The sequence below is a fragment of the Lytechinus variegatus genome, chromosome 1 (genome assembly GCF_018143015.1).
Source record: "Lytechinus variegatus isolate NC3 chromosome 1, Lvar_3.0, whole genome shotgun sequence".
NCBI lineage: Eukaryota > Metazoa > Echinodermata > Echinoidea > Temnopleuroida > Toxopneustidae > Lytechinus > Lytechinus variegatus.
In genome coordinates, this window is record NC_054740.1 from 78,791,463 (window position 1) to 79,079,820 (window position 288,358).

Sequence of the window (288,358 nt, forward strand, 5' to 3'; positions counted from 1 at the left end):
GCCCTAAAATTTAATTCTTGGGAAATATGTTTCACCTATATATAACTTTCTACCCCCACACTGAAAGACATTGTCACCTTTGAAAAAAACGATGTCAAATGGCTCAACTTGCCACATCTTTGGGGTAAGTTGAGCCACAAAAACTATGTACAAAAGGTATGGGGATGGACCAGCATGTAATTTCTTTTATTTAAAGTCTTTCACTTGCTAATCCTATATAAATACTAACATCCTCTAAAAGTAAAAGAACTGTCATGTGAATTTGCTCCTTTCTGCCTGCATATTGATGGCTTTTTAATTTTTTTTATGTACATTTCCATAAGAATTACCATGGCTCAACTTGCCCCATTTTGACTGGCTCAACTTAACCCAGTCTGAACTTAATGGGATATTTTCACCTCCACATTTTCTTATGCATCCATCATGTAAATGAATATGACAAGAATGAGGGTCCATACCTAGACTAACAATGTTGTTCTTATGTCTTTATCATATTTAAGGACGTGTGTCGGCAAAACGTACTTATCTATTTCACACCTTTTTTTTTTTTGGCTGAAGTTTGTATTTTTCAGTACTTTTTGTTTCAAAGTTGAAACAATATGGTGGGGTTGGGGATTATTTGCTTGTTTGTTTGCTTGAAATTTATGAAAGTTATGCAATGGGTCATCAATACATGACTCAACCACAATGTCTGACTCATTCACAATTGGCCCAGGGGTGGTGGCTCAACTTACCCCGCCTTCCCCTACCCTTTTCCCATTATTTGAGGGTTTTTGACTCCCTCATTAGGTTACGTACGTAACGTGCCGTATCTTGAATAGACATCAATTTTACGTGTTTTGGGGTCGCGCATGGTATCCTCTCGTCAATGTAAGTGGCCCCGGGATCTGTGCTCAATATATTAGGCCTACTATAATTTGCTTGCTTGATTAATTCACTCGTTTGAGCAGGAAGGGATACTTTATACAGGTCCCGTATCGCACAGTTTTAATATTTTGTCATTACGTATATGCACATCTTGTGGGATATTATTTTGGCTGACATAATGCAGGCCTACAATGTAGCTTACATTTTCCACCTTTTTTGTTGGCCCTTGGTCTTCTCCTCTCCTCTTTCTCTTCCACTGCCCCCCCCCCTCCCCTCCACCCTCCCGCTTTTCCTCTCTCATCCTGTTTAAGGCTTTGTTTCTTTGCTTCTTGGAGGTTTTTGCCCCTCCCCGTGTGTACTTCTAAAGCTTTTGTAATGTAGTGTGTGGTGATGTTGTAAAAGGATGGGTGCGTGTGGGTGTATGCTGATGCGGTGCGTGACGGTTGTGTTGATGTATAAGTTTTTTCATGTGCATTGGGGTGGACACATTAGTGCCAAATTATGCACCTTGACGTTGGTTTTCTTTAGTTTATGAGGGGAGTGCTGGATGCGGGGGGGGGGGGACCTTAGATAAATAATCTATGTGTTGTGTCGTTTCTCTATATCTCCGTTTTTCATTACCATTGCCGGTTTCTATGTATACTTTCATTGATATATTGAAAATTTTGGGTGTGTTTTTTCTTTGTATCATACATATTTATCATTCTTACAGTAGAGGAAATAAATACAAGAAAATGCTTTACTCATTCTATATTATCTTACCTTGAAAATATATTTGTCAAAAATGGAATCTCAAAGCAGGGGCAATACGGGGGGGGGGTATTTGGAAAGCAGACGACTAAATGTGACCAATTTTTTTTTTAAAATTTTTTTTGCATTAAAAGCTATGATGTGGTTAAACGAATCAGATCTCTCTTTTTTCCCTATTTTTATTCCCATTTTTTCTCACTTTTTCAATTCCCATTTTTTTTTAACTTTTCTCCCATTTCTTCCTTGTTAAATCACAAGAAATTCTCCATCCGTTGGGCAAACCGTCCTTTACTTTCAAAGTAGGAATGAGGGAGGGGTCGCATTGGACTTTACATGACAGAGCTGGGCTACTTAAGATTAGTTTCTTTTCAATCATTCATTCTAAGATTTAGTATGTGTGGAACACCCATGAATGAAGGATTTGAAAGAAATTGGTGTAAGCGACTCTAAATCCAAAATGGCGTCTAAAAAGCCCCTGATATGAGATTTTATTTTAACTTTTTGGACGTGCTATTTCTCTTAGATTTCAGCAAATAAGAAGATATATAACTGGGGATTACCCATAGGATGATATCTTATTTGATGACTTTTGGATATGCGATTGAATTCTGTAAGGGCAGGCAATTTTCAGACTTTTTATCTACGCATGGATATTTGCAAATTGAAAATGTTATGTACAGCGCGTCCCACAAAAAACAAGAGGAAACCCGTTCAGAGATACATGTAGATTTCGCAATAATTATGTATTTACCATAAATACTTCTGGTCACTAGCGTACCTACAGGGGAGGGGGCAGATGCAAAGGAAGTATCCCTTGCCCCCACCCCCCCTGACGAGCATGAAACACCTTTTTTTTTGCTCGTCAAATTTTTGGGCGGACGGTTTTGCCCCTCCCCGTGGAAAATCCTAGGTAAGCCACTGCTTTTGGTAAGAATGGAATCTTAGCTCCAATTTGAGATCATCAGCTTAGCAAATCGTTCACGCATGACAGATTAGCAATATTGAAAATTAACATGTCTTTTTAGGGATCAGTGTGAGAAACATAACTATTAATACAAAAGAAATGCTAATGAGCCAATCGTCGAATAAGCAGTACTCTTATCACGAACCAAACTTGTTCAATTTTTCTGCGCAAACGTGTTTCGACACTAAAATTTCAAACTCGTCTTCCTCAGTAATGTGTGAAGTGTTTGTCTCATGTTAGATCTCAAAATAAAGAAGAATGATTGAAATGTATGATGACGTAAATGAAATATCTCAATTTATTTGCATTTAAAGAAAAAAAGGACATGGGAATCCCGCTTTCCCTTTTTCTGGGACGCACTGTACATGTGTATGCCTTATATATTACATCTATTCATTATTTCATTTATTCATTCTAATTTACTCATAAAGGAAAGAAAATCAGTATGGCTGATTTTGACCGTGGTACCGATGCAACGGGTTAAAATGAATTTGAAAATGGTATTTGATAATATCCGTAAATATCAATAAAAATAACAAAAACATTGCACATTGCATTTTATCATACCCATAAACTGTTTTCCGATTCAAAGTCTTGATTTTTTTTATTTTTATGTTGCAACGGGATAAAATGAATTTGAAAATGGTATATGATGATATCTGTAAATATTAATAAAATAACAAAAAAATTGCACATATTGCATTTTATCATATATACCCATGAACTGTTTTTTTTTTCAATTCAAAGCCTTGAAAATAAATGATTAGATTTTTATGTTCAACTATAGAATGAATATACTTCCAAAAATATCTTTTAAACAAATTACTCTCATCATACATATCCAACCCGCAAGAGTATATTATCGCTCATTTCTAGCATGTAAAACCACATCTCAACAATCCTTACGATTTAATGGTCCAAAAATATCGAAATACTTATCAGAAGAATTTATAGAATGCTCAACAGCCACTAGACTTACATATTCATAAACAATTTACCGTTACATATACCTTGCAATTTTGAAAAAAAAAAAATCGATTTTTAATGTTTTGTTTGTTTAAATATTTGTTGTTTGTCTAATTATTTATTGTCTTATAATGTACATGAAACAAATTATTGCTTTCCTGTTCTATGTGAATATTTCCCATCGTGTATTTCCCATAATAAAAGAATCATGTAAAGCAGGGCCCGCTGGGAAAAAAAGTTTTTGGAACTCAAGTGGCTATCCTGGGTAAAATATGACGTCATTATCATTATTATTAATATTATTATTATTGTATCTTATACTTGTTTTAGGTCCCTGGTGATAAGCTCCTTGTTTCTTAAGTTGCCCACACCTTATTTATCAATGACTAATTTAATTGTACACATTGTGAATATATGTTTTTATTGCTTTTACACATGAAATAAAAAGTTTTATACCGATTTTACTTTTGTGTAATTAATTTTTTCCCAATGATATTCATCAAATTTATGCAGTTAAAATCAGGCAAGTCATGGTTAACTGCAAAATGTACAATTTGAATAACATGCACTGTTCAGTAAGACATTATTATTCATAATGCAGAAAATGGTACAACCATTAGCAATTCACATTGCTTAAGAAAGGACACTGAATGAATTATGATTATAGTAAATATTAATATATCGACTAATTTCTCAAAAAAAAAATCCATGAAAGGTCACAACACGGCCAATTTGGGCGCCATTACAATATATGTGTAAATACCTTTCAAATCAATGCGTGTCAGACAGAAGCTATAACGCTTGATTAAAATAAGCAAAGTCGTACAAAATTTCATGAATGAATCGAATATATACATAATTATAACACATGCATAAAGAGGTAGGCCTAAGCGTATACGCCAATTTCTCCTGAATTCCCAAGTGAACCCTGTCACTAGACTAGTAAAGACTAAGGGTTGGTTCTCACAAGAGAGACTATTCTGATCATGCTAATTAAAAGGAGCTTTCCGTATCATGACTTATTGCGTACAGGGTGTGGTGGACTAGGATGGAAAAGGTATGAAGGGGAGGGACAGGCGACTGTGACTCCCTTTGATTTCTCAGGTAAGGAAAAAAATGTGAAGAAATGAGGGAGAGTATAAAAAAATATCTGGTCCGTTTAACTCTAAAATAACTTTATAATTAATTGAGAAGAATACGCGACGCATTCACCCCCTCAAAATACCCCGGCAACGCCCCTGTTTGCTGGTTGTATACCGACAAGCCCCACACCCACCAAATTTTGTAAACAATTCACTTAAATGGGATTGCTTCGAGTGTCAACAAAACAAATTAAGTTTTTTGTTGGACTCTAGTTTTTCAATTTTATCACTCACGTATGACGCAACTTAGACCATCTAAATAGTGTTCTTTGATCCTCGGATACTCCATTGCTTTATTCGAAATCATCCAGCTGATATGGCTCTGTAACTCACTACAGTAGAAAGCATGCCCTGATGAACGAGTAAATGTAATGAATGAAACGGAGAGTCCTATATCTACTTAAGCCCCACCTGATACCCTGTCACTTTCTGATAGACAGACATCTCCTTAACGGCATTTTGAAAATTTCTGGCAGTGTTAGCTCGACTCTCATCATTTTATATCAGCTGAAAACGATAAGGTACAGGATGGAGAAATTGATCGTGGTTTGTGGAGCGACTGGGACTCTCGGAAAATCCGTTGTTTACGCCCTTCTTGAAGATAGTTCCGTGGCAGTTCGAGGAATCACCAGTAATGTCGAGGGCCGCTCGGCTACAGCACTTGCTGAATTAGGTAGGCCTGAATCACATTCATTTTATCTTTCTACCAGAAAACCTTGTTCATTGAATTTCTATCAATTTTTTCTATCGTACGATGAACATAAGTTACAATTTCTTTTTATGACATTTTTTCATTTAAACCGTTAAATGCCTGGTCACACCGCCCGAGCGTTGTTGGAGCGGTCGTGGAGCGGTAGGGCGAGAGGGTCGAATTTTGCTCACAAAATTGGGGAAAAAATCGAAAACAAAATAAAAACAATCGAAATCGAAAATGGACCGCACTAACAACGCTCGGGCGGTGTGACCAGGCCTTAAAGAACCCTGAAACAGGCGCGGATCCAGGAGGGGCCGAGCCGGCCCCGGCCCCCCTATTTTTTGACAACCTGCAGAAAAAATGTACTCTTTACCTTGATAGAAACTACGAAAAACAGAAAGAAAGGTAAGAAAGAGGTATTTTACCCATGATGGGTAATTTACAGCCTCGTAACGACCGGCCCGACCCCGAAAGGATACCCAAAAAAATGTGAGGGGAAGAATTGGAAAATAGACTTTATATAAAAATTTTCGCTCGCGCTTCGCGCTCGCATTGCCTGTGTACTGAATCCCATTCAAGAGGTTAAATGACACTAATGTATAACCAATATACAATATATCCAGTTCTGATATCAATTTGCACACAATTTTTTAGCTCGCACATCAAGCTTTCATTATTTTGTTTGATTTACACAAATTGTTAATGTGTATCAAAATGTTCAGCTCGCGCTGCGCGCTCGCATTGTTTGATTTGTGAGAAACCTATGCTCTTTGGAAAATCTTACCAAAATTTGTCAAAATGCTCCTTTATCAAGTAAGTATATTAAAAAATTAAGCTCATGCTTCGTGCTCGCATTTAATTGTTTGAGACACACAGCTTGTTTATTTAAATAAAAACGCGCTTAGACTGTTCATTTTTTTCAGGTCGGAATATCAGAAATTTTGAACTCGCGCTTCGTACTCTCCTTATTTAATTGGTGATACTTGTATCCTCTTCATTAATCACTAAAAACAGTCCTAATTGAGTCACTTTTCACATTACTATATGATAAAAATTTCGGCTCGCGCTTCGCGCTCGCATTGTTTAGTCGGATACTTATCTTTGTTCATGATTATAAAAACTGCTCTGAATCTTCAGTTCTAAGGACATAGAATATCGAAGATTTTTAGCTCGCGCTTCGCGCTCGCATTATATATTAAGACCACATGAGATACCTTATATTGTATATAGCAATAAATACTAACATATACTTTAAATTTCAGTCTTTAGTTAGGACTACCCCCTGAAAAACCAACAAAAAAAAGCCAGATTGTAACGGCCAATCAAAAAAATGTTGATCAAAATATTTTTCGGCCCCCCTATTGGCGAAAGCTGGATCCGCCCCTGCTGAAATTACAAAAAATTTTCTCCTTTGATCCAGCGGGATCATACTAAAACCTTTCTCATTACCATTGATAATCATTATACAAGGTAATCACGAAAGTCTCAAGGATGAAATTTTAAAACTTTTATGAGAACGTATGATAATAACAATGAATCAGTTTATTTTCATATCGTGTTTTGAAAATATTGATAAATTCGTATCTCAAATTGTCTAATTTCAAACAATGTCGTATCATGGAACCTGCCTAATGTTACGGTTATGATATAACCTTGTTCTCATTTACATCTCAATGTGTGGCAAAATAAGGGTGGCAATTTTGGCTTTTCTGCTTTTCTATGGGAAAAATGCTTTATTTTCTTACACTGTCAGTTTCCAATACAGCTATTCATCATATACCTTGGCTCTTATGTAAATTTGATTCTTTAAATTATTTTTTTCTTATTTAGAAATAGGGATTGAAAAATAAAAATATTATTGCCACATTGTTTTCCACAATAGAGGGCGTACACAAAAATATGCCCAAAATTCAAGTTTTTGAGCGCTCTGGTGAATACAAAAATTATTCCCAAGTTACTAATGAAAAGTAAATTGAAACTGTATGGAAATTAGTAATTTTGGTCACAAAAGTGATATTTTAATGATTTTTAAAACTGTGTGCTACGTATACAGCATTGGCATACTGTAGTCCTACCTATATATTTCCCACAGGCATGTTGGTTGCAGTGAACAAGTGCCCCTATGCATTCTTTCATTTTTTTTATATTTTGTTAGATTTGTGTGCTAATCATATTTTGTTATCAATTGTGTTTGTTGTTGATGTTTTGTTGATATATATTTTTTTTAATTGCTTACTGTCTCTTCGTAAATGAATTCGTTATCATCACTAATAAACTCTAAATTTGCAGTTAGAATGCCATCAATGATCAATCTCAAACTTAAAAATACTCCCAAACCATAGATGATTATTACAATGAAATATTAATCGGATCAATCTCTTTTTTTTCACCACCTTGCTCCGAAGGTTCTTTCATATCTTGACAAAAGATATACTTAATGCAGCGATCACTGAGGTAAAGCGCAATCCAGACCAATAAAAGATATGTGGTCAGTCTCTAACTATATATATAGTTCGTCTAAAAAAAACACTATACACTTTTGAAATGATTGCCAAATAAAAAAGAATCACTTTTGGGGGGAAAGACATAATATACCGGTATGCAAATGGAAAGCAGGGGCAGCGGAACGGTTTTGAATGGGGGGCGGACCATAATAACAATCACAATAAGATGGAAATTTTTACGTTTTTGATATACGCGTTTGGAAAAAAGTAGGGCGGGGCTGAACCCCCCACTCCCGTTTACGCTACCCCTGGAAAGCCAATAAAGCCAAAATTCAATTGACATTTAAAAAAGTTGTAAAACTTTTCATACTTGAGTGAGCACTGCTTTGCAAAGTTCAAATTAAAGGACTCGCCTCTCAAAAACTGAAAGAAATTGGAAGTCTATTAAAGTCTTGCCAAGCCATATTTACATACCCTTTATTCAAGTGGGCAGTGCTCACTCAAGTATGAAAAGTTTCAAACTTTTTAGTGTCACTTAAAATTTGACCTTATCGGCTATCCATATAAGAACCCCCCCCCCCAAAAAAAAAAAAAAGGTGATATAATTTCAATCAGGCAGCCCTTTCCAAAATGTGTAGTTTTTCTCTTTTTTTTTGGGGGGGGGGTATACGCAAAGTAGTTTGCATAGTACTATTATTTCTTTTAGTATAGTATTATCACCCTTCAATGCACAACATATCAATGGAAAGTTAAATCCATGAAGAATCCATCCCATCCCATTTCTGACGTGCTCTGATGCGCACTTATTCAGGTCTATAGATTTCACTCTCCTAAAAGTCGTTTTAAAGTGATTTTGAACAAACAAAAATAGGAGTGTATACGTTCTAAGCTTTGCTGATTATTAGAAGCTATTGAGCTCGCAAAGAGGAGAGGGTAGAGGTGGGTGGGGCTGGAGCCGACTAATGGAGAGGGAACTTAAGAGCGGGCATATATATACAAGCAAGGTTGTATACACATTCTTTAATCTGTTACCATAATGGAAAAGAGAGATAAAAAATAAAGCATTAAAGTAGATGATTAAAGCAGACTTTTTAGGTTTACCGTTTATAAATTAAAAAAAGTAAATATTAATCCCATTTGCCTCAATATGATGTTAAAGGGGAATGAAATCTTTGAAATGAGTAGGTTTGTGTTGAAACAGAAAAAACAAAGAATAACAATAAAGAAAGTTTGAGAAAAATTGGACAAACAATGAGAAAGTTGTGAGCATTTGAATATTGCAATCACTAATGCTATGGAGATCCTCTCATTGGCATTGCGACAAGGATGTGTGATGTCACATGTGAAAACTTTCCCTTTGATGGGCTATAAAATACCCCCATAATGTCTCTTTTTGCTTTTTTCTTGTGGTGATAGAAACTTTTATCCGCAATATATTCTTTAAAAATCTTTATTACATGCCCTCCTATAGAAAGAATACATGATCTACTGATAGATGACTGTAATAAAAGAGGCAGTTTTATTGAAATATATACTAGTGTAATGGGGAGAGTTGTTCATCAGTGACATCACACATCTTTGCCGCATTGCCAATGTGAGGATCTCCATGGCATTAGTGATCGCAATATTCAAATGCTCTTAACCTTCTCCGATTTTTTGTCCGATTATTTGTCCGATTTTTCTCAAACTTTCGTTGATCTGTTTCTTTGATTTTTCTGCTTTCACACAAGCTATCTTGTTCTAAAGGTTTCATTCTCCTTTAATATTTGTTTCGTTTTGCTAACAGACTAATGGATTATTATTATTTTTTTTGCTCTTATTATTTTTTTTTAAATATAAGTGACAGGAAAGTAACTCTTTCAACCACTTTGTATTTTTAGGAGTTGAAATGATGGCAGCTTCTGCGGAGGATAAACCCTCACTGGAAAGAGCATTTGGTGGTGCTTATGGTGTCTTCATAGTTACAGATTTCTATAAAATCCATGACCAAGCTAAAGAAATTCAAATGGTGAGAGTCTAAAAAAAAAAACATATCATTTATTGAACTGCCAAGGTGTGTTATATTTACCCCAGCCTGAGATCCACCTGTTGTTTCAACTTTCAAGCGCTTGTTGCATTCAAGGAAATCAATCCTTCCAGGTACCGTTTCATCTCACCTGGGTAGAGTGCAGCATAATGATGATGCAGTGGAGACGACTGCCCCAACGGTTTGTCAAGTAGTGATATATGAGGACAAATAGAAAAAGAGAGGATAATAAGTCACTACACTTTGGTAAGATTGGAAAGTTTAGAATGGGATGCCTGTATAATTCACATTTTTAATAAATACTTACATTTTTGAAAAGCTTAATACATGCTTCAAAGCCTGTATAAATCAGAGGCTTGTATGTTTAAACTTGATATAAGGTTTGGAATCAATTTAGATAGAATTGAACAATGTATCACAATTCGCATGTTATTACGTGATAGGTGCATTCTAAACTCTTAATATACAAAGGAAAATTGTCCAATTCTAAACATTTGGGTCCTAGGGGGTTGAAATACAATTTTCATTTTTTATACTTGTACATTTTTATTATGTATTAATGTCTAAATGTATTTGATTATATGAAAAATAACATTCTTGACATTAAGAAGAGAGTCATAAAACTTATTAACAGTCCTATTTTTCTATCAAAGAATCATCTTAAATCGAAATTATTTACAGTGCCTATTTATAGCCTACCCTATAAGAGGCATATTTGTTCAAATGCGACCACATGACCAAGTGTGGATGATGTACTAATAACCGGAAAATGGCGTTTATTAAATGTAATCTAGAGCAATGAGTATTGCCTTGTGTTGATCGATGGATGCATAATCCACATCTCAAATCCACGACATACATTTAACTTATCTGTTCATGATAAAAATTTTACAAGCCCGGCTTTTCACAGCACCCCCCCCCCTCACCAACCTGTTTGCACATCTAAACTGTTGACGATGTTGTACCTAATTCTTCAAACATGTTTCGTGGTCATTCAAAGTCATATCAACATGTCGTCAGAAAACGAATTATTGAAATTGTCGCCAATATTAATATCAGGCAAAAACAATAGCAACAGTAGCAAACCTTTAAAAAAACTTGGTCACAAAGTGCGTTCTCAACCAATGATTTGATTTAGCATTCTGTTGTTTTATATTATCTGCTTCTCTTTCATGCTACAGGGAAAAAACATGGTGGATGCGGCAAAGTCAGCTGATGTGAAGCATGTCGTGATTATTGGAGCTAAATCCGTTAAGAAACTTTTGAATAAAGACGTCCCCAGTATGGACGATAGAGCAGAAATAGAAGAATATTTGTTTGCATCGGGTCTATCGGCTACTTCTCTGCATTTAGCAATGCCCATGGGTGTTTTAATGACGTTCCTGCAGAAGACAAAAGACGGGAAAATAACATTGAGTAATTATCAAATACACTTTAACTTGTGTGAGGAATTTGAAGGCCCATAAAAAACCCAGTCTAATCGTGTTATATATCGCGGTGTCACATTAGACCATAATAAATCTCTGACTAAAGATTGTTAAACCGAATATTTTTCACGTCTTATAACTTCTTCATCTACCATTTTTCATAGGATCTTTTCGTTAAATGCTTCGAGTGCATTTTAAGTATTTGAAATACTAATTCTAATGGCCTTTCTTTTCCTTCGTTCTTCCTACTTCTTTTAGGTGTGAACTATGTATGGCGTCACCTGATTAGCCACATCGTACGCCTCTATCAAGAGCAATGTTTATCATAACTATTTTTTTAACGATTACTTAATATTCCCCGTGAACAAAATGGACAGTAATTTTTTCACACGCTCGACATGCATAATTTAATTAACAATTTGATATCAAAATGCAATTTGCTAGTCTAATGAATTTTAATAATTACATAATGTTTTGTTTGTCCATATTATTCATAATTATTCTGCACTCTCTTATTAGTTGGGTATCTCCCCCTCTCTCTGTCTCTCTCTTATATTTTTCCCATTATTTTTTTTGCTCTCTCCATCATTCAGATATTCCTATGGCAGGAAAGAAATTGTATTCATACAAACATAAGGCAGTAGGGGGACCTGTAGCGGCCATTTTTAACGATCCTGAGAAGTATAAAGGTAAGAGACTATACTACCTATCAAGGGATAGTGATCCGCTTCTGCCAAGTAAAATCATCAGTAATATTTAACTTAGCTAAGGGGGTGGAATATCTCATTCCTCCTATTTGTTATGTTCCAAACACGATTACTAACCGCACGGTCAGCCCCCCCCCCCCCGCCCCGAGAATACATTTTACAAAACATCATCCACCAGGTAGACACACACCACTTATTTCTACCAAAATGATTGGCTATTCAGTGTGATTATGCCATAAGTATTTTATAGGGTGCCGGGGCTCGTGGCTGAGAATCAAACCCTGGGTTTTCACGCCCAGGTAAATCAAATCGTGTAGGAAATTGTTGTTTCTGTTTTTTTTTTTTGGGGGGGGGGTGGGGTGGATGGCAGTATACTAGTCGCATACATACACACACCCTCTCCCCTACACACAAACGTGGCGATTCCACACTAGAACTTCAAAAATATCATAAATTTCAACATGCTTTCAATAAGTCATAAGTAGTGTAATATTTTACTATGATACCTAAATTTCATGAAAATTATGAGTTTTAACCAAAAGTTAAGAGAGATATAGTTTTTTGGGGGGAGAACAATGGAATTTTAAATTTTCAATAATTTTGCTCATTGAATAGTCAAGTACAAATTCCACCTGAAACAATTATTTGCAAAGCAAGAGAAGATTAAAAATATTGCAGGTCAATAGAATAATATATCATTGATGGTTCCAAATAATATCTACAACATTTTCATGATCCATAATAGGGGCAGCCCTGATTTTTCCGAACCTATTTTTGGCAATGTCCCGTACGACACATGACAATGCAAAAGTTTTTCCTACAATTTTATTTTTGATGATGCAATTTCATAAAATGAGTTTCTCTTTGTTTTTACCCATGGATGATCGATTTATCCCATAAGGATCTTATTACTGCCCTTCATTTTTCAATTATTGTCCTATTAAAAAATGTCCCGTACGACACACAATATAATAATGCATTTAATTGCAGGATTTCGATTCAGAAACCATAAATAGTAGGCATATTTAAATTCATTTAATTGATTTAACATAAAGTGAACTGAAAAGGTACTTTGTTTATCTCCATAGAACATGAAATAGGTGATTCTAAACATTTTAATTGATTTCATGTAGGCTTATTCTTTTGTGAATCCCCTCAGCTAAACTGGTGATTTTCACTGATCAGAGCAGGTTAATTTCTTTTCATTGAGCATGAAAAGAAAACTTTTATAATTATTTCAACCTAGCCTGGAAGATGACTCCCTATTGCATGCTCATGTGGAATTATTATATGATGTAAAAAAAATACATATCAATCATCATGATCATCTATTTGGACTTCCCTTGATGATCACTATTTTTTATATACAGTATTGAAACTCCTTACGTTTTTCAAGTTTATTTATTTATTTATTTCGGTATAAAAAACATTGCACATAGCAGCCTTACGGCTGAATTGTGTACAATTTACAAAGATACAAAACACAAACAATAGTTGATAAAAATATAAGATAATGAAGTAAGACATACATAATTAAAGTCTGATCTGTAATCAATGAATCTATGATTTAACAAATAAATTTACTAATGAATATTTTATGATATAATTCGAAATGGTTGCATTGGGATGTAAAATAAATATGCCATCTTTGATATAATTCATGTACCCATTAATGCAAACCAATCACATCTGTTGCAATAATTATATTATATGAAGCCAACTAGTCTGCGTGTGTTAACGGCCATTTATTCGGTGCAAGTATAGGATTTTGGGATACAAAGTTTAAGGTAATATAATTCATAATTTTTTATTGTAAATAAAAATATCGACAAAATACCGATGAATTGTATGGCAAACATAATAAAGACTAGCGAGATATCCAGCTTGAAATGCATAAAAGGGGGAAAATCTGTGTCCAAGAACATTAAGATTTCTCGTTTGAGCATAATTTAAAATATAACATCTTTAAGTAGTGTAAGACACTTTGATGCTAACCATATCATTTCATACTGCCAACTAAACATTATTCATACAATTATTATTTTCATTTAGCCAGTTATTCAGATTTTTGAGTTGAGTAGCCTCACAATGAATGGGAGTGCGCTCTTTCTATAGCGCTCTTTTTTGCACTTAATTTCAGAGTATTTCCCAGCATTCCGCAGGTTACGGGACGTGCTAATGGCTCTGGTAGAAGGGAGCCAGTGATGGAATGGGGACGTCTCCTTAGTAAGGTTACTTGCTAGTTTCAATGTTAACGTTTCCCTTCTCTCTTCCAATGTTGGGAGGTGAAGAATAGTAAGGGCATCATCATAACTGGTGTACCGTTGGCCAAGCATGAGGCGACACGCACGTTTCTGAATTCTTTCTATCAATTTTCTTTCTTTCTGCGTTAGGCCAGAATGCCAAACCAGGGCGCAGTATTCGAGTTTCGGGCGCACATACGAACAATATACTACTTTCAAATCCTCAACTGGTAGCCGAAAACCTTTCAGGATCCGCATCATGTGTAGCCTCATGCTTGCTGTAAAAAAAATCTGGAAAATAAGACAAACCATATGGTTTCATGAAATGCAGATGGGTTTGAAAAAGAAGAACCGCATTTCTTTAGAAAAAAAAAATTGTGACCCCAAAAACCAAAAAAGTGACAGTTGTGACATATATCATGTAGATATACAATTTATATAAAAAAATCATAAAGTCATCATTTTAGCCCCATAATTTATACAGAGTTTCATTCATTTATTGTTTAAATAGTGTTTGGAAATCATCAATTAGTTCCCTAAAATATAACTTCACACAAAACCTGAAGTTTTCAGCTCATAAAAATGCTGTGAACACTTGTACATTTCCCATCATGAAAAAATTATAACATATTGCTCCCAATTGTATATATTGAGGTTACTTAATTGTATTGTCCTGAATGACTGCTTATTAAAAGATTATTTATAAATAAGCAAGAATTTAGGGGTAATGCTCCTTCTGATTGATAAAAAGTTCATGTTTATTTATTCAGGCTGCCCAGTACAACACGCAAGTGCCTGTACAACACTCAAGTGTCCGTATGACACACAAGTGTCCCGTACGACACAGAAGTGTCCTGTACGACACACAATTGTCCTGTACGACACATTATTTTGTTTATGATATATTGACAAAAATATTCACCTAATAGCGGTTTCTAACCTAATGAATGTCTTAGTTTGATGGGATTATCATTATCATCAGCCAAATAATGTGATTGAAGCAGTCAAAGTGACATAAAGTAAGAAAGTTTGGCTTCAATTTAGAGATGTCCCGTACGACACATTTTGAATGTCCCGTAAGCCACAATGTTCTCGAAAATTATAATTTGCTTTATTTATTCATGAATGTTTATTTTGCTTTCTTTTATAAATGTGCTTGTTCTTGGGTAATTGAGTGTCAATTTGAGTTCAGTTTCTATGAAATTTATCTGCCCAACTCACAGACTTTTGAGTACAAACTTGAGGTTTCTAAAAAAGCCACTTTTTCTGCGTCCGTACGACACATTACTATTTTTAATCTGTATTATACAGGATGTGAATTCAAGTCATGTTAAGTCTTGGTTTTTCTTACACTCTGGTAGTAGTTGATGACCACCTATAGTTACTGGAATATTTTTTGTTTTTTCTTGTCAAAAACTGTCAAATGTTCTCTAAATGTCCTGTACGACACGTATGGAATCACCCTATATATTATACCTTGGTTAGCTTGGTCTAAAACCGACACGTCGGTTTCAAGCTTTCGGCGATCTTCAGGCAGACTGATGATTTGACGATGTGGTTGTGTCTGCGTGTTGCGATGGGTCATCACACCTGATTGGTTTTCCAGGAGGTCTTAGTCGGTGTCTGTGGCGGCACGATATTATTTTTTTATCTTTTGTTGAGGCAATTTTCGCTATTGGTAATAATGATATACTCTCTTCTAGGCAGAGATTGCAGAGCCCACTCTTTCTTAGGAATAGTGTTAGACTTTTTCTCTAGCCCTCATGCTAATTCGAATTAGGTGTTTACTTCCTTTAGTTTCCACATACAGTATACTGAAGAGAGTTGAGTTTCATTTTTGCATTTTTCATGTTTCATTGATTGATGTGATTCCTAGCTGTACCTGTCCTTGAATGTACCCCCCCCCTGCAAGACCATAGTAGCATTTTTTTCTCTCGTTTTCATGAAGGATGCTTTGTAGACGATGGCCGTTTCAGAGGGCACTGCGTTTTTATTACTTTTTCTGCAATAACTTTTCTGCCTCGGTCCCTTCTCTTTAGTCTTGGCTTGTTTGATGAATCTCTGGTTGTGTGATCTCATTACTACATCCTTGTTTCTCATGCAGCTGTAGCTGCCTTTAACTGAATTTTTATTAAATATTTGGTGCAGTTTATTACCCTTCATGAAGTGTTTGTTTAATAGTTTCAAGTATTTGCTGCCTGCGTTTGCCTTGACCCCTGCGTTATAGGGGGATTGAACCACGTGATTTTACTGCTCCTGTTTCTTCTCCTTCTAGGCCCCCTTCGTCATTGTTCTTCATACTGGATTCCCCTTTCGAAGCCTCTGTTTTTCGGGGCTTCGTCGTATGGCGGCGCTGCTTCTTTGAAGATGTATTCTTTTGACGATAGACCTGATATTCTTTTTATACAGCTAATGGTATCTGCTTGAAGGTCAAGTCCACCTCAGAAAAATGTTGATTTGAATCAATAGAGAAAAATCAGACAAGCACAATGCTGAAAATTTCATAAAATCGGATGTAAAATAAGAAAGTTATGACATTTCAAAGTTTCGCTTATTTTCAACAAAATAGTTATATGAACGAGCCAGTTACATCCAAATGAGAGAGTTGATGACATCACTCAATCAGTATTTCTTTTGTATTTTATTATATGAAATATGAAATATTTCTATTTCCTCGTCATTGTCATGTGAAATGAAGTTTCATTCCTCCCTGAACACGTGGAATTCCATTATTTTAACATTTTGTGCTTCAGGCAAGGAGGTCCTAATCGTCAAATTCGTAAAAATTGAAATATTGTATAATTTAAACAATAAAAAACAAAAGAAATAGTGAGTGAGTGACATCATCATTTGGATGTAACTGGCTCGTTCATATAACTATTTTGTTGAAAATAAGCGAAACTTTAAAATGCCATAACTTTCTTATTTTACATCCGATTTTGATGAAATTGTTAGTGTTATGCTTGTTGAATTTTTCTCTTTTTTTCAAATCAAGTTTTTGTTGGGGTGGACTTGTCCTTTAAGTATAGGAGGGGGTGGTTTGAGCTGTTGCGTACGTATGGCCATGGAGCTCCATGGTACACTCTAAAAACACTGAGTAAAATTTTACCCAATATTGAGTGGGAAGGGAATATGCATATTTCCTGGGTACAATTTTTCCCCGTATTGGGCTTTTTCAACGCAACATTGCGTAAAATTTACACAATATTTTTACCCAACCAACATGCATGTTCCCATTTTACCCTATATTGGGTAAATCTTTTTTTAGAGTGTATAAGGGTATGTCGTTTGGTTTCCTGCAGGATATAGTCGACGGTGACAAGGTTGGTTTGGACCGTAATGCATAGCCCTTATGATTGAATACTTTAATTAGGTATTTCAGTCTCTACTGCCATATTTATATAATTTTACTTATTTTTATTTTTATTTTTACATATTGATTATGTGAAAAACATTCAGTAGTCAAAATCACATTGCCAAAAAAAGGACCCGATACGTGGATCAAAGACGGTATGATAAGAGAAACTAAGTTGTGCCATAAATCAGAAGCTGCCGTATATAACACGTATCAGGCTCTTTAATGTCATGAATTGTGTTCATATCATTTAGTCGTTTATTAATTTGTACACCTATTGCAGGTCTGACAATTGGACTCGCCGGTGACCATTTGACCGTCCAAGAGTATTGTGACGTCATCAATAAGTTACGTGATGATAATACTTTGTCAGCTGGAAAGGTGAGATTTTACATGAAAAGGCCCAGCAACGTTTTTCTTGTGTGATACAAGGAGGCAAGCAATTTTCTACATATTCATGTTCGCTTGGTGACCCCAAACTGCGGCCAAATAAAAATAAATAAGCAAAATAATTACCGATGGTGAGCGGCCTGTGGACGATTTCACGAAAGTTGTCACTGGGTCATAGTCCAGGATAGGCCCCATAGAAACTTGACCTAACCTTGTTTTTTTATAAATACAAGATTTTTTTATGGTTTCTTGTCAATTCGAGGGTGCTGAATACGAATCTGGATGATGCCACTCGTGTAACCTTGAGCATTTCCCGCAAATTGGCAAAATCCAATATGGCCGCCAAAATATGCAAATTACCCATGAAAATCCTAAAATTGTCAGCACATTGGCTATGGAATGCATGAAAGCGTGTGGCAGGAGTAAAATACACTCTGAAAAAATAATTTTTGACAAAATATTTATTTTCCTGATATTAAAAATGGCCGCCATAGTCTATTGTATACTCTATTATGAACAATATGAATAGCGAAAACTAAGTTTCACAAAAATGAGCACTAAACCGCAAAAAATCGAGATGTATGAAGGAAGTAATATATGCAAATCATCATTACTAACGAGATATACCATTTTATTATGTCATAAATGGGAAGATTTCTGTATTTTGATATCAAATGGCCGCCACTGGCCCAAACAGTATTGCATACAATGGCAATGGGGGCCAAAAAATTCACAAGAGTGATCACTGAAATGCATATCATTAAGATGAAACGAGTGGAATACTGACTAAAACATAATTGTTTACGAAATATATTATTAATATGCCATGTATGTGATGAATGTTGTATTTTGATATTCAAAATGGCTGCCAAAGGCCCTTAAAGTATTATGCACAATGAGAATGAGGGACAAAGAAATCACAGGAGTGATCACTAAAATGCATATATATGTGATAAATTAATGGGATACTGTTAAAAACATATTTTCTAACGAAATATATCATTCAGGTTTAAAGTTTGTGTTAAATACTGTATTTTTACTTTCAAAATGGCCGCCATAGACATTAACAGTATTATGCACAATGCAAAGTGGGAAACCAAAATGAGCACCATAAATGCAATCTTCCCATTTATGATATAATAAATGGTATATCTCGTTAGTGATAATGATTTGCATATATCACTTCGTTCATACATCTAGATTTTTTTGCACTTTAGTGCTCACTTTTGTGAAAGCTAGTTTTCCCTATTCATATTGTACATACTAGAGTATACAATGGACTGTGGCGGCCATTTTGAATATGAGGAAAATAAATGTTTTGTCAAAAATTATTTTTTCAGAGTGTATCTCACTCCTGCCACACAATTTCATGCCTTTCGTAGCTAATGTGCGGACAATTTTAGGATTTTTATGGGTAATTTGCATATTTTGGCGGCCATATTGGATTTTGCCAATTTGCGGGAAATGCTCAAGGTTACACGAGTGGCATCATTCAGATTCGTAATCAGCACCCTCGAATTGACAAGAAACCATCAAAATTTACTGTATATATTAAAAAACAAGGTTACGCCTCTTCTATCCTGGACTATCAGATGTATAAAACTTGCAAGCAAAGCAAAATATTATGCCTTCGCAATTGCAAGCGTTTTGAACGATAGCGACTTCCTGCTGCATGGTTGCGAACATGACTCGGCAAAGGCTGGACGGGAATACAGAGGTGGGGCAGACTGCCAGTGAAAATATATCATTTAAAATCTTTTCCTTATAACCCTTTCATAAACCAAATTATGCCGCTAATAGCAGCATCATTTGGTCGTAAAATCGGAGGAGGACCAGTTATCCGCATTATTTTGATGCTGCGATTATCCGCATAATAGCGCTATCGGGACCAGATTTTGACTTTATGAACGCATTTCCAAATAATGCGGATAATTGCCATGGTGCGGTCACATGGTCACCCTTTTCCAACACAACCGCATCGGAGGGGGCGTGTGCAGTTGTCATGACGTTTATCCGCATTTTTCAGGACGGGCGCTCGTAAAAATAGTGCGGATTATTTTCGTAGTTTGTGAACGCAATTTTTATTGAATTATCCGCATTACTCTTAGGCGGCTAATTGGAGGATGGGTTTATGAAAGGGGTATTAGTCGTGTGTCAAACTTTTCCTTTAACTGGTTTCTAATTACTGAATTTGTATAGTTTACTTTCGGTTTGGAATAGGAAGAAAACGTGTAAATTTAGACTACTATATAACTTGGAATTCTCTCTCAGCTGCATAGCAATGGCGCGAACGCCCTGATCAGGGGATTCCGGGCCCTGATCGAGCAAAATGTTCAAGCTGCTCTGACGGAGCTGCTTGAAAACCCCAAGCAAATGCTTGAACACACAGACAAATGTTCGCCGTATGCATGCTTTTTAGCAATCGTCAAGTACATGCTACCAGGCAGTTAGCAATTGCTTGAGGTTACTAGCAAAAGCATTTGCTCGTTAATCTTTATGCATGCGGAATCAAACAAAAGCCTAGCAAAAGCAATTGCCACTTTTTTATGCATCTGATCCACTGCCTAGATGGCATAATCCGTAATAATCACTATCAGAAATATCAAATATTTGAGGAATAATCCCTCTTTTGTCCATTAGCAGCGATTGCATGACAATACAGCCGGTATTTTTACGGTTACGCTTCTCCAGTTATCCTAAATCTGTATTCACCACTGATGATGCAAGCATAGCCCTGGGAAGCGGGGTGCTGATCTGCAAGCACCACCAAGATTTCCCTAGGGATGCTGCGTGTATTATTCATCATAGGCGTCCATAATGTTGCGAAAACTTTTCTCTTTTGTTCACTTCCTGAAAACCCTTTTTTATTGTCAACTTTAAACCGGCACCCCAGTTGTGTTAACAAAAATCTTTGCCAGGGCCTTGAATGCTCTCAGTTCGTCGGAGCATCAAGTCATATTTAGTTGGCATTATCATATTATCATAACGTATTTTGGATCATCGTTTGATAAATTGTCCTTACGAAGTCACGAATGACAGATCCACTGACAGTAATCGGATATCCTATCATGATTGTTTTTCTTTAATCTCTTTGTTATATTAGATGACCGCTAAGGAGTTTGTTGAGTATCAACCACCTGCCAAACGACCATTTGCGGAGGTAATTTGCACTATTTGTGAATTTTATCAGTCAGATCATCCGTCTTTCGACCTAGAGAAAACGAAGGGACTGCATCCAGAGACTTTGAACTTTGAACAATTCATGTCAGGAGAAATGTCTAAATTACAAAAAATGTTGAAGTATTTGGATTAAATTGGTTGCGTCCATCTGCGATTTTGTTAAAAAAATCAAACATATATAGGAAGCTATGAAAGTAACATCCTCTAGCCAAGGCACTCGAAGCTGTTATTTCCCTAAACGCGCCTGAACGTACATGCTGAATACTTGGTCTTAAACTAAATGTGCGAGGTGAAGCGGCTCGGACCAAGTCTAGGTCTAGACGTTAATAATTACTTGTTAAGAAAAGCCCTACACCCATTCATATTTGCGTGTATATAAGCAATGACTGAGTATAGGGTTTTACGAACAAATAAAATCAACAGTGACATTTATATTGCGCTTCTTATTTTGTGTTTCTAAGCTCTTTACTTGTAATTATCATTACCCCGGTCGCTCGTTAGATCCATCACTTTTCCACTAATAAAGTGCACCATCTCCACTCCCTGGGGAGCACCCAGGTCAGGCAATCGTTCTTAACCAGTTCACATGCCATTCTAATAACTTCAAATCTTACCAGGAACCCATATGGATAAGCGCCTTGCATGCCGAATGCCATTACAGGATTTACAGCCTAGTGGAATTCGAATCCTTAACCACTATAAAACAACACCTCCACTAACGTCTAGATCTTGACCAGTTCAGTCCGCGATCACTGCTGTAAATGCGTTCTGCCGTTTGAGTCGACTTTCAAACGGCAGAGATATGCAGCGCGTGAGGATTATGTCAATGGCTATAAAGGTTATGGTTTACTATAGGGTGGTTCATGAAATATAGTCGTATGCATGTCTACTTCAAGAATTAGAACGACTGCATGATTTAATAATAATAATCAAATCATATATATATTTTACCAGTAGTTACAACATAGCTAGTACCAGTACTTCGGCAGCACCATGTGTATTTATGATAGAACGTATAGTTTAAACCTTAAACTCACGTAAATTTTAAAGAAAATCCGTCATAAAGATAATAAAGATATTTTCCTGATAACGTGATGCTCGGAATTCATTAACATTTTGAGGTAACATTTTAAAACTTAGAGTTCTTTAATATATATATATATATTTTTCATTTCTGTGTCTGTGAAACAGCAGGAATAGTACATGATACCTAACTTGGGTGCTGGGTGCATAATAATATTGTATTCGTGTATTACCTGTAGCATTGGTACCATATTTTGCAGAAAAGTTATTGCTCATTCTAATTCTCTCAATTTTACATTACAACCTAACCAACTTCTCCTTTATTAAAATGACATGGAATATTATCACAGACAATAGTGAGTCAATAAGTACACATAGTAAAACACAGCGTGTCACATGGACTCATTCTTATCAAGTGTTTCAATGGACAGACAAGTGAATCCATTTTTTTTCTGTGTATTTTTTTAAAGGTTTAACCAATAACCATGTATCCCCTGCATAAAATCAAAGTTGTCCTTAGGTGCCATGATTGTGTATGGAATATTTTTTGATGTCAAACTAGAGGAATTGGTAACCTCATTTGGTTTCTTTTCATAGTCTCCCCTGACATAATTTCTTCCCCCGGTATCCAATCATAACAGATCATAATTATGATGAAATATTTTAAGTCTGCAATTTATCCAACTGAAACAGTTCTCTGAACATTATTAAACTTATATAATTTAAATCAAGAGTTTTTGAGAAACAAAAGGAGAGATCGCCGGTGGGACACTATCTCTTTGGATTATATGTGTCTGTTTTTTAGCATTTAGTTGAAGCATAATAGCTCAATTTATCAAGCAAGCTTTGATTACATAATCACGCTGAATAGATTAAACTTTATTCAATGTAATAAAAAATGATTTTTTTTTCAAATCATAATCTTTCACTTTGAATTTTTATTTCATCAGTCATTGCCATATCAAGCAAGCTTGTCTCCCCACAGTCGTTGGAATAAACATCAAATCACACATATTTAATGACCATTCATACTAAATGGAAAACGGTGCAAATATCGAGGGAAAGATAACCATAGGGTTCAGGGTATCCCATTGCAAATCGCAATGGACAGCTGAGAGGCTTTTGTCGAAAGTTGGTGGAGCGATATACGCGACCGAGAGAGCAATTTTATGCGCAGAGAACGCCACACATACCCACCATTCCACCCCACACACATTCACACCCACACATCACTCTCTCGCACACACATCCATCCAAACACCCCACATTTCACCCACACACACACCTTTCTTAGAAAACTTCATAGACACTTCGTAAAACAGTGTTCACATATCCTCATAATGATGATGATGATGCACAGCATTTGTATAGCGCCAAATATATCTGTTAAAGACATTCAATGGCGCATTTCAGGAGCCAGCCAATCAGGGTCGCCAAGAAGGGCGCGCACACAGAACTGTGACCCGCAGGCCTCTCATCTCCTCCTCATCTCCTTGGTTATGTCTTTGGTTGGTCAACAGTGGCCAAAAGTCCCCGCTTGCCTTATTTGGAAGCAGTTACTTATGTTGAGCCCTTCACAAAATGTTTGGATATGGTTGGGCACGTGAGTGGTGGTGTGTGTTGTGTGTGTTCATGTGAGTGTGGTGTGAGGGTGTGTGTGTCTCTGTGTCGAATGATGGTTTGATGTCTTTCTGTGTGCAGACAAGTTACTTTTTTTCACCCAGCTACTTGGCGCAACTGATATTTTACGATCTTCTGTAGATTGCCTCGTAGTCAGTCAGTCATGCATGCAAAGATCCATGTGAAATAGGTACCAAAATGAGCGGGGATAAACTCTTTCATGATATATCAATGACTAAATGTTCATGAATTAGACAAGACAGCTTCAACCAATTGGACATTTTTTTCTGACTCACTCTATAGAGAGCGGCCGCGTCCTGATTGCGAAAACTCTCTTTTATGGCAATATTGGTCACTCTAAAAAGAAGAATAGTAAAGACACGTATAATCTGGTTAATATACTGATTTTTTAATTATGAATAACTCATAATCATGATTATTGTGAACCTTGTCCTTCTGACATTTAGTTTTATTCATTTCGCATGAATTATAAAAACACAACACAAAATCCAATTACAAAAGAACTAATCTCCATTTCATTTTATATGTATTAAAATATTAGGGAAACGTGGATTAGATGTTTCAAAACCACTATCTCCGTTGGAATGATTAATAGACCAGTTTTAGACTAGACCAATTCTGGCTGGGAAAAGAGGCCAATATAAACTTTAAGAAGCATTTTGGGGTAAAAGTTGGAAACCGGACTATTTCACACAATTCAAATATGCTAAATCTGATAAGATCGGTTCCCAAGCTAATTTCTCACGTTTTGACCACCTAATTTGCATAAACAAAATGGCTGCCAAATTGACAATTCAGAATATTATTTCGACAATGTTCTTTAATTATATTTGCTTTCACAGACATGAATACAGCACAATCCTGCATACATACGTGTACCTTTCTGGAAAATTTGTTATTTTTGCTTGTGGCTAATTAATTATGCAAATATATGCATATTTTGGATGATTATGCTATAATTTGATAATTTCAGCTCAAATGTTTATATTTTTGGTACAAATAGCATTTGCATCATTAAAAATAATTGTACGATCCTTAGAATATAATATCACAGTGAATAATAATGTTCTTGATTGTTTTTTTAATTTCTCATGTATTTCTTTGTATTTTGTACCTTTTTTGTACATGTTTGTTATGGGATCTGTCAAGGTATTGATTATCAATGGAAGAAAATAATCATCTTCAATGATTTAATTATGTATTCACTTTTTTACACTTTTTATTCGTATATATATCCATGGGCATAAACAGATGCACCCACTCCCACACCCACATCTGCATACAAAGGTAAATTCCTGCAGGGAGTGCTTTCCCGTTTAAAAGCACACTGGTGGAGATCCAACCAATTTCAGGAACTGATCAGTATTCAAGCGTGTGTCACTATTAATTGATTAAATTTTCATTATAAAATGGGATCTTGAATTTTGATATCAATCAATTTATTCATATTTACAATTTTCAGATGATGAATTACTAATTTGAATCATGACAGTACTGTAATTCTCAACTCCTAAAAGTCAATCAGTTGCATTTAATATCTAATATTTAATAACTGAACCCACATATAAACCATCTAATATCTCATTTTACCTATCAATTAGACCGTTTTCCATGTTTTAAAAGCCAGACTGTGATGTCCCAAAGTTCCACAACGAATAAGACACTGCATATCCTTTCAATAACAAATTTTGATCATTGGACTTCATTAACAGATTATTTGTGCATCTCCATAATATATCTTTTCCAATGCAGTACTGCACCTGTCCTATCAAGGTTTGTCGCTTCATCCATCTTAGAGGCATCCAGCTTCCCCCAGCTTGATATACACCTTTACCTTAGTGGTGTTGAATGATCAATGTTAGCTCGATTTGGTGTTCCATATTTCATTGATAGGGCAGCCTCATATTATAAAAGTCATCTCTAATTGTTGAAATCAAACTAATTTAGTACAAGTATCATGCGGAGGCAGTTGGTATCGAAGTCATCGTGTTTGTGTTCTTGAGATATGTCCGATTCTCATGTCTTAGATCCATAGAGAAACATAAACTTTTGTCTTGAGAGAGAATCTGCTGTCTGACCAGATCTTGTTTCAGGTTTTAAAATGCTCGGAGTGCACCTTTTTGATACCGCAGTGAATCGTGAAATGTCCCTTTGTCCATTTATCATACTTCTAATATTCACACATCTTCATATCTTCATAAGATAGACTATTTCTAATTGATAACGAAGATATCTTTCAGAGGATGGTGGGTACCTGACATATTTGGCGTTCCTATAGGTGATTATTAATCCACTTCTTTTGATCGGTATTAAACTATTAAAGAGCATCCAATAGCTTACAAAGCTCTGATAGGCATGAGAGTCTGATATATCACCATCAAAGTCTATGTCGAGAATTTTCTTCAATTGTAGAGCCAGGATATCTCTTTCTATGAGGAAAACAGTTGCCTAAGTTATTTTTAACTTGTCAATCGGTTTTGATACCACTGAACATGTCTTTTTTTGGAAGGCTGACAGTCTGCTTTGGAATTGATGATTCTGCACTCCAATGGCTTTCCTCTTACCTTGCCAACAGAGCTGTATGAAGCTGCATTCATCACTGGCGTGCAGTATCCTGTGATTACCTTTTGCTATGGAGTTCCTTGGGAGTCTGTCCTTGGTCCCTAATTACTCTTCAAACTGTACATCACTCCTCTTGGCTCTATAATGTGGCTTCATGGTCTTGGTATACACTTCTATGCTGATGTCATCCAGCTGTATACCTCACTTTTGATCCAAAAGTGAAAGATACAGAGGTTCGTGTGGTTCGTGCAGCTGCTGTTGTTGGTGCTGTCATTGAGGATTCGATTTTGGATGAAGGTCTACTTCCTGCAGAGCTTAACGATAAAAAGCGAAGTATCTTGTTCTGTCATCTCCATATATGCGTAATTATTATGACTCCAACTCCAGTCTTAATAGTTGAATAAGCTATATATCTCCAGTATACAAGGCCAGATCTCTTGGCGTAGTCTTTGATAGAACAATGAGCATGAAGAAATGCACATCAGATGTCTGCAAATCTGCATTTTACCAGCTCCACAATATTGCTGAGATCAGACATTGTCTTACATGAGGTGGTGCAGAAAATATCATCCATTACCGGATAACCTCTAGACTGGACTTCTGCGTGCTGATTTACTTTCATCAGGCTGGTCTACGTACTGTTTTACCTCCATCAATCAGGCATCACTAGCACTTTAACCATAGAACGCAGTGTGACAATTTGTTCTACATTGGGCAATGACTGGGCTGGAAGCCTCCTCGTTTCGCCCATGTTTTTACCTTGGAGCTAATCTGTGTTAAGCCCCATGTTTTTATCATTTCCTCTTCTGTATTCAGTATCGTTTGTCAAAGAATCTTCCAAGGCAAGGATAGGATAGAAGCTGTGGTTTTCAGTTATTACTTTGATGGTTGACTTGGGGAAAATGTATCGTTGCCAAATAAATGAATAAATCGGTAATGACCAAAAAATTAGTAAGTGATCCAGTAATACAATGCATTTATCACAAATTGTTCTTTGGTTAACTGCCATGATCGTAGTTCTGATGGAGCTGAATCAAATAATATAATTTTGCTACAAGGTTGCTCAAAATGTACTGATACTTATATCAGATTGATAAACTACACTGCTTAAATCATACATTTATTTGATTATTACATCTGTTATAAAACATGATATTTCTTTTTCAAGAAAAAAAAGATAATTTCAGCATGATTACAGGTTTTCCAACTCCTAAACTGTTCTTTTCGTACGGGTTCATTGAATTTGGTAATTGGCATGATTATAGGATAGGCATCAAAGTGTTTTCATATTGGGCATGTCTACTATACCTTGAAGTTTATTACTTTCTATATACAGGTGTGGGTGTGGGAGCGTGGGATCATGTGTATGTATTTGTTCCTGAGTACAATTAACATTTGTGGCAAAAGAAGTTTATCAAATGATTCAATCATCATGATCATTGAAGCTTAATATTTGTCTGCCATTGATATTATCTCATATCAAACAAATCCAAAGCAAATGGCAGAAAATACAGGAACATAAAGAAATATCAAAGAACGATAAAATATAAAAATTGACCTAAATATTATATTTAAGGGCCAAACAATTATCATTATGATACAAATGCTATTTGTACCCAAAATAATAAACTTTTTAGGTGTAATTATCAAATTATAGCATTTTATTGCAAAATATGCATAAATTTGCATAATTAATTAGCCGCAAACAGAAAAAGCAAATTTTCCCGAATGGTACATGTTATGTATGCAGGATTTTGCAGTATCCATGTCGATGAAAGCGAGTATTATAAAAGAATATTGTAGAAATAGGATTTTAAATGGTCAATTTGGCAGCCATTTTGTTTATGCAAATTAGGCGGTCAAGACATGAAAAATTGGCTTGGGAACCGGTCTTATCAGATTTAGCACATTCAAATTAGGTGAAATAGACCGGTTCCCAACTTTTACCCCAAAATGCTCCTTGAATTCAAATTCTCCCAATATTGGTCTTGTCTATTTGTATTCATGGACAATTATGGTCAAATGACCTTTCATTTCTTTCAGTATGATAGGCAGATTTCAAAGCAAGATATCACGTAAGCTTTTCTTACATAGCATTAATAGACCAGGGGGCGTTTCATGAAAGGACTTTTCGGACATTTTATCCGACAAGTACCTGTTTATCCGACAGTTACCATATATGAACAGTGCCTCTCAGTCAATCAAAATCAAGATGTCAAACTGTGAAATATATATACCAGTCATTCGTGGACGCATTTTTTTTTTTGTGTGAATGTAAATGAAAATCATAATTAAAAAGAATCAGGGCCGTAGCTAACATTCATGGCAGTCGGCAAAATCATGTACCAGTTATGAAAATAGAGGATAGGGGAGAAAAAGAAAGAGTGAAAGAAAGGAAGAGAAAACATAAAGAAGGAGAGAGGGGAGAGAAAGAAAGAAAAATAGGGGTACTAACTTCGAAGAAGGATACGACTTATAGAGTAAAGACAACCAGTTGGCAAAACCAAGTCCATGTAGCCAGGCTTAGAGGAAGCTCCTTGTTCAGAGCCTTACTATAGTCAGCAAACCACAAAGGGCAAAACAGATTGAGCTATAATAACACACAAAGTAAACAAGCTTGTGAGTTTGCAAATTGTACCACAATTATTGACGATTTAACAAACACACTAGTTTTGTAAAATTAAAGGCAAGACTAGGTAAAGAAATCTGCGGCGGGGTACAAGTATTGCCCCGTTTCAGATCTGAAAAGAACAGAACACAAGACTTTAAAAACTGGTAACTCATGAAGACAAGTCTACAAGTTTGCAGTTGGCAAAAAACACAAAAATGTTTTAAGTTATTTTTACTAAATTCTGTCGCGAAGATTTTTTTTTAATTTATGGTGTTGGAAGGTGCGCGGGGATGCTTCTGGCTACGGCCCTGAAAAGAATACATCAATAATCATGACATCAAAGTTGGTGCTTATCTCATTGAATTTTAAACCACCATGTCACTTCAGTACCAATGACCTTCCTCTGATCATGCGCAGAGTGGAACTACGAACTGGCTTATTGACACAGATTTCATATGACTTATTCTGAACATATTTATCATACAATTGTAGATAATGTTTTTAAAGGGAGAATGAAACCCTTGAAACAACTAGAATTGATTCAAGAGAGAAAAATCAAAGAAAGAGATCAATGAAAGTTTGAGAAAGATTGAATGAATAACGAGAAAGTTATGAGCATTTGAATATCAATAAATCTTCTCAATGCGACCAAGAATCTGTGACAAACTGATCAATATCTTTAGTACATTAGGTAAAAAGGGACAATGATACGAGAAAGGGCACCTATAAAAAGGCAAAGGGGCACATAAACGGATCCTTCTCAGGCGAAAGGTGCACTGATTCGAGAAGGCAAGGGAACACTTGCTCAGACATAAAACGGGTCCTTCTCAGGTGAAAGGGGTCCAGAACACGTTCGTGAGGGGCACTCTTCTTGGGTAAGGGGCACTGATACGAGAAAGGACACCTAAAAGATGACAAAAGGGAACTTGCTAACGGCATAAAATGGATCCTTCTCAGGTGAAAGGGGCACAGGACATGTTCGTAATGGGCGCTTTTCTTGCGTAAAGAGGAGCACTGATTCGAGATATATAGCATATGCTAACACAGAAAACAATTCTTTCTCAGGTGAAAAGGACATAGAAATGTTCGTGAGGAGGCATTTTTCTTCCTCCTAATAGCCGCCCTTTCTCTTTCGTTTCCATTTATCACTAACCTCTCAGCAATCCTTAAAAAAATAATAATAAATACGGGATAAAAACTTGCTTTAAGCCGCAAAGCTGTTTTTCAGTAAGTCCGTACATATAATAAAAAAACATTCTAACGGGTTACCCCACTCTGACTAAAGTAAGATTTATTTCATTAGTATAATTATAAAGAGTAGAATTGAAGAGACAAAGCAGTAAGTTTTATGCACAATCAGATATTATCAGTCGTGGGTTCGAATCCCAGACATGGCGTAATTTCCTTCAGCAAGAAACTGATCCACAATGTGCTGCACTCAACCCAGGTGAGGTAAATAGGTACCGGTAGGAAGTGATTCCTTAAGAAGCTGTGTGCGCTATGAACGCCTAGCTTAGCTGGGTAATATAGGAGCCCCTTGAGCACCTAACAAGGTGGATATGTGCGCAATATAAATATCCTATATTATTATTATTAACAACATCTAAACATTACATTATCTTGAGTTGCGAAACAAAACAAACGAATCGGAATAACGAAGTTCAAAACTACCTTTACTCTGTATTTCATGAAGGTAAAGCATGTGATATATTTTTGCTCCTCTTGCTCAAAGAGTGCGCAAATTAAATGCTAAATTGTAAATTATTTTGAAACAAGTAAGACAACAGTATATTCTTATAATTATTTTACTTCATAAATTTTGATATTTAGGTGATAAGTGCCTCACTTCGCCTCGATCATTTGCATATGAATTGTTTAAAGAGAGAAAACACACTTGAACAGTTACTCTGATATAAAGCCAAGGATCATTTCGAGCCTCAAGTTCTGATAAAACGTTGTTTGCATGCATTTATTTTTTCATCAAATTTTAGCAGATTTATTATTTCATTCCTTTCTTTTCTTATTTTACGTTAGAATACTCTCTGTCATCTATAACCGTGCTTCAAATTAAGTTAAGTCTTTTAAGAATGATTTAAACATAGCCTAGTTAGCTATACCCTTCACCGTGTAAAGAATTGGCTAAAAAGGTTTCCTTCAGGTATGAAAGTATATGATGCAATAATGTCTCTCAATGAGACGTATTCTTGTTCATAGCCGCCAGTATTTTCTCCTTGTTGGCTTTTACAAACCCTTCAAAGTCGATGGTATTTTGATCAAGTTTCTTGGTTTCATCAACGCTGTAGCATGGATGGTCGGTTTGCAGAAACTCAAACATGACGGCGAAATCATCCGCTCCAGGAATCGGCAGCTTAGAAAAATCTTCTGGTGTCATCTGTTTTGAATGATACAAAATAGAGGGAGGAACCAGAGACATGTTTATAAAGTTAATAACTCCTTATGCGTCATCATCATTGTCATTAGTGGCGTAATAGTCCACAAATGAGGGAACTGAATTTTTATTACGGTGCATTATTTCTGAAAAAAAATGCGAGAGAGAGGAGCGATCAAACAGAATTCGGCAGGTAATAAAAAAAAAACATAATTAAGGAAATTTTGATGGCCAAATACACGAGTGAAATTCTAAATTGAACTTATCAATTATCTGAATTAGCTTTTAGCACATCAGATTCTGTCAGTCGTGGCATTTAAAAAAAGTTTTTCGAATGAGACCCAAATGTAAATTAACCAATCAACTAAAGATATAAACGTTAAAACATCTATAAAAATATATTTCATAAGAAAGTAAAATTTTGTGTGGCAAAAATGTTTTCAAAGAAATGTTTATAATGGTAATAAGAGGCTTTTAAAATTACAGACAGTTGATTAGGTACTGAAATATTTGAAATGTCGTAATGATATGCATAAAATTCGCAGAACGAAATGCTATCCACTCACACACAGCTTTACAGTGACAAACTTAATCAATATATCTACCTTCTTTTTGTTTTAATAGTGTCACGGAAAAAATATCGGAAATAATCAATGATTTAGAGCGATTTGCATTTTTGATTATCATTAACAATATCAAGGGGGGGTGGATGGTTCACATAGTTATGCGAATGCTTTCAATTGTAAGGAATTTGGAATTTCGCAAGACTTGAATGCTTGAAATTTTCATTAAATGTTCGTAAAAGGTTGCAAGAGAAGTTCCTATACAGTGCGTATCAAAAAAAAGTTTACACTTTGAAAAAGTCCTGGGAATCAAAAAATATACAACAATGGGGGAATTTTTTCACATATAATCTTGGGTTTGGGTCTCATCTATCAAATGAAAGTAAAAGTTTTGACAGAATGTTACACTTGAGTGAGCACTGTTCATTTTTGTAAAGCTCGCAGAAATCTGTTTGCGCAGATATGCTCGTTTTCACACCGTGTCAAGGGGAAAGGGCAAATTCAAACTTACCCTGCGAAACATTTCTCTTGCACTTTTAGTCAATGTAAATTAAATGGATACATTCAAGCATTTCGAAACAATTTTGCCACCCAAATTGAAATTTCAACACTTAGTAAGCACAACCTTTACCCTTTTTCTGCCAGCTGGATATGAGGACATATTTGAATCTGAACAAAAGTTTATGTCAGACATCTCCAGCATTTTTTCACTAAGTTTTTATCATTTAAAGTGGGTTTACATTTCATTTTTCATTGAATACTTGTTTCTCCACACTTTTCCCAAGCTTGAAAATGATTAACAAAATGAAAATCAAGCCTAAGCCGTTTCATGTAAATCACAGCTCAGTGTAATGCAAATATCGTTATGATGGCATCGGTGTGTGGGGGAATGGGGTGGGGCGCAATGCACTCTTCAAAGTGTTTTGGGCAAGGAAACAAGTTTAAAAATATTAAAGATATCTTCAAATCAATTTTACTAGCTAAATTCCACGTGTTCTTCATGATTAAGGTCTACTTTTATTCGCATAACTATTTGAAAGTTCTGCGCAAATCATTTTTCACTAACTTTTCAAAAGTAAGTGGTGCTCACTCATGCGGAAATAATTTTTGACAGTTATATCGTCATTTGCTTAAATGGATCTGTACCAATGTTAAAATGTGGAAAAATCTTCAGGATATTATAAATGTATAATTTTACAGGATTTTTTCTAAGTGTAAACTTTTTTTGATACGCACTGTAGACAGTTCTATTTCATGTTTGTGATTTGCAAATACTGGCGGTCTGTATCGTGCGTTTCTGTACATAATGATAAATAATTTTCAGTCAAGAAAGTACGCAAAATGTTTGATTTCGCAAACCAACATTCGTATTGCAACATACATCAATAGAAAAGAAAAGTCGGAGAATCTCAAACATCGCTAGAAGTTGCAAGCATTCACTGGTCAGTGATCGAGATACTCCCATAACGACCGATTGTATATCATTTGTAATAAAGATGTAGTTTTGATCGGTTTTGAAGACGTTTTGTTACTGTGATTGTCATATTGCCTTTTAAACTTATGTACGCGGTTTGAATAAAACAGGTGGATTCTGGCCTCTTGAGAGAGCGACAAAATTTATTATTTCCATTACCGGAGAGGGCGTGACTTTAGCAGGAGCAAGATGAGAATTGAGGATATCACAGTATTGCGACACGGTCCTTTCATCGCCTGCCAATCCAACACTTTTTCCTGCAGGAAATATCATACATACACAGATGATTGATTAATCTTTCTCCCACACGTGCAATATGCTAAGTATCCTTTGGTCCATCTGTGTCCTTAATTGGGAAATCATTACACTAGATGGTCTCCACATACCTTAAGCTCTTAGAGCACTTGGAAATTTGGAGATATTTTCATATTCCATAAAGCATATAGGATACACATAATGGACATTTGACTATCGGGACTAAAGCGTCGGCCGATATTGTTGTCTATTGACGATTGTCTTGACTGCTTTGCCCCACATACCGTAAGCGTTGCGCAAATACCTCAGTCACATTTACTCTATGGCGGCCGCGTATGGCAAGTTGAAAACAGCCGTTTTGTTCATATCTATTCAAACTACACCTATACATGTAGCTATCACAACAAACTGTTAAAACGGCTGTTTCGACTCGCCGTAAGGCCGCCATAAAGCAAATAATCAAGGTAAAAAATCTTTGTAGGACAACAGCTAAAATGGCATTGCCAATAGAGGACCTGTTGACCAATTTCTCACTTTCAAGAACGGAAAAAGTGTATTATGAATTGCCCATGCAGTGAGCGACCAAGAGGTATTTGTCGAAAATTAGTGTATCAAAACAGCAGTTTAATATTTCTGGTCAAATGACATATTTTCGATTTTTCGTCAGCTCCGAAATCTAGGACCAACTGCTATTCCGGGTCACCAAATTTCGACAAAGACAGTTTCAATACATTTACTGTTCATAGATTTTGTTCTGCGTGAGGGGGGGGGGTTCGTTAATACTCAAAATAAAAGGAGAGATTACAGGCAAAACATCATCTTCCCTCAGAGTCAAAAGAGGAGAGAGGGTTAAGGAAAGAAAAAGAGTACAAGGGAGAGAAAGAGATGATTATTATTTAATTGAGCTGAAAAGGTAAGTTATCAAACGTCATATTTACCAATATACTCATCAGGATTCTTAAAGATGGCTGCAACTGCACGCCCGGCTTCACTGGTATACACCATGTGGAGCTTCTGATTTGCCACCGGAATGTCTGTATCAATGTTGAATTAAAGACGTTGGGGAAAAATCACATGAATTTAAATATACTGACTATCCACTCTGTTGTCCAATATGAATTGCTATTAATGAAATAATGAAAGTCAAAGAGATCGACTAAGGAATATAGTTTTATGAAGTTTTATGTTTCATTTTTGTGATGTCATTTGCGAGCAACTGTGCAGGTAGGCCTATGCCATGTATTACAAAATGTATATCTTCCCAGAAAATTGAACTCCGATATTTGCATTCAATATTTCCAACACCCTATGTATCCCAGATTCTATGAAGGAGAATAGTTATAGTTATCATGACAAATTGAAAAAAAAACTTGCATATCAGGAAATTCCTTCCGCAAGGCATGTGGGCTGATCGCACGCATGGCCCTGATGGAGAAGCGGGGGTGTCGAAGCACCCTAGAAGATGTGCCTGCGCGTTTGTATACACCATAGACAGCACCCCTTGGAAATCAGGTAGGTATGCTAAAAGGTGGTATTTTAACCAAAATCACCTTCATTTTGGAGTAAAACCCCCATTTTGTTCCCAAAGCAGCACCCCCTATAAAAAATCGTTCCCATGGCCCCGCTCGCACGTAGGCAAAAGTTATAGACATGGGGAATTCAAAAAGATATCAGCTTTGTTATTTTGTATGGATCTTTCCCAATTGAAGTGGGTCTCGTCTCCCATTACTTCTATCCTGTCTATTATTGAAGCCAATTTAAAGTCAGGGTTGACTTCCTCTTCAAGGTTCAATGAAGAACGATGTGAGTTCTCTTTCAGAATGATTTCTTTATCAAGTCTCGAATTCAATAGCCTATTCAATTGGCTATTGAATTCGAGACCTTTTATTATTTTGAAAATAATTGATATTCTGTAGTTTATTTTCATTTGTATTTCTTTATTTTTTATATTTTCCACCCGTGGGCTTGATGGCCCTCTTCAGCCACAGGCTGTTCTTCTGAGAGGTCCAGTACACAAACATTTAAAAAATACAAGCATACAGTAGTAAAAAAAAATGTGCATATTTAAACGAAACATAAATCAACAAAAGTAATGCATATGCATGTATGTAATCCTAGACGATGTTGAGGTAGGACTTCAACTTATACAAGTATTTAAAAAAAAATAATTGGGGAGGGGTTGTGTGCAGTATGGGGTAATCATAATAAGTGCTGGTGGTACTAAGCTTTATTCTGAAGGTAGTAAGAGAAGTTTCAGGACGGATGTATATTTACTTGTTCAATAGCTTTTCGCCTCGAAACAAGACACGATTTATGCCTTATGCAGTTTTGGGGCAGGGCATCATAATTTTGCACATGCGTATTGAATTTACAGATCTTTAATAGTCCTCATTTTATAAAAATGAGTGCACAGCGACTCACGTGTCAACTGCGGTGGTAAAACATTAAAGTATTTTATCGCATTCTCATAGTCGTAAGGTGAGAAATAATTTAGCTAATATGAGAAACCGATTACCTAAATTTGATGTAATCCTCTCATCCTCAAAATGTTATCACAATATAGAATATATATGTAAAATTAATGTTAGGAAAATTAAATGGAAAGGAAGTGGTTTTATTTCAAGAATATTTATGGTGTGGGCAGTGTCCCAAACACATGTATGAATATAATTTCAGAAGATGTGTTTATTTCAATTTAAAGCGTAAAAAACATCATGAAGTATTTGCCTCAAGTTATGTAAATCATGCCGAAGATCGTGATGATTTTAAAACTGTGCTTGTCATATCGTTTATGCAACGAATATGTGCAGGGAAAATTTTCGTTTTTAGATATTGTTTGCAATAGTTTACTCAGCCCACCTTGACCCTTTGAAACATCCATCTGAAGGGCCCTTCTTAGAATTTATAAAAACACATAACTCTATTATTCTCTGTTGATTTGAAACACACAAAAAACCTTTCTTCTTAAAAAAAACAACAACTTACAGCCGAGTAAAAATCATACTTACGCCAAAGATACTCATCGCCGCCAACGTTTTGCGGTGTTGTCTGGGTAAAGATGTTATCCATGTACATGGCATAGCGAACTGAAGAAGCAGGTAGACCTGAGGCAAACATGTATTCTTCTATTTCCGCTTTTCCGTCGAAGTGAGGACATGGCTTTCCAATGGCCTTCTTGACTGACTGTAGACCACTAAAGACAAAATGCTTCACGCCAACTTTCCTGGCAACGTCGACCATGTTTTTGCCCTGGATAAACAGAAGATTCGAGTTGAACAATAAAGGACGAATTCCCTCCGGTTTCAAGAAGAATCATCGAAGAAAATCATCATTGAAAATGCATCATAGAATAAAGGAATTATAGATTTATGTTATTTTTTGACGTCATTAGAATATCATAAAATTCAATTTTATTAGAATATCATTAAATGAAACTAGTCGTGCATTCAATATTACATCAGCCACACTTTTCATACTCTTCTATGATAACAAACATTGTCATTCATCATGAACATTTCTTAATGTAGATATAACTTTTTATTGTGCAGCTGTCTACATATGACGTCATAAAAACTCTTAAAACGATCATTACTCTTGTTTCCTGTGAATAGATGTATTTTCGTCTAATCTTTATTAATGTTGTTGTCCTATTTTCAAATTAAAACCAATCTGATTTCAGGATGGATCCCCCTTAACATAAAAAAGTCCTTGAATATTACATTAAAATAAAATATTATTTATAAATGCGTTTCCTACAATAATAACGCTTAGCAAGATATCGAGATGAATTTCAAACGTAAATATTTACAATTCCATACAAAGGATGCTTCAAATCTTTTGATTTCATATATTAATCACAAAAGAAAAAAAGGACAGTGATTTTTTTTCAGATGATGAGAAGTATACAGGCCCTGTTGAATAGTTCATTAGATACTGGCAGGTACCTATAAACATTATGAACTCATGTCTTTAGTTCATCCTTGAAGATCCTTGGAAATTTGTACCATATTGTGAAGTTGTGTTGTCCCTTAGAATATGTTATGCAGATGTACTTTTTTTTCGAAAAGCACCTCACGTACCATCTCAACTTCTTTTGCCTGGTCCATCAATTCCCAATAGCTTGTCATTGCAAAGACACCGTAACTTCCCGCCATAGCAGGTTCCAAAGAAGATACATCATCAGTCGAGGCTTTCACCATTTCAACCCCTATAATAACAAGCATAGAAATACCTAAATATATGCGCTGTCAAAAAAATGCGCATTAAGTTGCATGCTTGATTTAGATTGACTTTTAAAAATGTTTGGAACTGATAAGGACATCTGCAGATGTCCTTATCAGTTCCAAACATTTTTAAAAGTCAATATTTCAATAATTCTTCAGGTCTACAAATTTCTCAGTTTTTTTTCAAATGACAATATTGGGCTACCACAGTGAATGTTCACAACTATTTGTAACAATATATCTGTTTTTATTTTATTCCCATTATTGAAAATTGAATAATAGTTGTTAAAAGTAAGATATTTCAAGGAAATTCGTGTTTTGGGGTCTTCTGTCCTTTAATTGTACGTTAATTTTGTTTTCTATTCGGACCAACTAGGATTAATTCTTCAATATATACAAGAATATATATAAGATAAAAAAATCTAATTGCATATACTAATTTTCTACAGTAGGCCAAATGAATCTATTGGAGATTAGATTTAGGAAATCAACGTTATCAAATCCATACTCCTCCTTTTATGGTTTTCGGTTATAATAATGTTTATATCCTACATATAAACCATAGAGCTAATAGCTCTATGTATAAACTATGGAGTCTTTCGCCCCTCGGGGAAAATAGTAATTACCGCACCAACCTCTGATAAATAATTCCACTCTACGTTCTCAAAGCCTGATATATTTGTTCAATGTACTATACATATGCATTTATGTAGTGAAATAGTGCAGTATCTCTCTGAAGATGGCACAAAAGGTCACCATAATATTGTAATGCAAGCGGGTCATGCGGTATAGTGAACATTGGTGCATTTCTAGGTGCATACAGACATGTCTGATGTAAGTGGAATTTCGATACAAATTTATTCCGACATAGCCGCACTATATAGAGATGATGAACATGATTTTCTTTCTCATGTTGCAGGCTAGGTTGGAGACTCATCTGAACAGTTGAAATGATAACTAGAAAAGAATGAGAATAAATGGGACAGCGGTTAATATGACTACATCCATGATCAACCGCCAGATGCAGCGCGATCAAACTCGTGTGTAAAAAGTAGCATCGAACACATTGCTTCTGTTTACCTTTTTGTGCTAGGGCTTTAGCCTTCTCGCTATCCACATTTCTTGTGATTCCTCGAACCTTAAAGTTACTGTCCTGAAGAAGTGCCCTAACCAGAGAACCGCCTTGCGTTCCTGTGGCTCCAAATACGGTGATCAATTTCGCCATTTTGGAAGAAATAACACCAAACTCGTCAGATTGCTCACATAATAAATGATCCCTGGATTTATATCTTGCAATGACACGGAAACGGTGTACACGCAGCTGATATGTTCAATGTCATGGGCGAGTGGGAAATTTTATTACCAGGCATCCAAGCTCTGATGCACTTCGGATAGTCTCTATTTTCAGACCTTAATATCTACAATTCTCTTATCTGAATCAAGGGGTGGATAAAGGATTTTATAATCGAGTACAGAAAATTTATTCAAGAAACTAGGGTTAAGAAAGAAAGACGTAAAGAAAAATGAGAAATTTGACGTGTCCTAAGGACACAGATGCCCCGCTTAACGCGATCGGAAATTCATTCAATATGATTGAACTTAATATCGTGCAGAAACCAATATGCATATATATAATGAACAAATTTAGACCTATGACCTAAATAGACTCACCCTTTCCATAATAATCTCTGACAGAAGTATGACAGTCAGGTCATTGGATGTGACCTGACTGTATTTTGGTGAATATTTCTAAAGTTATCATGCGGAAACAAACTCGCATATGTAATGAGCTGTAACCTTATACCTGAGGACTCCGAATTCAAACTTAGCCTGTATTTTGGTGTCATCTACCTACACACCTATTTTTTTAAATACCTGGTAAATATTTCTAAAGTTATCATGCGGAAACCAACTCACCTAACCTATGTAATGAGCTGTATAACATTTTACCCGAGGACTCCGAATTCAAACTTAACCTGTATAATGGTGTCATCTACCTACATATTTCTTTTCATCCATTAGATATTTTTTGAGTTACTGCACGGAAACCAAGGGGGGAGGGGCGGACGGAAGGCCGGACGGACGGACAGGCCGGGGCAACGCTTAATGCCCCATCCGGACTTCGTCTGCGCGGGCATAACAAGTTTTCTCTCATTTTCCACCCCAACTTCCAAAATGGCTGATGGGGGGGGGGGGAATCACACATCGTTGGATATAACTTTGGGCCAAAAGGGACACATTTCCCCTATGTCACCCCTCCCCCTGCCTAAACACAATTATACACACGCGCACTCTAACCTCACCCACGGACAGCCACCGTAACACCCACACAAGGCGAGACCTAAATTTGTAGCCTATACTCTTCGCCAAATATTTTATTTGGCAAAGAAAAGGGAAAATGTATGATAATCATTTTAAGCTAGAAAGTCACCTAATAAGTACATTATAGCATCGTCTGAAAGTGTTTTTCTGCTGATTTATTTTGTTCTTTTTAAAATTATTTTATTCAGCACGTTTTACTCTACAGAGATATTGCAAATAAACACAATAAACTATACCGTCGTTCCCTCTATCACATGACATTCGGAATAAACAGCATATATGAAAATACTAACTAATTAACCAAATAAATCAATAAATAACTAATGAACAAACTAATATGTGGATTCAACTGCCATTTCGCCAAAGTGCAGTTAGGCTTCCCCGTTTGGTTTAATAACCACTTGGTCTATTACCATTCTCCATATATACATATATATATATATAATATATATATTATATATATAATATATATAATATTATATATATATATATATATATATATATTGTTTCTCAGTTTTGTATATTTTTCTTCATTTGTTCTAATTGTTCTACAAATATCAAATAAATCTTCGTAGGCTATTGGGGTGAGGTGGGTTCACATTACACAAGTTTTTTTTTATTCTTTTTAAACAAGTGCACACCTAGTTACCAATAATGCATATAGCATTTCCATTTATTTGAAAGCAAGATAAAAGAGCTTTGTAGATTAAATGTTTTGCTTACGGGCACAGGTGCCGCGGCCGGGGATCGAACCCCGGACTTTCCATGTATAGCCAGGCGCCTTAGACCACTCGGCCACGGCACCTCTACTTAATGAACCTCCACCCACCCACCCACACACACATATTTCTACAGATAGTATTTTTAATTTATCCTTTGTATAACAAAATTGACTACAAAAAAATATTCAAAGTTATATCCAATTTCTTGAAAAGTTAAAAATCATATATATCATTGAATATATGTATCAATTTATGGAATCAAATTTTACTATATTTTCTGTTTTTAAATGAAATCGAATTTGAATTGGGAAGCGCTTATCTAATTCTGGAAAATAACCTCCGGAAATAACCATTTAGTATTAACTCCACACCATCTCATATTACTTAACAGTGGCATAATGGCCCAAACATTTTGAGGGGGGCAGATATGGCGTATCGGGCAAAAATTGCGACATTTTTTTACTACAAAAATCCAATTTATGAATAGATGGGGGGTGGGCAAGCGCCCCAAGCCCCCTTGTCTGACATGAATCTATAATCACGTACCTTGGAATGTACAATACATATAATGAATATTCTAACAATATATAGTATAATAGGAAAGTTAGTATGATAAACTTACACCCATAGACCAAATAAAACAAATAAATAACACACACATAAACAAGTTTTAGTTTATTTCAAAACTGCCAATATTTTTTCCTTGTTGTCTTTGACAAAATCTTGGAAGTCGAAGGTCTCTGAATCAAGTTTCTTTGTCTCCTCCCTGCTGTAACATGGATGATCGGTTTGAAAAAACTCAAACATGACGCCCAAATCGTCCGCTCCGGGAAATGGCAGCTGGGAAAACTCTTTTGCCGTCATCTGTTGTTAGAAGAACGAAAAAATATTTTACCTCGATGACAATATAAAATAATTACAATTCAAACAAAAATACATAGGGTGAGGGTATGGTTGCAGTGTGTGTGTGTCTAAGTGTGAGTGTAGTTTACTACAAGCGCATGTAAATCCTTATTTAATCTGGGACCGACCTTAAACGTCATCAACGGAACGAAATAAAGCATGCCTCTATTTTTTCTATTCAATTCAATTCATTTAATTTTCCACTTTCAATACTTCATATTTACAATATTAATTCAATGTTCATGCAGATTATTGACCGGAATCAAACTCCCGACGCACGTGGTGACAAACATTTAAGTCAATATGGAACTTTATCGAAAATATGACGGAGGATAAAGAGAGTACGGTAAACTCGATAAAAATATATCTGCGCATGCTATGTTATTAATTTCCTTAAGTGCATAGAAATGTTTGTATAATCTTCCTCCTTCTTTGCCTTTCGTCTTGCTTTTTTAATATTTCTAGTACCTGGGTGGGCGAAATATGAACAGATTCTGCTTCAAGAATAGCATTGAGAATATCACAGTATTGTGACACGGTCTTTCTGTCGCCTGATAATCCAACACATTTACCTGGAAAGAAAAAATACGTGAAATAATAATTGTGAGATTAAGATCATCAATTGTACCCGCTATGAGATATATATTCCTTTCAAAAGGGAGCACCATCATGTACAGAATCTATAATCATATGCATGTTATATAAAACGAGGAACGAAAGCGTGTCATTGTTAACTTAAGTAATTCATATAAACTTGATTTTTTTTTATTAGGTATTTTCGGTTTGATTATCTCATTTGATCCCCAGTAAAAGTGGTATCAAATTATACTCTCTGCCCATTGAAACGGAGCCATGTATACATTTCTCCTTTGAGGGTAATGAGATTTAAGTAATTCATGCGCTGCGCAAAATGAACTATTTACGTCACATTGCGTCAGTTTCATATTTTTATATTATGTAAATGATTGCATCTATTTTCTTTCAAATTTTATTTTTCTGTTCTTGTTTGTCTGATTTTGTTTAGATTTCCCCCAGTTTCTTTCAGATAACTTTGCTTCATCTTACCGATATACTGATCAGGATTTTTAAAGATAGCCGCTACTGCACGTCCAGCCTCACCGGCATATATCACGTCTACTGCCTTGTTTTCCATGGGAACATCTGCATAATGGGTATATAAATCATATAGGGTATACGTAGTATAGATATTAGGCAATCTTCGCAACCGCTCCGGAAAATGCTTTAAGAAAAAGAAAATTGTATTGTCAAATAACTTTCATGAAAAGAGCAACTAAGAACAGCAGTTTCGTCCTTAGGAGTGTTTCACGATGGAAGGATTTGTCAGACGTTCTAACCGACAAGTCCTGTTTGGTCCGACAGTCATCGTGGTAACTGTGCTTCTCAGCCAATCAAAATCAAGGAAAGTTGTCAAATCTGACATCCTGTCGGACATGTATGTTAATGAAACGCTCACCCTGGACTCTGAACAAACGACATGTTTGTAACTTTTCGTCAGCTGCAAAACTAAGGACGCAACCGCTTATCCGGTTCACTATTTTTTTTTACAAAGACCTCCAAGCTTTTAATTCGTCATTATATCGAGATGTTTAATACATTTGCTGTGTTCTTGATTCGATCTGTACATCTAAACACATGAGGCACTTTTTGTAGTTATTGTAATCATGATCATCATACGCATCTCACTAATCAAATATTCTGATCTGAAGAGGGGCATTCTAAGGCTTGTTGGTAGGAATTCACTTAGACCATAAGTATTTCATTTAACCAAATGATTCGATCGCGAAAAAGGGAACATTAATTTTAAGGACTGTTTGTAGGAGATCATGAAGAGCAGACATATCTCACCAATCCACTAATACGAACGTAAGCACGCGTCAGGAAATGTTTTATATTAAGACCTTAAAATGGGGCAGTCCTTTAAAGTAGTCATGAAAAAGAAGCATATGCCACTACATAAAAGAATGATAACTCGAAGTGCGAGGAAATATATTTGGTGTTTTTTACTTGAAAACGGGAGGTTTTAGTACAACAGGATTATATATCCCGATAAACAGACAATGTGAGTACCGGGAACAATGAAGACATAGGCCCTGAGCAAATTACATTTCATAAAGTTATGAAATAAATGTTTCTTATGTTATATAACATAACAAAATTATAATATAACATAATGAACAATAATTTCTTCTTTCCCACTACGTTTCTCTTCTTGTCTCCCTCTTTTTCTCCTTTTCCCTGTTTTTCCCTCAAGCCGATTGGAGAGGGGGGCACGTGCCCCAAGCCCCCCCGTAGTTACGTCACTGGTCTCATATAGATTAGCGATCAGAAAAGGCCCAGTGTGTTAGTATCGAAAATACGGCCCAATAAGTTGGTGTCATTCTCCACCGCTAAATTTTCATGAATGTTCAATACAGCTATGTGGTATTTTCTTTTAATGCTGAAGAAAACATTAAATGCTGGTCGCCTAGCAAGAAGGCAGGATGTCTTTTTTTTAGTCTTTGGTATGACTCGGCCAGTAAATTGCCAATTCGTCTACTGCCAAATTGTCCACTCACCAAATTGACTAGTTTCATTTAGTATAATGCCACTCCGTCCATCAACATAACGACCATTTGGACCAATTACAATTTGGGCCAATCATCATTTCGTCTCCCAACCAGTTGGTCAATTTTGATTCATTTTGCACAATAATTAACACTAAGTAAAATTAGACAAAATGGAACATAGACTTAATGGCTATTGGACCAACTGGTTAGGCCTATAAGACGAAATGGTGAGTGGTCGAATTTGCAATTAGCCCATGTGGATAGTGGACAGACTGATGGTAGACCAAATTATAGTTAACGATCTGACAATTGGACGAATTGAAAATAAACCACTCGGTCGGAGATCGAACCGAACGTTCATGAGGCGGGCGGGCGCTCTACCACTAAGAGAAAAGTTTACAGCTTTACAGACGCAAAGATTCGTCCATAATGTATATTATGCATAACACCATATCCGCGTCTGTTGGTGCCATACCCCTATCCGCGTAAAAAAATGAAGTGAAATAAGGAATGACCTTATTTATTCTTACATACATATATAAAATGCGGTACAGCAAAGGTATGTAATTCCAAAAGATTATACTTACTCCAAACAAACTCGCCATCCGCGACTTTTTGTGGGGTCAGTGCAGCCCAGATATTATCCATGTACATGGCATAGCGAACTGAAGAAGCAGGTAGACCTGAGGCAAACATGTATTCTTCTACTTCCGCTTTTCCTTCTAAGTGAGGACATGGCTTCCCAATGGCCTTCTTGACTGACTGTAGACCACTAAAGACAAAATGCTTCACGCCTACTTTGTTGGCAACGTCGACCATGTTTTTACCCTAGACGACGAGTTAACAAAACATGTTTGAATTACTTGAATGTCATTAAAAAAATAAGATTCTTTTTCACCTAAATGAACATCGTTGAATAACTAATTTAGAAAACAACCCATGAAATTCTAGTCGATCCTTCCACCGGTCGTGGAAATTAAATTTATTGGAACTTATTTCACATACACTAATGCAACTAGAAGTGTTTGAAATCTAAAGAATGTACGGGAAAGAACAGTCCAATCAGGACTTATTTTGGCTATGATTTTGTGTTGATTGCCCATATTGGCAAAAAGAATTAAAAGCGGTCTCCATTAGGCAAAGAAATGTCCGTTCGTCAAGATAATAAAAGCAAATCATATGAATAGTGAGCATTCATATACTCAAAAACTCGCAAAAAGTGTTCTTAGAGAGTCCGATGTTCTTCCCTTCTTTGTAACCTTCAAGAATACTTGGAATAAATCATAAAGAGAGCGCCTATAGTCATGAAAAGTCCATCAAGTCCTATGAAGCCCTTCTGCAAGTAACTTCCAAGCATAACAAGTTTCATTTACAGCAATATAAACACCGAGACTTTCATTCAATATTGATGCTCTTTTTATTCATCTTACCATCTCAGTTTCTTTTGCTTGGTCCATCAATTCCCAGTAATTTGTCACAGCAAAGACACCGTAGCTTCCCTCCATAGCTTTCTCTAAAGAAGCGACATCATCCATTGAGGCTTTCACCATTTCGACACCTTAAGAAATTTGAAAGTGATAAAAGAAATAAATACACACATTTCCATACGACATAACCTTACATATCCACAAACTTTAATTAGAAAAACAAGATTTTTTTTGTTTCATTTCATCGATTATAGACAAAAAAAAGACGGGCCGGGTGTTACGGTCTTAAACTGTAAACTCCTGCTATATTGTAACTCGCTCCCTAGCTTATTGAAAATGTGTCCAGTGTGTGCACGCACTGCCTCTGTGTTGCTTGGTACCATTTGTTTGTACACCAACGCACCGGATGCACGCATTTTTTACCAGGTTATTATGTGTCTTAAATCTCTTTTATTTATTTGTGATGAGAAAGAAGTGTTTTTTAGTACGGACTACAACCCCACCCCAAAAGAAAATTTAAGTAGTTGGAAAAAAGAAACATACAGAGTGTTTGTGCGTGAATATTTTGTACTGAAGTGATATTCTCGCCCATTGTGCGCTCGTACATTATATTTGCAGTAGAACACTTTTACGCGAACTTACCCGGCGAGTTACACTTTAAGCACGATTCGCTTATAAGATCGTAACAGACGCGAATAGGGTCCCAGTACCTTGTAAAATAAATGAATACATGAATAAGGCGTGATTTTTGTCACAAAATCTGACATTAGTATTGTTATCACGATTATTACTCTTCTGCGTCTTTCCCATTATTAAGCCCAAAACAGTTACACTGAATTAAACTGTATGCAATCATACTATAAAAGATAGGGGTAATGCATTTCAGGTGAGCGCGCGTGATCCAAGGTGTGGAAGGTTCGAGCCCTGGTCACGTCTTTCGGATGGTGACGTTGAAGGTCCGTCCCAGCTTTACATAATCATATCTAATTGCCTAAATTACACGCACTTATCACCAGAAATTCTCGCATCTTTTAAAATCTATCCTTCTTCCCCACAATAGGTGTTAAACCTAGCTTGGCGAAAAAATAATTTGGCAGTAAAGTATTAAATGATTAAATTTAAGCTTTTGGTAAAATTAGGCGAATTCACATTTTAAATCAATACTATTGCCCTCCCCCTCCCCCCCCCCCCCCCCCCCCGAATGTCCCCCGTGATCGAATTCCTGTTTTAATACATGTAAATAGAGTATCAATAAATCAGGTCTGAGTGGGAGAATTGAAATAAGATTTATACCTTAAAAGGTATAAAAATTAAGGCGAAACTGACGATACTTAAAAGATATATGACTTTGATTTTTGGTTCAATTTGACGATCGAGTCCCCCCCCCCCCCCCCGATCGACATCCATGGATTTGAATACGAATAAGAAACCATGACCAAACTCAACAATTTCTCGGAACACTCGACCTTCATGATGAAACCTATATATATAGTTGCGCAGTGACATTTCCCGTCGTAATCATTACCTTTCCATGATATGAATCTTCGGAATGTCACATACGCCCCATTCGTGGTTACGTGAAAATTATTAAGTAAAACTTCATATCTTACCTTGTTCAGCAAGAGCTTTTGCCTTTTCGCTCTCCACATTTCTAGTGATGCCTCGAACTTTATAGCTGCTGTCCTGAAGAAGTGCCCTAACCAGAGAACCTCCTTGTATTCCCGTGGCCCCAAATACAGTGATCAATTTCGCCATTTTGATAAGAAACACAGAGCTGTGGAAAATCACACTGAACAAGTCACAGTGAATCAACCACCCATCAGATACCGTATAACTTCACAGGGATCTCGATCTACATGATCTATGGTATTCATTTGCACTGAACTGTACCAGCAAGGAGCTCCTTGGAACCAACATGGACCTCTTACGTAATAGGTCCATGGTACCAGTGATTATCTGGTGCATTGTATTTCAGGTCACACAGCATGCATGAGGGAATACGGTGACAGCGCTGACGAACCATCTAAAGATGGGAAGGGCTATCATTCACTCCACATACCATGTAGGCCTGCATAAGAAGAAATTATAAATGTCAGATTATGTATAAATATATATATATATATATATATATATATATATATATATATATATATATATATAATATATATAATATATATATAATATATATATATATATATATATATATATATCTCGGTTAAGCAATCAGTCTATTGGGTCTTCTAATCATTATGCATATTTTCTTTACATCCGTAGATGCACTTTGGAGAATGAAATTCGATTTAAATTGTTGATTGTGCGATTGTTGTATTAAAGAGATAAATGATCATTGATCCATATACCTAGGTGATAAGGAAAGTCTATCGTTCGTTCACAGCCTCACAACCGTCCAAACTACCCCTGACTTTGGCGTTGAGAGGTAATAAACTTGAAGGTTATGTTCATTCTAAACTTAACGTAAGTTTCATCAAATTGGATATAAAAATATAAGGAAAAAACTTATTTCATATCAAAACTTCCATTAAATTCAAATAACACGAATGATAAGTAAAAGAATTCAGTAGCTCTTTAAAGGACAAGTCCATCCCAACAAAAACTTGATTTGAATAAAAAGAGAAACATTCAAAAAAGCATAACACTGAAAATTTCATCAAAATCGGATGTAAAATAAGAAAGTTATGACATTTTAAAGTTTCGCTTCAATTCACAAAACATCATATGCACATCTCGGTCGGTATGCAAATGAGGAAATGGTGACATCACCCACTCACTATTTCTTTTGTATTTTATTATATGAAATATGAAATATATTTATTTTCTCGCCATTGTCATGTGAAATGAAGTTTCATTCCTCCCTGAACACATGGAATTCCATTATTTTAACATTTTGTGCTTCAGGCAAGTAGGTCCTAATCGCCAAATTCGTAAAAATTGAAATATTGTATAATTCAAACAATAAAAAACAAAAGAAATAGTGAGTGAGTGACATCATCGACTCTCTCATTTGGATGTAACTGGCTCGTTCATATAACTATTTTGTTGATAATAAGCGAAACTTTGAAATGTCATAACTTTCTTATTTTACATCCGCCTGATTTTGATGGAATTTTCAGGATTGTGCTTGTCTGATTTTTCTCTATTGATTGAAATCAACATTATTCTGAGGTGGACTTGACCTTTAAATTGGTTTAAGCAATTGGCATTACTTATGCTCACCAAAAAAAATCAACCATGGTTTACAAAATGGTAAAGGAAATATTATATAAAAGTATAAAACGTGTATTGAGTGAATTGCACCTTTTATTCGTCTTTTACTTACCTACTAGTAAATTTAGTCAATATTCAAATTGACTAAATTTACAGCGTCACGTTCATTTTACATCTATTAATCTGTAGATCTTGGTTTTAAATTTCTGTTTGCGTGTTTTTATTTCGTTCCAAAAATAGACGGATAGATTATCATTGACCCGAACTACGTAGTTAAAAAGTATACACTAAACAATTGTTGAATTATTAAGTTATAAAGTTATACTGTCATGAATACCATGCTTTTATGGATCTGATGAGCTTCAAGGTAAAACTAAATTGAAGAGTAATAATGGCATATGTCCTTTGTCACAACGTATACATGTAAACGCAAAACTGCACAACACGTACACTTTTCAGTCAGTATGACGAATCTAGGGAGTATATAGGAACTGTCAATATGGAGGGAAAATAAGGAGAAAAAACTGACATTCTAACGGTGATATTATTTGAGATGCTGTAAAATAAAGCTCATAAAATTAACTATAGGAAATTACCTAGCCATAAATATCGCCCCATCCCCTTCAACGAAACATTTTCATGAATATCTACGTACATATAATTTAGTGCAATATTTTTCACTCCCGTATTACCGATATTGTGTCTAATTTGAATGTTAAAAACTCCTGATTATGGTGATGTCGATAACTTCATTTTAAAAGGTATAATTTCTGAAATTGTCGACCCCTTGACAATTATCTTTCACTTTTCACTAACCCCTGGACAGGTCCCTGATAACACGAAATTTGCCAAGGTCATTCAGTTGTTCAAAAGGGTAACAAGTATAAGTTATTATTTCTTTATTATCGTCCTTGTCTAAAATTTTAGAAAAATTGTTTATAACAAATTAACGGATTTATTAAAATATCACCATATTTTTTCTTTCAAACTTATAGTTTGGATTCAGAGAAAAAAACATGACACAGAACATGCATTTCGGAATTTCGTTGATGAAGTGGCCCACGCTTTTTATTGGTCACAAGTGTCGGCATTTTCTTCACTTCTACAAGGCCTTCGACACCATTAACCATGATAATATATATCATATAAACTTTCTCACTGTGGGGTGCGCGGGAAGGCCTTGGAGTGGTCCAATAGAAGCCAATTTCGTATCTTTGAATGGCCATACATCCAATATGCAAAATATATTAACTGTGGAGTCCCGCATGGCAATTTGTTTGGCCGTATCTTGTTTATCATCTATATAAATGACTTTTGTTAATCATCAATGTAATTTCGTTCATACTCTTTGCTGAAAATTCCAATATATATATCATTGCCATGATCTAATACCTTATACTTTTGATAGAGAACACAATGCATAAGATCCAACAAATTATCTGTAAATTAAAACGATGTTATTTAGCGATTCCATTCATTTACTTCCCATAGATGATATTAGTTTAGAAAACGTCATATTCATTAAATTTCTCGGGTGCTACCGTTGGTAATAAGCTTTACTGGAAATACCATACCGATAGGGCTTATTTCGAAAGGGTGGGTGCTGTCGCGTTAGGGTGCGTCAACGCGAACGCGAAGATTCGTCCAAAGCCCCCCCCCCCCGGTTTGGCCGAAAGGGTGCGTTGGGAGCGCCACGTCGCGTCGCGTTCACTGGAACGCGCCCTTTCGTCCAAAGCCCCCTCCCCCGGTTTGGACGAAAGGGTGTGTTTAATAATAATGAATAAATAAATACAAATATTTATAGAAAGCTGAACAAACAAAAAAGACGAGTGCTATGTGAAATTTGCATAGGAACATAAATCATCATATGGCACAAACATTCTTTTTAAGGTAAAAAAAAAAAACAATGACGGCATGCTGCATGAGGATTTTTCGGTGGAAATGTTTTATGGTGTAATATTGATACATGTAAAAATTATGACTGATTTCAAGGTTCTTTCAAATAAAAAAAGTAACTTACCTTCAATTTTATACTTTGCAGGTGTGTATTTATTACAAAGGAAAACATTCGTGTACCTGCAGATATTTGGTGTCCCCCAAATTATAAAACTTACGGCAGATGTGTCCTGGAAGGGCAAGGCCAAAATTGATGTCGGGTCAGCATTCACAACGTTTAACTCTTCAGACCCTACCTTACTATATTTTACACTTGAGACCCTGCCTCAGTATATTTTGTGAGATGTATCTGTTGTGTATGTGTGCGTGTTATGTGTATAATAATAATAATAATATGTGCGTGTTGTTTGTATAATGATAATAATAATAATAATACTTATAATAATAAAAATAATAATAATAATAATACTTATAATAATGATAATAATAATAATTTTCACCCCAAAGTTCCAGTGAACGCGACGCGACGTGGCGCTCCCAACGCACCCTTTCGGCCAAACCGGGGAGGGGGGGGGGGGGCTTTGGACGAATCTTCGCGTTCGCGTTGACGCACCCTAACGCGACAGCACCCACCCTTTCGACATAAGCCTACTGATAGTACCTGTAAGGTTATTTCGCGAAATATTGGGATTATTGGGATTATCAATAGAAATACTATTTTTCATCGTCATCACTATTATTGCTAAATTCCTTGTTGATCTTATACCTTACCTGAATTATGGGATACGTGCTTGTCGCAGCACCCGTCAAACCTTTATAGATAGACTGTTAATACTGTAAATGACGTCCCTTCCTGTAATACACGACTCAGCTTTTAGTTCATACACAGACCCAGTATTTTTTTTTACAGCAAAGTGACCTATGCTTACTTCATTTTGGATAATTTACAAAAATATAATTCACGTGTATTCGTTTTAATGATTCTTCTTCATCTGTCATTTCGTAATTACCCTATCATCCTGCCTATTGGACAATCTCAAGAATTTCATTTACCCCGTTTTAGAACTTTATTAGCTAAAAGTACATTAATGTTCGATGGTCCTAGACTTTGAAATTAAAGAAAATAATTTCACTCTACTTTTCTCTGCACCTTCAATTTTGTTGCCCAACTTGTGGTTAAAATAACTTTCATGTTTTCCTCATGCCCTATAATCATGTTATTTAGTATCGAAAGAATGTCGTGTTCTTTATGGCTGACGTTGATATGAAATTGAGGACTGTCAAGGTAACAATCCGGTTTGATTCTGGATGTGTCCATACTCCATCTACCGACCAACCTTGAACAGTCGGGTAGCGATCTGACACACCCGTCCGATTTCTACCCCTCCCCCTTTTCTCTCTGCTTCCTCCCCCCTCTCTATCACTCTATCTCTCATCCCCTCTCCAGCTCCATTCTCGAGCTACCCATCCCTTATGCTTTTCGTGTTTTTTTTTTAAATAATCTTCGCGTCATCGAGTGAAAATTGAGGGAAGGGGTAAGAGATCGAAGGGGGGGGGGGACAAGAACAGCAGTTGCACCCCAGCAATACTTTCAAGATCATGAAAATTAAGCATATGGGGAACATGGAATAAGGGAAAGGAGGAAAGAAACGAATAAAACAACTTCATTCAGTGTTGACTCTCTTACTAAGATTTGAGTTTCTCGGTTCTCTCCCCTATTGGAATGCAATATGCTCTGACATAGCTAGTAAGCAGGCACAGGGGCCACTCTGTTTTCTGTTTATAGGACCCCCCCAAAAAAAAAGGAGAAGAAAATAGATATCATCGAGTCCACTTCATGTGCTGACCAGAAAAATTAAAAACATACATGATATATCATGAACATTAAAACAAAAATCAGGAATTTTCTCGCTTCTCGGTTGGTTCTCGCTTGCTATATACGCTTCCTTGCATTCCAGCAAGCGCCCCTTTACTATAATATACTATCATGAGTGTGTTGAAGGTTTAAAATTCCATTTTATTGGCATATATATTATATATATATATATATGTATATATATATTGCTCCTTCGCACCGCTTAAATTTTAATTGTATATGGGATATCATTATACTAACTTTCACTAATACAAATTCAGATTGCACTTTGTCAACTGAGTAATTCCTTCACAAATGGATTGGCCAAAATATCACAAAATTTGATTTAAATGGTTTTGATTTTTTTTCTTTTTTTTTACCGTAACAGGTGCAGAAAATTATCGAGTCCACTTTTTCTTCAAAAATTAGGTAGCGAGCAACAACAACAAAAAAACATCAATTATCTGCTATTATATATGGCAGCATCCCAATAGGTAGTTAACTCTGATATTGTTCGAAATTCCACTTTTCTGCTTGTAATCCGAGTAGGCCTATTCTCTGAATATTTCAACCTACTTTCCTCTTGGAAAGTAAACAAAATAATCATTTTGTTAAAAGAAGTCGGTTGACGCGTTATTATGCAACCCCCTTTCATAACAACCGAATGATGAAAACAAATGTCATATAAGTTTTGGTAATAAAATAATTCTTCTGATAAAACGTTTATAATTCAGTTTCTCTATGAGTTTTCATTGCTTTTCTCTTATGTATTTTTATCTTAAACAATTCATTACGTGCGAGAAGTAAGGGCCCATATTAGCTTTTTTATAAAACCCGATACAAGTAACCGCTTACCAGAAAATAAAAGGGATTTACACTTTATATTACCGGGTGAGAATTAGTTAAAATTTGATAAATCGCTAAATCTGAACCAGCTAGGGAATCAATCATTACCCCTGAATTGAGTCTTTTTTTTACTACCAACAAAACCACTCTTTTGTACCTCTCGCCACCTTTTGTTATGTTAATCAATGCACCATGTACTCACCCGCGGTACTGTTCCATAGCATGCTAGATCAAGCATCCACGCCTCGATAAGTAACAACAAAAATGGGTGTTTCAACTGCTTTTGGAGAAGTGCGTGACCTGAGATCTGTACACCTCCTGTGTGTACACGGGTGTGCTAGCTTGATATACTGTTCCATCTGACATAGATGTGGGCGTTGAGAGTTTAGAGTCCATCAATATCACGGACACTCCACCCATATTTCATCGAGCAACAACTAAGGGCTAGGACCTTGTTTTGAGAACCGACAACATAATCGGTCGAAAGTTTCTCTTGTCTACGGTAGACGAATATAACAGAACCTTCAGGGGTTGTCAGAGATAGGATCGTTTTCATGCAACATCTTGCACTTCCGATCTAACCATACATGCAACAACTTCCAGAGCAGAACTTGGACTAGGCTCCCATTGTGGATATACCATTTCAACATTTTCTCATCATTGACGTACTAACGAAAGGATTTATCCATGAGAGTTTGACAAAGTTCTATTAACATTTCCTCAGTGGACGAATCATCCGCGACTATTCGACGCCATGGCGGTCGTTTGCTGGACTGCTACTTGCCGATTACTTGCCGTGCTTATGTTAACACTATGTTTGGTAAGTCATGATTTTATGTTGCCATTGTGGTTATATTGTTCATTAGCTAACATTATTATCATTGTCAGTGAAATTCCCAAAGTCAGACATCACTGACAAGTTACAGCGATTGGAATACTATAGTAATTATAATTATTGCACTTCTACCACCACTAATACAATGTACTACTAAAACTACTACTACTACTACTACTACTACTACTACTACTACTACTACTACTACTCCTGCTACTATTATCATCATCGTCATCATCATCAACATTAGCATTATAGTGTCAATAAGACTAGGTTTTTATGTTAGACTTTCCTATACCCAGCCACATTCATTCGGCATGGAAAGTCAAAGTGCCATTATAATTATTGATTTAATTTGATTTGAATTGATTACACAGTCATGTACTTTACCATTTTGTTAATGAAAATGGACATTGGATTTCTTTTTCTTCAAAATATCTAATTATAATACTTTATATTTGGTTTCTAATGCTATGATTCAATATTGTTGCTTCAAGATCCAAAAATACTCGAACTTATGAATACTACATAGGGCTTACCTTGGACTGGGTGCTGACAGCGTGTGTGTATTTGAGTTTTGTCAGACGTGTATCAATGAGATATGATTATTTACGTCTGGGACCGACCTTTAACGTCACCATCCGAAAGATGTGACCAGGGCTCGAACATCGAACCTCTGCAATCAATTTATAACTTCCCCAAATACAATGTACATGTACATGTAACTTGGATTACTGGCGCACGCCACATAGACCAGTGAGTGACAGTCCTGTTTAAAGGTCAAGTCCACCTCAGAAAAATGTTGATTTCAATCAATAGAGAAAAATCAGACAACCACAATGCTGAAAATTTCATCATAATCAGATTTAAAATAAGAAAAAAAGTTATGACATTTCAAAGTTTCGCTTATTTTTAACAAAAAGGTCAAAAGTTTTGCCTTGGGGTTTTCGTAGAATTTGGACATTTTAGTTCATACTAACTCATAACTTACTCGGAAGCGATTGTAATGACTACATTTAAATATGTTCAGTAATATCGATCTCTTGTGGCAGATGACTCAGAATCTAGAAAGATCTTTCAGGCATTCCACAGGGTACTGTACTCTATCCACTGATGTTCTTGTTGTTCATCAAGGACTTTCCAGACAATCTTTGCAAATATGCAAATCTGTCTTCCTACGATTTTCATAAACGGCTGCTTCTGATGAGACTTACACAGTATAGCATTCAAGGTCTTGCTCCGGGCTGAAAATATTTATATATAGAGTAAAATGCTGAAAATCTCATCAAGTTATTGAATTTAACAGTTTATCCATGGTTTATCAGTATTTTGTGAAAACAATTACATGCACTTCGTCATGAATATTCATTAGATGGGCTGATGATGTCACATCCCCACTTTCCCTTATGTTATTTATTTCAGTTTTATGTACACAGGGTAGTCCTTTCAGTTATAGAACTGATTTACAAAGCGGCAATGTTACATGAAATCACAAATAATGTTTCGTTTTTTCATACATGTGTAAATGATTATGTCTCCATTATGATGAAATACATGTAAGTTGCGGCAATAAATAACTAATGCACGTAATCAGTTGTCAACCCTTTAGTTCTTGGTAGCAAAAACTTTCATATACCCTATTTCATATAATAAGATACAAAAGAACAAGTGGGAATATGAAATCATCAACCCAACTAATGAATATTCATAAACAGATAAAGACATGCCTAGAATTGTTTCACCGAAATAATGCAAATCTTTAAATTCAAATTTTCAGCATTTTGCTCTGTTAATTTTACTCTATTTAATAAGATATAAATATTTCCAGCCTGGACCATTACTTTTATCAACTTGAAAATTGACAGAACAAAAGTAATGAGCTAGGTCTTTCAATACAAATATTTTGTCATCAAGGAAAGGGTCCATCACACTTTCTGCAGGTTATATCTTCAAGGAGTTAGCTCTCATCCCTATATGACCTACATGTACCTCAATGTGGACTGCTGCAACAAGTAGAGATGAGACTCTCATTCCAGGGGAGCGTTTCATGAAAGGACTTGTCAGACGTCCGACCAGTACTGTTTTATCCGACAGTTACTATGGTAACAGTGCTTCTCAACCAATCAGAATCCAGGAAAGTTGTCAGATCTGACCACTTGTCGGACGAAAATATTGATGAAACGCCCCCCAGGACATTTACCTCTGAAACCGATAAGATGACTGGCTTGCTGAGAAAGTAACCGAGCTAATTTGCGTTCTCATGGTTCTGTCCCATACAGAAGACGGTGTATAAAGACACTTAATCAGACGTGTAAATGAAAGAGGCATGTATAGATTTTAAGATCCTTGCCATGGTAATGATGATGATACAGTAGTAATGATGATTAAAAAAACAACAGTAATAACAATAGTAACAATGATACTGTGATGGTGATTTTCTATGACCCTCTTTCTTATTATTTACCAACGATCTCCGCGGAAGAATATTAGACTGTCGTTTGTTAATGTATTAAACTTTTTTTTATTTGCTGAGGACCAATAAGGATGTTAACTGCTGTTATTTGGTAAAGGGATTCGCTACTTTCTAACTCAACTAAGCTCAAACGGCAAGGGCGCCGGAAGCGGGCAGGGGGGGGGGGGGGCAGGGGGGCACTTGCCCCCCCAAAATTGTGGGGGGGCAAAACGAGATTTTGCAAGGCCCCCATGTGCCCCCCTGAAAGTAGAAAAATGATAAATTATCTAAGGACAAAAGTAAACAAAGGCACTTTTCTGCCTGAAAACTGTCATTTCCATTGTCAAAAATGAAAAAAATTTGCCCTCGACGGGGCAAATACATTATCATAATAGGTCTCACGTCTTTTGACGAACAGTTCCTCTGTGAAACATACCTTTGATAAGCCTTTTCCATCTTATTACAGTGTGATAACGTTTAACCTTTTAATGAATACATTTCAGACTAAAAGCGAATGGCAAATTGATAGTGGTCCATCAATAATTAGGTTTGTAACTCTATGATGCTGGCTGTGTCGTCTAACAAACGCGCGGTCGCCCAGAAACGCTCAGACCGGACCCGATATCACAAACGCGCATGAACACGAGTTACTCGAGCAACATATGGAATCTATTTCATAGCTGTCAAGCCCAGAAACCATAACATCTCGAGAAACTTGTTTCAATTATTTCATTTTCAACTAAATATAAATTGAGTTGATACAGTGATAACAAGTCAGTGCCCTGAAGAAAATAGCAAGGTCATTTCAACTCAATATAGACATGTTATCAGAAAATTTCACACAGAATAATCATGTGTAGAGGATTATAATTTATAATTTGTGAAAATGGTGAATCCCACTCGAAAGCAACTAAGAGATAATGTTTAGACATGAAAAAAATAAAATCATCTGTAAAAGTGTCTTCTTGACCAGACTCATATTATCCGAGATATGAATAAAAATGTAAATAAAGAATATAAAAGAAAAAAAATAAGCGTTAGAGTACTGCTCTACTATAAAAAAAATCTTATATACGATATTTTCACAGACCCGTATTTTTCTCTATTCCTTTTCATTGGCATGATTGGAAGGCGTTTTGTCTGATATACTACTTCAGCTCATATGATATAGCACTTATGTATTTTAGATTTCAAAACTTCTTCCCATTACCTGTTACTAATCAGATTGAGATGGCAGCTATGTTCTCTGGTTAATCCCAGCTTTTGTTATTCATGGACGTTTGCAAAAATAGTCTTTAAAAAAATCCGGCAGTGGGTGGGGCTGCAAGACCTAAATTTTCGAAGAAATTTAAGAGCAAGGGGGTTTGTGATGGGGGAGCTTTTGCATTTTCTAGAATAAAATTGAAGTATTTCGTGCACACTTTTGGTGATTTTTTTTTTAATTTTGCCCTCTCGATCGGCGGCCCCCGTCTGCGTACGGTCATGTTTGTCATCTTAAAGTCTTTAAAAGGCCTATTGGTTTGAAACAATTTCGTTTGCGACCCTGATCATGAAAAAACACCAGTCTGGGTCAGAAGGGAGGAAACAGAAGGAGCAAAAAGAACACCAAGACTGTTTAAAGGACAAGTCCACCCCAACAAAAACTTGATTTGAATAAAAAGAGAAAGATTCAAAAAGCATAACACTGGAAATTTCATCAAACATGTCAAAATCGGATGTAAAATAAGAGAGTTATGACATTTTAAAGTTTCGCTTCATTTCACAAAACAGTTATATGTACATCTCGGTCCGTATGCAAATGAGGTAACTAATGACATCGCTCACTCACTATTTCTTTTGTATTCATTATATGAAATATGAAATATTTTGATTTTCTCGTCATGTGTAATGAAGTTTCATTCCTCCCTGGAATTCCATTATTTTAACATTATGTGCTTCAGGCAAGGAGGTCCTTAACATCAAATTCGTAAAAATTGAAATATTGTATAATTCAAACAATAAAAAACAAAAGAAATAGTGAGTGAGTGACATCATCGACTCTCTCATTTAGATGTAACTGGCTCGTTAATATACTATTTTTCTTTAAATATGCGAAACTTTGAAATGTCATAACTTTCTTATTTTACATCCGATTTTGATGAAATTTTCAGCATTGTGCTTGTCAGATTTTTCTCTATTGATTCAAATCATTTTTTTCTGAAGTGGACTTGACCTTTAATTCTCAAGAAATTTATTTTTGAATACTCTTAGAAACGCAACTTTTATACTCCATTTTTACACAAAGTCCTTACGGGGGGGGGGGTCCCACAGCCTCTCCCGCTGTCAAAGAAATATTGTGCCCCCTTCGGGATTTTGCCCCCCCCAAAACTGAAAGTGTTCCGGCGCGCCTGTCAAACGGTTATTCCAACAAGCCATTTGCTCTTTGATGTACACATAGCATGTATAGTTAGTGCGTTAACTTCCATTCTGACCAATTGCGATATTCAAGATTATGTGAATATATATGAGACACGTGTTTTAAGTTATGCTTATTATGTATGGACTATCTTGACATTCACATCAAGCTTTAAATAGTAAACTATTTTACAATTTGAATGAAATGGTAGTAAGGTTTAACATTTGCAATTCCTGGAAAACAAGGAAATCATCAATAAAATAATATTTACATCCCAGAAAAGTCTTCGTTACATATCAGAGGAGGATCAAGGATTTTCCAGGGGGGGTTGCATTTCTGTTCAGAAAAAAAGTCTTCATTCGCGATTAATGTTGGTTTATGTACCTATGCATGACATTTCCATTAACAATATTTTATTTGGCTCTCAAGCGGGGGGGGGGGGGGGGGTCACTGGCCGAATATTCCCCTACCTGGATCCGTTACATGTGTCACTTCCTCTACCTTTTCTTCGTCTCTTTCTATTCTCTTCAACTTCCTCTTATGGAGTCAGATGACTCTACACGTAGCATATGTATTTGAACCTGATGAATGGATAACTTCAACATATAAGGTTTTATATGATTGTGTTTACTCATATTAACTTATTTAAAATTAATTCGTCATCCTCATCAAGGACTAGAGTGTTTATTTAATATTTTGTTCATCTTAAATTAAGTGTCAATTTACAATTGTGAATAAACCTCAGTTCAGTGTAGCCTCCAAACATTGGTTTCAAATTATTTGAATTCCCCACATCCAGAAAAGGAAGTTTTGTAAAGCAATATTAATCAGTGATAATTGTAGGCATACTCGACATGTTTGCAGTTTTCAGTTTTCCAGTGCAGTGTGGAGCGTTGTGGCCCAAAGGATTAGTCCTCTGACTTTGAAATAGCTCGGGTCGTGGGTTCGAATCCCAACCATGGCGTAATATCCTTCAGCAAGAAATTTATCCATATTGTGCTGCACTCAACACAGGTGAGGTGAATGGGTGCCCGGCAGGATCAATTCATCAAATGCATGAGCGCTGAAAGGCAGCTCGAGCTAAAAACCGGGGTAATCATAATAATAACATCGCGGCTCGGAATAGATATTTCTAGATACAGTATATGGCGCTATATAAATGCCTATTGTAATTATTATTATTATCATTATTATTATTATTATTCTACAAGTTTTCCCAAGTTCGCTTTTTAACATTCACAATCATGTTAGAAGATCAATAGTCCACTACACATGGATCGGATTGTACAAATAAACATATTGAATTATCAAATACAAACTTATTCTGGAAAATTTATATTTTTAATCAAGCACACAGACGAGCTCTTCGACAAATGTTGAAAAAAAATGAAGAAATCCTTTACCGTTGAACCTTTATACGTGACGTCACAATAACTTCACGGTACAGGTAATATGCATATAAACCTCATTTATTCTTCCTGTTCCTAAACAACACTCGATGTGGGTCTACAATATCTTACACTATTGTACACTACTGCACGCTTGGTAAAACAGAAATGCGGGTTAAATACAAACACTTTATAAGAGAATATTTCATGATATACAAGCTCTTATTTTTCACAAACACATCTCGTAGGTATATGCAGGCTCTTATTTGAGAGGCAATGGGAGATACATTGTATTTTGCATTTTATTGGAATGAATTTGAGAGCAAATTCGCTTACATGTATTTCCATATGCAGAAAAAAAAGATGCCTTCGTCACATTTGGTATTTCCGGTAATTGCAATGTCTTACATGAAAACTTGCTATTCACATTTTTCGAAATTTATGAACAATCGAAGTATTCACATTTCTATGCTCCTATGAAAGAAAATATGTAGCTACTCTAAGCTTCACCATCTATCCATACTACATTACTAAGAGTTTTTTTTATCAAAACATAATTTTAGATTTTATCAATACATCCATTCAAAACGATAGATTCAACATTCGAAGAGCCAAGAAATGTATAGGATAAAAAATGTTATTATATTCAAATAAAGTATACGAATAAATTTAATATTACATTATTCTGAGCTATCTTGAAATGTACAATATATATGACAATAATAATGGTAATGATGGTAATAATAGTAACAGTAATAATAATGATGATAATAATTCTAAAAGTAGTAGTAGTAGTAGTAGTAGTAGTAGTACATGTAGTAGTAGTAGTTGTAGTAGTACATGTAGTAGTAGTAGTAGTAGTAGTAGTAGTAGTAGTAGTAGTAGTAGTAGTAGTAGTAGTAGTAGTAGTAGTAGTAGAAGAAGTAGTAGATGACATTGATAATGATTATAATAGTAAAGCGTTCAAGGAAGACAATTATCTTTAAAAAATGTACCCTGTATGTTTGTTCGACCTTCGCTTGAATACATTTTGGAAAATTGTTTTAAAAAATTTACTCCCAAAGTACAACGGAGTAACACAGAGACCAGCATATAATGTAAAGTATGTGCTGACAGACAGTTAACTAGATAGCGAAATAGATACCTACATGTAGATAGATAGGTAGATAGATAGATAGATAGAAAGATAGATAGATGTAGATAGATACATGTACATGTAGATAGATAGATAGATAGATACATGTAGATAGATAGGTAGATAGATACAAGTCATGTAGATAGATAGATAGATAGATGTAGATAGATAGAAGGATGGAGAGTTTCGTTCAATTTTCTTCATCTTATCTTTCCTTTCCCCTCCCTCTCTTTCCTCTTTCCTTCTCTTTTTTTTCTTTATTTCTTTGCGCTGCTGCGGGGGGGGGGGGCGACCACTTCGCATCCTGGATCCGCCTATACAGTGCGTATCAAAAAAGGTTTACACTTAGAAAAATTCCTGTAAAATTATTTATTTGTAATATCCCGATGATTTTTCTACAATTAAACATTGGTACAGATCATTTAAGCAAATGACGATATAACTGTCGAAAAATATTTCCGCTTGAGTGAGCACCACTTACTTTTGAAAAGTTAGTGAAAAATGATTTGCGCAGAACTTTGAAATGATTAAGCGAATAAAAGTAGACCTTAATCATAAAGTACACGTTGAATTTAGCTCGTAAAATTGATTTGAAGATATCTTTTTCCTTTTTAACTTGTTTCCTTGACCAAAACACTTCGAAGAGTTCATTGCGCCCCACCCCACTCCCCCACACACCGAGACCATCGTGACGATATTTGCTTTACACTGAGCTGTGATTTACATGAAATGGCTTAGGCTTGATTTTCATTTTGTTAATCATTGTCAGACTTGGAAAAGGTATGGAGAAACAAGTATTAGATAAAAAATGAAATGTAAACCCACTTTAAATGATAAAAACTTATTGAAAAAAAAACGCTGGAGATGTCTGATATAAACTTTTATTCGCATTGAGTTATGTCCTCAGATCCAGCTGGCACAAAAAGGTAGAGGTTGTGCTTACTAAGTGTTGACATTGCAATTCTGGTGGCAAAATCGTTACAAAATGCTTAAATGTATCTGTTTTATTTCAATTGACTAAAAGTGCAAGGGAAATGTATGAGAAATGTTTCGCAGGATAAATTTGATTTCACCCTTTCCCCTTGACACAGTATGAAAACTAGCATTTCTGCGCAAACAAATTTCTGCGAGCTTTACAAAAATGGACAGTGCTCACTCAAGTGCAACATTCTGTCAAAACTTTTACTCACATTGGATAGATGAGACCCAAACCTAAGATTATATGTGAAAAATTACCCACATGTTGTATAATTTCTAATTCCCAGGGCTTTTTCAAAGTGTAAACTTTTTTTTGATACGCACTGTATAGATAGAGTACATGTATATGGACACTTATAGCGTAACAAATATCTTTTGCAACTTTATGATCTTATATTTAGAAACCATCATAATTCTAAACAAAATTAATATAATACTCAATCCTTGTTTATTTGTGTTCACTTTTGCCGATGTTTAAAAATTATTTTATAGTGTTATTCGAAATTATGTAAATACTTACAAAAAAATGTTTTAAAATCCAATCGTTGCAGATATGATATGATTTTTTTATAGTATAACCATATAAGTGTGATGGTGTGTTCCAATGACTTGTAAGGTATTAAACTTGTCTCATCAATTATCAATACATACATGTAGTTTTCAATTTCAATGCATTGTCGTAAACAAGGTAATAGGGAATAAAATATATGTATATCCTATAACACTTTTCACTAGAAGTTCTGAAATATAATAGCAATACAGGGGAATATCAAAAAGGGGACATAAAAAAAGGTTTATACTTGCAGGGACAAACATTGTCTGTTTGTAGAATGAGGAGGGTGAGGTATATGCACCCTGCACCACCCCCCCCCCCCCCCATCTGACATAACTGGACAATCTTCAGTAGAAATCAGTAAGACAAACCGAGTTTTCTATTAAATTGCAATTTATACAACGGTTCTACTTCAATATTTATTTGATATTGGGATGGAATTGCGTTGAAATTTTCTTTATGAATTGATTTTGATTATCAGGGAAAATATTGCCTATAAAAACAATCACATTTGCACGACTGATATTATGCATATTAACTCTGCAATGCAGAATTTCCATGATGCATCTCGACATTCCAAAATTTGAATATTAAAAAGAAAATCATCACATTCCGAGCATATTTCAATACCGATGCATTGATATTTCTATTTCATCTCTTATTCCGTATGAACAAAATCACTCTGAAAAATTAAAAGAGTGAACCATGACCCCTTGACAAATATTTCGTAAATCATCAAAGAGCTTTGCTTCCGAAGAACGGTGTGTATATTGTATTCTGTATATGAACGAATTCAAAAAGATAATGGTATTTGAAAAAAAAGCAATATCGGGACCAGATTTCCGCCGCCTGTCCAACTGAGGAGTCTCTCGGGTTGCATGTCATTGCACCGCTCCCGCCTCTTCATACAATTTTACACACGTTCTTAAAGTCATATTTTTTAAAATGTAGGTGAATATGCACAATAAAGTTATTTAATTCTAGTATATTTTGGATTCGTCCTGATGGAAATATAAAACAATACCAATCCAACCATCGGCAGGTTATTAACCTTATGAAAGACGGATGCTTATTGTGAACCAAAATCTCTAGGCCATATAATTTTATTATGATAATTTTTGTTCCTGTATTTCTTATGATAAAAACCAATTTGAAATATTTTTGCTGCATGATGCAGAATCTCCAAAAATGACAATTTCCTTGTGTGTAAAGATTGATACGAATGTGAAGTCATTCCACCTTCGGCAACTATGGAGGCAGGGTAGATAATCGCCTCACATATAATTTACCCTTCAGATCTGAAATAGACGTGTTGTGTTGCCTCTGCTCATTCGGCCAGGTGGTGCCCTATGACTATTGCATGAAAATATGTATTTTCTTCGTATCAATAGAAAGACACGTCGAAGAGTTGAAAAGATATTTCACGCACTACGAGTTCAACAATATGTCCTTCTCTCTGTGAACCACACGGTTCGGGCGGTGAGGTACCACGCCCTATATAATTACTCCTCGCATATAGACTATAACAAATTCCTATAAGGCACATAAGGTTTTTTTTAGATTAAAATAACTTAAATGCAAAAAAATAATTAAAAATAAGAAAAGTGACACAAGTGACATGGTTTAACAACTGATGGGGCACATAAATAACACCTCATTGTAACATTAAGAAACCGTTTAATTATACAGCTTGCTTGTTAACCTGTTAATTCAAAATTTAATTTATGAGAAGCCAAGGTTTCTTCTAACATATCTGGGAGCTATCAAGGACCAACCTGACATGATGGTTAAACAAAAACATATTAGGATATATATGTATATATATATATATATATATATATATATATATATACAGTTGAGGCCAGAAGTTTACATACACCCGGGATTTTTTTTTTAAGTTGACAATTGCCAAACATCATAAAATTTACTGAATCTTATAAAATATCTGTGCTATCATGACAAATTTGATATCAAACAAATGAGTATGTCATGCCCCTTCATCACATTGCTCTGTCATCAGGAGCTGAAAAATAATTTGGTGTAATTTTTCCCCCAAAATCTTCATATTTTAGACAATTTAAAAATAAAAACTTGACAAAAACTTTTCATGTTTGTGCTAGTTACTTCTCAACACAAATATTTCAGATTACACTTTTTGTTCAGTGGTGACATATCATGATAGAAAAAGTAATATAAATCATAGATTTGACATTTATATATTTCTATGAAAAGATGTTTGAAAATATAATAACAAACAATAGAATAAATTTGACATGAATATAACTTTTTTTCTTTTAAGAAAATTCCAACTGAAATTTACTTTAATCCCAGCGGCATTCAAATCATGTGAAAGAGCTTAATATGCTCTTTCATTTGACATCAAATTCGTCATGGTAGTATTCATATTTCTGAAGATATAGTAAATTTTAGGATGTTTACAAACGAACAGTTTTCACTGAATTCCATGGGTGTATGTAAACTTTCGGCTTCAACTGCGTATATATATATATATATATATATATATATATATATATATATATATATATATACACACACGTTGTGCTTTTACTCGACTGCATGTTGATAGGCCTATATATTATTTATGTTTTGCTCGTGTAGGCCTCCATGAATTCCTGTGACTTTTTTGTTGATGTGTGACACAGTATACTATTATTTTCGAACATAAACTATTGTATTTTCTTGTTATTTTTTACAAACTAGTACTGCATGTCGCAAAGAAGTCACTGAACAGTTGTAATAATTTGTTTTCAGATTACCCTTCTCATGTCTATATACGAGGGAACTGGAGTTGATTGCAAGAAAGGGTCTTTCCAAGGACCGTCTTTTCGTGTAGTCCCCCATTTATAATGCGCTGTGGCCTATTTCTTAAGTTTATGATTACCGCCCCCCCCAAAAAAAAAAATCGTTAGCTAGCTTTAAAATCAACACAATTTCATGAGATTTCACATCATTATATACATTTTTTTTTATTTTAACGGACAGCTACAGGCAGGTCTAATTTATTGAAAATGGCGCATCATTAAATCGGCGACTCGAAAAAAGGTTCTTGCAAAGACACTTGGCGCAATAGATCCATTGCTACCCAAATTTTTTTTTGTACAGTTAATTGTCATTGATTTATACTAAAAAATGGTGATCATTAAGATCAAACCTTCAATAAACAATACAATGTTGAAATACAAACTGAAATCAATCTTCTCTTGCTGTTAAATAATCTGGCAAGATTTCATTATCTTGCATGTCGGATCAATTTGTACTTATGTGAATGAAAGAGGGGAGCATCAACTACCCCCGGGCAACTGTACCCCTGTACCCTCCGAGTCTGCATCTGCATGCAGACAATGCATTTTAAATAACGACTGTATGATACTCAAGTCATGTTGGATTAATCATCCACATATCTTGTTTCTATACATTTGTTTGTGCTTTTCAAATTTGACTATATTTTTATGCTTATATCCTTTCTGGTATGACGCCCTCCGTGAGAAACCTATCCAGATAGCGCTTCATAAGCAAAACTACATAGCTTATCATACATGTAGACATTGTCTACTGTCGTCTGGTAATGCAAATGATTTCTGGAAATATACTGGTGATTATACATTTCTTTAGATCATAGCACTTTATTGTTTTGGCAACGGTTTGGGGACATCTTGATCCTCTATGTCCGTTTTAGGATATACATGTACGCCATATTTACATGTATATCAAATTTGTTCAGAATACATCAAGTAGTGCTTGGTACGGTGCATGCCATGCCCATGGGTGCATTGATTGGGCTTGGCTTGGTCTATGCGGCTGCACCACTGTGCACTGCATTTGCATGGGTCAGGACTAGGCCCTAACTGCGGGATGGAGCCCAGGGACTTACCGTGTATTTTACCATACTCACGCAGAGATGCCAAGTTCAAAGACCAGCTATGCGTGAGATTTTCTGTGAATCTGAGTGAGATCACAGACATTGTGTACAATGTATACTATATGGGGATTGATATTGGCTGTGATAGTTGCGTGAGACAGAGATTTGAGGGGATGAACAAGAGTCCAAAAATGCTTGAGTCTCACGCGTAAATGCGTGAGAATGGTAGCTCTGCTCACGGGACTAGCGTGATTTATGGTCGAAATATGTCTCCAAATGAATTGTGAAAATAGAAATTATGCACTTACCTCGATTATATGGATGAAGGTCTAACGAGTGGCAGTTTCCTGACATCTGCCTGGGCACAGACTGACAGACTGGAACCTCAAAAAACAAAAAGTTCTGTCCTAAGTTCTACCCCCGTCTCGATCGGCCATTTTTGTTATGAATCGTAACAAAATGGCCGATCAAGACTGGGGTAGGAGAGAACTTTTTGGTTTATTTGAGGTTCCAGTCTGTGCCTGCTGAGTATCTATATTACATTCTATGTGGCTTCCTGCCGGGCCATTATGGGGGATATCCTTTTTTCTGTCAGGAATGTCATTAAAAATTTATTAACATAATATTAAGAGCTTGGTAGATCTACATACATGTACTACTGGTACCTGTGTCTGGAATATGGAAGTCCTTTGAATATATGAATTAATAGTTCTTTTACATTGCAATGCATCATAGGATTAAATTCCATTACAGCTACAGCAGTGGCTGTGGTTATTGGAAAAGAGGTGATAAAGAATGCAGTTCAAATCATTGTTCAATTCAAAAACACTCTTAATCATACAATTTTCATACAGTGAAAATTCAAAGAGCCATACAGATACTCTTTCCTATTGGGTCCCTCTTGAGTCTGTTACTCATTTCTACATTTTATTTGCCTTGACTGTTAATATTCTTATTTCTTTTTGTTTTAAATTTACAGTGTTTCATCCAAAGAGTTCATTCACAAGATGGTAAGTTGTTTGCATGATAATAAATAAAAAATACAAATTGTATGATTTTGTAGAATTCATGTTCAATCATTGATATATACATGTAGGGAGAAAGTAAGGTATTGGCAGGGGTATTATATCAGATCATTGAAAGTTTATTTTTTACATAATTTTTTCTGATAAATTTGCTACTCTCATGACAAACTTGCATTTTTGACCCTACATTGACAAATATTTCCTTATTTATTTTCTAGACTGGTAGTTTTAAATTTTGAATCATGATACAACTACTCATTGGCATAATGTTCTACTGATCAATGTAGGGGAATATTGTGTGATTTAAAGGGAAAGTTCATCCTGACAAAAAGTTTATTATAAAAATAGAAAAAAATATTGTTTAATGCTTAGGAAAATCCATCAATGAATATAACTGATATTGGGATTATATATATATATATATATTCTTCTATTTGAAACGTCATGCAAGTATCTTCCCTACATATTGTATGGTTGAAAAATCAATGAAATGTCATATTCTCTGAAAATTGAAAATGTTTTTTATTCTACCTTCAGTTTATAAACAGACAAATCATTTCACACTCGGCCCTGAAAGAAATGTTAAAAATGAATCAAGAACCATTAAAAATGTGAATTTATGCATTTTGTCTGACATAAGTTGGCTGATCGCGTTTGACGTCACTGATCAAAAACTTAAATTTCTATTATCTTTTGATGTATTTTCTTGAAACCTTCACCAATATTTTTTATTCTTTACTCTGCTATTTTTTAATATTTTTTATGAGGGTGAACTTCCCCTTTACATGTAAGAAGAGCCCACGCGTCACAAATAAAATGCGCATATAACAATTAATTGAACACCAACACCCTTAAAAACAACTAAGAAAAGATGGAAGAAATGTATTAGATACACTGTAGGTTGCAAGTAGATTTTGAGATTATTTTCTTACCAGAAGAGATATTTCAATTATTGGTAAACTTGAATCATTGGTATTGTTTCATGTCAGTTATATGTAATGGCTGAAACCTTCAATAGTGCTTCCTGTGGGATAGGAGTTTGAATTGTATAATGGTATTTTCAAACTGTCTTTTAATATCAGGTATTAAAATGAGCTTCCTTTTCAATCTAAATTATTAAGCAATCTCTTTGATATACATGCAATGTAGAATATGTAGATGTAGTAGTGCATCTTTGTTGATGCTAGTGTAACAAGTACATGTAGATAGGGTGTCATATCAATTCACTGTTGAACTTTGAGGATAAAGTTTATTCTATGTGTTTAACACAAAGTAAGATTTCAATGTCATATTTATAATAAAAACCTGTGGCTAAATTAAGTTATCATTAATAGTATGAATAGTGGATGATTTCATTACTACTCTTTTTCTACCCACAGATCTACCAATCGACAGTGTTCTCATAACAAATTTAGTGGGTCTTCCTCTCGTGGAACAACAAGAAAAGACTTTAACAGTGGGTATTATGGTTGGGACTACAAATATACCAGCAGCCAATGGCATAGAAGTTATTCACAATGGCCCTTTCCGATTAAACTACACATTGGCTTCCGGTTCCAATGCTTCAAATGCGGTTGAGCTTGTTCAGATATCGAGTAGATCACCAACGGCATCGCCACTGTCGCCTGGAGAGCTGTTTTCATATGAAATAAATGGTAATTAATTTCTAATTTAGACCTCTGGATACCATGTCTTGCTTCTATGGCTGTTTCGGTACACATGTGCTTGCCCGTGTACACTTTAGCATATGTATAAAACTTGTGTGGGAGTTGTAAGCAAGTCAACAGTTACTTAATTGAACACAATTTTGTTACCATGCTCACAGCCTCACATTAATTCTAAGTTATCAGATGCTGCACAAGTTTTAATCACTATAAAATTCCACTTTCATACCCATCCTTGGGTATATTTGGGCAAGAAGCCACAGTGCTCACTCACAAATTTTTTTACAAATGAAATCTATCTTGGATCGGACTGCGGCGTGGACAGCATGCACAAAGTTTACATACGATGCTTGATAAAACATTGAGCTACGAGCTTTTAGCCGCGCCTTTTCGTAGTAAGTACTACTTGATTTATATTTCAAAAGATGAAACCTATTGCTTAATTACACCTCCTGCATGGACTGAAATCATTCCTCTACTCTGTACAAGGAATCTATACTTAAAATTGATTATTGATATTTACCCTTTATTAACAATTTTATGAATGATTGAAGTTTTGAAAATAATTAGAATTTACTAATCAACAGCATGGTGCACTTGTCATAACAAAATTAGAATCAATATATTAAAATCATGAGCCTGGTTTATAGAGGAATAATACATTGAGTTCTCATCCTTTTGTCTTTGTGTGTTCTCTACAGATTTGAGGGTCTCCTTATCAAATTATGGTTGTGATGAAATCTCTCTGCTCTGCGTGGAAATTATTTCTGAACAACCCTCGTTGATATTGACTGGATCACCTAAAGGTTGTATTCAGATCACATGTAGAGGTAAGATGTATTATTTAATTTTTTTTGGGGGGGGTATATTTTCAACATATTTTTTCCCTAATTTCAGGAGGAAAAATAGCTGTAAAACATATATTTTTTTCTATTTTTATCGTATTTCTTTGATAATTTTTACATATTTTCAAGCTATTTTGTTTGGAGAAAAAATAGCATAAAAATATATTTTTGTTATATTTTTGTCTATTTTTTTACTATTTTATTTTGACTAGGGTATGCAGGTTGGGTCCTTACAGGCAGAAATTAAGTCATTTTTAGGAACAAGATCCTTTGCAAATTGCAACCCTTTTTTTTGTGCTTGTGAAAAAACAAACAAATATGAAATGGATTAATAATTATGGTCTCTACATTGTATCTTGCTCTTTAGCTCTGACTTTCTCATTTCAATTATTAGCCAGGAAATAATTTTAGATTTTCCAATCTTTATTGCAATACAGTATCAAACTATCTGGTCTTACAGATACTGTGACATATACACATTTAAAATGATGATTTATCAGAATAATAGGTCCCTCATAGGTTGTGTGATATGGTAACCTGTCTGCATCTACAGGTGGAGAAACCAAAAAAGTTTACATTTGTACACTACACTACTACTAAAAATTGAACACTTCGAGAATGAATCAACAATGGTATGCCAGGCTTCGTGATCTGGCAAATATGTTCTAAGACTCCTCCAAAAAGATTGATTTCAGCTATCTAGGGGAGACCGGGGTTAGTTGGAACATGGGGTAAGTTGAAACATTGCTATTTTCATTAACGCCTGTAAAATAAATTTATGCAATACTGCCCTCAATTTATTGCAATAATAATTCAACACTGTTGTATTTTCAATAGCAATAAATTGAGGGCAGTATTGCATAAATTTATTTTACAGGCTTTAAAGAAAATTACATTGTTTAACTTACCCCATGTTCCAACTAGCCCCGGTCTCCCCTACAGTACAATTAGACATTCTATTGATCATTCACTGATGACTACTAGTATCCTCAAAGATACACTATAAGCAGTCCCAGTAGAAACCATGTTAAATAGTCTAATACTACATTCCAAAAACGGATGAGAAAGTTGTTTTCTTTTTAGGATGAAGCTGATATACTTCATCCATAGCATGCCATCACCTCATAAAGCTGAGGATAAACAGAGTTGAAGTGATAAATGTGATTGCTGCAGTATTATGTATACATTCTGAAGCTAAACTTCTGAAACTTTGAAATATATCCTCACAGAACATATTAAAAAATCTGACCATGTATTAACTGATCTGGAAAAGCAGTAGGCTTTATTGGAAATGCAATGTTCATAGATTTTATGCAAATCCTGTGATGTTTTCTTGTATTTTTCCTGTAGGAGTGGTAATAACGTATGTGGATCCAGTAGAACTTCAAACATCAACATTGAAGCAAGGAGTACCAAACAACGATGTCAGTTTAACGGTTAGCTTTGAGTCAGACCCAAATTATGCTTCCGTTTCAGGTAACTTGAATGTCTTATTCTTCAAATTGGGAACGTGAAGGTTTATCTTTTGCAGTTTTTATGTAAGATTTGATAAATAATTGATATTGAATGCCTGTAAAAGTTTGTAAATTTGCCTGGATAGTGTTTTCGTTGCACTGCTAATGGAGGGCTGTAGAATTTTTTTTTCTCTAAAAAATTCTGAAGCATCAAGCAAAATATACTGATTCAGTGTATATCAGCACATTGTATATTATAAATCACTTTTGACAAATGTTTGTGTGTTAAATGTAGTATTTAGGGTTGTGCATCTTTGGGCTACAGCCCAAACATGGTCGGTAACCCTGACAGAAATGGGATGAGGTATATGTAAGCTCTTATCTTTAATTCTTAAAGATTACTCTTATTTATCATAATAGATGAACAAGTGGAAAAATTATTTTCCAATTGACTGTTTGCTTGATGATAAGCAATGCATGTACATGTATTTTTAGAAAATTATTATTCAAGTTTTACTTTAAATGTTTGTAAGTCCCTTTACTATTTCAAAAATCCAAACGATGATATTATTGTTCAAGTAAAGTTGGAATCCTATATACTATTTCTTGTAAGTTTAGTATAAAAAAAAAGTCACTTTCATCATGTATTTTCCTTTGCTTATTTGTAGAGGTCTTTAGAAGTCATGAAATGCCACATCTTTGAGAAATGTTGGTAGTCTTACCAAGATTTTTAATGAATAATTCTTTAACAAACCTGGCAGTGTAGAGGTGAAAGAAATTGATAAAATAAAACTTGATCATTGAATTAATTATACATGAAGTTGTACTTCTACATAAAACCATGTAACATTTGCTTGCATATTTTAAAGGTAGATTCATTGGTTAAAGCCTCAGTGTTTCATTTGAGTGGTATTCACTCAGATTGGTGTTTTGTATTCTGTGAGTGGTTTTTATTCTTATTGTTAAAGGGGAATATCTGTGGGACCCCTACGTGTTTGGGAATGGTAACCAGTTTGGCACTACGACTCCCAGGGTTGTTGGAATGACCACATTGACTGCTGTATCTAACTATGGTATAAACAGCATGGCAACATCTGTATGGCCAGAGGTATGTTCGTTAATATTGTTTATCTTGACCATTGAAGGGAGCTTTCCTGGAATTTTGATTAATTATCTTCAGTCTTCAAATTGGCAACTGTCTTATTTAAAAGAATGATATATTATAACTTGCAATGATATTATAATTCACTTATTTATTTTATTAGTTTATTTTCACTTATTGAAAATGAATTATGATTGTAATTGTAATTGGACAGGGCCTATCCATAGATGGGCATGGATATAGTGATCATGTATTGTTAAGGATGTTGCCAATCTGAAGAATTAAATGATTGATTACGACTAAATGCTTAAATTTGAGAATGGTACATTATGTAGGTTTGGAAATGGACTCGGGAGTTAAAGTTGATTTTCCTCTTTCTGCTTATGCATGATATGAAGTACTGCGCATTCTGATTGGTCCTTGATCAGTGTTAAGAATAGTGTGAATAATTTACCAATGATATATTTGATATTTTACAGTTAGGAGTCATGATTGATCTCACCGAATATGGGTGTCCCCGAGGCTCGTTTTATCTGTGTGAATCCTCGAAGGAACAGCTCCAGCACAGTGCAGTTTTCATTGAGTTTTATTCCAACGTCTGCCCAGTATGGATGTGCAGAGGTTGAATGCGCTGGTAAGATTATTGGGGTTTGAAGGGAATCAAATGGGGGAAAAAGAGAGATTTCAAGAAAATATTACAGAAGGCAAAGAGGAATAAGGTTCCTTGCGTCATCTTCCCAAACGTGAATGTTCTCTGATGATACTTTGACAGGTGTACAAAAATCGCAGCGATGTGTGTGCTTGGTAACTACCTGTAGCCAGCCAAGAACCAACGACTCTTTATATCCAAGTATCCAACTAGCATGTGCCGCTGATTGCCCAGCTAGCATGACCAAAAATTCACTTCATCTGCACACTCGTATATCGAGGTGTCACAAAAAAACTTATTTTTATTGAAGGACCTTATTCATGCATCAGATTTTGAGTAATCTAAAGTTCTTAAAATCACTATGTTTTGTATTCACAAATGACTTGATACTTCATCTTTCCTTCTGTAATGTCTTCAAAGGCTTTGTAATATGTGCTTGAAAGTAATTAAATATGGCTCATGCAAGATGTCTCTTAGACCCGTGCTTGAACTAGCCCTGGGTGCATGACACGTGATCAGTTTGAAATTCTACTTTGTATGTCATCATCTCACATGATTGGTGATTTTAAGGAGTTATTTTTTTTCTTCTTTGTGAAATAGAAAAATTACTCTGAACTTTCTTACCTGAAAGGAGTGGTGTGCTTGGTTATATTAATCTACACATCAGCAATGAAGTACTCAAATCGAATGCTACTCATGTACATGTAGCTATAGTATAGATCTACACATTTTCCCAAGGAAATATCAAAATATAAATACATTCACAGTGAAAGATGAAATCAGTGGTAGACTTTACCTTATAATGTAATATTTTTGTTACATTCTTACTGTACATCTTTGCAACCCTTGATACTCATATTCATGATATGTCTAGTCATGTGAACAAGATGTGTTGTGCTTCTAATATTTTATACAAGTTTGGAAAGAGTAGGCATTATCTTGATCAGGACACTACAACAAGACTTTTTCCTGCATTTGTAATTAGCCATATTGATAATTGTAATGGCCTATTGTATGGTTTGTCTGACACACTGATCAGTAGACTGCAGTGAATTCAGAATTCTGCTGTCAGGGTTGTCACTAAAACATGCTCTCGAGAATCAGTTTCTCCTATACTTACATTGGTAACCAGTGAAATATAGATTGATTTTCAAACTTCTTGTAATTGCTTTTAAATGTCAGCATAAAGTGACCCCTTCTTATTTACAACAGCTTCTAAATTAGTAACACCCCATTAGACAACAATATTCAGTCCCTCAACTATGGGATAAACTAATACCTCGGTCACATTTGTTCTACAGTGGCTGTACCAGCTGAATATAGGTAGTTTGAATGAAAAATAAATAAAAGGGCTGTTTTCGACTCGCCGTACGGCCGCCGTAGAGCAAATGTGAGCGTGGTATAAAGAATGTTCTTTTCTTGATCTTTTTAAGTCTATGTTACATTTTCCAAAGATGAATTTAAATTTCTTTATGATGCGTTATCAAGTTCCAAATTGTCAAAATTTAGTCTCAAATATTTAAAATGATGTTTTTGTATAGCTTATGTTTAATTATGTATTTAGGTTCAATATAATTGTTTTTCCTTTTCTTTCTCTCTTTCTCTTTCTCTTTCCCATACTACCTTTTAGAGCACTAAGAGACTAAACTGTAATATGTGCTATACAAAAATTGAGTATTACTATTATGTGATTGACAACATTTTCAAGAACATAACTCTATTGAATTGATATTGCCTATACTATTTTCATGTTTAATGTGAAGGGGTGGAGTTCATTGGTGGAACCTTGTCTACGAATTCCAAGTTTGCAGAGTTCCGGAGCATGCATGAGATATCCTTCAGTGGTAGCTTTGAATCCGATTCTACCAAGGGGGGTGTCCAAGGGCTCAAGCTGTGGAGGGTGAAAGGTTACGCCTCTAACACTAATGATACCGGTAGCAGCACCACCTCCACTCCCATCTCAGAAGCTTATGCTACTGCTTTAGCAGGTAGGAATTGGAATGGCATGTCACTTAAGAATATCTCCTGTGTTGTATGTTTGGTTTGAATTTCACAATATCTTATCTATGCATCAGATGGCACAGGTGATTTTGATCATATGTTCTTGGTGACATTGTACAACATTACTTCTATGCAATCAATGATGTTTTGCTTGCGAAATTCTTTAGTTTGCTTGACTGTTATCTGGACTTGACACGCTGTCGAGGCGTCCTTGTACAACAGGTTGACGTAAACTGCCAGGGCTTATTACAATCAAAGGCCATTAACTAGAAGGAATACAAGGATTTTGAGTATTTTTTTATTTATTGGTAGGTGAAAGTTAAAGCTAGATGGTCTTCAAAATATGAAGGTAATGATTTTATTTGGTATTATCTCAAAGTATCAAAAACTGAGTTGCATCCTTCTGTTGGTCAAGCATCTACATGTATTATGTATGATATTTTCAGGCCTTTTTTTCTGAAGGTATCATGCTTTTATTACTGGATCCTTTCTTAATACATGTACCTGCACCCCATTAATCATACTTTATGCATAAATGGAATATGTATAAACCTGGATCCAAACCACATAACCACCTTTCTAAATTTAGGCCTTGAACATGAAGAAAACCACAAAGAACATTCCACAAAAGAAAAATAAAACATCTGTTTACAGTGAAAAGAAATCATGTTGATAGTCCTGAAAAAACCCAAAAATGTTTGTATTTAAAGACTCCTTCTAAACGAAGCAATTTCATTTTGATAATCAGCATCAATATAATAATGTCGCATTAAAAATACATTTTAATTCTATTAAAATGTCTTAATTGTTTTCAGTGTGTATGTGATTCCATTACTATGGGTAAATACCACAATATCACAGAAGTTGGTAGAAATTTGTTTGAATAAACTAGTTCATGAGATATGACAGACATACAAGTTTTTACCTAGCATTAAGTAGTAAACAGGGATTCAACATCCAAAACATATATTGGTAACAGAATTGCATTGACCATGTTAACCCCCCCCTAATGTATTTGTACTCAACAGGTAATGTCATCGATCAGGACCTATCTCCTGGAGCCTCCCTGAGTGTTGGAACAACCACTGTCATATTAGATCTATCCACAGTCAGCTGTAGCTCTCTCGTCTACTTCTGCATCTTGGCTGAAAGGAACCCCGACTCTGAGAGAAACGATCGATCACCTCTTAATTTTGATGTCAACTCGTACATCGTTTGTGAGCCGATAGATTGTGTGGGGCTTGAGATCGACACACTGACACTTACCCACAACTCGGATCAAAGTGACCCTCTGCGGGAGTTGGTTACGGGCAACCAGGACTTCTACTTCGACCTGACCATCGATCCTCTCTCGACCAGCGGCGGTGTGTCGCGTGACAATCTTTGGGACAATCTTTGGACATTTGATGTCTACTTAAGTGACATGCAAGACTGTTCCAGTACGTTTGCCAATCTTCCCACCATTACTGTTAATCCCTCAATGGAACAAATCAACCAAGACGTGGATGGACAATTGGTCACAATTGAAGGGATCCAGGTAAGTGTCTTGTTTGTAAGGTTTGTAGCTTACAGCTTCATGAAAGGTATACTCCCTCCCTCTCATGATAATCAATACACGAATAAATATAGGAAGGAAGGAACGAATTGATAAAATTGATAAACAAATAAATGAATAAGATATGAAAAAATTAATGCAAAAAAATTGATAAAAAAAAATTGGAAATAAATACAATAATAAATGAATAGATAAATGAATGAATGAAATAATACATGTACTATAAAAACTTCTTATTTTTTCTTGAAATTCTAAATTCATTAGATTAATGTCTATGTATACACAATATATTGTGTTTATGTATTTTCTTTCGAAATCATTTTTTCTCCTATTAGTATCTCAATTTTTATTAATGCTATATGTATAGATTTCTTGGTGACACTCGTGTGCCTTACAGAAAATTCATTCAACACTATTTAAATGGTCTAGGGCTGCTTATATTCATATTCACAACCTTGGAGCATGGTTTAAAACTTCTGTTAAAATCATGTCTGCATTCAAGCTACAGTGTAGTTTGCTTGGTTACATACATAAAAAGTCTTTCAGAAAGAACAAAGAATGTGCCTTTTAAAATGATTTGCAGGATGAGCATTAAAACAAAGAAGAGTCAACTTTTATGAACAAAAATAGCTGAAACCTGTTTTGATTTTTATTACTCTAATTTAAAAAAAATCATGTAATGCACGATACATGGTATCTGTACTCTATTTATCATTCAGGCACTATTATTGTTATGTTGCTTCTTATGAACAAATCATATTGATTTTGTCTATTTCTTCTCAGGTGACGGTTGATCTGTCAAGGTTTCCATGTTCAAGCGCTCCGTACATGTGCTTGAATTTAACCCTCACAGACCGTGCTTCATCTATGTTTCAAGCTATCACGGGCGAAACTACTGCTAGTTTACGTTATAATTGTAAAGGTAAGCCTTTAGGAAAATTTGTTTGGCCATATTCTGAACTTTGGTTCAACTTAAGGCTGTTCAAAAGTTATTGGTGAGTGCATCATGATATCTGCTCATATTTTATGCTTTGCATATTGACATCAAAAGGAATGAACAGGTGATTAATTAGCTGTAGCGGTCAGGAGATATTTGCATGCTTAGGGGAGATCGGGGTTAGTTGGAACACGGGGTAAGTTGAAACATCGTAATTTTCTTTAACGTCTATCAATAAATTTCTGCAATACTGCCCTCAATTTATTGTCATTATCAACAGCCATCCACCACATTACAGACAACACATGTGCAACAAGCCTGGTGAAGTTAGAAAGGAATTTTTGTTTTTTGACCTTCTGAGTAATTTTTTTCTCTTTTAGAATAATTTGATTATCTCAGAGAAGTTTACAGATCAAGTTGGCCAGTTTGGGAGTATAATAGACACTTATACCAAGCTACAAAATGAGATTATTAATGTGCCACGGTGAAGTTCCTTTTTTGTGCTGTAAGTTTATAAATGTTAAATGGGCCTCCGGGGTGAGTTGGAACAAAGTTGAAGGGGCTAGTTGGAACATGTTCCAACTTACCCCAAACACAATTATGAATAAAAATATCGGATATGAGAAAAAAATATATAAAGTATTTCACACTCTTCTCAATATGTACTGTATACCATGCTTGTTTTGTTTATCAGTTAGGTCTGAGTGTGCATTTAAGGCCTATTCTAGACCCCAAATGCAATATTTACCCTTATCAAACCGAGGGGGTCAATTTGAGCTCCCCCCCTCAAGAAATTTTGTCACTACGCCGTCGCACAAATTTTTTTTACTACACTGCTCGCCGACTTTTTACTTTCAAGTCTCACGCATCATTTGAGACCAAATTTGCGATGCCTGTGTGCGCAGTATTGAAATTACGTAACATTTTGTACGTGCATGTTTCGGACCCAAAATTGCTCAAAAACGCGATTCCATGTACATGTACAAGGTCAATGCAAATTGTGTTTTTCAACCAAAAATCATAAATGTATGATTTTTTTACTTTTGTTGGTTTAAATACAGTAGATTTATTTTATATGCTATTTATAATCGCAAAAAGAGTCCTGACAAAGTTAATTGGAAAATCAAACTTAAGGTTTGAAAAAACAAAAATAAAAATAAAAACACAAAAAATACATGAATTATATTTTTTGCAATTATTGGTGGATATTTGTTATAAATGTGAAAATTGATACTCTTACCAAAAATTAGCATTCTAGTAGATTAATAAATAGAATTAAAGGCAATAAACATACAAAACAAATTTAGGGCAAATTTCATATGCTTATTTGCATAATTAATGAAAAAAATATAAACAATTTTGTCTTATGAATTTGATGCACAAGTACATGAAACTGCGGATATTACACTGCATGTAAAATCAAACGCACCCAAATATGCGGAATTCTCCTACACAGTCTGCTTGCATGAGTGTCTGTATAATAGAAAACATAAAGTTCAACGAATCTACATGTTGATATTTTGAACTTGAATAAAATAAAGCAAATAGGCTAAAACCAGGTAATATTACAGTTTTAAGTAGTTTTAGTATAATTTTTAATTGACAATGCAGTGTTCCAACTTACCCCGTACCATGTTCCAACTTACCCCGTATATGGGGTAAGTTGGAACGTTTGCGATGATGTTGTTCAAGGTGGATTTTTCAGTAACCATAATAGAATTAAAATTTTATGCGGTACATTTGAAGTCCTTAGATATATGCTTCAAGTTGATATATTGATTGTTTCACGAATAAAATCCATTTGGATTTTACAGCCAATTTTGTCAAAAATGTTCCAACTAACCCCAGTCTCCCCTACTGTAGAACTGGGGCCCAATGAAGAAAGAGTTGCAATCATTTGCAACTCTAAATATCATTCGCAACTTGATTTTCAACCAATCAACAGCGTGCATTTGGAACTCGCGATTGATTTTTGGCTTGCATTTGAACGAAACTCTTTCTGCAACGGCCCCTGTCTTACAATTAATCCATTCAATCGTAACTCCATTGAAATCTGTCAGTGTCATAATTTTTCTACAGGAACTTTGCAAAATGTTCTATGTAAGCAAAGGAAATCACACCAAATTGTCAAGAAATCAATGAATTTATGGCTATACATTCATATCTAGATTTTTTTTAACAAACATGCATTATACATGTTGACTTTGCTGGCTTTCCATAGTTGCGATTGATCTGATCAATTGCAACTTTTTGTAAGACAGGCCCTGAAGTACTCTTCTGTCATGCCAATTAGCCAATCCCTGAACCCTCCTTTTTAAAAGCCTCCATAACTTCAGAATACTTCACTCTGCAGTGCTGCAAATTATGATAAATATGACCTTGAAAGACTGGTCAATGGTCAATCGCGGGGTCAAACGTGTTTAGGGTATGTTTTGTTCAAAATCTTTTTTAAAGATTAGCCATATCTGTATAGGGTATGTTTTTTTCCCTGGGGCTTCTTCCTCCTCGTTTCTGAAAAGTGTTTGTGCCCGAGACAAACCCTTTTTAGGGATCATAATTCTGGCGACAACTTGTTTAATAATAATAATAGCGGTATTTATAAAGCACCTTTTGCCTGAAGATACAAAGTGCTGCTATTATTACCCTGGCTCGAGCTACCATCACCGGCGCTCAGTGCATGCAAGGAATTAATCCTGCCGGGTACCCATTCACCTCACCTGAGTCCAGTGCAGCACATTGCGGATAAATTTCTTTTGCTGAAAGAAAACACGCCATGGTTAGGATTTGAACCCACGACCCTCTGTTTGAAAGGCCAGAGTCAGATCCACCTGACCACGACGCGCCCGTTTAGGGGCCAAAATGTGTAAATGAAGCTCGCGAAAAAAACTTGTTTAGGGGGTTATTTTGCCCGGGTATTTTTTACACAGAGAAAAACTTGTTAAGGGGGTGTTTGGAAATAATTTGGCACTGGGGACCATGGTCCCACAAAAGTTTCATGATCAAGAAAAATGGGGTAATAAAAGAAAGAAAATAAAGATAGGAGGGGAAATATATGATATTCTGAAGAGTATGTCAAATTCTATCACCAAACTGCATAAAAGAGGTCAACATGTGCTTGTTCGCTCGCAGCTTCTTAGGAATTTGCCCCATAACAACATGTCTGGCTCCCTCAATTTTTTGGGCTAATGACACCACTGCACAATTTGTCTCAAAAAGGAAAAGTAGAATTAACTTGGATGGGTGGGGGGATAAGTTAGTGAATCTCATTATTTATTTACAATCATTTTCATGTATGAAACTTGATGAAATTGGAACAATTAGATTTATTTGACAGAGTGATATAGTTTTCATTTTGGAAGAGACTGAAGAATGGGCTGTGTTTGAAAAAAACAGTATAGTTCAGGATTTGATAGAATCTTAAAAGAAGCCAGCCCTTTGGCACTTTATGAGTGGGAAAAATGCAATGATTGTTCACTTCTATAAAAGAAGATTCAAAATTTGAAACTGCCAGCTAGCAAAAGGAATTTAATCACATCCTCCAGTCATCCCATGGAGGACAAGGGATTTTATTTTCCAACGTGACAAAAGTAACAATTTTTTTCTCTAAGATTACTGTATCTTTGAACTCCACAGGAATCAATCTTGTTGCTGACAGTGTCATACTGAATAATATGCCAGTGGTCACAGAGCGTGCTCAAGGTGTTATGTTCGATGTTGATCTAAACGTGATTGCCAAAAGCGATGGAGGTGGTGCCATTGATACCATTACAGGGCCTCTTTGGACTGCTTCATTTTTCTTTAGTCCTAACCAAAATGGCATTCCGATGGAACTACAAAGCAATGCTGCTAGTGGACCCTGGGATAGCATAGGTAATCTTCCTTTCTTTCTAAACCTCTGCAGATATTGTAATGGTATTTTTAAAGACTCCTGATGTATTAGGGCTGTGAACAGCATTGTTTTTTTAAATTTGAGTGTCTTAAACATTATGTTGTATGCTTTCAGTATAAACCAAGTTTACTTGCTGTTTTTTGTTAATGGTTGAATAGATAATATTGAAAATGAAATTGTAGCATATTTCGTGGGGCTTTTGTTTGTTACAATTAATTCCCACCTATTCCCCCATATAGTAAAGTTATTGTACAGTGCGTATCAAAAAAAGTTTACACTTTGAAAAAGCCGTGGGAATTAAAAAATATACAACATGTGGGTAATTTTTTTCACATACAATCTTGGATTTGGGTCTCATCTATCCAATGAAAGTAAAAGTTTTGACAGAATGTTACACTTGAGTGAGCACTTTCCGTTTTTGCAAAGCTCGCAGAAATCTGTTTGCGCAGAAATGCTTGTTTTCACACTGTGTCAAGGGGAAAGAGCGAAAACAAACTTATCCTGCACAGCATTTCTCAATCATTTCCCTTGTAAGTTTAGTCAACTGAAATAAAATGGATACATTCAAGCATCTTGTAACAATTTTGCCACCCAAATTGAAATTTCAACACTTAGTAAGCACAACCTTCACCCTTTATGTGCCAGCTGGATCTCAGGACATAACTGAATCTGAAAAAAAAGTTTATATCAGACATCTCCAGCATTTTTTCACTATGTTTTTATCATTTAAAGTGGGTTTTACATTTTATATTTCATTTAATGCTTGTTTCTCCACACTTCTTCCAAGCTTGACAATGATTAACAAAATGAACATCAAGCCTAAGCCATTTCATGTAAATCACAGCTCAGTGTACAGCAAATATCATCACGATGGCCTCGTTGTGTGGGTGAGTGGGGTGGGGGCACAGTGCACTCTTTGAAGTGTTTTGGGCAAGGAAACAAGTTAAAAAGGTTGGAATTATCTTAAAATCAATTTTACTAGCTAAATTCCATGTGTTCTTCATGATTATGGTCTACTTTTATTCGCATAACTATTTCAAAGGTCTGTGCAAATTATTTTTCACTAATTTTTCAAAAGTAAGTGGTGCTCACTCAAGCGGAAATATTTTTTGACAGTTATATCGTAATTTGCTTAAATGGATCTCGTCCCAATGATATAATGTGGAAAAATCTTCAGAATATGACAAATGGATGATTTTACAGGATTTTTTCGAAGTGTAAACTTTTTTTTGATACGCACTGTATAAATATTAACTGCTCATATTCTAGCTCAAAATAAGATGAAGTGATCTCTGTTACAAGTGTTGACCAAATTGTTATTAGATTAAATGATTTTAAATGATAATGATAAGATCATGAGGAATGAGTTTCCGTGGTTATTTTACCAAGTAGGATTATTAGACTGAGTGGCAATTCATTCATTAATTACAATTTTACAGGTGTGCCATCTGCCCCGGTGGGCTCTTCGGCTGATACTCCTACAACATTGATCAGTATCCCTGCCACTATCAACCTTGATTCAACCTGTGCTAACATGCAATGGTTGTGTGTACAGCTCGACAAGCATCCATCTGCTTTGTTTACCTTTGAAGTGAGCAGCAATGATAGAACAGCTTGCCTTCAGATAACGGAATGCCATGGTAAGTCACAGTTTTACTTCCGGCTTGGTCCCCAAGGGTTAGGATATCCTAATTTACCTCATGGTGGCAGCAATGGCCCTTGGCCTCCCCTATTCAACCTAGTTCATCCCCCGTCCTCCATTTTGTGGGGTTGTTGAGGATGAGTGGATAAGTCCCCATACATTGGGTGATTTCAAGTTCAGTGTTGACCCTTTGGTGTTGGTGTTAGGTAATTTTTTACATTATTATAGCACCAAACATAAAATGAAGATGGTCCCGAAAAGTCACTCACTAGTTGTTGAGATGTCAATAATGTGATCTGGATCAGTTTTACAAACTCTGAATAAGTTTTGGAGCTAGGGGAAGCAATCCAAATTTCAAAACCAACACCAAGGCCAACACCGGACTTGAAATCACCCATTGAACAACAAAACTAAACCACCTTACACCAGCTCTCACAGCTGCCTAGCATCCTCTACCCATACATATCCTGTTAAACCAGAAAACTCCTTCATTGAATTCACATCATGACATGGCCTTTCCATCATCCCTATAATTCCTTTTTTGTACCCCCACACACAGAACTGTTACCCATCAAGTCATTGATATCAGATATCCAACCACTGTGAAATTGTCTACACATTCATCCAAATTATGAGAGTACATATTTTTTTTTGTCCGTTTGTATTCTGTTATCTATTGAACATCTGTATTCTTACATAGTATCTACATTGTAGTAGTAATATTCATATATTCAATATACTCAATGGGTGATTTCAAGTCCGGTGTTGGTGTTGGCGTTGGAATTTGGATTGCTTCCCCTAGCTCCAAAACTTATTCAGAGTTTGTAAAACTGATCCAGATCACATTATTGACATCTCAACAACTAGTGAGTGACTTTTCCGGACCATCTTCAATCTATGTTTGGTGTTATAATCGTGTAAAAATTGACCTAACACCAACACCAAAAGGTCAACAATGAAGTTGAAATCACCCGATGCCATCTGGCAGTAGAATAAGACCTACATGTATCTAATTGAAATAGGTTAAACCCTAAAATGATCTCTATACTTTTTTTGTGTTAGTCTCTTTTAACACCTTATAGCTCATTAGAAGTCATGAGATGGTAATCTCCAAAGTAAAGACAGGTTTAATTCCTACATGAAACAAGAAATTCAGTCTATATCTTCATGAAATGCTCAAGACATTCCTTATCCTACATTCACAAAAAGGGTAATGTATCTATAGGCTTCCCACAGTCATGGTAAATCATGGAAAATCAGGGACTTTAGGAAATTTGTGAAAAGTCATAGAAAAGTTGTGGTATTGCATTTCCCTCTTGGCTATCACAGCTTTCTGATTTGTCGTGTCTTGCAACTCTCATACTCTGCGAATTGTAATTAGTGTTCATGATTTTCATTTTTCCCAGTTTTGTGACATCCCAAATTCTACATACATGTAACTCTCGGGACGTCAGGTGAAGCCATGGAAAGCAGCAATTTAGACATGGAAAAGTCATGGAAAAGTCATGGAATTCTGTTTTCAAATTTATGTGGGAACCCTGATCAGAATTGATTTAAAATCATTGTATAATAACAATATCTGTCTTCTCATTTCTTAATGAAAACAATTATTTGCACAATTCAGTATGAGATTAATTCATATTTGGTGAAGATGTAAATCTTGTTTCTTTGGCCAACAATTTCATTCTTCCATTTGTTTCCAGGTGTGGAAATCGAAGAAACAAACGTGGCTATAGCAGATCCGTCATCGATCACTGTAATTGAAAACACACCAACTACCCTCAATCCTGAACTAGTCATTGATGGGCAGGCTGCAGCTACGAGCGCCTCCATCAGTGGAACAAACCTGTGGAGCCTAGAGATATTCACAAGTTCTGATGGGATATCAAAGGATGGAGGGGTCAACTTCTTGGAAACATTAACATCAAACCAGGTGGGGTAATTTTGCCTTGAGCTTGGAATGCTCCCCAGAAAGTAGAGAATCCTTTTTTATTCTTCAAAACTTTGTAAATATGAAAATAAGTGATGGGGTTAGTTTAATGTATCCATTAACCACAAGGCAGGTGTGTAAGTCATAAATACTGGTTGAATGAAAGAAATGCTTTTCTTCTTGATCATGCTCTCTTTGACCTTTTCATATGACTGTGCCTAAATCCTCAGTAACATAATTCCTTGCAGACAGATAATCATTATCTCACTGGAACAATGATCATTACCATTTGAATGTATGATTGCGATACAATCAATCTTTATATAAAACAAATATATTTGTTTTGCTTCCAATTTTCAGGAAGAAACTGAAATCGCCACAGGGGCCAGCTTTAACTTTACAGATGATGATCTGATTGATATAACTTTTAACATGTCAAACCAACCCTGTGCCCTAAACAACTACCTCTGTATAGAAATCCTGATGGGGATGACCCCTGACCCTACATTCACCTTGGAAGGTAACACCACAGCCTGTGTCAATCTCAACTGTAAAGGTAAGTATCAAGGGTTCACTCAAACAGAAGCTTGTGTTTTGGATTTTCATATCTGTGTATCTATCAGGCTTGGTTATTTGTGTCTAGGGCTGACCTTTAAAGGCATACATGTATGGATGAGTAGCCTTGAAAGCGCCATCTCAAGTCCTCACCTACTCACAGCTGGCCAGGTTCATTTCCAATAATGCAACATTATAGCAGTTTAGTTCTGTAAAATATAGGTCCACTTGGATATTAGCACCCGCTAATGTACTTTTCAATACATTCATATCAAAATAATTATGTTACCAAGTAGCAAAACAGGTACTTTTCTTCTCAAAAACATGTTAGTTTTTCCATACATATGCCAATATATCGTTTGTATTACAATTAGTTATCTCAAAGGTTATATTCGCTAGCTATTTTTAACACACAATCAATGGGAAACCACTCACCGTGTCATTCAGCTCGATCCCCCTTTAATGAAATAGTACAAAAGATGTTAAGGAGCCATGTAGCATTTGAACAAGTGCTGTGGCCAGGTTTTGAACCCTGGATTTCATGTCTCTAGTCCAGCCCATCAGACCAAGGCAACCCACTCTGGATACAGCATGATAAAGCATATCAACAGGACAGAGCTGATTGGTGTCTACAAAGCTCATTATACAATCTGTACATTATTCCAATATTAGAACATTCATTGCCATTCAGATCAATTTCATGATTTGATTGCATTTGGTCAGGTAGCATGTCAAGCTATAAATCAGTAGCTTTGTTCTTTTCTTGAGTAGTTAGGTGTTGACTAATGCTAGCCATCTGTACCCATGTATGTGTGTATTGATATGACACATTTCTTATACGCCCGTCCTAGATGGGATGTTTTACATGTATGGTATCACTCTCAGTGTCCGCCTGTCCGCCTGAGTAGTTAGGTGTTGACTAATGGTAGCCATCTGTACCCATGTATGTGTGTATTGATATGACACATTTTTTATACGCCCGTCCTAGATGGGATGTTTTACATGTATGGTATCACTCTCAGTGTCCGCCTGTCCATCTGTTATTTTTTCCTTGTAAACACGATGCTTCAGTTTTCGTAACCTAGGCTCATATGATTTGGTGTGTATGATACAAGCATGGATCCTTGGAAGCCTATTGATTTTGAGGCAAAAGGACAAAGGTCAAGTCACCACCTTCCACTGGGTGGGATCACTTTTAGTTCCTATAATTGGATGCATTATAGATGCTTAAAAACAGATAGGTGTAGATTTCTGTCTCAGCCAGACATGTTTTCTTTCACAAAGAAATTTATCTACATCGGGCTGCAGTCAACCCAGGTGAGGTGAATGGGTACTCAGCAAGATTTATTCATTTACTCTTGTGCCTATGGCCTCTCAGCTGTAGTTGGGGTAATATTATGATGTCATGTATCACAGTATACCCAGTAGAGTATTAGTAGCTGTGTTATACTGTTACCCATCATCAAATTATGATTTGTCCAAACTTCAGCACTTAATTACCACAATTGCTTTTTTTTGTTAATGAACAGGAATAATCGTGACAGATACTGTGAACAACATCACCTCCATCCCCAATGGCGGTGTCCTTGTGGAAGGTTTCTCAAACCAGGCAGTTAATCTTGAGGTCACGCTAACCACTGATGCCAGTGGTGCTGAGGGGTCCGGTACAGGGCTGTGGCAGCTAGATGTCTTCACCAACGCATTTGAGAATGGCACCGGGGAGGTCAAGCAGTTTGATACATCATTTACAACTGGAAGCTGGATAGATACCACAGTCCCCGCAGGCGCCACCACCTCGCTGACGGTGCCTCTAATGGTGGATTTATCAGGCCAGCTATGCATGGATGTGAGTAAAATCTCAGGATGGAAAGATTTAAATATGCCCAAATCGGATTGAGGTGAAAAGTATTTACCTTCGAATTACTGAATGAATGGGTCCAGAGTATTACAATGTACTAGTCTTATTTCTTCCGGAAGAGATTTACGGCAGTGGGGATTTTTGCATTGGTAGTCTTGAACTTCCATTGAGGGATATAAAGTTCAATTAAACCAGCTTTATTCAGTGTTTTCACAAACCACAGCACCAAACTTGACATGGAGGCTTGGGCGGGAACCCACTTTACTTGTTTTTAGAGTCATCAATGTTATTATTAGTATCATGCATATGTTAGCCTTGACTATGCTCTTAAAGCTCAGAACCATTTATCCCGTTTCCAGGATCTCAGAATGGGGCTGATAATAAGACCCCCTTCTTTAACCCCATACAAGATTTGAACAAGCATCAGCTTATTTTTTTCCTTAGTAAATGCTAATAATAAACATTATCGTTGGACCTGATGTTCTGCAAGATTGCGATTGAAATTTTTTTTCTCAAAAAATTTCCTAGCTTATTTTAACCTTATTTTGTGCTTCTCTTAGGTAAACTACCTTTGTGTTAGGATCCGTGAAGGAGTTAACCCATCCCCAATGGTGACCCTTCAGTACTCAACCGGCCCAGAGAACTTTATCGGTTGTGCCCCTGTCACATGTGAGAGTAAGTACAAAGTTTTCAATATCAGATTTAATAATATTCCACATTTACATGTCGCTTAACACATCGGAACGACGTCTCTAAGCGCTTTACAGATATATCATTATTTGAGGCCCCATCACACCGACTCATCCTGGTTACAAAACATTCAGTGCATGTTCAATGAGAAGATTCCCATTGGAATAATCAAACAGTTCAGTTCTGGTGTTTCTTTGTGTATCCAATGTCAAACCAGGCCATTTTATTGACTCAGCCCATATACATCTTGCAAGGGTACCATTTTATGAGGTTCATTTCAATGAATTTGATATGTTATTAAAGGGCTCATATGGGATAGAGGATTCCGGAAAAGTCAGGGAATTTTAAAAAGTGTAATTTGTGCAGGTTATCGATTAAATTCTTTTTTTTTTTTTAATTACAGCTGTTTTTCAAACATCCATTTATCAAAAAGTCGTTTTGAAATGAGGCCTGTGAAGAATGTGGGATTCCTGTCAAAATCAGGGAATTAAGATTTTTTTGCAAGCTAAATGACAATAAGTAAGTAGCGTCTTCTGGAAGTCGTAGAATAAAATTTATTCAAGATTGTTACTGGTGACCAATCATCCTCCAGTTACCAAAGATTAGCAAAGATGTGCTTAGGTTGCCACAACGCGATTAAGAACTGGTTTTGGAAGTCTCAACGATTCAGAACTTTATACTCTGGAAAGCAAGTGAATTTGGGGGAATGCTTTTATGATGTTTTTTACATTATTATTTATGTTATGTGTAATCACAGCTGCCGGAATCGAGCGCAACGGCTTTTCCTTCACCCCCATGAGGGTTGTTGAGCACCAAGTGGATCCTCAACCCTTTGATATCTCCGTGTCTTACATCTCTGAACCCGGTCGTGACAACATCACCGGAGCTGACCTCTGGAGTCTGACCGTCTTCTTCAGTGACTCCGAAAATGGGACCAACCCTGCAGTGGAAACCCAAGTGGATCTTGGCTCTCTCACCGATGCTCCTTTCTATTCTGGCCAAACCTTGAACTTCACCAATCTCAATGTGAATGTATCGTTGGAGGACTTCACCTGTTACAACCCCACGTACCTCTGTAGCCAGTTGGGAAAAGGAAACCCATTGAATGATTTTTATACACTTGAAATTAGATCAGATTGCCAGCCTATTCAGTGTGCTGGTAAGTTGATCCTTGTTTTTCTCTTCATTTTTTCTTATGCCTTGTGAAAGGAAGCACTTATCTTTTCTAATATGTGAATGCAATGTTACCATGCATTGTCAACTGATAATTGTTGTGATAATTGACTGACCTTAAGATTTATAGTCACGTGCTAAATAGAACATTTCTAAAAGAATATGTCTTTGTGTCCATTGTGACATTGTGGACTTCTGATCAATTTAGATTGCAAGAATAAATCAGATGCCAATGTTGTCTACTTTGTGAACATGCTATCCCAAAAAGGATAATATTCTTCTGGTTGGTGTGCAAGCCCTATTTTATCTGCTGGGTTCTCAGCCCATCATGGAAAATTATTTTACATTTTTCCAGTCAGAGAAAAATCAGGGAATTGGATAAGAAATACCTCAAATCAGTTAAAAATCAGGGAATTTTGATCAGCCCAACAGTGGAAAGCACAGTAGTCAGTCAGACTCTGTTATATTTTGTTGCATATCAAATGAACATCCATTGAATGACTGGTTATATGGGGGTACTAGTTAGTTTTTACATTATTGTTTTTATACTCAAAATACAGTTAATTTACTGCAACAACTTAGAAAACATGCAAAACTGGGAATGGGTTTAAATAATTATGATGAGTTTTTAAACTTCATCAGTGGAAAATAAAGGGATTCATGTTTTCTTGAAAAGCTGGGAACCCTGTATCTAACCATTACTAGGCCCGGTTTGAAAGTCCATTTTTGATGCACGTGTACACGGCGTGTCTTTCGGTCGTGTACACGTGTACACGTTGTAAACACTGAGTGAGAGTGAGTTACAGTATGTTCCTACATGTAGCCTAAGTCACGGTTTTAAAGCTTACCTTCGAAGTTAGAAGTATCAATCCACAAAAATTGGTGCAATTAAAAGTTTACTCAGCTTAGCAGCGCATTAAATTAATAAAGAATGCAAAAGTAAATCAGTGCAGGGCCCTAGTTAGCGCCGACGTTCGTTGGATGCGCATTTTGCATACTGTACCGTACATGCATGCACAGATCGCTGCAGAATTAAGTGTAACTGAAGTTATCGATTGATTTTCATTATTTTATTGCCAATTATTTGAGTGCGTGTGTTTGAGGCTTGTAGCATATCTTTATGAGCGTATAACACGTAACTGGAGCAATGATCGCTGTCGCAATTGGTGATTCTCAAATTGGCTCTAAAAGTGATTGAAGAACGCTTTCGAGAGTCTCGTTACGTGTTACACGCTCATACACATGTGCTACAAGCCTACAAACACACGCTCCTCAAATTGGCATTAAAATAATGAAAATCAATCGATAACTTCAGTTACACTCAATTCTGCAGCGATCTGTGCATGTATGTACGGTACAGTATGCAAATTGCGCATCCAACGAACGTCGGCGCTAACTAGGGCCCTGCACTGACCGGAACCTTCCCCTTGTGTGGTACAAAAACTTGAGTCTCCAGAATAAATGTGGATTAAATCGGCGATTTTGGAAGTAAAGTCACTCTAGATTAATTGAAATATATTGACATATTAGTGATTAAAACATGTGCAGTGTCTTAGAATTAATGTGAGGCTGTGAGCTTGTTCACTGACTTTACAGTCCCACGCAAGCTTTATGCAGATGCTACCGTGTACACGGTGATGGAATTTAGTACACGTGCACTGACTTGACCGTGCGTGTACACGTGTACCCGAAACGGGCCTAATCATTACCATGGTAAAAGTGCTTCTCCAAAACCAAAATCAAGGAAGGTTATCAAATCTGAGAACTTGGTGGATATGTTGAAGTACTCCCCTTAAGAATGGTCTTTGCCATTCTTCACCATGGCTTGTAGCATGAATATCGCTCGGTGTCTTTCTTCCTAGTCTTCCATTGTATTTTGGTCTATGCAGATACTGAAGGAATAAAAGGTAATAAGACACTTAGGAAGACTTATAAATCTACAGCTATAAGTACTCTAGAACTCTAATGTGCCCTTGTGGTCCGCCCACAGATTCAAACTTGACTGCACTATAGACAGGAACAATAGCTACCTCTACATTTCACCTCATCACTGTTTATTCAATACAGGTATTGCACTGAACTCTACGGAGGTATCAATCAATTCAGGCCAGCTGCTGTTTGAGTTTCAAAGCTCTCAGAGTTCAAGTCTAGATGTTACGCTGAATAGCCTCGAAGAAGGGGCTAGCATAGAAGGCACCGACCTTTGGAACTTCACTGTCTTTTTGAGCAACAGTGATACCATGTTCACCAACAGGAAAGCAGTGCTGGTAGGTTGCAGTGTTCATTTGATGAATTATAATTGATTCATATAGGTACATTGAATAGTGCATTGCTGCATCAAATTATGAATACTGGGATTTATATTGAACCCTATCCATGCCAGGAGGGGGGCCTTGGAGTGAAATTTTTTTATCGTACCGCATTCTGACTTTTTACTTTCAAGTCTTGCACAAATTTTTAGACCAGTTTTGCATCACCCGAGTACGTGGTTCCAAAATTACGCAACATTTTGTAAGTGCATGTCAGACCAAAAATTGCTCAAAACGTGATTTCGTATACAAAGTCAATGCAAATTGTGTTTTCAACCAAAAATCATAAATGTATAATCTCAAGGGGGGGTGCCATTTACATCATTATGTAATTGCATGTCAGACCAAAAATTGCTCAAAACGTGATTTCGTATACAAATTCAATGCAAATGGTGTTTTCAACCAAAAATCATAAATGTTTGATCTCAAGGGAGGGGCTTGGGAGAAACCCCCCCTTGCCATATGAACTCCCAAAATACCCCGGCATAGATAGGGTTAGGTGAATCAGAAAAACAAATTTCATTGACTGTGGGGCGTTTATTATAAACCCGTTTATAAAGACCATTTGCCTATGTAGAGCACATTTCACATCTCCAATGAGTGGTTTTCATACCCAGGTTTCATTATGTCATGGTTCTTTCTATATGTGCTCTGACAGACCACAGCCACTTACACATCAAGTGGCAGTCCTCTGGAAGCTGGAACACCCCTGTCTGTCACCGGTTTGACATCTCAGCTGGATCTTGAAGGGGTCGGCTGTGTTGATTTCCAGTACATTTGTGTTGAGGTTGACGTGGGAACCATGGCTGTGCCATCTTTCAATTTGGACCTTCAGAGGCCTGATGCTAACATTGGATGTGCTCCAGTGGATTGCCGAGGTGAGAGTTTTCCTCCATTTTCAATCCCCTAATTACCAGGGAACTACATGTATGGACGGCCAGCAACATCAACATCTAAAATACATGTTGGTTCAAAATATTTTACTAGAAATTATGTATTTTTATACATTCAATGTTTTCTTGAAAATTTGGTATGCTCTTTGTTTTTAAAGGACATTGAGCAGATTTACTACAGAAAAAAATACGACATTGATGGATATCCATATACTAGAAATTTATTGGATCAATCGTAACTCTTTGTCAGACAGGGCCCAGATTTCAAAATCCCATTCATGCTTCATATCCAGACAAAATGCCGGGAAATTTCTTGAATTTTTAAAATTATTTTCAACCTTTATATCTTTCATTTGAAAGGTGTGGTAATAAGCAGTGCTAATTTGGATGTCTCTGATGGCAATCTCCTGATTGAGCGAGTCGATCAGCACAATGTCACCTTCAGTGTGTCTCTTCAGTTCAGCGATGATAGCACCGATGTCTATGGTACAGACCTATGGCAGGCAACCATCTTTACCAACAGTGGGGAGGGTTGCAGTGATACCCCGTGTGCTTCGGCCATGCCTGTCGCGCTCAATGGCAATGTGACCAGAGGTCAGATGGTGACTACGGAGAGTGCCACCGTGTCCTTGGACGTGTCTCAGTGCAAGTGTACCGAGATGCAGTATCTGTGTCTGCTCGTCACCATGAACCCTGACGCCGGTGTCAACTTCACCCTTGAAATTCCAGCACAGGGCTTCAGAGATCAGCAAAAGGTCAATTGTACCGGTGAGGCATTGAAACTTTGGAGATCAGGGATTCTGTATCAAGAAGTTTAGCAGTTTGATTGCACAAGAGAATTCATGAGTGATTGCATTGACTACTATGTATATTTGATCGTGAAAATCAGTTATCTACAATCAGTAATGGAGCATTGTATTTTTGGGAACCAAATCTGAATCCTTACATCTGTAATCAAGTTCTGCTGTATAGCATTACCATTGTTTAAGAGGGAAATTGAAGACTGAATCATTTCAACCCTCTGGGTTTCTATCCCGTTAAAACAAAAGAAATACCATGGTAGCTATTCTTCCCTAGACAAAATTATATAAGCATGCATGATACTGAACATAAAATGCCTTTTTACATGTTGTAGATGAACAAGAATAAAATTTGGAATGTTTTGTTCTGATCAGGGTGACGAGAGCACGTTGACCTGTTCAAGCATGTCATTCAAGACATACACTTTCCCTAAGCAAATGGCATGATCCATATCATCCTCATCAATCTGACTATAATTGCTTACAAAGCCAGTGTTAATATCTTTATATGATACAGGTGCAGTGATTGATGAAGTGAACCTGTTAGTGACCAATTTTGAACCTGTCATTCTGATTGAAGGCGAAACACTGAATGTAACTGCTAATGTTAACTTGACTGTGGCTGATGTGTCAGCTTCGATAGGTAAGCCGGATGATCACTCTTTATCATCTTCATCTTTAGTGTCTTTTTCCTCATTGCTGTAGAGGACAATTTCAGAGTTTTTTTTTTCATTTTTGCAAGTCTTCCAAAACATTGAATATAAATAGTTTCTAGTTATTTTCTGCTCAGACTTCTCCTAAATCTGTATCAAGGAAAAAAAGTGAAATGGTGTAAGTCTGATGATGAGTGAACAGAATTCAGCCCGTTCTAACCATTTTTACCAATCCTTCCGACCTTCTGATTACATCGATTGAAATCAAGTGCATCATACTCTGTTGAGTGCACAGTGAAGAAGCCTTAAGGTAAATGATCATCATTTGCCTACAGACAAATCTATATGGAAAGAGGGCTAAAATTGCCAACTTTAGAACTCATTAACCAATCAGGAGAGGGTTCAACATACCATGGTACTACTATATGTCACTAAGTAACAAGTCATAATCACAGAGCCATGTAGGCAGGTTTCACAATAGCACACTACCTATGTCTCATGTATGACCAAGTATATATCATTTTGCCAATGTTATGTTTATATCTCATATATATGTCTCATGATCATTGGAAGTGTTGTGATATAATGGTTTGGAGTCACGTCGTGTAATCAGGGGGTAGTCAATCCCACTGTGGCGCTACATCAGTAGCGTACCGTGACCCGGAGGAAACAAAGCATTGGGGGGGGGCACTGCATTGTCTGTGAACAGTGCTATGCCCCCCCCCATGCTCTGTCTCCTCCGGGTCACGGTCTGCCACTGCGCTACATGTAGCATTGGCTGACAAGGTGACTGTCAATGTACACTTTGCTTCTCTCTACCAACGTGTTCAATGGGTACCCAGTAGGATCTGAAAGTCAACTGATATGCCTTGCATTTGAGCTCTGAAGCTCTCGTTAAAATGCTCTCCAGGGAATGGAGAAAGTGCATATCACTCATACCAACAAGCCATAATCTAATGACTGGTTTATGATGTATGTGTATATCTGTAAAGTGCTTATATGGTAATTGATAATAGTTATAAATAATTGTACATTTATATTTTTATAAATATACTCAACTGCATGTTACAATAATGTTATTGCCCCGGCTTTAACCATGCTGCCTGCAAGCACTCAAGGAATTTATTCCTACCGTGTACCCATTTGCCTCACTCCGGTTGAGTGCAGTGAAGAAAAACATGCCACAGCTGGGAATCAAACCCATGTCCCTCAGGGAGAAAGAGTTACAACCTCTAGACCATGATGCATCCTGAAAATATAACAATCATTGCAATTATTATTATTATTATTATTATTATCACGATATCTCAGATTCATCTGTAACTAACATCTGGCAGATTGAGCTCTATCCGGCATCTGATCCAATGAGCTATCGGGTACCTGCCACCTTGACAACAGAGCAAAGAGACCAGGGATTTAACGCAAGTGATGTTCTCAAATTTGATGGTCTCTTTTTTGAATTCGGAACGCGCAACTTTGTCTGCCCTGAGGGAGATTTTGAGGATCTCTGTATTCAGGTCAGCCCTTCACCAAGTATTACCCCTGCTGTATCAATTGACATTTACCAGGATGGCATTGTCTGTATCACAGTTCCATGCAGAGGTAAACCATATTCTTTTATATCCTTGAGAGAGAAGTAGGGGAAGGGGACTAATGTCTTGGTGAAAAAATAAAATCTTCAGAATTCGAAAAATCTATATATCAAATGGCAGAGCCAGTTATCAAAATGGAGTCTAAGTAATATTTCAAGCATTACTGGTACATGTACTTCTAAACCATTTATGAAATACTACTTTCAGTTTTCTTTGAATTATCATCTTGTCTTGTCAACTTTCCCATACAAGTACATTGCTCATACTTACTGGTAAAAATCTCAGAAATATAATAATAAAAGTGATTCCCCATTCTTATTACGCTGTTTGGAATAGACACCATAGTAAAAAACCTTTTTTATTTTTTTCTTCAAAAAGCAATAAAACAAAATTTGGGTTTGTCAAGATTTAACAGCATGTGATAAGTGTGTTTGTCTGTTTGTATGGAGTGTTGACCAGATTCCACAGAAGCAAGCCAGTGTCGATTATGGTAGACTACCTTAGTAGGGAAATGCTTTGATTTCTGCACTAGTATCAGAAAAAAGCCCTAACAAAACCATTATTTTGAAAATTTAATTGAATTATACACAATCATTACGATTGCCATCTAGCTTTTCGTGAGTGAAGTTATTGTCATGATAGAAATGTGATTATTTTATTTGCCATTTTAGGGGTTGCTTTTGACAATTTGGTCGTGGATGAAAGAACCGACTCCAGCTTTGTTGAGTTTGAATCTATGCACCGAATCATCTTCAACATCAGCGCAAATACCACAGAATTGAGTATCAACATCCCAAACGGCGTCAACCTCTGGCAAGTCCGCGTGTATGGAAGCTTGTACATGAACGGGACGGGAGAACGTTACAGTGAGACAAACATTCCCATTGCGGATGCTAACGCCATGGTAACGGCTGGTACCCCTGTGGAGTATACTGATCTGGTGTGGGATATGGACCTGACAAATTTCACATGTCCAAGTTCAAACCAGTTTTTCATGTGTGTACAGTTGATGCCAGGGAATGCACCTGCTCCACCTTTATCGATATCTCCTAGCCCGCTTTTAACTTGCGTTGAAATTGAATGCACTGGTAAGTCTATACTCAAATACAGTACATAATACCAGTATATTTGAATAGTTCTTAATCGTGAGGATCTGTTTTAGAGCATAGTAGTTTCATTATCATCCCAGCATTCTTGTCCTGTGGAAATTGGTGTAGGTTACAGTAGCTTGGCACAGTTTTTAGTTAAATCAAACTTTGGTCCACTTGAGTGACAAGACGGGATATTCTTTGGATGAATGACAGTGTATCATATTTTTATATGATGACTGACGAAGCAAGAATAAAGCGTTACTTTTACTTTTTTAATAATCAGATAAAGATAATGAAACAAAAATTAAGAATGAAGTTCATAATTGAATTTTAAACATCTTCCAGCAATATCACTCATATTTCTTTCAGTGGTATGAACTCTCCAGTTCTACTTCCTTTTCCAAGCATGTGGTACATTTTACCGTAATGTGGAAAAATAAACTTGATTTTTTTTTGTGACAATAGTTTTTCTTCTTTCCCTTTTTTCCTCTTCTGGAAATTAAAATGTTCCTTTTTCCTTCATTTAATCTCTTCATAACAAAGAAATATAATTTTGTGGCATATCCTCATTTCTGAATTTTTCAAGTAGGTTCCTTCATATTTCGTTTTTTTTTGTCCATATAATTACATCAGTTTTTGTCTCACCTGCATAGCAGAGTGAGACTACAGGCTCCGCTTTTCCGACGGCGCCTGCGGGGTCAACATCAAATCTTAACCTGAGGTTAAGTTTTTGAAATGACATCATAACTTAGAAAGTATATAGACCTAGTTCATGAAACTTGGCCATAAGGTTAATCAAGTATTACTGAACATCCTATTAGAGTTTCATGTCACATGACCAAGGTCAAAGGTCATTTAGGGTCAATGAACTTAGACCATGCTGGGGGAATCAACATCAAAATCTTAACCTGAGGTTAAGTTTTTGAAATGTCATCATAACTTAGAAAATATATGGACCTAGTTCATTAAACTTAAACATAAGGTTAATCAAGTATCACCAAACATCCTGCATGAGTTTCATGTCACATGACCAAGGTCAAAGGTCATTTAGGGTCAATAAACTTTGGCCGATTTGAGGGTATCTGTTGAATTACAATCAAAACTTTAAAAGTTTTTGGATCTGATTCATGAAACTTGGACATAATAGTAATCAAGTATCACTGAACATCCTGTGCAAGTTTCAGGTCACATGATCAAGGTCATTTAGGGTCAATGAACTTGGGCCGAATTGGGGGTATTTGTTGAATTACCATCATAACTTTAAAAGTATGTTGGTCTAGTTCATAAAACTTGGACATAAGAGTAATCAAGTATCACTGAACATCCTGTGCGCATTTTAGCATTTTTTTGTCACATGACCAAGATCAAAGGTCAATGAACTTTGGCCATAATGGGGGTATCTGTTGAATTACCATCATAACTTCGCGAGTTTATTGATCTGACTTTTAAAACTTGGACATAAGAGTAATCAAGTATCACTGAATATCCTGTGCAAGTTTCAGGTCACATGATCAAGGTCAAAGGTCATGTGAGGTCAATGAACTTTGGCCACATTGAGGGTATTTGTTGAATTACCATCCTATCTCTGTAAAGTGTATTGGTCTAGTTCATAAAAGGTGGAAATAAGAGTAACCAAGTATCACTGAACATCTTGTGCGAGTTATAATAGTTTTCAAAGTCAGCACTACTGCTATGTTGAATCGCGTGATGCAGGTGAGACGGCCAGAGGCATTCCACTTGTTGAGGTTATCTCTCTATATATATTTCACTTAAATTGTGTATGTATGAAAGTATGAAGTATGAATTGAACTTTGATCAAACTCAATTCAAATCTGTTTTAGTACATTATCACCTGTATTGCTTTTGAAGGTGTCTTTATCAGCACCCTTGATCTGACAGTAAACAGTGGCGACCCTGTCTCAGAACGTCGGTCCAACGATATAAACCTCAGTGTCACAGCGACCTCCTCTGCTGCCGGGAGCAGTATCAATGGAGATGATCTCTGGAAGTTAACAATCTTGATTTGTGTGAATGACAACTGTGCTGCATCAGCTCGTAGAAGAAGAGCTACCGTAAGTTTAAAGGCTCATTCAGATGCGTTGCGGCAAAAATCATCCATATTTTTTAATGCAAAGTTTATGAGATAATAGACATCAAAAAACTTGAGGCGGGGTCAAGGAAAACTTTTTGTTGCAAGGTGATGGAAACTGCAGACCATTGAAGTTTGCACAAATTGAAGCAAGTCAGTGACATAAAATCTGCCTAAAGCAGGTCATTCTTATGTGATTTGTTTTCTATGAACAGTGATTTGAAATGTTGATGTAAACACTATGTAAATCTCATTAGTATTATTATGTTATTATTCATTGCAATGAAATCATCCATCAGGACATAAGGTATGATGTCACAATGATGTCATATTTTCATGAAATTTTTTACAAAACTTGATCAATTAAGAAGACTTGAGGCCTTATGATGGTATGTCAATTTTTCTCATGTGTGCACATTATGAGAACCATTGTAGGCTTCCTCTTATGTCATTTGAGAACAGTGTTACCTTCATACCACTGTCAAGATCTTTATGACTTTTGTCATGATATCGTGGACAGTGTTAAGCATATATACAAAGAGTAACAAGAATCAACTATTGCTGATGAAAATAAATGTTTTATCCATCAAAAAATATGGCCTAAGGCACCTCTCTAGAGATATGAAAATTGGTGGGTTTTGATCCCAACAAGACACTTATTCACGTTAAAAAAATGTACGATATAAATGATAATGGTAAAGAAAACATAAGCATTTTCAGAATTTATCTGTTCACCTGTGGGAAATGCTTGTTTTCTCAAACTTGTTGTAAATAGTGCTCATACTGTGTGCTTGTTGGAGAGAGGTGATAGTACTGTATTCTTATCCAAAATATTGTTTTGGTCCACCAAACTGACCACAAAGTTCATCATGTTGTTTTCAGAATCCAAATGCTCTTGTGGAAATCCTTGCCAACCTGACAGCAGCATCGGTCAATGAGGATTTAGCAGCTGGTGGCAGCATCACCTTCAGTGACATTGCAGTAACTTTTGACCTGGTTGATAATTGTCCAGACACAGAGATTGTTTATGTCTGTGTCCAACTGGACAAAGGCGATACTGCCTCTCCAGATTACACTTTACAAGGTGACCTTCTAACATGCCAGCCTTTGCAGTGCAGAGGTAAGTCTGGCATATCACCTTAGTTTGTCTACAACTTCCAAATAAGTCACATATCTTTCATTAATGGGCCACGAGGTTTTCTAAAACTATTTGAAACTTACAGAGTCTAACAAAATATATTCATATACTATATGTCAGATGTAGGATTCAACTGTACTCATAAAAATCCCTCTAAAATTCATGTGAAATCAACAGATTTAGATCAATGCAATGTAATCATGTATAGAAATGAAAGTGTATAAAAAAAAACTTTGGACATGCATACTGTAGTCAATGTTTGTTTCAAACAACCACTACATCATTTGTTTGAATTGTATTTGGTATGTCATATTTTTATTCAAGAAACTAATCTTTTGGGGTCCTTAAGTCCTAAAGGTTGAGAAAGAATCTAACTGAACTAAGTTGGGGCTCTATAACACAAAGTTGTGACTATTCACCAACTTTCGCAAATTTCAAGAGACCCTTTACTGTTGTAAAATAATTTTCAGAAAGGTGCTTAGTATGATTGCTATCATAACTGCTGCATTTACATTATCACAAAATTTAATGAAATTCCTTATTTTTACTCTTTTCTAAATACTATTTTACTCTGCCACATATCCAATTATAGTCTTTGATCCTGCATTCATGTTAAAAAAAAAGATTGTCAACTATCTTGAAGTCCATGTCAAGTAATGGCAGTATAATTTGATATGAAATTGATTAAATTTGGTGTCAAGCTTGCAAGATAATCTTCATAAATTTTCTCTGCATTTTTTTTCTGAAATGTTCGCAATATGAAGGTTCTAACAGTCAATTTGAGTTACACTGGAGTATTGAGACAACGCATGTTTCGTGTGTGTGATACACCCTTTCAATCTTTACTTCTAATTTGCTATAAATGAGAATGTATGATAAATTGTTCTATATTTATCAAGTATATTTCTCCATTATTTGTTAATTCAGGTGTCCACATCCAAAGCAGCATCACAGCCAACGAGATCGGTAGTCTTCAGGAAGGCAACCCAAGCAACGATGTTGAGCTTGACTTCTCCTTCACCACTGACACCGTCACTTCTAATGTCTCTGGCACCAATCTCTGGGACATTGAGATCTTTGGAAGCGACGGCGTGAACGGCGAAACACCGGGCACTCTGGTGGTCTTTGGGGATATCGGAAGCACAACCAACGCACCCCTGTTTGCTGGTCAGACCATTGAGTTCTTCAGGGTCACTGCCACCTTAGACCTCTCACCTTACCTCACATGCAAAGATACGCAATATGTGTGCGGCCGTCTCGCTCGCAGGGCTACTGCATCGGAAGAATTCTCTGTAACTGGAGAGAAAACAGCTTGCTTTGAATATCCATGTACAGGTACATGTATTGTCAGCAAATTTTCCACACAGTGATCAGATTATTTGATCCACATTATCATCCAAGACTTTGATAAAGATGGATGACTATAAAGGCTAAAGTGAAATGAAATCAATATATTGATCACTTGACTAGATTGCTTCTGAAACCTCTCCCTGGAGGTGGTCATTTATTTATTTTCTTTTGTTTATTCCATGTAAAAAATAAATTCAGAAAATTTCACCAATTATTTGAAGTATTTGCTCTCTTGCTTTCTCTGTGATAGGTGTTCTTGTCAGTGCTACGAGTGTGGAAATCACCAACGACGCATCACCAACAGAAGGCCAGGCTATTAACATAGAGCTCAATGTCTCACTGGCAATAGACCCAGCCTCTTCCAACCTGTCCAATGTGAGCGATGCTTGGCGTATCCAAGTCTTTGGTGATCCACTGATGAATGGCCTAGGGGGTGGTGGGCCAGGTTGGTTCACTGCAAACACCACGACTGTCGGGGATGTGGGAGCTATGCCTGGTAGGTGTAACTAAAGAAAGGTCAAATGATATCAAAGTGGTAAAGAAGTGGTGTAGTGGTTCTGACTCTCCCCTTATAATGAGATTCATTTGCGTTTGAATCCATATCTTGGATGGCAATTAAAATGAATTTATGTCAATTCTCACTTTGGATAAATACAAGACGAGGTAACATGTTTTGTTTTGATTGGGGAAAAAGACATAAGTTTCTTTTGGAGAAGTGATGACTATTTATCTGAATTTGACCATACAATGTGTGCAGCTTACTATTGTCAATTAATTTATTTTCTTTCAGGCACATCCAGTGAATTGAACCCAGTGTCCGTGTCCTTTGATCTTACAAATGGCTACTGTGAAAATGTAAATTACCTCTGTGTTGCGGTGCAAACAGGTGAAAATGCAATACCGTCTTTCAAACTCGGCGGTGTGCCTTCAGACCCTGAAGGCCTTTATGCCTGCACTGCCGTGGACTGCATTGGTAAGAAACAAATGGTTGCATTTTCGTTGAAAGGAGTACATTGTTCCAAACTTTTATCAGCAGTTGACTTGTACAGTATACATCATTGGTCGGAGGACCAACAAATCAATTTTTGAAACTGCAATACATCGGTGTGCATTCTAGTAATGCCACATAGTACAAGAATAGGGAGCTAAGCCGTACATGTGGAGACTTGGCTTTCTTGTTGTGATACAAATGATCATGAGGAGTAGTCGGTGATTTTCACTGAATGTTGCTATAAACCACTGAAATCCTTGCATCCGATTTGCTCAGAGCAAAGTGGTCAATGAAAGTCAAAGACGAGATGCTTCATAAAACACTCTCTAGCTCCATGCTTAATATATTTTCTTATAAAGTGCATAAGCGTAAACATAGAATATCTTGCCTCCTGTGACGGATAAATGTTCTTGCTTAACATTGATGTTTCTCTGATTATTTCTGTAGGAGTTCGTATCAACAGCAGTAGTATTGAAACCATCACAGAAGGAGATCCAGTCCTCCAGGGCAATGCATCTTTCAATGTTGAAATTGATGTAGACTACACCAGTGATGAATCGGGTGCTGATGTCAGTGGGACAAACATCTTTGGAGTCAAGGTCAGAAACCCAATCAGGACAGACATTACTTTTTTGGGGGAGGGCAAGAAGTTTTATCAAGATCCATGATAAATAAACTACTAAATAAATTGAAAGAAAAAATAAGATAAAATTGTGCACTTACAGTATTCCCAATTTTGATGCATTTCATTAGTAAAAAAAATGAATGAAAATGATTTGGTACATAAATCCATAAATTTGCAATATGATTGAAACCCCCAAACCACTATTCCAACATGCAAATTTATGAAACGGTAGTCATGCTTCTTAGTTCATGTGACTTTAAGGATTTTTCATAATTAACAAATTAATTGTAATAATATTCCACTTTGAATGTTGTCTTAAGCTCTTTGCAGATGTATTATTATCCCAGTCCTGAGAATCTATCTTGCCTATATACAGTATATCCACAATCTCCATTCCCTGGGTCATATTCCAAAAAATACAACCAAGCACTAAAAAACAATTTCTCACTTGTTAGACAAAAATAGTTCATATTGTTCTGTACCCCTGTCAAGGAACTAGATGTCAAACAGATTTGTATTCTGATTAATATCATAGTGAGCAAGGTGGACAAAAGTAGCCGTTATTTAGCCGTTTCGTTTACTAATTCCTGTGGAGAAGACTAAATAGCACTGAAAACTTTCTGTTTTTGTAGCTGCTTTTTAAAAGGGCCACAAGATGGCTAAAAACAGCAATAAAAAGGGATACAAAACAGCGAGTTGCCCACTGTGTGTCATATGTGATCATATCTTGAGTAAATTAAGGAAAAAAATATGCAAAATTGTTCATGCTAGGATTCACACAATTGTTTTCCACGTCGTAGATCTTCCTTTCTAATGACGGCTCTGCTAGTGGGATCATCGGTGACAAATACACGGCTGATATTCCTGAAGCCTCTCAGAGTACTACCTTGATGGCCGGGCAACAACTCAACATCCTTCGTGCCATGGCATCAATCAGTACAGTGGGGCTCTCCTGCCCTCCAATGCTCTACCTTTGTGCTGAACTCTTCAAGCCAGGCAATGCATCTTACTTGCTGAATGGCTACGATTCATCCATGGGGACGGTCGATGATTCTTTACTGAGTGCTTGTGAGATTGTAGAATGCAGGGGTATGTGTAGCTCGTGTATGTTTTCATGTAGTTGCTTGTTGTAAAATCAATTTACTTCAAACTAGATTGAATTGTTTGTCGGTACAAATGACTTTTTTATCAGAGGATGCTATAGCTTTCTGAATTCTTAGACTTGAAGAACTGGGATGGGGTGAGTTTAGGGGATAGCGTGAGATTAGGGGATAGGGATCATGTTAGGTTAAATATTATTGTACCTCTTTCTTTTACATCAGTTTTATGCTCTCCTAACATACCAAAAGGTGTATTGTTTTTTTTATTATTCTTTTAACATTCATTTTTGTCTCTGCATAGCAGAGCAAGACTATAGGTGCCGCTTTTCTGACAGTGGTGGCGGGGTCGTCAACATTGAAATCGTAACCTAATAATAATAAGTTTTTGAAATGTTATCTTAACTTAGAAAATATATGGACCTTGCTCATGAGACTTGAACGTAAGGGTAATTAAGTATTACTGAATGTCCTGTCTGAGATCCAGATCACATGATTAAGGTCTAATGTAATGTTAGGTCAGTGGAATATGGCTATGTTGGGGTATTTGTGGAATTGTCATCATAACTTTGAAATTTTATGGACCTAGCTGATAGTATTACAGGCAGGATGTAATACTTACAGGCAGGATGTAATACTCTTTCTGCAACGGACCCCTGAACATCCTGCCTGAGATCCAGGTCACATGATTAAGATCAAAGGTCATTTATGGTCAACAAACTTTGGTTATGTTGGGGGTATTTATAGAATTGTCATCATGACTCTAAAAGTTTATGGATGTGATTCATGAAACATAGGCATAATCAAGTATGAAATCTTTGTTTTGCACACGTCTGAGGTCACATGATCATGGTCAAAAGTCATTTTGTACGTAGCATTTTATTATCTTATGAGTAATTTCTTTTGTGAATACCAGTTCAATAGCACTGCTGCAATATCGAACTGCATAATGCAGGCGAGACTGCCAGAGGCATTCCACTTGTTGATATATTCTTTCACATTGGTTGGGATGGATACATGTACATGCATTCAACAATCCATTTACGTTCTTTGCATGATATATATTTGCATTTCCTATTAGATGTAAGATTCGATGACATGACATTGTCAACAATCGATCCTCCTTGTGTTGTTGAGAGAACTGCCGCTCAGGTCCTGTCTGTCAACGTGACTGTTGAATCCAACTCATCCTGGAGTAGTGCCATTGGGACCAACCTTTGGATCATAGATGCAATCATCAATTCGGGACAGGAGATGTGGAAGGAATCTGCCATACTTTCTATGGACAATGCCAACAGGGACGTGCTGGCTGGATCATCAACAACCTTCCCAAATGTGGAACTCACGCTTGACCTGTCCACTTTCTACTGCCAAGATACGATGGTGGAGCTCTGCGTGTCTATCGCTTCAGATGCGAGCTCTGGCTTTTCTCTCAGTTCAAATTCAGTGACAGAAGTATGCTTGGATGTCCCATGCAAAGGTTGGTATAGGTCCAAGTCTGAAGGGAAGTTGACGTCAGGAGATCGGACCTGCAATTTATTTTATTCCAGATGAAAATAACCACTCCATTCCGTGATTTCTTAAGACTGTATTTGTATTAGTGCACATTTATGCAATTGAACTGAACAATTGCAATTAGTTATTTTAGTCATTATTGTAGAAAAGAAATAAAAGTTACCCATTGAGGTGATATTCTCTATACACTGAAGAAATTACTCTATATTAAGAACAAGTGCTACCATTTTCTTTACAAAACTTGTACCAATATTGCTACTATACAATGTTTATTTATCATGTATATCACTTGATTATAACTAAATTCCAGTGATGTCTTGATATTATGAAACATGTTTTTTAAATATAACTTATTGTACACATTATTACTGGTTGGGATAGTGATTTCTCTATTAAGTCTTCCTTTTTTCTTTAGTTTAGACTAATGTTTTAAAAGTCTTCTATTTCAAGGTCACATAATCTGTGATGGAATCTAAAATGTTGTTATTGTTACAGAAAAATAACATAATATCTCTACTCCAGTATTCATATTCCATTCTTAATGACCATATATGTGGGTTCATTTGCTCATTCTAAAATTGACTCTGTGATTGTTTATTCTTGCAGTAACGGAAATTGACAGCAGCGACTACGAAATCTTCTTCCCAACCAACATCTTGGAGTTAGCAACAGTGGACCTGCGCTTTGCAGTTAGCCTGACTTCTGGTCCTCTCTCAACGGCTGTAGATGGAGATGGGCTCTGGAGGATTGTCAGGGTTTACATGTCTGGCTATGCTGAGGGTAATGACAGCGTTGCCGTGGATACGACTGTTCCTCTTCTCTCCTCTCAAGATGAAGTCGGTAAGCATAGTTTGTTATCTTCGGTCTTCTTCTTATTGTGATGAACAGCGTTAATCATTATTTTGTTTGTTGTATTTTATTGCTGTGTTCACAATACATTGTCAAAAATATTTTCATTGTTTGCAATAAACAAAATAATCAACAATGTATACAATATAATCATAATACATAGTTAGAACAAAGAAATAGTGTGAGCATATACTTCTCATTTTGAGAATTTTGAAAAAAATGAACACAGGACACCGCCATTATGAGCGGTTAAGCTTGTAATTGATGGCGGCCTTATTATAAAGCAAAGTTGCCAAGTAGTACTGATTTTCATCATTTAGTAGTACTGAAAATAAGAAGAACACTGATAGTTTGATGCAAAAGGCTGGTTTCTAAAATATGAGATTTATGATATTTCTTTGAAAATACTGATTTTCAGCTTTTAAAAATACAGTATTGAAATGTTCTTGTTCAGGTAGCTCTGATGGGTTTTAGAATGAACTCACTAAAACTCTACAGAATTAACTGTATGACCTAACTTACCTGCATGAAATAATCTAAATTTTCTTTTCTTTACAGGCATATCTGCTGGAGAAACAATCCGATTGTTGAATATTCAAGCATCTCTCAACTTACAGGATGTTGACTGTGCCAGTATGCCGTATCTCTGTATCGAGGTCGCTCAGGGCGAGACCCCTAGTCCTGCTTTCAATGTGTCCTTTAATGATAATTCCAACATCATTTGTAAAGAGAATGTTAGATGCCAAGGTAATTGTCTGTCATTTTAAGGAATCATGTGCTCTTAAACTTTCTTCTGAGAAAGATATAAAATGAAGTGCCATAATTCAAAATAATTTAATGGTGGAGATTGGGGTTGAAATGAATGCTGTAATGTTATGTAGTTGTGAATTTAAATGTGAAAATATTATTTTTTATTTTGCTAAAATATTATTGTTGATATTGCTAGCACCATGAACATCTCTTGGCAGTGTATGTGATCAATAAAGCTAATAGTAGTTAGTAGTAGTAATAGTAGTAGCAGAGTAGCAGTAGTAGTAGTAGTAGTAGTAGTAGTAGTAGTAGTAGTATAGTAGCAGTAGCAGTAGCAGTAGCAGTAGCAGTAGCAGTAGCATAGTAGTATAGTAGTAGCAGTAGTAGTAGCAGTAGTAGTAGCAGTAGTAGTAGCAGTAGTAGTAGTAGTAGTACAGTAGTAGTAGCAAGAGTAGTAGTAGTAGTAGTAGTAGTAGTAGTAGCAGTAGTAGCAGTAGTAGCAGTAGTAGCAGTAGTAGCAGTAGTAGCAGTAGTAGCAGTGGCAGTAGTAGTAGTAATAGTAGTATAGTAGTAGTAGCAGTAGTAAGTAAAGTAGCAGTAGTAGTAGTAGTAGCAGTAGCAGTAGCAGTAGCAGTAGTAGCATAGCATAGCAGTAGCAGTAGCAGTAAGCAGTAGTAGAGTAGTAGTAGTAGTAGTAGTAGTAGTAGTAGTAGTAGTAGTAGTAGTAGTAGTAGTAGCAGTAGCAGTAGCAGCAGTAGCAGTAGTAGTAGTAGCAGTAGCAGTAGCAGTAGCAGTAGTAGTAGCAGTAGTAGCAGTAGTAAGCAGTAGTAGCAGTAGTAGCAGTAGTAGCAGTAGTAGTAGTAGTAGTAGCAGTAGTAGTAGTAGTAGTAGCAGTAGTAGCAGTAGCAGTAATAGCAGTAGTAGCAGTAGTAGCAGTAGTAGCAGTAGGTAGTAGTAGTATATAGTAGTAGTAGTAGTATAGTAGTAGTAGCAGTAGCAGTAGCAGTAGCAGTAGTATAGTAGTAGTAGTAGCAGTAGTAGCAGTAGTAGCAGTAGTAGCAGTAGTAGCAGTAGTAGCAGTAGTAGTAGCAGTAGTAGTAGTAGTAGCAGTAGTAGCAGTAGTAGTAGTAGTAGCAGTAGTAGCAGTAGTAGCAGTAGTAGCAGTAGCAGTATAGTATAGTAGCAGTAGTAAGCAGTAGTAGCAGTAGTAGTAGTAGTAGTAGTAGTAGTAGTAGTAGTAGTAGTAGTAGTAGTAGTAGTAGCAGTAGCAGTAGCAGTAGCAGTAGCAGTAGCAGTAGCAGTAGCAGTAGCAGTAGCAGTAGTAGTAGTAGTAGTAGTAGTAGTAGTAGTAGTAGCAGTAGTAGCAGTAGCAGCAGTAGTAGCAGTAGTAGCAGTAGTAGCAGTAGTAGTAGTAGCAGTAGCAGTAGTAGCAGTAGTAGCAATAGTAGTAGTAGTAGCAGTAGCAGCAGCAGCAGCAGCAGCAGCAGCAGCAGCAGCATAGCAGCAGCAGCAGCAGTAGCAGCAGCAGCAGCAGCAGTAGTAGTAGTAGTATAGTAGTAGTAGTAGTAGTAGTAGTTAGTAGTAGTAGTAGTAGTAGTAGTAGTAGTAGCAGTAGCAGTAGCAGTAGCAGCAGTAGTAGCAGTAGTAGGAGTAGTAGGAGTAGCAGTAGTAGCAGTAGTAGTCAGTAGTAGCAGTAGCAGCAGTAGCAGCAGCAGCAGCAGCAGCAGCAGCAGCAGCAGCAGCAGCAGCAGCAGCAGTAGTAGTAGTAGTAGTAGTAGCAGTAGTAGCAGTAGTAGCAGTAGTAGCAGTAGTAGCAGTAGTAGCATAGTAGCAGTAGTAGCAGTAGTAGCAGTATAGCAGTAGTAGCAGTAGTAGCTCAGTAGTAGTAGTAGTAGTATAGTAGTAGTAGTAGATCACTCTACACAAACTTCTACTTCTGTATACTAAAGTAATGAAAACTTTATGAAGCTATGAAATGTTTTGAGCAATCATGAAAGGTTTGGCTTTTGCTGCTTTCCTGCCTGTATGTAGTTCAAATCTGAATTGTAAATAACTACTTAGCTAAGTGCAGGTAGCAAATGAAATATAATATAATGATGGCCTTGAGTTCTGGGTGGCAAGAAGTATTTGTAAAAATTATCACAATCAGTGCAATAACCCTTGCGCCTTTCTCTCTCTCTCTCTCTTCCATCTTTCCCAGGTATCGTCATTACAAATAACTCCATCCAGAGTCCTCCCCAGGGACCGGATGCAACTGAAGGGAATGAGAACCAAGCAGTGAACATCACCCTGGTCATCGATCACGACCCTGAACTTGGGACGAGTACAGGTGCGGAGATGTACCCATGGATGGTGACAATATTTTATAATAGCCGATGGGATTGCATGGGGGATGACTTCGGAGACCGAGTCGCAGCTGGGCTCGTCGATCACCAAATGCTTATCGATGATCAAGAGCTTGTGTTAGAGAACCTGGACGTTGATGTGAACCTCACACAACTTGTTTGTCCACAGAGGGTAGGTTTACTCTTTTATTCATACCTTCACCAACTGTGAGTGGTCGCTGGGGGATTGATTTGGGATCATCAGACTGAAAAGTGTTACTTTGTTATTAAAATATTCAATCTTTCTTATCTTAATCTTTATTCAATTTTAAGAGTGGTATCATAGATTAGTGTAGAAAATGGTTCTTCAAGAAAACTACATTTTTGTTTCCCATTTCTTCTTCCAATTTAGGATATTTACCTGTGTGCTGAGTTTAACAAGAATGCATCAAGAGAATCAGATTTCACCCTTAATTACCAGCCACCCTCAGTTAAATATGCCATGCGAGAGGTTGCATGTCACGGTAAGAATCATCTTGATTTTATCAAGAATTTTTCATATATATTGAATTTCATATGATGGAAATAATATGCAATTTTTATTTTGGCCAACTGTTAACCTTCTATTTCATAGCAAATGGTTATGGTATCATGGTTATGGTATCTAAGTAGGAGCATCATGAAATATTGTTTGAGTTTGATATTTGATACATATGACTACCAGGCTTGCCAACTACTCCTTTTTTCCAGGAATTACCCCATTTTAAAGATTTTTATCAACCATAAAGAGGAGCACTCCGTTATCCATTTATTTCAAGTTATGAAGAATAAATCAGCCCATGTATGTATTTGTGTGGTGGGATGTGGGTGTGTATGTAGTTTTTCAACACTTGTAATTTCTCAATGTTTGAATATAAGAATTCTAAACATCTTTGACTTCAAGAAAAAGTGAAGGAGACACACCTGATATCGAGCAGAACAATTCGTGCCATTCAATTAAGATTCCTTTATTTTCCATTTTCAAATGTTGGCTGGCCTGAACCACAATCAAATTGACATAGAAGTAAACAAAGGACCAAATACTTTTTTTAAGTATGATGTGAGTAATGTTATTATGAAGAAAGGTTTTGGGAAACATTATTGGTAAAGGCTTGGTATAACACTGCATTCCACAAATCCAAAACCATCTGTTAGCTCCAGCCACTCCAAAGTAGATTTTAACACTATAGTTCAATCCTGTTTGACATACACGTAGTTTGAAGATTTGGAAAAACAGCGACCCATGCCCCAAACTCCTTGTCCCTAATAATCAAGTGGTGTCCACAAATTGTGGAAAACATAGTAAGCTTGTTGCAAAATTGATTGTTTTGCATTATCATTTGGAATCAATTCCTTAATGCTCACTCAAAAAATATTAAAGGAATTAAGTCTGTGATTTTGATGCGAAAGCCTTGAAACTTGTCTTGTATGGAATGTTTTATTTCTATCTATTCTTTGACTTGATTTTGTTTTGTGGGAAAAACATGAAAGTTTCAACCTTGTTCATTATTTTCTCATTAATATGTTCTTTGATTCATTTCTTCTTATGGTGCAGGCGTGGAGATTTCCTCCACCAATTTCACATTGACTGATGGTATCCAGCATGAGCAAGGAGATGCAAACCATGAAATTACATTTTCTTTCACCGTGACCACATCGGAAACAAGCCGACCACTCAACGGTGCCGATCTCTGGTCATTCCTGATCTACGGCTCTCGGAACGAGGATGGGTCCGGCGATCGTGTGATTAATTATAACTTGACTTCAGACTTGTCTGCAACATCAATTCAACCTGATGGAATGTATGAGCTTGATCCTACCAGTCAGATGGTATGTACAATATGAATGCTCCCTTGGGAGTGGGGAATGTGTATTGAAATGGAATATGATTACAGACTGTCTCCAGTATTGCTTCAATCAGATGGAGCATATGGGCTTGATCCTGTAAGTCAGATGGTGTGTATGGTATGAATGTTCCCTAGGGAGTGGAGTATGTGACTGATATTCTGTGGTATTGAATTCAATACTTCTGTTAAATAAAATTCTATTCGTGTTTAGTTCACTTTATAAAATATTCATAAAACTATAAAAACATTTTTTTTGGGGGGGTGGCATGCATTGTAGATATCTTTCCTGGATGTTATAATGATGCTCAATGGAGAATTTGTAGTAGCAATGATCTGCTCTCTTTCTAAAAAAAAATTGAAAGATATTTGTGCTTAAGAGTTAATATCTACATGCCTCTACATTTAAAAAATGTATCTGATAATTCTTGGTCAGAGTTATATGCCAATCTCTCAAATGTTTTAGATGGATTTTGTCTTCACAACAAAACTTTGGCTGATTATCATTTGCTTGAATATCCCTTATTTATTTGTTTCCTATTTTCTTTTTACAGTTGAATCTCAGTTTTGATGACATTGAATGTATTGAGATGCCATACCTTTGCATGAGGATCCAGAAGAGTGGCAGCTCATCAGTTGATTTCTCATTATGGGGTGTCCCCAATGATCCCATTCTTCAGGATTGTTTCATGCTTGATTGCAGAGGTAAGAATGACACTTATTCTGTTTATTTGACCTAGTCCCTCTTGCATCAATTTATGCTAGTAATGACCATGTGAATGACTGCGATATCACAAGCTGAGTGAATTTCTCATTTATTTTTCCATCCAATGATCTAAAAATGAGATATAATGACCAAAGTTACCATTCCTACAATAAATAGACCCTGCAATGCAGGAAACAATTCAAATAAGATTATCTGAATAACAGAGAGAGACTGATGCATAATATTTGCAATGTGTAGTTGTTACTTTTTGTACATACTTTACAAATAGTTTGACCATATTCTGAATATCATTTCTTCGTAAGGCTTTGTATGACTTTATAAATAATTGATGATTGTATGAAGCATAGTTTATATTGTCAATATCATTGGGTTGGAGAGGGAATCAAATTTAAATTTCGGGAGGAGGGGGGGGGGGGAATATCCCATATCATTGAATTGATGTTCAGCCGCTATGATATCTAAACACATTTAATATGTATGTTTACTTTATATATCAAGGTTTGTACATTGATGAATTCAATGTGTCACTGACTGCCGAGATGAAATTATTTATGAGAACAGAGCAAACGAGCTGACTGCTATTAACCTTGACCTATCATCAAGAATGGACAAAGAGAGTGTTACAGGTTCAAATCTCTGGGAGATCTTTGCCTTCTTTAGCGACGCAGAGGATGGATCAGGAGAGGTCATTGACAGGACACAAATTGCACCTCTTCCTGATAATCAGGTATTAAACCCCCTCCCCCCACCTCCCTAGAGAAAAAAGATATTAGAAATAAAATGAAGAAATAAAAAAAAAGATAAGAAACTTAGAATTTTGTTATTCAATTCCCTAGGACTTTAAGCGGATTATAGCCCATTATTTCATTTTCATTTCAGACACAAATTGCACCTCTTCCTGATAATCAGGTATTAACCCCTTCCCCTCTCTGAAAAAAAAAGAAAAGAAATAAATTGAATGAATAAAAAAAAACATATGAAACTTATTATTTTGTTACTTAATTCCCAAATATTTTAAGCCAATAAGAGCCCGTTATTTCATTTTTTTCCAGCTATTTTTCTATTCAATTTGACTGAATAAATCTCCCTTCCCACACCAAACTCCCCTCCCACATAGATCTTGGCCTTTGAATATGCTTTCACATTTGATAATCCTACTGGCTTCTGAATCAAACCATGTTTACGCTCAAAGTGATATTATTTCAATAATAAGCCTGATTAATGTATTATGCTATGAAATAATCATAATTATGAATAAATAGATTTTGCATTAATTATCAGCCACATTGAGAACTTTTTAGACCGTTCAAATACCCTAAGCTTTTGCTTGAAGTCTTACAAAGGCACCCTTTGTGGTACCTGTTAAATATTTAATAGACTCTGGTAGAGGCTCATGAGTCTTATTTCTTTTCATTGCTGTCGGGTCTAAAAGCCAAATACCTAATGTATTATTGATTCATCCAATACATGGAATCTATCTACTGCTCAATGCTTTAACCAACAACAATTTGAGAGAATATCCATTTGGTCTAAAGCAATTTGGTCTAATAACTAGTTTTTTTATAGTAATTTGACTAAAGTCTCTCGTGTGTTATGACTATTCCTGGGTTATCTTGGTCATGTCTATTCCTTCACTGGTGTGTTTTACTATTTATTTTTTCGTTCCCCCTCCCCAAATCTTCCATTCAGGGTGATCAACATTTCATTGCTGGTAGAGAGATCAGCTTTGGTCCTCTTGACACCAGCCTTACCCTGTCTGGAACGTGTGAAAACGTGATGTATTTGTGTTTTGAGCTGAGAGCCAATGATGCGGCTGTTGTTCCTGATACTATAGTCCTCCTAGGCATGCCAGTCTCCTGTGTACCAATCGACTGCAGAGGTATGGTTTGTGTAATTTAATTTAAGGTACCCCACCCCCATACCACCACCACTACAATATTACCAGAATTCAGACTGTGGTTGGAGCCCATCTTAATTGTCAATTTGAATTCATTTTTTTTTTCAACATACTGTGCAAAATGTTAGATATGCCAATTATACTTAGAATATATGATTTTTAATTTTGTAATTAGATTTGTTTTATTCCAATCATGTTATTATTTCTTGTTGGAAGGCCGAAAGTGTTTCTGCCACTGAAATTAAATGATTGAAAATGGGGGGGTGTTTCTTTTATTTGCTCTCTTTTTCCTTTTTAGATAAAGCCTCAAAATATGACCAATGCCATTTTAGAGTTTTAAATAAAAGTAGTGGTAGAAGAAATGAATACTACATTATCAATACTTTTCACACAGGGGTCATAGTTAGCAGAACCACTCTTCAGGTTAACCCTACTCAGTACACGGAGACAATGGGTCCCATCAACTTTGTGGGCCACGGCTACGGTAACACCCCATCCTGACTCAGCCGACATCTCTGGAACAAGTCTGTGGAATCTGGAATTTTACCTTTCTGATTCGCCAAACGGGAACACATCCTTTGCTCGTGCCCCACTGCTATCGTCCAATGAACCGCTATCTGTTGGTTCAAATGTGGAGTTCAGTAATGTGAGACCGGTGTTTAACGCATCAGAAGTTCTTTGCTACGAAGCCTTGTATCTGTGTATAGTGTTGCAGAAGAATAGTGGTGCAAACCCAGATTTTGGACTGAAAGGTCTTCCAGATGACAGCACTCTGTTGGATTGCGTTGATGTTAGCCCGTCATGCATAGGTCAGTGTATACTCAAACCTACAATGCTGGAAGCATATCATTCATCATAGCTTGCATTCATAAGAAATATATCTAATATATAAATATAGTATTATAAAGATCATCCAATTTTGTTGTTTTGAGGAAAAAAAGAAAAAAAAGAAATTGAGGGGGGTAAATAGCAGTGGGGTCAAATGAAACATATTTTTATTGGGAAATGAAATAAAAAAAAGCATTATGACATCAAAACCTATCTTGTAAATGATTTAGATTTTTGATCTTATGTCTTTGATCTCTTGTCTTATTAAGAAATTTATGTCCCAGGTAAAAGAACTAGATCCTCTGGAGACCCACTGAGATTAACAAAACCAATTAAACAAAAACAAACTGGAGATGGAACCTTCACTGTTGCATCCTCAATGGAATGGAACAAACTCCCTCTCACTTTAAGACAACAGTTGAATCATTTAAGAAGTCCCTGAAAACGTTTTTGTTCTAGGCAAGGGCCTTAATTTTAAATGTATGTCATTCTGTATTTGTTTTTGTATGAATGAAAAAGCTGAAATTTAAGCTATATTTGGGTAAAGGGCATTATAAATATTGGGTATTATGGTTATTTATAAGGAATCATATTCATTGATTTTCAGATTTCATGGGACATTCCACTATATGGTTGTTCATAAACTTTTAATTGAACAATCACCTTTTGTTCTCTTTGATTCTCCTGCAAACAGGTGTTGTTGTTGCAGAGACCGACCTTGGTCTCATCAACAGCCCCGTTCTACTCAGTGGTGAACCAAACATGGAGCTTGGACCCCTCAGTATAGACATAACCTTTGCCACCCAAACAAGAGCCATCCTAGATGGTAACAACCTCTTCAGTTTCCTCATCTTAGCCAGAGATGGAGCTGGACAGGATACTGAACTGGACCAGAGACCACAGACGGTACCGACGAGCAACGTCCAGAGTTCAGGCATGATTCAATTTCCTTTCCAGTCTTTAGTTGTTGATTTGACGGGCATTCGTTGCGACCAGATGACATCCATCTGTGGTGTCCTTCAAAAAGGCTCAGATCCAGAGCCTGATTTTACTCTCCAAGGGCAGGGTCTAGATATGACGCTTCTAGAAGACTGTGTGGATCTCCAGTGCAGAGGTATGTTTTCAGAGTGTTGGTATATACATACCAGAAATTCATTTCAAAATATGCATTCGAAAGATGAAGTTATGTTTATTTTTCACTCTAATCTTGTAGTATCAATGAATTTCATTTTTTAAACATAAAAACATATATATCCATATCTTTTACAAATTCTGTTGTGAAATATAGTGGAAAAAGCAGTGCAAATGATTTTCATGAATATTTTATGTAACACGGTCAAATACTCATACTGCTGTATTATTAAACTTTATGATATTTAACGTTACTGGCTTATAGTATATTATGAAAATTTTATCTTGGAAGTTTATCAAAAACAAGTAGAATATTATAATATATGCAATATTTTAGCAATGTATTAATAGTGAGATGTGCACTTCAACTGCACCTACATCTCTATATGCACCTTAGATTGTCACAGATGTTCTTTGCACAGGTGTATAGCGCAACATAGCAAATCCAAAGCCATAGTTCGCAAATTTTCAATAAATTTGCAAGATAGTACAACTTTTAGACTTAGAGCTACAATCAGACATTGTTGAATAAGTGAACAGTCTGTGCTACAATCAGCGATACTTTGTTTAATTGACCAAACCTTTTTGTTTTATCAATGTTTTGTTATTCCACAGGTGTCGAGGTGGAGAGCTTGTTTATAAACTTCATGAGTGGATTACCCCTTCTGGAGCTTACTGCTTCACATGAAGTCAACTTCTCTGTAAGTTCTCAGTTCCAACTATTTGTCATATTTATTGCCACCAAGATATTATGAAGTTAGCTGTACTTCCCTATCAATTTATCAAATACCAAGTCTGATGCCAGTTAGAATTGCCCCTAGGAGAATAAGCAGTTCTTGAACTTTGGTTGCCCTGGCGACCGGTTTAAGGACCTATATGCCAGAACACTACCTCATTTGTATGTTCAGTACCGACCATACATATTTGAAAGATGCCTGCAGGGTGTTCCATAAAGTTGTTCATAAGTTCTGCATGGCTTAACACATGACTTGTTATGATTTTGTGTGTAAATTTCACCCATCTATATACTGTTCCCTTGTTTCGATGTTATACCATTTAACTTTCTAGAATTCTAATAAAATCTTGTCAAATAACAAATTTTGCTTTCAGATGCCTGCTAGTAATGAAAATTTCAATCTAACAAGTTAAGAATCAAGCTTTAGCCGATGAAAATACAATTGATTGAGAATCTGATTTTTTGCAAACCAAAGGATCACCAGTCGCACATAGGTCATTTGTAACTTAAAACAGCCATTGGTTGAGTATCCTCAGATATGGAAGACATGATTTCTCATTTTTCATTGTCCCTGGAATTGTACATTTAACTTTGAACTGCATCTCGCTCGCAAAAGACTGTTCACTTGATGAGAATAATGATGATGAAAAATAATGATGGCAATAATACAAATAATGACAATAAACATAATGATAATGATAAAGATGATGGTGACAATGATGGTCAGGATCATCATGATAATGATAACGATGATGATGATGATGATGAAATATTTTTTTTTTTTCAATTTTCCTGCAGCTGACTGTCACATCATCCTCAATGGGTGCTAGTGCCGTCGGTGAAGATCTGTGGTCCTTGACAACATTTCTCAGCCGCGATGAGAATGGCAGCAACCCGATCTCGGCAAAGACAGCGTACATCGGTAGCGATGTAAACATGGACCTAGCAGCCGGCCAGAGTATCGACATTGCAGCATCCGTCAATCTGAACACTAGTGACTTGGTGTGTGACACCGAGTTCTTCCTTTGCGTGGTGCTATCAAAAGGAGATGCAGTGAATCCAGATTATACCCTGGAGGGTGACCTCCAAGTTTGCCGATCATTTGTATGCAATGGTAATATATTCATATCCACATGACTTCATTCTTTAAGTCATCCTTCATCATGCAATGATACAGGATTTAAATGCCATCTCTTGACTAGTCTCTAATCCATTCAAGGAAAAAAAAATGCATTTTGTATATTCTCTGAAATATATTTCGTATTTGAGGTTCAGAATGACTATAAGAATAAAATATTCATGGGGGGTTGGAATTTGCAAGTTTTTTTTAAGTAATGGCCAAAAATTAGTTAATAAATTTGGCCTGTTGTACGATTGCTTTGGTGTCATGATTCAATATTGAATTCAGTCAGATACATTTTAATGGTTGTGAATTTCAAGTATTTCAAGTATGGACAATAGGATGGTCTGTTTTCTAATTTTCCCATCAGATATACAGTATGATATTCTGTTCTTAAATCGGGTCATAGGACAGTTGTAAGTTGTGCTTTGGCCTTAGATATTTGCACTCTTCCTATTTTGCCCCCCAAAACAGCACACTGATTTATCAAACCATGGATGCATACACAAATATACATTTCTCCAGCTTTTCTATTCATAAATTTGGCATCACTTAATTTCCATGATAAAGAGTCATTTGAAGCAATCAAACTATAAAAAGGGGGATATTTGATGCAATAGATTTCTCTCCTTGAAATAAAAGGGTATATATGTAAAAAAAATCACATTTACATAAACAATGTTAAAGATCAATTATTACATTTTGAACTGGATAATAAATCCATATACAATTTGAATTTATTTAGGTCAAATATCCTAATACCATGGAAACTGACTTTATCAGTAAATAGCGTGTTTTTAAAAATCTGGTCTGGAAAAGCAAAATTTGGAGGATTATTGAACTTGTAAAGACTTAAACTGTACATGTCTCATTAATGTTCACATAGGTGTAAATCTGACAAACGCTAACCTAATTATTAGTTCGGACGATGTGCTGCGGAACTTTGACCCCATGTCGGAGCTCACGGTCGATGTGAGTGTTGATGTCATTGAGGGCTCTGCTACAGTTACTGGCCAAGATCTTTGGCGCTTTGATTTCTTCACCAGTACTGACTCAGCTGGAAATGTTTCACCTTCGGTAAGTGAATATGTTTATCCTTCATTTGTCATTAATTTTTTTCTTACAGGCAAAAGGATGGGAGAATTGTTGCAGATGTGTTGAATTGAGCTGGTTAAGTTAAGTTGTTTACACATTGTATTTACACTGTTTGATTTTGATCATTGTTTTGATTCCATGACTTAAACTTTAGCAAGAATTTGATAGGATTGTGTTGCTAGTAATTACATCCTTACTCTTTCCACACAAACAGCCAAGAGCTACAGCAGACAACCTGACTGCAGAACAAGGCAGTGTGTCCCTAAACGCTGGAGAAACGTCCACCATCTCGGGTGTGATCGTGTACCTTGACTTGAGTTCAATCTCCTGTGACACTCCAAGGTATCTTTGTGTTGAGGTTTGGAGAGGTGACCAAGCGTTCCCATATTACTCCATCAGCAACCTAGATTTCCCGACTCAGCTCAGAACATGCAGACCCATTGAATGTGCTGGTAAGTTGTTTTTTTTGCGTTATGTGTTCACCAATCCCTAAAGAAAGGAGAAATGTATCTCTTTTTTTAGATTCTAGGTGCTTGAAATTAGCTCTTTGTACCTTTAGGCAATGAAGCAATCTTGGTGATACAGGGGATGCTGTCTTGTAGAATGTTGCAATGATGCTTGCAACCATACTTTCCACAAATCGGTTAGAATTAAAAGTTTATTATATTCAGACCTACAGGTGGGTCTGCCACGGTTCCCACAGTCATGGAAAATCCTGGAAAATCACAGACGTCAAACTTGCATGTTAATCAAGCTCTGAGTGGCAAAATCATCTACATTAATGAGCTGTGCGATATAGTCAAAAGGCAAATAGTATAGGGTGAAGGATAGTCCAGGGTAAGGAAAAGCAGTGTGATTAGCATTTAGTGACTGTCTCACTTCTATTCCATATCTTATTTTGCAGGAGTTAATTTTATGAGTGTCACCCCCGTAGTGATCACTCCGCTTATTTGGATTGAGGAGCTTGCTAACCAGACTATCGCATTGGAGGTCATCCTGATGCCTGATCCAGCCAGGTCTGGTATCGTTGGGGAAAACCTCTTCCAAGTAGATGTCTTTGCTTCAGCTTCAACCACTGGGACAGAAGGAGAGATCTCTCCGGTAAGTACATACAGACCGTTGGGTCTCAAATGATATGTAACTTTGGAAAAAAATCAAGTTGTCGCATTTTATTTTATTGTCTTCAGCCATGTACCGGTGAAAATCAATCAATTTTTTTTTCTTCAATATGAATATTTTCAGGAAACTTGAATCTTGTTCAGTTGTAGCCAGGTTTTGACAATATGAACTGAATTTTTTCAAAATAGCAAGTCTTTGTGACATGGTTGATACATTGACATCAAGTTCAATGGCCAGTTCATGCAGGTAACTTCATTTGGATGTGCTGTGGTGTGAGAGAACTACAGTCCTTAACCAATTACCTACTGGCATTGAGAGGAGCCTGTACAAAGCCTAATGGAAGTAAAGAAATCAGAACTCAATGCAGGAGTCTCGCATCTTATCCTCAGAGTTCACTGACCGTTGCCAGTTTGCACCAATGCAAAGTAGCTGTGGCATCTAGTGTTGCCAAAAAGTTGCCAAGTGGCACTCAGTGACTCAAACAGCCTCACAACTGGTGCTTGGTGGCACGACGAATATGTCAATCATTTTGAAATTTTCATTGTGCCAAGTTCAATCTTTGGCACCATTATGCACCACCACGCTCCAGTTGGGAGGCAGTTTGAGCCACTGCATGCCACTAAGCACCTTTTTTGGCAACACTTGGTGCCACAGCTGTTTAGCATTGGTGCTAATTGGCACCAACTGGCGCAAACTGGCAACTGCCTAGTGGACTCCAAGCATAACACATGATACTTGGTCTATTTAATCATAATCATTTCATTTATTCATGATCATCACACTGTCTATGGCAGGGGTTCTCAAACTTTTTCTTTGAAGGGCCAGATGAGACTCCAAGTAAACCTGAAAGGGCCCGGGTGAAGTGGATACTAAGAAAAAAATGTGCGCGAATCGCAAAGACCCTTGTGGTCGGGGTCCTAGAAGCTCTCTTGTGCAATATGGCCCTTATTTTGGGAGCAATTAATCCAACAAATTTAAAACAGTTTCATATGGAACGCAGGCAAAATTAGAAAAGATTTCAAAATACAGCGAGGGTCAATATTGATGATAACAAAATTGTAGTACTTTGTTAAAAGGAATCTAGATTGTACCTGTAAATACCTGGTATTGGGGAGACAGATAATGTCTTGAAGTAACATTTTTTTGTAGTCAAAGAAGAATGAATGATAGAGCATGTTTACAGTAGACTCTAACAAGGATGTCAGTCTCCTTGTCACTTTCTATATGGAAAAATTGACAGTCTGTCAGCAACAAGTTGCTTGAACCTTGGCACAAACGGTGTAATTGCCAGACGAAGGCACTGGTGCAATTGTTTACTGGTCAAGCAGGGGCCGCAGAAGCGGGGGGGGGGGGGGCTTCAGTCCCCCACTTTTTTCCAAAACCATGAACAAAAATGACCATATGATTGTGATTTTTTTGCACGGCCAGCCCTCCCCCCCCCCCCCCCCGCACGTTGTTCGCGGCCCCTCTCAAGGTACTTCGGTATGAGTTAGTTCTTTAAAAATGTTCATTGTGGAAAATGCACTTTCGCACCTGGATGTAGATCGAAACATGGTGAGAACAGCGCTGGTCATCTAATAAGAAAGTAGATCGAACAGACTAAAAAGAGTCCACTAAACTTTGTTTAAAAGTCAATTAATTTGACTGCCATTACTTTTATTACGGTTAGGTCTACACAATGTAACCATAATGAGCCATGTTACATATTGTGACTTAAAAGTGATTTAAAAAATCCAGCAGAGTCTCGCGGGCCAGATTGGGAAGCTCTGCGGGCCGGATCCGGCCCGCGGGCCGTAGTTTGAGAACCCCTGGTCTATGGACACCTGTGATGCTATATCATTGAAAAAAAAATTGAATAGCACAAGTAAATGTAATGTTGATTTCAGATTGAAAATACTTTAATCAGCAGTTCCAACTAGTATAACAAAGTTGACTTTGTTGGGCAAGGAGGGAATGGCATGACAGCATGTACTGTGAAACAAAACAATAATACTAGTATCAGGAAATATAGTTTGAGTAATTAGAGAAAGTTTGTTCAATTACGGTACGTGCATAACATTTTAATATTTTGTTTGTACTTGAAGGTCACTGTACCCGTGTCTAATGCCTATACATCAAATCTGAGGGTTGATCGTTTACAGAACAATACTCTGGTGAATATCCAGGCTGTAATGGATTTCACTGGCCGGTCCTGCAGTGAACTCTCCTATATCTTTGTACGCGTCAGAAAGGGGGCAAATGCCATGCCAAATTACTTGCTAGAGGGCGAGGATGATCCCTTGGATGATTCTAATCTTGGCTTTGCTCTTCAACCGTGTGCAGGTAATGATTATTATGGTGATAATGGAAATGATATGGTGATGGGGATGATGATGATGATGATGATGATGATGATGATGATGGTGGTGTGGTGGTGGTGGTGGTGGTGGTGGTGGTGGTGGTGGTGGTGGTGGTGGTGGTGGTGGTGGTGGTGGTGGTGGTGGTGGTGGTGGTGATGATGATGATGATGATGATGGTGATGATGATGGTGATGATGATGATGATGATGATGATGATGATGATGATGATGATGATGATGATGATGATGATGATGATGATGGTGATGATGATGGTGATGATGATGATGGTGGTGGTGATGATGATGGTGATGATGTGGTGGTGATGGTGATGATGATGATGATGATGATGATGATGATGATGGTGATGATGATAAAGGAGAAGATGGAGGAGAACGAGGAGGAAGAGAAGGAGAAGAAGAGGAGGAAGGCTGGGGTCTTTAGTTTTATATATATAGTCCCTTTTCATTATCCACTCATCAGATTAACACTTCTATTCAGTAATACCCATTAATATAACCACTTGTCTTTTACTTGTCCCATCATAGGTGTAACTGTCAATTCTCTTATTCCAACTCTTAACCTGGGATCTAACAACATCCTCGAAGGGGATTCAGCTCATACCTTCACATTCTCGGTTGATGTATTTACCGGAAATGGAATTATAACTGATGGAACTAATGAGGATTGGCAGCTTGAAGTATGTATCTCTACTTTTTATATATTTTATAAATAAACGGTGTGGGGGACCATTTTATATTCTTGTAGTCTCACATGCATAGCAGAAGCGAGATATACATGTAAGAGCAGCTTCTTCAGTGGGACTGGGCATTAATTTCTACATCAAAATCTTGGTTAGATGGTTAGATTTTTGAAGTGTCAGCATGATTTTGAAAGTATGTGTTCATATTTCATAATCTTGATCATCAGTTTGATGTGAATTACAGGTCACAAAATCAATGTCAAAGGATATTTCAGATCATTCTTTGATATGGTATCAACATCTGAAGTATATTCAAAGCTTGATATTTTTAATTTTCAATAACTGTTTTTGAATTATGATTTCATATTCTATGAAAATTGTGTATAATGGTCAATGAGTATCATCAATCATGCAAGTATCACTCTAAGTTAATTGGTCAATTTTAAAGGCCATTACAGATTAATGAACTTCAGGTAAAAATGGAAATATATTTGCAAAAGTATTTGATCGAGCCCATTGATTCTTGTGTCAAAGGAATATATCACAAAAAATGACATTTGAATACTGTGTAACCATGTCAAGGTGAAAAGACTCGGCAATGAATGCAGATGAATCCTTGGAGCGTGCACCTTCTTCATTGTATTTAGGGTGTTTAAATTTGTTAAATAGAAAAGCATGGAAGTATTTTCACTTATGCCACTTTATATGATATTTTTTTCTCCTTTCCAAACTAATAACAATATAGTTGATATTGTATTTTTGACTGAATGTTTGATTCATCTATAAAATAATGATTTCATCTTGTGTTTCCTTTATATTGAGTTTTTGCTTTTTATCTAAACATTCTTCATCATTAAGAGTTTGATTTATTCATATGTTAAAGAGAATGAATATTCTGTTACCACTTCTCTGTCAATACTAGCAAATAAGAACCCAAAATGAATTTTAAAAAGGTCAGAAACAGTGGACAATTCAGGATACAAAAACTAAGGCTGCAGCACACTAAATGAAATATATTTCGGTTGGCCGGTTTTTGATGATAAAAATGATCCATTGATGCAATTCACAAAGTGGAAAATAGGCAGACATTCTGGGTTCCCATGCCTTGAAAAAATAAAATTCAAGCAAGCTTGACATCACTTGCAAATGTGCTTGATTATGTAACCATAGTAACCAATCAACATCATGTCTTCCTCCTAGGTGTTTGTGAGTTTCTTCAACGATGGAAGAACTCCTCTGCGGAATGTATCTATAGAGGACCTGAGTTCCCCATCGCTACCCGACAGTCAGATTGTGTTCTCTGATCTTCAGGCTACTCTCAATCTCTCTGGTCTGGGATGTGATGAATTCAGGTATTTCTGTGCTCGTCTGAGTGCCCCCGGAGCTAACTTCACCTTGATGGGGGCTCCTACCGAATCTTCTCTCCTCGGCTGTGTCTCTTCTCAGTTAACTTGCTCAGGTAACATTCCTGCTGTGTATGTGTATATCTTCTGGGGAATTACCATGTGGTCTATGGTAATCCCACTTTGTCCAATGGCTGTTTGGTATATCCTGGAAAGTATTTAGAAGGCTGTTTGGAGAGTTACCAATGAATTTACATCTGACTGGTACATATTCTTACATGCTATTATAGACAGTTACATAGTGATATACTCGCACAAGAAAGGGTCACCAGTGGTTAAGTAAAGCCATGCTGCATGCATACCTTCCAAAAATGTTTATGAAATGGCCACTGCATGTTAAGTGTCCTGGGGCCGTTTCATAAAGCTGTTCGTAATTTAAGAGGAACTTTAAGAATGACTAGTGATCTTTTCTTATGGTATACACCAAAACTTTCACTGGCAAGGGTTTTACGCCTAAGAAAAGATTACCAGTCTTTCTTAAAGTCGTTCTTATCTTACGAACAGCTTTATGAAACACCCACCTGAAATATAGAAGATGCAATCAATTGTAACAGTATAGCTTGCCTGTAAGCTTGTGACAAACCGTGTACAAAAGTTACAATCAATTTTAATATTCATGTTCATTTTATTTGTGATACGACCCCTGATCCCATTACATGTATGTCACCATAGGACAATTCCATAAAATGATAAACCTTTTGTATGTCTGACCCCCTATTTTTACTTCACTTCATGAACTGACAAAGTTATGATCCTTTGAAAACATCACAGACTGTCAAAAGAACAAGAAATCAGAGACAGAAGATTTCATGAAGGTCCCACATATAGGGGGTCAGACGTACATAAATTATGGAATTGCCCCATACAGATCACCAAGTAAGCATTTCATCCAACTGCTGCTTGATCCATTCATGATATTTATATATGGCTTGTAGTCCAATACAGAAGAGGGGTATTGCAAGAAACATGCAGTCAATTGTCATGTTTAGGTCCCTAATTCAATCATAGTTGTTACTAAAGTCTATTGCAAATTTGGGATGGGTTTCTTGCTTACTGTTGTAATTGTTCGCCATAATGGCAGCTTACATGGTAACAGGGCTCAGCAGCCAATCATAATCGAGGTTGCCATGGTAGTTGCCATAATGGCAAAGTTACAACAGTTGCAACTCTTTATGAAATGGACCCCTGATAGAGGTTATAGTGTCATGCTTTGCTGTGATGAAAGTGCTTTGGGGATGAAGGAAGATGCCATTCAGTAAATATAAAATGTGTCATCGTCGTACAGATTTGGTATATCCATTATTTTGTAAGCATGATACATACTATTTTTTTTCTGAAGAACAGTTTTATGTGTGATATCTTTACAGCAATCAATCTCAATCTGAGATTACAGGACTCCACTGATACTACCCTGACCGTTGAGTGGGAACCATCCATCGGAGATTTTGATTCCTACCTCCTCGCTATTAATCCCCGGGAAGGATCGAACCCGGAATACTCGCAGATCAAATCGCTTGGAACCTACATGCATACATTCACTGGCTTAACTCCTGGGAATAATTATACAGTCTCCATACAGCTTACCAAGGGGGGTGTGCAGAAAGGAGCGGCTAATGTCCTTTCTCAAATAACTCTCCGTAAGTATATTCATCTTGGTCAATTTTCAATAAAATCAGCTTTGATTGGATAATTGCTCCTTAGATTAATTTTTGCATTTAGTACCAAACTGTGTGATGTCATAGAATGTTCAGTATTTTTTTGACCAAAATTTTTTAGAGCATGATGAGAAACCTCCATTGAGCAAATTTGACGCCAATTGCTTTTTAGGCAACATTAATACCTATTTAGACTCACTGAGGTAATATTGTACTTTTGGCTATTCATTGTCAATGGATCAATGTGGGTATCGTATTCATGTGGCCATACCATGCACCCCTATGAGCCAATTAATATTTAATTTGGTCTGTGGATGTCAATCATCATGTAGTATTACATGTGTTCACATGCAAAATAAAAGTGAGATTTAAAAATCAGTTTTCTAATTGCAATTATAACATCAATACAGTTTTGTGTGTGGACAGAATAATCTGATTAATGATTGCAGTTCTTATCATGATTCAACTGTGGTTTTTCAGAATAATTGTGATTATTTACTGAGCGTTTTGTGTGTGAACGAAATTGCGATTAGAAAATAGGTTTTAGCTATCCCATCATTCTTTTCAGGGTGTGTGCTCAATACGTTGTTCATGCACTATGCAGTGTGTGTGTGTTTCATTAGGGGATGCATGACGAAAATTTTGCGTTTAAGAGCAGTATACCCCAAGTTTCCCTTATCATCAAATCTCTTCTCAAAACCCTATTGCCCTCAAGCATGAAATTTAAGTATAGAAACACCTGTTTCTTGACCTCGGTCCGAAGATAATACACCCCAGCATCAACGGTCACAGCAGGGGGCCACACACGATGGATTGCATTCTGTTGAGTGCATGGAGTTCCATGTATACACGCGTTGATAGAAACTTTTTTCTTCCTTTCTTTCTTTTTCTTTCTTTCTTTCTTTCTTTCTTTCTCTCTCTCTTCCTTCCTTCCTTTCTTTCGTTAAGACTGTATCGTTGCGCGAGTGAACGGCATGCATCCCATATTTTCTTGCTGTACGGACAGAAACTAGATGGGATGCATCGCGGTCCTTGCATGCTAAGCATACCATAATTTTTATTCCGCATACTTTCCTTATTTCGAGGTCGATTTTCTTCGTTCGAAATTGAAAATGGACTAGTATTGGATGTCTGAATGTAATATGCCTTTGAAAACGTGATTAATATCGAATACAATAATTTCATTCCGAAGATCCTTCTACAGGCAGACAAGTCTTACGTAATAGCACAGCTGTTGTTTATCGTTTTGTCCTTGGCTCAACGCTCGTTTAGCTGGCCTATGGTGGTGAAATCGAGACAAGGGGATTACCTGGCCAAGATGGGTGTATCGGGGTTGGAAAAGTTGTTTGAGATTTGCAAACGCAAAACGGGGTATGCGACCGCAGTTTGCAGTCCAAAGTGAGGTCGAGAATCAAACGGAAATTTTCGTAATGTGCATGCAGTGTATAACATGGATGCACTGCACGTTACCTTGGAGCTATTGATCCCATTTAGTATTAACAAATGCAGTCTATGATAGTACATATCATTTATTATTTGATTAATGATTTTGTTGCCATACTTTGTGTAGCCTTTGTACTGTTAATGTGTATTTTGCCCTGTCCAGTATAAACATTCTATAAAGTGAAATGGAGATAATTATGCTGGCTTATTTCTGTTGCTTCCTCATGTATATGAATGGTTTTTGTCTCACCTGCGACGCAAAGTGAGACTATAGGCGCCGCTTTTCCGACGGCGACGGCGGCGTCAACATCAAATCTTAACCTGAGGTTAAGTTTTTGAAATGACATCATAACTTAGAAAGTATATGGACCTAGTTAATAAAACTTGGCCATAAGGTTAATCAAGTATTACTGAACATCCTATTAGAGTTTCATGTCACATGACCAAGGTCAAAGGTCATTTAGGGTCAATGAACTTAGACCATGTTGGAGGAATCAACATCGAAATCTTAACCTGAGGTTAAGTTTTTGAAATGTCATCATAACTTAGAAAATATATGGACCTAGTTCATGAAACTTGGACATAAGGTTAATCAAGTATCAATGAACATCCTGCATGAGTTTCACGTCACATGACCAAGGTCAAAGGTCATTTAGGGTCAATGAACTTTGGACGAATTGGGGATATCTGTTGAATTCCCATCATAACTTTGAAAGTTTATGGATCTGATTCATGAAACTTGGACATAATAGTAATCAAGCATCACTGAACATTTTGTGCAAGTTTCAGGTCACATGATCAAGGTCAAAGGTCATTTAGGGTCAATGAACTTTGGCCGAATTGGGGATATCTGTTGAATTCCCATCATAACTTTGAAAGTTTATGGATCTGATTCATGAAACTTGGACATAATAGTAATCAAGCATCACTGAACATTTTGTGCAAGTTTCAGGTCTCATGATTAAGGTCAAAGGTCATTTAGGGTCAATGAACTTTGGCCGAATCGGGGGTATCTGTTGAATTACCATCATAACTTTGAAAGTTTATTGGTCTAGTTCGTTAAACTTGGACATTAGAGTAACCAAGTATCACTGAACATCCTGTGCGTGTTTCAGGTCACATGTCCAAGGTCAAAGGTCAATGAACTTTAGCCGAATTGGGTGTATCTGTTGAATTACCATCATAACTTTGAAAGTTTATGGATCTGATTCATGAAACTTGTACATAAGAGTAATCAAGTATCACTGAACATCCTGTTCCAGTTTCAGGTCACATGATCAAGGTCAAAGGTCATGTAAGGTCAATGAACTTTGGCCATGTTGGGGTTTTTTGTTGAATAACCATCATATCTCTGTAAGTTTATTGGTCTAGTTCATAAAAAGAGGACATAAGAGTAACCATGTATCACTGAACATCTTGTGCGAGTTAGAGTAGTATGCAAAGTCAGCACTGCTGCTATATTGAACCGCGTGATGCAGGTGAGACGGCCAGAGGCATTCCACTTGTTTAAAAAATCCATTGAAATTTCATTTGTGATTCCAATCAGATTTTTGGAGATGGAGGGATGACTTCCTTTCAGTACACTATATGATATCCTCTTTCTTTACCATTTGGGTATGCATTCATAGTTTTCCATCTTTCTCCTTTCACCAGTATTACAATCACATCACTTCCTTTCTCTTCTATCTAACTTTCCCAAAATGTTCACCTCCCTTTTAATTAGAAGTCTTTAGGCAGATATTTATATGGCATCATGCAAATGCTGTGATTTTCTTTATCATTTCTGTATTCCATTCAGATCCTTCATGTCCTGCCCTTGAAGTCCCCACTGATGATGTCACATCCACGGAGATCGCTGTCACATGGCCCAGACCAGAAGGCTGTTCCAACGTTGCATCTTACTCCCTCAGCATCGCACCAGACACTGATGTGACTTTTATTTCAGATATAGCCAATCCTTTTACATGTAGCAGCCCAACTGCTGATGCGTACAGGGCTGTTTTCTCCTCACTCACTCCAGCCCAAACATATGTGATAGAGGTCAGGGCCAATGCTAGGTACGGTCCATCGAGTCCCCTGGGCTGTAATTCTAGATCTGTTGTGGCAAGTAAGTATTGTAGTCAATTATTCCTTCCTTACTACTAGTATTCAATACTTGAGATAAAGAGATTTATGCAAACTAAAAATTCATTAGTAATTTAGTTCAATTCCAAATGGTTAACTAGAATATTTTATTGCAGCAAAATGTTTAAAACAATAATTAACGATACCAAGGATAAAATAACTTTGTGTTCTTTGGACACATGATCAAATCCAGGTGTACATGTTATATAATTGACGGTATAATAGACATGTTATACATTGAAAAATGAAATTATACAAGTACATATATGTAATGAGTTACATGATCTTGATTTTTCATGTAATTTGTCAGAAAGAGAGCAATACCCAAAAAGAACAATAAATACTTCAGTTAGAGGTTATTAAAAAGTGTACCCTATTTTCTATATCTTAACATTATTAACTTGGTTTGCCACCCCCCCCCCCTACCCTCTCTAAATCCACTCTTTCTAATGCTCCAATCAAGAATGTCTCTGGAGAGAATATATTTATCTAGGTTAAAAACAGATTAAGATTGATGGAGCAAACAAATGCCAGATAGATATGCCCTCCATGATGTTTGTATACACAATATATTTCATATTTCATACAAGCAGAGATACAAGGAAAGTAAAGTAAATGAGTATGGTCAAGTGCATCTGCATTTCATATTTGTTCAACTCTGAAAACAGGATTATTTTACTTTATATGTTTGTATTTTTTAAATTTGTTTCCAGGAGAACAATCATTCACAAACCATATACTTGTATGAAATTTCATAACAAGATTTTGAAACAGTACAAAAATGAAATGAGCATCATCTCTGAAATCAAGTTACATATGTATCTACTTTGAATGATTTCCATCCACCTTATCTATTTAAGAGCCCGGAGCAGTTGATCTTCAAGTGAACGCCTTCAACAGCACATCAGTGAGCCTTGGCTGGAACAGTCCACTATCGGTCACCCCTGATGGCTACATGCTGACCATCGACATCCTATCAGCAGTACCAGATGCCGCTCCGGCTCCTGTTGATTTCCCTGGAACGGACACGGCTTATGTGGTGTCCTCTCTGTTGCCTGGTGTGGAGTATTCGTTCACTATACAAGCGTACCAGAGTGTCCAGTCTATACGTTCCTTCGGGATAGCAGATACAGTCACACAGCGAACAAGTAATGATTAAGGGTCTTGAGTGGTTTAAAACTAGGGATGTGATATTGCAAAAGTTATTTTCAGAGGAATGATTTCCCAAGATGAAAGATATGGAGGAAATAATGATTTAAAGATATGAGATTGGAATGTTGAAGGTACCCTCCTGAAGTGATTGTGAATTGTTGATAATGGAGCATCTAAGAATTGATGTTTGCTTTAAGATGTGGAATCATCAAATAGATCAGAAATAATTAAATCGTCAAAAGAACCTCAGAACTCACAATGATAGATTCCACCTTTTCCCGCTGCAGGTGTTTCCCTTTGATTATTAAAAAAGTATATAAGTATTTTCATTCTAATTTACAGATATTATATATCTTGCACGTTGATGGAATGACACAATGTAAAGAGACTTGCTTACTAAAGTAAAGTGAATCTTTTTAGTATTAAGTTTTATTTGATGTGATACTTATCTGTTGCTCTACTCCTAATTCACACTGTAAATATCTCAAGAAATATACTGGTGAATTGGTGCATTCATTGGTTGATTGTTGATAATGATGCTAGTCATGCTACCTACAATACAATCCTTCATACATAAATTTATCTTAAACTTCAATACTTTTTTTTGTCAGCCCCGGTCCCTCCTCGAAACATTGTGATCGACGCAGCTGAAACATCAGTAACCATCACCTACGAAGCCCCTCCCGGTTTCCATAGTTCCTTCATTCATTCTCTACTTGATGTGAATGAAAACTTGTTGAATGGTCCAAATGCCACTAATGAATTCACTGTGGAGTACACAGGCTTGACGGCTGGAACCTTGTACACCTACAGAGTACTTACCATGGCAGGGTCAGCGACGAGCGAAACGATTGAACGGACTTTCACCTCTCGTAAGTACCTTAAAGTTATCTTGTAAGTTAACTATAACAGATAATCACATATAGCTTCAAATAATTTTCTTATTCCAAATTGATGAGTGATTTATTGCTATAAAAATGCTTCATGGTTGATCATTGATTGACTCATTTCTACGCACAGGTCCGAACCCTCCAAGGGTACCGCAAACAATATTCGTGGATGAGTCAACGATCACCATCGTGTGGGAGCATAACGTTGGTCAACGTGATGAGTACCAAGTCTCCTACACTCCGATGGGCGATAACACTCAACCGCAGTCACCACAATCTCTGAGTGAGAATCGATTCACCCTGACAGGCATAGATCCATACACTACCATAGATTTTAACGTGACCACCATCGTAAACTCTGTGCATAGCATCCCTGCAACCTGGAGGCAAAGGACCGTTGCCACGAGTAAGTTCACTCATTTATTATGTGTAGCTGTATAAGACTCTGATGTATTTTAAATCTATTTGTAGTGGCTTTCCAATGGTGCATCCAACTTGTAATGTTAAGTGTTAAAATTGAAAATGATTAGAAGCTTGAGTAGATACGAGGATGAATATCCCAATGAATGGATGGATGAATAGATGAACGAAAGAATGAATACATTATTGAATAGATAAATAGAAGAATTGTTGGATGAATGTATTAATTGATTATTGAATGAATGGATGAATACATGAATGAAAGAATTGTATAGTTATTTGATTAATCAGTGAATAAGATAGCAAACCACTCTCATCTTTTTTTTGTCTAGGGCCTGATCCTGTACAGAATCTAATGCTTGTAGTTACCTCACCCAGCTCAGTCGATGTTATCTTCAATGTCCCCGACAAGCCTAATGGTTTTATCACTGGATATCTTATCTCCTATATTGGAACAAGGAGTGTGAGTATCAAAGTTTCTAGCAAGTTGGTCTTCTACCAATTACTAGTAGTTTAACTACCAGACTGTCCCACATCACTTTGGTAAAAAAAAATTGATTTGCTATTAATTTGTCGAAATCAAATTTGCAGCATCAGAAATTACTTGGCATTCATCCACTACTTTTATCAATCTGTCACCGTATTGTTTCTTTGAATCATTGTAAAACTAAGTAATTTCCTTCATATTATATTTGGGTCTTGTTTCGTTACTTTAAGGGGAAAAAAATTTAAGAGAAGTTATATGTTTCAAGATACTTAGACCTCATCATCATTGTGTCTTTTGTTGTTTTATAAAATTCTCGTCAGCATAGTAGTTATAGCCAAGGTGGTTGGTTTTCTCAATAAGAAGAATTCATGGGTATTCATTTCCCTCTTACTCTGAAAGTATTTGTTACCTTTGACCATCGAATGACCCTTGACCTTTTGCCACTTAAACAGGATGGTACTGTTAGCAGTGGAAACCAGATCTTCTCTGATATCCACCCGAATGATGTCCGCATTGAAGTTCCTATTGCAAATCTTGACCCAGGTGTTGTGTACGAATTCTTTGTAAGTATCACCTCATTGTCATGTATCCCATTTTGTACATTCATTGATAAAATAATGACAAAATTATTTATTGGACATTGTAATTTTGCATGTTTCCCCACGCAAGGTTCTAAAAAACCTCCGATATTGCCATGACTGAATGCCTCAGTGATTACCAACAGGGAATTTCTACCTGCCAGTGCCTATATAGGAGAGTGGCAAATATTGATTCTTTTGTTGCAAAATGACTTTGTTTCTTCATTTACAAGAACCATGAAAGTGGGAGTAGTATCTTTATTTCATTCCTTCTAATGGTTTAGTCTGTTGCTGTTCTTTTTTTTTCTTTAGTTTCTTGAGTGGTAAACCCATTTTCTGCTCTTTATAATGTTTGTTTTTAGAAATTAGAATATGCACTTATGGCACCGAACACATTGGTTGTTATTAATGACTTTTTACATATTTATTAGTGACCTTTGACTTGAAGCATTTGATCTTTTTTGTTCTTAATGGCATTTGACCTGTTAGTTTTTTTAATGGTATTCAAAGTTTTGTTTTTTACGTGACCTTTGATCGTTTGGTTCTTAATGGCCTTTGTCCTGATAGTGTTTAATGATATTGGACCTGTTCTTTCTTAATGACCATTGACCTGTTAGTTCTTAATGGCCTTTGAACTTTTTTTGTTTGATGACCTTTGACCTGTTATAATTATTCAGGTACAAGCTGTGAATGATGAAGGAACAAGTGATGCAGAAAGTGGGCTAATAACTCTCGTTGCTGGAGGTAAGTGTTCTCCTTTTATGTATCACCGTCATTAAACTCTCCATTTGTCCTCTTTTTTTATTTTTGGTAAAGAAATTATCAGATTTATTTGATTTGCATTCATTATGTAGTGCCAATATGGCAGCTGCATCACTTTAAAACTCTTTAGGGGTATTGTGATTTATTTTTGGGGAGGGGGTTTTGTTTTAGGAGGATGTTATTGAAGTATTTAAAATTACTCCTCATCATTTTGAATATTTTTACTTTGTTATTGATGATGTCCTTAGTCTACAACTCCATGTATCTCTTAAGTAATTGTGTTTTAATAGAATAAAGATGAATCTAAATATTTTCTTTATCTGGTGATGGCCATATTTGATGGCCTATTTATATCTGACAGTTACCATATTAATGGTCAGATACCAGAGCTCAAAACAAAAAGAACATTGTTATCACAGCAGACAGTAAGAATTATCAAAAGAAATTGTTACTAGTATGCTTCATCAAAATATTTGTGTTTATAATGAAAATATGTTTCATTTAAGTTTTGATTGTGGATTATTTTTTAGATCCTGTGCCCTCTGGGAATACTATCAGTAATTTAGGTCAATTAGTTTCATCCACGGCAACTACCATCAGCATCGTAATCACCGATAACCTCTTCTCTGATGTGAATGGCTTTGTGATTGCTTTCCAGGTCTTTGTAGTAGAAGATCACGGTATGTATGTGCTTTCCAAGACTGACTGATGATCTGAACTTTCAGGTTTGGGATTTCATGCCGATGAAAATGGTGGATGGATTGGGTGTTTCTTCGAAAGAAGATTTTATTTAATGTATCCACATTGCAATCCCTGTAATCAGTCTGTATATGTAAGTTAAAGGTTAGCATTGAGGTTTGAGTCTAAAGTAAGGTTAAGTTTTAGTTGTTTAATCATGAGACTTACAAACACATAAGGGATGGAGAGAAAGATGAAGAGCAATATCGACTTTTTTTGTTGTTTCATGCAGCCAAGAAAAGTAGAGCAACTGTAAAGAGTGAAATTTTATCAAAGTATTATTTTCTATCTATGTGCTACCAAGAAAATGTGTTGATTATGATCTCATTTTCCTACACATTAACAGCAAGCATCACAGATCGGACAATCAGTGACCCACCCAGGCGTTACCAAGAGGTCCGAAATCTACCGATTCGCCTAGTTTATGTGACATCGCCCCTCTTTGCGCCAACCCCACTAGTCAGCGGCCGTCGCAAACGTCAGATTGCTGACACACGTACATCTTTCACCATTGGTACAGAGACTGAATGCGTTTCTGAGGACAGCATATGTAATGGCCCTCTTGAGCCTCTGACATCCTACAGGTACTAATAGTGTTTCATAAGGGGTTGTTGCAAAAAAAATGCAATCATTTCAAGTCCATTTAAGGTGATGAAATCATTAGTAGTCTGACATAAGGCTACGTAAGTGTCAGTCCTGGACAGAGGATCATCTGTACCTCTTTATCCAGCTCTTGGTGATATACTGTACGTAGCATCTGAAGAATTGGCGCGGTCCAATAATATCGACCCTCTTTACAAATTGTAATACATCCCTTGACTCTACTACAAGCTCGGGAAGACAATTCCATAATTTGCAGATTCTCTATGTAAAAGAGTTCTTACGTGTATTCTTATTAGCTCTAATCATTAAAAGATTTTGCACATGACCCTTTGTACTGGTACGAGAATTAAGTTGCAGACATGGGGCAACATCAGGGTCATATTTGTGGAGAATCTTGTCTTGCATCATCATCATGTGGCATCGTTTCTCTATCCACCAGGCGCACTCACATTACTCCTATTTTAAGATCCTTACATTGGCTCCCTGTAAAACAGCGTATTATGTGCAAGATTTTGTTGTTAACTTTCCATTGTGTTCATGGCTCATCTCCCCAGTACCTTATTTCACTGATCAAAAGTTATACCCCTTCAAGATCCTTACGTTCCTCCCTTTCCAATTCTCTTGTTACCCCCAAAGTTTCCAAAACTTGGGGTGAAAGATCATTTGTTTACTCATCCTCGAAAGTATGGAACAGCCTCCCTCATAACATCAAACAGTGCTTGACTTCTGAACCTTTCAAAAATTACCTCAAAACATTTCTGTTCAATTCTTCTTAATTTCTTTTATAATTTCCTAAAAAGCGCCTTGAGCACTCTACAGAGTGGATTTGGCGCGATATAAGTCTTCATTATTATTATTATTATCACCATCATCATCATCATTTATGTCAGTCATCATTGTCCTGCTTTCAAAGGGTTATTCTCTCTTTCACCATGATGGCACACCCTTCTTTCTGTCTTGAGCATCCTCTTCGTTCAAACCAATCTTCTTTTCTCTTTCACCATATTTATATCCATAGTAATTCACTGATACATGAAACTGAAAGTAATGAGCCCTCAAATCAAAGAGAAGGCACCTTACCAAAATTCTGAGCTAAACTTCTTATGTCTTTTGTCAGAAACCTCCCTCAGCTTCCTTTCCATTTTAACCTTCAAATATGATAATAATTGTTTATTTATACAGTGCATTAAGTAAATGCATATACTCTACCTTGCCAGATACTTGGTGTCATATTATTACCCCGGCTTTAGTATGGTTGCTAAAGAGTCCAAAGGAATAAATCATACCAGATACCATTCACCTCATGTGGGTTAAGTGCAGTACAATGTAGGTAAATTTCTTGCTGAAGGAAAACACACCATGGCTGGGCTTTGAACCTACGTCCCTCTGTTTGAAAGATGAGAGTCATAACCACCAGACCACAAAGTCCCACATATCACCATATCAATATCACAATAAACAGAGCGATGTAGGTATGCAGTGAAGACAATTAACACATTTCTGATTGTGGTCCCTTTATTTTTGTTTCAAACTGATATTTATTTGATGTCTCCCAATTTGTTGACAGGATTCTTGTTCGAGCTTACACTGATGGTGGCTTTGCAGACTCGCCTTGGTCTGATCCTATCTCTACAAGTAAGTCAATATCCTCACCATCCTACTTAGGCAACATAAGAAAGAATATAACTGTAATATGCAATAGCAAAATGAGTCTGACATTTTACATAGATGCCCATGCACTTGCGAGAAGGTTAGCAATCCATTACTCATAGCAGGATAAGTATTTTCACCATCATTTGGCATGGAAGAATTCATTTATAAAATATAGAGCTTAAAAACCCATTTTCTTTTGAAGTGTCTCTTGCTTCCTTTTGTCAAAGTAAGGCAGTATAGAGGTCAAAATATTTTGAGATCTTAATATATTCAGGACAAAGCAACCTTTTGGGTAAGGTTGGCTCACAATATACATTAATATCATTGTCCAGTAATCTTGTTTCTTAAATAAACAGATTTCTTATAATTTTGGTGGTTTTAAAGTGTTTTTATGCACTTATTCATTAATGTACTGTAATCATTAAACTTTTACTTATTACCTATTAAGAGTTTCATCAAAAGTTCTCTCTCTCTCTCTTTGAAATTTTTTTGATCAAATTTCATTACATTGTTGTATTGTTCTCATTATTTTTTATGTGATAGGAGTATTGGATTCCTGGTTCACCATCCCCATCATCATCTATGGAGTCATCATCTTCTTCATTATGATATTCCTCATCCTATGCTGCCTATCAGCTGGTCGTCATCGTCGTAAGAAGGTCAAGAGGTAAATGAATAATCAACTTTCCCTAAAAAATGTAGCCTTTGCAGCATTGATATGATTTGCCATAGTTTCAATGGAAAATACATAAAGAATAAACATCCATATTCATTCATATATGAATAATAATGATGATAATAATTAAAGATTTCTATAGCGCACATATCTGTCGAAGACACTCAAGGTGCACAATTAACAACTTATATAAAATAGAAATAAATTAATAAATACACAAAATTAAACAAACTGACAAGAAAGAATAAATCAGTTAAAGTTGGTAGTCAAAATAACAATTCGGCCTTATCACACGACGTACAGTCAAGGAAATGCTTCCCTCATGAGGTAAGTCTTCAATTTGTTGTGGAATAGCTCTCTTGACTAGCACAACTTAATGTCCGATGGGATTGAATTCCACAACTATCTGCCAGTGACATTCTTAGAAAAGTTAGAATTTGAATACCACACGGTAGGAATATTTATGATGCATTTCGATTTGTCTTTAATGACCATAAAAAGATGCTTTATGATTTACAAGGAAACTAGAAATTAGACTTCAGCTTTAAGATTTCAGTTTAATTTAATGATCTTTGTGTAATTACTTTGCACAGTCTGACTGCCCTATATGTGAGAGCTCCTGACCTTGATTTGTCATAAATTTAGTTGTTCATGCAGTGTAGAAAGAATGAAGAAATATTTGGGATGCACATAGTCATCACTAGGTCAATAAATTTATTGAATTACCCTGGTGTATTTTTCAGCATTGTCATAGTTAAGATGTACATGTGTAACAGCTTTAGATAAAAAAAAATTTCAAAGAATTTATTACGTATTGGTATGACAAAGTGATATAATAATAGTAATGAATGATAATTGGCTTTATATAGTGTGATTCCAGACTATGACTGTTCAAAGCGCTTATTAACAATTATTTTGTATTTGTCTTTGCTAGCTCACCTGGACCAAGGAAAGCACGTGGCTTCCACTCACCCAAGCAAGAATCTCGGTTCAATGATAATCACAACAACTCTTCATACAGACACCCAAAGCATAGCAAAGCACCTCCTGCTATCCTCTCACGGTAAGTCAATATTTTAGCTCTTAAAGATGAATATCAGTTGTGGTAACAATCTCAAAATGAGTTTGAACCGAATCCAATAAAACGACCAGTATGTATGTATAAGTGAAAAATATGTGCCAATTAGCTCTTGAAGAAAATGCGTAATTGCTGAGAAATGAGCAAAATAAGCACGAAATTCCATCAAAAATGTTGGGTATTTTTTGAAGCAATATTAATACATTATTCCACATATGCTTTCCCGTGTTAGTGATCATCAGAATTATCAATTATGAGCTAAGATTTCATGATTTTACAAAGGTAATGTACCAGATCTAGATGTATAATGATATTTTGACAATTAACCTTTGATTTAAAAGACTCTCATGAAATAATTCTTTGCTGCAACCACTATCTTTTACCTCTAAAGCCCATGAAAAATTTTATACTTGTCTGCATCAGATCTAAAATAGTGTCAAATCGCCTGCCTTGAGTTTAAAGATAGGGTTGTGAAAAAATCAGGTATGTCACTCATGATTTCTTATGAATTTTGCTCTATTCTTTTTACTATTGCTCATTTGGCTCCAAGCATACATGTATGAATGTGTGAATAGAGATTTAAACACTTAACAAAGATTGATATTATTACTAATGAAGGCAGTGATATTTGAATCTTGCAGGCCTGTTTTGAGTTCTCAGTTTGCTCTTCACTACAATGAGATGATTTCCAACAAACAGCACAAGTTTACCTTGGAGTTTGATGTAAGTTGACAATCTAATTGATGGTGAGAGTTATGATGAGATGACAGAGGAGGAGGAAGATGTTGATTATGGTTGTGATGATGATGATGATGATTATGAGGATTGATGATGATGATGATGATGATAATGCTGATGATGATGGTGATGATGATGATGATGATGATGGTGATGATAATGATGATGATGGTGATGGTGATGATGATGATGATGATGAGGATGATGATAATGATGGTGATGATAATGATGGTGATGATGATGATGATTATGATGATGATGATGATGATGATGATGGTGATGATGATGATGATGATGATGATGATGATGATGATGATGATGATGATGATGATGATGGTGATGATAATGATGATGATGATGATGATGATAACGATGATGATGATGGTGATGATGAGGATGATGATGATGATGATGATGATGAGGATGGTGAAGATAATGAGGATTATGATAATGATTATGATTGTAATGATGGTAATTGTGATGAGGAGGAGGTTATTGCCAATGACAATGGAGATGCTGGTGATTGATATGATAATGTGTATTTTAAGACACATGATTTTCATATTTCTGCTGGATATTCATAGAACCTCATGAGAGTGACAATAATGAGTAATGAATATGGCAAATTCATTTTAGTTTTATCATGCAGAGAAATATGTTGTGAGCTAAATTATGTTGCCACAATATGCATTAAGTTCATGTTTCTCCATGGCAGTCTGAGATCTGTCATATTGCAAGATTGATAAATGATAAGATAAATGATCTCTTTACAATATCTTTTCCATCAATCAGGATCTTCGAAACATTGGTCAAGACTTGTCAAAGTCGGAAGGAAGACGTTTGGAAAATAAAAACAAAAACAGATTTGGAAACATCTTGCCCTGTAAGTAATATTTTCTATTCAATATTTTCTTCTTCCAAAGTATTTTATTACTGTTTCTATTTCCATCTTTTTAATTCCTTCTTTGTGTATGTCTACATCACTTTTTTGTCATAATCTTTTGAACAGCAAAACTACCAAAAAAAGTGTTATAAAAGCACTACTGGTCGATTTCGGGAGCAGTAATAAATAATTTGCGAACCAAAATCTTGAAATGGTCAAAAAGTGAGTCTTTTTGCATGCCAACCCTTGATATAATTTCTCTCAAATGATTAAACTTTCCTTCCATTTGAAATCTTCAGACAATGAGACCAGGGTGTCACTCAGTGGATCTCAGGATTACATCAATGCAAGCTTTATCTCTGTAAGTACATTTCTGTAATGATGATTTCAAGTGTCAGTGTTAGTTGTAGTGTTAGCTTTGGTGTTGAGAATTTGAATCTGGCTGCCTAGTCTAGCTCCAATACTGGATGTTGGTTAATTATGATACTAATCATATAATCAATAGCTTAACACCTTGTGATATTAGTCCTAGCACCAGCCCTGATTTCAGCTTTGGTGCTGGGGCTGTTGTTGTACAAATAACCCAAACCAACCCCTGCTGTCAACACCAAGCTTGAATTGCCCAATGTTTTATTGGTTTCCATTATTATCAATCAATGGTAACTTACCGTCTTGTTATTATTTGATATGGACATCCTGATTTTCCAATTTAATGTACTTACGACATGTAAATCTTTTTTTTTACTTTAGGAAAAAAAGCATACTTGTTTACCATTTTGTATGGTTTTCAGGAAGAATGGTATAAGAGCATTTTCTTTTGGTTGCTAAAAGAATTGAGATTGAAGCTTTTGTTGAAATAAATGTCTTTACCTGAATAAGAGTCACAATATCAATAAATCAATATCTTGTCAATATTGGATATAATGAATAGGAGCTATTTATGTTTATCATTCTCTAGATCCATTTTGAATGAAATCATACTATCAATATCCTTTGCACAACCATTTTAAAGAGGCATGATATTCTGCCGACTAAAATCAGAATTCTATTTTTTTTAACATGAAATCCTTTGCCCAAGAACATTCTCATGCTGATTTTACTGCTTTTTAAAGTCTCATGATAAAACTATCATGCAGTCTCACCTTGACAAAATCACTTTCGATTTCTTTACTATGCAAGAGCTTGTAACCCCGACTGGGATGCCTCAGACTTTGTTGGTGACTTAGCGACCCTTGGCTATTTTCCAGATTTTTTTCAGAAGGGAATATCATGCCTGGTGAAATAGTCAGCCATGTACATGTAGTAGTAACACTGAAATTATACATGTATATGTATTTCATTATCATTGCCAGTTAAGTGATTACATTTTTGTACTATCTTCAAGTATAGTTTGTAAAAGAAAAATCAGTTAGAATCGTTGATTTAACCCTAGACAAGCAAGAACTGCCAATAAATACATACCCAACATCGAACAATGGACTCTGACATGTCAAGGATTAAGTATCCCAGACAATATTCAAGACACTTCTTCCTCCCTGACACATATACCCTTAGATTTTTCATGTGTCATTTTTGTCTCACCTGCGAAGCAAGTGAGACTATAGGCGCCGCTTTTCCGACGGCGGCGGCGGCGGCGGCGTCAACATCAAATCTTAACCTGAGGTTAAGTTTTTGAAATGACATCATAACTTAGAAAGTATATGGACCTAGTTAATAAAACTTGACCATAAGGTTAATCAAGTATTACTGAACATCCTAATAGAGTTTCATGTCACATGACCAAGGTCAAAGGTCATTTAGGGTCAATGAACTTAGACCATGTTGGAGGAATCAACATCGCAATCTTAACCTGAGGTTAAGTTTTTGAAATGTCATCATAACTTAGAAAATATATGGACCTAGTTCATGAAACTTGGACATAAGGTTAATCAAGTATCACTGAACATCCTGCATGAGTTTCACGTCACATGACCAAGGTCAAAGGTCATTTAGGGTCAATGAACTTTGGACGAATTGGGGATATCTGTTGAATTCCCATCATAACTTTGAAAGTTTATGGATCTGATTCATGAAACTTGGACATAATAGTAATCAAGCATCACTGAACATTTTGTGCAAGTTTCAGGTCACATGATCAAGGTCAAAGGTCATTTAGGGTCAATGAACTTTGGCCGAATTGGGGATATCTGTTGAATTCCCATCATAACTTTGAAAGTTTATGGATCTGATTCATGAAACTTGGACATAATAGTAATCAAGCATCACTGAACATTTTGTGCAAGTTTCAGGTCTCATGATTAAGGTCAAAGGTCATTTAGGGTCAATGAACTTTGGCCGAATCGGGGATATCTGTTGAATTACCATCATAACTTTGAAAGTTTATTGGTCTAGTTCGTTAAACTTGGACATTAGAGTAATCAAGTATCACTGAACATCCTGTGCGTGTTTCAGGTCACATGTCCAAGGTCAAAGGTCAATGAACTTTAGCCGAATTGGGTGTATCTGTTGAATTACCATCATAACTTTGAAAGTTTATGGATCTGATTCATGAAACTTGTACATAAGAGTAATCAAGTATCACTGAACATCCTGTTCCAGTTTCAGGTCACATGATCAAGGTCAAAGGTCATGTAAGGTCAATGAACTTTGGCCATGTTGGGTTTTTTGTTGAATAACCATCATATCTCTGTAAGTTTATTGGTCTAGTTCATAAAAAGAGGACATAAGAGTAACCATGTATCACTGAACATCTTGTGCGAGTCAGAGTAGTATGCAAAGTCAGCACTGCTGCTATATTGAACCGCGTGATGCAGGTGAGACGGCCAGAGGCATTCCACTTGTTATGGTGATTAACTTGAGAACTTCTTTTTGTATGATACCAGGGTTTCAACAAGGCCAAGGAATACATCGCTACCCAAGGACCGATGACGAACACTGTCAATGAGTTCTGGAGGATGGTTTGGGAGAAGGAATGCCCAGCCATTGTCATGCTGGTCCGCTGCATTGAAGGTGGCAAGGTGAGTTGATAGGTTTACAGGACAATGGCGGTGGTGGTGATGGAAATAATGAAGATGATGGAGTGATGAATTGAGGGTGATGTTGTTTGTGTTAGTGGTGTTATGTGTCATGTCGACGATGGTGTTGTTGATGGTTTTGATGAAGAAATGATGTTGATGACTATGGATATCATCAAGGTGGTAGTGGAGACAAATGATATTTGTAGTGCAAACTATGGTGTTGGGTATATAGATGATGGTTTAGTGAGGGAGATCTTGGTTTTAGTGATGATGATGATGATGGTGGTGGTGGTGGTGGTGGTGATGATGATGATGATTATGATGATGATGATGATGATGATGATGATGATGATGATGATGATGATGATGAGGATGAGGATGAGGATGAGGATGAGGATGAGGATGATGATGATGATGATGATGATGATTATGATGAATGATGGTGGTGGTGGTGGGGAAGATGGTGATGGAGATGTTGTTAGTGATGGTGGTGATGTTGATGGAAATGATAGTGTTAGTAGTGATGTAGATGATGGTGTTTTTTGTTTTGGTTTTAGTAAGACTAGTCTAAATGCATGAATTACAGAGAATGGTGTTAGTCAGCGGGAGGTGGAGCTGATTTTAACTGCCAGGAACAGGGATTTGTGGCATGCCATGATCGCTAGATGGAAATGATGATGGTGTTGGTGATGAAGATGATAGAGGTTATGATGTGATTTATGTGATGAGTGATTTATGACTGGACTATTAATAGTGTTGGTGTCAAATATGTTCATGCTTTACTCTCAAGAGTATTTAGGTATGCTTTATGTGAATATTATATGAAAGTTGACATGGTCCTGATAATCAACGCTATGTTTGTTCATTCTTTGCAGGAGAAGTGTGATAAGTATTGGCCAGTCAGTGCAGATCCAACTGTCTTTGGTCAGGTGATCGTTACCAAGCTCGCAGAACACAACCATGATAATTGGGCCATCAGAGACTTCAGACTCAAAGTGGTATGAATTGTCTTTATTGTAAAATTTCATTATCATCCTTAAATGAATGATAGATTGTTGATCAGTTGCAATACTCCAAATGTAAATAAGCATAGTTTGTGTTTTAAGCTTAGGTTTACTTTGTGCATTCCTTCCTAGAATCGGTCACATAATATTCACACTCATAGGGGGCATTTAATAAAACAAATTAGTGATTTTTCTGTGATTTATTTGTTATAAGCTACTGAAATCATTGCATCTGATTGGTGCAGAATAACTAAGCCAGTGAAAATCACTTGATTTCTTCATGAAACACTCACCGTGATACTTTTAGGAACTGTTCAAAATCTGATTACTGCAGAAAGTGATAGGATTACTTAACCTGTCATCAGACTCAAGGATTACTCCGATTTCAGTGATGACCAGACTTTTCACTAGACTAGTTAGTCTGGTCCGACATATTTTTTATCTTTAGGCTTGTAGTGATGAACAAAGATATAAGTCAGGAGTTGGGGGTGGAACTATGGTTCCCAAATTGATGAAAACGCCACTGCTTTCCTGAGGGGCACCCCTGAAGGAAAATTCGAAATCAAGATGTTTTAATTGTTTCACCTTCCTTTGCCACATGACAGGGAAATGAAGAGCGTCTGCTTCGTCAATACCACTTCATTGCCTGGCCAACCCACAGCACACCCAAGGTTAGCAGACCAGTGCTGAGCTTTGTGAAAAACATCAGAGACGAGTTAGCATCGGCCAAGCTCAAAGGACCACTTGTCATCCATTGCGGGTAAGTGCAGAGATCAGAAGAGAAATCCCACCCCAAGATTTACCTTCAGAACTTCTCCCTAGTCCCTTCATCACTCATCACAGCCAAGTCATTATGTATCTTGCTTTTCAATCCTTCTCTTGCACTCTCTATTACAGCATTTACAATGACAAATATCAGTGGCAACTCTAAGGGACCGTGGTTAGCGTGGTAGTCACCAATCATATTGATAGAGAAGCAGCAATATATTGTCATTGTAGAAGAAAAAATGCTGGTCCTTCTTGAAAGGGTTGCCATGGCTTGAGAAATTCATACAGTGAAGTAAAAATTATGATAAATGGGGATCAGATGTATAAAAAAGGTTATTATTTTATGAAATATTATGAAATTGCCCTAGAACATTATTGAGACTAATCATGCATCCTTAACCTTTGTTTGTTACAGAGCTGGTATTGGACGGTCAGGTGTCTTCATTGCTCTGGACATCCTGTTGCAAGAGTTGAAGGCAGATGATAGAACGGTTGATGTGTTTGCCGTCGTTGCCAAGATGCGCAGAGAGAGATGTTCAATGGTTCAATCATTGGTAAGTCACCAAAGTACTACCAAGAAACTTGTGGGTGCCTCTGCAGGGATGATGATGATGGTGAGATGGATGAGGTTGAGAAGAAGGAGGATGGTAATAAAAATGAAGAAGACAGTGGTGGCGGTGGTGATGATGGTTATGGTTATGATAATGATGCATGTTACTGTAATAATGATGATGTTGATAATTATTATATTTATTGCTGATATTGATGATCGTGGTGGTGATAATGATTGTGATGATGATGATAGTGGTGATGATGTTGATGATGGTGTCATGATGATGATGATGATGGAGATGACAACGATGATGATGATGACAATGATGACAATGATAATAGTGTTGATGATGGAAGTAATTTATGATGAAAATAAAGCAAGTGGTTGCGATGGTGGTTATACTGAAGATGATAATGAATAATGAAGATACCCACAATACATTACACCATTCTATCAGAATGCAAAGTATTTTTATATGCTCATCAAATGTGAAATGGAATGAGAGATTAGAAATAAAGCAATGAGTAAAATGACAGAAATAATCTTTATTTTTGAATTATTCTTTGTCTGCTTTCAGGTGCAGTACATATTCCTGCACCGTGCGCTTGGAGACTACCTTCGTGGACATGGCCATGTCATCGAGGCCAGCAGTATAGAGGGATCAGATGGTACGTAGACTCATTCGAATTCCATTCCCATATATTTATTTCTAAAATGTACTGTGTGAAACATTTTTTATACATATTTCATCATCAATTTCAGGAAATGAACATGTGTGATTTTTTCCCCAAATCTGAATGTCTGTGTGTAGTGCATGTGGCTCACAGTAGAATACATAAAGCTCTCACAGCAAACCCCACTTTATTATTATTATTATCATTATTATTATTATTATTATTATTATTTTTATTATTATTATTATCATTATTATTATTATTATTATTATTATTATTATTATTATTATTATTATTATTATTATTATTATTATTATCATTATCATTATCATTATCATTATCATTATTATTATCATTATCATTATTATTATCATTATTATTATTATTATTATTATTAATTATTATTATTGAATGTCTCTGAGAGTTTCTCCCGCGATCCATTATATAGCCAGATCTTCAAACCCTATGTATGAAAAAAATGTTAAGCATTATTCAATGTACAGATAATAAATCTTCATGATGCTAATAAACTTTTCTTTGTTTGATTTCTATAGTTGGGAGCATTCAATCAGATGAAATAGAGGAGATGAGTAACACATCGCTTTGAAGTGACTTCATTTAAACATGGAAACAAGGCAAGATGTGCCCCATTTGCCAACAGTAACTATATGCGTTATGCAAAGTATTCAAATGTCCGGATCATAGTGATATTATTGAACCCATTTTTAATTGCTTAAAAGCACTTTGTATTCTTGTATTATTTAATTTTTCAATTCAACCCCCTTCTCTCTCTCTTTCCACCTCTCTCCTTCCCTTCATATACGTACGGCCCTTGCCATTCAATTGTGTCTATCGATTGATGCTTTTAGTTTGATATGCTTTAACTTGATGCCCGTGTGATTTTTTTTAGATTTGACCCAAAAATGAAATAGGGACTTTTAATATATAGACTGCAACTTCAATTATGTGGGTGTTTTGCAAATGGATTTTTATCTGAGCCAATTTTTATCTGAAATAGGCAAGGAAAATGAAAAGAATCAGTTTTTGAAATATGGGTTGATTTAGACTGTGCTGCAATGGTGGTTTCTATCTGTAAATAATGGCATCACTTCAAATTCTTTTTTTTTATGATGTAGTCTACCAGCAAATCAGATCTAAATCTGATTTTAGTTTGTGAACAACAAGTTTTTAATACACACTAATTGCATTCATTGTCACTGATTATGCAAAGTCACATGTATAAGTCTTTCATTGCACTATAATATGTATTGTACATATACAATGAGTTCAGATTTGTATTGAAAATACATTTGTTATATTTCCTTTTTATTTTTACATTTTGTGATTATGTATATCAAAATATTTTGTAGAAATTTAACTTGTAATACAGACAACTCAGGTTATGTGGGCTCTTCATTTTTCCCTTATTATTTTGTAATGCATTTATGTCTTATTTGTAATATATATCTTGTGGGTGTTGCAAAAAAAAATTGCAATCTATTGCAAATTTCAGTTACAACTTTAAAAGTCATAGATTTTTAATTAAGATTTTAACTTAAGCAAATCAATTTATACTTGTTGATACAGATGCAGATCAATTATACCACTAATTTCCAGACTTATGATTGAATTGAGTACATAAATTGACTTGTAATTGATTGCATTTTTCTTGCAACACTTCATTAGAAATGGAGGGAGACCATAGAGAAATGGAACATTCTTTCATTTTCACAAGTATAACACTTTAAATGACCAAGCTCGCCTCACACATACATAAATACAGGATTCATTTGGAATTCTAGCTTGCCATGAATAAAAGTTCATTATTAATCATACAGGACAATCAATACGAGTGGTGTCCATGTCACTGTAGAAGATTGTAATTTTTAGTAAAAAAATAATGTTTGAAAGATATAGTTTTGCCCTACTTCTTTGCAAGTTCTCTTTCCATGTTTTTAAAAGATATTGGGTATATCCTATTAATTGATGTATATGAATTATATATCTTCTTACTTTTTAATTCAATTTACTGTCCCATTTAACTCCTCTTCTTTCTGGTCTCCCTTATGGTTTTAATCAATTTTCATTGTAATTAATAATGAAAAATTGTTTTGATTTTCTTTATTATTTGAATATGTATGAGTATATAATCTACTGGAAAATTCCTATTCACATTGAAATAATTTCTTCCTTCCAAATTATTTATTTGCCTTGTGATATGTTTAATCTGTTGACGAGAATTGGTTTAGAATATCCAATGCATAAGGAGTTAGTATTGCTAGATTATAAATTCTGTTTATGTGACAGAATTTAATCACCTTTCAACGGCCAACTCTTAATAACTTCTTCTATGCACTATCTCTTAGAATTGGCTGAACAATAATTCGTTAACATGCACTATATATATAAAAATGAATGAAAAAGTCTTTCAAGAAATCGTCTATTTTTATAAGCTCGCAAATGTTTTAAGAGATAATTCTTAAAGTCTTTCAATCTGTTTTATCTTATAGGTAGTGGTGGTGGAACGTACTGCACTTATTAAAAATATACATACATATTATATATTTTCATACATTTGTAAAGATGAATATGATAATCAAGTGTAGTGATTAATGATAGTCTGTATTTTGTTTGATTTTGCAACATTCTTGCAGGCAATAGTTATTGTGTGAATCCCTTATGAGATATGAAAACATTATTGATAAACGTTCAGCCCTTGTGGGCTCATTATTTAGTTTATAATCAGAGAAAATGTAGGAAAAATATATTAACTTATTTGGGGTTTCGATCTGGGGCCCATTTCACAGAGGACTTGCAACTGTTGTAACAATAAAGCTACCATGGTAACAAGGCTCTACAGCCAATCACAATCAAGGTTTCCATGGTAGTTGCCACAGTTGTCACTCTTTATGAAACAGGCCCCATGTCAAGTATGGAAGGCCACCAAAATCCATCATCTCGATTTCAAGTGTCTGCTGAGTATTCTCTAAGTATAATGAACTCTTTGACCAATCAGCATTCCTCCATTTGTTTGCACTGTAACAGTGAATACACGGAGATAGAGAATTATGACGCTAACAGCCTTCCATAGTTAGGATTGGTTAGATGAGTCACAAGTCTATGTAAGAACGGGCCTTGGTAGTGTCTATGTACTTTCTTAAAATTATATAGGCCTAACCAGAGGTCTACTTCAACTCAATATAAACATTTCTTTTATTTTCTTTTATTTCATCTTTTTTATATGCAATGAATCCAATTCGTCCCAATTCACTGTACAGTCCAGTAGGCTGAAGATGGTTTTCAAAACATATACATATAATTTACACATGTCTTTTGAATGAAATGTACAATTTTGAATTTATATAAACAGATGATTTGTTGATGTTGGGTAAAGGGTGATCATATTATCAATAAATTATGGTTATAAACGTAATCGCCAGGCATCTGTTAATGTTTCATTATTTTTTACTTGTGGCTTTTCATATGAGAAGTGAATGCAAGCCCCTATTTTTAATACAATTATGGAAAAAAGGTGGGAGCAGACAGTATTGTTGTTTGTACAGCAATATGTGACAGATCCTTTACTCTCCTACTGATTGCACTTCCTAATTGTTCATCATTAGAAACCTTAAAGGTCCTGTCACATAGTACTATCCAATAATATCATCTGAAGAAAAGTATGTTTGTTTATTTGACTTATCAATATCATTCATGAGCTGTTTTGCAGATACATCTAGACATTACAGATGGCACTAGCTATTTCAAACTGTGGACATACTCCAGTCATATCTGCACTCCCTTTTATGAAAATTTGAAAACTGGGGGACAGGAGTCAGTTTTGGTAGAATATGACAGGGCTTTAATGCAATAGAAACTGATATCTATCCCAACTCTTGAACATCCTTGAGATTTTTAATAGTTTCTCTGTAATACTTAAATACTTGAACATTTCAATTTTCATTTATCAGATTTAACACTGGACTCCATATTAACTGCTTGGTTCTACAAACTTATCCTGAAGGGGTATGGAATTAATTAGATAGAAACTGAAATGGTTTATTCAAAATTAGGATACATATGTATACATACATAGATATATAATATATTCATTTTTGTATGAATTTCACATGCAATAAGCACACAATACAAGTACAAAAACATATGATTTGGATAAACTAAACAGTAATGTAATAGCGTAATAACATGACATACTTATAAAAAAAGATATGTATTTTTAAGTAATTCTGGACAATTCCTAGATAACGTTGAAAAGCAGTAATCAAGAATGATTAATAAATCTACACAGATGTGGTATCTTATTTTGGAGTTTTGTCTTAGTTCAACATAAGAAATGAAGATCATGAAATACCGGCCTTTGCACATATATTTATATAAAAAGAAGATGAAAGGATTGATCGGTTGTTGAAGGTTCGTGTAATAGAGAAAACAATTATGCACAGCTGTGTTTACACTCTAAAAACAAAATCAGTCAAAAATCACAAGTTAATAGGGTCAGCTTGGTGCAACTGTTATTCTAGTAATATTTGACTATTTTCTAGTCATATTTTACTAGAACAGAGTTATTTCTGACTAGAATATATGTCAGAAATGTGACTATCAGTGATTGCCATATCAGTTGCTCCCAGCTGACTACTGCTCTAGTCAATTTGACTGACCTGTTTTAATGAGTGTAAGCAATCCAGAATTCTTCCAACTGATTGTAGTTCGTGAGCCTCTCAGAATGCTACCCTTCCAAGTTGGTTCAATTATGGTAGTTTCACGCTAATTTGTATATAAGTATCATGAAAGAAATTATATCAAGAAATAGCCCCTTAAAGTAAAAAAAAAGTTCTTTCTCTCAAACAGTTCGACAACATTTAAAATGGTAACCATCGTTCTGTTGTAGCCATGCAAGTTATTAGATTCATCGATTGATTTGTCATTAGGTCTGTGTCGAGGTGGAAGTGAATTTCTGTTTGCCGGCGTCACTTGGAAGCTCAGAACTTGTACTTGATCGGTTGAAACCTTTAAAATAAGTATGAGTCACTTTCTTCTCGACATCTTGGTACAGCTGTTCTTCTGGAACTATTGTCCCTGATAGAGTTCTTAGATTTGAACTATCGTGTTCGGTTGATGATATTCTGCGCCGATACGGTATTGACGGCAATGGCCTGTTTGATGATGCACTTGGAAGTTTAGAACCTGAGTCTGACTGGTTGAAACCTTTGAAATGTGAATGGGTCATTCTTCTTTCAGCATGTTGGTTCATTTGTAATCCATCTTCACGTTCCGCAAAAGGTATTTCTTGCTGATTCCTTGGATAGTCACGTATGCCTTCGGTTTCAATGGTTCCATCCTCAACACCAGGACGTGATGAATTCCTCTTGGTGACCCACAGTGCTGCAACAGGTTCATTAGTTGAGATGGCTGACGATCTCACATTCACAGAATTCACAGAACCCGATTCCTGGAGATCATTACTACTCGTACTACACCTTGACCACCTTGTACCTCGCTCTTGAATACTGGCCGACCTAACACTGCTTGCAGCTGAATTCCTAATTGAGCCACTCCAGAAAGCGTTTCGTATCATACGCCAGGTTATAGGTCTGCTTCTAGGCCTTCCACCTCCTTCGCTTTTGCTTCCAGATGTTCCTTTTGTAACATCAACTACCACGCTCGTGTCCTGGGAAATTGCTGATGTGAGGGTAGTCTGGTGCTTTTCAGGCAACGTCGTAAGAGAACCAGGAAGGCTGTCGCTGTTGCGTTGAGAACTGAGCGACGCATATATGCTTGACAGTCCAGAAGCTGTGTTTGATGAGGATATATAACTCCTGAAGGATGCTATAGTAAAGCTGGAACGACCAGAAGAAACGGATCCAGAGGAGAATATCCTAGGTAATGAACTATCGGCATTTTGACGGAAATTATCAAAGAACCAACCGAAAGAATTCCTCTGAAAGAGAAAGCAATAAGATAAGCAATTACCATTTTTTAATGAAGACAAGGACATTCCAGTTGTAAAAATGTACTGCAACAATAATCATCACATGCAGTTACGCTATTATAATGTGGAACTAAAATGTACCTATTTCATTCACTTCTATTTTTAGTTGCCGGTGTTTGGATAATTATTTTCCCTGTCTACCAAAATAATTATGCACGAACGGTGCCCCACAGGAGCAAGGGTCCTTCCCCCGACCCCCGATGTTTTACTTATAAAAATATGGAAAAATGGGAAAGGGATCGAGGATTTGTCCGGAAGAAAGAAACAGAATAGTAAAAAAAAAAAAGTGAGCTCTGAGCATGCCGAGTAGTGTAACTCTGTGATACTGTACCTCATTTGAGCGAAAGATGACGTCAGTTTTAGGTCTCATTTTCCCTCGTCCCCTCTCCTACCAATATCCCCCCCCCCCCGAGTGTCTTCAATATTTCCAAGAACCATAAAAAGACATTGTGATCATGCTGATTATAACTCACCGCTGATACGGACGGTGGTCTTGGTGAAGATCTGTCATTGAATTTGGACAACATGCATCGAGCTACGAAGATGAAGAGAAGGGCCAATGCCGCGAAAGTTGCAACATTTATGCAAATGACGATTAAGTAGAATTTCGTCTCTTTACTCTGCCCTTGATACATGATTTCAATCAGCTGAGGTGACGATAGATGTCCTGGTGTTTTGTATTCAGTAGATACTGTAGATTGCAAAAGGGGGGGGGGGAATGTTGTAAAGTTTCTTTTACATTATGGTGTACATACAAATTTGTATATTTTTTAGAGTAGAGGATTGATCATTCCGACTTGGCAAATATTTTTTTTTTAGTTCTAATAGAAAAAAAAACGTCAAACGACTTAATGACGGGATCGAAATGCAGGACTGAGCGACTCCCAATTTCTCATAACTATGAGCTTGCATGTATTTCGCATTCTGAGGACTTTGCATCACAGACCTTATATTCTTTGTAAATCAATATTTCGATATTTTTATCAACGGCCCGAGTGCTGCTTGCACGAGGCTTCCATATCGTAGCAACAAGGAAATGAAAAATTGGATTTACATTGTAGTTAATTGATTAATAACCATAAAGCAACTCATATATAGGCTTATTGTTAATTCTATTTTTCAAAACCTAGATAACGACATGTTACAAACCTTCAATTGTTGACGTTTGGCTAGGTTCAACAACTTGTAATTCTAGGGTAAAACCAGTTTTTACTCTTGAGTAGTCGGATGTAAAAATGATGGTGATGCTGTTTCCATTTGTTTGATATGAATATTGTGATAGAAGCTCTTGTGTCTTTTCACCCGTGAAGTTGAGCCACTTTAGTCTACTGAACGGATTTCTGATGCCATCTCCCAGGAAGACGAAGTCGTGTCCCCCTTCCAACCAGAGACTCGTCATCATCGTCGAGATCGAACACGGTGGTTGTGTTGCAACATTCCACAGACGATAACCATTGTTACTGTACGTAACGTTGGTTAGAGGGTAGGTAAGTTTTTGCATGGGTGATTCATTTGGGCATGGCAAGTTGATATCAACTGTATTCAAGATAGCGAAAGTCCAAACGAGAATAATGTGAATATAGTGAATGCGTGAAGTGAAGGGGGATAGGTATAGGCACGACAACCTAGCTAGCTTATAAAGTCGACTTATAGCGTTTATTACTTCGTAAGTCGACATTGCAACGTGAGGTATATTTAAAACACATTAACACATAAAGATGCGTGAAGCATTTCCAATTATTTACAAGAACACTGTTGATTAAATGACTGGCTCAAGGGAATTAGTGCAGTGGCCGGGATATAACCCCGGACTTTCATAATAATTGTCGGGCAGGTCGATGATTACTTTGAAAGATATAAAAATCGCAATGTCTCCTTACAAATTTAATTTTGTCGACATGCTTTCCTCATTTTCTTCCATGACTTCTTAATTATTTATTATCATTTTATATGGATGGCTCTATCCGATTTTTTTAAATCAATTTTCATTCTGCATTTAAACTAATGCATCATCTTGTAGAATAACCCTTTAAGGTGCTCATTTCTCGGAACTAATAATCTTTTTGATTGTATACCTTTTCTCTTTTCAATCTGAATAGAAAACATGATGTTTGGAGTTCGATGAGAACTGACGTTCTTCTTTGTGGTCAGTTCCATCCAGATTCCTTTACTAGGAGAAACGACATCTTCAGGGAGATTCCCTCCACTAAGAAAATGGAAAGTAAGAAGATATAAATAGGGTGATGAAGCAAGAGTGTGGCACTGCTTAGACCGACAATATGATTTTTATCAGAGAGCCAGAGTGCATGAATCAGTTGCCATCGTTACGCCCCCCCCAAAAAAAAAAATGCAATGATTATAACATAATTCATCATTCATAATGAAAATGAAATAAAGTTGATTGATAAAGAAATGGGGAAAGGAGAATATGGCATTTTTTACACAAATATCACGTGTGCAAAAGATCCTATATGTGATTAGCTAATTTGAATATTTTCGGAAAGTTCCATTGCCCCCAAATCCCCCATCTGTTCGCGAGTGGATAGAGGAGGAAGAGAAGTAACATTATATTGTTTAATAATATGGTGCATGATGGACAATGTATTTTGTGTCGGCCAATATACCTGAATTTCGCCAGCAGATTATTCGATGAGATTATATCATCAGATAGATCACCGATAGTAAGAAAGTCATAACCAGCAGTTAGACTGAAACTTGAGAATTTGATTCTCACTCGATGATCATCCGGCCCATGTATCTTCCAGCAATCCTCATCGTCGATATCGTGCAGGACATGGATTGGTTCTCTTTTTGCATCTAAATAGTAACGGGCAACGGCATTATCTGCAAAAGGAAATGCGTGCTTGAGTTCAAATGCATCAAAATAATACAGTCATGATAATAATATTTAATTTACATGTACAAAGAGCCGATTCCAGATGTTAGCCTATGTAAAAAAGAGATTAATGACATGCGTCTCCCATACACCACAAGAAAACTGGCACCTTTCACCTTGCTAAACAAGAAAATTGTATATTCAAGTAGCAGAAGTCGTTTATCTATTAGTATTCGATAATTTGTTTTACTGGGATTAATCAACAATCTATTCATTTAAGGGTTTTATTCATTATTAATTGTTATTTTGTAAATCAGGAGTGTGAGGCATGGGTTGTAACTGGAGTGGTGTCGGCGTGCATAATAATCAAGCCAATTGAATGAATACCCTAAACATAAATTATAACAGCATAAAGTATATACACTCTAAATTACAGGGATTTATAATAAGTCCAGATGGACTGTAGTTAGGGACCAATCATTTTCTGGATTTAGTTTTAATCCTAAAGACTTAAATTTAAATCTTAAATGATTTAAATTTAAATCTTTCGTGATTTAATAATGAATCTTAAGGATTAAAAGTAATTCCGGAATTCGATTGGTCCGTAACTACAGTCCATGTGAAGTTATTTTAAATCCCTGTAATTTAGAGTGTACCGAGGTAATTATGTCGAATATTTACCTTTACAACGCCTTTCACCCGGCCGCACACCATTCACTTTGTAGTAAGCAAGTAAGGTATAAAGTATTAGTATTGTTCTGTATTGCATCATGCAACCTTGATTTATAAAATCAAAGAAAAATCTGGAAATAGCAATAGAATGAGCTTGTACGTCAGGGGAAATGTTTGATCTGAGAAGAGCAGAATCAGCGGATCATCATCACTTCATAAAAATATTATTCACGTTAACAAACCACACAGCTATACCGATGGAAATAATCTGTTGATGAGAACAATAAGAAATAATATTATCCCATCAGTGATTATAATGTTCCGCATAAAATTGTCTCGTAATGATGAGCTATGCCGAAAACTCTTGTTTCAGAAAATGCAGCGGTTAGAAGTTTGTTCGAGTATATAACACTCAGCATCATAGTCGGTAAACTTGATCACGTATATTTTTACACTTCTTTCAGCTATATATCATCATGGACCTATACCATGCATCAAGTCCCAGTTTCGATACGGGACGGTGTGGTTTTTTCTTTCATTTTGCTACAATGTACAGCAAGTAGGCCTATATGCCAGACATATCTCTTTCATCCTGTTTACATTATAGTTTAATTATAGGTCTATAATTAAATGAAAAGCATTGTGTGTGTAAACTTTCCTCACTTGTGCCTTAGTTTCAGAAAAGGACAATAAAATGATAATTTATTAGTTTACAATACCTATTCTGCATTTACGCATAAAATGATGATTGATTATTTGCAAGAAAGCATTCGTAGAGTGTGCCTTCTTCCTTAAGAAATTAAATTGACCAGAATAGGAAAAAACAATGAATTATTACCACTTGCATATAGATTCCCCCCCCCCCCCCAGAAAAAATGTCACGAACATGAGAAAAGAAAAGTGAAAAGCAAAGAGAGAAGGGTGAAATATGATATAATTTTCTGAATATTATGTCAAAATCTATCACAAAATTCGATTTTTAAAAATAAAAATGCCGAAATTTTAGCCTGCTCGCTTCGCTCGGTCACAACTTTTTTTAAAAAATAAATTTCACGCGATACGCCTTATATAGGATCCTCAAAAATGTTGGCTCATTCCGCGTAGCGCGGCGTTGAACCATGAATCATAAAGGATGAAAAACTGAAAAATGCCCCCCTTTTAATGACCAATCTTTTGGTCAATGAGCATTAAGCAAGTCGACCCTCTTTTTGAGCGATATATAGACGTTTATCTTAGATATTGTGCCCAGGGGTGGATCCATGATTTTCCAGGGGGGAAGGCACATTTTCCAGAGAAAATCTGACAAGTAAAAAAAAATTTATCGCTTTCAAAGTGTGGGGGGCACACTTGGGTTATAACGGCATTTTTACATAACAAATTTTGATTGTGGCTCTCAAAGGGGGGGGGGCACGGGTCGGCTGCCCCCCCCCCCCTGGATCCGCCAATGCTTGAGCCCTCCGTTTTGTGTATGAAATCCTAGATTCAGCTCGGTTCATGGTCACCTTATACATATCACATTAGTAGAGGGAATTATAAGACCAGAATGGATAATGTATAGCAAGTGATAACCATGAAAACACTACCGATGATGTCAAGATTCTATTTATTCCAACTTCCTTTCCGTGTCAATTTATAATTTTACACTGTTCATTGTAAAATCGAAAGTCTCAGTGCTTTAAAATCTTTGTCGTCGTGAAACCAAAAGTATGAACAATTAATGCTGAAAGACATCGGGATATAGGCGTGGATAATGCTTGGTATTGTAAAAGAAGGTTATACTTGAAATATAAATCGAAAAGTCTTTGACATTAGCTTTAACCTAATTGATCTTTCCCTCAATTAGAACTTAAAGGGGATATCAATATGAATTTTTTGAGCTACAAAATGACAAACAGAATGATCACAGTTTGAAAGAAATCAGACGAATGAGAAAGTCATGGCTGTTTGGAAACTGAGACTTTTGGTTAATGAACATTGAAACAAGAGGTATATACTGTATAGGGACAACTGATTTTGTAGCGCAAATCGTTTTGTTACACGGGAAAATTATTTGGATTGCAGCTAGCTATATATAGATTGAAATTGAAATAACGTTCTAGTTAGGGGCACCTCTTGCATCCTAGCACAATTTTGAGGGAACGGCCGAAGCAAGCAAAATGAAAGGGTCAATTTTTCATCATATTGCATTATGAATATTATGTGTATATATTCCACTGCTCAGACTGCCATTATTTGCTCGCTTTCTATTTACATCCAGCATATGGTCATCATATAGAGCGAGAGGAGCAATTAAGCGAGTGAAAATAAACATCACTTCTCGCCAAGTATCATGAAATACGCAACGTATGTATGTATGTATGTATACTTTATATATATCTATATTCAACGGTCCCCATTTCAGTACGATGTACAGTGCGTCCCCCCAAAAAATATACACTTTTGAAATGGCTGCCAAATAAAAAGTATATCACTTTGCGGGGAAAGACTTATACATATGGAAAGCCAACAAAGACATCTTTCAAATGACACGAAAATGTTGGAAAACTATTCATGCTTGAGCGAGCACTGCCCACTTAAACAAAGGGTATGAAAATTAGGGTGGGCAGGAATTAACCTGCCAATTTCTTTCAGTTTTTGAGATGCGAGTCCCTTGGAACTTGCAAAGTTAAGGGTGTTTTTATAAATCAATGATCATCATCAATTTAGTTTTTTATGGAAAATTTTAAGAATTATGAAATTGAAATTTAATGCATGAGTGAACATGAAATACAATTTTTCACTTTTTCAAAATGGATCTCAGCAATGTGTTCATGGAAGTCAGAATAGGGATAGGACTTAGGTGGGGGAAGTAATTGGTTGATGGGTAATGGGTCAACAGAACAGTTAACCCCCCCCCCCCCCCTCTCTCTCTCTCTCTACCCCTTTCACCCCTCCTGTGAGACTAGCCTTTCCTAGGATAAGCAGGAATTAGCCTTCCAGCTTTTTTTTTTTAGGCAAGTCCTTTCGAACTTGCAAGGTTAAGGGTGTTATGCTAAATTACTGATGAATTGAGATCAGTTTTGATTTCTTAAGCAAATTTCATGAGTTACTAAATTGAAATGTAATGCATGAGTTAACAGGAATTGTAATTTTAGTGTAGCATTTTTAGTTTATTCTGTGGATCTTAGCAAGTGTGCTTGTAAGAGTCAGAGTAATGTGATGGTACATGTTACATGCAAGGGGCGAGATATAGTCAGGTCCAGATTTGAGAAAAGTAGACTGCCTTAGGCAAATCGTGTTAATGCTGAATTGAGAAGTGCTTTAACATAATTTGAGGGCGCTGAGTCCAAATTTGCTGTTTGCCAACCTTGATTTTGATGTTAAAATCCTCAAATTGGCAAAAACAAAATGGCCGCCATTCTACACCCATTTTTACTCTATTCTGACCCCCAAAACTTGTAACGAAAATGTTTGTCAACGGTTTTTGGTACTATTTGATCTCAAAAATAACATACTTAAAATCCACCAAAATCCGTATCCGGGAAAAAGGTTATTTTCAAAATGGCATCTAAGATGGCCGCCATTAACTGAAAATTAAAATAACCGGCACTTTATCTACCCTAGACACCTTTTTCGGTGCATATATGTATTCAATGGTGGAGGGCGAAAAAGTAAAGAGTGAACATAAGCGCTCCAGGGTACCTGAAAATCCAAGATTGCTTAAAAATGGCTGCCATGACCTAAAAATTCATAATAACAAATATTCATCTTTTACGTATTTTAGTGTCTTTTATTTGGGTTGTATTCATTGGTGATTTCAAGGGTCAAGAAGTAAACCGGACAAGTTACAAGGACAGTCAACAGTCCACTATGTCCAAAAATCCAAGATGGCTTTCAAAATTGGAGTCTAAAATAGCTGTTATCTAAATACCCCCAAACCCGACATAGTTTGTTTAATACCTGCCTTGGGCAAATGATGTTGGTGTCTAACCCATGGTTTAATGGGTCAAGAAATACGTTGGGACAAGTAAAAAAAAACATGGTCCTCCATGTCCAAAATCCAGGATGGTTTGCAAAAATGGAGTATAAAATGTCTGTCGTTAATTACAAACCGACACAGTTTGTTTAATAACCGCCTGGAGAATATGATTTTTAGTATAACACATGGTTTAAAGGGTCAAGTATTAGATTGGGACAAGTTACAAGGGCAGTTAGTGGTTCCATTCTGTCCAAAAATCCATAATGGCTTCCAAAAATGGAGTCTATATAGGCCGTTCTCACCGAAAAACTGACATAGTTTGTTTAGTATCAGCCCGGGGTATATGATTTTGGTGTTTAACCCATGGTTTAAAGGGTCAAGTAATAAATAAGGACAAGTTACAAGGACAGTCAGAGGTCCAGCATGTCCAAGAATCCAAAAAGGCTTCCAAAATTGGAGTCTAAAATGGCTATTGTTAACTAAAAACTGTCATAGTTTGTTTAATATCCGCCTAGGGTATATGATTATCTTGTATAACCCTTGGTTTAAATGGTCAAGTAATACATAAGGATAAGTTACAAGGGCAATCAATGGTCCTGTATGTCTAAAAATCCAAGATGGCTTCCAATTAAGGAGTCTAAAATGGCTACTGATACTCAAAAATTGACATAATCTATTTAAAATCCACTTGGGAAATATGATGTTGATGTCTACACTATGGTTTCAAGGGCTGAATAATACTTTTGGATTAGTTACAATGGTATGAAGCGGTCCATTTTGCCTATTATTTAAAGTTGGCTTTCAAAGTGAGTCTTAAAATACTTCCATCAGCTAAACATATAGTCATAATTAGGTGAACAAAATCTTCACTACATGTATTGTGGTTTGAAGGCTGAAATAATAAATCGGAACAAATATAAAAGATGGTCAGTTTCCTTTTCGTCGTAAAAAGTCCAAAGCGACTTCTAAAATTGCGTGAAAATGACTGCAATTGCCTAATCATGAAACCATAGGATAGTCCTGAGCACAGAAATGACGTGTCATGAAATACTTATCAGTGAATTATGGAAATTTTTAGGTGAAATTGTACCTTATTTTTTAAAGTTTGTTTTCGGATGTTTACTTATTGTTGCACCACCACCTAATTATGTCACTAATTCTTGTCAAACATAATTTCATGAGTCTTAGAAACCGAGACACCAAAATAGTAGCACTAGATGAGATATAAAGTATTGTCATTTTTGTAACAATGGTGGCCAATTTGAATGTAATTTTTGGAGCGTTCTTCAATTTTTTGACAAAGTGGACAACAGTGGTTCCCTGTAATCTGTCTTCACCTATATCATATGACCCTTGAAATCATGAGAAAGGCACAAAAATGTTTTTACATTGTAGATAGATAGTATATGAACTTTGCAGCCAGATTTTTAAGAAATAGCAACTATTTTTAAGCCATCATTATTATTTTTTTTTTTGGGGGGGGCAAAACTGCACCACTGATAAACCTTGAAATTTGTCCAATGTAATTTTTCCCTTTGGAATCATGATTTTTGTTTTATTCTAGGTAGACCCCAAAGTTATTTCTACCACGTGGATATTATATGAATTTGGACCATTTCAAAGTTACAACGTCCATTATAGACGCCATTTTGGAAGGTAATCTTGAATTCTCTGACACACTCACTATCTTGTAAACATGTCCTGATTCATTATTTGCCTTGAAAGCTTTTTATCATTTTGATTTTGAGGATATTCTTTATTTTTGGAGTTGATAGTTCAACGACTGCCGTTGTGGACGCTATGTTGAATTTCCCGGGAACCTTGACAAAGTTTTGTAACTATAACATGTGTCAATAGACTTTGTTTAATCCTAACATGCCTAAGTTTCATGAAATAGACATCTAAACCCTAAAAATTATGAAATTTCAAAAACTTAACCGCGGTTAAGATTTGTTGTTGACTTCGCCGCCGCCGTCGGAAAAGCGACGTCCATGTCTTGCTTCTGCTATGCAGGCGAGGAAAAAATGGCGGGCAGTGGCGTACCGTGGGTCAAGGCATTGGGGGGGCACCAGCAACTGAAATTTGAGTCACTTAGTGATCGAGCGCGCGAAGCGCGCTCAGTTGTCAGGTATACTGACCTAATATTATAGACATTTTTAAGGAAGCACTTGTAGTCATTGTAATCATAAATAAAAATACGCATCTGAGCAATCAAATAATGCGAGCGCGAAGCGCGAGCTGAAAATTTTTGATATTCAGACCTAAGAAGGGACATTATAATCGATTTTGTAATCATGATACGTACCTGTCTCGCTAAACAATGCGAGCGCGAAGCGCGAGCCGAAATTTTTGTATATATTGACCCCAAACATGGAGATCTTAATGACTATATATTAATAGTATACATATCTCACCATAGTCATCTAATGCGAGTGCCAAGCGCTTGCTAATTTTGTTAGAATTACATCTGAACACATGAAGCACATTGTGTAGTCATTGTAATCATGATTACCATACGCATCTCACTAATCAAATATTGTGAGCGCGAGCTGAAAATTTAGACAATTCAGACCTGAAGCCGGGCATTCTAAGGCTTGCTTCGGGGCTTGCTTGTAGGAATTCACTTAGACCATACGTATTTCACTAACCAAATGATGCGAGCGCGAAGCGCGAGGTGAAAATTTTTGATATTCAGATCAGAAAAAGGGACATTTTAAGGAATGATTTTAGGAATTCACGGAGAGCAGAATTATCTCACCAATCCACTGATACGAACGTAATCGCGGACAGGAAATGTTTTATATTAATACTTTAACATGGGGCAATCATTTTAAGTAATCATTAAAAAAAGAACAATATGTCACTACATAAAACAATAATGTATTTGGTGTATGTTGACTTGAAACGGGAGTTTTTCGTACAACAGGTTTATATATCTCTCTAAACAGACAATGCGAGCACCAGGAACAATGACAACATAGGACCTGAGCAAATTATGTTTCATAGACTTATGATAATGTTTCCTATGTAATATAGCATAACATGATTATAATGTAATATACCATTAGATTGAATAATAATTTCTTTCCCACTACGTTACTCTTCCTTTCTCCCTCTTTCTCCTTTTCCCCGTTTTTTTTTTTGGTCAGCCGATTGGGGGGGGGGGGGCACGTGCCCCCCCATGCCCCCCCGTAGTTACGCCACTGATGGCGGGCACGTTAAAGATATCCAATGTGAATATGCCAGCATTGCCCCCAAATTATCAAACTATTTGCCATATTATTTATCAAGTCAGCAGCAGTGAATCATGGCAGCCATCTTGGAATTAAAGATGGCTGACGAATCAATCGGACACATTGTGTTTGCAACCCTGGGTATCAAAAATAACGCATAGATCCCAATTTTTTAAATACAATCACCCATAAAAATCGTTTAATATGGGAAACTGCATTAAAAATGCCGCCATTTTGTTTTTTGCCGATTTGAGGGTGAAAACGTCGGAATCAAGTTTGGCAAACAGCATTTTTGGGTTCAGCACCCCTGAATTACCTTAAAACAATTGATAAATCAGCATTAACACAAAATGCCTAAAGCACTTTTTCTGAGCACATTTTTTAAAATCTGGACCTGACTAATAGGGTAAGACTGGGTTAAAGGAGTATTCTTTTTTGTGTTCTTTTACAAACTACATGTCATGTACTCACCTCCGCCCTCCTACCGTTTCTTTCTCCTGGATGGTATTTAAAACTGAAATGTCAAGTGACCTATGGTTGATGGGTCTTTCTTTTCCATTGAATGATTATTAAAAACTTGATTAATTATGAAGATTTATGAAATGATTTATTGAAAAAGCTAAATGTTTTATTGATAATTTATTGAAAAAGGTGAATATTTGATTGATCACATTGATTGAGTTGATTTACTAACAGATTGTTGATTGAATGATTGATAGGTACATTTTTAGAATTCATTATCAAATCTACAGTCTGTTTTGCACTTAATTCGTACATGTAATAGCAATCAGTCTCAATCTCAACAAGAGGGGGGAGGGACGGACCTGTATGAGGGAGGCTAAACGTTCTGTTGACCCTCTTACCATCAGCGTACTTCACCCACTGAAGTACAATATTACCCCTATTCTCCTGACTCCAATGAACACACTGCTGAGACCCACATTATAAAGTTAAAATGCTGCACTAAAGATTGCAAATGACGCTCACTCATGCATGGAATTTCAATTTGATAATTCATGAAATTTGCTCTAACAATTTAAATTGATAATGAATGACCATTAATTCATCACCACACCCTCAAGTTTGCAAGTTCCAAGGGACTCGCCTCTCAAAAACTGAAAGGCTAATTCCTGCCCACCCTAATTTCCATACCCTTTGTTTAAGTGGGTAGTGCTCACTGAAGCATGAATAGTTTTCAAACATTTTGGTGTCATTTGAAAGATGACTTTATTGGCTTTCCATATATATATATATATATATATATAAGTCTATACCCCCAAAGTGATATACTTTTTATTTGGCAGCCATTTCAAAAGTGTATAGTTTTTTTGGGACGCACTGTATATTAAATTAGATTAAATTGAACTAAACTGAATTAAATTGAATTAACTTGAATTAGATTTGATTAAATTAAAAATAAATCAAATCAAATCAAATCGAATCGAATCGAATCAAATCAAATCAAATTAATTTAAATTGAATCAAATCAAATTAAATCAAACTAAATTAAATCAAATCAATCACATTCAAGGTTTATTAAAAACAGAGTCGCAGCCAAATGGCTGAATTTGTCATGTTATACAGAGTACAAACAATTAAAAGACTCATTACATATTTCAAACATCCAAATAATTAATCTTTAAAAAAATGACATAAGAAATATATAGGTAGTTAATAGGGCAAGAATACCTAGTCAGTGAAAATAACTATTCATAACATAATGAGGAAGTAGTTATAAAAAAAAAAGTAAGCAAGTTGTAAAAGATCATTAAAAGTGGATATTAAATAAAATTGTTGCTTTCCTTATTCATTGAAGAATTTATATGACAAGTAGACACATTAATGGTTTTGCTTTTAAAAGGAGTAATATGGGTTTATTGATTGGGCATGTTTTTATTCATGAGATCTATAAAATGTTGTATGGGGCTATTCCAGAATTGATTTGTTTTACGTTTGTATTGCTGACATCTATAGAGTATGTCGGAGATTGATGACTAAGTTTTTTTTTGGAGGACGGGGGGGGGGGGGTTAGGGGGGTTTACCCCCCCCCTGGCTGACAAAGAAAAGTATTGACCTAGAGTTTGTACAGTTTGGAGCCAACCACAAATTACCTTCATTTTATGGTGATCCTCAGTCTGTCAAACCCACTCCTCGGAAAAAAGAAGCATGCAGCTAGATCCCCTGGTCAACAACTGCACATGATTGCAAATAGTTTCATGTTGTCATTTTTAGTCCAACCAATCTCTAGCATACTCAAAGGCGGATCTAGGGGAGGGGGAGCGCCCCCCCCCCCATTGGCGGTTAAAAAAAAGAGGGAAAAGGGATGAGGAAAAAAAGAAGAAATGAGACAGAGGGAAAAAAAGAACGATGAGTTGAGGAAGAACATCGAATATATACAAAATAAAAAGCTTTCAGGTTATTATCGAAAAAAAATCTTTTGAGTTTTGCGATCGCAGTGCCTGTTGCAGGGGCCGCGGAACGGTTTTCAAATAGGGGGGCTGACCATGCTAAAAATCACAATCATATGGTCATTTTTACGTTTTTGTACACGGTTTTGGAAAAAAGTGGGGGCGGCTGAAGCCCCCCCCCCCCCCCCCCCGGATCCGCGGCCCCTGTGTTGAATTTGCATGAATTTCTTCTTCCGTGCCCACCCCCCCCCCCCTAACAAGGTTACACTTCGTAATTCCGAAACACGTAAATTGCCTATATCGCGTTAATCCGAAAACGTAAAAGGGTTCGTTAATCCAAACATTTGTGGCGTTATTCCGATGATTCGATAATCCGAGAACGAAATAAGGTTCGTTGTTCCGAAGGTTCGTTAGTCCGAAAACGAAATAAGGTTCGCTAATCATTTCGTTTTCGGCTTAACGAACCTTCGAAATTACGAACCTCATTTCGTTTTCGGACTAACGAACCTTGGGAATATCCGAAGCTTTGGAATAACGAAGCTTCGAAGCTTCGGAATTACGAATGTATGCTCCTTAACAAAGCTAATGATGTGTCATTGCCGAATGCCCAAAGTCTCTCCATCTAGCTTATTTCCAACTAAGTGCCACTGTGCAGCTTGGTGTTACTGTAGAGCTTGGAGTGTAAGTGAATAAAAAAAATCATATCCCAAGAGAGGATACCAAAAAAAAAAATTCTGGCGATAGGCATCTCTAGCGTTAAAGGTCAAGTCCACCCCAGAAAATTGTTGATTTGAGTCGATAGAGAAAAATCAAACAAATATAATGCTGCAAATTTCATCGAAATCGGATGTATAATAAGAAAGTTATGACATTTTTCAGTTTCGCTTATATTTCACAAAACAGTTTAATGCACAACTCAGCAATATGCAAATGAGAGAGTCGATGATGTCCATCACTCACTATTTCTTTTGTTTTTTATTGTTTGAATTATACAGTATTTCAATTTTTACAGATTTGACAAGAAAGGACCAACTTAACCATAAACTGTTAAAATAATGGTAATTCTATATATGTTCAGGGAGAAATAAAACTTTGTTTCACTTGACAAGGAGGAGAAAATATTTCATATTTCATATAATAAAACACAAAAGAAATAGTGAGTGGGTGACGTCATCAGTCTCTCAATTTGCATACCGACCAGGATGTGCATATAACTGTTTTGTGAAATTAAGCGAAACTTTTAAATGTCATAACTTTCTTATTTTACATCCAATTTTGATGAAATTTTCAGTGTTTTGCTTGTTGGATTTTTCTCCTTTTTCACATCAACATTTTGTTGGGGTGGACTTGTCCTTTAAGTTTCATATCTGTTCTTTAATATGATAAATCAATCAAGAGGATGATCAAGAAGCTGTCGGGCTTACCAAAGAGCTTGCAGCTCCTAGAACATTCAACTCATCATTATGTTAACGATGTCCTTGCAAAAGCCCCGTGAAAATGAATTACTTTAAAGGGGAAGTTTACCCTGCTTACAAAAGGTTTATTGTTAAGATAGCAGAAAAGTAAGAGAAAAATATTGCTGAAGGTTTGAGGAAAATCTTTCAAATATTAAGAAAATTTGTAAGAATTTTAATTACATTGATTTGTGTTGTCATAATTATGCAAGCGCCTTTCTTACTATATTTTTTTTTAATCAATAAAATGTCATTACAAAAAAGATTGAAAGTGTTTTATTGTACTTCAGTTTATCAACATACAAAAAAAATTTCTACACCCGCTCCTGAAAGAAAACAAAAATTAGTCATTGCTTCCATTTAAGAAAAAATAAATTTATGCATTTTATATCACGTAATACATGTTGCACCTGCTCATTTATGACGTCAAAAATAAAAAACTATTAAGAGAAAAATATTACTGAAGGTTTGAGGAAAATCCTTCAAATATTAAAAAACTTTGTAAGAATTTAAATTAGCTTGATTTGTGTTGTCATAATTATGCAAGCGCCTTTCTTTCTATATTTTTTTTAATTAATGAAATGTCATTAAAAAAAGATTGAAAGTGTTTTATTGTACTTCAGTTTATCAACAAACAAAATATTCTACACCCGCTCCTGAAACAAAACAAAAATTAGTCATTGCTTCCATTTAAGAAAAAATAAATTTATGCATTTTATATCACGTAACACATGTGGCACCTGCTCATTTATGACGTCAAAAAAAAAACTATTAAGAGAAAAATATTGCTGAAGGTTTGAGGAAAATCCTTCAAATATTAAGAAACTTTGTAAGAATTTAAATTAGCTTGATTTGTGTTGTCATAATTATGCAAGCGCCTTTCTTACTATATTTTTTTTAATTAATGAAATGTCATTAAAAAAAGATTGAAAGTGTTTTATTGTACTTCAGTTTATCAACAAACAAAATATTCTACACCCGCTCCTGAAACAAAACAAAAATTAGTCATTGCTTCCATTTAAGAAAAAATAAATTTATGCATTTTATATCACGTAACACATGTGGCACCTGCTCATTTATGACGTCACAAATCAAAAACTTAAAAATCTATCTTTCTTAATCTTTGATGGATTTTCCTCAAACCTTCACCAATGTTTTTAGCATTTTTTTTTCTTCAATGTGAACCTCCCCTTTCAATGAAGTAAAGAAATCTGCAGGAGAAACAAACTTGGAACCGAAAAAGACCACCGCCCCCACCCCTTCCCAAAAAACAACAATAATTGGCATCAAAATAGTTTCTTCCATGTTCGGTATAGCGCCATCTTTTGGTCAAAATTATATTATCGTACCGTGTTTAGAAATGAAATATGCTGTTTTCTTTTTGTAAAAAAAAAAAATGACGTAAAAATACTATAGTATTTTGTTTAGCACAGAGCCAAAGAGAAAGAGAGTTCGGCCAATCCAGTTTCAATGGGTTACCTACATGGTGCAACTTCTTTTGAATTGGGCTTGCCTAACAAAGCATTGTGTTGGCTCTAGTTTGTTATTTTGATCATATATATAGCGCCATATTCTGGTTAGGCCTAGTATGTTATATATATAAAGTGCGTGTTTATCACGGAAATTATTTCCATCGTGATTATCCCTCGGTTTATCCACTGATCTGTATACTGGTATACATATCAGTGTGTCTATTCATCAAGAGACGATTTATATTCTTTTATTCTACTTCTTATTTTTCTTCTCCTTCTTTCTTCTTCTTCTTCTCCTACTTATTGTACCGTGGCCGTACGCAGCATGGGGTGGGGAGGGGGCAGTTGTCCCAAGACTCCCCCTAGACATTGCATTTTTGTACTGACAATTTTCACTAAATTCAACAAAGGTGTGCACTGATTGTAATGCACCTTCAATTTCACTATAGAATATGCAAAAGTGCCCCATGACAAACTCAGTCAATTTGCTCCCTCGCTTTCAAGTTTCTTTTAAAAATGTCTTGTCCCCCCCCAAAAAAAAAAAAGTTTCTGCGTTATTACGGCACTCTATGCAGCCCTCCAGGAAATTTTTCTTTGAACGGACTGTACCATTATATTACTTCACCGTGAATATTCACATCATGAATGAATGGTTCATGGATCGAGGTGCACATCATCGCTGAATCTCGATAGTGAATCCGGATTCCAAACCCTGAAACATGGCGAAGGAGGAAGAGACGAAGAATAAGGAGGAGTAGGAGAGAGAGGAGTAGGTGGAGTAAGAGGAGGAGAACAAGATGGAGAAAGAGGAGGAGAAGGCGGAGAAAGAGAAGTAGGAGAGGGAGAAGAAGACGAAGCAAATTAAAAAGAAAAAGAGAGAGAAGGGGAGGCGGAAGGAATGAGGAGCAAAGGAGAACAAGCCGAGAACAAGGGGAAGGAGGAAAATAAGAAGATGAAGAAAAATTACAAGAAGGAAAAGAAGAATTCGTATTAGTAGTAGTGGTGGTGGTAGTGGTGGTAGTAGTAGTGGTGGTGGTAGTAGTGGTGGTAGTGTTTGAAGTGGTGGTAGTGTTTAAAGTGGTGCCGGAAGTAGTGGTAAAAGTGGTGGTGGTGGTGGTGATGTTGGTGGCCGGATTGGGGTTTCCCCCATTCCGTGTGAACATTTGCAATGTCAACGCCCAGTTCGCAATGCATCTTCAGGAGTGGGGTATATCGAGACAAGGATGGGACTTGAGTTCAAGTTTCCAAAGAGTTTCAAGGATATTTTGAATATGTACCGAAGTAGAATAGTAAGTTGTAGGAGTAGTAGTAGTGGAAGTAGTAGTGGTAGTAGTAGAAACATGTAAGCCTCATAGTAGTAGGCCATAGTAATATTAGTAGAAATAGTATAGGCCGTACTGCTGTAGCAGTAGTAGTATATAGTAGAAGTAGTATTAGTAGGGTTAGTAGTATAGTGGCAGTAGTAATATATAGTAGTAGTGGTAGTGGTAGTAGTAGAAATATATAAGCCTCGTAGTAGGGTATAGTAGTAGTAGGCCGTATGCTTCCATTGCGAAGACAGAATCAGCGATTTCAAACGTCGATTCAAAACGCCTATCGTAAACGTGGTTCTGGGAGTGCTGTTTATGCTTAACTTTTCAGAGCAAATCATGATCTCCAGCTGGCTTCGCATCGTAAAGCGAGGTCAAATTGGGCGCGCTTTTTTTCGAAAGTTTTTTTTCCGATTGTTGTTATTACGTAAAGATAACATGGAGCAATACGACTGTATTTGCCCGCGGATTTTCATCTCACCGGAAGCATGTACCAAATGACGTCATTTAAACACGTTTACGATCGTGGTTTTGTTTATACTTCCCCAGAAAGCCTGATTATGGTCAAACGACGTTTACAAACGCACCTTTTTGTGAGTTTACGATCCGGCGTTTAGAAACAGCGTTTAAATGAAAGTAAGCATGGACGCAACCGTGTTTTGGACTAGTTTGGAAACGCTGACTCTGGCCTGAAAAGTGGAAGCATAAACATGGCCTTAGTATAGGCCGTACTGCCGGGGAGTGGTGGGAGTATTGGTGGTGGTAGTGGTGGTATTAGTGGTGGTAGTGATGGTGGTGTTTAAAGTGGTGGTACTAGTAGTGGTAAAAGTGGTGGCGGTCGATGGTGCACTGGTGGTCGGATTGGGGTTTCCCCCATTCCGTATCAACAATTGCAATGTCAACGCCCAGTTCGCAACGCGTCTTTAGGAGTGGGGTATAGAGACAAGGATGGGACTTGAGGTCAAGGTTCCGAAGAGTTTCCAGGATATTTTGAATATTATTTTGGGAGAAGCTTTATGCCTTAATGTCCCGCCTGTCGTTTCTACAATGGTTTACGGCGAGTCCGAACCCACCCAAGCTACACCCATTTTATTCTACCAATGAGACGATTGAACCCGACGGTTTCTCTCAGAGAGTTAGATAAACATACTCTATGCAGTAGTGCTCTCAGTCCGGTTGGGGTCCCTGTCTTGTGATACTGTTTGTGATAGTCAGTTGCAGTGAATAATTCTCTGCACGACTTGATGATCAGCAAACGGTGATGCGAGCCTGTGAAACCCTCATATCCCCGGCTCCGATAGTTTAGAAAAGCCCCTTTCAGATGAGACCTACCAGATGTAACCCTGGATGTAACCCCCAAACCACACAGTCCACTGATCCGCTGACCACAATCGCCCTTTACTTGTAATGGAATGCCGCCAAATTTCGCAGAGGGTTTATTTACATCCGGGCTTCTGGTGCCTGAACCCGCTCCATGTAAATTGATCCTATTATTTTCCCATAGAAAATGTTGACCCGAAACCTCCATTTTGGAACGAACGTAGTAAACTGTGCCGAGACTGCCAATGCTAGGATTACTATCGCATCGATTTCCAGTCAGATATTCTGTGAGATTGTCACGAAAGCACCCTAGATGGAAAGTACTTCCATTATAACACAAGTAAACCGGGATGAGGAACAAATAAATAACTTTCCTACATCAGAATCAGGTGAGATTTGTGGCTTTTTTCGAAAGCTCGTCGTATGTTTTCAGCGGGACGTCCATTGCTTTGACTGGAGCACTTGGCCGCAGTTGTCCTGCTGCACGCACGCACGCCCGCCCACAATTCCGTGTCACCAAGACTTGTTTTTCAATTTTGAATTACAGATAGGCCTAGATCTAGGTCTAGTCGCACGTTTAGGAATGATATAGATATAGTCTATTATTTCATTTTTTGATCAACATTGTTGTGAAATGCGCAACGCTTTCTTGAAGAATTGCATGTTAAATGAATGTGTAGAGCCTAGTCTAGTCTCTAGACCAAGATTCAGTCTCTGTATTTTGGTTGTTCTGCTGAACTGCGTTGGCTCACTCACCAATACGGAACTTGGGGATTATCATTAGGCCTAAAGTGAAATGTCAGAAATTGTTGTTATTCCTGTCTAAGCCTATTCCTACTCCTACTTCTAGATCTCAAGATAAAACTGGCCTGGTTTAGAAAAATAGAAATGTGACTTGTAGTACCGAACGTGCGCATCATATGCGTCAGAAAATAATCAAATACGCTCAAACCTTTGCAACTTCCTTCCAAAGGGAACTTAAATAGAAAAATGATGAAAAATTATCAAAAACACAATTTCGAAGTCTTTATAACCTCAAAACAATAAAATATGGTCAAAATAGCTCATCAGTGACTTTGTTGTTTTCCCATAGAAAACACACGTTCGGTAATACGATACCTTTTAAGTGACCAAAATATTTCACTTGCGAAGAGGGGTCCGATTGGAAGCTGATGTCGTAAAAATGAAAAACAATTTCGGCAAAATTTCTGCATGTTTATATTTTGTAGGTATTTGTGTATTTATGGTGAAAGTTCGTGAATTTTATTGGAATGTGTTTGATATGATCAAATTCATGAAAAGTGTTCGGTAATACAATCCACTACCTACCATACTCTTAGACTTAGTTACTGTTGTGTTAGATTTCCCGGGAGGGAGGGGGGGGGCACTTGACCAAAAAAGTGGTAGGGGTGTGCCCCGCGGGTGAGACAAAAAAACGGGGGCCTTGGATAAGGCCCGTTTTGAAAGTCCATTTTTGATGCACGTGTACACGGCGTGTTTTTCAGTCGTGTACACGTTGTAAACACTGAGAGTGAGTTATGTTTTCATGTCAACACGGACCCGCATCAACATGTCATAAAAAGGAGTCTATGTAGCCTAAGTCACGGTTTTAAAGCTTACCTGAGAAGTTTGAAGTATCAATCCACAAAAATTGATGTAAATTAAGTTTACTCAGCTTAGCAGCGCATTAAATAGATTAAGAATGCAAAAGAAAATCAGTGCAGGGCCCTAGCTAGCGCCGACGCTCGTTGGATGCGCATTTTGTATACTGTACCGTATGTGCCTGCACAGATCACTGCAGAATTAAGTGTAACTGAAGTTATCGATTGATTTTCATTATTTTGTTGCCAATTTGAGGAGCGTCTGTTTGTAGGCTTGTAGCACATGTGTACGAGCATATAACACGTAAGTTGTAGCAATGATCGCTGTAGCAATTGGTGATTCTCAAATTGGCTCTGAGTGTAATTGAGCAACGCTTTCGAGCTTTCGAGCTTTCGAGACCGGAGCAGACCCATTTCGTGGTACAAAATCTTGAGTCTCCAGAATGAATGTGGATTGAATCGGCGATTTTGGAAGTGAACTCACTCTAAATTAATTGAAATAAATTGACATACTAGTAATTAAAACATGTGCAGTGTCTGAGAACTAAGATTTAATGTGAGGCTGTGAGCTTGTTCACTGACTTTGTAGTCCCATGCAAGCTTTATGCAGATGCTACCCTGTACACGGTGATGGAATTTAGTACACGTGCACTGACTTGACCGTGCGTGTACACGTGTACCCGAAACGGCCTCCCTTGGAGCAGTCTTATTGTAAAAAGGAGGGTCCTAGGAACGGGCGTGTGAGTACGTTCGTATGCACCCCTATGGAACTTGCATGCGTGCATGATGCAGCTAGCGTGGCCTCCGTCGGGTGCGCTCGTGCAGAGACGATGGTCGGACAGCGCTCGGCGGCCGCTTTTCACCAAAATTGCACCAGATCAATGCGACCGGAACGGCGTAACGAAAAATGTGTGAAAAATGGGGGTCCCCTCCGCGGCACATACCCACTACATGTATGCATTATATACTGAGTGCCCCCCCCCCTGGTTAGATCTAACTCAGGCGATGGTTTGTATACTATAGGCTCTACTACACTTCACTACCGCTACCCTCCGCTCCATCTGTCTTATCCGAACCATCGGGGGACAAATCAGGCTCTAAAAAAACAGTGACTTATACCAGTACCTTGGTCACATTTGCTCTTTGGCGAGTCGAAAACAGCCGTTTTATTAATTTAAATTCAAACCACCTATATGTAGTTGGACAAAAAATGTTAAAACAGCTGTTTTCGACTCGCCGTATGACCATCGTAGAGCAAATGTGACCAAGGTATAACTGGCACTTTATGGAAACAAAGTCAAAGGCAACATACATTGTACCATGACTAGCCAGGCGGCTTCTTGAGAGTAAAAATCATTTACTGACGTAGGCTTACTCTCAATGAAGCCAGGTATCCCTATCCATTCACGTGCGTGTAGACCACCAAAACCTGAAAATTTTACCCCCCAAGATTTCTGCTTCTAAAAGATCTAGCCCTAAATCATGTACATGGGATGCAACTTCATTTCTGACATTTCTGCACCATCGATTTTACTTTTAAACTAAAATTCATCAAAAAATGAGAAAAAAATCATGACAAGACAGAAGAGAGTTGCCCGATGTTTACGCCACCATCTTGTTTCCTATTGTTCTTCGCCAATGTTACAGATGCGTGCATCGGGTAACGTTGGTTTACCTGTGTATAGAGTCAATCAGATGGCAATAAGATCAAATTATTTCATAGAAAATGCATTGTGATATTACAGTGAGTGAATAAATATTGATAGAATTCTGTTAGAAAATAGTTTAGGCTCTGATTTTGTTTGAGAAATAAAAAAAAGTGAAATTCTAGCTAACTTTTTTTTTCACTAACTGTATTTTTTTCCCTAAACCTTATTTTTAGTACGTATAGAGTTGCATATCTCATTTTTTCATTTAACAAGATGTTTTCAATAGCAATGCTTTGCTGGTGGGGATATTGGCACTGACTATTTAAAATCCGCAAAAATGAAACCCCCTCGAAAATAACAGCTTTATGTTTATTTCAGTCATAAACTGTAAGCATGTACAATGTACATGGTGAATGCATCATGCATGAGAGAACATTTTTGTGAAAGTTGAATTTATCTTTCATTTTGATCATTGAAAAGTGCCAGAAACTACTCAAAATTGAAAGCGTTTCATAAAATAAAGCTTTTCAGGTTATTTTTATTTATCCTTCTTAGTATACATAACATGCATAAAAAAATTGATATAAAGCCTAAACTGGAATTAAGATATTAAGACCACAAATTTACCCTTCTTAGTATTACATGCATAGAAATTGATTTAAAGCCTAAACTGGAATTAAGATATTAAAACCACAAATTTGTGGTTAAATCGTAGAATTAGTGGTGGCATTATTCACACTCAAAGGTGTTACATGTAGATGTACAGTTTTACTGTACACATATGTGGCAATTAGGATTACATTATTTGCATTTATTGTAGTGTTAATAATGTATCTGAGATATATATTTAAAAGGGGAAAATTATATGAACACTGGCCACTATACATGTACATACATATATTATTTTAATCTTGTTTGTCTGTTTTTGCATATTGTAGCTACATGTATGTACTTCACATATATGAACTATTTTGCCTAGGGAAAAAAATACATTGCAGATTTGCAGTGTGCATTTGTTTATAATTGCAAATGGTTAATTGCACTGGGAATATACAACAGGAAAACATCTTCATCAAACCTGGAGAATGTCCCAAGTCACTGACCTTGTATCAGGAAACCCTGATGTGAAGCATTAATTTGTTCTCATTACCAGCCTTTTCAGACCAGTCATTTTGTGTGTTGTAGGGTGTACATGTAAGTGTTGGTATTATTTTGAGGTCTGCTTTAATCATTCAGTATCCTTATAAGATTTCAACTTCATTTTAAAAAGTTTTAATTCATTTGTGGGATAAAATAAAAGAGGATGACAATTTTATACTGTGATATAAAATCTGATGTTTATGGGTAAAAGTTATATTTTGCAAAACGTTTCGTTTTGAAAGAAACAGATTTCTTGAGCATGGAATCATGCGATTTCTGAATATAATGCGTACTTCATACCCTGATGTAAATATTGAAAATATAGAATGTATTAAAAATAAACATCACCATTCTCTTATTACATGTACATGTAAATGTAAATCAATTAATCTAATCAGTCATTACACATACATGTACTTTATAAATGCAAATAAAATGATGTGCTCAATTTCAAATCATGCAATTTAATATTCAGGTGATGGTTTACAATTATTATTTTAGCTTTACTCTCAAATGTAAAATGCAAACAAAGTGCAGTGTAAATGATCCATCTTTAAAGTTCTATTATTCATATTTGAACATTGTAAACAAATTGTACATGAATTTAAATGCTCTGCAAACTGAATTTGTATTACTAATCATACATGTACATGCATGTACATTGTACAATCATTCTATTGGTGTGACTGAGTCACTGGGCAATGAAAACAAAAATCAGGCTTAAAATCTTCATGTGAAAAGGCCAGGTCCTCGAAATCTCACACAGCACAACTGCAAGTCACACAGATCTGTGGAGTGGAGTGGGTGGTCAGAATGGCTCAATCAATGTGTACCTGTATTGGCAATATTCACAGGTTGATGATGATTAGTCAGATACATGTACATGTAACTACATGTAGGATGTATCTTAATTGATGAATGCATTGTAATTAATCTGATATTACAGTCTAGTACTTGACATCAATGTCACATCAAGCCCCCTTTTTGATTTTTTGAAGTCTTTTGTGGCAGAAGTTCATCTTCAATGATAAATTCTTGTTGAGACTCATTCACATAGGTTCTAATTTCAATGAGAAAAAAAAGATACAGGTACATGTATGTCAACAAAAAGTGGAAGTTTGAACCACTACATTCTGAAATTGTTTACAAGTGGGCAATTAATGAATTTACATGTAGAAATTTGTAATTTCTGACATGATCGAATAGATGTAGATGGAAATTATGAAAAAAATATACCGGTACATTAAACTGTGTGAATACTATTCACTATATTGTATCAATGAGGAAGTATAAAATTAGTAAAAATAAAGATGTTCTTTGCATTGTATGTGTGATATCAATTATTTTTCATAAAGCTCTACCATATAAAGCAAATGCATACAAATTCTTTAGAGGCATGATGTGCACCAGAAGCGAAACCATGCTAGTAAAGAGTGTACTCTATTCAGTGTTAAGAAAATATTTACTATGAAATGTGTATGTACTGTACTTTTCGGTACCAATGTATATATATCCTTTAAGAAAGGAAGTTCCCAAGCACATACACGTATACATGTACATGCACATATTTCTAGTGATTTTGAATGCCTGTACACCACATATGAATCTTTTTATTGGCATGGAGATTTCCCTCATGTCATAATTTGTCAGCCCCCTCTCTGATTACTCACATGAGGAAGCCGGAAGTTGTCACTTGCCTACAACGTTCCGAAAACTCAGTCTTCTTTTTACACTCATACATCCCCCTATGATCTATCTCAACTTTGTCATGGACTCGAAACGCAATTTCACCACCTTATCATACATTTAGGTCTGTGTTTCAATGTAATCCATTCTGTTGTACATGTATGAACCATCTCCTGGCAGTGATTGGAGGGGGAGGGAGCAGTACACAACAGCACATGCTCATGTACATGTAATAGTGCACTTTGAAGTGTAATTGATTGAACGGCAGGCATATGTGTGGTGATGGGATGGGAATAGGACAGAGACTTGATGGGGAGAGTGGACAAGCTCTTTTGCAAGGTCATGATGAGGTCATTTTCATGTGTACAGGGGCTTCCAGTGCTAGCCTGTGGTAGCATGAATCATACCTGGAATTTGTATCTTCCTGTAGTTAGGCTACATGTATACCACAAGTATAGGGGGAAAAATGCATAAATGTACATGTACTGTCATAGAATGAATGGGAATAACATGTATGATATCTTCTTGATGTTATTAAACTAGAAATTACGGTATGCCTTGATGTCCCATTCATGATCTAGCCATCCAGAGCTACATATACATGTACAGTGTACAGTCATACCTGGTACTTTCATCTTCCTGTACGAAGTACATTACACCACTAAAGGTAGATATCCTATAGAAAAAAAAACAACCAACAACCAAAATATATATTCTTCTTAGTAAAGTGTTTACTTTTATCATCAAATTGTTGAGTATATGCTTATTTAAGACTCCCATAATATATATATATGATATATATTGCTGAACATAAACATGCCTAAACATATACCTATTCATGAGCATAAATGTTTAATGTTTCATTTGTGAACTGATGAGCTTAATTTCTTATCATGTGTTTGCATACTGTGACTTAAAGATGGGAAGAAATCATGTAACTGGTGAACACTTTACTAACATGAATATCAGTATGTGGGGCTAGAGTGAAATTTCATGATATCTTTGGAAGAGTTTTTAAAGGTTAAGAAATAAAATATCATCATTGGTTTTAACATATTTTGTCGCTATCATACAAATAATTAACATAAACGAAAATCAAGTAAAAATATTATTTGTCCGGGGGTCAAATTCAAGGTCAAAGTAAAGGTCAAGGGTCACGACCTTATAAATCGCTCCAATACATTATTTGATGCATGTTTTGGATTCCTCTCTGAATTTCCTATTAAATGGTACCAGTTTCGTGAAAATTGGTCAACACGTTATGACGCAATGGCCATTGAAATTTGAAGGTCACGCCCATTTTTGTCAAAACAAGGAGAAAAGGCAGGCCGTAGCGCGAGAACCGATGGACCGATTTGACAATTTTGTTTTGTTTTGTGCGTGGGCCATGGTGAATTTTATGTATACCAATTAACAACAAATTCCGAGAGGGTCGGGTGCAAAATTGCACTTTCATTGGGTGAATTGGCATGGAATGACCCCCCAACAAAAACTTGATTTGAATAAAGAGAGAAAAATTCAACAAGCAAAACACTGAAAATTTCATCAAAATCGGATGTAAAATAAGAAAGTTTTAAAGTTTCGCTTCATTTCACAAAACAGTTATATGCAGTTTATGCACATCTCGGTCAGTATGCAAATGAGGGAACTGATGACATCACTCACTATTTCTTTTGTATTTTATTATATGAAATATGAAATATTTTGATTTTCTTGTCATTGTCATGTGAAATGAAGTTTCATTCCTCCCTGAACAGATGGAATTCCATTATTTCAACATTTTGTGCTTCAGGCAAGGAGGTCCTAATCATCAAATTCGTAAAAATTGAAATATTGTATAATTCAAACAAAAAACAAAAGAAATAGTGAGTGGGTGACATCATTGACTCTCTCATTTGAATGTAACTGGCTCGTTCATATAACTATTTTGTTAAAAATAAGCGAAACTTTGAAATGTCATAACTTCCTTATTTTACATCCGATTTTGATGAAATTTTCAGGAAAGTGCTTGTTGAATTTTTCTCTTTTTATTCAAATCAACATTTTTCTGAGGTGGACTTGACCTTTAAACTTGTTCATATTCTTACAAGATGGACAACAGACTCATTTTAGAGTCACAGGGGGATGTTAAAGGTCACAACTACATGTACCTAATCTCTTGCTTAGATTCAGTTAAATTTTTATTAAAATTTTTTCAATTCTTTTTTGCGGTTATGTGTGTCTAAGGAAAGAGCGGTTGACCCACAGACCTCTCATGTTGGTGGCACATGAATTATGAAACATTGAATGAAAGATAACTCATGGATTGAAAATACATGCATTGTACATGTAGACACATGGATTTTTGTTTCTTTTCTCATATCTACATGTACGTATGTATGTTGCTGACAGTTGCTCTGAATCAAGGCCAAACCAAAATATAACTACATGTACATTACAGGTACCAGTGTGCAGTACTTGTATATGACGTTAAGCAGTGACATGTAAACAACCATACAATCCATCGATCCACACAGTGTCTTTTTTGCTACAGCACTTTAAAAGAATTTATGCTCTTTGCATCATTCAAATTGAATTGTAGCCATGTGTGCAAATAGACCAAAACAACCCTGTAAACAAATATGCCCATCGTAAAGAGACCATAAAACTTGCCAATAATATTCTAAAATTACTATCAAAGGTTCAAAGTACAACCGTACATGTACACTCCTGTTTGCCAACTTGGATTAGGGTTGTTTCTTTTCTATTGAAAGAGTGGTACGAACAGTGTATTAAAAAACATGAAAACAAATATATTTTTCACTGGAATTGGTCTGTTTTGCATTTTCCCCCTTTTTCTGTAACATTTTATTCTGCTTGATTATCTTTATAAATTAAGAAAAAAGTAAAACAAAATTAGGGTAATATTTAAGTAAACATGGGTTTTAAATAAAGTTAACAGCATTGTAATGTAGACTCCAAATTTCTGGGAGTGTGTTTTAAACCTTTTTTTTCAAATTTGTCCCCCCCAAAAAAAAAAATAAATAAAAAATAAAAAATTGAATGTCAGTATTCCAATTCAACACTAGAGTGTACATGTAAGGCTAAATAGCATATGATGTAATCTGTAAAATTGTAAATGATATGAAATTAAAATGTGTTTTGTAGGAATTTTGTAATATGAAAATTTATTTTGATTTGATGCCTGAACAGAATGAAATATCTGGGTATTTAATAATACATGTATATATATTTTTTTAATCTGGAAGCAGTTACATGTATCAAGCATGGAATGGACTTTAAATTTCTGGATTGTCTACATTTGCTTTCCGTTATACCAAATGTAATATTTGCTGATATTTTAGGGCTACTTTAAAAGATACATTGTATTAAAAAGAGGGTGAAAGATGCCTTTGAAAAGTAGAAAAGAAATATCGATAAAAAATCTAATATTGCTATACAGTGTATTGAGCTGTTTTATGTGTAATGTACATGTACAGTAACTATGCCTTTGTTATTTTGCCAATTCATATTGCCTCAAGATATTTCACTGTACTGGATGATGATAGTGATATTTTTTTAGAATGCAGTACATGTATTGCTATATATGTATTTCATTTGATTAAAGCTGTCTATCACACAGCCATTGGTCTTCCTGGCTCCAGCCTGCTAGTTCCAAATCCAATTCCTTCAGGCAAAGAATCTATTCACTCTATATGTAACTGTTTCACAATGTGAGAAATTGATTTAAAAAAATGTAATGCACAATACTGTAGTGTACATGTACGTGTACAATATACGTATGTAAGGATGCTTTACCACACAATGCAAAAAAATACATGTATTTAAAAAAAAATGGTGCATACATGTAGTTTAATACAATTAAATGTACATCATGTTTTTTTCTCAAATGAAAACATAAACACTGTACATGTGTTTGTGCATGTATACACATGTAAGCACTGTGTCCACAATATAAAGCCACAGATTAGCAATCTGACAGCTTTTGAAGTGGTTCCGTTAAACTGAGGTGTGCTTTATTTGGAAGTGTGCAAAGAAGCTGTAGAAAACTTCTTTTGTACTCTAACATCCTATTTATAAGTACCCTGGTAAATGCCCCTAGTAGAGAGAATTAGTAAAGCAGAGTATTGATTAGCTGATACACAATTTGTTATGTGTACCGGTGTACATACACATACATACTCTATGCTGAAGTGTGGGTGGGTGGAGATGCATTTGTTAACTGTTAAATTTACATGTTCATAAGTTCATTCAGTTCATACATTTACATGTAGTTTTTCAATGTAATGTAAAGCTTTATAAGCATTTGATCTAAATGTATACAGTAGGCCTAATTCATGTGTACATGAATGAATGAAGAGTACATGTACATGGAGCAAAACATTCACATGTACAGTACATGTACATGTACTAATGGTCCTGACTCCCAACAAGGTCCATGTAGTGTATATGTGCTCTGGAGATATTAATATATTTTTCTTCTAAGGCAAAATGCAGACATTGGATGGCAGAGGGCATCACAATTTAAATGTACATTGTACATGTAGGTCTACATGTATAGTATGTCTACATGTACAGTTACAATTCAACAAAAAATGATGAAACGTGTGCATATACGTGTAGCCTCGGCTTTAGATGTACATGTACATGTATGCCTACATGTACATGTACGTGTCATCCCTGTACACAAAGTCTATGGGGAAACGTAATTTCCGTTTTCTGACATGCTCAAAAGGAATTCAAGATTTTCTGAAACGGAAAAGGCAATTTTTTGAAACGGAAAATCACTGTCCCTATCAGTGGCGTAATGAGACTAAAGTTTTCGGGGCAAGAATTCTATCAAGATAACTATGAAATATGGGGCTTTAAACATTTTGTTGACGCTCTTTAATATTGATGAACAAAAATCAGAAATCAGAGAGCCGACGGCAATTTTGATGTTTGCTGTGAGATTGTCCGAAAACAGGATCACGGAGCAGAAAGCGTGTTCTGATATTTTTTTATATACAAAAACACAAATCTAGAATGAGAAAGCAGAAAAGCCCAAAAGTATTTCTGATATCAAATTTGTATTTTCAAGAACCAAACCACGAGGCCGATTTCCGTTTTTTGCTTCTTCATGATCAAAACGGAAAAACAAATTATCCATTAGTACCTTGAAATACAGAAAGCCTACACATGAAGTCTATATACGTCATTGGTGCAAGACCCATTAAAATTGATGCAGGTACATGTACATACATGTATACATGTACTTGTAGGATATGCTCTACCTACAGATTGTACTACCGGTACCAAGGTTGTATGTACATGTCAGCCCTACATGTCAATGAAGGCCTGTAAATATTGCCAGCGAAGGACATGCATCAGTAATCTGGTGTTTACAACCCTGGCTTGTATACAAAAGTAGTTCAGCTTATTTGAATATAACTGGCCACTACTCTCCTTTCAACCCAGATATTATTGTATTACATAATAGTGTTTTTATAGTATATTGCACATTGTAGGCATTTATACTGACTGGCAGGCCTACAGGCTACATTCTGTACCTGTAGGCTGCATGCAAACACTTTTTTACTTCCTGACATTTCATGTTGATCGCAGGGCACAGAGCTGAATGTATGTATCTTGGCTCCAAGTCCAAAATAAGATGTGCATGTTGATGTTGAAATGCTGATGATGCAACAAAAATAAATACTGTACATGTGAATGCATATATTATTACATGTAGAATGACATAAGTTGTGTATTGTTGGTTACAAGCAGCTACTGTATTCTCAGTCATATAATTTATTATAAGCATGTATGCAATACATGTAGTGATACACTTCATGGGCACTTACATCCTACACATACAATGTACATGCATACCGAGTGCAGATCCAGGGTTTAGTGCAAGTGGAGGACACAAAAATCTTTCGAAATATCACACAAGCGACCAAGAGAAAAGGGCAGAAAAACTGGAGTTTGAATCACATTTTAATGGTAGACTACAGTGTATATGCACACACCTTTTCGTAAAAAAAGACAAGTGAAGAAAGATAAGAAATCCTACATTTATCTCTGTACATGTAGGAGGGGGGGGGGGGAGGGAGTATGTTTTCATATTAAAAGAAAAGAACTGCCCGGTACTTTGTCTTTTTTTCAAGAGAGGGTGGGGGGAGGGGGCTGGAAATGAACTAGCCACTGGTAGCAAATTTATAGATCATGGGTCTTTTTGTAGGACGTAGTGACTGCAAGAATTGTTTCTATTAGTACGATTGACTAGAAAGTTTCAGTTTTGATACTACTGAAATACATGTAGCCTACACACATGTACATGTACGTATACATGCCCATGTGAAACTCTCAGCACAGACATTTTTTTTTTTTACTTCGATTTTTGTGATTTCAAACAGCACATGTACATGTAACTGCAGGGCCTGTTCATGTACACCTGCATGCCTACTAACATTAAAAACACTACGCGTATACAGTACACATATGTATATACATCTTGAATTCCTGACATTATGCAGTCCTAATGGGTTTAGAGGAGATTTGAGATTTAAGGGAGGCATTTTGGAGCTCATTGACCCCCCTAGATGAGACTGGCATGCGTGCATCACAAGCAGCATAACATGCATAACCCAAGTGCACTCCTTTACTCGGCGTGCATGCATCAGGGAGTGGAGAATTATTGCCCAGTTTATATCCGTGCATAATTCATGACATAAATGATCGGCTCTTCCTCGTTGCCACTTGCCGCCGTTGACCTTTGTGTCATGTTAAATTGAATCATCTTCTGACATGCCCATGGTGTCTCGTAAATTTAGGACATTGGATGGTCTAGGGATATATTTAATGCCCCATTGATAACAAACAATGTGCGGCCTAATACAGATATTCTTATTGGGGTCTTTTTCTAAGAATACATGTGAAAATTGCAGTTTACATAAGCCTACTACGGGTATTGAAAAGTATTGTGTACGAAATGGTCCAAAGATATTCATGCTGCATGTACAAGTATTTCAGAGAACACCTTATTAAAGGTGTGGCATCTTATATGGAATGTGTCCTACTTCGACGTGCCTTGTAATGACCACTGTGTAATATTGTTTGACAGGAACATGTATGAAGTTTGTGTAATTATGTTTCTTATTAAAAATGCAAGACCATGTTCTGGGATAATTTGTTGGATTATCGCAGAGTACAGACATGAAAAAATATTGCATGAGATACATACATTTGCATACATGTACACACATACATGGACAAGTACATGTACATGTAGGTACATTTGATTTCAGGGTTCTTTTATATGTGTATATTCAGGTAAATTCCCTATAAATAGCCTCCCTCCCCCAATATACAAGTCCTCTGCATATATGGTACATGTAGGCCTGCATACACATGTAACATAGAATGTGGGTGTAAAATCATAGGAAAAAGACCCAGTTGCCATCTGTTGCCAAAGCTGCGCTTCCTAGTGCTCTCCAATCTCATTTTAGAATGTTTAATTAAATCATCCATCTCTTACTGATTGCAAAACCCAGGGAAGGCGAGCGGGAGATTGGTTATCATGACCCCCTACATGTAGGTTTCCAAATGTGCAAGACTATCTCCTGTAGGCTTTCTGGTTCAGGTTATTCCCTATGCATTCTGTGTTGGGGGGCTGACTGGTCGTTAGCGTAAATTTGCGTCACATCCCCCGTCAATCTTGTGAATCCCTGGTGTTTGTTGACGAGGCTCTATCTAAATTGCCCCTCCCCCTCTTGACATCATCGCTGAACTCCTAACTGGGACGTATATTACTACGACAGGCATTTGATTGAATGGTCTACATCGTGTAGATAGATTATGCATGTTTGATTCATATTGTTGATCAATAAAGCAGTTCTCTTTTTAATGGATGGCTGATATATATTAAAGGCATTTAGACAAGAAAGATATGAGATAGAAAGATGTACATGTTCAAGTAGGTAAATTTCTTGCTATACGATCCACACCATGGCTGTTCTAATGTACAGTATGCATATTTACCCTGTGGATTGTAAAATCTGTAATGTTAATAATAATTAATTAATAATTCAATAATTTTGTTTTTATAATTTCATTAATTTCAAACAGGGCCAAGCTCATCAAAGAAGCCAAGAAGTAGAAGTCTACTCAATACCTTCCTGTGCTGTTTTGGTTCAGGGAGACATGGCACGCATCAAAGCGTACCACAGACGTCAGATCAAACCGATCAAAGGGTAAGAAAACACCGACAGAACACAGCACCTCTGTGCTGCACACAATGAAGGTTCTACAGATTCAAAATATGACACATGTTCACAATACCACACTAATCATCCCAAATACCCTTCTGATACATGTATGTCTTTGAACCAAGACTTTCAGATTGCTGTTTCATGTACTCTATTCAAGATATTTCCAAGTATCAAAATAAAAATGATTGGATGTAAAATTATGAATGTTTTCTATCAGACTTGAAATCTGCTTGATTGTGTAAAACTTTCCTGGCAGTGTTAACTTGATTGATTACTATTTCATAATAATTGCATTTTGAAATCTTTGTGTGCCTTATCAGACCGGTCCTACCCTCATCATTTTCTCTGACATTTACGATGACAAATCAAATTCCTATCAGAACAGCTCAATAGGTGGTTTCAAACCGCCTCGATCACAAGAATCCCCGTTAAATTACGAGAACTTTTTTAGGCTGAAAAATACCCATTAATTCCTGCATTCACACCGCCCTGAAACATACCCCTTCGGGATAAGTTCCTGAAGTTACGAGCATGCACAGTAGGCCTATAGTCTGATAAGCAGGCAAGGCGCAAGATTCAAAATCACTAGCCCAGCAGCCACCCACGCCGCCGCACCCAACGACACGCTGGGCTAAAAGTTCCCGTAATTTGCTTCCACATCGCTAAAATACCTGCGACCTTGGAAAAATCCCCGCGAAAGTTCTCGTAATTTCGCCAAGTACTTACTATTTAGCAGGTATTTTCTTTCGGGGATATTACGCGTAGTTTGCTTTCACATTACCAAAATACCTGGTATTTTCTGATCGGGGTAAATTTCCCGATCAGAGAATACCTGGAACTGACGAACTTCGAGGCGGTCTGAAACCACCTTTTGGCTTGTATGACCGGAATTTCATGATCCATTGCAGACCGCCCCCCCCCCCCTTAAAAAAGGGGAAAATGCAATCAAACATTTTTCGAGCTTATACGAAGAGTAAACTCTGACTGATAAAACCCTCCAAAAAACATGAAATAGAAAAGTAATATGAAATGATGTCAAACTTGATTTCTGGATATTACATAATTTTTTTCTCAATCTTAGAATCCTATCTAATATCAGTCAAGACAACCTACCACAGACACGCACCATACAAATTAGAATATAATACCTACCTTTCAGAGACAGTATCGCAAATCTATAGCGTTATCAATCACTAGTAGTGATAGAATACACATCTGAATGTTCCTTTATCGCAAGTCGTCATTGATTGCCAATAAAGCGAACATTTGCCACTTGTGACATTTCGCTTGTGTAGAGCTCTTGTACATTTCCATCACACATTACATGTTTTTATGTACCTGTACAAGGTACGTGCACTAAAACGTAATAGAAATTATATTGATCCAATGGAAATTTTGCATGTTTGGCCACAAAATAAGGCTTGAGATACATTTACATGTACAATGTACATTTTATGTAAATATTTTTTTCCTGTTTATATTTTTGTTAGATACACTGTGATGTTTAATTTTCACTATAGAGCATTTGATTTTGGCAAAGCACTTTCCTCAGAGGTTGACAAGTCATCTGGTGTAAATGTCAGATTTATGCATCACCGTAGTATACATTTATATTTATTTCTCTGGCATGCTTAAATTGAGTTGCTACGTGTATAAAAAAGCAAAGAAAAATAACTGATGTCTTTTATATTTTCAAACCTTTAGTGTTGCATGCATTTTAAATGTTCACAAACAATTTTTTAGATTTGATATTTATTCCTTTTGTGTGATATAATTTGGTTTGGGTTCATTTTTGATTATCTGTCTGTATTCTTTATCAGAGTTGCTAATTTTCCGGATTTTTCCGGAATTCCGGATTTTTTCCTTTGCTGAAAAATATTCCGGAAAAAAAAATCGATTGTCAAAGTGAAATCCGTAAAAATTCCCCCTCCAAATCTTGTCACGGAGTTCGCTACGGAGAGCGCAATTTCAATTTTGGATGGCCAATTTGCGCAGACGGAAAATTATTAGCGTTGTGCGCAGCATGAAGTTTAGCTGGTACTGTACTTGCACGGTACGCGCGAGCAATACATTGTAGCAGTTGCAAACGCCGCCCTATACCCTGCAGGGATACGGGTGTCAGCGCTATCCCAGTCGGGCGATCGCCCGGTAGAACCGCTCGAAGCATGCACGGCCCGGTGTGGCTGCAATTGCCTGCTGCTGCGTGAGTGATTGGTTGTCTGCCGCGGGATTTCAGCTGAAAACCTATTTGCTACCATGAAATATATGTTCTCTGGTGCGTATTCATCAATTCATATGTGTGAACTATCCATCATTTTGATAGAAATTGTGATTTATGGATTTTCAATAGTATAGGATTGTCTTGTTGATGAGTACAGTGAGTGAAAAAGGGCACCCCAGCTGCTACATACACCCGTCCCGAGGCCGAGTCGCACCCATGGCCGCAGCATTTTAACCCGCAACAGGTTAACCCGTACCGTAATGAGTACGGGTTACATGATTTTTTTTTTTGAGCACCTTTCTTGCCTATGATATGAAGTTTATTATGTCATTAATTATTTGTTATGTACTACTGTAGATTAATGATTTCAGCTCTCTAAAGAATAAGAAAACGTTCCAGCTTCAGGGGGCTTCGCCCTTGACCCCGCCAGGGGCCCTGGGCGGGCCCCTGGACCCCCGGCCTGGGTTTTCAGGATTTTTTTGAGCTATCAGTTAGCATCTCTGTATTCTTTATACAGCAAATGTACAGAACTCATTTAAGCCATTGATCATCCGTACACTGTACTTGTACATCTTCATGTTTTATTAAAGATATGATTATTAATCCTCAACAGACGTTCAGCAAATTTTTAGAATAGGCCTACTATTAAAGAATGATAAAAAGTCATAGACTCATAGTATTTACAAATCAGATATTATTTTGCCTATTATGAGGCATTGGTGCATACAGTAATGTACAGTATGCATATTTTTATCAGTCATGTGTAACATTTCGTTTGAAGAAAACAATGTTGCATTTTAGAACACCTACAGATGAAATTAATCCCCTTGCCCAGTCCCAGATATCCAACCAAGAAGGGGGGGGGGGCTCTTTGTCCCTCTCTTTATTTCCCTCTTGATTACTCTTTTTCCCCCTTCCTCATTCCAAATTCTTTTCTTTTTCTATTTGCATTTGCAATTAATTCCTACAGTACCACCACAACAAAGTTTGTTTAAAATGATAATTTAGGATATCAAGGAATGACCTAGGCTGCCTCTTAGTCTTGAGGTACACCTGGGTAATATATTATGCATTGTATGCAATGGCCAAATCAGTTTATAACGAGTGAGCATCATGTGCTCTGACATGTGTAATCAACCTTGGTTCTTGTCGAGAGATAATGAGCCTGCCAATTCACCTGCCTAATTCAGAAAAATACTTTCATGTACATGTACCTGATTTTATTCTCAAAATTAAATTATAGTTGGTTTGAAGATGTACTTGTACATGTACAGTGTTCTCTTTGCCTGAACGTACAATGTAATGTAATTCCTCATTTTAACATAACGTTATGACATCCTTGCGCTTTATATGTACATGTATTTACATGTATGCACATAGTTTACCTTTTGTATACATGCACTTGCATGAGGGCTTTCAAAAAATAAATCAATGTAGCTTTAATGTTGATGTGCAATGTATGTTTTTATAAATAAATATTTTTGTATTTGAGGTGTTTTTGTGATCATCAGTTGTGTTTCCTCAAGATTTGAGTATTGCATCAGTCAGTGAACAAGTTTTTCTAAAGCACATACATGTATAATAGGCTTTATTTGTATTACTGCAAGGAAGATGCTAGATAATTTCCTCAGCAATAAAATGAGGGAGGGGGGCTATAGCAGTTTTTAGATACATGTATGGTATGCATGTATGAGTTCTGCATTGAAGACTGTAGAGACCTCAAACCCCAAATTTAAATGTAAAATAAATTATGCAAAATTCATTATATATTAGAGCATAGATTTGTTGTGATTTTGGTTTTCATTTGTTCTATTCCTATTCAATAAAAGAGGGTACTTGTAAATTTGCAGATTAAAGGAAGTCCACTCCACTAGTCATTCAGGGAAACTTTAAAAAATGTGAAAATTCAGTGCAACAATTATAGAACAAAATTTTGTCTTTTTATCATAATGTTTTTGGTGTGAAAAGGTGAAGTAAGCACCCTCCATTTGCAAGCGTATATGTAATAGTTTTTATTTTATCATAAATTTTACTCTGCACATACAAACTGTATATTTTTCTATCATAAATGAGTTTATTTCTGTTGTACTTGTATATGCACCAGTTTTTACCCCACCATTCATTTCTGTTTTATGTGTGCATCTCCTTTGTTTATAGTCGCTCGACCGCTCAGTTCCTGTTAACGACCCTAGCACGGTATGTCATCAATATGCTTGTCAATGTGTTTTTATTTATGTATTTTTGAAATTTTTAGTGCTTAAAATGATCTACAATTCTACATAATTGTAGTTTTGTTATATTCACCACATTTGCAAGTGGTTGTTTACATTATTCGGTGACATAACACATTTAATCATTGTGGGTCCTCCATAATTAGTGAAATATTTTTTTCGATTTTTGGTATCATTGTTCAGATTTATTACAGACAAAGTTTTATCATCAGTGTTAAAAAGTTATATCATCAGTGTTAAAATGAAAGTCAAATAGAAGTTTATTTCATATACACATGGCACTGATAAAAAAATATACAGGGGGAGGGGTTCTCCCTAAGATTAATTGTTTTTGGTACATGAAATAAAAAATAAAATAATTTATGGCTTCATTATTGAAGAAGTTACTTGTAAATGCAGGTAAGCAAACCCAAGAAATGTGAGACTGGTCAATATTGGCCTTTTCTTTCCTTTAATAAATGAACAGCATTTGCTTGTTAAAGAGCTACTGCAAATGTAAAATACATGTAGTTTAATAGCACTTTATTCATTCATCAGGGTTATCACATTCTACAATGCACATTATGCACTATTATTACAGTAGTTATATTTTTGATATGTGTGCGTGTGTGTAGCATGCTATATTTGTTATGTAGAAAATGTTTTGATGTGCATCATCACTCCTTGTAAATGACAATTGTTTGGATCTGACTGTTTGGACCGAGTGTCAAAGGGGGTTGGACAAATTTGCTCCACACACATTCACATTCTTTGCTACACACACTGTTTGAAATTGGTACTGAAAACTTTGGCCATGTTCACATGTGATACTACAGACTGTACAATAACATTCACTGTCAAATTTAACAGTGCATGCCTCTGAAAATTGCACTTCAATAGGTATATTTTTATTCAATGCACATTCTCTGCCACGTACATGTATTGTATATACACTGTACACAGTTTGAAATTGCAGCCATGTTCACATGGGATACTACACACTTTAACAGTAGGCCTACTCTGCCACATGTATTGCACTTCAGTTTATTTTCAAAAAGTTCTTATTCTCTCTGTAAGGACTGCCCATTGCCTGCTTTTAATACCAACCACTTTTGCCATGTTCACATGTGATTGTGATAATGCAACCACCAATTTCTATAAAAATCTACATGTACTTTATAATTGCCATATTACATTTTCAAATACCGATTAGTATTTTCCAGTGTATTGCTTTACAGGGATCGTGATGATTAGCTTTTTTAGTACCACATGTGTTATAGCACAAAGTTGGAATGGTATCATTTTTCAGCTTCACCACAACCATTTTGTTCTTTTTCACCAAAATGCCTTTCCATGGAATTAAGTCATTTTCTCAGAAAGTTGAAAGGGATTTTACTTGTCCATTCAATGAAATTGCTACATGTAGATGGTGCTAAACCTGATTTAATGGTCAAATTCATATTGTCAAAATAAGCTCTTGAAATTTTCAAAAAAAAATGTAAAAAGTTTAGAATAATGCAAATATACTGCTAAATTACATGCAATTTATATTTAAAAATGTTACATATATTTCCTGGCTTGTGACTTTTGTTACATATTTAAACAGAGTACATGTAATATAGCAGAGTGTCTCATTCTTTCTACTGTACAAATAACCCATAACTGTACAGTATATTTGAAATCGGCACATGATATCATATTGACAACAAGGAGCCCATTGATTTTCCGCAGGAACATGCTCCTAATTGATATTGATTTTCCTCCAATCAATTTGGTTATTGGAGTTAATTGAATAAAAATGTACACCAGGGGAATCTACCTAGTGTACATGTACATGTAGTATAAGATTCAAGACAAAATTTATTTTGTATCATTTAGTGTCTACTTGTGAATGCCAGCCTTGTTGTTTTCTATTGAAATAAGGTTTAAATTGGGTTTCGGTTATCATTGGTGAAACAAATAATGACAATATTATGGGGGGAGGGTGCATTTTAAATATATTGTGTTTATGCTCCAAATCAATTCTGATATTGAAGATATAAAGATGAGTTGTTGATGTCCTCTTTTTCTCTCCTGTACAGCAACCAAATAAATTTCTACTCCCCCAGGTGAGGCAGCAGGATGCACATAAATGTTGTATAGTCATCGATTTAGACGAGACATTAGTACATAGTTCATTTAAGGTGAGCATTACATTTGTGAATACCAACTTTATGAATATTGATTAGCTGTACTGCTGTAATTTATTCCCACAGTTCTGATTCTTGGTGCAGTGTAACCTGATTTGGTGACTCCCTGTAAGGACCACTTGTCTTTGACATCGTTCTCATTATACTTTCTAAAACTGGTTTACTGGAAACCAGTTCAGGAAACCAGTTTCAAAAATCGATTAGCTAGCGTTCCCGTATGATCACCCGAAAGTGGTTTTCAAAACCACTTCACGTTTTGTGGTCTTGTTGCTATGGGAACACTCTCAGCGGTGTGACATGTTTCGCAAAATTTGAAACTACAGAGTAGGGATTCCACATACAGCGTGTGGAGTAGCATGCTCGAAATGATCGAAGATTGTTTCCTGAAGAATGGTTGTGTCCTCACTTACGCGAAAACCAGTTTAACGAGGCAAAAAGATCTTCAAAACTACAACGCTAGGTGGTTTTCTGAACCGCTTTGGAAAATGGCTTTGAGACCACTTTGACCATTCTCATTACACATTAAACTAGTTTCCAGTAAACTAGTTTAAGGACGGTAGTGAGAACAGTTTATTTGAATACCACAGTCTTTTAGTTTGGACCAGGATTATGAAATAAATTGACTTCCGCATAACATCAACTTTTCTTGAACATTTCCACCGTGCAGTCTTCATACACAGGTTTTCACTTCAAGATATTGATAATGATAATATGAAGAATAATGTAGCATTGTTTCTTAAATTGCCATATCCTTAGAAGAGGACTTGAAATTGTTGGTCCCCTGAATTACTGCAAGTATTTAATATGCTTTCTTATCAGTGTTAATTTACATTTACCGGTAGGCTAACAGTGTTAAGAATAAGGTGTTGCTCCGACACCTTTGTAGTCAGGGGTCTGTACCTCAAGACTATCTAATGGAAAACATGTCTCAAATGCTTTGGAGATTAAAATGTATGTATGTATTACATACATTGCTTTTATGACAAATCATTTTGCAAGCTACATGCATCAGAACTTGTCCTTTCAAGTACATGCACTAGTGTATTTAAGTCAAAGTAAGTTAATGTTAATGAATCTGTTATTGTAAAAGTCTGTCTATTGTGAATTTTTGAAAAAAAGATATGCATTTATAAAGGAATATATATTTTTTTAATTTTCTGAAAATATCAGAGTTTACATCCTTTGTGCAAATTGCCATGACAATTGCATGCCCCTATAAAGCCAGGCATAAATTTTCCTCAGTGTAGGTAAAACTTTTAACTACACTCAGGAAAATTTGCGTGCAATTAAGAACACTGGAATTCTTCAGAAAACTGATAAGAATATAATATGATCTCTCAATTCATATGCAAGACACAATTTAACACTATTTCATAGCCAATTTTGGTTCATACTTTCCTGGACATGAGCTACATGTAATTAATTGTACAAAAAAAACTTATTGATTTTGGAATGTGTGGTGAAACATTTCTTCCACTGCGTCCTACAAAGTGTTTTTGTTTTCTCTCAGACCTATTCTGACATGGATTTTCTTCCCTGGGATAGAGGTTCTGCTTCCATGGCAACTGGAAAGTGCTTTTTGATCATGTGACTTGAGAGGTTTACATTGTAGATGTGCTTTGATTGTTCTTGAAGTTGACTCTGAAGCATACTTCAGTTGAAAGAGCACTTTTGATGTTGAGAATGGGAGAAGTTTTAGCAATTTAGTGGTCAAACTTGAGAAGTTAGGATAATTGCATGTAAATATTTAAAGTATGCATCATCAAATACATGTTTTTTTCTTTGAAAAGAAATTTCTACAGGGTGTATTAATAATCAATAGCCATTTACATGTATGAATATAATCAAAGATACTACAAGGGGAAGATCGGACAGTACATAGACCGTGTAATGAAATGCTCGGGAAGAGCGCCCTACAGCGTTGAGTATTAAAGTAACGACCTTTTGACCTTTGCATATCGCGAGATGGTTGTGTACAAAACATATGAGAGAAATGGTGAAGGGTCGAAGGAATAGACGATTCTTACATGTACATTTTAAAATTTTTTCATTCAATTTTTTCCCCCTTAAAATTGAGATGAATATATTTCAGAGGTTTCTTGGAAATAAAACATGGAATTATTCCCATTTATCACCCTTGAGCCCTCTCCAAACTCCCCTCTCTCATTTTCCCCATATGTTTTATACACTGTCGCGTGCCGATATGCGAAGGTTAACTTACTCAACGCTGTTGGGCGCCCTTCCCCACAAGCATTTATCTTTTCAAAAAATCATCGAAGTGTCCAATCTTCCCCTTGTAGTATCTTTGATGTAATGTACACGTAATGTATTCATGTCCGTAAAGAAAGGATTAATTGGTTAACGCTTGGAGACCCAGATGTAAATCTTGTAATTTAATGACAAATTAATTTTGTATCACTAACATACACTTACCATTGGAATACAATTAAAATTCTATTATCATGTTAAAATCATAGATCAAATTAGAAGCCAGTTTTGTTTGAAAATTGTTTCTATTCTATTAAGCACATGTCATTCCTCACCATCTTTATTAAAATATTATTGGATTTCAGTTTGGCAACAGTTTTCATATTGGAATAAATGTCATTCTAGATGTCTGACATTTTATGGACCTCACTATTGGTATCTAGAATTGTCCAAGAAGAATGTTGAGAGCGTGATGGAAATGATACATTCCATGACGGAATGCCATGGTAACGCAATACACTGCCACGTGAGAGGATGGCAGTAACATGAGAGAAACGGCTGGCTTTTGATGCCCCAGCATTTACAAAACACTTGAGTGAGTGTATGCATGGTAGGGGTATAACTTGGTTGGTATGTTGATGGGATGGGAGGGTGTTTCATGTACCATCTTTCAGTCTATCTGTCCATCCATCTAGCTATCCTTCTACTTGAGTTTTATTTTTCCAATATCTGAGAATCTCTCTCTGAGGTAGCCCATATCTCACTATCACTGATAACCTGGCATTTTCTTTGCTTTTGAAAGATAAACCAATCACTAATGACAGAGGAACAACTTTTCCATTTAATATGCTGGCAAATATGTGATTTAGATACAAAATCTTAATATCAGGGTTGATTTGATTATGAATCCAGAATTAAATCTGAATTCTACAAATCCTTTTCCATCTCAGAATTTGACTTTATTCTTTTGATACTATCATGATAAAAAAAATAAAGTTATGAACGAAGAATTTTTAAGGTTGTGAATGACACGAGAGGAATGATTATTGATGTTTGCATGTAGTAATAGGGAAAGCTGGGCTTTGTACATGTACAAGAATCCTTCGTGACTGCTAAAATTTCAGTCACAGCGTGCTAGATCTCTGTTGCACACATTCTACATGTATGTAGCAAAGAAGAAGTTTGGAATCAAGAAGACTGCCTCAGCGGTGCACTGGTAGGTTAGTGTAGAATTTCAGAATGCTGTTTGATTTAGGCTAAGGAGGGCCTACTGACAGGAAAACAGTGTGTTTAGATGAGCAATTAATCACAAAACATGATCATACTACACATGTAGACTGGTGCAAAAGAAGACCTTTACATGTATTAAAGTGTTGATGATTTGACAAACTTTCTTGCTCCCAAGTGTTGATTTGTCTTTTTGTACCAAGGAATTTTAAGGTTAAGGAACAGAGAAAGAGAAGCATAATTGTGCCTGGGAAGCGTAGGTATCATTTACCGTCAGTAAAGTCGATTGCAAATTTGTATACATGTACTTTGTAGGTTTTCCACAAGATTCATGCAAATTGTACAGTAGATTGTTGTGTTAAAAGCTCAGGTAACAAAGACTACAAAGTTATTGAATTTTGTGAAAACACTTTTATGCCTATTGTCATGAATGTTCATTAAGTTGGCTGATGAGGTCATGTACCCACTTTGTCTTTCCATCTTCTTACACCCTTTTCATAAGCCCATCCTCCAACTAGCCGCCTAAGAGTAATGCGGATAATTCAATAAAAATTGCGTTCACAAACTCCGAAAATAAGCCGCATTATTTTTACGAGCGCCCGTCCTGAAAAAGGTGGATAATTGTCATGACAACTTGACATGCCCCCTCCGATGCGGTTGTGTTGGAAAAGGGTGACCTTGTGACCGCACCATGGCAATTATCCGCATTACTTGGAAATGCGTTCATAAACTCAAAATCTTGTCCCGATGCTGCTATTATGCGGATAATAGCAGCATCAAAATAATGCGGATATGTAACTCTGGTCCTCCTCCAATTTTACGACCAAATTATGCTGCTATTAGCCGCATAATTGGGTTTATGAAAGGGGTATTATATAGATAGGAATACATATAGTAATTATTTCATATTGTCTGTCACACATGCATGTATGATTTTTTTTCTAACATACAAAAATTACAAGTTACTGCAATGAATATATGATATCATCAGTGTGCTTAATATTGAACATTAATAAAGATATGAATAGAACTGTTTCACCAAAATAATGTCAATCTTGAAAATATAACTTTGTTATTTCCTGTCTGGATTTGATCACCATTTTAGTGTTTTGTTTGTCTGATTTTTCATCATCTCTTCAAATCATATTTTCAGCTTTGAGTACCTCTTTAATACTTCATTGATGAATAATTTCTTCAGTGTATAATGCCTATCTGTCTTGATGCGATAAAAGCCATGAACCATGAGGATAATATAACCTGCCTAGTTTCAAGAGAGGTGGCAGAAAAGTGGTGTCAATGTCATTCTCCCTGAAGCAATGATAATATGGTAGATTTGGTTTATAGATTATGATTTCTTCATAGTATGGTACAGTTGTACAGAACATATTGCAGAATGAACATGCATTTGTCATATAGTTGCATACTGTACTTGCAGATTGACTACTTGAAGGAATGGAATTTTATGATAAAGCAATGTCAGATTTGATTTTTTACCAGCATTGACAGTTTATCCAGCATCTTCATATGTGCATTGCTCTCTTCATTGAATTTGTCTAAGAAGAACCTGCGTTCTAAATGTGTTTGGTGCACGGTTCATTCCATTCCGATGGGTATTTGGTGTAGTCGTTTTTTCTTGTAATTTCTTCATTTATAAACAAATCACAGCCCCTTTAAACTTTTTACAACTAAAAAAATTAATAACCACGGAAAGTAATATTGTAATTAAATTCTACACTTTTAACAGTGTTTTTGGTGATCTACATCAGCTTAATACCCAAGGTAATATGGCCTGGCTTTCAGATGCTTTTAATAGCATTTATGAATTTGTGCCAAATGGAATTACTTTAATCAATTGATTATGATCATTGAAATGTTTCAAAAATTGATTGACCAAAATTATACGAATATCTGCTGTAAAGTCATTGATCATTTTCAGTCCATTCTATCCATCATGTTTTAGAGGGGGGGGGGGGGGGGACACACCAAAACTAAATCGACATGTAAGAAACCCATGAAGTACATGCATCTATTATCCAGAGATACTCGATCTATTAACGTGTACAACATGCAATGTCCAAATATCTTTGGACCTGTCTCAGTTCAGAGAGATAATGAGGATGAGATAGAAGGAGAGATATAAAGAGAAAGAGAGCACATTGGACTGCATGATAAATATTGCCCAGAATGGTATGGCTGTCCAGAGCAATACTCTTTCTAATGCATTACGGAAATCGGATGACAGCGTTAAACCAGGCCAGGCTGATTCACTGTCTAATGATCTCATATTTGATCGCAAAGTGGGATTCAATTACTGTTGATGAATCCTTGCTTTTGTGCCAATTACATGTAAATCATGGGATCAATTGCCTCTGGGCTCAGTCCATCTGAATTCATAACAAAGGGTGTATGTGCACCAAGAATGCAGTGGTTAAAGATAATTTGAGTGATTGAGTTTAATTTTCAAAAAAAGTAAGAAGTCAGCTTCAAACGCGTCTTAGATATTTCATGATCGTTTCTTCTGAAGACCCAAGATGCATGCAAATCATCTAATTTTGAGAAATTTCAAGTCTCATTCAGTACAATGAATTATTTAAGCCTTTATTTCTTCAGCTTTTATTATTTGAATTAGCAACATATTTTTTTTCATTGCTACATTTTTAAGTTAATGATTGTAAATGTATGTTTGTGTATCACAAATTTACAATGGTAAATTTTCTCTCCTTTCTGTTTACCTCTCTCTTGTCCAGCCCATTTCAAATGCAGATTTTGTTGTTCCTGTAGAAATTGACGGCACAGTTCATGAGGTGAGTATACTGTATGTTCAAGTATGATTTCAAAGGCAATAGCAATGTGGTCTGATAAGAGTCCTGTTTGTAGATCAGGTACCTTGAAATCCTAGCCTTGTTTTCAGTCACTCTGATATCATGTAATATTTATCTGTTAATTTATTAGACAAGTAGCTTCTGGTAACCAAACTGTTTTATAATACCATTGAAAAAGATAATGTCGAGGGTGCTTAAGTCTTCAAATTATCCAAAATATTTCTGTAGCCAAGTTAAAAAATCACCCTTGTATTTTGCAAACTACATGTGACCTCAATAAATGAAGTCAAAATATAATTGGGAAAGTACACCATCTGAATAAATAGCTCCCATACAATTTTGTCTGGGTATTAAGTGCAATATATACATGTATGTGTCCAAATTTATGCTTAAATAAATTCAATAAGAGCAAAATATTTCAGTTACCTGCATGACTGTGTTTGAATACCTAATTTGTTTTTGCATCTTCATTGAGTCCAGGATCGATGTTCTGTGCTTGAACATTGATATGAATATGAATCAAATGAGTTGATTATCATCAAGACTCCAGAGTACTATCAGTATCATTCTCAATGTTGAACTTGATGATTTTTATCTGATATGTAATCAAAACCTTTGATCTTTTATATCATCACAGAATGAAACAGTGATTAAATAAATCGTAGACAAATAGTAAATATTTGAATCGTTAAAGAAGCTTTATACCCACAATGTAATATCCCCTGATACTTTTTATATTTTACTTTGAATATAAGTTTACCTACATAACATGGTAGACCTATAGGCTTATAGCATCACACTATTCACTAGGGTGGGGACTAGTAGACCCCCCCAGGTTTTGGTTTGCTGCTTGAATTTATGTCAGTAGACCTACTAATAACACATATCTTCACCATTTCCATAGTATTGGACTGGTCTGACAGTCTGGAAGTGAGACTAGATTATGTGTGACATTTTAGTGTTTCTCCTATCTCATCTTTCGTCAAGTGATAGTACAACAGCTGACATAAGACATGATAGGTGTGCTATGATACCCCATGAGACATGGGCTATTTACTCATCCACATGAACTAGGTCATCACACTCTAAACCTGGGGATATCCCATTTTTAATTGCCTCTTTATTCAAGTTAGATGTTGAAATTATTGTTATTGAGCTAGAAATGTATTCATATGCATTTGAATTATTAGTGGAGGGAGGGGGTGGGAAATTAAATTTCAATGGTGTACTGTTTGTACATATAGAGCTGCCATTGTATACTGATCTGCAAGGACCATCTCTTTCTTCTTTATTTTGTATTTCAGGTATATGTATTAAAAAGGCCGCACGTGGACGAGTTTCTGCAGAGAGTGGGGCAGCTTTATGAATGTGTGTTATTTACAGCTAGTCTTGCAAAGGTATAGCAACTTTGTCATATAATTTGTTATTATTGCAAGGAGTTATATCAAATTCTGTAGCTTTGATGGTAACAATAAATAGCAAATGCTGAAGGATTTGTTTTGAAGTTAGGAATTTGCCACTTTGAAAGGAGGCGCTGATATTAACCTTTCTTTCGCATTACCAATTTTTACCAAGTTTAGGAATTATTGTCCATATTTATATACCGGTAACTGATTTAAACATCTGCATCAAAATTTTGTCAGACCTACATGTCCAGGATCACATGTCCAGGATCATGTGTATTTTCTATTTTCCTGACTGTTTATTAACTTTAAAAAAAAATATGAATTATGCATTCCTGTCTGATATGATTACTTTTTTTCTGGCATACAGTTAAAAGAGAAAAAATAATTATGGGCATTGAAATAAATGATGTACCATGATATCTAAACAGTGATTCTTTATTTGCATGTAAATTAACCTTTGGAATAAACATTAGATCCAATTATTGATTTAGTGTTGCCTAATACACTCGTGTAACTACTACTAGTGTTACAGCGAGACAGTGTAGTCTTTACACAGTACTCTCAAATGTCAAATGAATGTAATTTATTTCATTGCAATTGAGAGTATGCTAGCAAGCAATTGTGAGAGTATTCAATGGCATTGCATTCTCTCTTGAAACCTTAAACAAAAACGTGTACAATGTATTTTGTTTTGGGAAAGGGATTTAGGATTCATAGTGCTCATAAATCCTAAAAGGCTAATGACATTCAGGAGATTTAGGCTTCGTTCAGATATGGTACATGTACAAGTAAGATCAGTAACAATTTTATCGTGTTCATACGTGGCAAGAATTTCCACCCCACTTTCAATTTCATGATGATGCCATGAGTCAATTTCATGACACGTATACATGTATGTAGCGTTTTAGTTTGTCCATGAATCTTGATCAAAGCTTCAATACTTTATGTGATTAAAACATAGATTGTCCAGCCTTTGCAATATTTGACATCTCATAATCAATCTTTTTATTTCAGGGACTACACTTAATAACCTACTGTACTGTGTAAATCTACAGCATTTGATAAGCTCTAAAATTGCAATGATTCGGTATTTTCCACAGCTCTTTTGAGCATTGATCCCCAAGCCCCTGTTTAATTTTTTCTGTATCATATCCCATTGACTTTGTTCACAAAATGTTGCTGAGTTTGCTGTGTCATGTGTGAACGATCCTCTACTGCATAGTAGACCTCATTTAAGCTTGCAGGAGAGCTACCTCCATGACTGATTGTACACTCATAATTGCTTAAATGTCACAAGCGGTAAATAAAATTTCATGTCATGATTATTATGACTGTGGTTTCCAGTGTTGATGCTCAATTGCAGTTCATTCTTAGATTCATTTTCAGTTTTGTAATGAGTGTATTGCCGATGCAATTGTAGGGACATTCATGAATGTAATGGTTCTTTCAATAAGCTTTTACTTGATATGTCTTGAAAAATATGTAAAAAAAAAAGGTCCACTAAAACTTGGTCTTTGGCAAGAAAAAAATAGTCAAAAAATATTTAGTAGGCTTTATTGAATAATAGTACATGAAATATGAAAGGGCTTGCTCGGTATGTTGTGGATTCAGATATTGTATTAACAGATATATGAATATTACCTGCCAATTTTATATTTGAGCCTTAATTTTGATTCATACAGTAGAAATACAGAGCAATGCCTTTCACATCTTAAATTTTCTTAATGTTTTATAATCTTACTTATTTTCCATCAATTTATTTCCTTTTCAAGATGATAAACAGCATTCTATCTTTGAGTTGAAGGAATGCCCCAGTTCTAGTTGATGAATGTCTTGATGGAAATTATCCTCAATGAAGGAAATGTAAACACAAAATGGGGAAATTAGAGAGACATTGAAATACAAATTGGATTACAATATATAAAACTATAAAAAGCATAGTGATACAAAAAAATGAACAAAATTGAATATTACTTTTCGTAAAGTCTTAACAGTTTGTCAAAAGTAGATGGTGGATATTGTTTTTTGAATAGGTCGACTTTTTATGATTTTTATTAAGGCATCTGGTAATAATCTATGATGGATATTTTTGGCATTATTTTCAAGTATTAATTAGGGATACATAGATATATGATAAAATAATATTCACAAACTTCAGGATCTTCCAATGCAGTAAATCAATGAATAGCCACTGACTTTTACAACAATGACCATGATAACATTGCTCAATACTATAGCCAATATTGCCCAAGCTCCAAGGTGGTTTGAATCTGTGGTTAATTGAAATTGCATTTATATTGAGAAAATGTCTGATAATCCATGTGCATTTAGGAAATAATATTTCTATATTTATATAGATTTATTAAAAATATTTTGGACTCGTACCATATCAAGTTTGAATTTCAAAATGCCCTTTGACAAAAGGGTGCTTGCATTTTGTTTCCTATGAGCAGACTGAATTAAACATAATTTATCAATTAGTGCACAAAATTTGATTGAACCACAGATTCAAAACCATCTGTGTGCATTTAAATTCATGCCTGAATATTAATGTTGTCTATTTAGTGGCAAAGTTCTCGTCAGTTTTATCTGTTTTTGCAATAGCTATTGAAATTTTTTTTTTTTGTTATCATTTTTAATAACTGTTCTCATTTCTTCTTGTATTGACAGTATGCAGATCCAGTTGCTGACCTTTTAGACAAATGGGGTGTGTTCAGGTGTCGGCTGTTCCGGGAATCATGTGTGTTTCACAGAGGAAATTATATTAAGGTATGAACAAGTCCTGCTTTCTCATGTACATTCACTGGGAATCTTTATGGTGCTGAGGCATTGACTAAAAAAGGAAGGGGGGATTCTTCATAGTAATATCTATTGATTTGGTTTTTTTTTTAATCTTCCTTTAGATGTCTCTTTGTAATTGTCTGTTCAAAATAATATTAAGGCAATAACAGAAACGATACATAATATCCCATGTAAACTTATAACGATTACCAAGATATGTTTCTCACTCTCAAATTTTTGTTACACATTGACACGTTATCCATAGACATGGACTAGTCATTTGCTTTTCACATATTCTTAGCGCAAAACTATCTAGTGAGCAATGTATGCATTTATTGCTTAGAAGTAAAACTGAACCCATCCCAGAAAAAAAACTTGTCTTGAAATGAAATGTGGGCTTCTTATTGATTGAATGAAAATTGATTAGCATTTGATTCTTGGAGTTGTGTTTAATTGCAAGCCATTCTGCAATCACCTTTCTTGCTGGTTCAGTACATCAAGTACAAATTGCAATATTAGCAAACCTATTTGGCTTAGCCCTGGAAAATTCTGCTATTTCTTTAAGCATATCTATGGACTTTGTAGTCGGGTATCAATGTACATTTAACAGACATACGGTTTTGGTAATGGAAATCAGCTCCTTTAATATGGTAAATGCTTCTATAATAGACTGTCATCAGATATGTGAAAACCTGTTTGTCCTGTATGTAAAGATCACTTAAGTTAGAAAATAAGTTAGAAAATTAAGATATGTTAAAACCTGTTTGTCATGTATGTAAAGATCACTTAAGTTAGAAAATAAAAATATCCTTTGGCAGGTTATCTACATATGTAAATTGACCCCCCCCCCCCCACACCCTCTGTACATTGAGACTTTTCCATCAAGACATGAGACAAGAAAAAAAGTGGTCTTTCTTAGCAGGTAGTAAAATTTATGGATATGATTTTTAGTACATCCTTTTTAAAGGAAAGAAATTGTATTTTTGTAGAAAAATTATCCTTTCAATTTATGAGTATAAAAATATGTGTGAATGTACTTATACATGTACATGTCTCACTGAGAAACCATATTCAAGAGAAGCATAAAACTTGAGTCCAAATTTTTCTTTTTACATAATATTTATGTTGTTGGCATAGGAGCTCTCATATTAGAAGTGTTCGAGGTCTGTCAATGACAATTATGCGGCTGTCACGATCTCTTACCCATTTTGGATGATGAAACTGAGAACAGTTCTTGATCCACATTGTAAGGCCCTGTCGCATCGTTCCGTGTAAGCCTTGCTGGAGACCTTTTTTGCGACATGCAGGTCGCCCGCTTTGACAGTATCTCCCACGCAGTTGGACACAAAAGCGTATGCAAGTCTGATTTGCACAAAGAAAAGTTTTGAACATGCTCAAAACTTTGTTGCGAGGGAGTTGCTTGCAATCACCCAGCAAGGCTTGTACAGTTCGATGTGACAGGGCCTTTAGGGTCTGTAATAGTATGGTTGTATTACACTACATCTGTATTACAAAAACAAATTTTATAGTCCGAGGTGATGTTTCATAAAACTGTGCTACACTTGGGTCTTACACAAGACTGGTTATCTTTTCTGTCATCCAAAATTGAAATCTGATTTTTTTTTTTCAGTTCAAAATTCTTGTTTCTAATAAGCATTTGAGTGCAAAATACTGGTATTTGTGAAAATTTGATATGGAAATTACATGTAAAAATTCCACTCCCATTATAATTGTAAAACAGAAAATTTGGGGTAATGTTATCTCATTTAGCTAGAAAGGGTCAGCAATTTTGCAAAAGGTTGTGCTTAGCTAATAAACAGCTGTATGAAATTGACCCAGAACAGAGAAGACAGCCACATGACCATCACTGACAAACATCACTCCTAATGCAGGTTAACCGTTGATATCTTCCTTATTCTGTTTTATATGCTCCAGGATCTTAGTCGACTGGGTCGTAAACTGGAACGTATTGTAATTGTGGACAATTCACCCGCTTCATATATCTTCCACCAAGATAATGCAGTAAGTATCCACACTGACTTTGTTTTGAAAGGAAGCATTACTGCTGTCCTTGTTTTGGTTTTGACTTCCTCGTTATGACAGGGTATGTAAAGAAAAAACATAGCAAATTGTCTTCTCAAAATGCATTGGATCTTTAAACCCCTTACAAAGAGTGTATTCTGATCACATCCAACATGATCATTATATTTGTTGTGATCAGATTCAAGCTTTATAGATTGTATGTAGATATCAAGCACTTGGCATGTATCAATACCTTCATACATCATTATAATAAATCTTGTCCTGAATTTCTGTGTGGAAATGTAAACAATGATTGAGAGATGTTTGTAACATGTTTGTTTTCTATAGATCCCTGTGAGTTCATGGTTTGATGACATGTCGGACACAGAGCTCCTTGATGTCCTTCCACTCCTGGAGCGCATTTCACAAGAGGAAGATGTCTACAAAATACTCAAGAAGGAGAACCACAATCACATAAAGCGCTAGAAGAGACAGCTTGGCTTCTGCGCCCTGTATGGAACCTCCGCCCAAATCGACTAGTTCCTCAAAAAAAAAAATTGCAAAGATCAATATTGACTGGACATGCTGATCCTGCGGGTTGAAATACCGTATTACCAAACTGCCAAAATGTAGCTGTATCATCGTCCTTGGAGATCAGTGTTCTTTTGTGATTTTTGTTGTACATCCATCTGCGTTTGCTGCTGCTGGATGATGTCATCCCAAGGGTTGGTCGATAGCTCCAGCATCTTGGTGATACTGCCAATGCGTGTAGTAATCCTCCAGTCCTGCACCCCATCCTCTTCCAGATTCACCCAATGAAGCTGTCACCAAGCATTCTTAGTATGCATTTAATGTGTCTCTTAGGTGCAAGTCCTGCGTGCTGTAGTGTTAAAGGAAAACACAGAGCAAGAAAATTCATGATAACCCTGTACAGGAAGTTGGGTCTGTGATAACTGTTCAGTGAAGGAAATGTTGATATGATACCAGTACAGCTATAACAAGGTCAGTCCAGGCATTCAGGTCAAGATCGGCCCTTGTGCTGTAAACTGCCAAATCTCTGAAGGCCAGAGCGTATCCCCTACAATGTTGAGAGTAAGAGAGAGAGGGGGGGGGGGGGGGGCAGGACTTATCATTTTAAGTTGTTAATATCCACATTGACTTAGCTAAGGCAAATGTATTTCATCTTTGACAATGGTGTGTGTGTGAGAGAGAAAGAAAAAGAGAAAACAGAAATTTGGAGGTCTTTTAGGCTGTTGATATCCACACTGATTTAATGAGAAGCCAGCATGTATCACCTATGATGAGAAGAAAAAAAAAGAGATGGGCAAAGCAAAAAGAATGTTGTCTGTTAAGCTGGTAATGTTCACTCTAATTTTTCCATCACAGCACTTGCATTTATTTTGTAAATGGAGAATAAAGAATAAGGGCTTACCTAGAGCTTTCATTGTCCTAATCATTGTACAGCAAATCTTGTCTTATAGTTAGGTATGGAGAGAATCAATCACTGTTCTATTTTGCTATATCTCTTTTTATATACTTTAGAGTTCCTCACTCCAGAGCACGCACTATGACCCAAATCCATAAAGGTGGATTTGAAACCACAGTTTTTGTAGATTTTACATGTAAATTGGAGGGGAAAATGTGCCCAATGAGGAATGTGTGCTTGTGCCACCTGGTTCTAAATTCACTCTTGTTTCTGTGGTTTCATTCCACAGTTTTATATAGTTTGAATTGGTGAATTAAGAACTTTAAAACTGGGGGACTATGTATCCCAAACTCATGGCAACTTATTGTGCACTTTGACAAAGATCATGCATTCATTATTGTAATATCTCACTAAGTGCTGTAAATTGTTTGAGGCATGAAATCTCCATGAACTATGACTTAAAGCAATGGTTTTAAAATCACCTATGTGATTTTGGGCTTCTGAGAAATCAAAGACAAGAGTATAGCAATATGAGATGTGATAATTGAATTCTGGACATTTTTTTAAAAAACCTTTTAGATGACCAGCTATCTAAAAACTTTTTTTTCTTTTTAAATATTCACTGCCAATGTTTTTTATTATTTCTTTTTTTATCTAAAAGTTTAATTGTCTTTTTATAAAAAGAAATATTTTAAGTTTTTGACATTGATATAAAACTTTCAAAAGGTGTCAGTGATCATGTAGAAGGGTATTACAAGCTATGGCCTTCATGAACTTTGAAACTTACTAGGTAATAACAAATGCACAATGTAAACAAAGTTCACTATCAGCCAGTCAAATAATTTAAGTAGCCTAAGACTTATTGCAAATCTGTTATTATAACAGGTTTTATGAAATGGCCTGAGGTGTATCCAAGGCTAGATTACTCTATTGATTCAAATAGACCCCCTCATTCAAGAATCGATGGGAAGTTTATGCAAATCAAAATCAGATAATATGATTATGGTCATGTGTAGAATTATGTTATTCTCTTCAACCTTCAAATATGATAATTCTTTGAATATTTTGACACAGAAAAGTGGGTGTTCTCCTGTTGGCTCTCTACCCTCTATGTATAGCTCAGAATGAAACACAACATCGGTCATCACATACTATTGCCCTATTATGCAAAATATTGTGACATCAGTTGTCATTTTATACTTATATAAATTTGATTTTCAAGACAGCGGTAGATATATGAAGATGCTTTCCTAAGGGGATTTAAAAGTGTATACGCCACTATTCAACCATCGCAGTGTGATGTCCTTTTTTTTTTTTACTTGGGCCATCAGGTCATTATAGAATGTACTTAATATACTTTTTGTGATAATTATTGTAGGTAGATATCATCCTCAAACCTGTGCTGTGATGGTATTAAATTAATAATTGCTAATATTGACTTTAAAGGGAAGTCCACTCTGAAGTCACTTTCATGTAGTTTAAAAAAAAGCAAACAGACAAATGAAAGAAACGTATTTATGAAGGTCTGGCAAATAACCAATTAAAGAACAACAGATTTATGATTTTTTTTTTCCATTGTTGTGAAGTTGCATGTGAGGGGCTACTCTATATGTCATGTGATATGAATTGAATTGAATTCCATAAATTGCCATTTTATCAGAAAATTTAAAATTATGTTACCTGTGTACTCATTACATGATTAGAAACATCGCATCATGCTGTACATCTTTCTACCAAATATTTTCAGTCATTTTGAACCCTGTATAGAAATGGTATTTTATGGAACGTATATTACACAACACATTGGGAGCTGCTAAAATATGATGTCACAAAATTTAAATTGAAAAAAAATTCACAACTCTGTTTTCTGCATTTTTGCAAGCCTTCATCAGTCAGTTTCTCTCATTTTATCCTTTTATTCATAAGCTACTTCACTTCAGGATGGTTTTCTCTTTCAGGCTTTCCTGTTCGAGCAGCAGCGCAATGGCAGAATATCTTTAACAAAGTCCAATATGTGATCAAGAAACTTTTGAGGGGCTTTTTGTATATAAATATTGTATCTGTAATTACAACATGAAGAAAAATCATTGTATGTTTATCTCATGAAAATTAATTAGCGCATGTTCTGGATTGCATGTCAAGGATTTGTAACAAAATTAAAAGAAAAAATATTAAAAATGAATGACTGCGGTTACAAAATGAGGGAATGAAAAGAGGATATGTTGGAGAGTATCTTTAAAGATCCATTGTATTTGTATTTTTATCTCTCTTTATTTTTACTTTATTTACTTCATATATGATGATGTAGGATATATATATAATAGTTCTTGTATATTTATTTTTTCCAGAGAAACGTGAGGTGTAGAACCTTTGCAAGTCATAAGCCATTGGAAACTATCCTCAAGTAGTTTGAATTGGCTACAAAGTTAGTCTCTTGTAGTAGCATAGGTTTGATTTTCTTTCAAAACATGGTTAAGATGTGCTTAAGGTTCAGTTTTCTCAATTGTGCAATTAAACTATTAAAGATATGGGGAAGCATGGAAACAAACCACAGAAGAACTTTTTCAATTGAATGAAGGTGACCAAAAATATACGATGAAAAGGTTCTACAACATTATGCTTGACCAGGTCAAAGAATTTTTTAAAGAAGTAATTTGTTCATTTTAAACACATTTCTTTTCACCAGTTTGCTATTTTTTTATCATAAGCTAGGGGTCATTTTATTACAAGGAAGATTTATTCTTGGGATCATATATGCACATTTCCACAATGGAAGATTTTTTCAATGCAATATAAGTAGTAAAATGGTAATACATACATTTTATCAAACAGAAAAGTAGCAGAACAAGGAGAAAAGAGTTTAAATGTCATTGGAATGAACCTCATTATGTGTATGGCAGACTGTCATTGAGATCTAGTCAAAGAAAAACTTTTTTTGTGTGTAAATTACAGAAGTTTTTAAAAGTTATCTTGCAGAGTGGAACATGCTAGAAATGTGTTTGTACAGAGTATATAAAATTTTGTTGTAGATAGATTTTAAAAAATTGCTCTAATGAGATCATATTTTTATTACTGACTGTTCATTTTTATATGAATTTGAAGAGAAATATAAGATACTGATGTGACTTGTTATCAGTTTAAGATATGTCAACATATTTTTGTGCTCCATGTGCTACAGGGTGACCGAGAAAACAAACCCTTAAAACAAGTTACATTGAATTGAAATCAAAAGAGTCAGGATTTGCCAGTTTGTTTTTCTTGGGCACCCTGTAGAATATATTGGGTTGGTATATGTCTTTGCATGGAACGATGATGTGTTATATAGATTATGTGGACTGTGTAGAATCTCTTCAACCATTTGTTGTACATGGCTCTCAGTGGACACAGTGTTGTTTTGGGAATCCCTTTCCTGGTTCGATGAATATGGTGTCCCCAAAATGTTTTTAAATCCTATAGATTTCAGAGAGATATTGCATTTAGTATCATGTGAGACGATCCCATTTGTGTATTTTTGTCATGAGAAGCATGAAAGTTTGTGAAATACAGTAGATAAAGGCAAGGCAAGGTTATTACCCAAGAGTATTATCTTCTCATTATTATGTCTTGTTCATTTTGTCTTTTTAACAAAACAAGAAAATTGTATTATATTGACAAGTAATTTGTGAATTGTACCAAAGTTATATATGAATATATATCTATTTTTTCTTTTTATGTGTTTTCATAGCAGCTTGAGATTATGACATTAGCAAGTTGCTTATTCTTCAGATGAATTCATGTATCACACTTCATGGGAGTCATTATCACATATATATAGTAGCCATGACAACATGTGACTAAAATCTTTTGCTGTTGTGGACATCCCCCCCCCCCACCATCAATCAGTTTTGGGATATTGACAAAGCATATCATCACATTTATCATTGACATCATATTATTAAATAGATGATTCATATCATATTCTAATAGCTTTATAATTATTACATTCGTTCTGTTTTTCATTTAATATTTCCAAAATGAATTTTAACAATCATGTTGTTTTGGGTGATAAAAAAGTCATGGCAGTCAGTTTTTTTTCAGTCTGGGTTAAGCATTTTAATGGGATCAAGTTGATATTGTCAATCTTTTTATTATAGGTTTACACTATATTCATCTTCTTTTTTTTTTTTATAAAAAGCCTGAAGTGATCATATTTTAGAAACGTAAATTACACATAATGTAAATTCAATACTTAGCCTTGAACAAAGCCTATCCTGCACCTCCTCATCTAGCTTTTGGTGTGCTAATTGTATTAAACACCGTAAAGAGTGAAATTGCAGTGAGTAATTATTGGTATGTATTCCAATCTTACATCACGCCAAGTATATATATGAAGTGGAGCGTAGCATGAAACAATGACATATATACCTCATCTCGTAATCTGCTTTTATTGATACTTTTGATGTCTTTGTATGTAAATTATGTATCTTCCTCTCCTCTTTCACTAAGTCCTTAAGATCCATGTGAATATATTAAGAACAAATCATTCAAAATCATGAAATGATGGATGTCTAGTAAGTAAAAAAAAATCTGTAGAGGAAATACTTGTAATTGAGTACCATTTCATGAAACTTGTCAACACAGACTATCTTTTGGCAGCTCTGGGGGTGTAAAGATTTAAGTATGATTTAACTTGCACTTATATGCCGACACGTATCTCAAATGCAATGCGCAATCTAATTGATCAATACGCTGCGCATCCTATTCGCATGATGTGACCAATGCGGTTACGCATGTTATACCGCACGCAACTAGGCATTTAAATGCGACTCTTAAGTCATACTTAAAATCTTTGTGAAACACCCCCTGATATCATTGAAATCATTTGTTTTGATTCACTAAGATGCTCTGGTTCCTGATTGTTACTATAGTAACTGTCAGGAATGACAACTCTTTCGTACTGGCATGATTCATGAAAGGGTGTCCTAATTTTTAATATAATTACATGTATTTGAGGTCACAATACTAATTTTTACCAATCAGTATGAAGGTTGCAGCATTTAATTCCTAACTAAAGATTTTATGATCGAACTGTCAACATTTTTTTGTTTTGTTTTCACTTCATAAAAAGAGTTCGGGATCTTTATTATTTTATATTGAAAAATCAACCAAAAGATGTTATGTGATTCTTCCAGTCTTTGACGTATTCACAAAATTATTATCAAAGCAAATGTTTTATGAAGCACTGCACAAAATTTAGTTTGATATTTCTTATATTTTATACTACATCAAGATATATTTGTTTTCTCTTTTAGACAAATCATTAAATAATTTTTTTATGATTGTTGTTGTAACACACTACTTTCTTCTGAAATATTCTGCACTTTTAAAAAAATGTATAGAGAACAATTTATGCATATTTTCCAATACAATTTCAAACTGTTGCATTCTTTGTGGTACATATTTGTCATATAGGGGAAGGCGGGGTAAGTTGAGCATAGGGGCTTGTTGAGCCACCCCCTCCAGGCCAATAATGAATGAGTCAGACATTGTGGTGGTGTCATGTATTGATGACCCATTACATAATCCTTTACCCAACCATGTTGTTTTCGACTTTAAAACAAAAAGTCCTATTTTAGATGGAAAAATACAAATTTCAGCAAAAAAGTAAAAAGGGTTGTAAAATAATGGAGTGCTGTTTCTCCGCACACATCTTTAAATATGATAAAGAAATAATAACAATATTGTAAGACCAGGTATGGATCTTCATTCTTTTCATAGTCTTTTAGATGATGGATGCATAAGAAATCAGTGGATGTTAAAATATCGCATTAAGTTCGGACTGGGGTACTTTGAGCCAGCCAACATGGGGCAAGTTAAGCCATGGTAATTCCTATGGTAATAAGAGTGAAAAATTAAAAAAAACTTGAAAAGCCATTGATATGCTGGCAGAAAGGTGTAAATTCACATGACAGTTCTTTTACTTTTAGCGGATGTTAGTATTTCTAGAAAATTAGCAAGTGAAAAGACTTGAAATAAAAAATTGACGTGCTGCTTCTTCCCGCATACATTTTGTACATACCGGGTAGTTTTTGTTGCCCAACTTACCCCAGAAGGTGGCACAACTTACCCCACATATGTGGCAAGTTGAGCCATTTGAAATCATTTTTTTCAAATGTCACAATGAATTTCAGTGTGGGGGTTAAAGTTATAAAGGTGAAAAATGTTTCCCAAGAATCAAATTTAAAGGCAAGATACTTATTTCAAGACAATATTATTAGTCATATCAATTCTAACATGCAAATTGCAAAAAGTGTCACAACTTACCCCGCCTTCCCCTACGGAGACAACACCAACAGAGTCCAGAAATGCAAATGTTTGTTAAGTGTCAGAATATAGATTTGGGGAGCAGAAAAGGTACATTTAAACTTTCAGGATTGTCAAAGAGGTAAAGAAGAAAGTAGATATTTGGATGATTTGTTTATTCATTCTTGAAAAGTCCTCATGTCTTGATAAAATATACCAATGAATATTGAATACTCCCAGATGACCTCAAAATAAGCATTGTGAAGAATGGATCAAATGGGTAAATGGTGGTAATACCAACTAGACTTCAAATTTTCAAAATTGTACAAAAAGAAACTTTGTTAGAATATTGTTCACTGTGCCATGTCTTTATTAACATATCAACTTTATATTGATGTAGGTGGAGTGTTTCATTTAAGCAGATAGCTAAATTTATCCATTACATTGCAACTGCCAAAATAATGGAACTTTGAAGCCAAGTGAATCTCTCACTTGTAATCTCATTGGCTAAAGTTTAAAGGACAAGTCCACCCCAACAAAAAGTTTATTTGAATTTAAAGAGAAAAATCCAACAAGCATAACACTGAAATTCTCATCAAAATCGGATGTAAAATAACAAAGTTATGACATTTTAAAGTTTCGTTTAATTTCACAAAACAGTTATCTACACATCCTGGCTGGTTTGCAAATGAGGAGACTATGACGTCATCCACTCACTATGTCATTTGTATTTTATCAAATGAAATATGAAAAATTCCTATTTTCTCTTCATTGTCAAGTGATACAACGATTAATTCCTCCCTGAACATGTGGAATTTGCATTATTTAATACTGTATGGATCAGTCAAGTTGGTCCTTATTGTCAAATCTATAAAAAATGAAATATTGTATAATTCAAACAATAAAAAAAACAAAAGAAATAGTGAGTGATAGACATCATCGACTGACACACCTAGTTGTGCATATCACTGTTTTGTGAAAAATAAGCAAAACTTTAAAATGTCATAACTTTCTTATTTTACATCCAATTTGATGAAATTTTCAGCACTTTGCTAGTTTGATTTTTCGCTATTTATTCAAGTCTGCATTTTCCTGGGGTGGACTTTACCTTTAATATTTTGATGTTGATTAAAATCTTTACTATAATTGCAAGTTGTTAGTGCAAATTATATCATTTGACACAAATTCATCATTGAATGTTGCAGCAATGATTTTAACACTCCATGGGGTTGTTTCACAAAGATTTAAGTATGGCTAAAATCGCATTTAAACTCGACGTGTATCTGAAATGCAGTGCGCACTCTTATTGATCAATACGCAATAGTGTGCGTCCTCTTTGAATGATCTGACCAGTGCAGTTATGCCTTTTCTACCACACGCAAATAGGCATTTAAGTGCGACTCAAAGTCGTACTTAAACAATCTTTGTGAAACACCCCCCCTGATTTCATTAATTTGTAAGATCATGCATAGCTTTACTAGCAGCTTCATTAGACACCCTCCCTTACTATGTGCTTATGAGACATGAGTTAAAATCAATCACAAAGCTTTTACTGACCTGAATCAATCACAGCATAATACTTGGACCTTAATCAGGCCCATAGATCACATTCTGGAAAAACTCTTGTCATAGAAATTGATTTTGAGAGATGTGTAGATTGATTCTAACATTGCCAGTATATGTTTCCTAAAAATGTTCTGAAGATTGTTCACAAATATGCCTCTCCATGTATGTACAATCATTGTCGAGGAATAAACCTTCCATAGGTTATCACACACATCATTGATATCTGTTATAGATATATTTTAATCATGATTATGAAAGATATTTAGCTACTACTGTTTATTAATTTTAGTGTGATTACATCTGCTCTGTAAATTGAATTTCATTGCTAATTCTTTATATAGAGCTGCTTAGTTTCCCAAGCAATTAAAAAAAATGTACTGAGAAAGTGAATATTTTAGCAGGAAAAACTACCACTACTAGCTTCATTTTGTGCATCAGTTTCCTCGTTTAAAATGTATGTTCTCTTTGAATCTTTCTGATTTTATCCTAAATTCTCTCTGTAGTGTGAATATTGGCAGCTCTGTTGATAGGAAGAGATGAACAAATCATGCCATGGTTACTTCAATATCCTGTTGGTCAAACTGTAGTAATCTTATTAAATTATGGTAACTACTTGTCTACCTATAACTGCTTTGTCAAGATATATTGTTATATCTCCAATGTGAGTGGGATATTCCTATCATCCTGTCTCAAAATGTTTATGACGATACAAGCTCACACGCCCTCTCTATGTGTTTTATTCTGTTGCTTTCTTGTAAATGGTTCCATTTTAACGTGTGAGTGAGAATATCATATCCATTCAAATTTTGAATAAACATGTTTTATGTTTATGTAATTAGCAGCATTGGAGAGATGACATTTTATGAACTTATTTTATTATTTGTCAGTTATAGAAAAGAGGAGAACTAACAACCCAATATTGTGGTGTTCGTATTGAGGTTTTTACTTTTATTGAACCATGTACACACAAAAAAATAAACATTTTATCGAGTGATGAAAATAGAATCCATTGAAGCTTCTTTTTTTTATTCTTGTCATAATTCTGGATAATCTCTACAACCCTGACACATCGCCTGAAATTACAACAAAATTTTCAAGCTTCAAAATTCTATAGACACTTACATTCACACCCGCCTGTACCAGGTATGTTTTATGCCTACATGCTATAGCCAAGGATGCACAGCCTTTATACCTCACACCAAAAGTTCTCATTATTTACAACCACAATCCGACACTGCAAATGTCCCTGCAACCTGGAGAAATCCCTGTGAATATTCATATTTTGGGGGTATTTTTTTGTGGATACATTATGGGTGGTTTCACACTTGTGAAAAATTTTGGTATAGAATTTCTGTTCAGACAGTATGAGGTACTTTTCCCAGTAGGGGAAAGTGTGAAAGTAGCCCCCCCCCCTTCCTTCCGCTCATTTTATCTTGTCTGTTAATTGATTATGTGATTGGTTGCTGGTAGCAATTACAATGTCTGACTGCTATAAGTAATTGAGCTTGGTTACAGATTTAATTCCAAAAAGAATTAATAATAAAAAATGATTAGTGATGAAAACAAAATGAATAAGAAATCAATGTGGAACTGGATTAGAATGAAAACTTACATTTTTTAGTGAAAAGTTCACCAAATTGTGAATGAAATCTTTAAATTCACTTTACAAAATTGAAATGCCCAAATTACAAGCTCAGGAGCCTCGCTTCCTTAAATTTCAATTCACAAAATGTTGAAGTGCCCAAATAACAAATCGCTTCCTCACTTTTGACTTTCTTTAAAAAAAATCTATGCAACATGCCCCCCCCCCCCCGAAAAAATTCTGCATACAGCCATGACCACATGCATCCAATGACAAGTAGGCCTAAACTATTCACAAATATTACTTACAAAGTACTTGAATTTGCATTGCAAGTTGTCAACACATGCAATGTGCAGTATGATTGTGAAAATATATCAAAATTATTCTGTGAGCAAATTATGTCTGAAGTGCCATATGCTCTTTGCCGCACACATCTACTTGAAAGTGATATCACATTCTATGTTCCCTTTGATCCTGGGCAATGAGAGTCATAAGAATACAAGTATCACTTAATTTTGAGGAACAGTGGCAAATTTCCCCCCCCCCTTTGAGAGCTAGCCATAAACAAAAAATTATGTATTTTTTTCTTTAAAAAATGTGTCCCCCTCCCCCTTTGAAAGTCAGCATATTTTTTTTTTGGGGGGGTATCATTGAAACACAAGTAAGGACCTTTTTCTTATTTCTTTTTGGGGCTTGTCATTCCCATTTTGGAGAATGTGCCCACTCCCCTATTGGTAACCCTGGATCCGCCCCTGTAGATGAATATTTAAGATAAATGGCATCTTGTTAAACCCTCCTCACTTCTTCCCTATAGGACCCATGGCAGCAATTTGTAAATTCCAAATGAAGTATTATCTATACATGGCAAAAGAAATTGTATATTTTGTTATAAATCATGTTTTCAGACAGTGTTTTATATCCTCGTAGGTCAAATTTACATGCATTTTATGGTGCACTCTTACGAGTAAGTATAGTTCCTTCATTTGCATAGGGCCTTTGGCGACTGTTTTGAATGTCAAAATACAGCATTTCATAATACGGCAAAAGAAATCTCATTAGAAGTCATGTTGACAATGTTACAAGCATTTTATAGTCACACAAAGCCAAATTTTGTCAAAATTATCTGTCCCCAAATTGTTCATAACATACGTGTAGTTATAGGAACATAATGGCAGTCATTTGTAGTATCAAAATTTTGTCAGCATTATTTTGTCATATACATGACATGAGTAATGATATATTTCGTTAGCAATCATGTTTTCAGACAGTAGGGGAAGGCGGGGTAAGTTGAGCATAGGGGCAAGTTGAGCCACCAGCCCAGGCCAATAATGAATGAGTCAGACATTGTGGTGGTGTCATGTATTGATGACCCATAGCATAACCTAACCCCACCACATTGTTTCCAACTTTGAAACAAAAACTAGTTTTTTAGAGGGAAAAATATGAATTTCAGCCAAAAAAGTAAAAAAGAGTGTGAAATAGATAAGTGCTTTATAAACACACACGTCTTTAAATATAATAAAGACATGATAACAACATTATTAGTCCAGGTATGGATCTTCATTTTTGTCATAGTCTTTTATATGATGGATGCATAATAAATGTGTGGATACAAAATTATCGCACTAAGTTCGGACTGGGGTAAGTTGAGCCAAACAGCATGGGGCAAGTTGAGCCATGGTAATTCCTATGGTAATGTATCTTAAAAAACAAACAAACCATAAAAATCGATTGAAATGCAGGCTGAAAGGAGCAAATTTACATGACTGCTCCTTTCCTTTTACAGGATGTTAGTATTTATAGAGAATTAGCAGGTGAAAAGACTTTAACAAAAAAATTGACATGCTGGTTCTCCCCCATACATTTTGTACATAATTTTTGTGGCTCAACTTACCCCAGAAGGTGGCTCAAACTTACCCCATATATGGGGCAAGTTGAGCCATTTGACATTGTTTTTTCAAAGGTCACGATGACTTTCAGTGTGGGGATGGAAAGTTATATATAGGTGGAAAATATTTCAGAAGAATTGAATTTCAAGGGAAGGTACTTATTTCGACAAGATTATTAATCATATCAATTCTAACATGCAAAAGCAAAAACTGTCACAACTTACCCGCCTTCCCCTACTTCACTCGTAGACTCTTCACAAGTACATGAATTTTAGTGCTCACTCTTTGCTTATGTACATAATAATATAGTACAGGGTTCTATATACAGCAGTCATTTTTAATAACAAGGAAATAATTACTTTGTCAAAATGTCCATTATTTCACTTCTGGGTCACAATAGCCACTGCTAATAGCCAATGTGCCGGGCCAATGTGTGTGTTTTTTTTCATTGGTAACTTGCATATTATTTGGTGGCCATATTGGATTTTGTCAATTCCTTGCTACTGTGTATGATATTTACATCAAATGAATGGAATCTGATAAACTTTTCACACTTTTATCAATCTGGTGTGAGATTATCAATAATTCCCGGGGGGGGGGGCACTTCCATTCACAAGTGGATACCATGCGCGACCATGGGGTCTCGAAAAGCACCCTATAAACACGTAATTTCCATATTCTGAAAATGCACCCCTTAAAAAGTATTGGCGTGTGAAACCCTACCCTTAACAAGTATTGGAAACAAAACGATATACTCTTGGCAAATATTACCTGAAATGAACCCCTAAATAAGTACAGGAATGTTTTATTGTTACGGGTCCTTCGGTCGTCGGCTTTACCTTATTTGGTTTAGTACGACCCCATCTTCTACACCTCGCGCAAATCGGACTCTAAACACGAAGTGTTGGGGCAAAAAGGACATCCTTTATTAAACATTTGAATTTTGTTTTATCATCCCCGCAAATTCGACACTAAACACGTAATTTTCCTAGCGAAATATACTCTTTTTTCATTATTTTTGTGTTTTTGACACCCTTATCACGTTACGTACGTAACGTGCCCTATCGTGAAAAAGACATCCTTTTTACGTGTTTTTTTGTTCGCGCATGGTATTCACTCGTCAATGTAAGTGGCCCCTCCGGGCAATAATTATAAAGATTTACCCGGATTTCTACACACAACCGTTGTCCGTCCCCCGTGATTTATTTTGATGAAAAAAATATAGATATAAGTAATTTTACTCACAAGCGCCTCCTTTTTTATGATTAAGGATTTTGAGTGATATTCGATATTTCAAATTTAGGACCTCCAAAACAGGAAATTCAGATGGATGTGCAGGGATCTTATAGCGCAGGATTTCATGATTGTCCCCGTGACGGGCACCGTGAGCAGGTATTTTCCAGCAATTGCTTGCTTAAGTGGAAGAAATATAGCACATGGACAGTGGCAGTATATATGACCAGAAACGCGGAAAATTTGGTGTCATTTTGATTTGAAAGGATTTAAACAAAATACATTCACACTTTACCTACCTAAATATTTCTATTCCAATTCCATGCGCGAATATGTAGGCCTATAAGAAAGTACATGTCGGGAAGGGGAAAAATGAGCCTTCGGGGTGGGAAACAAAGCTAAAGGAGCCTCAATTTCGTGACCCCCCCCCCCCCGGCGGAGCGCGGAAGACGGTAGGCCTCAAGTCTGTAGACATTGTGAGAGAAGACGCCGATTCATTAATTTTCTAGGACAAAATAATTAAGGAAAAAGTCATAAGCTACACAGTTCTTCCCTTTCCTCCTTCGCTTTATCCTTTTCTCCGAGTCCCCCTATTTTTTAGGGGGGCGGTCCCGCTCCTAGCTATGTGCGTGTATACTTACAAATAAAATCATTTTTTTTTAATTGCTTCCTCGATCTTGAGCAGACAGGCCCGCTATTGTCCTACGTACAAGCCACAAAATCTTCATCTTTATTAATATTTTGTGTGTGTGTGCCATCAGATTATAGGGACATGCGAGCTCGATCGGCCTCAGTGTGTGAGGTGGGAAGGGGTGCGCGAGTGTAGAATGTTTTTTCTATTTTTTTTCTTCGCAGGGGCCGCGGAACGGTTTTCAAAGTGGGGGGGGGTGAGCCAAAAGTGGGGGGGGGGGGGGCTGACCATGCTAAAAACAATCATGGTTATGGTCATTTTTGCGTTTTGAACACGGTTTTGGAAAAAAGTGGGGGGGCTGAAGCCCCCCAGCCCCCCCCCCCCCCGGTTCCGCGGCCCCTGCTTCGTAATGTTCTAAAATGTTACATTCTCTGCTTTTCGAGGTTTCAGACTCCTACCATATCTTTTATCTTTGACAAAATATTGGAAAATATTGTCTACTTTTGACTGGTTTGAAAAAAAGGCTTTTGATCAGGCCCTACTCAATAAGATCATTTGTGGTAGTGTCCATGATAGCTCAGTCATAAGATAAATACTATTATATAAAGAGGAAGTTGTATGCCCTATCAACATTAATTGCAAACTTCGCGCGCGTGCCATTATTTAACGCATGCGCAGTAGTATATGTGGAATGACATATTAGTATATCGTCGTTGCCATTTTGTAGCCATTTTGGAAAATTGCTTCCGTGCGGTTTCTACATTTCATGCTGAGTATCTCACGATTTCTCTAAATTCTTCCAGTGGTAAATATTGTCTTGTCGTATTTAATGAAATTCTAGATGGATTTTTTTTCTTCGTATTTCATTTTTGTTGTTTTTCCGTTAAGGCTGGCCGGCTTTTGACGTTGAACGGCAACATGTTCAATGTGTCGATTGCATGTCGTGGATGTGGAGCGCAGCGCCTTCCTTCCCCAAAATTCATGCGTAATTTACAAAGTCGATTATTTTCACTGACATGCCAACCACACGTCCAATATTCACAATATAATATAAGTATTAGGTCCATTTTACAGCCTATAGAAAAATGAAAAGGTACCTAATATCGTTCATCACTGCATGCATTGCATGCACAGTTCCACACATACAGGGAGCTGCACAATTTGCCATTGAACATGTTGAACTTGCGCAATGAGTGGTGTGTAACGAAGTACGGTACCGTACTTGTGTGAATGATATGTCTCCCTTATATTATAATGAAATAAGTTGCAGCAGTAAATATCTAGGCCTAATGCATTAAATAAGCTGTCAATCCAATTTTTTCTAGTTCTTGGAATAAAAATTATTGAATAAACCTAATTTCTTATAATAAAATGCAAAAGAACAAGTGGAGATGCACAATCAGCCCACCTGATAGTAAATATTCATGATACTTGACTGTTTATATAAAAAAATAAAATATTACTAAACTTTAAAATTCAATAACTTTGTTATCTGATTTTGATGAATATTTTTTTGCTCAGTGAATAAAGCTGTAAATACTTTCAGCCTGGACCATCCATTTAAGTGATTTTTCTATTGTGTGTTTTTCATGAATTTGCTGTCTACGATACCCCTACCACCCCTCCCTGCCAATTACATAAATAGTGCATCATATTTTGTCTGAAGGAGAGCAGCAATAGACATTCTACTTTGATCGATGAACAGGTTTTCGGGCGTAGTCCTGCAACCAGGGTGACCAGATTTCACAAAATGAAATATGGGACAATCGACAAAGCATACTGCACGAACAGATCAACTGAGCCATGTCTTAATAAAAAAGATCAGCAAAGAAGGCTATACAGTGATATTTTCTGGGAAAAAAATATATAAAGAATTTGAAGGGAGAGTGAACGAAAGAATGATCAAGAAAATGAAAAGAGATGAATTGAAAGGAAAAAATGAAGGGAAAGTGAAGGAAAAAAATAAAAGAAATTTAGAATAAAAGAAGGATGAAGGAAAGAATGAAAGAGAGAAAGAAAACGTTTCTTTCATTCTTTGAAATGAATATAGAAAGGAAGGGAAGATGAATAAATGTGTGAAAGAAAAAATAAAGGAGAGAAAGGGAAAAAAAAGTAAGAAAAAATGAGGAGGAAAGAAAGACTGAAGGAAAGAAAAATGTTTCCTTCGTTCTTTGAAAAGAAACAAGCCATGGCAAAGAAAGAAGAAAAATAGAAACTGAGGGAGGAAGGAGGGAAGGATAAGGGAAAAGAATAAGAAGGAAAAAATAAAGAATACAAAAAGGATGAGAGGGAGGAAAGAAGGGAGAAGGAACCAAAGAAATGATTAAGGAAAAAATGAAAGAAAATAAAAATGGAAATATAAAAAAGAAGGAAAGTAAAAGAAGAAAAGGAAAGAAAGAAAAATGAACAAAGAGAGAGAAAGATAGGAAATAAAGATAGATGGAACAAAAAAGTGCAAGCAGGGAGGATAGAAGGATGAAGAAAGGAGGAACAAAAAGAAAGAGGAAAAAGTTCAAACTTCAAGCAAACAAAAAAATCCAATCATCTAACAAAACTCATAATGTCTAATGAAATTTTGTGTTTTTTTAAATATATTCTTAAAATTTCAAAGAACTAAAAAATTTTAGAAATGAATAAAATTTCAAAGTGAAACATTGTCAAACTTAAAAATTAGATGAAACATCGCGGCATCATACACATGCATCTCTCCCAACCCATTACAAGTTCGCAGCTGAAACAGCTAGATCTAGTTATGAAAACTCAATAACTTGATCCTCTGATTACATCTCCAAATCAGTAATCTGAGAATCCATTATATACTTATGAAAATTTCCCACCGATTTTGTGATTATTTTGGTGGAAAAACTGCTTATCATGTGAAACTGTTTGCACTTTGCACCCTTGACAATTTGATCCGATTCTACATGCCCAGCTAGTAGCCTGCCCCCCAGCCTTTCACACACAGGCAGGAGGCCAGTTCATTTGCAATGTATTGGGTTAGCACGAAAATCACTGCAGAACTTGCAAAAGTTTACAGTTGTCGATTTTATTTACTTACATGGATTTACTTGGATGTATACGGTAGACATATAGCTTGTAAATGTAGCTTATTTGCCCCTCGTTACGTTGGATACTCTCTTGTAGGTTTAAAACTTTAGTGGATTGTTTTTTCCAGTGCTTCTCAATAGCTGATTTGAACAAATTGACACTAGATGCAGAAAATGCTTCCTCGGGTAAAGCATTCCAGTTATTTATACTCCTAATTGAAAATGCAATGTGCATCTGTTGTTTCTTAATTTCATGCTCTGACCTCTGGTTCTAAGATGAACATCAATCTCAAAGAAGTTGTTTATGTAGGTCAATTTGATCAGATATTGTTGTCTCTGCTTCGTCATCTGTTGGTTATTTGATGAAAATTTGTCACTTTTAAATGTATTAACTATATTTCGTTCAATATTCTGAAATACGGGACAAATAGGCGTCCCGGAAAGGTTTTGTCGGGACGCTGGGAGTCGGGAGCAAAATACGGGATGATCCCGGGAAATACGGGATGTATGGTCACCCTGCCTACAACATTGTTGGAGTAAACTGAACTATGTACCAGTATTTTTCCAAAGCAATATTTGATCTTCACTGTTCCACGTGCTTTTTTATGTTTGTGATCATCAGTTTTGTCAGTTTTCAGCAAATTATGATTTAACAAAGAAGTTTTATGTTAATATACCAGTTCTAGATACAGTCTATAGCTTTATAGAGTGACAATTAACCATGATTTTAAATACTTTTTAAAATTTCTGATACAACTACATTATTTAACCTTTAAGGCAGTACAAAGTTTGAAAATAATCATAAATGAATAAAAATTAAATGAAAACAGTTGCGCCTGTAGTCCATAGATACATGTATGTACACGTGCCATCATAAATATCGATGAGGTAGGCTGTTGCACTCATTCAATGAACAAGGTATAGGTCCATGGTTAAATCATGATATAACCTTGTTTGCTGCTCAATGCTACTCCATCATGTCCATGTGTGGCAAATCAAGCAGTAGCGTACCTAGGATTTTCCACAGGGGGAGGGGGGGCAAAAGCGTCCGCAAAAAAATTTGACACACAAAAAAAAAAGATATTCAACCGCAAATAAAGGATTTCGTGCTTGAAAAAAAAAAAGGTCCTCATTAGGATATAATTTCACAGCAGAAAAAAAATGACAAGCAAAAAAAAGAAGAAGTCTTCAACTCCTCGTCGGGGGGGGGGGGGGGGGGGGCAGGAATAGGTCCCTTGCATGGGGTGTGACTCGTCTGCCCCCTCCCCCTGTAGGTACGCTAGTGAAATCAAGGTTGGTAATATTTGGCTCACTTTCTCTTTTTCTTTGGGACAAATGCTTGATTTTTTGACACGTACTGTCAGTTTCAGTTACATCTATTCATCATATAAATTGGCTCCTAAGTAAATTTGACTTTTTTAATTATTTTTTCTAAATTAAAACAGAGATTGAAAAGTGACAATTTTCTTGCTATATTTCTTTTCACCAATAGAGGGTGTATGCAAAATTATGCCCAAAATTCAAGTTTTTGAGTGCTCTGGTGAATTCAAAAATTATTCCGAAAATACGAATGAAAAGCAAATTTCAACTGGAAATTTGTATTTTTGGTCACAAAAGAGATATTTTAATGTCCCTCTCCCCCAAAGTGGCTGCCCCTACCCAAATAAAAAAAAAGAATGGGGAAAAGGAGAAAAAGAGGGAGAAAGGAAGAAAAACGTACTGGTAGTGGGAAAGAAGAAATTATTGATAAGTTAATATGTTTATGTTATGTTACATGTACATAAGAAATATTTTTTTTACTTTATGAAACATAATTTGCTCGGAACCTATGTTTTCATCGTTACTGGCATTCATAATATGTGATAATCAGATGCGTTTATTCGTATATCATTACTACAAAAAATGCTTCATGCGTTTAGATATGATTCTAACAAAATCGCTAAGCGCTTGGCACTCGCATTAGATGGCTATGGTGAGGTATGTGTACTCTTAATGGATTCCTTAAAAGTTTTCATTAAAATGTCCCTGTTTGGGGTCAATAAAATACAAAAATTTCAGCTCGTTCTTCATGCTCACATTGTTTAGCATGATTAATAAACTTATAATGTCCCTTTTTAGGTCTGAATATGATTTTTTTTCATCTCACGCTTTGTGCTCGCATTATTTGATCAGTGAGATACAATCTGTATAATGGCACAGTTGTCAAAATGTCTGTATTAGGTCAGTATACAGTGCCCCACTAAGTGACTCAAAATTTTTGCTGGTGCTACCCCACTGCTGTGACCCACGGTACGCCACTGCATACTGACTTTGATTCCTACCTACAGCACCTATTTTTGCCAGTGAGCAAGGCATTTAATAACCAGTGCTCTTTTATCTTCATTCAAATGCAAATTGCGACAGGTATTATTGGTAACTATGTACAAAAAAAAAATAATGTGTAGGCATTCTTGAAGACTTTAAGGGTCCAGTTATGGAGGTTGTCACTATGTCAGGGCAATGATTATTTATATGCACTCTTGAAGCATCACCCCTGCCCCCTCAAAAAAGTAATAAATAAATGAATACATGTAAATAGAAAGATGAACAAATTTCCGAGCCTCTTTTTGGTCTAATATGCCAATACTTGTTTTGATTTTATGAATTGTAATCTATCTAACTTGTCTAATTCATCTTATATCCATCTGTAGGTCATTTGTTATGGAGAGTGAAAAGGAGGAGAGAAGTCAAGAAGAAGATGATGTCATGCAAGTAGAGCATGTATCCCAATCAGGAGAGGCCACCATAGATGTATCTGAGATCAGCAACATGGACATGACCCAACGTGCTGCTTCCGATACTGGAACTGATGTTGATGTTGAGGATTTGACTGCTGATGATACCGCTGCTACATCGAACTGTGAATTAAATGAAGCTGCATCCAGTAAAGCGGTGGATGAAGAGACAGATCCTGATACCTCTGGAAATACAGATACAACCAAGAATGCAGAGATTGAGAGAGAGACATCTGGCATAGATGATGCTGTCAGTGATCTCTTTGATGAAGAAACAGAATCTGTGCTAAAAACCATCAAGATCTTTGAATTCTGTGGAGAAGACTTGGTGCAAAAGGATCATATTGAATTCCACGGACTTGGAGCTGGGGCTTCTGATGAGGATGAAGAGCTAGGTTCTGGCATTGAGAGTGATGCAACAGATGACTTTGATGCAGACAATCCTTTTCGCTGTCGTTTCTGCAAAAAGACTTTTGGTTACAAGAGTAATTTGGTCCGCCACGAAAAGACTCATTCAGGGAGTAAACCATTTATCTGTGTGCACTGCGGTAAGGCCTTTGCCTTGCAGTCATACCTTCAACAGCATGAGCGTGTTCATCGTAGTAATAGGGAAAAACCATTTATTTGTTACCAATGTGGCAAATGCTACAGCGATAAATGGATGCTAAAAAAGCATGAGCAGTCACATGGGGATCATCCTGATGATGGGCCTAATGCCTATAAATGCCAGTATTGTGATCGTACCTTTGATCGCATTCGGAATGTTAGGCGACATGAGAGGACCCACACTGACACACAGGACACTACTGCCTATCAGTGCCCGGTGTGCCACAAATTTTTCACATCATTTAGTAACTTTAAGCGTCATCAGACCACCCATACAGAAGAGAAACCCTACAGATGCATGCACTGTAACAAATCATTTGCCTTGCTTCACTATTTGAAGCAGCACTTCAAGACTCATGTTGACGATAAAGATAAGCCCAGGCACATGTGCTCTTATTGTGGGAAGGTATTCAGTGAGAATTGGTATCTGCGAAAACATGAGTTGACACATACAGACAACCCAGAATTCAAATGCAAGATCTGCAACAAGGTCTTTTCTTGCATCAGCAACTATAAACGTCATGCTCGAGTTCATTCTGGGGAGAAACCATTCGTTTGTCAGTACTGTGGACGTGCTTTCTCTGAGAGTGGAACCCTCCGTCGTCATGAGCGTACTCACACTGGTAACAAGCCATTTATATGCAAGTACTGTGGACGTAGTTTTACCGTCAGTCATGCCATGAAACGTCATGAGAGTACACACTTTGAAGAAAAACCCTATCGCTGTACCATTTGTGACCGTACGTACACTGACAATAGTGCCCTTGCTCGTCATGAGCGTACTCATTTGGAAGATAAGAAGGAGACTCTTGTTGCCACCGCTACTATTGAAGATGCCAATGACATAATGCCCCTCACTCAAGTGGTTCGGATCGTCCAGATGTCTACTAGTCAAGATATCCAAGAGATGGCAGTGGGTGCAGCAGGTCAAGATGGTCATGTTCAGGTGTCTCAACCAGTTGAAGCTGCTGAATATCAGGTTATTGAGCAGGTCTACCAAGCTTCTAGCAGTGGTCTAGCACCAGTCTCTGTACAAACTGTATATGATTCAGCAGGATTGACCCAATATTTAAATTCGCAGTGATTCAACTTAAAATCATTTACAGGTACATGAACAGTTTAGTCTGGACATTTTTTCAGTATATTACCTATTAAGGCTTAAAAGTACACCAATGGTATTTTTCTTCTCTTTGTTCGTTCCTATCCATATGATATTACCATATATTTATGATATGATAATTTATAATTTGATATATTTGATACGTTCATGTTCATGGTTTTGATTGAGTGAAGCGAGCGAGCCAAAAATATCCATATTATATTATGGTATGGAAGAAGTTTTTTTTTTTAAGGCAAATACTTTTAATGAACTCCATGACAAAACGACTACTAGGTTTCCATGTCCTAGCTGTCAAATTTTGCACTTGGCTGTTTATTGTTTACTTACCAAACATAACTTGTCTTTTTAGAAGCAAGTGAAGAAAAAACAACTTAAACTTTTTTTATTTTAATGATAAAGATAATGATATTTTTTGTATATGTAGTGCAAATCAAGTTATCTAATATCTCTAACTCTCTATGGACTTCAAAAAGGACTTTGGATATTTTTACAATGGCTTTTTTTTTAATAAGGGCATTTAAAGGAAAGGGAAGGCGGTGCTCACTTTTTGATGGCATCCAAAGCCAGTAGAATAGGGCACCAATGGTGAAATGTACTTTCAGAGCTACAAATTAGAATGGTTTTATCCTATTAGTAGGATATTTTAAGGAAGAAAGTGACACTTGTAGGATTTTCCCCCCGGAAATTTGATTTTTTTTTTGTACTTGTGATAATTTTTCATATGCCTTTAAACAATTTCAAGAAGAAAAAAAAAGAGAGAATAGATCTATAATCTATATGATTTTTTTTTTCACAATTAAAAGTTTGCAAGTCTGTACTTTTCAATGTGACACATGCACTGGATCACTGCAGGCAGGACACCTTGGCATTAAGTCTACAAATGTTGTTTTCCTCCTTTCATTGAATTTTTTTGGGGGAACTTAAGCATCTTGATGTATACACTTGAATGTATATAGTTTACTGATACCACTGTGACTTCTTTAGGCTAGAAAAAATCATTTTGAGGGGCCATTTTTAATATTGGGTTGATTTCTCTATTTTTTCTTGTAGGGGGGGGGTAGTTCTTTTCATTTCAAGGGCTACATGTTTCATTTGATAAAGTGCAAAATAATAAGTACTGGTTGTAGATAAAGTGGAAATTATTCCATCTGGACATTAGAATAAATATGGTATTATACTATTAGATCAAGTAAAGTTTCAACCAAATGACAATTCAATCAAAGTAAAGTGGGTTTAGCTCATAATACTACAAGTATTTGAAAACCCTTGCTATGAACTATTGTACAGTCACTTGTATGTATTTTATTATCTAGAGTGCAAAGTGCAAACATGTACACTTCTCTGATAAGTGCCCTCTTAACACTGTAAAACTGATTGTCACGAAATTCATACAGATGGCATTGATGATTTATATGCAATTAGTCTTTAGAGCCAATACATGTATATGATCGACATAATGTAAAAGTTTTTATCAAATTGATTAGACGTACATGTACATGTAAATGTCCAAGGCTGTACTTCATGAAGAGTTTACATTTACTATGGTGTTCAACTGCTTTCAAAGGGAATTTAGCATGCAAATAATTAAGTTTATTTCATGGTTTTTGTTTTAAATAATGATTTTTTTGTGAATTCTGTTTATAATATCAAATGATGTGTAAATACTTGCTGAAGATTTAGAATAAATTACAATTTGATCAGAATCATCGAGTTGAAAATTGGTGGTCCCTGTTTTATGGGCATGTCAGACTGTATTTACAATGTAGAAAGGGAAGGAAATAGATAAATGGAATGCAAGAAATGAAAACTCTCATCCTATCATTTGTCTATGATTGTATAATTTTTTTTGTCCAATGAAAGTTTCATTTTAATTCTTTTTAATAACTATATTCATATTTATTTATAAGTGTTTTCCCCATAAGGGTACATGTTTAGCTTCATTTGAGGCAGGCTCTATGTACATTGCTATAAAAAAAAAATACATAAACCTACAAATTTTCAAACTGAGCTGACATCTAAGAATAGAGAGATGCTAGGGTTCATGCTTCTGCTTTCTTTCTATCTCTTGGTTCTCCATGGCCCGGGGGGGGGGGGGGGGGGTGCAAAAATGTAACAAAATTACCTTCATTTTGTGGTGAAACCCTAATTTTTGCTTCTCAAATTTCTTGAGACCTATTTGGCCTCCATTCTGTAGTAAAAACCTTTTTTTTTTTGCTCTTTTTTTTGCTTTTCAAATTTACATCATTTACATCAAACAATTGTTCCCAGTGCCCAGCACGTAGAGTTTTTTTTTCTCTTCGATAATTTTCTTCTCTTATACTACCCTTTCCCTTCTAGCTCTGTATATTTGTAAGGTTGGGGATAAGAAGGCCCTACGGACAACTTGGCATGAAGAAAATGCTATTTTTTTTTTTTTTTTTGCTGGGAGGAGGTAACTGTAATTCCAGGCCCCTTCAGTTATTTTCTTCCCTTTCTCTTATTTTCCATCTGGGTTTTTGCTCTCTTTCTCTTTTTTTTTGGGGGGGGGATGGGATGGGCCCTAGGCTGCCTTTTTTTTTTTAGATTTTCTTTTTATCCTTTTTTGGCAGGGGATGTATTGTAATGTCCTTGAAGCCGCATTCGTCCCAACTACCCCCCCCCCTTTTTTTATTTCTTAGTTATCATTCCTCTTTTTAGGTGGGGGTGCAGGACCCTTTAGAAGGCATTTACATACAACCTTGGAAATGCCTTTTTTATTGCTCTGCATATATAAAGTTCCAGGGACAGACATGCTTGGGGGTCGGTTGGCGCTCATGGTTGGAGGGATGACTGAAACATCAATTTTTTTCTCTCTCTGTGAGGGATTTAAAAACGGTTAGTTTAGGGGAGGGGGGGGTTCAGTGGCATAATGAATCTAAAAATGTTAGGGGGCCAGAAAATGGCGCAGAGGGCAAAAATATAAAACGCAGCAGGTGAGTGAAATGAGCAAGGAAAGATTTTTTATACCGCCGAAAATCTATTTTTCTATTTTACATGATGATTTGAAATGTAATATATAACCCTGCTTCTTTTCGCGGGGGGGGGGGGAGAGTGTAGTACTCGAAACCGAAGTTTTAAGTACCGGGTATATGTTGTCGTATACTAGATCGATAGTGTGAGCGTGAACTAAAATTTTTGATAAAAATGATCTGCAATTGAGTTATCTTGAGAAATCTTGTGGTTTTCAGAATTATTTCCCTATTCTACATTTTTTAAATTTTCAATTCTCATTCATTTGTTTTGTATAATACTCCACCTTTTTTTCACCATAACCGGGATGAAGAATATTAACAAAAATTAAGTGACATTCAAACATAGAGAGGGGGGGACCTGTTCCCCCTAAATTTGAGGTGGGGGGACGGTCCCCCCTAAATTTTTTAGTTGATAACCTTTTTATTTATTTTTTTTTGCTTGTCAAATTTTTTACTTGTGTCCATCCCAAAATTCAAGGTGGACCCCCCTAATTTTTTTTGGATGAAGAATATTAACAAAAATTAAGTGACATTCAAACATAGGCAGCGGGAGGGGGGACCTGTTCCCCCTAAATTTGAGGTGAGGGGGGACGGTCCCCCCTAATTTTTTTAGTTGATAACCTTTTTATTTATTTATTTTTTGCTTGTCAAATTTTTTACCTGTGTCCATCCCAAAATTTAAGGTGGACCCCCCCCCCCTTAGTTTTTTTTTTGGCTTCCGCCGCCAATGCATTAAAAAGGGTGGTAAATTAAACGGGGGCATATACCCTATGCTCTGAAAGGAATGGTTTCATTCAATAAACATAAGAAAATTCCGAGGAAAAGGGTCATCATGCGCGGGTGAGTCGTGGTCTCGCCTTTCAAATAGAGGGTCGTAGGTTCGAATGGTGCGTTTTCCTTCAGCAAGAAATTTATCAACACTGCGCTGCACTCGACCCAGGTGAGGTGAATGGGTACCCGGCAGGATTAATTCTAATTCTTTGAATGCGCTAGCACTGATAGTCAGCTCGTGCTAAAGCCGGTTAATAACAATGTGCCCAGGAATAGATTGTTTCTATATAAATAAATGGCGCTATACGAATGTCTATTATCATTATTTTATTATTATATACGACAATCAATGGGTTAATCAATGTTACCATCATGATCAGATCATCTAATCATACTCCTTCCATGCTTGTCATGAATCATCATACCGTCAGACCGTAAATTATTGGGGGATGATGACAAAGGTCTTCCCCTTACCTGAAAATATGGGGATCCCAGATGCGTCCATTGTTTCCCTTTCATTTCCTCTCTTTGCCTATAATCATAGGCGGGGCAGGACCCCGCCCCCTAAATTAGGGGTGTGGTCCCCCTAAAATTTTTTTTGCTCGTCAATTTTGGTGGGCCCCCCCTAAAATTTTTGGTTGATAACTTTTTTTTTGCTCGTCAATTTTTTTTACCTGTATCCATCCCGAAATTTCAAGTGGATCCCCCCTAAATATTCTGACTTCCGCCGCCAATGCCTATTATATAGTCGCCCCTGCTTGCTTTCCTTCCATTCCCCTCTCCTCTCTTTTTCCTTCTCCCCCCCCCCCTTTAATCCCTCCTCCCGGCCGGCCCTCTTGACTTTCTATTCGGCTCTTTAAATCTTTCCCTATATACCCCCCCCCACCTTCCTTTCCTCATCTTCCTCTATTATCTTCCTCCATGGGGGGGGGGGGGGGGGCTCGAATCTACGCAAACTAAATTGTGTGTGTGTGTTTGAGTTTTGTCAGACGTGTATCAATCAGAAATGATCATTTACGTCTGGGTCGACCTTTAACGTCACCATCCGAAAGACGTGACCAGGGCTCGAACCTCTGCATGAATTTGTAACTTCCCCAAAACTTGGATTACAGGCGCACGCCACAACGCCCAGTTGTGGTCAGCTATTGTTTTTAAATCCTGCTTGAGTTGAAAGTTCGAAGTTTCCGGAGAAAAGTTTGTAGTCAAAATAACAGAAAAAAATAGTTAAAATATTGGTGAAGGTTTGAGGAAAATCCGTTAAAGATTAAAGGGGTACTCCGAGGTGAAAATATTTATTTATAATAAAGAGTAAAATTCACAGAGTAAAATGCTGAAAATTTCATCAAAATTTGGATGAAAAATAAAAAAGTTTCACCGGAATAAGGCTAATCTTTAAAATGCCAAAATTTTGTTATTCCAATCCGATTTTGATTAAATTTTCATTGTCTTGTTTATCTGATTTTTCTTTCTCTGTTTAAATCATTATTCTCAGCCCGGAGCATCCCTTCAAGAAAGTTATTAGAATTTATAAGTTTTGGATTTGTGACGTCATAAACGAGCAGCTGTCCCATATAATTATGTGATATAAAATGCATTATTTTCATTTTTTTTACGATTCCAGATGACTTATTTTGTTTTTCTATTCACGATTTGTCTATTGATGTACAAAAGGTACAGTAAATAAAAACCATTTTCAATTTTCTGAGAAATAACATTTTATTGATTTCTTTACCATTCGCTATGTGCTTCTCGCATATGACGTCACAAATCAAATAATTAAATTTCTAATAAAGTTTTAATTCTTTCATGGATTTTTCTCAAAGCTTCGGCAATCTTTGTTATTATTTTTTCTGATATTTTTTTGATTGACTTTTGTCAGGGTGAACTTACCCTTTAAAAGTAAAAATAATAGTAACAATTCAGAGAATAAGCCAGACGAACGGTAAGAAAGTTATGAATTTTCAAACATTAGAATGCAATCACTATCGCGAGTGCTGCTTTTAACACTTAGTACTGGATATGAAGTAAAGAAATCTGCATTATTTGCATAGGTATAATGGTATAAGGATCGACTTTTAACAGTTTTACCAGGGACTTATACCAAGAACCGTACTGATGCAACATGTGTTGTATTAAATATACCTTACGGGTGAGAGTGGCTCCAAATAACGGGCCCAAATGTTTTGCCCCTATCCCTCATCGCAATATCCGCTATCAAACTGTCTGAATTCTGTTTCCTTTATATTTTATGAGTGTCTTTATTGAGCAATTTGCTTGCCTACATATAACAGCTCACCGGAATGACCCCTCGATCATGGGTCGATCCCCATTCAAATTGAAAAAAAAAACATCCCTAAAACAGGACTTGTATACAAAAAAATTCCTAAGTAGACCTTCTTCAAATTTCATCTCTGTGATTTAAGAAAAAAAATGAAGCTGAGCTTGTTGGGTATATATGCGGCACCTCCCATCTGGCTTTCCATGCAACTGAAAGGAGTCTATGAGATTTTCTTTTCAAATCATTGTAGTTAAAGTCCACCCCAACAAAAACTTGCTTTGAATAAAAAGAGAAAAATCAAACAAGTATAACACTAAAAATTCATCAGAATCGGATGTAAAATAAGAAAGTTGTGATATTCTAAAGTTTCGCTTAATTTCACAAAACAGGAGCATGCACATGTATCCTGGTCGGTTAAAAATTAGGGGAATGATGACATTACCCACTCACTATTTCTTTTGTATTTTATTATATGAAATATTCTAATTTTCTTCTCATTGTCAAGTGAAATCGATTTTTTTTTATTCTCCCTGAACATGTGGAATTAGCATTGTTTAATATTATATGGTTCAGTCAAGTTGGTCCTTAGTGTAAACCTGTAAAATATGAAATATTGCATAATTCAAACAATAAACAACAAAACAAATAGTGAGTAAAGGACATCATCGACTCTCTCATTTGCCTTTCACTGAGTTGTGCAAGTTTTGTGAAAAATAAGCGAATCTTAAATATGTCATTATAACTTTTTTATTTTACATCCGATTTGGATGAAATTTTCAGCGTTATGCTTGTTTTATTTTTATCTATCGATTCAAATTAACAATTTTCTGGGGTGGACTTGACTTAAAAAATATCTCCACAATATAATAGGCCCAGTTATTTTTGTATCATTTAATGTCCCTGATTTTGCTTTTAGATGATAGCCTAAATAGTAAATAGGCCTATTGTTTTTATAGATAAAGTTTTGATAATGATTCCACCCATTCTGCTACGCCGGCCCTGAAATTGTGGTTTCGAATTGCTCCTAAAGACAGGTTAAAATTTACCTATAGCATTAAGTTCTTATTCTTCAGCCGTGAAAAAAAGTTGGTTTGACCATAGAGCTATTAACTATCTCTGTTAGCTCCATGGTTTGACCCACGAAACCCTATCGTTATTCTCTACACATGGAGGGACTTCCCCAGATGATGCAAGTCGTTCGTGAAATGATATGATGCAAGTCCCCGACCTTGCAGAAGACACGCCCATTTTCTTTCACCCTTCACAAAATACTCCACTGGCGCGGCACCAGTACCGTACAAGAGTCGAGCAGCTCAATCCGAAAATTGATTTGAGCAGCGGGAGGGCCGGGTGGATGCAGGAGCTAGCGCATGCATGCTGTGGACATGCGAGTGTTTCGTGATATCAGCTCGTCTTTCTACGCGTATACGGTACGGTGACTGTGGATGAAGATCCCGGGGATAATTGTTTGCAGCGTACTATACTAGATCTATACTAGCGCTGGAGTGGATAGAAGTTTTACAAAGAGGCTGACTTCATCAAATTTACTCAATAGGATGATAGATTCGAGTCGTAAGTACCATCAGTATTTTTAAAATAGAAAAAATATGTGTCTTTCTAGATCTAACTTAGACCTTATTTAAAATACGTTACCGGTACGCAGTTAAAAGCAATTTCCATTTGCTGTCGCGTAATTACGATTACGGTACCGGTATGTGCTCAGCTCCGGACGGATGGCGGCGAGGGGTCATGTGCTGTGGCAGTGCCCATGGCTGTGCACTGCTCAATACTGCATTATATTATTAAGGCACAAGTAAGTAAGTCAATGTATTGATTCTAATCTATACATGAATTTAAGTACCTTGGAACCACTATTGATGATAAACTGAACTGGAACAAGAACTCACAAATTGTAGCAGGCAAGGCATGTCAAAGGTTATCGGTTACACTTTTTGAGGAAACTCAATAGGATCTTGGTTCTTTTCTACCGATCTCTTAATTAGTAGGCCTATCCTCACTTTCAATTTTTTGTGCATTTTTGGTAATCTCTCAAATAAAAATCTGAAAAAATCGAAAGACCCAGGAAAATCGTACAAATACAAATTACAATCGGATCTTCCCGCCATCAGAACTTTGTATGAAAAACGTATATCAATCATGAATGATTCATCCCATCCACTGCACAGTTTCTTTGGATTCAACCGCTTAGGCATTTGCCTCCGTGCACCCAAGAGTAACCGTTCACGAGTTAGACAATCGTTTGTACCCAACGCAATTCATATGTACAATGAGAAAGTTAAACGCTGAGGCTTTTGTAATCACGCATGTCAGCATTCAATCCTTGACAACGTCTTTGCCTGTCTACCCTATATTTTAAGTACCGGTAATTGAATTCAATTCGAACACACTTGTAATCGTTCTCCAGCCCATTCTTGCCTCTGTTCCTCCCAGCTTCACTTCAAAGTCGGTTTATAATGTGTTCTTTCTTATTATGGAATTTTATCAAATGTATGAATGCAGCTGTGTATCCTCGCTGCAATTTTGTAATGTCTATCTCTTTCTGTCTCTCTCTGCTATGATTTCCCTCTATCTTCTTCGCTCACTTTCCTTCTCCACTGTGTCCACTTTTGTTCTATCCAACTAATTCTTTCTCTTCTTAGTTAACTCTCAGCCGTTTCTCACTCTTAGGCTTTTTACACAGGATTTTCTTAACCCCGGACTATCGTTAACCCCGTACTATCCTTAACCCCGTACTATTTATTTTATTTTTCACACATGCCAAATTGTTTTTGCTAACCCCCGGATAAGGAATGCTTGCTTTTTACACACGAAACTCGCTAACCCCGGACTATTGGTAGCTCATGAATATTCACGAGTGCACTGAGGGGTCATTCGGGTCATATCCAAAATCGCTGACTTCTGGCGCGCGCTTTTTTTTTCATCGCCGTGATCGCTGTTCATGAATATTCATTATACTTACCTCTGATTGGACAACAGGGCCGGCTCTGTTGCGGGGCATGAATGGGAGCGCTTAGCCCACTTTCGTTTTACACATGTGATCTTAACCCCGTACTATTGCTCTTAGCACCGCAATTGGTGGGATAACCCTGCTTTTTTGCAGGGCCAAATAATCCCGTACTATAGGTGGGGTTAGCCCACTTTGCAAAAACGCTGTGTAAAACGAAAGTGGGCTAAGCTTAACCCCGTACTATAGGTGGGGCTAAATTGCCATTTAGCCCCACCAATAGTACGGGGTTAAGGAAATTTTAGCCTGTCTAAAAAGGGTATTTGTCTTTATGGGTAAATTATTTGACATCTCCCTTCTATGTCGTATTGCAATATATGTTTGAATTGTTTATTTGTATTTTTTTTTCAATATATTCGCCCAATTTATATGTCATTTGTGTTTGTATAATTTATATCATTTGTATGTACAGCCAGTGGATGCCAAATTTCTATGTATTTTTATCATGGATCAATAATAAATGAATCTGAATCTGAATATAGGCCTAGAGTTATCTGAGAAATTTTATAAACAATCTTGCTTTGGTAAACTGAAGGAATATCGGTCTAACGTACAACGTTAGATCTAACGACGTTAGACCTAATATTAATAAAGCCAAAGGCTAAACTATAGTATAGCCTAACTTAACTAGATCTATTCTAACATTAGATCTATATTTAGAAAAGTGGAATCTAGATCTAGAAATAGATGGGTGATTCTTCATGGGACCTAACGTTAGATGATCTACATGTAAGTAAGTGAAAGTGTCTCCTTTTGTGTCCCGATATAGATACTTGCATTGAATATTTCTCATTTTCTGTGTTATAAGGCAGCTTTAATTTTTCTTTATTGATTCTGACATGAATGTCTTTAACAATGTGTTCCAACAGAACTTTGGGGAAATTAATCTTGTTGGTTATTTTTGCTTGTTTGAATGTGCCGAACCCCCTGAAACCCCATGTCCCGATGATCGCGACATTGATACCATCAAAATTGAATTGATATGTCATAAATTCAGAATGGATGATTATTATGTGGGTTCTGTGCCTGAATACTGATAATGCATGTATTCCTGTAATTGAATGAATATGTGTAGATATGAGTGCATATGGAAAATTTTCCAAGGAAACATTTTTTAATACATTTTATGTCCCGCAATTCGGTGTCATCTCCGTCACAAAACCTTGGCACCACCTATGACATAAGACAGGGTGTAGATACAGCTCTATCACCCAGATCTAGGTCTAAATCTAGAATAGAGTAGAGTCAACTCTAGACCGACTAGACAGTGTCTATGGAGAAAAGGGTGTGCTAGCGCACCCCCTTTGACTCCTTAATTCCCCCTTTTTGACGGAGAAAACAAAGCTTGTGAATGAAAATTACTTTTTTAAATTAATAAGAAAATGATTAGCTCAGTTTCTTAAAATAAATTTATGATTTAAGATCTAAAAAAATTAATTCCAATGAGCCTGTTTTGGAGATCCAACTATCGATTGTCATCGTGTTACTTTTGCAGCTTAAACATACGAATGTGTCAGCCAATCACTTTCATGTTACCGTTTTCAGTTTACGATCTCAGGCTCAATTTAGGTGATGTAAGTTACATTGATGGTTAAGATATGAAATGAAATTGTTTTGGTACATATTCCTACATTACCGGTGATTTGTCGTCCACTGTAAATCATTATTCAATGATTTGGTGATATTATTCTCATGAACAATACAAAAAAGACCATAAGACTTTCTGTCATGTCAATTTATCCATTCTGTACAAAAAAATAATGATGATAATAAATATCCATTTATATACTGCAGTTATTATGTGCATATACTCAACTGTGCTTTAATGCTTGGTATCATATCATTACCCCAGATGTAGCTGAGCCGCCATAACTTTGAAATTTTAAGTAAATGTGCGGCATTTTACTTAGGATTTCTTTTTTAAAATAAAATCAAGAGAATTAGTAACAATTTATTTTGTTACATAAAACTTTAAAAACATGAAAATATTTTTTCTTTTGATTTTAATGAGAAGTGGGTAATGTACATGTAGGTTTCACTTTAATCTCACCACCACGGAAGTATAGGGCAGTATATACATGTAATGTTTTATAACCTATGCTCCATAAATCATTAGATTTTATTTTATCCCATTGACACCACAGTCTCTATAAAGGCTATTTAAATGGTAACTTTATGTAAGAAAACTCTACAAAAATACATTCTTGTGAAAAATCTCAAACCTCAACAAAATGAAAAAAACCTGCAGAAATGGATTGGTACAAGGATATTCAGTCTATTTGAATTTCACTGAAAACAGCTGGGTAAAGGTAAAACCTGTATCTGTTTGCTTAGGATGTATTAAATGTGATGCAGCGTTGTCAGGACCAGAGAATCATCGTACCTTGTAATTAAATCTTTGCCCACTTTGTTTGACCGGAGTCACATACAGCAGACTGCCAAGTTCAACTCAAGTCACAATCTATTCACAATACACACAGAGTGTAACAGGTCTGTTGTACATGTGTGCATTGCATTATACTGTGTACACACAAAGCTTTTCTTTACAGTAAACCAAATCAAAAGCTATTGTGAGCTGAATTAGGCATTGTCTATGTAAAAACCTCAAGGTTGCACCTTGAAATTAATGTGGCATAGGAGTGATTCTCTCTGTGGCGGGCAGAGTTAAATATCAATAATTCATATGAAAAATACATGTACAGTATGAACAAATGAACATATCAGGCCTTTGCGATCCTGTATCCAATTATGGAATCCGGTGATTCAGGTCCAGCGTTTATGTTGGATGTAGTCATTGATTTTATTGAAGTGATGAAGCCCAAAGGCACTTTCAAGAGTATGATCAGCTCATAGAGACTCTTTACGTAATAGTAGAACTGACATCACCAGTAATTTGTTACCATCGGCAAGAATGAATATAGTTACATAGTTTGTGAAAGGTTTAAACATATATATAAAAAAGGCTAGGGGTCTACAACAGTATTGGAAGAATGAGTGTTGAGGTACAGTATGGTATAGAGGCTCTGTGGCTTTCTGTTTTCTTTCACTCCTCTGCAAATGAAAGCAGTTTAAAATATCTTTTGACTGGATTGAATCTACTTTTAATACAGTACTTGATCCACCCAACCAGCCAATGGGGGTCTAGGGTAGAACAAAGTAGGGGTTTTTCAGTTAATATTCAACATGTAGCACTTTTGTGTTTCAATTGTGCTGCATACTTTAACTGTGGCTTTAGCACGGCTACCCTCATTGGGCTGCTCAAGCATTTGATCTTTAACTTTAGTGATAACTTTACACTTTCTCACAAATAAGTTCCAAGGAAAGTGTACCTCCTGATTAGTCAAGCATAATAATTGTCATCGTCATTGTCATTTTGCTTATCCCTTTTGGTTTGTTTCTTTTATTATCAGGTTGAATTTATAAGAAAGAGATCGGCAATATTTTGAGTTGTCCTGGTCGAGTTCATTCTCCGGTTGCATAGCATGGCGCATCTTACAGCTGCCTCTGGATTTTTGAAGAACACTTGGTCTCTCCCTCGCTATCTTGCTAACAAGTCTAGGTTCCTCACAACAAGTTCTTGTCTTCAGAAAGAGAAGAAAAAGGTACAAAGTATGAATACACTCATTGCAGGGATTGTTATTGCTTTTCATATGTAATTAGAACTATTTTATACCTCTGCCCACTGTGGGTGGTTGCCAGTCACTTGTTTTCTGATAATTTTTCTGTCTGTCCAGTTTTCATTCTTGTGATAACTAAAGAACCGTTTGACAGATCAGCTTAACAATTGGTCAATGTATGCATACCAGTAAGTATAGCAGTGGCAATGTCTGATCTAATTTGATCAGGGGTTCCAAAAATGCCAATACTAAAACAATGAAACATGAATGCCGTTTATGGCAACAATCTAAAAACGAGTTAGAACAGAATCCAATAAAATGACCAAAGTGTTTATATTTATGAATAAAAAAATGGGGTGGAAAATGTGTGATTGCTGAGAAATTGACAAAACAAGCTTAGTATTCCAGATGTCAAATGTCATTTTCCCCCCAAGCAATTATTATACTCTGTCTCACATGTGTTTATCTTTGTTGGTGATCTTCAGTGTGGTCATTTTTAGCTTAGAATTCATGATTTCACAGAGTTAGGTTTATGTGAATAAACCAGATCTAGATCCACCATGATGGTGTGTCAAGTGACCTTGATTTTGAAGACTTTCTCACGAAATCAGTATTTGCTGAAACTACTAGTAATTAGCTTCAATTGTTGGTTATTTTTATACAGCCTACTTCAGCCCATTTGATTCTCCAGGATGGTACAACATTCACTGGTTATTCCTTTGGTCATCATAAATCAGTAGCTGGAGAGCTTGTCTTCAACACAGGTCTTGTTGGGTGAGAAACATCAGATCTTCATCATTCTCGGTCATTTATCTTTCTTATCGAAAATTATTTTCAATTCTAAAGTCTTATTGATTATGAAAATATCACTGTGTTACTGCAATAAAAACTATATTTACACTGTATACTGTGTTACTGCAAGAAAATTACAGTGTATATATAAATCTGTTATTGTTTCATTGAGCAGGTACCCTGAATCACTGACGGATCCAAGCTACAGAGGTCAAATCTTGACCTTGACCTATCCAATTGTTGGTAACTATGGAGTACCAGACACCAAGGCTATGGACCAACATGGTCTCATGAAACATGTGGAATCAGATAAAATACAGGTAGGCCTAACTATTATTCAATCATGTTTAGATATCAAATAGAATAGAATGTGAAGGTTGGGTTGGATTGGTTTGGACAAATATACCAGACTTAGATACAGTATAAGCAAATAGGTGATGGGACAAGCTACATGTATGTGTATTATTTTTGATGTGATATGAGTATTGCTATCTTCTTGAAGTGAAGCTGAGGAAAGATAGCATCTGCATTTAAACTGCAGAGGAAGTGAAGTTTGTTACACCCACATCAGAAATGATAGAGAGAAACAATGGCACATTTTCTGTTTAATAATATCAATGCTTGATCCCTCGTGGGTCTTGGGTACCTGTTTGCTTAAATTGCTTCAAATGGATGTTTCATTATTTATGGGCATTGGTACTATATTCCTGTTAAAGCTTATTATGGTCAAGCTAGTACACAGTGCAACAAACTTATCTAAGATAGTACTTAATGCAGCAAATTTTCATTTAGCGTGTACTATAGATAATAAGATTTGCTGTTACTTAATACATCAAACCCTTTATAACGATGAGTGAAATGCACAACACTACCTTGTGTTTGATCACATGATTCACTTTAGAGTTATCAATTAACAGTTATTGTACCAAAGTGTAAAAAGAGAGTAAATAAATCAACTATCACTTTAAGTAATCAAACCAAAAAAAGTGATATTTTTACTGTAGCTATTTGGAGTTATGATCAGTTTCTCCAAAGCTGTTGAGAAGAAACAATCATGGTAATAGATATGTGACCCCCCCCCTTGAGGGAGGGGGATGGGTCACACAATGAACCATCCCTTCGTATGTGTATGTGTGCCAACAAAACAAACCAATCAATGAGATTAGGCATTCCATCTTAAATTCTAGAAGTGGATGTTTGGGTGTTGCTTGTGTCTTTCTACAAACCAGAGGAAGGGAACAAGACCCTTTGCAATTAAATGATTTTGAGTGAACTCATATTTTCTCTCATAACAGGCTACAGGCCTATTGGTCCAGGACTACTCCTACCACTACAGCCACTGGAACTCTGTCAAGTCCCTCTCTGAATGGCTGAAAGAGGAAGAGGTTCCAGCTCTCTATGGCATTGACACCAGGATGCTCACCAAGAAAGTCAGAGATAAGGTATAACCTACATGCCCCAATTATTAGACTTTTCAAGCATTATTTTGCAAAAATCTGCTGGCTGGAATTTAGTAAAATATGTATTAACCCTAGATATACAGTGGTGCTAAAAAGTAAGTGAACCCCACCAGAAAATGAACAAAGGTAATAATGTTCAAGTTCTGCCATGTTATAGATATTTAAATGTGAATTCAGGTGTATTCAATAAAATTTGTTTCTCTGGCCTTGCCAGAGATTGTAGTGGTCTTATCTGTTTTCAATACTCAGCATGAAGGATTGCATTTTTTGATGGATTTCACTCACTTTCTAGCACCATTGTATTTGTGAAACCTAAATTGATAGAAACCGCAAAAATAGTTATTATGTCCATTATTGTGTGGATGTTGAGTTTCTATCTGTATTGTTGCATAGAAGGTCCAATTTTATGTCATAATCTAGATACTTGTATATCAATAATTAAAAAAGTGAATTGCCCAGAAATGTCAGTATGCTGAGGATTATGAATTGAAAATATATATACAAATACAAATGCAAATCCTAATTTGAATGACGGTCCAAGACCATTTTATGAAATTTGGTCCTGAATTTCTGATGGTTTTACACGTAGTGAAAGTGAGTACTCTTATGAAGAGGTAATGAAAGTAGACATGTTATGGTATCTTCTCCCTCAGGGTACCATCCTTTGCAAGATAGAGTTTGATGGTGATCCCATAGAGTTTGATAACCCCAATGAAAGGAATCTGATGGCAGAGGTATCCACAAAGGAGGTGAAGATCTATGGCAAGGGGAATCCCCATAAGATTGTCACTGTTGACTGTGGTATCAAGCACAACATCATTCGCAGCCTAGTCAAGGTAGGTTCCCATAGAATGTGTAAGCTTGCGCGTATGTTTATTTTTTATATTGATTATCAATGTGGAGAAATGTATATGTAATTACTCCACTATGCTTTTGAATCTTAATTACACAGATAATACATTGGACAGTGGCAAACTCATCTTAAGGCAGCAAATACTGCCATTGCATGCATGATCGTGTCGCTTTGTTTACATTGCGGCGCATGTGATGATTGCCTCAGTGGTCGGACAGCGAAAGTTTGTACCACAGATTGCGTGCATTGCCTATCTTGCATGAAACCATATCCACACATGTGCGCAAAACAGGAAGTTATCTTTCCATGTTTCCAATGCAACAATGAAATCATCATATTTTAGGATAGTTACTTCAGGCGCTGATCAGTTTTTAAACTTTTCATACATCTTGGATGAAAATTTATGTCACATTGGATTGTGATATATTGCAAAAGGATCAAAAATAAATGATTTAGAGGATCTCGCCTGCTTATGCAGTTCAGCGAAGCCTCTGGGACAGGCGGCATTTGAACATCATCTCCGTTGGTCCACCGGCGGGAATGTTGTGTACTACTGCCACTTCAAAATTCTGCATCAGATATGATTTGATTGATCTGATTTTTGATATGGCATCACGTTCAAAGATGAAACAGATATTCAGGCATCCATATGATTAGTGTCAGTGATGATGAAGAATTAAAAAGAAATCTTTTTTTAGTTAACTAGAAATGATGAGAATACTTTCAAGCATGTCGAAGCCCAATTTAGATCTACACCCTTGCCTTTAGATCTTTGCCTTTAAATATCTGCTCATTTACATCCCTTTGTGCACCAATTTTATTTACATGTATTTCCAAATATGCCCTGTTGTGCATTTGTTCTATACCACTTCAAAGAAATTTATAATACTGCACAGCGCGTATAAAATTACTCTTTTTATCTCAAAATATGACTTTTGAGCTTCTGGATTACTTCTTTTTACTTTCAAATGTTGACAGCTCTACATGTACGTTATGTTCAGAATGTCATTACAGTATGGCATAACAACTTCAATTGGATTCAACAAGTGTCAGTGTACTACTTTTGCCATATTGTTATGACATCAAATTTGATTCATAGATATCTTTCTCTAAGTATGTTTTCTGAAATTATTTGATACAGTGATAGTACTTGGAACTAGTTAACAACTGTGTGATTTACAAATAAATGTTCCCAAGTAATATGAAACAGACATTATCAAAGTTTGATATTCATAGTAAATACTAAGGTTGAAAAAAATATACTAATCATTAATATAGCAAAAAAATGTAAAAATCTACCTAGAGTATCAATCTCTTATAACAAACAAATTCAAACTTCTTAAATCAATTACAATGAAACAATTATTTTGACAGAAATACAATGTGTCTCAATTTTTAAAAAGACACAACCAAAATTAATTCCCTAAAAGTACAGCCATCCTGACTCGCACAACTAGGGCTGGTACAGGTTCCTGCTAAACCAAGGAACATTGATACCAGCTATGTACTCAGATGCTGCAGTCTAGAATAAATAATGATACATGTATATGTTTGAAAAACTATTTAATTGTACAATACCATGAAATTTTCAAAATATAAATATGTGACAAGAAAAATGCATAACAGCCAATCGATCAATAGTTCGGTTTGATCGGTTAATAGAACATGTTGTATCTTAAAATAACAAAAATCAATATCTTGACCAAACAAAAATCAGATAAATCAAGTATCTTGTTTTAAGGAGGGAAACATTATTACATGCTTCATTATAAAATTCATCAATAAACATTTCTCAATATTATCCATAGTGTTATAGCACCTTCGAAGAGAAATCAGGACTCTTTCAAAACCCAGTTAGCTCCATCAACAAGGAATCATCTGTCTTGAGTATTCAAATGTCCGCTTGGAAGCTTTTTATAAGATTTTCTTTGAATAGATGGGGGAGGGGGTATGAGTAAAAATTTGTGTGTTTTGCTATTAGTGAAAACGAGGAAAATCGCAATGAAATGATGATTGGAACCGGATTTTGATTACAGTATCTCTTAATGTTTAGACCTTGTTTGATTTTCTTATTCATTAAAAGGGTCCTATAACTTTTCCAAAAATATTGAAAGCAGTCTCCTCTTTGCATTCCTTTGTACAATTATTTCTATATCATAAATGTTTAACTTTATACCTGCTTTCATACTCTGGTGGTAAATTTTTGAAATCATTTGTAATGTTTTGTACAGAGAGGTGCTGAAGTCCATCTTGTGCCATGGGACTATGACTTTAATCAGATCGAATATGATGGTCTCTTTATATCTAATGGCCCTGGGGATCCTGCCCTTGCCACTGCTGCTATAGACAATCTCAAACAGGCAAGTATCGAAGGCCCTGTTATAATGAAATTTACCATTGACGGTAAGTTACTAGTTGCATGTACTTCTTTTGTATGCAACCTCAAAAAGGTAATGATGAATGCCCTGTTTCAGGAAAGTTGCTATTGACTATTGATGGTAAGTTATTAGCTAATTTTGTGATAAACAACCATAAACATGTAAGTATCAAAGTCCCTGTTTAAGTGAAAGTAGCCATAGATGGTAAGTTACTAGTTATTTCTGATGTAGAGAACCTCAAAAAGGTAATGATGAAGGCCCTGTTTTCAGAGAATTGATATTGATGGTAAGTTATTAGCTAATGCTGTGATAGACAATCTCAAACATGTAAATCCCAAAGGCCTTCATGAAAGTTGCTATCCATGGTAAGTTGTAACTTTCTGTAATGATGAGATTTTAGCGAGTGAGTGAGAGCACAAAATAGATATTAGCCAGCAAATCATATATATGAATGAATAAATAAAGAGAAAGTCCTGTCATGCTTGTGAAAAATTTTCATAAGTCATGCACTTTACAATGATCCTGGATTATCACACATATACTTATGATACTTACTTTGAGTAGTTTTAGTTTGTTATATTTAATTATTTTGTATTGTCGGGTATTGATTGTATTTTTGGTAGTCTTGCAGTGACATCTACTGAACATGTCACGTCTTGATATAGTAGTGATTAAGATTTACATTATGCATGCAATTAAGGTGTTATATTTTTGTATTTTATTACTGTGTTTTTGTTTTTATAGGTATTGGCTCAGGAGAATCCTAACCCCTTGTTTGGTATCTGTATGGGCAATCAGTTGACTGGATTAGCTGCAGGTGCCCCATCCTACAAATTGCCTCTTGGTAACAGGTGTGATTACAATGAATACTCTATTAGCTACTCTTTGAGATGAATAGTTCGCATTGCAATTTTTTTACTCAACAAGCAAGGAAATGTCACTTCTCAACATTCATGCATGTACATATATACGAAAAATCAGTAAAAACATGAAAATATGGTCTCCTAAATTTCACATCTTGGAGCAAAGTCAGAAATTATCAGTCTTTAGAGATATGTTGTACGTGTACTTTATATTACTTTTGTTAGGGTTTCATTTTAAATGATGATTTGAGTGGAGAATCAAATTAATTGTTGTTACCACACAATGTTCTCATTAATATTCTTTGGCCAAAAATGTTAGAATACTTCATTACAAGTACTGTTGAATTATGATAATTGATGGCTTTATCCACTTTTTCTCTTTTGTGTGATTTTCATTATTTTGCCACTTGTGTAATAAAAGGAAACAAAATGACTACTTTGTTACACAGGGGTCACAACCAACCAGTTATCAATGTGTTGAATGGTCAGGCATTTATCACATCTCAGAACCATGGCTTTGCTATAGACGGTGACAAATTACCCCCAGAATGGACACCAGTCTTCGTCAATGCCAATGATAAAACTAATGAGGTAAGAAAATCAGCCACCATTGAAAATGGAATAGTATCTAATGATTAATTAACATGAAAAAGGTGTTCCTTGTTCTTGAGGCGGCACTGTGTGAAATGAAGTATTAGCGTAAAAGATCAGTTTATGAAGAGTTGAAATTTTTATATTGAGCCAAGAGAAATGAAAATCATGAAAAAAAATCTATTTTCATCTAAACTGCACACAGCCTTAATTTATCATTTTTTCGCAAAGTGGTGCAAATATGCATCAATAATTATGATTCATCCAATACAACATATTCAGCTTTGCACACATTTTTACAAAGCACTGGCGCTGTTATTAATTGGTTTAGTAGTGCTTTTGCCATAAGGTACTGCACACAATCCTTCAGAGAATTCCTTCATACAAAGTACCCATTGCTACATTCCAAGTGTGTGTCAATATGTAATACTATTTACAGATCTTTTTTTTTTTGAGGGGGGAGGGGTCAGGTGTCTAGTAATAACAGCTTGTATGCATTTTTTTTGGGGGGGTAACATGCAATTTGCATTTGACAAAGAGTGTAATTATATAGCACTACTTCCTATATTGCTTCAGAATGAATGATACAAGTGACTTTGCATGTGTTATTTCAGGGAATCATGCATAAGACAAAGCCAATCTTCACAGCTCAGTTCCACCCGGAGCATAAAGGAGGACCAACAGACACAGAGGTATGTATCCACCAATAGCATATGGGCATTTTCACGGTAACTATCATACACACAATGAAAAGTATGTAAAATTGTGCCGTGTAACGTCAGTCACCGTGAAAATGCCATATATCATACAAGATTTAGTAATGTAAATACATGGGATACCATGTACAAAATTTGGACATCCTCTGTAAATATTAATTGAATCTCTTAATGTGCACCCTTAGGCCATTAGGTGCATATGTGTGTGTGTTGGGTTTTTACAAAGATGTATGTATCAGATGTGATCATCTATGTCTGCCACTGATCTTTAATGCCACCATCCGAAAGACATGAAAAAGCAATGCAGAAACACTGCTCGGCGGGGTCTTAGTGTGGGGGCTAGGTTTTGAACTCTTGTCTGTCATGTGTATGGTGAGTGTTTAGTAAAATGTATGTTTGAAGAGTGGGAAGAACTTATGTACTATGTATTTTTCGAGTACATGACATTTGCTCCAGCGACAGTTTCTTCGCTCCACACACTAATCAAATGATCAACTTTAACCCTGGGTTTAACAGTATACCCTACCCTAAACCTAACATAAAACTTTATGGCAACCCTGAATATAACCCTTCATCTTAGACGAAATTAAGCCTGGAGCAATCGTTACAAAACTTATGTTTTGGATGTCTTGTTTTTATTGTATACTGAAACATTAGAAGTTTGCTAAAGACCTGGTGGGTGTTTCATAAAGCTGTTCGTAAGATACAAATGACTTTACGCACGACTGGTGATCCTTTCTTGTGCTATGTGATATCCCTATATAATTGAGTTTTGACCTAAGAACATGTTCTAGTCGTGCGTAAAGTCGTTGGTAACTTTACGAACAGCTTTATGAAACACCCACCAGGAGATGAAACACATGCTTATGGTTCAAAATGTGTCCAAAGACTGACTCTTCTTTACACCCTGAGACATTTTTTCATGAATCTCATTTTTGTTTCCACCTTAATCTCTTCACAGTTTCTCTTTGATAATTTCATGGACATGGTCAAAAGTGGCAAGACCATGAAAGACCTTGAATCTAACTTCAAAACATCGGGAAAGAGAGCAGAGAAGATCGATGTCTCCAAGGTTCTGGTTCTAGGATCTGGAGGACTGTCCATTGGTCAAGCGGGAGAGTTTGATTATTCCGGCTCTCAGGCCATCAAGGCACTGAAGGTCAGTGTAGAGACTTCTTTAGCAACAAAGCCTGGGACAATTTCACTCACAGAGTCCCATGGGAAATGGGATTTCAAAATCAAGCATGTTTCCTAGTTCACTTCTTTTCCATCTATCTATAATTTATTTAGTTTTCCTTCATGTTTCTTTTCACTGCTTCCCTATATCCAAGTTCTATCCAAACCAATCATTCTTTTATCTGTCAACTAAAAAGGATCAAGTTGATTTTGTAGTTTAAAAGGGGGCGATGGAAAGGGGTCTGGATGCGCATTACCCCAAGTTGGTGAGACACAGTATGGCAAATGCCTTATTAAAAATATCTTTTTTCATTGCAAGAAATCAAGATATATTTTGTAAAGCGCATAGAGAGTCTTTTGACTATTATGCGCTATATAAATTTCAAATATTATTATTATTATTATTGAGATAAATTGTCATATTTTTTTTCTTTGTAGGAGGAGAATGTCAAGACTATCTTGATGAATCCAAACATAGCCTCGGTTCAGACCAATGAGTACGGTGAGAAGCAGGCCGACAGTGTCTACTTCGTACCCATCACACCAGAATTTGTCACCGATGTCATCAAGCGGGAGAAACCTGATGGGATCCTGCTCTCCATGGGAGGCCAGACTGCCCTCAACTGTGGGGTGGAGCTGTATAAAAGAGGGATCCTGCAGGAGCATGGAGTACAGGTAAGATAGGGCTACATATAAGAGCAAGGGAAGTAAATATGGAAACAGATTCAGGTGTAAATGTTGGATCCTGCCTTTAATTTGAGGTAGAACATCTCAACTGTGGGCAGGAGCTCTATAAACAGTGATCCGAAAGGAACATGGAGTAAAGGGGAGATGTAATCCATGCTAACTTGGAGAAAAGTAGATATTGTGATGAAATTCAGGTGGGAGGGTTGGATCCACCTTTTTACTGGAGGTCACATTACCCTGTGCTTTATAGCTCTATAACACTGGGATCTTTTGTGATCTTGCAGGAGTATGGAGTACAGGTGGAATTTGGGATCCATGTTTCCATATGAGACATAGGAATGATTTATCCGTATTTTCTTCCTTGTTTTGATAAGGTTTTTCATTGGGACATGTATTAAATTGCTCTCATCAGTAGGGCAAGGTACAGAGAGCTTTCAGCTGACTACAACCTTTCCAAGCTTAAAAAGGACTTTTTCTTGCTTCGCCTGAACATTCTTAATGCACAGATTTCAAATTATGTTTGTATTTCATTTCATTAATGGCAGGTGTTGGGTACTCCCATTGAATCTATTATGGCGACTGAGGATAGACAGACATTCAATGATAAGCTCATGGAGATTAATGAAAAGATTGCTCCCAGTGTGGCCGTAGAAACCGTAAGTACACTTAATGTTTATATGTGAAACATTACTCTTGTAATTTCTCAGGATTGTACTACAAAAAAAGATAGTATGATAAGTAATTATCATGCATCAGTTTATTGAAAATATTAATGTCAATTAGTATCATTCAGCATGTCCGTTTCTTTTCATTGTTTGAAGCCAAATCAACACAGCTTCATTCAGTTGCTAGGTGAATATTTTGGTTTCATCTTTATTAAAAAGAACATTACTGCATAGTATTATGTTATTTCTACTAGGTTTTTAAATGTTTGCAGATGTTCTCATTTGTTGATACATTTTTTATGGTAGAAGATTAGAAGATGAAAGAGTGTATTGTTATAAAGGCTCGAAATACATTCATGTAAGCAGCGAATATTTGTATTTACTTGATTCATGTTTTGTTGAAACTGAAATAGATGAAAATGAAATGAATATCTGAAATGATATATTTCTCACTGTATCATTCATTTATATTGTCCAAGCTTATGATACCAAATGTATGATTACTATTCACCTTCACTGTAGGTCTCTGATGCCATTGATGCTGCTAGGAAGATTGGTTATCCAGTAATGGTGCGGGCAGCTTATGCCCTTGGAGGCCTGGGGTCAGGGGTCGCAGAGAATGAAGAAGCTTTGAGAGCTATTGCAACAAGGGTAAGTCTCGTATTGTTTCATCTCTTTTCTGTATTCCTTACTCTCGTTATCATGTCTATATAGATGTATTTTGTCATGGCTGTGGATAATGTACGTGTAGGTTGTTGCTAGAGGTTTCCTGTTATGGGGTCGTCCATCCAACTGTCCCGTTTTCGTTATTGTGATATGTTTTAAATTGAATACAAAATGAAATGACTGGATTCTATTTAAACTTGTCTTTCAGGGAAATCCAAGTTTGGTAATAAAATGGTTCATGTGAAAGGAAAAAACAAACAAACCTAGAAATGGTGAAAGTTTAAAAGTGGATATTCATAAAATGGGATCTCTAACACTTTTCATTTGAAACTGTTTCAATTGTTGTGTACAAAATTTTCAGAACTTCACTTCCATTTTTCTTCATGGTGGTGATCAGTTTATGATAAGTAGCATATAGTTTAATGCTTTCATAAAAAACAAATTATGAGTAAAATCTTTGAAAGAGATGATGTAGCTATTTTTCATATTTTAGAAAATGGATTAGTGTTCTTTATCCTACATCCCATTTACATCACATAGATGGTTAATTGGGAATCCCTATATTGATACCAGGTTTTACCACTTAAAGGGCCCAGCAACTGATAAATCATGGTGATGGTTATTTACTTCAGATCATCGCTGTTCCAGTTTCCAACAATCCCAATTCCTAGACTCATGGCAGGTCTCTTGATTGCAAAACCAAAATAAATAACCACTGTGACGTTACATGATTCAAAGTGAAAACACGCAGTTTACATCTGGTTGGTTAGTCTATTGCTCTCAAGACCTCCCAGACATGCCGGCATCTATTACATAACACCCCCAGGCATGCAGCCGAGTGGAATCCCTTCTTCTGAGATAAGCCTTGATTTCCCCATGATTTGTCAATGAAAGGTCGCTTTAAAAAAGAATTACAATGTGAAATTATTATTTGTACATTTATATACAAATTGTCATATATCTCCTTCTCCGATTTTTTTCCTTTTGAAACATTTTATTTTTTCATTTTGGTATGGATTTCCCTTTAAGATTCTTTGCCCTATTTGTCCTATCATCTCATTACCTCATTCTGTATTGACTAGAAATAGATGAATTACATAAATTGCATTATTTACTTTATCAGGGTTTAGCTTTATCTAATCAGCTGTTGATAGAGCAATCCCTACTAGGATGGAAGGAGGTTGAGTATGAGGTGGTCCGGGATGCATCAGACAATTGTGTCACGGTATGCAACATGGAGAACTTTGACCCTCTCGGAGTCCATACAGGTGAGTGGCAAAAGAAATCAAGACCAAGAATTATAGTGAAATAGAGACTGGTCATCAACAATTTGTGATGAAATCACTATTTCCGCAGAGAGTAAATCAATTGGTTGACTCATTACTGTGTTTCTTGGGGTTTATTTTAACAAGTAAATGACGCTTTGCAAGGCATATTATTTCTACAGTTTGTTAGTTTTGGTAAAAGTGACATCATGAATGTTGCTTTATTCGATTCTTGAAAATGATGAATATGTAAAGAGAAAAAATGGCTTTTGAAAATTTCTTGTAGTAATATTAATAGGAGAAGATAATTCATGTTTACAATCTATTAAATGATATCTTTTATCATTAAGTAAGTCCAAGATGCAAGTAGTAGACTTGTTAACTGCAAAAAAAGGGTGAACGCTGCATTTTTGAGTACAAATGTCCCACTTGGCACAAATGTTCCTTGAGTCAAAAGAAAAGGATTCATCCAAAGAGACACGCTGTATCTATGCAAATAAGCAAGAAATTTGCATAAATTTGCATATTAGGTCGATATAGTAAAACAAGTATTTCGGAATATATATTTAACCAGAACTGCCCTAAAATTGGAAATAAAGACTAAGGGTAAGACAGGGAAGAAAATTGACATAAAATGATTGAGATATCCTTGTTTATTATTACCTAATTTACATAAATTATGCAAATTATAATTTAAACAGAGTATTTTTTCATGAATCCTTAACTGTTTTATAAATAAAAGCAATTAATACACAATGTCAACATTCTACATGAAAGAGAATATATTAGCGAAAACATTGATATGCTTCATGACAGTATTAGTGTCTTAATTTGCTTAGAAAAAGGGCAAATATGTCAAAATGTATGACGTGATATTGCGCTAAAACGAGACCAAAACAACCTCTATGTCACAGTCACACTCACGAATCGGACAATAAAGCGATCAATGGTATGTCATTCGAGATAACGCAATCTCAACACAATAGCTTCCATCGGCTACTCGTATCGCTTTTGTTGGTGTATCTGCCACACCGTAATCTACGGGATATACGGGCAAAATGCATTTCGGTATCGGTAAAACACTATTAATTTTGTTTTGTTTCTCTTGGAAAATTTACAGGAGACATTGCTTTGCAGATTACTGCTTTAATGAAGCTCTGGCACATGAATCACGACGAATGTACCCCACCTCAATCCATATTTTAACTTTGTTAAAATTTATATCTTTTGGAGACCCCGAAGTGGCAAAACTGCATTCCCCGCGGCATTCCCGCTACTTTACAAAACCTGTTTGACTTGTATTATCGACTTGGAAAAGAGAGATGTATGAGACATCAGTTAACATGTTTCCTGAAGATATTTTTTTTTAATTATTTAAGCCTACGTCCAGTGGCGTAACTACGGGGGGGGGGGCATGGGGGCATGGGGGCACGTGCCCCCCTAATCGGCTGACCCCCCCAAAAAAAAAACGGTGAAAAGGAGCAAAAGAGGGAGAAAGGGAAATAAACGTAGTGGGAAAAAAAGATATTATTGTTCATTATATGTATAATGTCATATTATATCGTAATTATGTAATGTTATATTACATAAGAAACATTTTTTTCATAACTTTACGAAACATAATTTGCTCAGGGCCTATGTCTTCATTGTTCCTGGTGCTCGCATTGTCTGTTTAACGAGATATATAACCCTGTTATACTAAATCCTCCCGTTTTCAAGTCAATATACAACATACTGCCTAATATATTTCCTCGCACTTCGAGTTATTATTGTTTTATGTACAATAGTATGCTTCTTTTTCATGACTACTCAAAGTGATTGCCCCATTTTAAGGTCTTGATATAAAACATTTCCTTCGCAGTAGTGGATTGGTGAAATATGTCTGCTCTCCATGAATTCCTAGAATCAGTCCTTAAAATGTCCCTTTTTCTGATCTGAATATCAAAAATTTTCAGCTCGCGCTTCGCGCTCGCAAGATTTGATTAGTGAGATGGGTATTTTAATCATGATTACAAGTGCATTATGTGCATGTTTAGATGTAATTCTAACAAAATCAGCAAGCGCTTATTGGCACTCGCATTAGATGACTATGGTGAGATGTGTATACTCTTAATGGATTCCTAAAATATAGTCCTTAAAATCTTCCTGTTTGGGGTCAATATTTACAAAAATTTCAGCTCGCGCTTCGCGCTCGCATTATTTAGTGAGACAGGTACGTATCATGATTACAAAAGATTAATTATAGTGTCCCTTTTTAAGGTCTGAATATCAAAAATTTTAAGCTCGCGCTTCGCGCGCTCACTAGTGACTCAAAATTTTTGCTGGTGCCCCCCCATGCCATGACCCACGGTACGCCACTGCCTACGTCCACGGGATCCCTCCTAATTTACCCCGTCCCCTCTCTGTATTTCGACACTAAATAAAAAAAAATCGTGTTTTAAAGCCACCGGCAAGGCAAATTGCGTTTTTGGTATAATAAAGCAACTGTTTTATCTATATTTCATGTTTATCTATATTAATATTAATACTATATTTATTGTTGTTATTATTATTATCATTATTATTGTTCTGCAGTTTGTAATAATGCTCTAGCACAGTAAAGGCTATAACCCAACAGGAGCATGCCTAGGATACCCTTTCCCCTTTTGGTTTAATGTATTCAAAAATAGTTTGTCTTTAGAACTCTTAAAAGATTACTTTTGTTTGTATTGATATCTTGGAATAGATTGAGGAGAAAATACTCTACAATTGACATGTAGAAGAGCTGTGGTATATTGAAGAAAAGCCACACGTAAGCTCTAAAATACTCAAACCCCTTTATTGATTCCACTCTATGTTAAATCTAAATATTTTTAGAGCCCATTCGGAAGAAAGATACATTTCTACTACACACAGTAAAGCCTCTTTACTTTCTCCTCTTGAAAAAAAAACATAGAAGGCATTGTTTTATATCGCATAAAATAAGTTCGTGTACATGACGGAGGCCTGTCGAAGTTGCCCAACCCTTTATTTTGTTTTGACAATATATATTTAGAATATCGTCTAAATGAAGCCCTCATCTGGAAAAGGGCACTTATTAAAGGCAGCATCTACATTATATAGAGGAGGCCCTGGTACTTGGAAGCGGGGGCTGAAGCCCCCCGCAAGATTTTCCGGAAAGGGGGGGGGGGTGCTGCGTGTGTTAGTGCAATCCTTTTTGTTTATTTGCTTGTTAAATTTCTTGATGTCAATTCTTGATGGGCACATAAGCATATTGCTTTACGTCTCAACATCCAAGTAAATCCAAGTAAAATTTGAAAAGCAAAAAAGGTTTAATGTAAAATTTTAGGTCCCAAGAAATTTAACAAGCTTCAGCCCCCGCTTCCAAGTACCAGGGCCTCCTCTATATAATGTACATGCTGCCTTTAATAAGTGCCCTTTTCCAGATGAGGGCTTCATTTAGACGATATTCTAAATACATATTGTCAAAACAAAATAAACGGTTGGGCAACTTCGACAGACCACCGTCACGTACACGAACTTATTTTATGAGATATATATAGCCATCTTCTATATGTTCTTTTCTTTTCTAGAGGAGAACACAAAGAGGCTTTACTGTGTGTAGAAGAAATGCATCTTTCTTCCGATTGGGCTCTAAAAATATTTGAATTCAACAGAGTGGAATAAATAAAGGGCTGTGTGGCTGTTCTTCAATGTACCACAGCTCTTCTTCATGTCAATTGTAGAGTATTTTCTCCTCAATCTATTCCAAGATTTCAATACAAGCAAAAGTAATCTTTTAAGAGTTCTAAAGACAATAAACTATTTTTTAATACATGAAACCAAAAAGGGAAAGTGTATCCTAGACATTCTCCTGTTGGGTTATATAATTTACTGTGCTAGAGCATTATTACAAACGGCAGAACAATAATAATAATATTAATAATTATTATAATAATATCAGTAATGATGAATGTAAATATAAAAATATAGATATAAAAGTTGCTTTGTTATACCAAATAACGCAATTTACCTGGCCGATGGTTTTAAAACACGATATTTTTTTTAAATTTAAAGTCGAAATACGGGGAGGGGATTGAATAGATTCGGAGGGCTCCCGTGGGCGTAGGCTTAAATAAACAAAAAAAAAACTTTCTTCAGGAAACGTGTTGACTGATGTCTCATACATCTGCCTTTTCCAAGTCAATTATACAAGTTAAACTGGTTTTGTAAAGTGGCGGGAATGCCGGAGGAAAGCAGTTTTCCACTTCGGGGTCTCCAAAAGATATATATTTTGATAAAGTTTAAATATGGATTGAGGTAGGATACATTCGTCATGATTCATGTGCCAGAGTTTCATAAAAGCAGTAAACTGCAAAGCAATGTCTCCTGTAAATTTTCCAAGAGAAACAAAACAAAATTAATATTGTTTTACCGATACCGAAATGCATTTTGCCCGTATATCCCGTAGATTACGGTGTGGCAGATACACCAACAAAAGCGATACGAGTAGCCGATGGAAGCTATTGTGTTGAGATTGCGTTATTTCGAATGACATACCATTGATCGCTTTATTGTCCGATTCGTGAGTGTGACTGTGACATAGAGGTTGTTTTGGTCTCGTTTTAGCGCAATATCACGTCATACATTTTGACATATTTGCCCTCTTTCTAAGCAAATTAAGACACTAATACTGTCATGAAGCATATCGATGTTTTCGCTAATATATTCTCTTTCATGTAGAATGTTGACATTGTGTATTAGTTGCTGTTTTTTTAAAACAGTTCAGGATTCATGAAAAAATACTCTGTTTTAAATTATAATTTGCATAATTTATGTAAATTAGGTAATAATAAACAAGGATATCCCAATTATTTTATGTCAATTTTCTTCCCTGTCTTACCCTCAGTCTTTATTTCCAATTTTAGGGCAGTTCTGGTTAAATATATATTCTGAAATACTTGTTTTTACTATATCGACCTAATATGCAAATTTATTCAAATTACTTGCTTATTTGCATAGAGACAGCGTGTCTCTTTGGATGAATCTTTTTCTTTTGACTCAAGGAACATTTGTGCCAAGTGGGACATTTGTACTCAAAAATGCAGCGTTCAACCTCTTAACAAGACTACTAAAGATGCTTTACCATAGTACTGTCAACTGACACTGCAATGATGAATAATTATCTGTCAATCCACAGAAGTCATTTGTGTTGATACATCCGTCCTTATTCTGAGCTTTGTCTGATTAATTATGTATGTAGCTATTGGGCCTTCAGCAGGTTTTGTCATAATTTGGTCTAATGCCCTTTCATTTCATGATCTAATCTAACACACACCTAGGCAGCACACATGGTCTAATCGTCACTTGGGCGATCATTGAATTATATAATTTGCCACTTTATCTACTTCGTTCACCGTATAATGTGAAAGACTTAATTAATGTTGCTCAACCAATTGAGTATTTGACGAAATGGGTTTTCCCCTGTGGCATCACTGGCAATAAGACAGTGGGTTAAGACCAAACAGAAATTTGCAAACTTGGGATTAGACCAATTGGCAATTCACATTTTGTCTAGTCTGAACTATTATGTAGAACCATATTTTTTTTATTTATTTATTCATTCCACTTTTAAAACAAATGACATGATATACATAACAAATGTATTCATAGACATAGTGTATTAAGATCAAATTAACTATCTAACAGAAGTATTTAACACAAGGTACACTACAGAATGTTATATAGTTGATATATAGAGAGAACCATTGTGGGTCATTCAGCTCAATGTAGAATAAACCTTGTATGACCTTTGAATTTGAAACTGAATTGAATTGGTTGATTGCGTCCACAGGTGATTCCATCGTGGTTGCCCCAAGCCAGACCCTCTCCAACCAAGAATACCACATGCTGCGAGAGACGGCCATCAAGACTGTCCGCCATCTTGGTATCATAGGGGAGTGTAACATCCAGTATGCTCTTCACCCATCATCCCTGGAGTACTGTATCATTGAGGTGAATGCCAGGCTCTCCAGGAGCTCTGCTCTAGCCTCTAAGGCTACAGGGTAAGGACTTTCTCAAGATAGAGGGCGCTTGTTATGCATTGTCTTTGACTAACTTTTACTCTCCCTATTTACTCTCAATCTCTACACTATCAGGTTTTCATATGGAAAGAGATAATAACCATAAGAACATTTACAATAAGAGTCTATTCGGAGCCTCATGGGATGTTGAGTCGTTTACTATACTATAGGAACTACTTTGACTGACGCTAGGCTACGTGATAAAGATACAATATTCTTTGATTGTAATTTCAAGCTTTTTTATCTTTCACTCAGTTTCTCATTGCCATTTATATTTTTTCTCCAAACCTGTCTCGTCAATTATCTTGTCTTATGATGTCTCACTCACCATTGTGCTATAACTAACTTTCTTCCTGTTTTCCCCCTATTCAAATCTCAATCTCTTTACTATCAGATGAATAATAGCATTTCATAAAATGTGGTTTCATTTATTAGTAGTCGTTACTTACAACCACCACTAGAAATTGGTGATATAGCATTAATGGCGTTCAATTGTCCCCATCAGTTTATTAGGCTGTAACACGTTAACTCATGGGCCCCTATTCTGAACTTAGGTTAAAATTAAACCCTGGTTGGTTTAAAGTTGTTGTTTAAGCCCCTTTTACACCTTCATGGAAGCAACACGGATCATCCCGGACTGTCAATCCGGGGTCATCCATGTACAGTCCGGGACTACCGTGTACACTCCAGCAACTCATCCGGCGCCATCCTTGATGTACCGGCATGTCCAGGAGAAAAATTGAACATGTTCAATTTTTCATCCCGGAGTACACGGACTGATAATCATCCGTGTTCATCCTTGTAGCCTCCTTGTACATCCGTGTAGCTACCGAATGCATCCGGAGGCTCCTTGTAAGAACCGGGTGATCCTTGTTGATACCGGCTTTATCCGGGGTCAAATGTTTGTATTGTTTGCGTACGTGAACAATAGTCCGTATTCATAACCAAGCACGAGCATGCTCCAGATGCTGCAAAAAGGGACAAAACTTCATTCTTGCCAGTACAGAATGTGAGCAACCGTGAAGGTCCGTGTAAAGACCCAGTAACATCCGTGATCATCCGGGTATTCCGTGTTGGCTCCGGGAGCATATCAAACAGGATCCCTATTGCTACCTTGCCTTGTAGACTCCGTACTTTTCCGTACATATCGGTGTTAATAACCAGTTAACTCCGTACTCACTCCGGGAATGCTAGGAAAATACAAATTTGGCACCCCGGATCATCACGGACTGAGATCCGTGATGATCCGTGTTGCTTCCGTGAAGGTGTAAAAGGGGCTTTAACTATGGAGAGCCAATTGGGGCACAAATCCCTAACAGTACATATCCAATCTATTAACTCATATGACACCCAAATTGTTCATAATTGTCTGGGAATGGTAGATTAAGTATTTTGATGTATTTTTCTTCATTATGAAAGCAAAACATTAATCAAAAAAAAAATATACAATAGAAACAGAATATTTGGCTCCCCATAATTTTAACACTGAGTTAGACCATGGTCTAAGTTAAACCCGAGTTCAGAATATGGGCCATAATGTCCTTACTCTATTTGTTTGTTTTTTAGCATGTAGCATGGAAAGTACTTCACCTAATGGCTGCAGACACAGCAGCCCAACCACACCTAGATTCATAGTATGTCTCATTTTTCATTCACTCATGTTTATTAGCTACCCGTTGGCCTTCATTGCCGCCAAGCTTGCCCTGGGTATTGCCTTACCAGACATCAAGAACAGTACCACCCAGGCCACTACAGCATGCTTTGAACCTAGTCTGGATTACATCGTTACCAAGATCCCTCGCTGGGACCTGGACCGTTTCCATGGTACCTCCAAGCAGATCGGCAGTGCCATGAAGAGCGTTGGAGAGGTTAGTCAGTCATGTGTATATGAATCATCTTGTTTTTGAACAAGTGGCAATTTCTTTATTATAGAGGTTCGAATATTTTAATATTTAAATTATTTTGTTTGTGATTTGGAATGAATACTGAATTTTTGTCTCACCTGCGAAGCAAAGTGAGACTATAGGCGCCGCTTTTCCGACGGCGACGGCGGCGGCGTCAACATCAAATCTTAACCTGAGGTTAAGTGTTTGAAATGACATCATAACTTAGAAAGTATATGGACCTAGTTAATAAAACTTGGCCATAAGGTTAATCAAGTATTACTGAACATCCTATTAGAGTTTCATGTCACATGACCAAGGTCAAAGGTCATTTAGGGTCAATGAACTTAGACCATGTTGGAGGAATCAACATCGAAATCTTAACCTGAGGTTAAGTTTTTGAAATGTCATCATAACTTAGAAAATATATGGACCTAGTTCATGAAACTTGGACATAAGGTTAATCAAGTATCACTGAACATCCTGCATGAGTTTCACGTCACATGACCAAGGTCAAAGGTCATTTAGGGTCAATGAACTTTGGCCGAATTGGGGATATCTGTTGAATTCCCATCATAACTTTGAAAGTTTATGGATCTGATTCATGAAACTTGGACATAATAGTAATCAAGCATCGCTGAACATTTTGTGCAAGTTTCAGGTCTCATGATTAAGGTCAAAGGTCATTTAGGGTCAATGAACTTTGGCCGAATCGGGGGTATCTGTTGAATTACCATCATAACTTTGAAAGTTTATTGGTCTAGTTCATTAAACTTGGACATTAGAGTAATTAAGTATCACTGAACATCCTGTGCGCGTTTCAGGTCACATGACCAAGGTCAAAGGTCAATGAACTTTGGCCGAATTGGGTGTATCTGTTGAATTACCATCATAACTTTGAAAGTTTATGGATCTGATTCATGAAACTTGTACATAAGAGTAATCAAGTATCACTGAACATCCTGTGCGAGTTTCAGGTCACATGATCAAGGTCAAAGGTCATGTAAGGTCAATGAACTTTGGCCATGTTGGGTTTTTTGTTGAATAACCATCATATCTCTGTAAGTTTATTGGTCTAGTTCATAAAAAGTGGACATAAGAGTAACCATGTATCACTGAACATCTTGTGCGAGTTAGAGTAGTATTCAAAGTCAGCACTGCTGCTATATTGAACCGCGTGATGCAGGTGAGACGGCCAGAGGCATTCCACTTGTTAATGAATGAAATGGATTTAAAGTGCCAAATTGCTTTGAATGAATTCAAAATTTATTGCGAATTGAAGTTGATAACAATATTGATATGAGATCAACAATGAATTTTGCTTTCATCCTTCCATGGAATCTCATATTTGCAATTTTCACTTCAGTATTCATATGAAAACTTAAAATCATTTCACAGTATGAGTTTCCAGTAAATACTTTTTTATTGTAAATACTTTTTTATTGTAAATTTTCATGATTTTTTTTTGTTTTCCTGGATCTACTTCATTATTATAGTATTATTATCTCTGCACAACAGTAGAATTCGACTTTGGTACAATCCAGGGAAAAATTCTTATTCTTAAATTTGTTAACAGTATTGGTCATTGGGAAAGGACTTTTATTTTAAAGTTTGGTGTAATCCTATGTGACAACCTGCTCCACGAAGTCATTTTGTGTATACAGTCATATTAAAATTATAAGCAATCTTAAAATCATTAGCAAATAATGATTTGATATATATATATTTTTCTACATCTGTGTTTAAGGCAAATTTTTTCTTTCTTCTTTCAATGTTCGCAATGTGCCCTCCTCCTTTGTCTTTACGTCTATATGTGTATTATGACGGAATAAAGCCATTCATAAACTTCGCCTTAGATGTAGACATATATTTGTGAGAAATTATACATGTACAACAGCTCTGGCAAATCTTGTATTTAAATATTTTGTGAAAGAAATTAATGAAAAGAACAATGGTAGGCGTAGCTTAAATCAAAGTTCCTCATAGATATCTGCCCTTTGGAAAAATTGGATCAGGGTCGCCCTAGCCACTAACCCATCTCTGTGGTCTAGTGGTTAGGGCACCGGCGTTCAAAGCTGGGGGCCCTGGGTTCGATTCCTGGCAGAGACATTTTTTAGCATCACCAATTTTTTCAAAGGGCAGATAGCTCTGAGGAACTTTGAATTAAACTATGTCACCATTATTCCCCACCATATCATATACTGAACATCAGTGATCCCTCAAAGACCACCCTTCTGTTAACTTTACCTGCCATAGGTGATGGCCATTGGACGTACCTTCGAGGAGAGTCTTCAGAAAGCTCTTCGTATGATTCATCCATCCATCGATGGTTTCACCCCAGACCTTCCCAGTGGCAAGACGTTACCCGGTAACCTAGAGGAGGAGCTTAGAGTACCATCCAGCAACCGTATCTATGCTATTGCCAAGGTAAACCAAATTTGTTTTTGATATAAGTTGTATATTCCAATCGTAGAAGTTGAAAAGAGAGCTGGAAAGTAGTTTATGTTAGAGCAATCATTGCTTCACATGGACCTTTTTCAGTAATTTAATAATATAAATCAATTATATATATAGTGGATATGTTTATTACTGTCTTGTTAATGAACGAATTGTGTATACCGTGCTTGCTGTGATTTTGAGGGATGAATGAATATGTTCTTATGCCATGTCTTTATCTCATATAAAAAATTACAGTGTACAGTGAATCTATGAATTTTCTATCTAATTATGATTTTTTTTTAATTTATTGAATAAGAAAAGTGCAATATAATTGTATCATGGCAATAGCTCTGAGTTGTCTCCTTTTATAAGATGCGATTGATTTCATTTGTTATTACACACAGAGAGTACCAAAGCAATGATGTGAGTCTTTTGTTAGAGTTTAGCAATGGTTGCAAACAGAATTCCTTTCATTAGCATTGCATTGGTGAGTGAGAGCCGAGCACTTTCAAAATATTTAGAATCAGGCCCAATGGGAATAGATGGCTACGATGTATCATTTTGGCTGTGTTTGGATACTTGATATGATAAACTTAATCATTTTGAGTGAACCGTTTTCATTTGTCCAGGCATTCCAAGATGGTTTCTCAGTGGATAAGATCCATGATTTGACAGCCATTGATAAGTGGTTCTTACACAAGCTAGACAAAATCAAAAGCATTGATGATGAGCTGGGAGAATTCAGTGCGTAAGTAATCCATAAACTCTCTTCTTTTTTCAGGATTTGGTAGCTGCATTGAGATCTTGTTATTTTTTTTTACTATGTTCAGACATGCTCTTTCGGGTTTTTTTTTACCCTGTTGTATCCAGCATATTGCATAGGATATTCCTTATTTAGTTTTTCAACTTGTATAATGTTATTAATAATATGTTCCTTGTACTTTGATATTTATTTGTATTTTTCACTTGTTACTTGTTTCAGTGATTCCAAAACACAGCTCATTGAAACCTGTACTGGGATGGCCCTGAACTGTATTAGTCTGACTTCTTTGTTGAAAAACCAACAAACAAGTTATTGGGCTTGAATTTTTTTTTTAGAAATGATGATCTCATTAAATGGTGATTATCTTTGTATTTGTATCTGAATTCCTTCAGTGAAACTGTACCCCGCACCACACTACTGGAAGCTAAAGGTGCTGGTTTCTCTGACAAACAGATCGGCAAGAAGATAGGGCTCTGTGAGACTGATTCTAGGAAACTTAGACTTTATCATGACATTGCCCCATGGGTCAAACAGGTACGTGATTTTCAATCAATAAAGTTCTGCTTGGTTTACACCCATTTGCCAGTTTGGTCTTGGCCTGTATAGTCTGATATATTTTGTCTACAACCAGTTCATCTAATTTTTACTCTACTGGTATGTACTTGATTTCGTCAAATTTCAAGTTCAATAGGTTTAATATATGTATAAATATTCACTTGATCAAACACCAGTATGAAGTCTATGTAATTGGACTTGGTAAAGTAATAAATGGTCATTAGACAGAATGGGACACTTTAAGTGGAGAATTATTTGATAATTTTCATTGAATGATAATTTGTCAAAAATGTAATTTTTCTTTGTTCCTTGTCACTATATATTGGGAAGCTAAGGGTGGAATCCTACCACAGCAAAAGGGAAGTTAAGAAATATCAATGTGAATCTAAACCAATTAGCAAATAGACCTAATTAATCATAGTTCAAGTGATTTACAGTTTAACTCTTTAAGGTTTCCATGATGTAGAATGAATCAATGCAGAGACTTCATGGTACACCATTTTTATTATTTTTTTTTTTTGGGGGGGTCTCTGTTTGATCCGGAAAAGGACCACCCAACCTGAATAACATTTCGACTGGTACGTTCTTGCCATCTTTAGAACTGGAAAGCCTCCACATTGGCAAATGCTTTAACCATATTGATAGTAGATATTCTGAAAATTAGACAAGCACCTGCTGGTTTAATTCTTTCGAACCCCTCCCTTTGTAGAGAGACTTTATTATTTTTCATTCATATCGCAAAGAATCAGTAAGCTTTCTGAATATGGATATTTTGAAAATGTCTTCTTCACAGTATTCACTATTGTAAGGTTGACAGTCCAGAGTCCCGTAACACAAAGGTTAACGATTGATCGTACGCTTGTTTTTCACGATTGATTGTACATTGTATTCAATGTAATCAATCATAGAAAAAATGTTCTACGATCATTGCTAAGTTTTGTGTTACGGGCCCCAGAATGTGAAATGGAAATATGTATTTTATCTATTTTTAAAATTATTTTGTATATCTTTGTTTAGATTGACACTATGGCAGCCGAGTATCCAGCGAAGACAAACTACCTGTATTGCACTTATAATGGCATGGTGAGATTGGATAAAATATTCATATTTGTATATTTTAACAATCTAGCAGATTTCCCAGTGAGCCAATAATAATTCAAATGTTTAATTTATGAAGTTTCTAGTCGTTTTTGAAAAATATGAACCCGGATCGAACTGAAGCAAGTTTATCACAATTCATCATTACCTCTGATTAATGCATGGATGTGGAATTATGAGTTCATTTAATATTTCTATTTTGACATGACTAGGAATAATGAAATACATTCAACTCAAGCATAGACTTGATACATCATTATCGTTGATAAAAGTTTAATCCATTTAGTATTCCATATAACTGCGTTATGTATCTATCATTTACTGATTCATATATTTTCTGAGTGACCCGACCCTACAAGAATACTGCTTCCTTGGGCATCCAATTTTCCTAATATGTATATAAAAACAAAGTATTTTGCATTTATAGTCTCATTTCTATACTTTGTAATGTTTCTATATTCTTGATTTTGAATGTTTTTAATGGAAAATAATTGAATTCAATGAAAAAAAATCCTTTCAATTCAATTTTTTTTATGAGTTTGACTTTTTCAAGCATGACTATTCTTTCTTTAATAAATAATCAAGTAATAATGACAATATGACACTGACTATTCTGTGCTCGTAACCACTCTGCAGAGTGTTAAAGGCTTGTAATGTCAGAGAACTAGCTTTAGCTTGGCTGCCATCCTACCTCATACGCATTTCAAGAAATCAATATTTCTGCCAGGTACCGTTTTAATACACCTGGGTCAAGTGCAGCACAATGTTGAGAAACTTCTCGTTGATAGAAAGTATCTGGATGTCCCTCTGATTGAAATCAATTAAAGTGGAGTTTTGGGGTTGTTGTTTTTTCACAGGAACATGACCTTTCATTTGATGACAGAGGTACAATGGTTTTGGGATGTGGTCCTTATCACATAGGTAAGACGCAATTGAAGAAACATTGAAATGCACGAGAACAAAATATTTTCAGTACGATATTACGAGGTTTGTGAAACATGCAAAATTTGAAACTATTTTCCTTATATTTTTTTTAGTTGTGAATCTCAAAAGAAGTTGCTTAGTTGTAATTATGGTGAAAAGTAGATTTCATATCTTTGGCATTAAGAATTATGAATGGTTTTATTAACATATTCAAGATATATAATTGACTTTTATGGAATGTCAAGTCCAGTTTCGGTGAGATCTCAAATCCCATTATATACAATCCTTGTTTTTGTTTAGCATGTGATGGTTTTCCTCAACAAGTTGAGGCAAATAAGAGGGGAAACTACAAACATTCGTAAATGATGTGTCTCCATTATGATGAAATAAGTTGCGGCAGTAAATAATTAATGTACTTCATCGGTTGTCAATCCAAGTGTTTTAGTTCTTGGTAGAAAAAAATTGAATAAACCTAATTTCACATAATAAAATACAAAAGAAAATGTGGGGATATGACAACATCAGCCCACCTAATGAATATTCATAATGACATGCCTAGACCTGTTTAACCGGAATAATGCAAATATTCAAAATTCAATAATTTGATTTTGATCAAATTTTCAGCATTTTCCTTTGTGAATTTTACTATATTCATTGAGATATAAATATCTCCAACCAGGACCATTCCTTAAAGAGAAATGCCAGTAGTTGCAGTAAACACTGATTTCATGAGAAAGTCTGTAAAATCAGGCTTAATTGTCAGAATATCATCGAGGATCTAGATCTGGTACAGTTACATAAACTGAACTTTGTGAAATCTTGAAATCTACACTAAAAAATGTTCACACTGAAGATCACCATCACAGATAGGTACAGGTGGGACAGTGTATTAATATTGCTGGAATAAAGACCAGACGGAAGTGACCGAATCTGCGCTTATTTTGCTTATTTCTCAGCAATTACTCAATTTCGTCCAGAATACTTTGGCACATATTTTTTATTCATGCAAACAGACACTTGGGTGGTCATTATATTAGATTCTGTCAAAAGTCATTTTGAGATCATTACCAAAACTGGAATTTATCTTTAAATCGGGGTCAATACGGCTATTAGAAATTGGTGACATGACATTTGCTCCTGCGGCAATTGCTCCTGGCTTAGTTTTATCTAAGATGTAGAGTGAGGGTTAGGTATAGAGTAGGGTATAGTGTTAAATCCAGGGTTGAAGTTGGTCATTCGATTAGTGTGTGGAATTTAGAGCGGAGCAATTGTCGCCAGAGCAAGTGACATGGAACCTACAAATTGCTTTTTATTTCAGAAATGGACTAAATCTAATTTCCAGTCACGAGTAAAACTTCAGTCCAAATGGATTCACTTCAATTGAATTGAAGTGCATTTATTAGTATCTGGAGTGTATGAGATATTAAATCTCCCACATGAATGTATATAATAGGGTAAAAATACTAATAATTGTTGCCAATTTGAGGAGTATCAGCAGATTAATTTAGATCTCGAGAAATATGTATACCTCTATGATGTAATTGAAATCACTGGTATGACTTGTTACTTGTTCAAAGCTTTCCTCTTGAATATTCATTGTAACAGGGAGCAGTGTAGAGTTTGACTGGTGTGCAGTGTCCAGCATCCGGTCACTGCGTGAGATGGGCCGGAAGACAGTAGTGGTCAACCATAACCCCGAGACGGTCAGTACAGATTTTGATGAGTGCGACCGACTCTACTTTGACGAGCTGTCCAGGGAAAGGGTGCTGGACATCTACCAACATGAGGTATGATAACATTCTATGATTCTCAGTTTAGATGTAATCAGTTTTTTTCATGATTGTTGTATGTTCAATTATGATTTGTATTTTGTTAGTGCAAACATAGTATCTTCTATGGAATTCTAGAGAGAATGACCTAATTTTCAACTTCTTTTCCTGAGTAGGATTTATGTGTGCCTGTAAAGGATATAATTGATAAATATTTGATAAGTATAATGTGATCAATTTATCCCTATCAAATTAAGCCCTATTCTTAATAAATTGTACCAATTATTTCAAATATTGGTATATCAACACTTCTATAATTCTGTATTGTTTTTGTTATGATGAATTTGTAGCAATGGACTTATCTACCATGACAATAAACATATTGTATATATAATGACCAGACACTGCAATGATGAATATTAATCTGTCAATCCACAGAAGTCATTTGTGTTGATACATCCGTCCTTATTCTGAGCTTTGTCTGATCAGTCATGCATTATGCTATTTCTCTCCTTTAAAAGAAAGTGAGGTGTACCATAGCACTGTGCTATGGTACATCTTACTGATATCTTTAGCATTGTGACTTAAATATGCAGTACCTGATAACATTACTATTGAATTGCTTTTACATAGTTATTCCTCTCGTTATTGTATGTTTGTCCTCTAGGGTTGTACAGGAATGATCATCTCAGTGGGCGGACAGATACCCAACAACCTGGCCCTACCCCTGTATAATGATGGTGTCAATATCCTAGGAACCAGCCCTCTACAGATCCATGCTGTGGAAGAGAGGTAACGACCTCCGCACACCTTACGACTGTTCGTGATCCGATTTTGGAACAAATCGCACTTTGCTCATTTTCTTTTCTGAAAATGTGAATGGAACATATCATTTTATTTGAGGTTAAAATCGAAAGAATACTAATATAACCATTTTGAAAGATTGCAAACCTTTTTTTTGGAGTAAAGGCCAAATTAGTTACAAATCGTAGCCAATCATACGACTGCTATGACGTCATTACGACCAGATATCAAATTCTCTTTTATTCTAAGGATGATAGCATACCGGGTAGTCACAGATTTGAACATAGGTATTCGTACGATGATTTCGAACATTACACAGTAAGATATTCCAAGTCTCAATATTAGCATCAAATTCCACACATTTTATTCTGAAATCGGGTTGCAGACCAGTCGTAAGGTGTGCGGTCACCTTAAGTGGTCTTGACTAAAAGTGATCATCATGTGGAGCGTTGTGGCCCAGTGGATAAGTCTTCTGACTTTGAAACAGAGGGTCGTGGGTTCGAATCCCAGCCATGGCGTAATTTCCTTCAGCAAGAAATTTATCCACATTGTGCTGCACTTGACCCAGGTGAGGTGAATGGGTACCCGGCAGGATTAATTCCTTGAATGCATGAGCGCTGAGAGGCAGCTCGAGCTAAAGCCGGGGTAATAATAATAATAACGCGCCTCGGAATAGAATATTTCTAGATAGATGGCGCTATATAAATGCCTATTATTATTATTATTATTATCTGGGGAAATGCAGCATTTAATTCTTTATCAAACGAATAATGTTTTAGGGGGCATTGGGGAGGGAAGATGCAAGGTAGATAAATCAGGGAATAATTTTTATTGTCAAATTTGATTAGTTGCTTTGTAGGGATAGAGTAACGATTTTGATTGACATTTTTTAGCAATCTTGTGTTAAAATCTTCCATACATAAAAAACAAACATTTTATGTAGCAATCATTATCGAAATGCAAAGGAAATATTCCATAAGACACTACAAAATTTCCTCATTTTTAATATAACATTGAACCCTATAGTTTAACAGATCAAAATAAACATTGACATGGATAGGAATCATATCCATTATTTTGTAAATTTTTACTACAATTCTCACATTTTGTTGATAAAGAAATGATGGAGAACATCAGCTCAAAGAGAAGTATTTTAAAATATTTTCTTTGTGGCTTTATCAGAAAGTTTTGACTCTCACTTGTGCCGAAGATATTGTCATATTAGTTTCTTTGTAATCATGTTATAGGTCGATATTCTCTGCCATTCTTGATGATCTGAATGTTGATCAAGCCCCTTGGAGAGCCCTTTCATCATTGGTAAGCTTGCCTCATCGACATAGAGAGACTTGATGGATCCATCAGTTTCCCATTCTTGATATCTTAATAGAGATGATACTGGCCAAGGGGCCGTTTCAGAAAAATGTTTATAAGTTAAGAGCGATTTTAAGAACAGTTGGTTATCCTTTCTTACGCGCTAAAGCATCGCCAATGAATATACCATTACCCACAAGAAAGGACCACCAGTCGGTCGTTCTAAACTTTCGAACAACTTTACGATACATGCACCAGATCTATTAATATTCAGTTTTACTGATGATTGATTATCTAGAAAATAATTACTGCATTGTATATCAGATATGTTAACTCTCAAAGCCGTCATAAAAATGATTATTATGAATTCAAATTTTTTAATTCAAATTCATGAATGAGCAAAGATATCTGAAATGAAATGCAGAAATAAGAATTTGATTATTTTCTATTCATTTTGTACTTCTTCATATTTCCAGGATGAAGCTTTGGAGTTTGCTGCAAGTGTTGGATACCCCTGTCTTCTCAGACCTTCATTTGTTCTAAGGTAAATAGAAGAAAACCAAATTGCTTTGTAAAGCAACTATATGTCTCTTGAGGCGCGATAGCTCAGTCGGTAGAGCAGGGGATTCGTATTCAGGTGACCTGGGTTCGATTCCCACTTGGTGCGCTAGTGCCCTTTGGTAAGGCATTAATCCTCAGTACCAGGTCCTTTGGAGATGACCTTAAGCCGTCGGTCCTCTGGTTGCTTGCTTACAAGCATTCATGCTTTCTTAGCAGTCAGGTAAAAAAATCACCACCAATCTATATTAAGGAGCCCAGTCATTAAGAGTTCAGTGTGACTAAAACTTGTGCTTCAGTGCCAATGCATACATACGTCTTCTACCATCAAGCTCATTACTAAATATGCAACAGCAGGTGTTCTTGAGGCATGATCTTAGGAATGCAGTGATGTGTTATATCCCACTCACAACAAGGAATTCAAGTATGATTTCAATTATTACAATGTAATCAATGAATCCCAAAACCTTCATAAAGATTTTCAATGAATGAAAAGGTATGTCGACAAAGAAAAGTTAACAGTTCGTTATATTCAAGTCATGATTACTGCCAATGCCAAAAGTCCCCTTAAATCAAAATTGCATTATCTTTCAATATACAGTTTTTGAGAAAAATGATTTACCCCCCCTACTACACTGGTGAACTTTCATCCTTCAATAGTAAAACCCTATTCGTTTCAGTGGGTCAGCAATGAATGTTGCCTTTGGACCAGAGGAGCTCAAACGCTTCTTAGAGGAAGCTACAAAGGTATCCCAGGAACACCCTGTTGTCATCACAAAGTTCATAGAGGGCGCTAGAGAGGTAGAAATGGATGCTGTGGCCAGGAATGGAAAGGTGAGTGATAAAACATTTATCAAAATCTCTTGAATATCTGTGTCCATTCCAATTTTAGTTTGCCAGTATATAGCTTGTCTTTTCAAGTATCTGTGCATTTCTGTGATGATCTGATGTATAATGTTATCAAGCTCATCGATCAAAAGCCACATGTACGTGTATGTGCTACAGAAAAGCTGACATTTCTTGTCAAGGTCATATAAATTTGATGAGAAACAAAAGTTGTTTTACATGCAGGTCATCTTTCAGGAGTGCTTTGCCTGAATACATGCTGTAACAAAAATGTGTCATGAAGTAAGATAGGGTACATGCTTTACAGGCAGATGGTTCTTATGGACGGGTTGAAACCCAGAATGTCTTTTTTTTGTTGTACTGATTTTAAACTTCAGAAACAGAATTCTTTTGATTTGTCAAATTCACTGCATTCTTTTTAGTCAAATTTTATCATGTACACATCAATAATATAACCTTGCATTATGAGAGGTATGAGACAATCTGTTTGCAGATTTGGTAATGTTTACAATTCTGTGTACTTTTTACAGGTTGTTGCTCATGCAGTGACAGAGCATGTGGAGAATGCAGGGGTACATTCAGGAGATGCTACCCTCATCTTACCCCCTCACACCCTAACAGATGAACAACAGAGGAAGGTGAATAGAATGTGAAATATGGTGATGAAAATTAATGATGATGAGGAGGAGGATGATGATGATAATGGTAATGGTAATGATGATAATCGTAATGATGATAGTGGTAATGATGATAATGGTAATGATGATGATAATGATGACGAAGATGATAACAACGACAAAGTGATGATGATGGGAATGACATCATTGGAAGAGTATAAAGAGGTTGATGATGGTGATGTTTGAAATTTAGAAATATACCATTGCATTGTTGTCTCTCCTTTTTCACCCTCATGACATATTTATTAAGGATTTTGTGCAAAAGTTTATGAAGAAATTGAATAGTATTATGCGTACTTTACATTATTTAGGTGAGAGAAATGACGGCCAAGATTGCTCAGCGTTTCCAGATCTCTGGACCATTCAACATTCAGTTCTTAGCCAAGGACAATGAAGTCAAGGTTTGAAAGAAATGTAGTACTACCTAATTTATGATATTGTATAAAAATGAAAATCATCCAATATAATCTCCAGGGATGGTACTTATCATTTTTTTTGTTTCAGAAAATACATTTTTTTTTCTTTACAACAGAGCCAATAACACATGATTTCCTTCAATTTAAAAAAAAATATATAATTAGCAATTCTAATATTTTTCACTCAAGCAAAAGAAGGGAAACCTCTTCATTAATTTTATGTAAAAAATGTATTCATTTGAAAAAAAAATAATGCATCATAACTTGATTTAGACTTCGCATAGTTTAAGGTTCTAATTTTTTTCACATGCAAACAAATGAGTAGAATATGAAGCAGGTCAATGTTATGAACATATGAGACAGAAAAGTATACAAATATACCAGGCTTGAAGTAAGTACAGTGGGAATTATTCATTCGAGCTTGAACAGGTGTTACTATTTTTCCTGAGCCCAGAGGGAAAAAATTGTTTTGCCAGTACAACTGAGGATACATATTTACTTCTATACTTTCAAAATAAAGACCTGGTATATTGGTTTTATTTCCTACTTTTGAATAAATTAGAAAAATAGATCTTGATAATCTAGTTCTTGTAGGCCTACTCGTAGTTCATCCTTTTTTAATTTGAACCAACATCGAGATGACATTCTGCGCTGCACTGACTGACCTACTTTTCCTGAAGCCACGCACCCAGCGGAATGTGGATTAGTGCCTGCGCTGTCCCTTTACAGGACTTGCCTGGTGGAGACACCTCACTGACCGATGGCAGACCAATAATGGATTAGTGCACTATTCCATCATTGACATCACGGAATAGCAAATTTTCTTCAGTGGATGTTTCACTTCAACAGCATTGCTAGAATATGTTTGGTCACGTGATGCTCTTTGAACCAATAACTATAGTAGATTTTACTTATGTAGGGAGATATAATGGGAGGTAATACACTCATGCATCAGTAAATTTGAATGGTAGATATCTATATATATATATATATATATGTTTATCTGCATGCCAGATTTGATATTGAATAATAACCTTGGTCTTTTTGTGGATTTATTCACTTTAGGTTATTGAGTGCAATCTGCGAGCTTCTCGTTCATTCCCTTTCGTCTCCAAGACAATCAACTGTGACTTCATCAACGTAGCAACCAAGATCATGGTGGGAGAACATATCGACCCTAGTCTCCTTCCAAGCCTTAAGAACCCATTTGTGCCACAGGGATATGTTGGCATCAAGGTAAATAAATCATATATCCAAATTTTCAATGGAATCAGAGTGACACTCTATTGAGTAGTGTAGCATTTTTTATTTAAGTTAATGCAACAAAACTAAGAAAAACTGTATTGTAATAATGATGAAAATGATTTCATTTCTTTGATGGAACTCTTTGGTGCATGAAAGAAAGACAAGTAGTTGATGATTGTTGAATATGAAAGAGCAGAAATCAGATCATTGATGATGATGATGATGATGTTGATGATAATATATTTGACTTATTATTAGGAAGTAAAAAGAAAGGTTTTAAAAGAGATATTAATGGCATCTTATCAATGTAGAGTAGTTATGAACAGCCATGTTTTTAGGCATTGCTGGTTAAAATAATAAAGTATTTCTGAAAACATTGTGACTATGGATTCCATAGCATAGACTAAAGATAGATGCCCCTCCCCTTCCCTCCTCCACAGGGTTTTAGTTGTAATGACTACAAGAATTGAGTAAAGCTATGATTTACTGTGTTTCTATTCCTCAGGCTCCAATGTTTTCCTGGCCAAGATTACGTGATGCTGATCCTCTTCTTAGGTGTGAGATGGCCTCTACAGGAGAGGTATGTCTTCGGGATCATTCACATAAGGTTTGAAAAGGGTCAACCACAAAGCTCATGGATTTTGCACAGGCAACAACCCTTTTTTTTTGGGGGGGGGGGAGGTTGCAATGTGATAATAAGCTGCACACCAATCAACTTATGTAAGAAAAAAAAAGTCAAGGCAAAATAATATGTCAAGATTTTCCCTTCCCAGCCAAAATTATGATTTTATTGTGCCTCCACCAATTGAAGGGTTTTGGGATTTGTCTATTTGTCCCATTTTTGTTCTAATATCAAACTAACCAGATGAATCTCTTCAACGAAAACGCGACTCTGGGGTTTGGAAACCAATCGGAGGTGTTGCCCTCTCTTGTTTGTCGTTTGATTTTAATCGGCCTTGCACATTACTTTCTTTCACTCAGGTGGCTTGCTTTGGTCCCAATGTCCAGACAGCATTCCTAAAAGCCTTGCTCTCTACAGGATTCAAGGTGCCTAAGAAGAGTATCATGATCGGCATACAGAAGACCTTTCAATCTGAGTTCCTTCCTACCGCTATGAAGTTCCATCAGATGGGTTACGAGGTGGGTCATCAAGCTACCACCAGGGACTTGTGACCTAAAGCTTAGTGACTGATTGCAGGGCTGAGTTTTATGATTGGTTACATTGATTATTATGTATGATTAATCATAGAAATGAGCATCACAATCAATCACAAAGCTTTATGTTGAGTGGTCCAGCTCTTTCATCTAATTTCAAGTTTGGCCTACTTCAAATAATTTACAGAACACAAATAATACAAGACCTAATTTTCCATCTTCAACCAATTGTGTGACAGCGATTTTTGTCTGATTACCAGCTCATTTATCTAATATTAGACTATTTCCACTTTTCTGTATTATTCCTTATACTTTGAAGGACAAGTCCACCCCAACAAAAACTTGATTTGAATAAAAAGAGGAAAATCCAACAAGCATAACACTGAAAATTTCATCAAAATCGGATGTAAAATAAGAAAGTTATGGCATTTTAAAGTTTCGCTTATTTTTAACAAAATAGTTATATGAACGAGCCAGTTACATCCAAATGAGAGAGTTGATGACGTCACTATTTCTTTTGTATTTTATTATATGAAACATTGTTATTTTCTCGTCATTGTCATGTGAAATGAAGTTTCATTCCTCCATTTCCATTATTTAAACATTTTGTGCTTCAGGCAAGGGGCTCCTAATCGTCAAATTCGTAAAAATTGAAATATTGTATAATTCAAACAATAAAAAACAAAAGAAATAGTGAGTGAGTGACATCATCGACTCTCTCATTTGGATGTAACTGGCTCGTTCATATAACTATTTTGTTGAAAATAAGCGAAACTTTGAAATGTCATAACTTTCTTATTTTACATCCGATTTTGATGAAATTTTAAGCATTGTGCTTGTCTGATTTTTCTCTATTGATTAAAATCAACATTTTTATGAGGGAACTTGACCTTTAACACATGTCCCATTGTAAACATAATGAAGCATGCTGATTGTCTTAATCAATGTTGCATGAACGATCATGTGTAATTTCCCAAGAGCACTATGTTCTGACATACATGATCTTATTTAAATGATTAATTACGGTGTGTCCATAGTTTAGAATGATTCGACTCAATTGAACACTTCATAAGGGTGGGGCGCAATCGAGGAGAGTAGTTTGACCATGATTTGTAAATCTGGAGAATCTAACTGATGTATGGTTTGCTTTCAGTTGTATGCCACAGAGGCAACAGCAGAATACCTGGAGGCCCATAACATTCCTACCACAACAGTTGGTTGGCCGCTTGTTGATCTACACGAGAAGAGTGATGCCACAAATGCAACCAAGTGAGTCCATCAAATGCACTCTACCATGACAACCCATTAGTCAAAATAGTGCTGGAAAGCTTTGGGATGTTCATGAAATTTTCAAATTTATGCATTCATGGAAGTTTCAACTTTATTTATGCATTAGAAGCATACACAGGGGGGTGGTTACAGGGGTTCAAATCCCCCTTAAATTTTTTTTTGATACCCAAAACCCCTGCCTAAGAATTCAAATCCCCCCCCCTTAAATTTTTTTTTTTGCTTGTCAATTTTTTTTTGGAGGTACGAAACACGAAACGACGTGAACATTTGTGGTGAAGACCTTTTTTGGGGGAGGAGGGGGGGAGTTGTCAAAATTTCATTCAGCTTGAAAACCCTTCCCTTTCAAAAATCCTGCGTATGCTACTGTTATGCATTCATTACAGTTTCAACATTAGCATGCATTTGTGGAAGTTTAAAGCCCCTGAACACAAAAGCTAAAAGCTCAGAGCTCATTATTCGTTCATAAACAAAATATTGCTCAACTTTAAAATTTAATGACTTTGTTATCAGATTTTGATGAAATTTACAGCATTTTGCTCGAATTTTACTCTATTTAGATAAAAATATTTTTTGTTCAGAGTACTCCTTGAAATCATAGTACAAAATAAATGATAAGATAGAAATGTATTTAGTGACCACCTCTAAACTGAACTCTTATCTATATAGAGAGGCATATCTCATGTTTTACTTGAAAACAACCTATTCAATAAATCATGTACAAAATATAATCTGGCTACAAACCACCTGTTTTCTCTTGTCATTCTTGAGAAGTCTTTATAAACAGGCTTTGATGTATTTAACCCTTTCTTCCTTTTTGTATCAAGGTTGATATATGAGGGTGATATTGATCTGGTTATCAACCTGCCAAACCATAATACCAAGTATGTGAAAGATAACTTCCTCATACGACGAGCTGCAATCGACTCCGGAGTTCCTCTCTTCACCAATTTTGAGGTTAGTTTGGTGTGTCCTGTTGGATGAAAAATGGTTTCTTAAAGGACAAGTCCACCCCAACAAAAACTTGATTTGAATTAAAAGAGAAAAATTCAACAAGCACAACACTGAAAATTTCATCAAAATCGGATGTAAAATAAGAAAGTTATGGCATTTAAAAGTTTCGCTTATTTTAAACAAAATAGTTATATGATCGAGCCAGTTACATCTAAATGAGAGAGTTGATGACATCACTCACTCACTATTTCTTTTGTATTTTATTATGTAAAATATGAAATATTTTTATTTTCTCGTCATTATCATGTGAAGTGGAGTTTCATTCCTCCCTGAACACGTGGAATTCCATTATTTTAACATTTTGTGCTTCAGGCAATGAGGTCCTAATCATCAAATTCGTAAAAATTGAAATATTGTATAATTCAAACAATAAAAAACAAAAGAAATTGTGAGTGAGTGACGTCATCGACTCTCTCATTTGGATGTAACTGGCTCGTTCATATAACTATTTTGTTGAAAATAAGCGAAACTTTAAAATGTCATAACTTTCTTATTTTACATCCGATTTTGATGAAATTTTAAGCATTGTGCTTGTCTGATTTTTCTCTGTTGATTTAAATCAACATTTTTATGAGGTGGACTTGACCTTTAATTTGAATGACAATACAAGAAGGGTTGTCATCATCCCGGTGACAGGGGTAACATTGATTGGGATGGTGATGATTCTAACCTCGGCAATGGTTGTAATAGTGGTGTTGTTGATGATGATGCTAATGACAGCACTGGCAGTGGTGTGATTATGAAAGTGACGATGATGCTAGTGAATAGAGTGGTTGTGGTAGGTGATTAGGATAATCATTGCACTGGCAGTGATAGTGATGGTAGTGGGGGTGATGATGAGGACGATGATGATGATGATTAAGAATGATGATGGTGGTACTGATAATTGTGATGATGATGGTTATTATGTTGATATTTATGAGCAAAATAGAGACTGCTCTTGATTTAAAATTTACTTTACTTTAATCATTCTCTAATCTAGAGGTTCAACTGACTTGATTTTTAGGTTACCTTTTTTTTCTTCGAACATTCTGCTTGAGTTTCAGGTCACTTGGCCAAGGTCAAAGATCATTTAGGTTCAATGAACTTAGACCATGTTGGGGGAATCAATATCAAAATCTTAACCAAAGTTAAGTTTTTGAAATGTCATCTTAACTTCGAAAGTATATGGATCTAGTTCATGAAACTTTTACATACCGTATTTGCCGGCGTAAAGGCCGCAGCGGCGTATAAGCCGCACCCCCGATTTTGCGAATCATCTTTAAAAAAAAATGCATGACAGAATTCCCGGCGAAGTCTGACAAAATCTTGGTTGGAAAATTGTTCAACAATCGCCGCGGAATGGGAAATAATAAACACACATGCTTTAATTCTTCTTACTACCGTATTTCATCTTTTTCGGAAGGCGACGCAAGGAAGATAATCCACCATCGACGTGAAGTAGCGGCCGTGGTGATCAAGCGCTGCAGAGGTAAACGAGAGCTGAGGAGGTAAACAAGCGCTGCGGAGGTAAACAAGCGTGGCGGAGATAAACAAGCACTGCGACGGTAAACAAGCACGGCAAATGTTTTATTTCTTTCAATTAACGTCTTCTTTTCTTACAAATAAAGTTGAATAAATACACAAGCACGGGCGGTGTTCCAATGTTTGTTTTTATTGAAGTCGGCGATGTCGTATGAGAGAAATAAAGACTGAGAGAGAGGTGAAGACCAAGTGAAATAAAGACATTGGCGGCGGAAGCCCAAAAAATTAGAGGGGGTCTACCTGAAATTTTGTGATGGACAAATGTAAAATAATTTGACAAGCAAAAAAAATAATAAAAAAAATAAAAAAGGTCATCAACCTAAATTTTAGGGTCCTCATCTCAAATTGTAACAATGTAACAAATGTAAAAAATAATTTGACAAGCAAAAAAAAAAAAGTCATCAACCTAAATTCAAGTGGGGGGGGGACAAGAGACATTTTAAGGGCGGTCCACCAGAATTTAGGGGGGGACGCAGGAAACAAAATTGACAGGCAAAAAAAAAAAGGTTATCAACTAAAAATTTAGGGGGGATCGTCCCCCCCCATCTCAATTTTTTTGGGGACCTACCCCCTCCCCCCCCCCCCCGCTTCCGCCGCCTATGAATAAAGATGAACACTGAGTCTTTCTTGGAAGTTTGTGGTCTTGAAAAAGACCGTTATTAATTCACGCACAGAGCAATTTCAAATGACATTCCTTGTCATGTTCCCTCGATCTCTTCCTGAGCGGGAAAATGTTGAAGGCGGCATGATATTTTTTTTAATACTTACAGTATTTTTCCACCTGCAATAGAATATTAAATTGCATGCAAACATCGTGTATCACCATGTCATCATTATTGTCGCACGCAAATCGTGCATCTAAACATGCTCTATCATCATCCTCGTCGTCATCATAATCCAGAATGCCTTACAAGTTAAAATCTAAATCACTCATCTCAATGTTGTAACTTTAATTATCATTTTCAAATAGCAATTCATTGACACAATCGTACTTATATCATTATTGTCACCATTATCATCACATAATTCATCCAAAATATTTGTATTCACAACCAACCAGCCTAATCAGATCATCACCACTACCGCCATTTCCCGCAGCAGACCACAGCACACCTCGTAAGGTAGGTTTTTATTATTATTTATTGGCCGATGAGACTTGGAGATGCAAAACAAAAAAAAAGATCAAAAGGTAAATATTTTCATTTTATTTTCCATTACGATCGATGACGATGTAAAAATAAATTTGAAAAATGTAGAGCGAGGTGCTGGTGCTGCTTATCTTCCTGGCTCCTGCAAGGAAGATAGAACTGAAAACATGTTAAATCAAATGTTAAATCCACATAATTTCATAAATAAATAGTAATGACATTCATTACAATTACAATGCTTTTTAAGTCTACCAAGTACCAATACATGTCTACGTCTTGGATCGCCGTGAACAAGCTGCCTGCAATTGGCAAGTACCCCGCAGTATAAGGTGCGAGCGCTAGAGCGTGGAAGCCATTCATTGCAAACGTATTAAACATGACATTGCCGGCCCCAGACAGAGTCAGATCGCTGGCACGGTCTCTGAGCTCTACTGCGTTTATGGAAACAAATTTACACCTAAGCAGAATTAAATTTGAGAAGTAAGATACCACATACCGTCAAGATTTTTACTGTTTCATCCTATAAACACGCTGTTTTAACTACCATTACAATGAAAGCGTCACTGTAGTCCCATACGTACGCACACGCGATGTTTTGACCACGTATTCAGCATTCGCTGGACGCGGCTTTTGACTTTCGTCACGTATAGGCCGCACCCCGACTTTGCTTCATTTTCTCATTAAAAAAAGTGAGGCCTGTACGCCGGCAAATACGGTAATGATAATGGTTAAGATCCTGCCTGAGTTTCAGGTCACATGACTAAGGTCATAGGTCACTTAGGGTCAACAAACTTTCGCCATGTTGGGGGTATTTGTGGAATCGTCATCATTACTTACAAATTTTATGGATTTAGTTCATGAAACTTTGACATAAGAGCAATCAAGTGTCCTTGAAAATCCTGTGCGAGATTCAGGTCACAATACCAAAATGCCAAGGTCAAAGGTCATTTGGGGTCAACAAATTTTGCTAATGTGGGTATTTGTGGAATTGTCATAACTTTTAAAGTTTATGGATATAGTTATTGAAACTTGGACATAAGAGCAACCATGTACCCGGGAATATTCTGTGCGTGTTTCAGGTCACATGACTTGGCCGTGTTGGGGGTATTTGTTGAATTTGCATCATAATTTAAGTTTATATACCGTATTTAGTTCAGGAAACATAGACACAATGGTAAACAAGTATGAATGATTGTTTTGCACATGTTTTAGGTCACATGATCATGGTCAAAAGTCATTTTGGGTCAATGGACACAGAATTTTTCTCGTATGAATGATTTGTTTTGTGAATAATTATTTAATAGCTGTTTTTGTCTCACCTGCGAAGCAGAGTGAGACTATAGGCGCCGCTTTTCCGACAGCGGCGGCGGCGGCGTCAACATCAAATCTTAACCTGAGGTTAAGTTTTTGAAATGACGTCATAACTTAGAAAGTATATGGACCTAGTTAATAAAACTTGGCTATAAGGTTAATCAAGTATTACTGAACATCCTATTAGAGTTTCATGTCACATGACCAAGGTCAAAGGTCATTTAGGGTCAATGAACTTAGACCATGTTGGAGGGATCAACATCGAAATCTTAACCTGAGGTTAAGTTTTTGAAATGTCATCATAACTTAGAAAATATATGGACCTAGTTCATGAAACTTGGACATAAGGTTAATCAAGTATCACTGAACATCCTGCACGAGTTTCACGTCACATGACCAAGGTCAAAGGTCATTTAGGGTCAATGAACATTGGCCGAATTGGGGATATCTGTTGAATTCCCATCATAACTTTGAAAGTTTATGGATCTGATTCATGAAACTTGGACATAATAGTAATCAAGCATCACTGAACATTTTGTGCAAGTTTCAGGTCTCATGATTAAGGTCAAAGGTCATTTAGGGTCAATGAACTTTGGCCGAATCGGGGGTATCTGTTGAATTACCATTATAACTTTGAAAGTTTATGGATCTGATTCATGAAACTTGGACATTAGAGTAATCAAGTATCTCTGAACATCCTGTTCGCGTTTCAGGTCACATGACCAAGGTCAAAGGTCAATGAACTTTGGCCGAATTGGGTGTATCTGTTGAATTACCATCATAACTTTGAAAGTTTATGGATCTGATTCATGAAACTTGTACATAAGAGTAATCAAGTATCACTGAACATCCTGTGCCAGTTTCAGGTCACATGATCAAGGTCAAAGGTCATGTAAGGTCAATGAACTTTGGCCATGTTGGGGTTTTTTGTTGAATAACCATCATATCTCTGTAAGTTTATTGGTCTAGTTTATAAAAAGTGGACATAAGAGTAACCATGTATCACTGAACATCTTGTGCGAGTTAGAGTAGTATTCAAAGTCAGCACTGCTGCTATATTGAACCGCGTGATGCAGGTGAGACGGCCAAAGGCATTCCACTTGTTTCCATTTGTCATAGACAAAGGTCTGGGCTTAATTTATAAAGAGATGCCGACTCAATATTTTTTAATGTAAAATGTGTGATACTTGTAATAAAGAACTGTCTTATTTCATTTTTGTATTTTTAGGTGGTGAAGTTATTTGCTGAGGCTTTAGATCACGTTGGACAGCTTGATGCCACATCACTTTTTCACTACAAGCGCCCTACAGGCAAGTCGGACAAGGTGATTACATCCTGAATGTGAACTTCCCTATTTATTACGACAGTCCCTGTTCAGATTTGAAAGTAATTTTATTTTCTACAATTCAAGTAATTATTTCCAAATTCATTAAACAGAACACAATGAGAACAAAATTATATTTGAAATTAATCAAGATATCATCAGCGCATTTCTAGATTTCAAGTATGATGTGCTCATCTGTTTATTCACAGTATTTCAAGGAAGTTCTGGACTAAGTGCTAAAAACTTTTTACAGTGGAAATGTATTTCACTTATTACACTGAACTGGCTGATATGAAGCGTGCAATGAAGTTTTGTATGACCATTCCAGCCTACCTTTCTACTTATTATTTCTTAAATTCATTTACTCACCATTTTGTATTTGGTTGAATAAGATTTTGAAAATGGGAGAAAAATATGATTGATTGATGAAAATCTATCATTATGTAAGTAAGGCCATTGTCATTTTTATAGCATTATTTTCTGTCTTTTACTAAATAATATTCCATATTTTATCTTTTAAGAATTACATGAACTGTACTTATTTCTTGAAAGTGAACAGTTCACCTGTGCATTACATGTAAAGTCAGTCACATCATTAAGAATTTTTGCAGTTATCATGAATCAAGTCATTTCATGAAATTTACAATATTTGTCGTATGGTTTTGCAGCTCACAAGTTAAGGTCACAAATTAAGATTTGGGTTACTGTACGTACCATTTTATGGACTTCCATCAAAATTTTTTTCTATGATTTTTCTAATTTTTGTTCTACTTTTGTTAAAACCAATTTTGACAAAAAGATGGACTTCTGTTTTGATAAGAAGTTGGTATTAGATTAAGATTTGAAATTTGATCAGGATATGTTGGGGTTGAAATTAAAGGTGTGAAATGTTTTCACTTGGGCAAAGGTAAATCTAACCAAATCTAAACTTGGCTGAATATAGGGAATATGCAAATACTATTAAATTTGTAAGACTTTTAATAAATTATATTGTTTTGGTACAAAATGAGAGCAATATTTAGATGTTATTGAATATGTCTGTTGGTGCATGCATGAATTTGAATGTATACTTCTGAAATATGTGAAGCAGACAAGGGGTGATATTTATTCATTATTTATTCATAGTCTTTATTTCCAGTGGGTAGCATTGCCATTTCCCACAATGGCTGCATAACTTGTTTTTGTTGTGGAAACATTAGGAGGGCTTATTTATTTTTTAATATATATATATGTATATTTCTCATGTCCAAACATCTTGAAGTTTCACGTATTGGCTTCTGTAATGGTAACAAAATATGCTGAAGATAATGCTTTCATTGCCAATATAGTTTTTATTCTTTACTTGAATTTTCGACGGTCCTCCGTCTTCTTCAGGAGTAAATACAATGTGTGGTATCAATCAGAGAGTATGTATGTTTCTGTGAAGGGCGCGCATCCTCAGCCAGTCATCATAACAACATCTGTCTGAGGATGCGCTCTCTGATTGATACCACACATTGTATATACTCCTGAAGAAGAAGGAGGACCGTCGAAAATTTGAGTAAAGAATAAAAACTATATTGGCAATGAAAGCATTATCTTCAGCATATTTTGTTATATTTCTCATATATATTGGCCATATCAATAGGCACACAATGAAAATTAAATTCAAATACTCAATATCAAATACTGAAATTTTCATAATTCTTATTCTCAAAAACCACTAAAATAGATTTTAAAAAATCACTGACAGATATCCATTTATTACATTTTGATGGCTGAATGAATCTTTTATGTAAATTCTTTTAAAGATATCGGCTGAACAGGGTTCAATAAACTTTATGCATTTTTGTTGAAAAGTATATTTGTTCATGAATTTATTTATGTATATTTCCATAGGAAGTGCAATTAGTTAACATCATAAAAAAACAGAAGCATTATTTATGAGACATGCAATTGTAGCTGTCCATAAACAGGGGCCAAGTCCATGATTGATAACAATTATATTGAATAATTTTTAATCTGTCTACCAATCTTGTAAATGAAAATCTGCTTATTTAATGAGAAAAACTGCACGAAAAATATTCTTTCTAATTTCATCATTACAGGATTGGTATCTGGTAAAGAGATATATTTTCTCTAAAATTTACATTATACTTTAATTTTGCAATGAGTTTATCATGTGAAAGAAATCAATATTGTAAAATTACCCACCCTTGGTATGTTTTTAAAAACTTGGGACATTGTTTTGTTGTGACTGTTTGTGCTTTTTTGTTACCTGTGACCCATCATTTTGTTTTCTTCACGTTCTGAGGAAAATTATTGATTTATTTAGTTAGAGCGACTCTTACAGTACTGACATTTGGAGATAGTTTTGTATTCTGTTCTTGGAAAGTAAGGTTTTCTTGAAAATGTTTGTTGGCAGTGTGCTCTTGTTCAGTGATAGGCTGATTATGTGTAGTATGTGTGACAATCTTATCTGCTTCTGCACTATTAACCTTCTAAAGAATGGTAATGAAGGATATAAATATTTTAATAAAAGTGTTCAAAGTGTTCAATTGTCAAACAATACCAACACAAGGAGAAAGCAAAGTCAAACATTTTAGCATTTTGTAAGTTGACACTTGGCAAACATCATAAAATTTACTGTATCTTATGAAATATTTGTGCTATCATGACTAATTTGATATCAAACAGATAAGTATGTCATGCCCCTTCATCACATTACTTTGTCATTAGGAGCTGAAAATATTTAGGTGTCAGTTCCCCCCCCCCCCCCCGAAAAAAAAATCTTCATATTCTAGACAAATTTAAAGTAAAAACTTTACAAAAACATTTCATATTTGTGCTAGTTGCTTCTTAACACAAATATTTTATATTGCACTTCTTTGTTCAGTGGTGACGTATTGTAGTAGAAAATGTAATATAAATCAAAGATTTGACATTTATATATTTCTATGAAATGATTTTTGAAAATATAACAAAGAATAGAATACATTTGGCATGAATATTACTTTTTTTTCAATGAAAATTCCACCTGAAATATACTTAAATCCTTACGGCATCCCAATCATGTGAAAGAGCTTAATACGCTCAAGATTTTATTTGATACCAAACTTGTCATGGTAGTATTTATATTTCTGAAGATATAGCATATTTTATGATGTTTGGCAAGTGAACAAATTTCACTGAATTCCATGAGTGTATGTAAACCTATGGCCTCAACTGTAGGTCTCCATTAAAGGTAATATTTGTACTACAAGCAAAAAAAAATTAAAGATTGCTTTTGCATGATTATCAAAAATTACCATTTTCTAAATTGCTGTTTTTACTTTATTTTAGGCCTTCGGTTTGTCAGCATTTATAAAGTGATGACCCACCCTCTCCCCCTGTCCAAAATATATTGATATTAAATGAAAAAAAGAAAAATCAATCAATAAATACTTGCGATTTTTCAGTGTGCATATGCAAACTTATTACTTCTTATAGCCATCTCAGTGGATTGTTTTTTGTGTTATTCTGTGCAAGAAATGGCGTAAAATTTCTACAAATTATTACTTTTGGAGTGCTCTAAATACAGTTATAGATCATCATATCATCTTGAAATTTGTTTAACCCAATGTGCAAAAAAAATAAGTGATGATTTATTGTGTTTTGCACAGTAAAATAATTTGTAAACTTTATTTATTTTATTTCAGTGCGATGCACTATTCGTATAAGAGTAGGGGGAAACCTCCGTATAGTGGTCAACCTGCACTCCCTCCCCCAATCAGTTATATCGGGAGGAGAGACCTGCGGGTCATAGTGATTCAGTTCGCTTTTCGCCTCCCAGGCACAGGTGACGCCAAACAAATGATGATAATAATGTTCTAGTATTTCTTTAAACATAGTAACACAGATATGTGTTACTTGTATTTACAATGTACTTATTCTGTTTCTATCACCTTGGTGTTCTATTTATTATTAGCCTTTGTAACTAATTAGTATTCATTTCTGTGAGAAATTACATTCTAGATTTTAAAAGCCCCTTCACTTTTTCTACAAATGTACTTAGTTATTTCTTAATTAAATAATGTTTGCAGTTAATAATTTATTCATTTTCATATTTATTGCTATTTTCAATCATTCCCCTAATTTTCTTTTCTTGTTATTTTGTTTGTTGTTGAGATGAATATTCATTTCAGGAAGGGAGATCCCAATGCACATTAATCTTTCATTGCTGTAATTATACTATCTTACTGAATGACCCAATGGGTGTTTCATAAAGCTGTTCGTAAGTTACAAATGACTTGACGCATTACTGGTGATCCTTTCTTGTGCTAAATGATATTGTGTTGCTGACTTAACTAAATTACGGCATTCCCTTTTTTTTCATTAAACACAATTTTCTAAGGAAAAAATGTATCCTATTGAGAAAAATTGTCTCCATATAATTTTAATGTTGGGTAACTAAACCAAAGGTCAAAGATTGTTAGTGGGTCAGTATTTCAAAATGCAGTTATTGAGAATCACTCGGTACAGTTTCTCATTCCTATAGGTTGGAAATTCCTGGCTTTTTGTCTCACCTGCGAAGCAAAGTGAGACTATAGGCGCTGCTTTTCCGACGGCGGCGGCGACGGCGGCGGCGGCGGCGGCGGCGTCAACATCAAATCTTAACCTGAGTTAAGTTTTTGAAATGACATCATAACTTAGAAAGTATATGGACCTAGTTCATGAAACTTGGCCATAAGGTTAATCAAGTATTACTGAACATCCTATTAGAGTTTCATGTCACATGACCAAGGTCAAAGGTCATTTAGGGTCAATGAACTTAGACCATGTTGGAGGAATCAACATCGAAATCTTAACCTGTGGTTAAGTTTTTGAAATGTCATCATAACTTAGAAAATATATGGACCTAGTTCATGAAACTTGGACATAAGGTTAATCAAGTATCACTGAACATCCTGCATGAGTTTCACGTCACATGACCAAGGTCAAAGGTCATTTAGGGTCAATGAACTTTGCCGAATTGGGGATATCTGTTGAATTCCCATCATAACTTTGAAAGTTTATGGATCTGATTCATGAAACTTGGACATAATAGTAATCAAGCATCACTGAAAAATTTGTGCAAGTTTCAGGTCTCATGATTAAGGTCAAAGGTCATTAGGGTCAATGAACTTTGGCCGAATCGGGGGTATCTGTTGAATTACCATCATAACTTTGGAAGTTTATTGGGCTAGTTGATTAAACTTGGACATTAGAGTAATCAAGTATCACTGAACATCCTGTGCACATTTCAGGTCACATGACCAAGGTCAAAGGTCAATGAACTTTGGCCGAATTGGGTGTATCTGTTGATTTACCATCATAACTTTGAAAGTTTATGGATCTGATTCATGAAACTTGTACATAAGAGTAATCAAGTATCACTGAATATCCTGTTTGAGTTTCACGTCACATGATCATGGTCAAAGGTCATGTAAGGTCAATGAACTTTGGCCATGTTGGGGTTTTTTGGTGAATAACCATCATATCTCTGTAAGTTTATTGGTCTAGTTCATAAAAAGTGGACATAAGAGTAACCATGTATCACTGAACATCTTGTGCGAGTTAGAGTAGTATTCAAAGTCAGCACTGCTGCTATATTGAACTGCGTGATGCAGGTGAGACGGCCAGAGGCATTCCACTTGTTTTCATATAATAATAATAATTACTTTCTGGGGAGGGGGTTGCACAAGATTGGCAGCTCTGCTTTTAGGGATGGGCACCATGGTAATTATTATGCAACATGGCCCAGAACAAAACTTTAAGAAGTCTACCGTAAAGGTGTGTCCGTGGCCCTGTTGCATCAAGAGTTAGATCATGCAGTGAGTTTGTACATTTGATAGCACATAATGAGTATGTATGTTGGTAAATTGTAATTTGATTAAAGCATAATAGCTAATTAGCTTTTTTATAGCACTTTTCCATAATGGCTCAAAGCGCTTTACAGCATATTACCCCGGTCATTGGATTCATTTCAATCCTGCACAAAAAGTGCACAATTTCCACCCCCTGGGGAGTA

At 36.0% G+C, this 288,358-nt stretch overlaps 8 protein-coding genes across 9 annotated transcripts; 5 read left to right on the plus strand and 3 right to left on the minus strand.

Moving 5' to 3' along the window:
- The first annotated feature begins 4,999 nt into the window (after positions 1–4,999).
- On the plus strand, positions 5,000–21,845 carry LOC121424228 (nmrA-like family domain-containing protein 1). Its single transcript, XM_041619838.1, has 6 exons — positions 5,000–5,362; positions 9,708–9,835; positions 11,035–11,269; positions 11,874–11,969; positions 17,869–17,966; positions 21,079–21,845. The coding sequence occupies exons 1-6, from the start codon at positions 5,065–5,067 to the stop codon at positions 21,286–21,288; spliced, it is 1,065 nt and encodes a 354-aa protein (XP_041475772.1). The 5' UTR covers positions 5,000–5,064; the 3' UTR covers positions 21,289–21,845.
- Positions 21,846–30,517: 8,672 nt separating this feature from the next.
- Positions 30,518–39,434, minus strand: LOC121424237 (nmrA-like family domain-containing protein 1). Its single transcript, XM_041619847.1, has 6 exons — positions 38,977–39,434; positions 37,753–37,880; positions 36,682–36,922; positions 34,612–34,707; positions 33,578–33,675; positions 30,518–31,384 (listed from the first exon to the last, which is right to left on the minus strand). Exons 1-6 carry the CDS (start codon positions 39,119–39,121, stop codon positions 31,181–31,183), a joined length of 912 nt encoding a protein of 303 aa, XP_041475781.1. The 5' UTR covers positions 39,122–39,434; the 3' UTR covers positions 30,518–31,180.
- Positions 39,435–40,863: 1,429 nt separating this feature from the next.
- Positions 40,864–47,744, minus strand: LOC121424245 (nmrA-like family domain-containing protein 1). Its single transcript, XM_041619857.1, has 6 exons — positions 47,448–47,744; positions 45,841–45,968; positions 44,998–45,238; positions 42,909–43,004; positions 42,312–42,415; positions 40,864–41,804 (listed from the first exon to the last, which is right to left on the minus strand). The coding sequence occupies exons 1-6, from the start codon at positions 47,590–47,592 to the stop codon at positions 41,616–41,618; spliced, it is 903 nt and encodes a 300-aa protein (XP_041475791.1). The 5' UTR covers positions 47,593–47,744; the 3' UTR covers positions 40,864–41,615.
- Positions 47,745–53,942: 6,198 nt separating this feature from the next.
- Positions 53,943–149,139, plus strand: LOC121424250. The gene is given in 74 exon segments (XM_041619869.1): positions 53,943–54,479; positions 68,255–68,285; positions 69,680–69,955; positions 70,666–70,794; positions 72,160–72,285; positions 73,232–73,371; positions 73,845–73,880; positions 73,882–73,999; positions 75,778–76,002; positions 77,044–77,552; positions 78,354–78,492; positions 82,141–82,377; positions 83,836–84,036; positions 85,742–85,971; positions 86,329–86,524; positions 88,053–88,369; positions 88,942–89,056; positions 89,829–90,230; positions 92,312–92,511; positions 93,212–93,431; positions 93,807–94,214; positions 94,764–94,889; positions 96,211–96,501; positions 97,163–97,579; positions 99,452–99,654; positions 100,554–100,791; positions 101,737–102,144; positions 102,410–102,655; positions 102,950–103,132; positions 103,598–103,749; positions 104,576–104,864; positions 105,954–106,352; positions 106,994–107,227; positions 107,795–107,983; positions 110,187–110,503; positions 110,723–110,834; positions 111,905–112,179; positions 112,748–112,898; positions 113,419–113,454; positions 113,457–113,647; positions 114,610–114,799; positions 115,212–115,288; positions 115,290–115,626; positions 116,340–116,759; positions 117,392–117,477; positions 118,311–118,626; positions 119,519–119,709; positions 119,942–120,179; positions 120,632–120,828; positions 122,931–123,168; positions 123,731–123,882; positions 125,086–125,344; positions 126,656–126,925; positions 130,185–130,493; positions 131,371–131,658; positions 132,274–132,534; positions 132,683–132,958; positions 133,305–133,435; positions 133,912–134,022; positions 134,715–134,781; positions 135,330–135,479; positions 135,884–136,121; positions 137,708–137,775; positions 138,337–138,460; positions 139,404–139,532; positions 140,189–140,270; positions 141,078–141,168; positions 141,468–141,529; positions 144,051–144,185; positions 145,061–145,183; positions 145,795–145,949; positions 146,373–146,511; positions 147,088–147,178; positions 147,739–149,139. Coding segments are annotated over 74 exon segments (14,832 nt in total). The 5' UTR covers positions 53,943–54,413; the 3' UTR covers positions 147,792–149,139.
- A 2,837-nt stretch (positions 149,140–151,976) lies between these two features.
- LOC121406561 lies at positions 151,977–157,105 on the minus strand. The gene is made up of 6 exons (XM_041597572.1): positions 156,709–157,105; positions 155,816–156,035; positions 155,267–155,397; positions 154,341–154,727; positions 153,665–153,882; positions 151,977–153,140 (listed from the first exon to the last, which is right to left on the minus strand). The coding sequence occupies exons 1-6, from the start codon at positions 156,797–156,799 to the stop codon at positions 152,127–152,129; spliced, it is 2,061 nt and encodes a 686-aa protein (XP_041453506.1). The 5' UTR covers positions 156,800–157,105; the 3' UTR covers positions 151,977–152,126.
- Positions 157,106–171,962: 14,857 nt separating this feature from the next.
- On the plus strand, positions 171,963–211,248 carry LOC121424258 (CTD small phosphatase-like protein). Of its 2 annotated transcripts, XM_041619880.1 has the most exons (9): positions 171,973–172,243; positions 186,040–186,164; positions 190,561–190,599; positions 192,695–192,796; positions 198,985–199,041; positions 200,364–200,456; positions 203,136–203,234; positions 205,182–205,268; positions 205,617–211,248. In XM_041619880.1, the coding sequence occupies exons 1-9, from the start codon at positions 172,168–172,170 to the stop codon at positions 205,752–205,754; spliced, it is 816 nt and encodes a 271-aa protein (XP_041475814.1). In that variant the 5' UTR covers positions 171,973–172,167; the 3' UTR covers positions 205,755–211,248. The 2 variants fall into 2 exon arrangements, with proteins under 2 accessions (XP_041475822.1, XP_041475814.1); XM_041619888.1 differs by lacking the exon at positions 190,561–190,599 and having other exon boundaries at positions 171,963–172,243.
- A 9,335-nt stretch (positions 211,249–220,583) lies between these two features.
- Positions 220,584–229,125, plus strand: LOC121424269 (oocyte zinc finger protein XlCOF6-like). The gene is made up of 2 exons (XM_041619901.1): positions 220,584–220,682; positions 225,615–229,125. The coding sequence occupies exon 2, from the start codon at positions 225,625–225,627 to the stop codon at positions 227,386–227,388; it is 1,764 nt and encodes a 587-aa protein (XP_041475835.1). The 5' UTR covers positions 220,584–220,682; positions 225,615–225,624; the 3' UTR covers positions 227,389–229,125.
- A 5,774-nt stretch (positions 229,126–234,899) lies between these two features.
- On the plus strand, positions 234,900–282,427 carry LOC121424277 (carbamoyl-phosphate synthase [ammonia], mitochondrial-like). The gene is made up of 35 exons (XM_041619908.1): positions 234,900–235,035; positions 239,899–240,090; positions 240,770–240,879; positions 241,073–241,217; positions 242,193–242,339; positions 243,011–243,193; positions 245,442–245,570; positions 246,333–246,439; positions 246,901–247,042; positions 247,657–247,734; positions 248,720–248,917; positions 249,373–249,609; positions 250,167–250,277; positions 250,809–250,937; positions 252,076–252,220; positions 258,051–258,261; positions 259,949–260,147; positions 262,419–262,589; positions 263,231–263,349; positions 263,757–263,898; positions 264,937–265,002; positions 265,875–265,938; positions 267,547–267,728; positions 268,378–268,502; positions 269,762–269,831; positions 270,302–270,369; positions 271,064–271,217; positions 271,760–271,867; positions 272,218–272,307; positions 273,388–273,558; positions 274,073–274,147; positions 274,549–274,707; positions 275,876–275,991; positions 276,837–276,966; positions 282,235–282,427. The coding sequence occupies exons 2-35, from the start codon at positions 239,971–239,973 to the stop codon at positions 282,343–282,345; spliced, it is 4,512 nt and encodes a 1,503-aa protein (XP_041475842.1). The 5' UTR covers positions 234,900–235,035; positions 239,899–239,970; the 3' UTR covers positions 282,346–282,427.
- The last annotated feature ends 5,931 nt before the right edge of the window (positions 282,428–288,358 follow it).

Excerpts from the sequence above, each read along its gene's own strand:
- LOC121424277 (XM_041619908.1), top strand. The coding sequence starts at position 239,971 with ATGGCGCATCTTACAGCTGCCTCTGGATTTTTGAAGAACACTTGGTCT. Across the intron at positions 243,194-245,441 it reads TCATTCGCAGCCTAGTCAAG|AGAGGTGCTGAAGTCCATCT; the intron begins GTAGGTTCCCAT and ends TGTTTTGTACAG. Across the intron at positions 262,590-263,230 it reads GTATCTATGCTATTGCCAAG|GCATTCCAAGATGGTTTCTC; the intron begins GTAAACCAAATT and ends TCATTTGTCCAG.
- LOC121424269 (XM_041619901.1), top strand. The coding sequence starts at position 225,625 with ATGGAGAGTGAAAAGGAGGAGAGAAGTCAAGAAGAAGATGATGTCATG.
- LOC121424258 (XM_041619880.1), top strand. The coding sequence starts at position 172,168 with ATGGAAAGTACTTCCATTATAACACAAGTAAACCGGGATGAGGAACAA. Across the intron at positions 200,457-203,135 it reads TTACAGCTAGTCTTGCAAAG|TATGCAGATCCAGTTGCTGA; the intron begins GTATAGCAACTT and ends TTGTATTGACAG. Across the intron at positions 203,235-205,181 it reads ACAGAGGAAATTATATTAAG|GATCTTAGTCGACTGGGTCG; the intron begins GTATGAACAAGT and ends TATATGCTCCAG.
- LOC121424245 (XM_041619857.1), bottom strand. The coding sequence starts at position 47,592 with ATGGCGAAATTGATCACTGTATTTGGGGCCACGGGAATACAAGGAGGT. Across the intron at positions 45,969-47,447 it reads AAAAGCTCTTGCTGAACAAG|GTGTCGAAATGGTGAAAGCC; the intron begins GTAAGATATGAA and ends AAATTTCTTAAG. Across the intron at positions 42,416-42,908 it reads AAATCCTGATCAGTATATCG|GTAAATGTGTTGGATTATCA; the intron begins GTAAGATGAAGC and ends TTTTCTTTCCAG.
- LOC121424237 (XM_041619847.1), bottom strand. The coding sequence starts at position 39,121 with ATGGCGAAATTGATCACCGTATTTGGAGCCACAGGAACGCAAGGCGGT. Across the intron at positions 36,923-37,752 it reads AGGCAAAAGAAGTTGAGATG|GGCAAAAACATGGTCGACGT; the intron begins GTACGTGAGGTG and ends CTGTTTATCCAG. Across the intron at positions 33,676-34,611 it reads GAATCCTGATGAGTATATTG|GAAAAAGTGTTGGATTGGCA; the intron begins GTAAATATGACG and ends TATTTCCTGCAG.
- LOC121424228 (XM_041619838.1), top strand. The coding sequence starts at position 5,065 with ATGAAACGGAGAGTCCTATATCTACTTAAGCCCCACCTGATACCCTGT. Across the intron at positions 9,836-11,034 it reads AAGCTAAAGAAATTCAAATG|GGAAAAAACATGGTGGATGC; the intron begins GTGAGAGTCTAA and ends TTCATGCTACAG. Across the intron at positions 17,967-21,078 it reads ATACTTTGTCAGCTGGAAAG|ATGACCGCTAAGGAGTTTGT; the intron begins GTGAGATTTTAC and ends TTGTTATATTAG.
- LOC121406561 (XM_041597572.1), bottom strand. The coding sequence starts at position 156,799 with ATGATGCAATACAGAACAATACTAATACTTTATACCTTACTTGCTTAC. Across the intron at positions 155,398-155,815 it reads AATCTGCTGGCGAAATTCAG|TGGAGGGAATCTCCCTGAAG; the intron begins GTATATTGGCCG and ends CCATTTTCTTAG. Across the intron at positions 153,141-153,664 it reads GACCACCGTCCGTATCAGCG|AGGAATTCTTTCGGTTGGTT; the intron begins GTGAGTTATAAT and ends TTTCTCTTTCAG.